The sequence below is a fragment of the Cynocephalus volans genome, chromosome 16, assembly GCF_027409185.1.
Source record: "Cynocephalus volans isolate mCynVol1 chromosome 16, mCynVol1.pri, whole genome shotgun sequence".
In the NCBI taxonomy this organism is placed as follows: domain Eukaryota; kingdom Metazoa; phylum Chordata; class Mammalia; order Dermoptera; family Cynocephalidae; genus Cynocephalus; species Cynocephalus volans.
Window position 1 is genome coordinate 3,593,311 of NC_084475.1, and position 288,358 is coordinate 3,881,668.

Here is a 288,358-nt window from a genome sequence, read left to right on the forward strand (position 1 = left end):
GCAGCGTCCACTGGCTCAGGGGCTGCGTGAGAGAAGGAGCGCATTGCTCCTTGGTCTCTCTTGTTTCCTTTGGAATCTGTGTTTTGGGAAGGTCCTTTTCCTGAGGTGGGAGGTTACGATCAGGAAGGCTATCTGGGGTTCGGGCCTCGGAGTTGCCCAAATGCCTTGCTCTCTTCCTCTCTTGGAGGACAAAAGTTGAGATTCTGCTTGCCCTCCCTTCTGTGTTTAAAGGCAGTGAGGTGCAAAGGTGACCGAAGGAGATTCTCTCTTGGCCACTTTGATGAGTGATCTTGCCTACGGTCAACCTTGATTCTAATCCTGCATGACCACTACTTGCAGAAAGGAAAGCTAGACAGATGGGCATCTATTCTTACTCCTCCTTTCTACCCTACGAATAGGAGCCAGCAATTCTGCCCATTCTTTCCTGATCCTTAACAGTATTTACTCGATTTCTGCATCATTCCCAATATTTGGATTTTAAGTAAGGAGCAAGAGAATGACAGTCTTCTCTAAGGTCTGGTGGTGGGCAGTCTGTTCCAGGGAAGTCTGGATGTTACTGAGAGTAAAAGAAGGAGAGGGATGGGGGACAATTGTTTTTTATGGTCCATGCACCAGACATTCTGACAGTGTTGAAGTCCAGTTAGCTTGCTCTACCTTTGAATTTCTTTGAATAGGCAAATAGGCGATGAATTCTATTCAATTAACTGCCGATTCTGAGAATCTTAATGGATGATGGAATCTGACAAGTCAAGGTTTGTTGGTACCTGTAGAGATAAAAGATGTTGCCTCACCTGGGCCCTTTGTTTCCTAAACTAAAACATTCCAAAATCAGTCAGTTACGGTCACATTCATTCATGCAATTCTTAAAGATTTCTGAGGCCACAAGGGCACAAAGGGAAAAGTTATTCGAAGACAGAAACAAGTGGAATCTTTATTAAATTCTGTGAAAGGTATAAATAAGTTATTATTAATTGCACTTGGAGCCTTTATAGGTTGATAATTAAAATTTTCAAAAATTTAAAGAGTTAAGTAGAGGCCCCAAATCCTGAGTCAGACTAACCAAAATAGGAATCTCAGTAACTACTGGTATTCAAGTACTGGTGATGAGCACTTCAAAATCTAACAATTAGGTATGTTATGCCTGAGAGTATTTTGGGGAGTTTCAGGTTTGATGGGAGGAAATCGACTTCATTATTTTACCACACCTTGTAACAAAGTGGTGCAAAGTTTTCATTTATTTACCCTTGAAGTCTATGCCAACCTCATCCAATGCCCAATCACAAGGCTTCCTCCCTGGCTTACAGCTACGGCTACAGAAGATTCCTTCTGTCCTTTGCAAGTCTTACATCCTACATCTAACATGATGCTGTGTGGCATACTTAGGGGATCATACTGTATGTGAAATTACATAACTACGTGCACACTCAGAGATAGAAGGAACATGTTTGAGTGACAAAGCAGTCTTTTTCTATATCAGAAGATTCTTTAAAAACAAGACAAAACAAAACAACCCCCCCAAAACAAAAATATAAAACCCCATGAGATACTTGTATGAAGTTACTCTGATTTGGGCCGACATGGCTTATCTGAAGAGTGCACACCAGGTAAATTCAGGGTGACTTTTTTCTCAGGGTCTGGAAGTGTGAGAGTTTCTGGGGCTGACTTTTTCCGGGGCCGATCTTTGGGGACTGACAGAAATTCTGGTGCGTCTGTGGAGAGAGGGGTGGACGGAGCACTAGAAGGGGCACTGCGGACTGAAGAAGGCAGCAGGGGAATGCTTGAGATAGAAATGGCAGGTGGGAAAGCGCCAATTTTCTTGTTGGTGGCTTCCTGAGTGGCTCGTTCAAATTCTCGGACTTCATCCATTGTCATGTCTTCAAAGAGAAAAACAGAAAAATAAGCAGTTATTTACAAGAGAGGCAATGGATTCATGACTATACCTGTTTTTAAAGGAACTATAGAAACTATCATAGAGGGGCCTGTCCACATTACAGATTACAACCTAAATTATCACTGAAATACTAAACTCCCAATTTGTTCTTTTTACTGAGGCACACCCTTGAGAACAACATTCCTTTATGAATATCCATCCAAGATTTTCCAAAGCACTCTTCAATGAGTATTTTAAGTATTCTGAATAAGGACTTAACAGGAGAGTACAGAACTAGACTGGGGAAGTGTGTGTGTGTGTGTGTGTGTGTGTGTGTGTGTGTTGTTGTGATGGTGGTATGCTGTGATGTATATGGAGCTATTTTTGGACCGTGTGTGTGTGTGTGTGTGTGTGTATGTGTGTTGTGATGGTGGTATGCTGTGATGTATATGGAGCTATTTTTGGACTGTGTGTGTGTATGTGTGTTGTGATGGTGGTATGCTGTGATGTGTATGGAGCTATTTTTGGACCGTGTGTGTGTGTGTGTGTGTGTGTGTGTATGTGTGTTGTGATGGTGGTATGCTGTGATGTATATGGAGCTATTTTTGGACCGTGTGTGTGTGTGTGTGTTGTGATGGTGGTATGCTGTGATGTATATGGAGCTATTTTTGGACTGTGTGTGTGTGTGTGTGTGTGTGTGTGTGTGTGTGGTGATGGTGGTATGCTATGATGTATATGGAGCTATTTTTGGACCTGGTCATGTCTTCCATAAAGAGAAGGCAATTAAAGCAATCAATGGCCCTGAAATGATACATATTACTGTTAACTTTACATCAGGAAAGAAGGATACTTTTATCGGGTGGACAGAATTTCTTAACATGCTATCTTCTTAGTCAATGAATACACTTCTGGCATTCTGAGGGGTATAAAGATGCTGTGTTACTGGTTTCCTCACTGTGTATCCATCCTGAGATTGTTTAGACACTGTGTTTTAATCAGTGCAGCTTAAAAAACAAATAAGACTACATCACCACTGTTCCCTGCTAATTATTCCAAAGCCAAGAAAATAAAACCATTTCTCAAGGAAACTTAAAAGAAAAAGAATAGAGAATGAAAAGAGAGACTCACTTAATCAGTGAGGATTTTATTTAAAAGAAAAAATGCATTATTCGGAATTCAACAAATAAGCCAGTGATACCTCCTTTAACAGGCATTGGCAGATGACGTAGATTTTCCAGATATCTGAAACGTTCTTATTAAGGGAGAAAGTAAAAACAACATTTTTTGAAATGTAAATCTTTCCTAATGTACTTAATGTATTATGTACACTTACTACCTTTGAGACATAATAGATTGAAAATACATCACTTACGTATGAAAATATATCACACAGTGATGGTTTCCTTCTCAGGGTCTATTTGCTCTTTATAGCTTGATATCTCTTCTCTCATTTTCAGAAACTCTATTTTTATTGTTATTATTAGTTACTGTCAGTCTGGCTATCCCTGGTATCCTTTGCCATTTTTGCTTGCTGGGAACTGGGTAAACAGGTTACAGGGCTTATTAAAATAAGCATTGAGTCAAGGTCTAAGGTTCACCCTGTGTAAAACATGAAATTTGCTGCCCATGGATTTTCTACCTCTATTTTGGTTTCCCAGAGACCCAATTTTCATTCTTTTGTGTCTTCTACTACATACTTGGTAGTTGAAACTTCATTAAATGATATTGCATGAATAAACTAGCAGGAAACAATATGGCCACTTTGGAAATATTAGGTGTGGAATGAATATTCATAACAGTATTAATCATTAGGTCTTATAACATCTGAGCAAACCAGAAATATTTTTCATAAAATGAAATCCTTAAGAGGATTTCCTGGGAACAATTATTAAACTTTTCTGAAAGGGAAAAGGTTTTACAAAGAAAATAAAAAGTTGTGGGCCGAGCCGTGGCGCACGTGGGAGAGTGTGGCGCTGGGAGCGCTGCGACTCTCCTGCCACGGGTTCGGATCCTATATGGGAATGGCCGGTGCACTCACTGGCTGAGTGCCGGTCACGAAAAAGACCAAAAAAAAAAAAAAAAAAGAAAAGAAAAAGTTGTGACTGTGTGGATATAATATAAAATTCAGAATGTATTAAGAAAAATTGTTCCTACAAACTTACCCACTTTTAAAATACTAAGACTATTAAACAATCTAAAAAATGATATTAAGGTTTAAAAGAGGCATTACCTCAAAATAAAGTTGAGACTCTCAGAAAAAATTTAATGAACTGGGGTATGGTATGTATTTGGTATAATAAATGGATATCATCTTTGAAAAATTAGACTTTCTACACAAGAGGCTGAAAACATTGCCTTACTTCACATACCCAGCAGGGGGCAGAAACCATCCAAAGCACGGAATTTTGATTTTCTACTCTGCCAGTCTTTTAGAAGTTCCCTTCCTTGAAGGCTTTGAAACTACGCAACTGAAAAGACTTATTTTCTTATTGCTGTGCTCATGGATGTTAATTTTGCATAATTTCAATCTAATTTTTTCCTGCTCAAGTGGATGACTTAAATTTCATTTAGCATCCATGCAGTTTTTACTTGTGGACAGCAGCCTCCTGATTCTAACTGTTTTTCATTATAATAGAGTAGAAAGACCATGGGAAAATAAATAGTCCCGAACTTCACAGAATTCCAAAGAGTAAGGGAACTGTCATAAGCATCGAAAATACCCACTTTCTGTAACTTCTTATGTGGCAGGCATCTCTTACCCTGAAGTCATGGGAGAAACCGTGAGTAGGAACCAGAGAATACACGGGCCTTCCCGAGTGGAGAACCATGCTAGGTTATGACCTACGTAGTAAACTGACATTATAATTGTATAAAATAATAACAATCATCGTGAAACTGATGCAAAACCAAGCAAAGAGCCTTCAGCTGTGAGCCTTGAGAGCTTAGCACGAGAAAAGCACTGCGCTTCGTATCTTTTAGGCACCTGGTGTCTCTCCTTTTTTGGTGGCTTCCTTTGTCTGGTCATATTTATAGTGAACAGCTTTCAGAGCAGTTGAGGGGGAGCTGGTGTCTAACATTCCGAAAAGAAAAGGTAATCGAAAGTGATGAAAATTCAAGGACGGATTCCTTAAAGAGCATTTCTAACTTTAGAACAGGAAGAGAGGAAGAGGGCAGTCCTATCAGAATTTGTCTGTGAGCAGAGAGGAAATGTCTAAGGTAAATCTTGCACCAACAGTTATCTGCAGGTCCAATCACTGCATGCAAAACAGAGAGGGACAGTTAGGGCCCTTGCAACCTCCAGGGCAGACACATGCAACCGATAGCAGCACATGAGCCTTGCAGGGCACATTCCGAAGACATGCTCTTGAAAACTTAACTAAAAAGGTCCAAAGTGCAACCAGAAGGTCTTCACAATTCTAAAGCATCCATTTACAATAATAGCCACCTCTCAAGTTTCTATAACTACATTCTTGATTTTTAAAAAATCTAGTATGTATTATCTGATGGCCTGGGCTAACAAACATGAGGGCTCAAGCTCTGGCTGAAGATACATAAAAATGATTTGGTGATTACATTTTTCTGCATCATTTCATCTCTTTATCAGCATGAATGATTGAGAGATAACGATATTTAAAATGCTGGCATACACCATGCAGTCAGCTATCAATTTCCAGGGTGCAACTAAATAACCTGAGGCTCTCGGAGGCTTATCCTAAGTCCCAGGCTAGATCCACTATGCAGAAGAGCACATTCCTACCTCACCTCCCCTTCGCTGCTCAGGCTACGTGTATGCACAGCCTGCAGCCCCGTCTTGAGATTACCCTACGAAAAAAGGAACCGATTGGGTAAAACAGCTATAAAGAGCCGCAGAAAGCATTTCAAAGCAAATGTAAAGAGACCTAAAATAGCAGATGAGCCAGAAGCCCTCCCTTGAATGAACAAGTGAGTGTTAACTATGTTTTTAAATGCTACTGGCATGTTCTAGTTTACATAAGACATCCATTTCACGCCTCCGCTCTTTCATGGTGCAGGCCATTTTACTAGAACCACAACATGTTTCCACTCTCCATGTTCTTGGTTTTATGACCAAAAGAACTCCCAAGTCAAGCAGCTTTAAAGAACTGAAATATCTGGAAGAAAGAAGTGACACTGCCCAATTGAGACCCAGCTCAGATTCTTCACCAACATCCTCTGGGCAATGACTCGTTTTTGTGGAAGGTTGGGAACTGAGCATTTGCAGCATTTCCAAGATCAGTTTAGGTGCGTGTTTGGTAAAGGGTGGGCAACATGTTTTAAAAATTCTACATACACTTGTCTGGGCATGGCTCCCTATGTCATCCACAGTGGAGGAGAGCTGATTGCAAACTTTTATGTTGGTTTGTTCATGCATGTTTTTCTCGTATTCCCGAACATCATCCATTGTCATATCTGAAAGAGGTCAAGACGTTGGCAACTTCTGTTATTAAACGCAAACTTTCAATGGGGAGACTTTAGGGAAAGATGGTAGCTTAGCAGTAGCCAGAGGTTTTAAAAAGCAGGGGATTGACTAATTTTATGAAGAGTAAATCATAAAGTTAGCTAAACCAGCCAAAGGGGGAGTGAGAGCAAGGAAGTTAAGTCAAAATAGTCTAAGAACAGAGAAGAGTGGAAATTGTTTAGACACGATTGTTATCAAGTGAGCTAGGTGGGTAGAAAATGTTAGCACGTGGGCAGTGCCGTAGCCTGAGATCTCCTAAAGCATCATTAGAAGATCCCTTTGGGGACAAAGGGTCAGGTTTGCTTGGTTTCATACTTACCTTCCATATACCTTTCAAAGTAGATTTAGGGATTCTTTAAATCAATGCATTTAACAACAGAAAGGACACTTTCATTGCTATTGCAGGAGATAGTATGTAGAGGTCAGAACAATGATGTTCACTGGTACAAGTGAGATTTGGTGCAATTCTCACACAGAGAAGCATTTTTTGCACAGAACACATGGTGTCAGAGAGTGCGGGTCTACACTGAGCTTCAAATCTACACTAACAGCTTGAAGGTGGCTGGCATGACAACCACCCACACTGACCTATAAATAAAATGGCACGTGACATAATTTTTGGCCTGAGTCTGCAGCTTTTCGGTATTTCAGGATAATAATCTCTTAATCCAGTGGTTCTCAAAGGGGAAAATTTTGTGACATCTTGGTTGTCGCAGTTGGGAAAGGGTTGTACTGGCATCTGGTGAGTAGAGGCTAGGGACGAGAGCAGCCTACAAAATCCCCACCTCCCGGCAAAAACTTATCTGGTCCAAAATGTCAGTGGTGCCGAGGCTGGGAAACCCTGCCTTAATTTAACTGATACAAAATTTAAACAAGGAACCCATCCATCTTCAGTATGTGAAATGCATAAAAGTGACAATTAGTCTCATTTTCAATACCTCTGTAGCTCTATCCCCCCACCTCCACCCCACTCCTTGGTTCCTTTACAATATTTTATTAGCAGTTTTCCCAGATGGGCATTCCTCTGTTCCTCTCTTGGCAGAATTTAACTTCACGCCTCTTTACCAATGAAGGTATGTTGAACAATTGCTTAATCTACCACCCTAATCACTAGTAGGCTTGGTGGGGATTTAGAGTGGGTATTAACAGCTGCAATTTTTCCTTAAGTATTTTCTGTATCATGTGGTGTCTTTTTATATCAATTCATGTGTCATGTGAGATTCTCTTCACTACTGAAGGGAAGACTTGCCAGAAGTTTATGATTTAATTCACGGTGGTCGGGGGCCAGGATGGGGTACAGCTCTAAATCCAGACTTAAGTTATTTTAGTTAGCCGGTGATCCTCCTGGTACCCCAAAATCCTCCATCAAAATGCTGTCCATAAGCAATGTAAGTATCAAGAATGCTAAGCAGCAGTCAGGCTAAGCAAAGAGCATGCTTTTCCTTTAGAAAATTGAGGTAACCCAAAAGCAATAAAGAAATACTGTTTTATGATTAGAATAAATACATCTTAGTCAACAATAACAACACATTCATTCAATACAATCACTTTCATTTCAATGACTGGTTACGAAAATTTCTTAAACGCAAATACACCTGGAAAGAATACTAAGAGATCACTTTTAGCTAAAAGTTTAAAATTTAAAGAAGTATCTCTATGCATATTATCATTAGACACCATCCTCCCACCCCCACTGACACGACAGTAATTTGGAAAACAAAGGAATTTGGAAAAAAAGGAATTGGAAAAAAGGAATTTGGAAAAGCAAAGTAATTTTAGTGTTTTTGTTTTAGTGAATTCCAACAGAAATCATCTTTATCTTTAATTTATTTAAAGTTAAGATAGGACTTCAACTGTGTGACTATGGGCTTTCAATGATATATCAATTTTACGGATGTGAAAAGGATTTAACAACCAAAATATTCACTACTGCCTTGTTCATAATGGTGAAAAATTAGAAACAGCTCAGGGGACTTAGTTCTATGCAATCATTAAAAATGAGGTAGAAGAATATTTGATACAACGAGAGATATCCTTGATATATTGTTAAATAAAAATAGGAGGTAAAAAATTATACGTATTATAGGAAATAATTTTGGTCAGAAAAGCATTATATACATTTAAGAAACACTAAAAGGATACATTTCAAAATGTTAACAGTGATTATTTCAAGGAGTTGGAATTATGGATAATTTTCATCTTTCTAAATTTTCTATATCAAGTATGCATTAATTGTGTAAGAAAGAAAAAAGAACATTATTTAAAAATCTATTACTTTGGGTCATTAGAAGAAGAATACCATCACTTTGGAATTAGTAAGGAGAAAATATACTTTTTTTTTAGAATTCTGCTTACTCTAGAAACATAATCCTTTTTATAAAAAATGAAGATTTAAGAAATGAAATTTCATCTAAAAGACAAAAAGTTCTCCTAATTAAACCACATAAGAATGAACATTTCTAGTATTCTCTAAAAGATGATGATAATTTGGTACCTGCTGATGCTGAAGGAAAATATGTTTTTCTAAATCCTGAAATATCCCCACATAGCACAAGTATGTATAGAAATGATGTAAACATTTCCAATATTTCTCAGTAATTTATGGAAATCCTAGTCAAGTGAAAATGTTCTTGTTCAGGTTATCTGGTAAAATGCATTGTGTCTTGCCTTTGCAAAAAAAATCTATATAGGGATCAATTTTTTCATAAATTCAATTACACATGCCCAGTGACAGAAAATACTTTTGGAGATGATTCGTCTTCATTACTGATTGATTTTCAATGATCAGAGTGACTTCTAACAATTTAGCTTTAGACTTCTTTGCTTCCAGCAAACAAATACTTACATGTATCAGACAAACTCTTAATTAAAAGAAACCTTTTATGCCAATTATTTTGCAAATAGATTGTAAATAATCACCCCTTAATTTATAGATTTTGAAAGGCCATAATTTGCTTTTCTGAGATAACACCTCTTAAAGAAAGTCTTTTTAAACAAGTAACAGGGAAGTTAATTTATGAGGATACTGGAACCAGCATAGTCTTTCTTCTGATAAGGAAAGTACACCCTGATATCTTTGAACTTTGCTATCAGGGGTTCACTGATACAATCAGCACTGGGAAGTATTCTGGGGGTGTAAATGCCCTCCTCATTGCACGTTGGTGGGACAAAATTTCCTTTCATTCCCCTCTCAGGAGACCATTTCTTTCTTGCTTTCCTTCAGGTCAGAAGAGAACAGATCCCGCTCTTGTATCACAGAATGTGGAGGGTCACACTGCATGGGGCCTAAATAGAACCTTCTCCTCTGCCAGGTGACTGGGCTGACACCAAAATCTCCACCTCTACCACCAGCCCAGCTTTGGGTAAGAAGCTCTGGTCCCAGGGGGTTTGTTAATTGAGGAATCTTCTTTGGTTTCCTAAGCCATGAACTAAAGGTTTGCATTAAAGGGTAAAATATACTTCAGCTATGAGTCTTACGAGTACATTGCCTCAACCATTTTCTTCTTTTTAAAATAAAATATGGTTTTCAAGTATGATTTATTTATTGGATCACTCAAGCAATGCATGGATTATGTTCCATAAAAATAATTCAAGTATTTACTGGATTATACAGAGGAAATAGTTTACCTCCCCACCAATCCTACCCTTTCTGAAGATAACCTCTGTTAAGAGTCTGAGGCATAGGCTAGCAGATTTTTTCTTCTATGAAGTGACATGTATGTTAACACACACACATAGTCTTATTTATGCATTTTTATATATACAGAATCATATTATACTATACATACTATACATATTGTTCTGACTTGCTTTTTCTACTAGTGGAAAATGTACATATTTCCTTCTCAGTACATACAGAATTACCTTATTCTTTTTTAACAGTCACACACAATGTTCATAGTAGGGGTGCATCATAATTTTCTAGACCACAGTTCCTGTCAGTGGACATTTACACTGAGACTAATTTTTAGCTTTTATAAGCCCCAACACACAGAATAGTTTTGTACATGTGTACATGTACCTATATATGTATATAGAATAGCTTTGTACATGTATTTCCTTTTTTTTTTTTTTGGCCGGTAAGGGGATCTCAACCCTTGGCTTGGTGTCCTCCGCACCACGCTCAGCCAGTGAGCGAACTGGCCATCCCTATATGGGATCCGAACCCGCAGCCTTGGTGCTAATAGCACTGCACTCTCCCGAGTGAGCCATGGGCCGGCCCTGTACACATATTTCTTAAGAATAAACTTCTAGAAGTGGAATGGCTGGGTCAAAGATTATTTGTACTTATATTTCATAGTACATTTTGTATTTTATCATTTTATATCCCAAAGTGGATATTATCACACTCTTGACTTTTTGCTACCAAATGGGCAGATGTCATATCTTCTTCTTGTTTTCATTACATTCCTTGTGATTAGTAGAGAGTTTATTAGCCATTTGCATTTCTTCTATGATTTACCTATTCATGTTTTTTACTTTTCTTCTATTGATTTTTGGTTTATAGGATCTCTTTAGGATATTATAGATACTAATCCTCAGTTGGCTACATAACGTTGCAAATATTTTCTCCTAGTCTTTTAACTTTGTTTACGGTGGCAACTCTCTTTCAATCATTTTGTTTTTAAGGAAGGCAGGTTGATTTCACAGGAAGTGGAGGCAAGATCACATATTGGAAAGGACTTTAGGGTAGAAGTCAGTTGAATGCACAAGAAACTAAAAATGCCCTGGAATAAAGCAGCCACAAGCATGAATTTCCCTTCTTTGTATTGCAGCAGCTGAAATTTAAAAAAGAGAGTCGTATACTTAATTCAATGACCTGTCCAATGGCACATTATACTTTATTTCCTTCTATGAACATTCTATCTCCACTTCTAGGCTCCTCAGACAAAACAGAAGTCATTTTTTTTTCTCATTTTAAGTCACAATTGAAGTCTGAACAAGTAGTTGGGTCAGGGAGGCTCCAGAAATCATGAATTAGATGTGATACTCCTTTGGCTCCAGCAAAATGGCAGCTGTCCTTGGGAAAGTGCCATTTTTTAATGCTTTAGAATGATGATCAATTCAGTACATGTTTGTTACAAAAAGCTTGGGGTGACTCCACTTTTTAGTAGTGAACGTAACCAACCCTCAAGGCTTGGTTCATACCCTACCACGTAATTCAGATCACTAAGATCTAGAACTATTATCTACAGTTGTGATTTTTTTTATACTTCTTAATTGGGGGTAGGGGGTGAATAGGGGAAGGGTTTACAGATTCCTTTGAAAATCTGATGGCAAGCTATGGGTTCTCTCCCTATAAAAAATAAACATAAGGACACACATAAAATGTTGCATAAGAGCCATGCACTCAAGTTCAGACTTCAGGAAATATGAGACCGTTGGAACATACTGGCGTGGTGAACTCAGACAGTGAATGCAGGCCCTAGCAGGCTTCCTTCTCCACCTTGAGCTTGCGTCACTCGTTGTTGCATTACTCGTTGCTCTAAGGACTCCGGGCCGATTTCTAAGTCACTCTCATAAGGTAGCTTCATCTCTACCTGTCAGAACTTCCCCTCCCTCATACTTTTAGGGAAGAATCAGGTTTTCAAAGACATTTGTGAGGTTCCACTCAATCACAGGCTCCCTGTGGCAATCTTCTGTGCTCTTCTCCCCAATACTGTCAAATTGTGAAGCAAAACCATGCTTTTGCAAAGCTCGGCTGCCTATTTTTATCCGCCTGCCCTCTCACCCTATCTTCTGAAACGTGGTGTTGCTGCTTCTCTGATTAATGTTCTAGTCATGCAGAGAGACCCAAGGCTCACGGACAAAGACCAATCAGGGCTTTGAAAGACAAACTCAACTCTTCCAACATGGAAATAGTTACCCTTTCTAATGAACATGAACAAAATAAAATCTGTTTAACAAAATAGTTTCGTGACAGCCAAATGCTGAAACTTAGAAGAGATGCAAAATCAGTCCTTGGGTGAGAAAAGATCACCACCCTCTACAGTGTCCTTTGTCTTGACTCTTAGTTAAACCTTGGAGGTGATGAGTCTAATTAGAGAGGAAGATAATCCAGAGCTGCCACCGCATAAGGGTGTACGGTTTGTGCACTGTGCAAATACCCAGCTAAAGAGCAAATGGGGCTAAAATTCAGCCCCAAGCCCATAGCACCTATTGAGTCTGCCGTTTTCAAATTCATCCCTCTAAAGGGGGTGCTTTTTTCTAATTCTCATGAGGCATTAGAGTTTAGCAGTTGGCACCAAATACATCTATGATTTTCTAGTCTAATCTATTTGGACTGACTTAACTAAGCCGTCTTTACAGTTCAATCTGGTTTATGGCCCATGCTAAACCAGTAGTTCTTCAACTTCAGCCAGCATTGGAATCATCTGGGGGGGCTTGTTAAAACACTACATCCTCAGAGTTTCTGAGTCAGTAGGTTTAGGATGGGGCCTGAGAATTTGCATTTCTGACAAGTACCCAAGGGATACTGATACTGCAGGTGCAGGACATCACTTTGAGAACCAGGGCCATAAGCTATAGCCATAGGCAGGGAGTTCCTTACTTTGGACCTTTTCCATGTTTACTAATGAGAGCCTCACTGAGCCTGTACAGACCAAAGAAAAATAAGCAACTTCAGGTACCCACAACTGCAGGTTTATCCCAGTGGGCACTTGGCCTTGGTAAGAGTGACATTTACCCGAAAGGCCCACAGTTCCCAGCATTACTCTGAATAAGGAGCTGAGACAGCACTGGGCAGGGACCACTTCCATTCGTTTGACTGACTGAGTGTCTGCATTTGTGCAATGAAGGAGCCACTGTTTTCCTGGCTAACAGGTCAGCTGGGGGTGCTGACGCCTGCAGTAGTTTACATGGAACTGATGGTGCGGTTCTCCGACCCTTGCTGGGTGAAAAGCCTGCTTGTTTTGGTTGGGGCTATGATTGTGTGTATGGAGGACGGAGACCCACTCTAGGGAGTGCAAGGTACCCTGATGATCTACAGCCACGAAAGCCCATGCTGTGTTTGCACTCAGCTGCAGGAAGGGCTTTTTGGTCAGTGTACTCCTGAGTTGTTAAGTGCCTCCACCTAACCCATCCTAAGTAAACAGCGGAGTGTTCTCTTCTTAAAGGTCTCTGGACTGGAGACCTCCCATTTCCTTTAATGCATTATTCCAGCTCTGAGTTCTTGTAATAATCTGATAATTCTTTAAAACAATTTTTTTAAAAAAAATTAAAAGTCCTTAAGTCTCTTCCTTGCCCTGGGTTTAGCTGAGACAGAGAAGAGTCAGCCCCCATCATCTGTACCAGCCATTCACTTACTAGATTCCCACTCGCATTTTTTTTTCTTCCCAAATCCTGCCTCTAATCAAACCCTCTATTCTGATTAACAGCCTTGCAGTGTTTTGTCCTCTTGATCAAAGACTGGCTAACCTTTTTGATGTTGCCTTTCTAAAAAGTCCTCTAAGGCATTCTGGCACTACAGAGAAACGTACCCAAGTGCCCTGTCTCTTGGTCTTCAAAGTGGCAGATTCTTGGCCCTTCAGGTGCCTGTCCTCTTGCCAAACTTCTAATCAGTTCGAGCCTATGATTCTGTGAATAGCCATTTGAAATTCCCTTGGAGTTGCTAGGAAGGAAACCATGAGCTCTGAGGAGTACAAGTTGGGAAAGACCAGAAGTTCTTAACCCTTTTGGGGATCTGTGCTCCCTCTGAGAATTGAGAAAAGCTCCCTGGAAAAAACAACCAGAAAGATTTGTCTAAGGATCAGAGGAAGTAATCACAGGAGACTCTCCTTCCACCTGCCTCACAAAAGACAACCACAAATAGACAGGTCCTTGGGAGACTTCATGACAGTGTGGCAAGCCAGTGCACCTGCTGCATGAGAACAGCGCCCACCCAGTGGTGGGGAGGGGGGCGTGATAAGGGAGAGTAGACGACGATCTGTCTTTGGACAAACACAGGAAGATGCATTAGGCCTTCAGAAGGTGTGGATCTGGGAAAGTTGAGAAAAAAAGAAAAAGAAAAAGCTCACAGCCTACAGAACCATGTCTTTTTAAATGTGGCTCAGAAATAGCTACAACATTAATAACAATCACTGTCTTTGTCCATTCCATCCAACGTATCCTTTTACTTTAAATTTGGTGCTTTCTGCTTAGAAAAGGGAGGGAATTGGTGGAACAATGATGGAAAAGGACCAAAATACAATCTAGGCTACACACAGAACAAATTTAATGTGACTTAGGAAGAGTCCAAGGAGGAGGGCATTTCATTGGAAAATCAGCCTGAATATCAGTTCTAACCTAAGCCACCAATTGGAAGCGTTTGCTTCTATTTATAACCAAGGACACCAGTCCTCTGATGACTGATTCTGAGAATCAGAGGATTCATGTGGGCAAAACAGTGGTGCTAAAGACTGGGAAGGTTGGTCCACCCAAGGCAGGATGAAGCAAACCTTGTTTTCATTAACTGGCAATACGCAGAATTCATCCCATATCATGAAAAAAAGCCAGAACAATAATTTCAGTTAGGATTAACGGAGCACCTATGCCTTTGTCTGCCCTTGAATTCTTGCAGAACCTGCATGTGTTTGGTGAGGGATTGTTTCAAGTTTTCTCTGAATCAAAGGACTGCTTTTACTTGACATGATGCTTCAGACAGCTTTGTTCTTGAATTGAAGTTTGGGATAAATTAGGAGGGATTTGAAACCCATCCAACAGAGAATGATGGAGCCCTGCATAACCAGCTATGCAAACATCAAACATACTGAGAGGTCCTACTTAGTCAATAACTCTGTGGTTATTTTAGACCAAGCTTCTATAATTACGTTTTCATTACGCTCAGTGCTTAGTGCTATTTCCCATACAGGAAGTGGCAGCCTGGCCTTTGTTGTCATCCTTCTAGGTAGCAGTCGAAGCCAGAGGGACTGAAAGCCCATGTCAACATGTTATGAAGTTGTTCTACTAGTTATTTAGGGGAAATTGACTTACCGTACCACTCATCAACCCATGCAAAAGCCTGTCTATGTCCAATCAGCAGAATGTCTCGTACCACCTAAAAAGTAAAAGAAGGAGGCTGAAATAATACCATGTTTGATTAAAACTATCTGGAAAATAGGTTGTTTCCCATACTGGGAATCCTGGCAATTACAGATTTCTCAATCCCTTGGTCCATATGTGATGACAATTACAGGCTGACACCCACAGACACTGTGTCTGCTCACCCCGGCCCGTTCCGTGGCGTGCAGATCCTTGCTGTGGATGAGTCGTTTTGTCTTATTTGAGAGTCAGGCTGGGAGTGTGTACAAAGTAATGACAACCGCTTGGCAGTCACACAGCAGTAATTCGAATGAATCTTTAGGTGAATCACCTTGAAGTTTTGCTCTTCATCTATCTTTAACTAAAACAGCATCCACTTCTCATTTGTGAGAGGGTGTGTGTCTCCCTGGTACCAGGAGGTCATAAATGTTGGAAATTGAGAACATTTTTCTGGGCAGCATGTCATTTCTAGCAAAGAACACTTAACATTCCCTCTTCTCTGATGAAATATCCTAAATATTGATTCAATTCTTAAAAAAAATAAGTGAAAGTGTGAGATACAAGATAAGTAAATATTCTTTTAGGCTTGACTTTCATGTAGTAGAAGGAAAAAGTAGCAGTTTAGTCAACTAATGTTGAAAGAGATGAAATAAGAGACCTGAACTAGAATAGAACATAATGGGAATGATAAGCTTGACTGAAGACAAAAGGAATGAAATGGTTTCTTATGGTGACACATAATGGCAACAGAAAGCTCAGAAAATGATACACGAGTATACCATTTGTGCGTGTGTGTGTGATACGTGCTTCTGTTTCATGGTATTCTTTTTCGTCCTAAATAAATATGCCTTTTTACGTTTTTTGGCTACTCAGTGTCTCTCCGACATTCCTTTTTTTAGGCCAAACAAATCGCAACTGTCAAAAACCTCTCGTGGAAGGTTCAAGCATGTTTTAATAAATGAAGGATTTTAATTCAGCGAATTTGCAGAAATGAGGGAAGCATTGATAATGAAGTGTTTATTACTCCAGGCCTCTGGATATCTAGTGAGGCTTTTATGATTTGGAAATGAATGTAAGAAACAACACACAGCCGTACACACTTGAGTGCTGAGTGTGTCAAATTCATGAAAATCAAAAGAGCAGCGTTGAAGCATCAGTAAATACACCCTATTACATTAAGCACAACACAGCTGCCGGCTCGAAACAGGAATTCAATAATGTGCTAATGGCTCACTTTCGAACATTTTTTTTCCCTTAACTGTGAATAGATTCTTTAAAAAATAAAGGTGTTCAGAGAAAGGCATCCCTGACACTTTAAACCCATGCGAATGCTAGCCTCAGATACTCATTAGCAACTCATGTGCCGGAGCAGGTGTGTTTTTGGGGTGTTGATCGCACTTTATTATATTTGGAAATGGGCAATGGGAATGCCTGTGACCAAAAAATAAATCTTACAGGAATTTTAAAGAAAAAGATTCTTAAAACTAGCCAAAATTATCTGAGAAAAGGCATACAGTGAGACCTGGGGCAATCTAAATACGTTCGTGAGAGGAAATAAATAAATATCATGCACTATGATAATGGTCCTAGTAAGAGATCATTTTGGGTTAAAAAGCAGCAAAAAAAAAAAAAGAAAAGAAAAGGTGGTGGTGGTGGTGGTGGAATGTTGTAGGAAGTCAAGGAAGATACAGTCTTAGACACAGCTGAGGCTAGAAAATATTTACTCTGGGAGCTGTGACTGTCTTCCTGCATAATAAGCAGGAAACAGAACGAAAACAGAAGGTCCCAGAACTTGATTTTGGTGTATCTCAATCCATTCCCACTCCTGGCTGGCAGAATGAGTTCTGGACCTCAGGAGAGGATTGGCATCTGTCTCTGTTTAAGAATACGCTAAGGCTCTCAAATTTGTTCCAGAGTCTGCTATTATCAAGAGCTGAACTTAAGAGAGTTTGAGAGACTGGTGAGCTATTCCTTGGTTCTAAATTTAAGAATTAAACTTTTTATTGTCAGTTGGTCCCCAATCTCAGTAGACAAATCCATTTAAGTAACAAAAAGCTCTGTACATTAAGGTTAAATTCTAGTGCCCCCAGAAGAATTTTGGAGAGCTCCTCTTTATTAGTTTTTAAGTGGAAAAAATAAAGACAGCCAGTCTATCTGTAATATAGAGACAACTTTAACAGTATTTGTTTTTATGCAAATGGGAACAGCTACAAAGGGCCATGTTCAACACTGCATTTTCCATTTTTTCCCCACGAGAATTACAGTCATGTTAGAAACCCTGAGAAAACTTAAATCATCACCGAGCAGGTTCCTGCTACAAAATTAACATGTTTAGCTAAAGTGGGCATGCAATTGAAATCCGTGTTTTGAGGTTGTTACTAATTGCTGGATAACAGCATTATTAAATGAGCAGAAATGCTGAGGTGTACTGTCTAATGGGGCTACTGGGATTTCTTGTTTGTCTTTTGGGGCATCTTCCACTTTAGGTACCTACATTTGCAGGGTCTTTTGAGTGGAAATTATCCTCCGCTGCACACACTGATAAGCCCTTTGGCCTCTTTCCAAGTGCCTCTGCTGGAATATGATTAACCTGATGCTAAAGTGAGATGTTATGTTTCAAAAGCCCCCTTCCCAAATATACTCATCCAACAGACACGGAGGTCACAGAATGAGAGAAGAAATGTAAAAACATCTATGAGTGGAAGAAAATTAAACCTATATATAAAATGCATTTTCATCCCAAAAGTGTTTTACCTGATGCGTTTATTGTGCATCATTTACCCCAAGTTGGCGATAAAGAGAGTTACCTTGTCCACAGCCCAGGAGTTTCTGTTTGATCACTTACCTTGTGTACAAATTGTTCCACTCTGGTCTGAAGCCCCCAGACCTCGAATTTCACGGTCACCAGCTTGTAGGAGCACATGATGGGCTGATGACTATCTCTCCAGCCTTCCCTTAACTGTCCCCGTCCTGTTTTCTCTGACTTGAAGTGTTTAGGATCCTAGAAAAAAAAATTATCAAAGAAATTAATATATTAACAGTTCAACCATCTATGTGAAATGTCCAGGATAGGCAAACCCATAGAGACAGAAGGTAGACCAGTGGTTGCCAGGGATTGGGAGATGGGGGGATGTGCAGTGACTGCGAAATGGGCTTAACACTGTCCCTCTTCCTGAAGTTTCTTCTTGCCAGCCAACCCCTCTGCTCTGCCTGACTCTCTTTTTCTTGCTTGGCGGAAGTGTCACCTCCTCCAGGTATGCTTTCCTGTGACATTCAGAATAAGGGCTCTTCCATTATGCTTCCAAAGCCTCCTCTGGCATGAGTCTGGCAGATGCGTGAGACTGTAACCATTTGTTCGCTCATCTACCTCCACTAGACTGTGATCTCCTTGAGCACAGGGTCCTTATGGCCACTGTCCTGGCACAGAAAAGATGTTGAATAAATGCTTGTTGAATGAATGCCTGAACCCTATTTGGACCCATCACACACGCATGACCGCGGCATCAGAATCTTAGCCAAAACTGGGTAAATACTTAAGTGAAAGGCTAATTAAAATGCTCTGTGCACCGTAACAAGCGTTGGTGAGGATGTGGAGAAATTGGAACTCTCATACATTGTGATGGGAATGTAAAATGGTGTGGCCACTCTGGAAAACATTTCGGTTTCGATTAACTGAATTAATCACAATTTAACTTAAAAGGTTAAACATAGAGTTACTATTTAACCCAACAATTTCACTCTTAGATATCTACCCAAGAGAAATGAAAACGTTTCCACATAAAAACTAGTACATGAGTGCTCGAATTCATAATAGCCAAAAAATGAAAATAACCCAAATGTTCATGAACTGACGAATGGACACACAAAATGTGATATATCCATGTAATGGAATATAATTCATCCATAAAAATAAATAGAGTACTGATACATGTTCCAACACAGATGAACTTCAGAAAACATGACACTAAAAGAAGCCAGTCTTTCACCAAAGGCCACATTGCATAATTCCATTTATATGAAATGTCCAGAATCAGCAAATCTAGGAAGAAAGAATGCAGATTAGAGGTTGCCTAAGAATGGGGAAGGGAGTGGTATGTGGAATAACTGTTAATGGAAACAAAGTTTCCTTCTGGAGTGACTAAAATGCTCTAAACTTTGATTGAGGTGATGGCTTACAACTGCATAAATGTTATAAACCATAGAATTGTACACTTTCAGTGGATGACTTTATGGTATGTAAATTATAAATCAATAAACCTTGCGTGCTATCTCAGTAAAATTTTCAGGGTGTTTCCTTGGCTCTGGGTCTGCTGATAATCCTGCATAAAGTAATATTATAACAGTCATTATCCTAACCACATGTTTACTCAGTGTGCTCTATGGGAACGGTACAAAACCAGGTGTTAACGTCATTCTCTACCTTGAGCAGATTTCTTTGCCCTCAGGGTGTGTAGGGGGGCACCAGCTGTGTGTGTGGTCTGTGTGTGGTCCCAGGGCCCTTCCCTCCACTCAGAACGAACTAGACTCTACACAGGTGATCTGTGTTCCCTGGCCGTCCTTAGGGTCCCTCTTTGTTTGCATCTGTTGCAGGAAGACAGTGGGCCTAGGGGCAAAGGAAGAAAGGGACCCGAGTGGGACAAATATCTAATTAATGGAATACAAACTCTATCTTGCTAATGAAATAGAATAATATTGACAAAAAGGATTCTGGGAAGGGGGAAGGAAAAAAGAATGGATAATAAGTATCCCAAGGGAATAAGTGTTTCTAGGAAGGGAGGGGCTGGTGACCTGAGTGTGGGAAGCATTCTGCATCTTCAGTACCAATTCTGCCACACTATTCCACTGCCTGAACCAACCCAGAATCTGCCACTGAAATCGAATGCATAGGCTGGAAAGATTATGATAATTTAATAACATCATACATGAAAAAGGCATAAACATAGGGCCTGGCCTGTAGCAAGTGCTTGATTGATGTTACCCATTATTGTACTTCCCAAGGGAGTCAAAGGAGCCTTTAAATAATGTGTCCAACCCTATAGTCCAGGGCAGAGACAGCATGCTTTTCCAAAGCACCCTGTAACTGCTGGGAAAAAATTTGATGTTTAAGGCCATGGGACTAATTCCTGCCTGCCCTGTGTTCCTATACCATATAATGCCATTAAGAATAAAAAGATGATGAAGATGATAATCATGATAAAAAATTAGCAAACAAAAGGAAACATTTAGAGGTGATGGATAGGTTTATGGGATACACTGTAGTGCTTTCATGGGTATATACTTATCTCCAATGTATCATCAAGCTGTGTACATTAATTACATACAGCTTTTTGAATGTCAAAAAAATAAGTAAAAAAGAATGTTGAACTTAAAGAAAAAAAGAAGAATCAAAAGAGAAGATCAATAAATCAAGAGACATATCACTCAGCAGACCATGGTAAATAATCTACAAAGATGACACCATCAGTTCTTGCCCTTGCTGCGATGGCATGCTGTTCTCCTCAGTAGGTGGAGTCTGTTTCTCCTTCCTTTGAATCTAGACTGGCTTGTGACTTGCTTTGACCAATAGAATGTGGCAGAAGAGACACTGTGCCAGTTTAGGCTTCAAGGGACGCTGTAAATTGGAAACTGGAAGTCTGCCACAATGTAAAAAGACTACTGTGGGGCTGGCTGGTTAGCTCAATAGGGAGGGCATGGTTCTGATAACACCAAGGTCAAGGGTTCAGATCCCCAGCCAGCCACCCCACTCCCCCAAAAAGACTAATCTGATTACCCCGAGACCACCATGCTGTGAGGAAGCCCAAGCTAGCATTGTGGGGAGGCCATATGGAGAGATCCTCAACCAGGTCTTAGATGCTCCAGCCATCCCAGGTGAGTCACATGAGTGAAAAAGCATCTTAGATATTTCAGTCCAAGCACACACCATGATGAGAAGATTCATCCAGCTGTGCTCATTCAAGATTGCAGACTTGTGAGAGATAGTGTGCTGTTGTGGTTTTAAGCCACTAAATTCTGGGGTGGATTGTTATTCAGCTGGAGGTAACAAAACAGATGGATTAACTGGATCACCAAAGGTGAAGGAATGAATGCGGCTTTGTTCCTTCATGGAACACCCCAAAAGCTCATAAAATCAGCCACATGCCTGAAAACTATGAACAAGGAAATTTATACCTGCCAAGTTACCAACTCCTGTGAGTTAAAATACAGGAGCTGGAGTTAAACAATGAAAGCTGATTTCTTTCCCCATCTGCCTTTTGACTTTTCCACAAGAGAGGCAAAATGGTAGGTTTTGTTGGCTTCCGGTCAAGATGGTGGAATAGACGGTCCCCAGTGTCACTTTCTCCCACAAAGCAATCAATTTACAAATATAAAAAAGCAACGACAGCCAAGCTGGGGCTGCTAGAGCTCGGGGGAAGAGGAGGAGAGACCGACAGAGTGCATGAAGGTGGGAGAAGCCACGATGAGAGAAAGCAAAACTGCTCGGGCCATTTCAAGCCCTGGCTGCATCCAGGCTGGAACTGCTGAGTACACGGTGCAGGAGCTGGCAAAAGCCACAGCTGTGCCCTTCCGATGAAGTTGCATGGAGGCGGCAGGGGAGAAGGGGGCCATGGTGGCCCCCAGGCTAGCAAGACCACTAATAGGGTTCCTGTGGATCCACATAGGAACGAGGAGCCACAACAGCTGAGAAAAAGGAGGCACTCAGAGGCTGGTGAGTCATCGCAAGGGACCAGTGGATGGCCCGTCCCATGGGAAGTGTTTTCAGCACGGGCAGTGGGGGAGATGGGCCCGCTGGGGGAGCACTGGGGCACAGCAAGGACAGCTGATCTGCTCCCCAATCAGTGAAGAACCACTCAGAGGAGACTGGTCAGGAATATAGAATTGCAGGGGGTGCAGTCTGATGAAAAGACTCAGGCCAGGACCGGTGTCAACACAACTGAAGTGTACCAAATCTCTCAAGAGCCAGAAGTACTTATAAAGTCAACCATTAAAACCTGAACTGCACATAAAGCCTTCCCTAGGGAATCAGCAGCAAAGCAGCAATTTAGCTCAACACAGAGCTCAAGTGCTGGTCCCCACAGGAAGTTCCCCCATTGTAGAAGTAAGCAAAGGACAACAAATTACTTCCCGCACAGAGTTTAAGTGGTGGGAACAGCAAATAATCCAACACAGAGATGAAAGAAAAAACAAAATACAGAAGAAAAAGTTTCATATTAACTAGTAAAGATCTCATTTCACAAAGAACACCTATAACACCTAGAAGGCCTGGAAGTCCCCTGGGCTACCAAGCCAGAAAGGGAGGAGGGACGGGGCCTCAGCAATGTCCCCCAACACCTGCAAACAATCCCGAGGGTGGGGGATGAAGGCCTTGGCCACGCCCCCCCAACACATGCAACCAGCTCAATGACCACCACCAAGCGCAGCAAGAAGGGCCCCAGGTTCCTGAGCTGGAGTGGTGGGGGACGAGGGCTTTTGCCGCACATCCCCAACAGCTGCACCCAGCCCAGCAATGACCAAGCCACCATTGTTAGCCCCCTGGTCTCCCTTGTGATAATGACGGGGGGGGTGCCACAGGCCTCAACCCCACCCCTCCTCCTTCCATCCCATTTCCTTCCCCTTTCCCCTGTCCTCTTACCTCCCAACTGCTCCACAACAACATCCTAGAATGTAAAAATTAATATTGATAAAATTACATTTTCTTTTTTTAAAAAGAGAAAAAAATGGTAGGTTTTATTAAGTGCACATGGACAGCTATCTTGAGGATTAGAAGACATAGCTTCTGTTCTGTAGTCAGCCAGAATGTGGATATGCAAATCCTCGCTGAACCTGAGTGGAGGTGGTTCTACATGGGTTAGCAATGGGGTAAATAGAAGATAGTTCCAGAGCCAGCAAGCGGAGGAGAGCAGGAGGCCAAAACTCCTGGCAACCCAGAGGTCACAGGAGACAAAGAACCCAATGTACGGAGCAAGGTGGGCAGCCACCAGAAGTGGGAAATAAAAACCAGGGCCATGGCCTGAGTTGCTTTCCTGCCCCTCAAATCCTGCACGTTGGGCCTGGGCAAGAGCCTGCAGGCAGACCAGCTGGCCATGCCCCACACTGCCCATCCTGACTCATGGACTGCCCTTGGCAGATCTGAAATGGTCCCTATTCCAGAATCTTCATGTACATTCCAGGTCCACACGCCCCAAGAATAAAACAAGACTCTGCAATATTAAGCGTAGCACTGTTGGACTGAATTTCCAAAGCAGTGGAGAATTGTGGGGTCTTGCAGCAAACTTCAGTTCAGAATAAGACCGGAAAAGTATCGCTTGCACAGCGAATACTACGGAGATGCTTAAATCAATGTGTGGTTCTTGATCGCACCACAAAATTACAAAGTTTGGGGGAATGAGAAGTACATTGTATTTTCAAGATTCAGAATAATTTTTTTTATGCTGAAAGTAATAATTTGGTTTCATGTCAATTTTATAGATAAGGACACTGAGACCCAAGAGAAATGAAATATTTTGCTCCCAAATCACAGGCTATTGGTAACAGGGCTGGGACTAGCATCCCAGCCTCCCCTAATTCTAGGCCAATGTTCTTTCCACTACATTTACTTTTAATATTAAACAGCAAAAGGGTGTTTTTGCTATAGCCAGATGCCAAAAAAGCAATTAGCAATTGGGCTTTTTATGGCAACAGAGTGTCGATCTTTTTGCAAGTCTGGTGTCATATCTACAGCTGTTGATTTCATCTAGTAAATCTCAAACATGGCCCATGATTAGGGATTAACTTTCAAAGGGCTGGAGGGAGGTGAAGGAGAAGGATTTACCGAGGACTCTTTAATCAGAACTCAAGATCAGATGTGAACATCCAGCTGAATGCTTTTGAATGAGGATGAGCCAAATAAAAGGGGCAGGGGGTAGGGTGGAAACCAAACCACCAGGTCGTATCTGAAGTAGTCTGGTTACTGCAGACTTCTGCTCACGTTCCACTGCCTCCCCAACCACCTCCCAGTACCCATTCCTCTTGAAATCATTTCCTTCAACTTTCATTTTCTCACGAGTTTATGAACATAAAGATCTAAATTGCCCCACTGACACATCAGTTGGCCATGCTTACAACTTTTTTTTTTTTTAAAGGTATATATTTCTGGTTTGTATTTCTACATTCATTTGCAGGTTTCCTTTTTTTTTTTGGTGGCTGGCCAGTATGGGGATACTGAACCCTTCACCTTGGTGTTATAACATCATGCTTTAACCAACTGGGCTAACCAGCCAGTCTAGGTTTCCTTATTTCAAAGTGAGGTTTATAGATCTAAGCCTTCATCTCTGATGATTTGATGACAAATCCCCTGGGCTTTTACACATGTTCGTTTCAGGGTTTGGCCTACTATAAAAGGTCATAAAGCTTAACTTTAGTATGACCAAGAGATTACATATTTTGAAACTCCTTCTGGATTCCAACCCAAGGCAATTAGAAAATACAGTGAAAATTCTCTGCCCAGTCCTACATCTTGAAGTATTTCCCCTGTGTTTTCTTTAAGGATTTTTATGTTTCAGGTCTTATATTTAAGTCCTTAATCCACTTTGAGTTAATTTCAGTATATGGTGAGATGTATGAATCTAGTTTCATTCCTCTGCATATGGATGTTCACTTTTCCCAGCACCACTTATTGAAGAGGCAGTCTTTTCCCTAATGTATGTTCTTGTTGCCTTTGTCAAAGATCAGTTGGCTGTAAGTATGTGGGTTGATTTCTTGGTTCTCTATTTTGTCCCATTGGTCCATGTGTCTGTTTTTATGCCTGTACCATGCTGTTTTGGTTACAATAGCATTGTTGTATAGTTTGAAGTCAGGGTGTGTTATGCTTCTGGCTTTATTTATTTATTTATTTTGCTGAGGATTGCTTTGGCTATTTGGGGTCTTTTGTTGTTCCATAGGAATGTTAGATTTTTTTTTCTATTTCTGTGAAGAATGTCATTGGTATTTTGATGGGGCTTGCATTGAATCTGTAGATCACTTTGGGTAGGATGGACATTTTCACACTGTTAATTCTTCCAATCCAAGAGCATGGAATGTCTTTCTATCTTTTTGTGTCTAATTTCTTTCAGCAATGATTTGTAGTTCTTGTAGAGATCTTTCATTTCCCTGGTTAAATTGATTCCTAGGTATTTCATTTTGGGGGTGATTACTGTAAATGGGCTTGTTTTCTCAATTTCTTTTTCTGCTAGTTCATTATTGGAGTACTAAAATGCTACCGATTTTTGGATATTGATTTTGTATCCTGCAACTTTACTGAAATCATTTATCAACTCTAAGAGATTTTTTTGTAGAGTCTTTAGGCTTTTCTCTATATAGGATTGTGTCATCTGTAAACAGGGGCAGTTTGACTTCTTTTCCAATCTGGATGTCCTTTATTTCTTTCTCTTGCCTGATTGCTCTGGCTAGTGCTTCAATACTTAGTTAAATAGAAGTGGTGATAGTGGGCATTCTTGTCTTGTTCCTGTTCTTAGGGGAAAAGCTTTCAGCAGTGATTTGTAGTTCTCATTGTAGAGATCTTTCACTCAGGATGATATTGGCATGGGTTTATAGTATATTGCTTTCATTATGTTGAGATACTTTCCTTCAATACCTAATTTGCTAAGAGTCTTTATCATGAAGGGATGTTGAATTTTGTTTTACTTAAATATAAGACCTGAAACTATAAAACTCCTAGGAGAAAACATAGGGGAAACACTTCAGGATGGAGGACTGGGCAAAGACTATGAATAAGACCCCAAAAACACAGACAACAAAAGAATAAATGAATAAATGGGGATTATATCAAACTAAAAAGCTTCTGCACAGCAAAAGAAACAATTAAGAGAGTGAAACGACAACCTACAGAATGGAAGAAAATATTTGCAAACTATGCATCTGACAAGGGATTAATATCCAGAATATACAAGGAACTCAAACAACTAAATGTGAAAAATAAGCAACTTGATTAAAAAATGTGCAAAGGTGCTTAATAGGCATTTCTCAAAGGAAGACATACAAATGGCCAACAGACACATGAAAAAATGCTCAAGATCACTAAGAATCAGGGAAATGCAAATCAAAACTACACTGAGATATCATATCACCCCAGTTAGACTGGCTATTATGAAAAAGACAGAGAATAACAAAATGCTGGTGAGCATCCAGAGAAAAAGGAACCCTTCTACACTGTTGGTGGGAGTGTAAATTGGTGTAGCCATTATGGAAAACAGTACGGAAGTTTCTCAGACTACAGATAGAACTACCATAAGATCCAGCAATCCCACTGCTGGGTATATACCCAAAGGAATGGAAATCATCATGTCAAAGGGATACCTACACTCCCATGTTTATCACAGCTCTATTTACATTAGCCAAGAGTTGGAACCAAATGTCCATCAACAGATGACTGGATAAGGAAAACGTGGGACATTTACTCAATGGAATACTATCTGGCCATAAAAGAGAATGAAATTCTGCCATTCACAGCAACGTGAATGACCTTAGAGAAAATTATGTTAAGTGAATAAGCCAGGCACAGAAAAAGAAATACTGCATGTCTTCACTCATAAGTGGGAGCTAAACAAATGAATGAAGGAAGGAAGGAAGGAAGGAAGGAAAGAAAGAAAGAAAAGAAAAAGAAAAGGGAAGAAACAACAATCACAACAATACATTGAACTTTCAAAAAAAAGAGAACAGAACTGTGGTTATTAGAGGTGGGACATGGGGGGAGAGGGGGGGTTAGCAAGTAATTAGTTAAGGATCAAAAGATTGATTATGCTTTGTAAACATGAGTATACTAATTATCTTGATTTGATCACCACATATTATATACAAGTATTGATATTCAAATCTGTATCCCACAAATATGTACAATTATGTTTCAATTTAAAAAACTGTCAAAAACATATTAAGAAACAAAAAAAAGAGAAAGTTCTCTGCAGTGGGTTCAATGGTAACCCCCCCAAAAGACATGTCCAAGTCCTCACTCCAGTACCTATGAATGTGATCTTGTTTGGGAGAAAAAGTTGTTGCAGATGTAATTAAGCTAAGGATCTCCAGATGAGATCATCCAGATGAGACCATCCTGGATTAAGCTGGTGTGCCCTAAATCCAATGACAAGTCTCCTTATAAAAGACAGAAAAGGAGAAGAAACAGAGGAGAAGGCCACCTGAGGACAGAGGCAGAGATTGGAGTCATGCAGCCACAAACCAAGGAACTCTTGGAGCCACCAGAAGCTGGAAGAGGAAAGGAGGAATTATCCCCTCGAACCTCACCTTGATTTCAGACTTCTGGCCTCCAGAACTGTGCGAGAAACCTCTGAGGATGAGGAACAGGCAGAGCATGGTTAAACCCCAATGCTCTGATCTAATTGGTCTTGGGTTGGGGCATGGTCAGGACACCCAGGTTTTCAAAAGCTCCTTTGGGAGGTGAGTAGCGTCTTTATAAAAATACTCAGAGAGCTCCTTCATCCCTTCTGCCATGTGAGGAACCAGCAAGAAGGTGCCATCTATGAACCAGGAAACGGACCCTCACCAGACACCAAATCTGCCAGTGCTCTGATCTTGGACCTCCCAACCTCCAGAACTGTGAGAAATAAATGTTAGTTATTTATAAGCCATCCATTTTATGGTAGTCTGTTATAGCAGTCTGAGCGACTAAGACACAGTCACTATACCATGTGGACAGGACATTCTCATCTGAAATTCTGGCACAGTCTGTCAGGAGAGCTTCCGTGTCCTCATCTGAAGAATGGTGTGAATGAGATATCCCTCGTGGGGTTGTTGCAAGGCTTGAATTGGATAATGCAGGCAAAACCTGCAGCCCAGCCTGGCACATCGAAGGTGCACAATGCACAGGAGACAGCCCAAAGAGACAAGCACATGACACCAAAACACCCTTAGAGATATTGTAATACAGTTTCCTCAAATCTTATTAAACGCCTCCGAAGAGAGGCGCTGGGAATATCCCAGGTGCTAGAAGATTCCTCTGAGTTTGGGAGCTAACAACTCCTGCTCCTTTTTGATTGACAGCTACCCCTCCATTTCTTCCTCTCCTCAAGTCAGTCTTTCTCCTTTCCTGCCTTTCATTCAACAACGCTGATTGGTTGAGAAAGCACACCCTGTAAGAACAGCCTAGGCCAAACTCACCATAAGTCCCAACCAATTTTGGCCAGATTGGGGAGTTTGCTAGTCTCAACTTTGCCCTAAGTTCCATCTTCTGATGACACAAGGCCAAGCCCCCTTCATCTTCATGCTTAAACCTCCATCCCCAAAGAACATGGGTCGCATATAACATACATGATGCTGCACTGCGTATGCGTGCTCAGCCCCACTCGAATATGCATAGAAATAACCCAGCCTTTGTTAGGTATGTATGAGTTCCCATAGCTAGAGACTTGAAAGCTGTAACCCCCAACTAATCAAGAAGCTTGGTACGGGTTGTGAGACCAACCTTGCTTTTTGTCTGCACAACCCCCAAATAAAACTCCTTTCTATTAAATGCTCAGATCACTGTCTTTTGTGTTTCTATTGGCATACACAGTAGACAAGGACCCTGTGGGTATTTACCTGTGACAACAAGTTTATTGTCTTCCTATAGTCAAATGCATAGAAAAATGCTGATAATAGCAAATAAAAATAAGACTACCCAACATCATGCAGGTTTCCTTGTGCAAGTGAGAGGCTGGGTGAACATCTCCATTTTCTGGAAGCTGTCACCTGTCAGTGTCTATAAGTACAGTGGCTGGAGAAACTCCAAGAGAAGGGTTCTTGTTTGTTGGACACCATGGCTAAGTTCTGGGCCAAGGACATGTGACAGTCTTCAGTACTAAGGATGAATTTCTTCCCCTCTTTATGTTTTGGAGGCAGGAACACCCTGTTCCAAGTTGACAAAAGCCAAGAGTAAGGCAGATTGCCGCTACTGGGCGCTGCTCCCTTAAGGAAGGGATTTCACCCCAGGGCCCCTGAAACCACATCGTCCCAGCCAAGCAGGAAGCTTCTCTGGCACAGTGAACGCACCGGGCAGCCACCTCCCAATGGCAGGATAGGTCAGCCTTGACATCAAACAGGCTTCGAGCATCTTAGAGGTGACGTACAAGCTTTCCTTCTGAAGAGTCGAGAGCCACACACAGGCGTGTGCTATCCTTTCCTTCCAGTAATCATCCGAGCTAGCGTGGGGCTCTTTTCCCTAATGGGGAAACTAAGTATATTAGTTTCTAGGACTCCTATAACAAAATATCACTGACTAGGTGGCTTAAACAACAGAAATTTATTTTTTCACAGATCTGAAGGCTAGAAGTCCAAAATTAAGGTGTCATCAGGGTTTGTTCCTTCTGAGGGCTGTGAGGGAGGATCTGTTCCATCCTCTTTCCCAGCTTCTGGTGATGTGCTAGAAATCTCAGGCTTGAAGCTGCATCACTCTGGAGTGATCAAATGGCATTCTCCCTGTATGTCTTCAATCGTCTTTGCTCCGTGCCTGTCTGTCTCTGTGTCCAAATTTCTTATTTTTATAAGGACACCCTCATACTGGATTAGGGCCTACCCTAAGGACCTCATTTTAACTCGGTTACCTGTGTAAAGACCTTATCCCAAATAAGTTCACACTCTGAGGTACCGGAGGTTAGGATTTCAACATATCTTTTTGGGTGGAGGGGCTGCAATTAAACACATAACACAGGTCAGAGAGGTTTTCACAGAACAACTCTTCCAGATTCCCCAGTAACTCTTCCATCACTCACTCACGTGGTCACGCAGCACCGAACCCCACAGTACGGCAGCTGATCACTGGGTGACCTGGGAGTTCTCTGAAAGCAGTGCTCGTACCTCAAGGGCCATGCCCAGCTCCTACAGCCCAGCAGCTGGCTGGCTGGGAACGTGTCAGACTGGAAGTTCTTCTGGCTGAGGGTTTATAAATTCATCCAGATGCTCCTGATACTCCCCAGGCTTGGCAGATGGAAATTGGATCCTTATAGTTAAAGCTCATCTGTATGGAGGGGACTGAGCTGGTGCCACGGCTGTTTCCCCAGGGCCAGATGGATTTGGCTGGCCACCTCTCCCCTGCCACACATCTTCTTTGGAAGGCTTCCGCTCCATAGGGAGGGCCACACCTGTCTTGCACTTGGACAAGACAGAAGAAAGGTGACACTAAGGCGTCTTCATTAGTGCAGTCCGTGTGAAACTGTGCCCCTGGATTGGTTAGAATCAGTCTCACACCTGGAAGGTGCAAGGAAAAGCCCACAGGGGATCTTGGTCCAGCTGGAGCAGAGCTTGCATCTCAGAAGTAATATTATTAGCTGACGTTCACAGAGATATAAAGTCTCCATGATTAATTATGCTTTCAGTTTGAACCGCAAAGGATAATAACCAACAGGGGCTTGCCCTGTTAATTGAAATCAGAAGTTTTTGATAAATGTTAAATGAAAAAGGGCTAAGCAGAAACCCCAGCCAGGAATTGCTGCATTGTGTAACTATACTGCTCAGCCCTAAAATAGGGATGGATTAACAACTGTCACACAGTAGATTTTTTTCTTGCATTCTGGAACTTTTCCTGAAGACTCCAAGGTCTTGCGGATAATAGTCTCATCCCCCTCCGGTGCATGGTCATTTTGACCAGGTAAAATTTAGCCGCATATTTAGCACAGGATTTCTTGAAGTTGAATCCTAAGAGGGGTACACATAAAAAGTACGGGGTTTTCAAAGAAGCTAGTTCCAAAACACACACATATTAAGTGATCCCGTTTATATGAAATATCCAGAGCAGAGAAATCTATGGAGACAGAAAGTGGATTAGTGGTCGCCTAGGGTTGGGGGTAGGAGGGCAGGGTGGTGATAGCTAAAGCACATGGAATTTCTTTTTGGGGTGATGAAAATGTTTTCAATTTGATTGTGGTGATAGTTGCACATAACTGAATATACTAAAATCCACTGAACTCAAATGGATTTTTTTTTTTTTTTAATTTATTTTTTTTTAAATTTTATTTTGTCGATATACATTGTAGCTGATTAATGCTCCCCATCACCAAAACCTCCCTCCCTTCTCCCTCCCCCCCTCCCCCCCAACAATGTCCTTTCTGTTTGCTTGTTGTATCAGCTTCAAGTAATTGTGGTTGTTATATCTTCTTCCCTCCCCCCCCCGATTTGTGTGTGTGTGTGTGTATGTGTGTGTGTGAATTTATATATTAATGTTTAGCTCCCTCCAATAAGTGAGAACATGTGGTATTTCTCTTTCTGTGCCTGACTTGTTTCACTTAATATAATTCTCTCAAGGTCCATCCATGTTGTTGCAAATGGCAGTATTTCATTCGTTTTTATAGCTGAGTAGTATTCCATTGTGTAGATGTACCACATTTTCCGTATCCACTCATCTGATGATGGGCATTTGGGCTGGTTCCAACTCTTGGCTATTGTAAAGAGTGCTGCGATGAACATTGGGGAACAGGTATACCTTCGACTTGATGATTTCCATTCCTCTGGGTATATTCCCAACAGTGGGATGGCTGGGTCGTATGGTAGATCTATTTGCAATTGTTTAAGGAACCTCCATACCATTTTCCATAGAGGCTGCACCATTTTGCAGTCCCACCAACAATGTATGAGAGTTCCTTTTTCTCCGCAGCCTCACCAGCATTTATCGTTCATAGTCTTTTGGATTTTAGCCATCCTAACTGGGGTTAGATGGTATCTCAATGTGGTTTTGATTTGCATTTCCCGGATGCTGAGTGATGTTGAGCATTTTTTCATATGTCTGTTGGCCATTTGGATATCTTCCTTAGAGAAATGCCTACTTAGCTCTTTTGCCCATTTTTTAATTGGGTTGCTTGTTTTCTTCTTGTAAAGTTGTTTGAGTTCCTTATATATTCTGGATATTAATCCTTTGTCAGATGTATATTTTGCAAATATTTTCTCCCACTCTGTTGGTTGTCTTTTAACTCTTTTAATTGTTTCTTTTGCTGTGCAGAAGCTTTTTAGTTTGATATAATCCCATTTGTTTATTTTTCCTTTGGTTGCCCGTGCTTTGGGGGTTGTATTCATGAAGTCTGTGCCCAGTCCTATTTCCTGAAGTGTTTCTCCTATGTTTTCTTTAAGAAGTTTTATTGTCTCAGGGTGTATATTTAAATCCTTAATCCATTTTGAGTTGATTTTAGTATACGGTGAGAGGTATGGATCTAGTTTCATTCTCCTGCATATCGATATCCAGTTATCCCAACACCACTTGCTGAAGAGGCAGTCCCTTCCCCAGTGAATAGGCTTGGTGCCTTTGTCAAAGATCAGATGGCAGTAAGTGTGTGGGTTGATTTCTGGATTCTCTATTCTATTCCATTGGTCAGTGTGTCTGTTTTTATGCCAGTACCATACTGTTTTGGTTATTATAGCTTTGTAGTATAGCTTAAAGTCAGGTAGTGTTATGCCTCCAGCTTTATTTTTTTTGCTGAGCATTGCTTTGGCTATTCGTGGTCTTTTATTGTTCCATATAAATGTCTGAATAGTTTTTTCCATTTCTGAGAAAAATGTCTTTGGAATTTTGATGGGGATTGCATTGAATTTGTATATCACTTTGGGTAGTATGGACATTTTCACTATGTTGATTCTTCCAATCCAAGAGCATGGAATATCTTTCCATCTTCTTGTATCCTCTCTAATTTCTCTCAGCAGTGGTTTGTAGTTCTCATTATAGAGATTTTTCACCTCCTTGGTTAACTCAATTCCTAAGTATTTTATTTTTTTGGTGGCTATTGTAAATGGGCAGGCTTTCTTGATTTCTCCTTCTGCATGTTCACTATTGGAGAAAAGAAATGCTACTGATTTTTGTGTGTTGATTTTGTATCCTGCTACTGTGCTGAAATCATTTATCAATTCCAACAGTTTTTTTGAAGAGGTTTTAGGCTGTTCGATATATAGGATCATGTCATCTGCAAACAGGGACAGTTTGACTTCATCTTTTCCAATCTGGATGCCCCTTATTTCCTTCTCTTCTCTGATTGCTCTGGCTAGTACTTCCAACACTATGTTGAATAGGAGTGGTGAGAGTGGGCATCCTTGTCTAGTGCCTGTTCTTAAAGGAAAAGCTTTCAGCTTTTCCCCATTCAGGATGATATTGGCAGTGGGTTTGTCATATATGGCTTTAATTATGTTGAGATACTTTCCCTCTATACCTAACTTATAGAGGGTCTTTGTCATGAATGAGTGCTGAACTTTATCAAATGCTTTTTCAGCATCTATAGAGATGATCATATGGTCCTGGTGTTTGAGTTTATTAATATGGTGTATCACATTTATTGATTTGCGTATGTTGAACCAACCTTGCATCCCTGGGATGAATCCCACTTGATCATGATGAATAATTTTTCGTATGTGTTGCTGTATTCTGTTTGCTAGTATTTTAGTGAGGATTTTTGCATCTATATTCATCAAGGATATCGGCCTGTAGTTTTCTTTTTTGGTTATATCTTTACCTGGTTTTGGTATCAGGATGATGTTTGCTTCATAGAATGAGTTTGGGAGATTTGCGTCCGTTTCAATCTTTTGGAATAGTTTGTAAAGAATCGGTGTCAATTCCTCTTTGAATGTTTGGTAAAATTCTGCTGTGAATCCATCTGGTCCTGGGCTTTTCTTTGTTGGGAGCCTTCTGATAACAGCTTCAATCTCCTTTATTGTTATTGGTCTGTTCAAATTTTCTACGTCTTCACGGTTCAGTTTTGGGAGCTTGTGTGTGTCCAGAAATTTATCCATTTCCTCCAGATTTTCAAATTTGTTGGCGTATAGTTGTTTATAGTAGTCTCGAATGATTCCTTGTATTTCAGATGAATCAGTTGTAATATCGCCTTTTTCATTTCTAATTTTTGTTATTTGAGTCTTCTCTCTTCTTTTTTTTGTTAGCCATGCTAATGGTTTGTCAATTTTATTTATCTTTTCAAAAAACCAACTTTTTGATTCGTTGATCTTTTGAATTGTTTTTTGGTTTTCAATTTCATTCAGTTCTGCTCTGATCTTAATGATTTCTTTCCGTCTGCTAACTTTAGGATTGGATTGTTCTTGTTTTTCTAGTTCTTTAAGGTGAAGTGTTAGGTTGTTCACTTGCCATCTTTCCATTCTTCTGAAGTGAGCATTTAATGCAATAAATTTTCCCCTCAATACTGCTTTTGCAGTATCCCACAGGTTTTGGTATGATGTATCATTGTTTTCATTAGTTTCAATAAACTTTTTGATTTCCTGCTTGATTTCTTCTTGGACCCATATGTCATTAAGTAGAATGCTGTTTAATTTCCATGTGTTTGCATAGTTTCCAGAGTTTTGTTTGTTATTAATTTCTAGTTTTAATCCATTGTGGTCTGAGAAGATACATGGGATAATTCCAATTTTTTTGAATTTATTGAGACTTGATTTGTGACCTAATATGTGATCTATCCTGGAGAATGATCCATGTGCTGCTGAGAAGAATGAATATTCTGAGGTTGTTGGGTGGAATGTTCTGTAGATTTCTGCAAATTCCAATTGGTCTAGAGTCTTGTTTAGATCTTGTGTTTCTCTACTGATTCTTTGCCTAGATGATCTGTCTAATATTGACAGTGGAGTGTTCAGGTCCCCTGCTATTATGGTATTAGTGTCTATTTCCTTCTTTAGGTCTAATAGAGTTTGTTTTATAAATCTGGCTGCTCCAACATTGGGTGCGTACATATTTATGATTGTTATGTCTTCTTGATGGATCAGTCCTTTTATCATTAAGTAGTGTCCCTCATTGTCTCTTTTTATGGTTTTTAGTTTAAAGTCTATTTTGTCAGATATAAGAATAGCCACTCCTGCTCGTTTTTCTTTTCTGTTTGCATGGTAAATCTTTTTCCATCCTTTCACTCTTAGTCTGTGTGAATCTTTATGGGTGAGGTGGGTCTCTTGTAGGCAGCATATAGTTGGGTCCTGCTTTTTGATCCAGTCAGCCAGTCTGTGTCTTTTAATTGGGGAATTTAAGCCTTTAACATTAAGAGTTGTTATTGAAAGGTGTTGATTTATTCCTAGCATTTTATTGGTTGTTTGGTTGTCTTAGGTGTCTTTTGTTCCTTGCTTTCTGATTTACTGTTTGGTTTCTTTGTTTGTTGGTTCCTTAGGTTGTAGATAGTGTTTTTGTTAGCTTGTTTTCTCTTCATGAATGCCATTTTTATTGTACTAGCGGGTTTAGATTTTTCTTAGGTTTTTATGGCAGTGGTAGTTATTTTTCGGGAACCAAACCCAGTACTCCCTTGAGGATTTCTTGTAAGGGTGGTCTTGTGGTAGTGAACTCCCGCAGTTTTTGTTTGTCTGAGAAATATACTATTTGCCCCTCATTTCGGAAGGATAGCCTTGCAGGGTAGAGTATTCTTGGCTGGCAATCTTTGTCTCTTAGTATTTTGAAAATATCATCCCATTCCTTTCTAGCTTTTAGGGTTTGTGATGAGAAGTCTGATGTTAACCTGATTGGGGCTCCCTTATAGGTGATTTGACGCTTCTCTCTTGCAGCTTTTAAGATTCTCTCTTTGTCTCTGAGTTTTGCCAATTTGACTATGACATGTCTTGGAGAAGGCCTTTTTGGGTTGAATACGTTTGGAGATCGTTGAGCTTCCTGGATCTGAAGATTTGTGATTTTTCCTATACCTGGGAAGTTTTCTGCCACTATTTTGTTGAATATGTTTTCAATGGAATCTCCATTTTCCTCCCCTTCTGGAATACCCATGACTCGGATATTTGAGCGCTTGAGGTTGTCTGATATCTCTCTCAGATTTTCTTCCATGTCCTTGATTCTTTTTTCTTTCTTTTTGTCTGCTTGTGTTATTTCAAACAGCCCATCTTCAAGTTCAGAGGTTCTCTCTTCAACTTCGACAAGCCTGCTGGTTAAACTCTCCGTTGTGTTTTTTATTTCGCTGAATAATTTCTTCAGTTCAGCAAGTTCTGCTACATTTTTTTTCAGGACATTGATTTCCTTGTATATTTCCTCTTTCAGATCCTGTATACTTTTCCTCATTTCATCATGATGTCTAGCTGAGTTTTCTTGTATCTCATTCAGTTTCCTTAGAATTATCACTCGAAATTCCTTGTCAGTTATTTCAAGGGCTTCTTGTTCTATAGGATCTAGAGTATGAGATTTATTAACTTTTGGTGGTGTACTTTCTTGATTTTTTGTATTTCTGGTGTCTTTTTTTTGGTGTTTATTCATTGTGGCAGGGGGTTTCACAGTCCACCGGTTTGAGACTAATGACTAACTAGGATGTTGCTGTGGTTGCTAATTTGGTATGGCTCCCGCCGTGACTGCTCAGTTGGCCTCTAGTGTCTTGTGTGTGTGGTTGCCTCGGGTCTTGGGCTTCTCCGGGGATCCACCTTTCTGGTCAGCTTGTACTCTGCTGGGCTGGTGGATCACGTACCACAGGGTGTGTGATCTCTGTTGAGCTTTCACTTTCTGTACAGGACTTCTCCCCGTTCCGTGTGCTCTGGCCCAGGCTGTTAGATCGTGCAGTGGCGACCCCACCGGGTGTGTGGTTTCTGTCGAGTCTCCCCCCTCTGTGCACACTGTGCTGGGCTGGGGCGTGTCTTCTGCACCCCTCGTCTATCAGCTGGGCCTTCAAGACCCTGCTCAGCACCGCCTCGCCCAGGAAGTCTATCAGGTTTCTGCTAGGCACAGACAACCGGTCTCTCTGGGTGCCTTTGTAGCACTGTGTAGATCTTTCTCGGGTCTTGTTCACCTTTGTATCCCCCCGGTATAAACCGAGTCTAGTGCCTGCCTGCAGCCTGCTCTCCGGCAGGTTCAAGCGGACCTGGGAACTCTCCTACCACACTATTCCCAACCAGAAATTCGTTAGGCTTTTTTCCAAACTGGTGGTCGCAGAGATGTTATCTGCCTCCCAGTAACAGGAAGTTTACCGGGGCCGGAGTCCAGGGTGTGGTGGAGTGACAGTCGGCCCGCCCGTACTTCCTAGCCCTCCCAACACTGGTCGGGACGCCCCACACCCCCAGCCCCGCCAGAGAACCGCGGAGGGAGTGGGAGAGGAGGTCCGCCCGCAGGGTCCGGAAAGCCCCGCGCCAGGCCAAGCAAATGGGCTCAGTGATGGCCGAGCAGGGCGGAGCTGCCCGCACCTGGGAAAATGGAGGCAGCACCAGGGCAGTGAGTGGCCTGGTGGTGCAGGCGGGAGCCGCGTGGGCCAGGGATCACTCACAGTGCTGTGCCAGGTCGGGCGCTCGCTCTGTCTCTGGTTTGTTGCCTTCCGTGTTCTCGGCGCTGCCGCCTCGGGCTGTTCAGTCGCGGCGCCGCTCGGGCGCTCCCAGGAATCTTCTTTAATGCCGGCCTGAAACCTCGAATCCTGAATAGGGCAGCTGGCCGCCTTCAGTGCGGCCCCGGCCTCCGGGATCCTGGCTGCATCCACAGCAGCCCTGGCGCCGTGTTCCCTGTTTCAAGACTCGCTTTTGCAGCTAAGAATCAGTTCTTTTCCTGCTCCACACTTCTAAGCTGTTGCCTGTAAATGAGGCAGCCTCTCCTGCCGGGGGCAAAGTGGCGTTGAGCCCCCACGACCGGCCAGCAGCAGCAGTCCTCCCTTAAGAGATGGCCAGAGGAAGGTCCACAAGTTTCCCGGCTGCCTGAGGCCCAGTGGCCACCTTTTCCACCTCAGCTACTCCGCGCCAGCCGCCGCAGCCGCCGCCATCTTCTGGGGCTCTCAAATGGATTTTTTGAGTGTGAAATTCATACGCTCAAAATGGGTGAATTGTATGGTAGTGACCTATATCTCAATAAAGCTGTTAAAAACAAACCAACCAACCCCAAACTAAGGAGCTTTCAGAGTGTGCTTAAGAACTGACCTAAAAACTTTACTTAAAAGGTCAACTGCTATACATCAGCTTAAAAACCAAAAAAAAAAAAAAAAAACCCAACAAAACCCCAAATCCCTAAATGCAAATCATGGCCAGAAGCAGCCAGTTCTTGCTTTGTTAGCATTTAATACCTAAAGTGCTATTTTTAAAGCATCTGCTCTTGGCACTAGAATGTACTGCAAACACCGAGCGACTGGTGCTATTCCTCTGCAAAGTGACTCTATTAAAGAAGATTGACTCAGAAGGTACGTCTGACCCATGGAAAGGCAGAGAAAAAGGTGGTCGTGGTGAGAGGTGTGTCACCTTCTCAGTCATAATTCGCTGCCAGTAATGCACCACTCTGACAAAGGGGAGCACGAACATGCGAAATCTGAGCTCACACCACAACATAACGTCATGGTCCATGCTTGCTAGCCCTGAGGATGACCACTGTTGATCCCTTTTAGGGGCTGGGGAGAAGATGAAGGCAAAAGAGAACCCCCGAGAGGTGGTTAGAGGGAAGTCAAGGATGCAAGGAGGAAGAGTAATCTACGAGCTCCTGTCTGTGAAGCGCTTGCTCTGTAGCAGAGCCTGCGTCAAGCACTTCAGATACACTCTCCCATTTAATCCTTGTGGTTTACTAAGAAATATATTTGGTCTTTGTCCTTGGTTCCTGGCACAAGGCTCTGAAAACCCTTGGAATTTCCTGAGGGACAGAAGTGTCGTTATTCATAAGGAGTCCCTTCTGAGCACCCAAGAATGGCTCCCTAGATAGCCTAAGGATGGGGCTGGTCACCAGAAAGACTGAGCAATTAGAGGGCTGGAACTCTCAGCCCCATTCACTGACCTCTTGGCAGGGGTGGGGTGGAAGGGGTGCTGGAGATTGAGCTTTATAAGAAGATGAACACATGGACCTGCTGGGAGGGCGGCACCAGAGAGGGCACGGAAGCTCCATGCCACGCCCCCCCAATACCCTGCCTCATGCGCCCCTCTTCCATTTGTCTATTCCTGAGTTGCATCCTTTATAATAAGCTGGTAAATGCAAGTAAATGTTTTCCTGAGTTCTGTGAACTCTTCTAGCAAATCCTTGAACCTGAGGAAGGAGTTGTGGGAACCCTTGGTTTATAGCTGGTCAGTCAGAAGTAGGGGTGGCCCCTGGGACTTGTGACCGGCATCAGAAGTCAGGGCAGTCTCATGAAACTGAGCCCTTTAACTTCTGGGATCTGATGCTAACTCCAGGTAGACAGTGTCAGCCTTGAATTGAATTGTTGGATGCCCAGCTGGTGTTGGAGAATTGGTTGGTGTCAGAGAAAACACCCCAGAAATTCTCCTCACAACAATTTCTATGTTCTATAAACTCCTGGGGACATTTATTAGTCTCACCCCAGTCACGTAGGGTGGGCCTGTGTGTTCCTGGCTCAGCACATAGTCAGGTTTTTGGAAATGCCCCAATTTCTGAAATAGATTGTCCTAGATTACTCTCCTCACGCTGCTCTGGGGTTGGGTAAGAAGCGTACCTGCAATGACCCTGAGAACTCCCCTCCGCCATCTCCATACGCAGCCCAGGAACAGGGAAGAGAGGAATAACGGGAGCGCTGGTGAGAGGGCCAGCGGGGCGACCTCCTGGCGGGTGTACCTGGGGGGTACCTGGCCTCAATTACTGGCAGCTGCCTGTAGATTGTGGAGTCATAACTCCTCTTTGTCCCCGGCTTTGGGCCTGGTTCCCAATTCCAGAGCATAAGAGACAGCTCCCTAACACCCAGTTACATAATGCTAGTCTGTTCCTTTTGGCACTATGACTTTATATTTCAAGATCACCTCCAATGTCATTCGAGGGCACACTAGAGAGGGCCCCACCTTACTACATGTGAGAGGCCAGGAACCCAGCTCTCCTAACAGCCAGAGAGCGAGCTCCTCTCATAAAAGACACCTATTGGAATCTGGATTGGTCTGCAGCCTTTGAACTTGGGACTGCCTTTTGTTTCTACCCACTCTCATTCTATCATTGCCCTTTGGACACAGGCTATGAAGGAGCATTCATAGCTTCAGTCCATATACAATTTGGCCCACAGATAGCTTAAGTTTATTAAATCAAAAGCTGATGAAAGATTGACAGATATTCTTGGTGAACTGCAACACAGCAACAGTGAACACCACCGGATTAACTGTCCCTAAATCTAGCTTGCTCCTCATTATTTTGGGAAACTCGGACCTCCAGCTTGTTGAACAGAAAGTGGGATAGAGACGTTCAATAAGCCAGTCAGTCTGTAATTCGAAAGCAATGAGGGATTTCTATCTTTACAGCTGGATTAGATTTCAAGTTTATTTTGGCTTTAGCAGTCATTTTGTTTCTCCGAGTGTAATATTACTTGCAATCCCAATATACAAAGCAGGTAAACATGATGAGTGTATTCCTCGGGCAGTTTCAGTCTTTACTGCTTGACGCAATATTTTTCCTTGTTTACCATGCCCAGGAGCACCTCTGTGGGGTCCTAAGTTCTGTGGAGCGGAACCTGGGGGGAGCTGAAAAGGCTTTGGAATGAGATACCCCTGGGTTTGCATTTCTGCTTCAGCAACTCCTGTGTGAGCCTGAGCAAGTTATTTAACTCTGAGACTCTTGTGGAGGTGACAACATGAGCAAAGGGGTATTTCCCACACTGGGGTCTGTGGATGTATTCTTTGGGGACTATGACTTTTTTTTCTTTTTAAATTGGGTTCATGTATTACTCAGTTGCAAAATGGCCAGTTTTCTATTTTTCCAGGCTCAAACTTGCTTCCGTCAGTCCACAATTTTCTGGAATGTCTGTAAAGAGGAAAATTTCCCCCAAAGACAGGGAGTGGAGTTCTATCAGATCAGGTGATCAAGGGACTGGAAGGACGCTTTTTACTGCTTACTGTGTCTTCCCCCAAGAGCCTGCATTCCCGAGGTCAGCAAGACTCGGGTTAGCAAGATACATTTGAGGAGGACACAATCTCCTGGAGTGTTTTTGAAAGACAACAGTTGTTTATACCTTTACCTTTACCAGAAGGAGTCAGCTTGGTGGGAGAAGCACAACCTTTGAGGTCAGACACTTTGAGGTTTGAATTTAGGCTCCCTGAAACTTCCAGAAAGTTACTTAAGCTCTCTGAGCCTCACTTTCCTGATGGAGACAATATCTACTCTATCAGATTGTTAGGATTAGATGACATAACTGAAAAAAACAACTTAACCATGGCATTTATTTTCCTCAAAAGTTACTTCGTGACACTCTAAAGCCAGGTGTAGCAATTCTCTGAGAAATCTGTTAAAAATTCTAAGGCGCAAGTTAATGAGCTCGTTTTTGTACACCTTTCTCTGGGCCCCTTAACAATAAAAGGTGAAGACAAGCACCTTAATAACACCTATTCTTTCCTGGGTATTTTTGGAGCAGAAGCTGGACAGTCGTACTCGGAGTCTGAATAAACAGAAGCGGTGGAGGAGAGGATCACTGGGTCAGGGCTTATTTGTAAGGGGAAAAATACCAGTTGCAGCATCCCAGAGTTATAGTGGTAAATTCTTAGGGTGCTAGATACGGAAAGGGCTTGGACAAGATTTAGCCAGAAGGCCTGGTAGACACTGAGTAGTCTTTGATTGGAGAAAATGAAAACCTTAGATGAGAATCGATCCGAAGCCACCCACAACTCAGCAGCAACTTAGGAACAAAGCTACACACGTGGGTATTGTAAGTAAGGCTGGTGTCTGCACAGGAAGACGCTGGGCCTGACTCCACAGATGGTATCAGACTTGCAACACATGGAATAAGATCCCGAGGCACTGACCCCTCCCTCAGTGGAGGAATGGGCAGGCTTCCAGGCTTATGGTACTATTTTCTCCCTCACCCCCCAATTAAACAATAAAATGGTTAAAAAACTTGAAAAAAGTAAATGGAGCTCTCTTAGGCAAAACTTCCCTACCTCGAATGAATAACAGATGTGACATGATACTGATCCCTCAAGCCCTTGGGTAACCAACTGAACCTCTTTATCCCAGGGGTTGGTCATCTCTGACCAGCAGCTCCTCCCCGATGTGCCAATCAAAACTATTCATTTTCTACATGTCATGACATGAAAGAAGTTGGAAAGCTTTGCTCAGGCCATTTCCCCAAACCTGGTGCTTTTACACAGATTCTTGGTTCCATCCTAGTGAGTCTGGTTTCGTTGTCTAAGGTGGGGCCCAGGTATGTCCATTTTTTTAAAAGCTCTCTAGATGATTCTGACCTGATTTGGGAACACTGTTCTAAGGGCCATGAAGTTCTGGTGCTCTAATTTAATAAGACTGAAAACAGCGGGGCTGATGCAGCTGACCCAGGTCCTGAGCAACTTGTGGACTCATGGCCTGTTTCCTTGAAAGTACAGAAGGAGGTTCTCCATGAGATAGAACTGAAGAGCTTGGTTGTGTCTGTTCACTCCTGGCTGACAGCCTTGGCCCCTTGGGTGCCTGCTTCCTTCTTTTAATGTCTTAAACATTGTTTTCCTAAAATACACCTGTAAGAAGGCTCGTAGCAGATAGTAACACTCGTAGAATGCCATAACGGACTTGGGCACCACCCTGCAACTCCCTCCTGTGCCACAGATTGCCCAAACTTGGCACAACAAACAGTAAATGTAACTTTTAAAGTTTCTTAGAGGGGAAGTATCAGAGACAAGCCATTTGGAATTCAGGTTAAACAATAACAGAAGTAATAACACATTTTTTGAAAAGAATCAGCAGCACGAATGGCTTCAATTTTTGAAAGATCTCGTTGAGCCTGCAGAGGATTCTGTGATGCTGAGAGCTGGCACTATCAGAATCACACCTCTGCCCCTCTTCTCCACCCATGCCAACGGGTAGAAAACAACACACCAACAAACAAACTCCCATAGCACCACTCACAGCAGCCACCTTCCAAAGAGATGTGCTTTTCATTGAACTGTCGTCCCATCTGCAGATCTCAATGCCGGAGAATAAGCAGGGAGAAGGGAACATCTATTAAAGGCTATGTGCCAGGAACCCTGCTGGTCATCTTCCACACCTTGCCTTGCCTTTGACATCATCTCATCTCTCCGTCCATCCATTCTTTGGAAGGGAGGAAAGGATTGCTTCAGAATAGCTGATGATGATGTACCGTGGCTGTGATCACCTGGGAGGCCTCCCACAGCCAGTGCCCCTCATCACACTGGGGCTGTAGAAAGCAGGGGCTGAGAATCTCAATTCAGAGGTGCTAGAGGTTCCTTCTGCACAGATCCTTCCACAACAAGTCCAATTGTTTCTCCCTGCTATGGATGTTTTGCTGGGATAAATTCTTCCCCCTCTGGTCTGTTCCTTTTGAGACATGGAGCCATTTCCCTGAGGGCTCTTCTATTGATTCGATGACTCAAGGCCACAATCAGCATCTTTATTCCTGGCAGAGACTTAGAAGCTCTGCTTGTGATCTGGCATTTAGGAATTCAATTGCCTTGATTTTGTTTGACCTACTTGGTCTGGTATTTCACTACCAAATCCAATTGGTAAGATTTGTGATTGATGCTCTGGGCACTGAGTTCTGGGGGACCTCCTTCATGCAAATTACTGCAGCAATTTAAATTGTTTCGTTTTGTTTCTTTCCCTTGAAAAAATTAAAAAATAAAAACTCCTCTCTAGGATGGAGTTGGGCAATACCGTTTCCCTAACACTGTGGTAGCTCCACATTGTTAGGTCAGAAAAGCAGCAGTGGTTTTTAAAATCAGCACTGAGCGTAGTACTTCAGCAAAGACTTGGTGTTCCGGCTTTCTCTAATTCAGAAGGAATGAGGGCTGAAAGAGGACACCTATTTGTTCCTTAGGAAGCGAGGTGCCAATTATTGGTCTGAAAATGATGCAGCTAGGGTTGAGGACTGGACTGCTGTCAAATGCCTTTCAGTTCCAACTGTTTCGATTCATTTACCAAATACTGTTGTCGAGATGGCTAAAGGCAATTTGTTCATGAAAGGGGGTAGCATTAGAGGTAGGACTAGGTTGATGGATTTGGAGGATCCTAAACCTCTTGACATCCAGGAGCCTGCCCTTACCATCCCCATGAGAGAGTCAGCCTCTCTGGTGAGGTCACAAATGGAGTCCCCTTGCATGGTTGCTGGTGGCCCCTGTGTTGAAAACCCTCTGCTACTTGCAGAATAAAGACCAAATTCCTTGGCTTGGCATTCAAGTTTCTTCCCTTCTGCCATGGTCAAATAGTTACTCACTGACCCTTGAACATGTACTGGAGTTCCCTACCTTTGCCCCCATTTACTGCACTGCCTGTTCAACCTCACTCATCTTCAAACTTTAGTTTGCTCGCATACAAGTGTGAGTCAGAGGGCAGGGGAGAAAGACAAAGAAAGCCAGTTTCCCTAGAGAGTGCCCAGACTCTCTTTGCACACACAGGAAGATATTTGCAATGATGCTGCACGTACCACACCGCTCTCCCCTGGGCCACCAGAGAGCAGGCCCCTTGGGAACTGGCATCTGGGATGTTGCTCCAGTTCCTGAGGAAGGAGGTGAGACAATCTGCACAGAAAAATGTCTCGTTCTCCCCACGGTTCTCCCTATGATCTAATGTTCTGGCCATGTCCAGAGGTGGCCACCAAGAGCTTCCCTCTCGGTTTCTGACAACACCAGCATCATCCAGATCCTGCAAAGGGGGAGGGCTCAGGACCCTGCAATGCAGCAGCTGCTGGGGACCCTTCCCCCAATGGATCTCCTTTGCAGGCCTCCCACCCCCCGTTTTAGAGGCTCTCACTGGGGACCACTCTAGCAGTGGAGATTTCTTCTCTTTTACCCATGCCAAAGATGTAGTGAGCCTTATTATCTATCCAAGAGGCACCCAGGCCCCAGTAAGTTGGAAGCCATCACAAAACAGCTGCGTCACTCTCCAAAAGAAACAGATGGACCGAGGGAAAGAGGGAAATGACAATAGAAACGTAACGATGAACTCAGCTCCACAATGTACCCCAGCATGAGGCAGCTGTGTTAAATCTGGCCATTTGGAGATAATTGAAAATCTCTACCACCCTCAACTGCCAAGATGTAGACTAAAATGATAATATTTTTAATTTGAGGGGGCTGAGTAGTTTGGAGGAAGCACTTTGTACTGAAGGGTACGGCTAAGGATGACAATATTTGCTCATTTGGTCTCTGTTCCCCACGTACTTAGCAGAAAGCATCTAATCTCTCACCCTTGACAGTTACTGGAATACTTAGATGCATCTCTTTGTTCTGCTCTTGCTCCCTTAAGGGGGAATTCAACAGATGTTTAGACTGGTGTGACCAATGAACTGGCTGCCAAGGATTTCTTGGTCCGGGAAGACTATAATCCAGGGACCTGGAGGCTGAGTTTAAGAGTCACCTCAGTCACTCAACTCAAGGGAAAGTTTTGAATCAAATTCTGCTGAAAAATGTCCTCTGCGTGGTCACACACTCAATTATGCCACTCAGGGATCCATGCTTCTATGACGGCTTCGTGTTACTCTTTCCGAGTTCAAAACATGACAAATTTCCCCATTAAAATGACTGTTCTCGATTTATCGCTAGTAAGATGGAGACTCCTTCACATTCTCCAAAATGAAGGGAGAGAAAAATTTCCTTTATCTGTAACAAGAAGATCAAGTTCAAAAGGCAGTAGAGGTTAAGCCTTTTGAGGGCGGACACAATATTGTCTTTGTGTCCTCAATGCCTAGCACATAGCCTGTCACACAGTAGGCACTTAACATATGCCAACTAAAGAAATGCATTGATGAGTCTTGCTAGTAATAGGTTTTACGACGTTTCCTCTACTTGGATTGATTTACATCAGGGTTTCTTGATTTTGGCACTATTGACATATTGAGCTGGATAATTCTCTGTTGTGGGGACTCTCCTGTGCATTGTAGGCTGTTTAGTGGCATCCCTGACCTCTACCCACTAGATGCTATAGAACTCCCCCCACAATTGTGACAATCAAAAATGTTTCTAGACATTGCCAAATGTCCCTGGGGGACAAACCTGCCCCCAGTTGAGAACCACTGGGTTACAGACTACTTTGCTTTTCATTTACATAAATCAATGAAGATTAAAAAACAAAGCACAAAAAAATCCTCTACTTCTTAACTTGCTCCACTAGGGAATACATTTCTTTTTTTTTTTTCTTTTTCTCTCTTTGTACTGGAGGGATGTCTGAAGACTTCAAAGCTGCATAGGCCCAACATATTTGTGTCTCTTGGAGAGAGCTGCAGGGGGCAGCGTCCAGGAGGCCAATAAAAATGCCATTTTCTCTGGCCACTCCCCATCTTATAACGGCAGCCAAACCTCATGAAGGACTGCAGTGAATCACAGAGGAAGAGCACTGGACTTGACCGTTAGCCAGCACCAAAGGCCTCTGCGTTAGATCTCCCAGCTCGACTTTCAGAGGTTCTCCAGGCTGGATTAGTCCTGCAGGCCGGGGGTTGAGATCTGTGGCTGCACCTCAAACTGCCAGCTCAGTTTTGCGGGTAGGGACTCACTGCCTGTGCCCTCTGCAAGCATGCTACGACTTATTGCATGGAGTTCCTCATTCCTCTCCTGGGATCTTCACCTTGAAATCCTGGCAGAGCATCAAAGAGTTGGGATGGAAATCTTGGCATAAGCACATAGCAACCGCATAACAAGCACAACCTGCTCAGATTTCGGCTTCACCGCTTTGCAGCTCTGGTCGTGCCGATGAATGCTGTCCGTGTGACTCGATGCAAAGAGCTCTGTGACTTTCATGGGGGGCAAGGGCTTGGGGGTCAGTGTTGAATAATGGAGGTGCACTCTCTGCCTGAGAAATCACACTGATTATTATTATTTTTTTACAATGCAGCACAGCCCTGTAGAGTCCTCCGGTGGTTACAAGAACAAAACTTGAGACTAAGAAGCTCTTGGGAATTAAAGCTCAGATCTTTGATTTGGACAGAAAATAGCACCGCAAACATAAGAATAAGGAGAGTGCTGGGCTATCAGCTGATCTTAAGTCCCCAAAGTGTCCTTCTGAATCCCTGGTTTGTAGTGGCACGAAGGCCACCACACAGAGGATACCCAGTGGAAAATTCCCAGCTCTGGTCACCTTAATGAGAGAGGCATTCTTGACTGTGTGGCTCGGTTTCCAGGGAAAATTGGAAAAAGAAAAGAAAGTGCTTCAGGCCCCTCCTTTGGCCTGGATGGCAGCGTGTGTGACAGGATCTAGGTGGAGAGAAATGCCCCAGATAACCCTGGTCTGGATTCATCAGCAGCAGAAAAATCTCAAAACAGATTCAGCCCAGCAGCACTCCAGCTTTCTCCACACAACATGTGTTCCTATTTATGATGCTGACATAGTCCACTTACAAAGATGGATTGGAAGAAAAGGCTCATAAACCTGTATGCCTCAGATAAAAAATAAATTAAAAAAGGAATTGTGGTTCACAACAGCTAATGGCATTCACATTATATTAATGACAACAAATCCATTTTCTTGGATAATGTTCGCTCTGAAATTGCTGCTGGAAAAAAGAAAAAAAGACAAAGCCTTCGCTCATTCATTCAACAACCCTCGAGTGAGCATCTGCTAAGTGCTGGCGCTGTGGTAGCCGCTGAGAAATGGGGATAAAAGAGACATAGCTCTTGTCTGCGTGGAGCTCATGGTGTAGCTCTGAGCTAGCGTGAATTAGCATGATCTAGGAGCCACAGACCAGAACTTCAACCCCTAGACAGCTGCATGCCCAGGAAAGCTCACAAAAAGGGGTTTTAAGCAGAGAATGACAAGGTCAAATTTCATTACGGAAGGAAACTCTACTAGTGGGGAGGAGGGTGTTAATTATTTACAGTGTGCAGAGTAGAAGTTGGTTTGGAAACAGCTTGCTGTCTGAATTGGTTGTTCCTCTTATTCTTAGTCCCTGGCATATTCATGGTAGACACAACCACCAAAATAGCCTGGGAGACTCATTCCTCTCCCTTCTGGTAGGTTCAGACTGCAGTCTGGGCTCTGGGTGTCACATGATGGTGGGGTTGGGGTCACAAGGGAGTCCAAGGGGGTATACTTTTCATAAGATTTTATGGCAGGCTCCTGATTATGCCGGTAGTCTTTTGTGGTCTAATTGCCAGGTCTATGGAGAAAGAATCCTACCTGTAACACAGGCCAGCAGATCCTCCGGGAAGCTGTACTTGACAAAGAGTGTGCAGGACTGAGCCCTAAGGGACCCCTTCCTTCCACATCCTTTAAGAAACCCTAAGACTGCAGGACAGGCAAGGAGTGACTCTGAGTGTGAGAGCTGAACCCAGAGTTCCCTTCATCTCCAATCACCTCTTCCTCTAGGGCAGGGTTTCCCAGCCTTGGCAATATTGACACTGTGGGCCAGATAATTCTTTGATGAGAAGCACTTCTTGTGCTTTACAGGATGTTTAGCCACGTCCCTGGCCTCTCCCCACTAGATGCCAGTAGCACTCTCCATTAGAGGGATCTACAGTATTGGACCCTTAGGTTATATGGCGGCTGGAACCAGAGGGCTGGCAGCAGAGACAGAGGGGAGCAGATGGTTTGGAGGTATATCTTGAAGACAGAATTGACAGCGATTGGCCATGGACTGCATGTGGGGATGAGATATACCTCCAAACCATCTGCTCCCCTCCAGTTCCGGCTGCTCCATCCTTCTCACTTGAAGGGCCTCAGTGGTCTCTTGACTTCCATTCTGCCCCTCTCCAGTCCACATTCTCCATCAAGAGCAATCTTTTAAAAGCATACATCAGATCCTATGCTGCCCCAGCTCCCATTTCTACAAAGGCATTCTATTGCACTTCAATAAAATCTGTGTCTAAACACGGCCCCTTTCTCCTCTCCAACCCCACTTTGGGCCGTTCTTCCTGTGGCCTATGCCGCCACTGCCATGCTGGCTTTCTTTCATTCTTCATGCATGTCACCCTGGGCTCCTGCACAGGCAGCTACTTCACCTGGGAAGCTGTTCTCGGTTCTTTTCATCCTGTGGGTCTCAGCATTACTTTCATTTTTTCCAGAACATCTCTTCTGATCACATACTCATAAATTCAGTTTGTTTCTTTTTTTTAATCACAGTCTTCCCTGAACACTTCCTTCTTGTACTTGTGACTTTCAGCTCCACGTGTATCTATGCGATTATTTCTTCACTGTTTGGCTCCCCTGCTAGGTTGGAAGTGTCCTGAGGAAAGGGACCTTTGGTGTCTCTTTTGATCATTGCCATGTCCTTGTCTACACATTGTATGGGACACTCGATGAGTATTCAGTAAATTTTTTTTTCTTTTGGCCACTGGCTGTTATGAGGATCTAAACCCTTGACCTTGGTGTTATAACACTGCACTCTAACCAACTGAGATAACCAGACAGCCAACTCAGTAAATATTTCTTGGATGATGACTACTCATGTCTCATTTCCTTGGTCAAACTGCAGGATCCAGGAACTGCATCCTTTATGACCCAGGGAAAGAGGTATGATGGTGTCCGTGAGTGACTCTGAAACATGAAGAAGGAGCTCCTCAGATGTCTCTGTGAATGAAAAGAAGCTTCCCAGTGGTGGTTCTTGGGGGCACCAAACACAGGGAAATGAGTCAGGCACCTGCTGACCAGAAAAGAGACTTGATTTCTTCATTAATATTCTATAACTGTCCCAAGACTTTCTACCGAATCAGGAGGGAAATCCCCGAGGACCATGCCAAAGCACTCTGAGAGGAAGAGCTGAAAATAGCTCAGAGCTTCCTCCCAAAGAGGCCAGGATGTCCAGGCCGGACAGTAGCCCAGCCAGCCCAGAGCCACAGGGGTGACGGGGCAACAGCTTCACCTGTGCTGTGCATTATCAAAGCCCCCTTAAGTATTGGTGGATGTGATCCGAAACCATAGAATCCCCATAGAGTGAGACAAGGCCCAGGCCAGAAGAGCCCTGTGTATCCTTCTTTTCAGCAGATCCACACTTACAAAGAGATCATTTAACTATTTTTCTTAAAATGTGCAGATGTGGTTGGCTGCAGAGTGTCATGTAAGTTGATGACGTTAAATTGCTCAACCTTTGGGTCCATGTATGTGACACAGTGATTCATTCACATCAGCCTCTCCCTGGCCCTTTAAGGAATAGTGGCTGAAGAGCACACAGCTGCAATTAAGCAGCTAAGCATTTGCTAAGATCAGGTAAGACTTTTCTATCCAAACGAATCCCAACACGTGGAGGCAAAAATATTCAAACCACGTTGGGAGCCCAGTTTGTTTGTGTAACGGTGGAATCCATTTTTAAAATTGTATTCATTATATCTTCAATCAGCCTCAAGGAACCTGAGAGAAGAGTTTCAAGGTCCATGTGTTATGGCTCAAGGACGAGTCTGGGGCCGTGATTCCAAACATATTGTGATTGGCTGCATGTTGCTAAACAACAAAAATAGCCCTGCATCTGTTGTTGTTGCAGGGCGGGGATGTTACTTACAAGCAGGTCACCCAAGTTCTGTCATAGCCAATAATAAAATACTAACAGGACATAAATGCTGACTCGTACCAGCAGTAAAATAAAAAGGTAGAACTAAGGCAAAGGATGGGTTCTGGTAGGTTGGTAACCATAGAGAAAGATATTCTCTTAACTTTATTCTCAGCCAAGAAGAAAAAAGGAAAAGCCCTTGCAAAGGTGCTTGCTGTTTTGAGAGAAAGGTTCTGGGCCAAGATGAACCACCGAAGTCTCAGGGATGGATTGAGCATTTTCTTTGTGTTAGATCCCAAAGATACAAATCAAACACAGTCCCTGCCTTTGCAATCATGCAGTTGGGAAGACAGGCAGCTGCTTTTCAGAGAGGCTAGTGTGTTGATGGCTCCGCCCTGTGAACATTGATGTTGCCCAGAATGATGGCAGAGTTGGGGAGACAGAAAAACTAACTTGAGGGCCGGCCTGTGGCTCACTCGGGAGAGTGTGGTGCTGATAACACCAAGGCCACGGGTTCGGATCCCATATCGGGATGGCCGGTTAGCTCACTGGGTGAGCGTGGTGCTGACAACACCAAGTCAAGGGTTAAGATCCCCTTACTGGTCATCTTTAAAAAAAAAAGAAAAAAGAAAAACTAACTTGAAATTAAGTAGCAGCCAGGGCCAATGACGGTCCCTGAGGAGCAGGAGCTTAATTTTGAAACCTGCGTTAAAGAACCCAACAAGATGTGAAAGCAAGTTGAATTAATACAAAAACAGATGGAAGTCTCCCAGGTTAAGAGGTACTCAAATGTGTGTTGAATGAGTGAATGAATGGGTGAATCTCTTCTACATGTCATCCCACCTACTGCTTACCTCAGATTCTTTGTAGTAGCGTTCTGGAATTTCATCGCAGGCAATATCAATAAAGCAAACTTCTCTCTCTAGGTCTTTGGCTTCTTTGTCAAAAATCTGAAAAAGCAGAGCAACACATCAAAGGTCAGTGATACCAGGTGATATCCTCCACGGTGCCCAAGGATCGGTACAACTGTGCCTGAGGCAACGTAACACCCCACAGAGCATCCCCACCTGGCTCGGTGCCCCCTGCTAGTGCTCTCGCCTGCCTTGGAATGTGCAAGAACCATAACAGCCTTTTATTCATCGCTTAGGTTTTGTCACATCAGAGGCAGGTGTAGCATCAAGCACCGCTTGGCAAGGGGTAGAAGAAAAAGCAGGCTGCTCTTAGAAGTTCAAGAGCGAGGAAACAAATCTCTTCCAAAACCAAAGTCTGCTGATTTTTGGAAGTTCATCTGAACAGGGGGCATGAAGAGGCTGGACAGTGACGTAGCTCAAGATTTAGAGAAGAAAAATGTGTTTTCATTAAAATTTTTATGTATATTTAATTTTACAAGGGATACACACTCCTTGCAGAAAATGCAGATAAGGAAAGAGAAGAAAAGAAACCACAATCCCAATTACTCAGGGATAAACATGTATTTTTCCTGATTGTTTAAGAGGATGATGCCCTTGGTACACACAGGAGTGACAAGGTATAGCTTAGAAAAATACGGAGATAAATACGGACATGGCTTCCTGCCAGTCTATTCTAGGTTCTGCTGGCTCAGAATGTTCATTACTTGCAAAAAAAAAAAAAAAAAAAAAAAGGTAAGAAGCCACAATATACAGATATAAATTCTGACAGAAAGGTTAAGTTCCTCTAGTTTTTTCCATTGCCATTTTTCTGGTCTAAAGGGATGATCATTCTTCGGAAGGATGGTAAACAGATTAAGTTTGGAAAACCACTTCATTCTTGAAGAAATCTTAACCATATCCCCATCTCACTGTTTAGCTGCACTGCAGGGAATCACCAGTTAGTACTAATTATACCTGATTCTTCATAAGAGAATGAAATATTTTGGAAGAACAGAGTGGTCGACGCTTAAGAACATTGTCTTAACTCAAATTTGGTGCCCGTTAATAACATGGTCTCCCACAAGAGAACAGCTGAAGGGCTCTTTACGAGCTATACTCTTCTTGGTTTGATTCTCAATTCGAAACTCTTAGTCCTTTCCAAATGCTTTCTAAATAATATCTGCGCTTGCAATTATCCTCTAAGGCTGCTGTTTGCTCCACTATCTATTTCCTTCTAAAATGTTTGAAGACTAGGCTCTTCAGATTTGTCCAAGGAGATTAACTCTCCTCTCCTGCCTGACCTGAGGTGACCACTGCATTCTCCTTAAAGGCAGAGAAGGATTGGTTCTTGGATCAGCTCAGATTCTTTCCACTGCCACTTAAAGTCAAGTGCTTTGGGACACTCCTAAAGTGTTTGGGAGGTACAGGTGGATTGCCTCGAAATGAAACAGACAGTGGGAAAACAAGTTCAAGTTTGAGTGGAGAAATAAGTTGTGAAATGAAATACCGAGTCTCAGATTGTTAGTGTGACTCATGTGACTCTCTCCACCCGGCCCCCTGCAGCCAGTCTCTTTTAAGCGTGAGCCAAGAGAAGAAGGACACATGTTCATGAAGAAGACAAACAGAACGCCCCAGAGGGAAATGAGCTTCCAGAGAGTAAATTACAAAAGAAGTTAAAGAGGTTTTACATTTATTGGTGGTAAAATTTATGGGATTCAAAGCAAGGAGAATAAGCAGGAATTAAGGGGATTATTGAAAGGCTATGTGGCTTTACCTAACTTAATTCAAACATTTTGATCACCCATTGTACCAATTATCACGTTATTGTCTCTCAGCTCCAAATTCGCCCTCCTGTCCGTGCTCTGCGCTAATGGACTGGACCCTGTAAGCATTTCTCCTTTTCGGTGAACACTACGTCAAGCCTTGTCAATAGAGGGCACTGGAGGGACACTGCAGGAAGAGGGGGACTTCTCTGCCAGATTTGGATCTTGCTTGGCTGCGAGGTCTGTCAGTAGGGACATTCAGTGGTGCTCTGCCCCGGCTGTGTGCCCAGAGTGCATAGGTGCTCAGTGATCTTGCAGCCCTGCCCTGGGCCCAGTGGCCATTGCTCTGTGGCTCTCCTGATGCAGGCACTGAGCGCTCCAGGCTTTGCATTGGCAGTGTGCCCTGACTCCTTCTACAGGCCTGTCCACCAGTCTCATCTTACCTGTGCCCAAAAGGCTTCCTGCTACCCAGCAACTATGAACCAGCTCTGGTTCAGGCAACCCAGCAAACTCTTCCACCATCCAGCAGGCTACAACCACACCTTTTCCATTGAAATCTGAACCCCAGCCATGGAGAGGGGCCCCTTCCAAGTCTGTTCTTCCTTGGGTATTCTCTCCCAGCCTTAGGGTACCCTTTAGAGTTCTCTTTACATCTTTATAGTTGTTCCTATCAAAGATTAATAATTCCTTATATTACATTCCTCCTGTTTGAGTTATTGTGTGGTTTCCTTCTCCTGAGTGGGCCATGACTGATACACCCATCGCATGCAAAGTGTTGCCCTGGGCTTTGGAGACTACAAAGTTGAGGGCTGAGTTCCTGCCCTTAAAAAGTTACCATTAGTGTGAGAGACAGACTGGGAAGCTATTACTGAGAATATAAGGCAGAATAAAGTGTCTGCTATAAAAGAAAGAAGAGGCTGTAAAGCAAGGGAGAGGAGCCACTAGCACTGACTCAACAATAGCACTATGAGGATAATATTATTCCCAGTTTTCAGATAAGAAAATCAAAGCTCAAAGAAGTAAAGAGCCTTGCTCAAGGTCATATAGTCAGTGAGCAGAGAAGCTCGGATTACAGGGCAAGTCTCGAGGCTCCACAACCAAGCTCCTCCAGGGATGAAAGCCTGTCTCTTAGCCTCCAGCAGAGACGATAAATATCAGTGAAAAGTGATTCCTGCTTCTTTCTAGAAAGATGAAATTGGAATCTGTTGTCCTCCTGCTTCTTATAAAATGTATATCCTGAGTGGCTGTCACTGAGAACTCCCTGAAGACATGGGGCTCTTCTGCTCCTGCCGAGGCTGCAGCAGGATCTACTTAGGTGCCCTTCAGTCTAACCTTTGGTCTTCCTCATTCATTTGGCACTTAATTCTGGTGCCAAAGTCTTTGAAATACCAAGCATGAGAAAGCTGCCTTACTTGAACTTTGCAGTAGACATATTCGGTGGGGTTTCTACCACAAAAAACCAAAAAGCCACAAAAAAGCACTTTGAGGACCTCAACATCCTTTTCAGGCTTGACATTACAAAGAGTCTTCATTTCCAATAAATAATTAATCTCACAGTAATTTGAGATTTTGGGAGATGCTTGTAGGTGCTCAATAAGTGCCTGCTGGATTAGTGGAAGGCATTAGCTTCTGCTTTCCAAGGAGGAATCTACGGCAGAAATATTGCTTCCTAATTGATCTTGGTGTCCTTTCATGAGCCTGACTTCTACGTCCTTGGTTGTCAGCATACACATCCTAACTTCCCGTAATTCCCATCTAGGGTTCAGCATAGAGTGGGAACCTCCTAGTATGGGCTGATAGGTCCTGCATTGAGAATCAGGAGAGCTGAACTTGAAATCAGTTATTTTCTCTGTGTAACCCTGGGAAAGTCCCTGCATTTTCTTTGGGCCTTCATGTCCTTATCTGTAAAATATCCTGGAATGTATGTAAAATTTTTCTGGAGAGAGGGTTCGACCACTTTCATCTGAGGATCAAAGAGATCTGTGGCCCTAATGAGGTTGAGATCAAGGGACCCAGGTGACCTCCGGATCATATTAGTCTCCTGTGTCTTGCTCCTTGGCTGTTCCTTTTCTGTCCCTTCACCCCATAGCCAGCCAACCTGGGTGGACAGAGGTTCTGCAGCAGGGAAATGGGAAGTGGTGGTGTCACAGTATAGTGTAATTGGAGGGCCCAGCCAGGGTGAAACAGTCTAAACTTCCTGCTCAGTTCAGGGCAGAATCTAGAACAAAGCCAACAATTTTACAAACAGAGGCTTAGCCAGGCCCCAAAGGAAAACACTCAGCAAGAGTAACTGTTCATTTTGGCTTCCCCAGTGGCAGCAGCAGCTGCTGCCAGAGCTCTGGTCCAACCACTGGCTCTTTGAGGTGGAGTTAGAGATCTGCTGAGATAGCTTTAGGATGAGATGCAATCTTGTTAATACACCAAGCCAAAGGGCTGCACCTGACACACCGGAGAACTGTGCACCTTTACGGTCTTGTTTGCTTCTTGGGCAGAATTTATCTCCTTCCGGAATGGGACTTGGGTTTGGGAGTTAATTGAGTTACTTTTCCTATATCACCTGTAATAACGTTCCCATCTTTGGGTACTTATCAGAGACATGGGGGAGGGGGAATGTGCGTACCTTCTTCCCCTTCTACTATCTACCCTCAGATCGTCTGCAGTGGATTTTGGTGCCAAACTGGTTGACTCTGCTGACCTCCACCCCTTGACTAGGGAATGAATGCTCAATAAGACATATTCCTTTTAATAAGAACTGAGCGATACTACAATGAGAAGGCAAATCTCCTGAATCAATACTATCTTATAGATTCCAAAATAAAAAGGGAATAATTTTCTCTTTTTTAAAAAACATTAGCAGCAATAAGTATCAAGCATCTTAAAAACATTCATATACTTTGACCTAGTAAGCTTACGCTTTGAGAATTTTATCTTAGGAAAGAATCTTAAATACTGAAAAAGCTTTAAGCATGCAAAGATTTTCATTGCAATATTATTGTAATGGTGAAGAAAAAAAATAAAGGAAGGAAATAGCTTAAGTATCCCGTGATGGGAGAATGGCCAAGGAAATCAGGATAAATCCATTTGATGAATGATTATGTGTCGTGCAGTCATAACTAAGAAGGGAGACATACATTGATAAACATGAAATCTGTCTTAACAACACTCTAGATTTCTCCTTGAACTGGTGTGCCTTTCTAGATTTTGTAATAGTTCTTGTCTATTTCTAGATTTGTTTCTAGATTTTGTGATTTCTCTTGTTACAATCCATTAAGAGCACTATTTGGAGTGCCTCCACATAAGCTCACAATCCACCATCCTGGGAATCATGAATTCTGTAGTCCCTTTCTCTACAATAATAACTTTCATCATTGAAGATCCAAGCTTAGATGAGAACTCTCTGTACTTTCTGCACATTTTTTCTGTAAACCTAAAACTGCTCTAAAAAATAAAGTCTATGCATTTTTAAAAAATTAGGCAGGGGAAAAAAGGGTCCAAGCTTAGTGGCTATGTGGATTCTATCTTCCTGCCTTCTGTAAAGGCTACTGAAGATGCAAGGTAGAGGAGGCTGATTCATAGGGATTTCAAAAAAAATCTACCCATCACTTTGTTTTATGCTTCAGATAGGAATAAAGGGACAAAGAGCCTAGCTAAGCTACTATTTTCCTCTACTATAACTTTTTTTTTTTTTTTGGCATTTGAGAGCTCTCATGGGGGAAACAATTGGCTAAGATATACCAACCAAGGACAGGTTCAGCCAGAAGCAACATTGGAAGCAGAATTCTTGCTATAACAATACTTTCCTTCTAATGCTCTGTATCTGCAAAGTGGCCATTGGCTTGGTGGAGGGAAGGAGAAGATGCTGGTCACTGGTTAATACCTTAGGCATATGAGGCGAGGGTTGGCTCATGGTTTATTGATTGTTATCTAAGAGCAGCAGACTCAGTTGGGGAGATCCTGAAAAGCACTTATGGTCGGGAATAAAAACAGTCCAGGTCATCAGTGATGAAAACCATCATCTCATTACCCCATCTCGACTGGTATTCTCCCCAAGAACGTTTTCACAACACAATTCAATGGTGACTATTTCATAAATATGTATGCTCTATGATCCAACCCAAGAACATTTCACCTTGTCTTCCCCATGGCCATTAAGACAGTGATAAAAAGGATGGTCTTCATTAGTCTTTTCAGAAATGATTTTTGCCTTTTTTGGGGGCAGCTGGCCCATATGGGGCACTGAACTCTTGACCTTGGTGTTACAAGGCTGCACTGTAACCAGCTGAGCTAACCGGCCAGCCCACTCTGTCTCTATTCTTTTTTCTATTTCCCAGAGAATAGAGAGTTTGGTAACGTGTTCTGAAGATAGAATTATTTAAGGACAGTGCTCTGAAGAGAGGAAGAGGCTGGATGCATGGTAATCAATGAAACAGCAAATATTTATTAAGCACCTACTATGTGTTTAACATTGTGCCTCTTAAAATCTGTAAGGTAGGGCCGACCCCGTGGCTCACTCGGGAGAGTGTGGCGCTGGGAGCGCAGAAGCGCTCCGGCTGCGGGTTCGGATCCTATATAGGGATGGCCGGTGCGATCACTGGCTGAGCACGGTGCGGACAACGCCAAGCCAAGGGTTGCGATCCCCTTACCGGTCACAAAACAGACAAAAAAAAAAAAAAAATCTGTAAGGTACACTCTCAAGGGGGCTTACAATTTTGTAGAGACTAGATTTAATGTAAGATTTAATCAACTCTACCATGTATTATATAATCTATATGTTATCAAAGTACTAAGTATTAAAAGTTATGCTTCAGACAAGAATACTTAGGTCAAAATTCAGCAAGGAGGGAAATCAACATAGGTCCACAGTGGCCCGGGCCCAGATTATTATCTGGCCAGCAGAAGTGACTCAAAAGACTGGCTGTTCGGTTTTGTGGGGAAAGGAGAATCCAGTCCCACAATGTGCTTGCCCAGTGCAGTGCAGAGGCCAGAGCTGGGGGTATAAATTTTGGCTGCCAAAGTTTCCATCTGGGGTGCCTAGAGAACTGCCTGCTGGTGTTGGGAGCTCTGGGGTAAGTGATGGCCCTAGACCCACTCCTGAATTGACCTTGGTCTTGGCGCAGAATCAGAGCCCCATCTGGTAATACGGTGAGAGGCGAACTGCTTTTATTTAATCCTCATCAAATGCTCCACTTGTCACAGGATTTAGGGGTTTAGGCTGAGTAAAGAAACTCATCTATCAGGGTTAGGCCAGATTGTCTTAGCTGCTGGGTAAACGCCAGTGTCTCTCTGGAGAATGCTCCCTGGTGGACAATATCATTAGGCCTTCAGTGCAGAAGAGAAAACTGTTTTTCCAAAGTCGGCAGGGAGTCGCAGAGCAAACTGAAGGCAAAGGTTTCAGTCCTGAGAGTGGATGAGAAAATCCTGTCCCCGAAGTGGCGGTGCTGAAGCTGTGCAGAGCTGCTGGGGAGCTCCACAGAACACCTCCGATCTCGTGGGACGTGCTCATGGCACTCTTTTGTTTCCCTTACCGTGCCCTCTGTCCTTTCACTGAGAGCTCAATTACCTTCCAGAGTGTTGGGTTTGAGTTTTAAAGGGCTCTAAGTAGGCATTGGGAGGAAGGGACTTACAAGAAGGAGTCCTCTCTTCAGAAGCTGTCTTTGTGCCGAGGTTACACTTCCAGGCTGTTCTGGAAGGAGGCAAAGTGTGTGAGGAGGGGGGAAGGCTGTCAGGGGTGCGAGCTGGCCACGTGAGGACACCTCTGAGGTGAGAGAGTTGCACTCCTGCAGTTAAACCGGGTTGGGTTTGGGCATGACCCAGCAAGCCTACAGTATATTAGGTCTCAGGGCAGCAAGCAAGGGAGGCTGGCACACACTTGGGGACAGCCAGGGCTCCCTGGACGGATGTTTAGCCCCCAGTTAAGCAATTAGCAGTGGAGTGAGGATACCAGCAGGGGTCTCTTGGAGGCCAAGAAGCGTGAGTAAAAAAGACGCCACACATCTTGAGCCACCTTGAGAGAGCCAGTTCAAAAAACTGGGGTATTGGTGGTGCCAGGAAAGGAGGCTTCACCTATTCTTACACCAGTCACTGAATGTTTCTCTATAATAGTTTAAAGTAACTAAACTCCTAAATAGAACTATCTGTCAAGAAGGCTTTCAAGACAGGGGCTTGGGTCTGGCCAGTTAACTCACTTGGTTAGAGCGTGGTGGTTCAGATCCCCTTACGGGCACACACACGCACACACAAGACAGGGGCTTGGAGAAACTCAACACAGTGGCCATTCCCAGTTTGAGATCATAGAAAGTGGTGGACTCCCAAATTGTTTAATCTGGCCCCTTCCTGGGTTAAACGGCACAGAAGGCATGTTCTCCAGGGCCTTTTCTTTTTCTTTTCTTTTTTTGTAAGTTTCTCAGGAACCAGATGTTTTTAATTTGAAAAATACAGTCAAGTACAAGGAAAAAATTAGCAACCACCAATAAAGTTTATTCATATCTTAATCCTCCAATCCTTCTATTAAGGGACAGATACAATCTTAAAAATCAACTTTATACAAAATCTAGTGCCATCTCATCATTCAAAAATACAAATGACACCCCGACACCATTCGTAAGATACGTTGATCTTTGTTTTTTATTTTAAGACTCCCTGCCCCAGAAACAAATGTTTTTTTCACTGATTTTTGGGGGGTGTGTACAGGTCTATGAATTCTAACACATGTATGGAATCTTGTAACCACTATAATTAAGAGACGGAACAGTTCCCTCACCCCAAGAAAATCATTTATAGTTACACCCTCCAGCTCAGCTCCTGGCAACCACTGATCTGTTCTCTATTTCTATGCTTTTGCCTTTGTAAGAATATCATACAAATGGAATCATATACAATGTAACCTTTTGAGACTGGCTCCTTTTACTCAGTATAAGCCTTTGAGATTCATCCCACTGATGTGTATATGAAAGTTCATTTTTTTTTGGTGCTAAGTCGTATTCCTTCATAGGATGTATGACAGTTTATTTATGCATTCCTCGTTTCTAGTTATGAACACAGCTGCTGAAAGCATCTGTGGACAGGTTTTTCATTTCTCTAGAGTCGACACTCAGGAGTGGGATTGCTGCGTTGTATGGTGCTTTGATACTTCTTTATAAGCAGAGGTATCAATACTCTATAGTAGGTCGAATAGTGTCCCCCCATAATTCATGTCCACCAGGAATCTCACAATGTGACCTTATTTGGAAACTGGGTCTTTACAGATGTAATTAGCTACAGATCTTGGGATGAAATCATCCTAGATTTAGGGTGGCTCCTAAATCCAATGACTGGTGTCCTTGTAAGAAAATGAGAAGGCAGGGACACAATTAAGATACAGAACAGTTTACACAGAAAGAAGAAGATCAAGTAAGTGAAGACAGAGGCAGAGGTTGGAGTGATGCTGTCACAAGCCAAGGAGTGCCTGGAACCACCAGAAGTGACAGAGGCAGGGAAGGGTCCTCCTCTAGAGCCTTTGGAGGGAGCGTAGTCCTGCTGACACCTCAGTTTTGGACGTCTAGCCTCCAGAACTGTAAGAGAATACATTACTGTTGTTTTAAGCCACCCAGTTTGTGGTAATTTGTTATGGCGGCCCTAGGAAACTAACACGACTCTCCATGTTTTTTGGAGCCCTTTTTGCCATTCTCCAGATCAAGACAAAACTCTGCACTCTGGAGGCAGAAAAGCTAGCCTTCCCAGAGGCCTCACTGTCCTGAACATGCATGAATGAAGGCAACTAAGCCTTTTTGTTCTCTGTCATTAAATGTGTGCTGGCAATGGTGGACGTCTGTCCTTTTCCTTTCTCCACCCACCCCAAAGGTCACAGAAAACTCAAAACAACAGACAAAAACCTGACGACAGCAATACATGCGATAGACAGAAGGACAGGAATAACTTAGGGCATGGCTCATCAGTGAAGTTCAAAATAAAAAGCTGCTGATAAACGCACCTGGAGAAGATGAAAACAGTAAGACGAAAGAGCAAAGGATGCCTGGGAAAGTGGTAAGGTGGAGGTCTAAGAGTAAAAGCGGATGACGAAATGGATATGCATTCACAGGATGACTCTTTTGAGGGAAGGGACACTTCTATTCCAGGGTTCCTGTCTAGAAAGAGCTCCAACAAGCCAGTGGAGGGCTGAGAACCATTTCGTGCCATGACTTGAAGTCCCATGTAGGGCACAGAGGAGAACTCTGGCTCGTTTGTGTGAGATAAAAGGTCAGGGAGAAAGTTCCCGAGACAGTAATCAAAGAGACATGGTGACCGATGAGAAAAAAATCCTGTTTGGAAAAACAGTGTGCTAATCAGGTGCTCTAGGTCATGATAACTAATGAGGCGGACAGAAGAGTACATTAAAGCATTGCAAAAAGATCACAAATTCTGTGACTCAATTCATTCACTAAAAAGGCATTAAAGGCACAAAAACGCCTCTAAGTGATGTTTCCCAGGGCAGCTGTAACAAGGCTCCTTTCATAAGCTTGGTCTAATCTCAGTGCAGAGTAGCCTCAATCCAAATTCTTCCCCTGGTCACAGCCTCCTTCGGAACACAGACCGTCTCACGAGATCAAGCCAGCACCTCCTGCGTGCACCTGTGGACAGTGACATCAGTGACGGTGTACGGTTTCCCCGCAGCATGATCAATAATGCTTCCTAAAATAAGCCTCAGAAGCTGAGCTTAAAATAGTTCCCATTTCTCCCACATCTTGCTTATTTCAGTTCACGGGTTGGTCCCTGGGAACTAGAACTGCTGGTTTTCTCTAAAGTGGATGAATCAACAGAGAACCTGGAAGTGCTCCCAGGCTCGTATGGGGCCAGCCTTCAACAGCTTCAGGGTCTGGTGTTTGCCACATTGAGGTGACTTTGATCCCCCAGCCTTTCCTAAACTTGTTTTGAGCCCAAACAACAAATCCTTTGCACAAAGAGGGAGAGTTCCTTACAGAAAAAGTACGGGTGCTTTTCTCTGAGAAGCCACGAACTCAGCCTCGAGGGCAGGGAAGGAAATACTGCGATGGGTGGCTTGCTGAGGCCCGTGGGTGGGACAGCCACCGGGAGTCAGAGACGACAAAGCCAGACAAGGCCTTGCCCTCTAGAGGTCAGACTTTCCTTCTCTTATTCAACAAATAAGCGTCCTTAGGTGCTTCAGGGCCTGCGTCTCCTTCCAGCTCATTCCTGGCGAGCCTCTCTGGGCAAAACAATGGGATGGGCACCAGCCCCAAACCACTTAAGAGTCACGATAGATTGCATCTACCGTCAGAAAAATCAAAATAAAGAAACAAATTGTTACGCTTTCCTAGTAGCTTGCTTGGTTTGGTTTTCCCTTCTGGGTGGATTGGTTGTAAATACCTCCCAAGGCAAAGTCGGGGGGCTATGCAAGGTCTCCTGGCTGAGCCCCACAGACCCCCAGGCGGCTGATCAGAAGGCTCCAGAAGAAGGTCTCAGGCATGTGTAAGACAAGCTAGGGCTAGCAGATGGGGCGGGGGTTGGCTTCCAGAGCTCTTCCCAAGGTCATGGGATAATTACGTCCAAGGCCACTTGATGGGCCTGTCGTTTCTGTTTTTCCCCAGTGATGAGGAACCAGCTGCCTCATCCCTGCCTCGATGGACCAGCTCTCAAATACATTCTTGTGAATCAATTTTGGGCTGTCTGCGATGTCATTTTTAAATAACAAGCTTTTCTTTTCTCCTTCTCATAACTGTAATACTTCTTTGATTATAGAAAATATAGTAGGAAAATGGTAGAGAGAAAAATACAGTGGGGAGGTGACAAGTCCAACAGACTGAGGTGACCCTGGCACGCTACGGAGGACAATGGGTCCTCACTTTTCTCCCCCGTAAAGTGAGAGCAGTGTCAGTTCCTCCTTGGTCAGGGAGTAGGGAGGATTCGATGACATAAAGCAGTGAAAGCCCACTTAATTCCTGCCTGGCCACGGAAGTGCCCTGTCAATGTGAGATGTCAGTATCCTTAAGGGGACTGGGGATGCTGGCCCACAAGCCCAGGACTCATTCGTAAGGTCTGAATTGCATCTCATTTTGTGGCTGTAACAGAAATGACCCAATCTTCCCACCGTTAAACGTTTAAGACTTTTCCTTTCTTTTCCCTTTTGTCTTTTCTTTCTCTCCTTTTTTTCGTGTTATTTACAATACTACAGTGAACGCCTGTAATAAAGTGTTCATTTTTGATTGCTAATGGCCTAACGAATCTCAGGGATATCTCAGACACTTTTCCTGAATTTCAGACTTATTGATGTCAACTGATCACTGGACGCTCATCTCGGGTTTTACTCAAAACTAACGTATTCAGAACTATATTCATCATCCCCTTCCTTACCCCTTTGGCTCTGAGATTTAAATCTGTTTCCCCTCTTGGTCCTGTAATCCTCCAAGTTAGAAACTTGGGTACCATCCTACACTCATTTCTTTCTCGTTCTCACATCTGGTCAGGCACTAAGTCCTGTGCATTCCACAGCCTCTAGATCTCACCAATCCATCTCCTTGACAGACCTTCTAATCTCTATCTCATCTGGGCAACTGCAGAACTTCTAACTTCCTTTCTCTTGAGACTCTGATCTCCCCATCCATCCATCAGCCATCAGCCATCCATCCACCATTCATCTATCCATCCATCCATTCATCATCCATCTATCAACCATCCATCCATTCCCCCAACCCACCCATGAGTTTTCTTCCCAGTATAACAGGGATTTCTTCAATGCCCCTGGAACATCTCAGTGTGTGGAAAGAGCAGAGTCCAGGAGTCAGAATATCTGATTCGAATCCTGGCTCCTCAAAGTAGGAGTTGTGCAACCCTGGAAACTCCTCCAGGCCTCCATTGCATCACATGGAAGTGAGCATCTACTTGTCCCGCCCCTTCACTGAGCTGTCAGGACCTGGTGAGATAATAGGTGTGAAGGTGCTTTGCAAACTTCCAAATGCTTGACAAACAGATGGACTTAGTCTGCATGCTTCCACCCACCAACTCACCCGCCTGAAATGTCTTCCTTTCTCTCTTCCTTGCTCCAGGCAGGCCCCACTTGCCCCTCAGAGCATCAGCTTTCCTAGCCATGCTCTGTTCACTGTTTCAACCTTCCATGCTCTGCCTCTTGCTCCTCCTTTGCCCCAAGGCTCTTCCCACCTTATCTGCCTGCCTGACACACACCAACTTATCTTGCAAGATCATGGCCTCTGCCAACCTGTTCTTGACTATCTTTCAGTTAAGCATTTCAGTAAAGCAACAATACATAGAACAAATTCATTTTGGGGGTAACATTTGGTTATCATTTAATTCCGGGGCTCCCATATCTCCCTGATGGAACTGCCAGGGAAACACTATCTCTAATAAATGGTTTGTCTCAGCTGTTGCTCCTTTTGTTAAATTAGTGGGTCGTACATAATTAACACTCCAGGAAAGGTTCAACAATAATCCTTCAACTCCAAGCTGTTGAATAAAGCCAAAGCCAGTAAGTGGCAACGGGCCCACTGTGATTTTTGTTTTAAAAATCATCTATGAAACTGGGGAATCCAGAGCAATGTCCTGGTTCTATTGTTTAGGATAGCTGCCTGCATAGGGAAGATGAAATAAACTTGACAGCAAAAATCTTTTATTTTGCTGAATTCTGCAAGTCTAGATTAGTAGCATCCCAAGGATTGCAGTGAGAGGACAGTTATTGCTGAAGTCCCATTAAGTGCCCCAGTTTTATAAGCATGTGGCCTTGGGGCATGGGGAACATGCTTTACAACTGATGAATCTCATTCATCGTGCATCCCTCAGACATTCTTTGAGTATCTTGTATGTAAACAGAAGCTTAACACATTTTTTGTTTATTATTTTTTTGCTGTTGTTGAACTGATCTGTTAGACTAAACACCACGAACCTTGAGTTTTAACATTAGCATGTGTTTGCTAGTAGTTTTTCATTTTGCTGTCTGCCAGCAGATGACATCTTGTTAGCCAACAAGCAGTAGCAGATGTCAAAGTTTAGAAAAATATTTGCGAGAGGAAAAAGTAAAATTCAGATAAAGCCCATCCACTAAATTTATTTACTTCTTCAAATTTGGAAAAACAATTTCAAATTTAATTTCAGGGCTGAATCTCTTGAACCACAGAATAGTTTGAAAATCATGCTTCAATACCAAGGACCGCAGAGCCTGAGGCGCAACCTAGTTCCCTGCATGGAACATGCCCTTCCAGTATGTTCTACGCACTACTTCCTGTGCTTTAATGTACACACAAATTGCCTGGGGCATCTTGCTTGCTTACACACAGGTTCTGATTCAGTGGGTCTGGGGTGGGGCCTGAGATTCTAACAAGCTCTCAGGTAATGCTGATGCTGAAGATTCTAGAAACATCTGATATTTTAAGAATACAAGTTTGAAGCAGGAAGCATGGAACAGAGAAACTACAGAGAAAAGCAGTGGCCAGATGACAGAAGGGCTTGAGTGCCAGATTCTGGGGAATTCTATCCTGGCAATGGAAGCTACTGTGATAATGGTGAGATCTGGGGTCTAGGTGCATTCCCCCCAGCTAGCTCTGTGGGAAATGGATTTAGTGAGAGACTGTTTTGGAAAAGAGATAAGGACCTTAACTAGGGTAATAGTAGCTGGAGTGGCGAAGTAGGATGGATGTAACATTTAACAGGTAAAACCACCAAATGGAATGCCCGGGATGTAACATTTAACAGGTAAAACCACCAAAGGGAATGCCCGGGCTTGGGTATAAAGGCAAACTTGCAGCCAGGGAATTTGGCCTTTTTTTGCTTATCCAATCAGATCCACTTCTGCTCTGAATGACCCCCAGTAAGGCTTTGTCGGCACTTTGCAGGAGTTAGAGGCCAGGTTCGAAGGAGTCCACTGTTGCCCCTTTGTAGTGGATTGGCTTATGTCCCCCCAAAACTCACTGAAGCTTGAATTGTGTCCCCTAAATTTTACATATTAGAAACTTAGCCCTGATGATGACTGTTAAGAGGGTGGGAAATCCTATTATGGTCATTGAGAGGTGGAGCCTTGAAGAGGTGATTGGGTTGTAGGACTGTGCAGTAGTGAATGGATTAAAAATGGTGGTCAGGGGCATGGATCTGAGGGCTCTAAATTTCATTTTCTTTATAAATCACCCAGTTCCATGTATTCCATCATAAGCAACAGAAACAGACAAATACACCCTGCTTTGGGATCTTCCTGCCCTCTCTCAGGGTGAGTTTTCAGCACAGGCTGCCAGTGCCTGGAAGAACACACCGGCCTGAGCCTCCACCAACACCAACCCTTCACATGGGCTCCTGGCACCAGTGTTGTGATGAACACAGCTTGAAAAACCAAAGGAGGCCAAAGTCTTCTCACAGGCCAGAAAACAAAACACAGAGAAGCCACATATGTTGGGGAAAGGACATTTCAAAAGTCCACTGAGACCCAATATCACTAATATAGAATTCCTGCCAAAGACGCAGAGTTCGAATCCATGAGAACACAATTAGGAAAACTCAGGAGTGAGACATTCACAAAACTTGCCAGTACTACTCAAAATGTCAGTGTCGTGAAAGACAAAGAAAAGCTGAGAAACTACTCCCAATTGAGGGAGACTAAAGTGACAACTAAATGCAACGTGCTGCGTGCCTATATTAGAACACAAATCATGAAAGTTTTTATTGTCGTTCGCTATTATTTTGGGGGGCAATTGGCAGAATGTAAACATGCCTCGACATCAGATAAAAGTGTGGTATCCATGTGAAACTTCCAGAATTTAATCATTACACTATGACTGCATAAAGGAAAGTCCTTGTTCTTAGGACATGCACACTCACATATTTAAGGGCAAAGGGTCACGGTATCTGTAACTTACTCTCAAAAGGCTCTGGGAAAAAGAAATAATGTGTAAATATTTACAGAGAGAGAGAGAGAGAGACAAAGCACATGGTGAAAAATGTTAACAGTTGGAGAATCTATAATCACTGTGCTATTCTTGCTAACTTCTCTGTAGGTTAGAAGTTTTTTTTTTGTCTTTTTGTCTTTTTGTGACCGGCCGTACCACGCTCAGCCAGTGAGCAGCGCACTGGCCATCCTTATATAGGATCCGAACCCGCGGGCGGGAGCACTGCTGCGCTCCCAGCGCCTCACTCTCCCGAGTGCGCCACGGGGTCGGCCCTAGAAGTTTAAAAAAAAAAAAAAAAAAAGCTTTAAAGAAGGTCATAACAAATCTTGTGCTGGTTTGGAGAAAGCAGAAGAACTGGGCACATTCATCCAGTCTCCGAGAGTTGCCTGCAACAGAGAAGCCTCTGCCCATCCACAGGGGTCGGGCATGGGCAGTTGGTGCTGCATGCCCTGAGTGGGGGGTGGGGTGGGGGTATGTCAAGGGGACGATCCCAAATGCTACCTTGGCTGTGCTGCATCATACAACTCCTGGGCTGGCTCCCTTTCCTGAGATCTCAGAAGGCTGCACTCCAAAGGGAGCAGGTTGTAAGAAAATGTTGTCTTGCAGGAGCTCTTCCTGGGTGCCGGGATGACGCTCCACCAGTAGGCAGCAGGTGCCACGGGCTTCCAACTGCCCCACATTTCTTCCTCAGCAGCGGTGGGCAGGAAGGTAGTAACCCCAAGGTTCACTCAAATGGTGCTTCCTCCAACCCAAGTGGAAAAACGGGCCTTACTGATTATTTTCCCTGTGCCGGAGGTAACGTGCTCCATTCTGCACATGGGCCAACCAAGGACAGAATCGGGTGGAGTGGGGCAGGTTGGAAGGGTTACTGCAGAGACCATTTTAAGGTCAAGCAACTGCCAAGCTTTCAGGCAGGAATGGCGTGTTTCTATACTTATCTGGATATCCAAGGAGAGCCATCTGAATGAGGGCTGCTGAACGCGAATTCTTATGCACCTTTCCTTCTTTTTTTCTTTCTCTCTCTCCCTTTTTATTATTACTTTTTAATGAAAAGAAAAAATTTAAAAAAAAAACAAAACTCCTCTGGCCCTGAGCCTAAACTCCCTTGCTGGTGATGCTGACCTCTCCCTGCTGGCTACACGCCATGGCTATTGGCTCTGTGCCTGTTTAATATCGTGGTTGCTGACAGCAGGTTGTGGCGGCATTTCCATTACGAAGCCAAGCTTCAAAAATGTTTCTGAGATGGAGACACAATCTTCCGAGCAGCGAGTCCTTACCCCTCACCTGGTCACCCAAGTGTGTGTCCAGCCTGCATTTGCAAACCTCTCCTACGTAGCCAAATCTAACCTGCTCCTTTAGAGCTCTTTGGAAAAGCTGGTTTTCAGTGCAAGTCTTCATTCATTCTCTACACATTGTCCCATCTTTTTGAAGGCATCTGAATTTGAGTTTGGGTAAAAAGGGGTCAGCTCGTTTTAACAACAACAACAACAAAGATAGATGCCATGTTGGATATTTAAAGCAAGGATGCTTTTCCCCAAAGTCTGATAAAGAAAATATTCCTCTTTCCTCTCTCATTTCTCTCAACCCCATTTTTTAAAACGAATTGTGTGAGACATGTTTTCGTATCGAAGACTTTTTCAACCAAACTGGTGAATAATTCCTTCATTTACCACCCATTGCCCACTGTTCCATACATTCATTCAGCCAGTTTAGGGCAGAAAGCTGCTATATCTGAGGCTCCCCACTGAGGTCCACTCAGGCCACAGGATCTGCTTCTGGAGCCAGAGTGGTCCTCATGCTTTAGGTGGAGCAAGAAAAGAGCAAAGGACGCACAAACAAAAGACCAGAGACCTCAGTTTGTCAGTTATTAATTGTGTGGTCTTGGGTAATTTCCTTAGACATCTCTCAACAGCAGCGCCCTCACATGCAAACTGGACATCCACCTTACGTGTTGTTATGAACGTTAGCTGCGATAATACATAGTACGATGCTCTCTTAACTGTAAGCGTTAGGTATCCGTCTTTGGTGCTGGTACGTAACAGGAGCTTCATGAATGCCTCCTAAATTCACTTGATTTCCTGATAACCGCTCAGGAGGCTTTTTTTCTGTCTGGCACTGGAGGAGTTTTCCGACCTGGTTTTAAGAGCCATCTTCCTGCCCATTACTTATTATTTTATCATCCATTATGATTCCCAGGAACAGCCCACAGCAAATACAAGGACTTATTGTACTGCCTTTACTTACAACTAACATAATTTAGAGGGTTGACAGAAATACATGAGCCGCTAATGCAATTTCCCCTAGCTAAAACCTTCATTAAGAAAAGGTCAGAAGGTTTGAAGGATAAAGATGTGAAACTGGAAAAATTCATAATAAACCCAGTGATGAGGACTCTCCGGAGTGAGGAGCAAGATCTGTTCCCAGGCAGGACAGTGGCTGCCAGCTGGCAGGCGGCATATGTCCAAGGTCTTGCACAGACTATGGAAAATCCATAAAAGGTCCAGGACAAAGACTTTTGCAGAGCTGTCTCTCTCCACATGGGAGACATACTGAGTAGTTCAGGCTGTGGGTATTTTGAGATGCCCTTTGGCACTTGATTTGAGCTGAAGAAGAAATGAGGGGCTAAGAGGTAAGAACAAGAAATTGTTCAGACATTGGGCTCTAGGAAGAGAGTTCTCAGTCCAACTTTGCTCAAGTCAAGGAGGCCTTAAGTTTATCGTTAGCCTCGTTTTATTTTTAACTTGTTTTCTTGCCTTTGGGTCTCTGGTCTCTCTTTCCTAAAATGGTGTTCTCACCCAGATCCTCTTTCTCTCACAGTCTGCTCGTTTTCATGACAAAATCCCCTCCTTCATGGGTCACCAGAATTCTGCAACTAGCATGGTAGCCTCACCTTTTAATCCTGGGGAATCTGAACTGAGCCAGGCTTAAGATGACCCAGCTCTGTCCTCCAGCCATGTCTGAAGATGTGTAAAAACCGCAGACGTGGTTTTTATGTATAAAAAATGCAAGCCATTCTCCTGACTATTCCAGGTGATAAGCACCCTTTATGAGGCACTAAACCCCTGAGAAAATTCCTCCTAGTAGAGAGTATTTGAAGAAACAAGATGATAAGGAATCTTATTCCTACTACAATTCCTTTCAGGGATATTTGCTGCTCAGCAAAGTTTGGAGGGAGAAAAAAATTTTAATTCCTTTTGACATTGCTTCTGTAAGATGGAAGGGACTTATTTCCCATTCCTTACCCTAAAAATTAAAACCTTCAATCAGGATTTAAGAACCCAAGTAGCAGACCCCACATACAGTCTTATCATTTTCTTTTTAGAGCCAAATACGAGGGTACTTCAAAAAGTTCATGGAAAGATTTGTATTATCTTAATTCCATTTTCCCATGAACTTTTTGAAGTACCTTTGTATAGCGTATTAGTTGTATGAGAGCTCGTGCTCCGAGGCTCAACTAACCTAGAATAGAGTCCCAGGTCTGACACTCGCTAGCTCTGATCCTGTGCAGTTCACTGTCTCTCGCTAAGCCCCATGTTGATTGTAAAATGGGGATATTAATGGTTGTGAAGATTTAATGAGAGCGTGGCTATAGACAGGTTAGCAGGATGCTGGGCTCACGCCTGGTAAGTAGTCCTGCCAGTATCCGTATTCCTATCATCCACATTGCTGTCATCCTTATTACTTCTTCATTCTTGAAGAAGTTCCTTCCTACCTGGGGCTTCTGGTTTACCCTCTACCCTCTTTGCCTCCTTTCACTGAGGAAAGGGGCGTGGACAAGCCTGCTTGCTCCACCTGCACTTTGCAAGAGAGCCATTAGATGGGGCCCTGCCATCATCACCCGAGTCGGCAAGTGGCTCTGGCTCTGGACTTTGAGGCCTGGGAAAAGGTGTGAGAGGACTATTGAATTCTGTGATTGCTGCTCAGATTGATTAGAACTCACTGGCTCTGATTTTAAGAGGCGGCCCGGGGTTTGCCATAGTCTCCGTGTACTCATGCAGCAAACACCACAGCCCCTGTGGCTGGGCACACGTGTGCAAAGCGGGGTCTTGGGGATGGTGTAGGTGAGATGTGCTTCTTCCTTGGAATATGGAACTCAATATTGAAGAGGCAGCACCTTCGGAATCCTTGATCCATTTCTAGAAAATGATTACAAAGACTGCGCGGGAGAAAACTTAAAAGCACATTAAAATCCCCAGAGGTTGTGGTCATTTGCAGAATGACTGGCACTTTTTCAGTGTGGAGGGGCCCCCCTCTTCCAGCCTTATGCTTTCTGGCAACACGGTCTCACTGACGATCGCTGTTATTTACAGACCACCTTACCCTGACCCTGACTTCACTGAATGCTGTGGAGCACGCTCAGGAATCTCTTTTACCCCAACTCATGTCCGCATCTTTGTGATTTCCGTGACCATATGGACAGCCCATCAATGCTACGGGCCCAGCCTCCTCATTCCTTTTCCGCTTCTCCTCCGGGGACCTTCACCTCCACTCCACTTTAGCTAACCGCTTCCCTGAAAGCTCTACTGTGGTCTCGAATCTCCTGGAATTATTCCACTCCTGAAATCTGAAAACTCTAGTTACTTTTTCTCCAAGCTCAACCTCAATTCTCTCACGCTCACTCCCAGGACACCTTCTCCTTGACCTCACTGAACCCTCCGATCCCTGGAAGCCTCCACTAGCTCATCTTGACCTTCACTTACTCAATTTTTCCATACCCTGCTTAACCCACCCTGAAAACAGATCCTGAATCAATTCAACCATTTCCTGTGCTCCTACACGCAGGCTGCAAGGCACAGCTGGGAAGATGACACAATTATTTAGGCTGGTGGCACTACTCATTCAACATTTCCCAAATCACCAGACTGCCAAGGCTTGCAAGCAATCCTCTTACTATTCTCGTTCGTTTACCACGAAGGTTATCTTTGACCGCAGCCCTCGTTAAGCCCTCTGTCCCGTCTCCTTCCTTTACCATAGACGACCTTTCTTCCCACATTACTGGAAACTACAGGCATCAGGCGTGAGCTCCAGTGACTTTTGGCCCCTTCTTTCCCTTCCTACCTGCCCTGCCCTCTGGCCTTTCCTCCTGTCTCTGAGCTGACAAAGACCATTCACTCTGGCTTCCAGGTGGAGGCACTTCCTCCTCTGACTCCAAACTCCCACTGGCCGACTGGCTCCTTCCTCTCAGCATTTCTCAGTCAAGAGTTAATGTATAACATTTTATCAATTGCTGGTCTCACGTTTGTTTCTTGTGTCCCGTGCCTTCCCCTGGGTTCACTTTTAAAATATACCCTTTCACTGACTTCCTCCATCTATGGTCGCTAATAAGAAATCCACCATTAGGGTGACTGTTGTTCCTTCATATGTGATCTGTCTATGCTCTTGAGTAGCTTTTAAGAGTTTTTAAAAAAATATTTGATATGCTACAGTTTCATTACAATGTGTCTAGATATGAATTTGTTTTTGTTAATTCCTTAGTATTTAGAGAGGTATTAGAGGGTAGACAGGCTGCTTAGGGTCAAATCCCACCACCTACCTGTGTGTCCTTGGGCAAGTTATATACAATCTCTTTTCCAGTTTACTCACATGTAAAATGCTCTTATCCCAGGGTTATTAAGAGGATGAATGAATTAAAACATGAAAAGCATATAGAACAGTGCCTGGAATGTAGTGTCCAGTAAGTGTCAGCCACTATTATCACTACTCAAAGGATACTTTAATCTAGGGATTCGTGTTTCTCCTCAATTCTAGAAAATTCTTGGTTTTTATTGTTTCCAATATTGCTTTTCTGCTATTGCCTCCATTGTATTTTCCTGCTCCTATGAGATAACTATATGGCAACACTTATTCTTTCCACCTCATTTAACTATTTGTTTTTAAAAAATTCTTTGTATTATTTCTGTGCTATGAAATGGGTTATACTCCTGAATACTATCTTCCAATTCACTAATTACCTCTTCAGTTGTGTCTAGCCTGGAGTTTGTCTATCTACTGAGTCTTTCATTTCAACAATTCAGTCCCTAAGTTTCTATACGGTTCTTTTTCAAATCCTAAGGTTTTGCTTCTTTTTTGTTTCCTAATTTTTCATTCTTTTTAAATGAACACTATTTCTTTATTTTCCCTTTGAGCAGCCCAAATATACTATCAGATCTATCTACAAAATCATTTTCATTTGCAGTAAATTCACATTCTGACTGATGATCATATTGCCTGTCTTATTAACAGTAGGTTTGCAGAGTCTTTTTGAGTTGCCTTCCAAGAGCAAAACCACTACTTTAAGTCATGGCCCAGGCAGCACTCATAGGGGATCCTTACAGCCTCCTTTACCAGTCGGGGAGCTCCACCCCAGCCTCTTTCTCTAAACAGTGAGGCTGGCTTTGCTTCCTATTTGCACAGAGCATTTTTAGTCTCACTGCCTTATAAGACACATCGACGCCAGCTACTGCCTGTCCCCAGCTTCAGAGCCCAGCCCCTCCATCCTCCTGAGTTTCTGATCCACGAGCCTAGCTATGTCAATTTGGCTTTCTATTTTCGTATTATATATGTCATTGTTATCTGTTTGGAACAGAGGAGATGCATCAGAACATGAAACTTGTTTTCTACCAAGACAAGAAGTCTTGCAAAGGTTTCAACCTTCAACCTGAGGCCCCTTCTGATCCAATTACTTTCCTTCTTTTCACAGACAAGCCACTTGGAATTCCTCTTTGGTACACTGCAAGCTAGCTTTTGCCCTGCCATTCCACTTGTTTTCATAAAGGTCACCAATGACCTTCTTACTGCTCAATCCCGCAGGACCTTTTAAATTCTGTGTTCATTGAACTCTGTTGCTATCATAATTGGTGGCAATTTCTTCCTTAGTGTTCTCCTTTTCCTACCCCCACATCCCAGTTCTCCTCCGACCTGTCAGAGTGCTTGCTCCTTTTCGTTCATATTTATGAGATGCTCCTCCATTTCCTTCCCATTAAATGTAGATATTCCCACAGTTTCTATCCTTGCCCCTCTTTTCTCTTTACCTCTCATTTATCCTTTGCATAATATGCTCCATTCCTGTCACTTCAAAATGACATTTACTTTATGATTTCCAAGTCTGTATTTCTAGGTCTCAGCTTTGAATTTTTATATCCAATTCCTTACGTGTTATTTTCACTAAATTTTCCATGAACACTTCAAACTCAACTGGACAAAATATAAACTCATCAACCTCTCCTCGTCTTAGTCTGTTCAGGCTGCTATAAGAAAATTCCATAAACTGGGTGGCTTATGAATGACAGCAATTTATTTTTCACAATTCTGGGGGCTGGGAAGTCCAAGATCAAGGCAGATTTGGTCTCTGGTGAGGGCCCACTTTCGGGCTCATAGACAGTGCTTTCTTGTTGTGTCCTCGCATGGTGGAAGGAGTGAGGGTCTCTCTGGGGCTTCTTTTATAAGGACACTAATCCCATTCATAAGGGCTCTGCCCTTAATATCTAACCACTTCCCAAAGACCCCACCTCTTAATACCGTCACCTTGGGGGCTTAGGATTTCAACATAGGAATTTGGGAGGTACATACACATTCAGACCACAGCATCTCCTAAACCACTTAAAAAACAAAAATCCTTGTCTTAATTGGTGGCACTACCATCCACCTATATAGCAAAACCCTGAATTATCCCAGACCCCTGAGACAGTCGCCACACGCCATTCCCAAATCCAACTAGGCACCGATGTCTCTCCCTCTTCCTAATTAATTCTCCCTTCTTTATTTCTACTGTCACTGTTTAAACTCTTGGATTGCATTCTCTCTCATCTGATGTATTGCAAAAGTCTCCTGTTCTCCCAGCTAGTCTCTCCCTGTACCACAATCCTGCCTTTCTGTCTAGTCTCATCCTCTATCCTGTGTCCCCTAGAGCACCTACCACGTTATCATAATGCTGCAATGACAGTGCTTGCTTCCCCATCAGACTGATCACTCCTGGTGCTAAATAAATGCTCACCATTGAGATAATCTCTCCTTTCAATACAAAATAAAGATCTTCTCAGATTCCCACGGACAAGTAAAGACAAGGGATTGAGGAAGATAATTGATATTTACTAAACAACTATGATCTGTCAGAAACTATGATAAGTGGCTTTTATCAATCATTTGGTTCAAAACATTCTTTATCATTTTAAAAATTGACCCAAGGGAGTAAGGAAAATTGAGGGAAAGAGTCTTTAAACCATAAGAATTTACTAGACTTCTACGGAATAAAGAACACCCGAGGGAACAGTCTACACACCAAAAGACTTTACATTCTTTTCAGTTCAGAATAATGTTTGTGAACAACACAAGTAAATCTAGGTCTGTTGAGAACTGGTCCGTCTCCCCCATGTCTCAGGGCAGGTGCTGACCGCCCTTGAGATATCGTAGGACTCTTCCAGTACATTACCGCAACCTCACAGAGAAAGAAACCTGTTAAAGTCCCTGAACGTTTTGCCCAATAAAACCACTTCTTGACTTTGTCCAATGTAACCAAACACCTGATACATGTAGGGGCACTGGTCTGGTACAGGATAAAGCATACAGAGTTGGAAAGTCCTTTACATTGGACCTTCCTATTTGCATATGTGCATAATGGTAATTTTTACCCACATTCTGTTCCTCAGTACCCCATGGTGCAAATTTACAAAGTGGGTACCAGAACCACAGTCTTCAGAGCAGTCAGAGAACAAATCTGGCAAAAAAAAGGTAACTCTCAAAAGTCTGTATCCAAGGAAGTCACTAATTAATTTTTTATCCTTAATTTATGAGAGGATATTTTTTCCTAAGCCTTTTTTTCTTTTTTTTTTTTTGGTGGCTATCTGGTATGTGGATACCAACCCCTGACCTTTGTGTTCTCAGCACCACGCTCTCCCAAGTGAGTCACTGGCCAGCTCTATATTTTTTGAATAGTAAGAGCAAATCTTAGAAATAGGAAGCAGCATGCAATCCCATGAACTCAACCAAAGCAGAATATTGTCAGCTGAGAACCACATGACTACTTTTTTTAAAAGCAATACTGTTTTCTATTTCAATCTGTTACAAAAAAGCCCAGACAAAGGCGTACCATTGTATGCAACTGGTGTTCCTGGTTTAACATCGTCTATTCCAAGAGACCCAGATGATTCTAAGCATATTTAGCTGGGCACTGAAAACAAGGCCTCACCCATAGATCAAGATTAAGTTACTAGAAAAATCAATCTTTCAAGTATCCTTCATTCCTGAGGACCTTCCTTAATATGTTTCATATTTCATTTCAATATTTCACTCTAGTTTTTGACACGCCAACCAAGGTGAAGTTGAGTTAATAACAAACTCGTACACTTGACAGATTTCTGAACCTTGGTATGAGTGATAATGAGACATTTCAGCACCAAATGGTCAATTATTTGGTTTCACCTGAGCATCTATTCCATAATCATATTTAGTTGACGCTTTTCAACATCCATTTATTAATCATCCGATTGGCATAGCTAGAGATAATTTAAATTACTCTAGATTATGGTCTGCATATTCCAAACGTATTTATGATCGTCTCATTAAAAAGCTGGGAACAAGATGAAATATTTTCAGATGCAGCTTCATGAAGTTTATATTTAATAGGTTTATGTACCAAATGGCTCTAAAATCTGGTGGAATATAAACGGGCTTTCAATAGGTATTAGTGGGGAAATATGATTTAAATGATCTAACAGCTTAATATTGTTCAGACAGAATTGCGATTAGTCTCAGAAGATCAAGTACAGAATTTGGTGGGCAACAGCTGACGTGCTGTGTGGTTGAAAAGCAGAGCCTGTGTGCAAGTGGAGGAGCAGATGGAAACAACGCTTTCCGTGCATCAAAAGGAAAAAATTGCTTTGAAACCATGTCCATTGGAAATCATTAACTTCTTTTACATAAGCTCGGCCGGCTCCTATTATCCCCTTGCCCCACATTTTTTTTAAAGATTAAAATACTGGCAGAGAATTTGTCCTTGAAGGTGTTTATCAGATAGCTGGCATCTGGGGATTTTAGAGAGAAATCCATTTTACAAAGATGATGGCTCTGAACCCATGAGTGTAAGGAGATTCAACTGTTCCTTTTCAGAGCTCTATCAAGTCACTTACATCGCGAGGAAGCCGGTCAGTGCCCTGGAAAAAGTTAACAAATAACCTTCCAGGCCTGAATGACGGAATAGCTTATTATTCAACGACTTTTCTTTGGCAGAATCCAGTTCAGTGTTCACATTTCATATGCAAACAGTATCCAGTGCTTAAATGCACTCATGACAAACATCTCGATATCCTATGCAGAAAGAGGTATCATGCTGAATTAATTCACCGACTCTAAGATGCCACCAATTATACCACCAAAAAAAGAAGAAATGCTGCCACTTATAACTGTAAGATGCCATAAAATCTAAATAGGCATTTCACTTGTAGGGTTGTTAAAACATGAAAAACAATGGCCATGTTAGAGTTGATGAAATACAAAACACCAGTCACAGCAAACATGCTGAACACCTACTATGGGTACCAAGCGCTGTTGTAAGCACTTTTTGTCATTAACACATTTAATCCTCCTAAGTATCCCATGCATAGAAACTATAATGACACCCATTTGACAGGGGCACAAGGAGACGAAGTAACATGCTTCACCCAGCTGCTAAATGGCTGACCTGGGGATCAAACCCAACTGGTATGACTCCAGCTACAGTCTCCATCCCTTCACCGTTCTGCCTCTATTCTATTGATTACTAACTTGGAACAACAGGACAGGTGGCTCTCACCTTCTGGAGCAGAGCTGTGCCAAACAGGATCCCCTACTAGTGAGTGAGAACCAAGGAAAGACTGTCTCTGAAACCAGAACTCCCACCCTCCAGGCAGAAGGCCATTAGGCAGAGGGCCTTGGAAAAGTGGACTCAAAAGCCCCCAATGACACGTGACCTATCAACTCAAGTCTGAGGATGCCCCTGGACGGTGGAAAAGGAGTAGGGACTGCAGACTTTGGAAATGTGAGAACTTAGCTCCTGTCTCCCAAGAGAACTCCCCAAATTAATTTCTCCATTTGTGGATCCTCCAAGAGTCCAATTCTGAAGTGGTTCCCATGAAGTATAACTGAAGTTAAAGAGAAGAAAGAACCCACCATGTATGAGGCATTTGACATGCATCATCTCACCAAATCCTCCTAATAATCCTCTGAAATGGGCATCGTTTTCCCCTTTTCACAGCTGGGGAAGTTCAGAACAAGGAAGTTCCATTATCATTGGGCTACAGAGCCCTGCTTTGTATCCTGTTTGGTCCAAGGCTGGTGATTTCTCTGAATCTCATACATCATCCTAATAAATGGGTGTAGCCAGCTGCTAGCTTTTAGCAGATTCTTACTTAGTGTCCTCAACCCAAATTCTCCAGAACCCAAAGGTTGTTGATCATCTTATGTCATGAGCAATCCATCCACCCAGGTACCAACAACTGGGCCCAAACATAAACACAAAGCTCTGGATAAATCATAGAAAAGCTGTGCCTTATTTTTTTAAATGAAGTGCACTTTTTTTCCACAGCAACTAGGTCTCTTATGAGAGAAGAAAAAGCCAGACATTTGGGAAATAACTGCAAAGCTAGTGATTGGGGCTGAGAATGGATCACAGAAAATCAGAGAGGTTTGAGTCTCATGGAACAGAAGAGCTGTGCTTGTTTACTTCTTTACAGTATTTAGTCTTCCCGTCCATGAACAGGGAGTATTTATCATTTATAAATGATTTCCTAAGTGAATCTCCAAATTAAGTTTAATTCCAATGAAAATCTCAACAGGATTGTTATAAACTGATTGTAAATCCAGGTGGGAGAATAAAAGTCCAAAAATAGTCAGGACAAAATGTGAACAAAGAACAAGGAAGAGAGATTCATCATATCAGATTAACAAAACCATATAAAAGAGTGTGGTATTGGCACACTCTTTTTAGTGGAAAGGAAAGATAAATCCCTCACAAATTTGCATGCCACCATCATGCAGGGACCTGCCTATCTTCCCTATATCATGCCAGTTGTAGAATATGTGCTGCAAAAGTAGACACTCTTTCTTTTCTTATTGCATTGTCTAGTTTCTCTCTAAAATGTTGGGTCGGAGGGGTAATAGCAGGCATCCTTGTCTGTTCCTGTCTTGGTTAAATGACTTATGTTTCAACACAAACTTTTACAAGCATCTACTATGTGCCAGGTATTCTGGATACAACCTTGAGCAAGAAGGACTTTAAGAATCCATGCAAGAAGAACTTTAAGATTCCATGCAAGAAGGCCTTTAAAATTCCATGCAAGAAGGACTTTAAGATTCCATGCAAGAAGGACTTTAAGATTCCATGCAAGAAGGACTTTAAGATTCCATGCAAGAAGGACTTTAAGACTCCTTGCAAGAAGGACTTTAAGATTCCATGCCCTCATGGAGCTTTAAGCTAGTTGGACAGGCAGACAGTTAAATAAGCAATTGCAATACAGCATGATACGTGCTGTGGCTGGGGAGGCACAAAGAAGGTGGTGTAGAAACATGCAGACAAGGCACATAGCTTGGGTTCTAACCCTTAGCAGAGCTGTCCACTTGGAAATCTAGTCTCAGTCATCTCCATCTGCCTTTTCAAAACTTCAGGACACACCCCAGAGGGTGAAATTACTGAGAGAGAGCCTAGGGCTTCTGCAATTCAAAAAAACCTCCTCTTCACAAACACCTTTTGGGGGAATAGAATCAATGCTGACACAGATAACAGTTATGATTAGGCTAACTCCTCTTCCGTTTCATTAATGAAATCAAGACACCACTGAAAAGAGAGAGAAGATGGAAAACTTCTGCTTCAGTGCTACCAAAAAGAAAAACAAAAGATTCACTGTGTGACCTTAAATAAGTTACTTGACATCACACTGCATCATGTGAATAGTTCTTCAATTTTTATGACTTTTTTAAAGAAAAAAATTCAGGGCCGAGCCCGTGGCGCACTCGGGAGAGTGTGGCGCTGGGAGCACGGCGACGCTCCCGCCGCGGGTTCGGATCCTATATAGGAATGGCCGGTGCGCTCGCTGGCTGAGTGCCGGTCAAGAAAAAGACAAAAAAAAAAAAAAAAAAAAAAAAGAAAAGAAAAAAATTCATATATAAATAAAACTTTTTTTGGCTGAACCATATGAGAGTAAGTGTATGTTGTGTGATATATCACTCCTAAATATGTCAAAGTGTATCTTTTAAGAACAAGGACATTCTCCTACAATGATCACAGACAAAAAAATTACTATTGATTGAGTACTATACCATACTATTATCTAATATATGGTCCACAATCAAGTTTCATCAATTGTCCCAATAATATCTGTTCTTGCTCCCTTCACACACTCTGCCCAATCCAGGATCTCAACAAGGATTAGGCATTAACTTTAGTTGTCATATTCTGTTAGTGTCCTTTTATCTAGGACAGTTCCCCAGGTTTTTGTTTGGTTTTGGTTTTGGTCTTTAATGATATGTTTATTTTTGAAGAGTCTTGGCCAGTTGTTTTGTAGAGGGTCCTTCGACTTATTTGTTTGTTTGTTTATTTATATATTTATTTTTGAGGGTCCTTCAACTTGAATTTGTCTGATTGGCTCCTCATGATTGAATTCAGGTCAAACATTTTGGCAAGGGTAATCCACAGGTGACATTGTGTCCTTCTCAGTGTGTCACACTGGGAGACACATTATGTCACTTTGCCCCATTATTAATGATGCAATATTTGTTTATTTGATGGTATCCACGTAGATTTCTCCATGTTTGTAATTAATACATGATCCCTGAGGGGATACTTTGAAACAGTGTGAATATCCTGTTCCCCAATACTTGTTTCACTCAATGGTTTTAGTGTCCATTGATGACACTTTTTGAGTCAATTATTACTGATAGTTGCAAAATGGTCATCCAGACCTTGATACTTGGTATTGCTTTTCTACCTCCAATGTCTGGTTTCCCAACCATGATTCAGCACTGTCTCTGTGATTATGCTGCTTTTGACCAGTTTGGTTCATTGTTTTCCTAACCCTTGATACTAACACATCAGCACGAGCAGATCTTTTTGGATTTATCACAGCACTGGTGAACCGAACCACAGCTAGACAGAAAGCAAACGGTATTTTAAGCTGCATCTATTCATAATAATGATTACAAGGAAGAAGTTCTAGCTTCTTTAAATGCAGAAGTAAGCTGTATTGTGACTACACCTCTGAGAATCAGAAAGCAAGCCTTCATGTTGGACAGAAATCCCTTTTGCTTATGTGTTTTTTACATCCAGCTCTCTGATCAAATATTGTACCACAAATAGCAATGGCCACATCTTAAGAAATCAAACATGATCTGTTTCCATTGTCCTCAAAATGATACCATTAGACACGGATCAAGTAAGTACATTGACTTTTCACTTAATGGACCAAAGTGGATAATAATCCTTGCAAACTGCAAATAGGGGTGTTCTGTACAGCCTTCTTTTCAGCATGTACTGACTTATTAGAGAAAATTGCAGATTTTGTAGGTGGCTGGTTATAATCTAAGGTTAAAAACAGAACCATAAAAGTTGAAGACATCAGAGATCGTGTCTAAAAATAAAGCAAATGCTTTTTTCTTTCTATAATCCTTAATTAGAAGCCATTTAAGGAAAAGATAATCAGCTCTAGAGACCTGTAAATATGGATTCTATAGTTCTCACAGGTACCTAGCTTTACAAATTACTTTTAGTACATTTTGAAATGTGTTAATATTTTACCCTATATCCATTTATGTTGCATTCTTGATGTTACAAATACAAATACTAACAATGAAACAAACTTCATGATGACTACTGTAATAACAAATCTTCAATCAATGCAGCTCTCTTTAAATAATGAAATCCCCTCTTTGTCAGCTGGTAACTTCCAGTGGAAGCTACTGTGGTCAGGAGAACCTTCCTGGTCATCTCTCCAAGGCAATGCAAGATGAGCCCCGTCAAAGCACTGAGATGTTTATGTAATTTGTCCAAAGGTGGAACCCAGGGGAAGGAATTAGAGTTCTCTGGTAAACCTTTGCAGTTAACTAAATGAGATAGATAGTCTAATTTCCTGAAACCAAGCACAACTCAGTGATTGAAAACAAGTCTTAGCCAAGGAGTAAAGATAATCAAAAATTGGACTTGAAAGCCATGGGAAGGTCCTTCTCAGGACCGGGTGGTCTCCACCCTAGAGCATCCAGAATATTCTCTTTCCTGTCACTCCTCTCCCTAGATAACCTCACCCATTTCCAACTCTGAATCATGACCTACACCTCTCTCTCAACTCCAGGTTTGCATATTCAACTTCTTACTTGCCATTTCCGCTTAGAAGTCTCATTGGTACCTCAAGCAGAGCATGTCTAAAATGGTGCCCTTGATTTTCTCCTAAGCACCTGCTTCCCTCTACGGTTCCCCATGAAGGCAATGGCATCACCGCCAGCCCAGGGTCAATAGACAAAGCTAGAAAGCCTTAGGTCATCCTTACTATGCCTCTCTCTCAGTATCACATCAACTCCAACAGAAAATCAGCCTGTTTCCAAAATCCTGCACATCCATCCCTCCCCTCTTTATCCACTGCCGTCTTTCCAGCCCAATCCATCATTGTGGTTTGGATGATTGCAATGGCCTGCCAACTGGACTCCCTGCTTCCAATCTTGCCATCCCCTACTACTCTTTCTTCACAGAATGGCCAGAGCAAACATTTAAAAACATACACCATGCAGTGTAACATGGTATCCTAATTTGGATTCTGGAACAGAAGAAAAAGATCATTAGTGGGAAAACTGTTGAAATCTGAATAAAGTCTGCAGTTTTGACAGCCATGTCACGGTTAGGTAAGATGTTAACATCAGGGGAAGCTGGGTAGAGGGCATATGGGAACTCTGCATGATCTTTGCAACTTTAGGAAAAAATTACAATTATTCCAAAATAAAAAGTTTATTTCAAAACTGTATAAACAATACATATCACTCCTCTGTTTAAAATCCTGAATAAATACTCACTGCACTGAAATCCAAACTCTTTCTCATGGTCCCATAGGTATTACATGATCTGGTTTCTGCTGCTTTTAAAATCTTATTTCCTATCAGTTTACTTACTCTCACTCCTAATGCTCTGGCCACTGGTTTTCTAACAGTTCCTGGAATATGTTAGGCTGCATCAGGGGCCAGGCCCTCTGCCCTTACTGTCTCTGTGTAAGTTTGTTCGGGTTGCCATGACAAAATACCGCACGGTGGCTTCAACAACAGAATTTGTCTCACAACTCTGGAGGCTGGAAGTCCAAGATCAAGGTATTGGCACGGTTGGTTTCTTCTGAGGCCTCCCTCATTGGCTTACAGACAGCCGCCTTCTCACTGCGTCCTCACTTGGAGACACGCTTTCCTCTGTGCATGTGCACCCCCAGTATCTCTTTATGTGTCCACGTTTTCTCTTCTTTTGAGGATATCTCTCAGGCTACATTATGGCCTACCCTAATGGCCTCATTTTAACTTAATCACCTCTTTACAGGTCCTATCTCTAAACACTGTGACATTCTGAAGGCTTCAACATGTAAGTGTGGTGGGGGTGGGAGGAGGAGACGTATTTCAGTCCACAACAGTCCCTTGCCTGGAAAGCCCTTCAGGTGGCTGGCTCTTTTCCACACTGAGAGGCCTTTCCTGCCCATGTGGCTTCAAGCTGAGCTCCCCTGTCCTGTTTATTGCCTTCTTAGCACTTACGACACCTGTCATTCTTCTGTTGATTTACTTGCTTATTATTCTCTCTTCCCCACTCCATGAGTGTGGGAGGACTGGTCTGTCATGCTCAATGCTGTACCCTCAGTGCCTCTCAATTCAGACAAAACCAGCGTCTCATTAGGAAATCATCATTAACACAGTTAATCCCGAGCTGTGACCATCACAGTAGCAATATCTAATATTTGCACAGCACTTTACAGTTTATGAAGCATTTCCACGTCAACTAACATCTATGAATCCTCCACCCTTTGATGCAAGCATCATCTCTCTCTCTCTCTCTCTCTGTGTGTGTGTGTGTGTGTGTGTGTGTAAAGAAACCAAGACTCCTATTGGTTAAGGGAATTGCTTAAGGCCATAAAGCTGGAACTTCAATACTGATCTTTTCGCTTCACAGAGAACTTTGTATTCTTTCAATTATAACATAGATGAACTAAAAACTAAATAAATTCTAAGTACTTCTTTTAGGTAACCTCTAAGGAGAGCTCCGTGCAAGGCAGAGCTTCACGCTTCCAGGAACTAAACTGGATGTTCTTTCCATCTTATCAGAGGAGTTTCCTTGCCAAGGAATAATGTCCTTGACGAGATGTGGCTGACTAGAATATACTGCATATGGTGCCCTAAGGCCCTTTCACTGTGAGTGGGGGCGGGATGGGGTGGTGCCTATTAACACACGCTTTTTGTAAACTGTCTTATTTCCAGGAGTATGAAGAAGTAAAGGCATTTGGACAACCTGATTTCCTAAGTGTTTATAGTGGCTTTTAAATAGCATTTAAAATTTCCTTAAATCTACAGTTCTCAGCCCTGTCACCCCTTAGATTCACCTGGGGGAGCTTTAAAAATCCCAATGCTTGGACCCCACCCTAGACAAATGAAATCAGAATCTCTGAGGATGGGCCGGAGGCATGAGGGATTGCGACAGCTTCCCAGGTGGTTTTAATATGCAACCATGCTTGAGAGCCTCACGTGGGGTGGCAATGGCATGGCCTTGCCCACTAAGGGAACAGATCAGGTTCATCCTGAGGATGGACTCTCTCAGCTTTGCACTCTCCCAAATGGAGAATTCAGCACTCTGGAAGGGAGTGTGATATGCTTCATGTGTGTTGACTGGTTTAGACCAGTGTGCACCCAGGCCCAGTGAAATCAAAATCCCAGGGGAGTGGAAGCCAGGCACGAACCATTGGTAAAACTTCTCAGGAGAGTCCAATGTGCAGCCAGGGCTGAGAACCACTGCTTTAAATGGTGCCTGCTCTGTTTGGAAGAGGAAATACAGGCAAGACTGCCCCCATTAACCCCACTGAATGCCAGTAACCTGGCAGCAGCCATCCCACGAGCAGTCTCTACTTCAGCTGGACCAGGTTGTCCTAAGCACTGACTCTCCCAGATCTAGATTTATGGCCTTGAACAAACAAAAGAACCATACCTTGGCATGGCGCCTTCCTCCCCAGCACTAATTATGGCCTAAATAATTCTCATCGGTATGTGCATGGAATAAATGGGCCTCGACTTAAGACAACTTCCCGCTGTGTCCTCATTAATGTGATCACCGTTTGCAGGTTTTCACAATCATAAATATACTACTTTTATTTCTAACAAGGAGAAGATATTTATATCGAGTCATCCTGCCACCATTTTTTTTTTTAAACCAGATATTGGGTCATGTAAAAAAAAATATATGGTAATTGATAATCGGATAACGACATGTACTCTATTCAACCACTAATCAATATGATTATATGATTATCACTAGCGTCTTACAATTTAAGTATTGTTTCTTACCATCATCAATTTTATTAAATTTTTGGCAGGTAGGGAGGAAACAAGGGACAGATAGCAGTATGAAGGATGATAGCTGAATCATAAAACTATAAACCTAGAAAATAAAAAGGAATGAACTGAGTTTATTAAATAATCTGGAAATGCAGCGAGACAAGAGAAATATCCACAGCTGCACTGCTTTCTTTAGTAACTCTGCCTCCCACCAAAAACTTCAAACTCAACCCTGCACAGAAAAAGAGCCTGCCAGCACATGCCCTTGGCTTAAGGCTCTAGTTTTGAACCCTCGGCTGGACAAAGCTATCTTTCAATAGTTAAAGAATTATTAGACAAATATATAGTTCTCATGTTCTGATTTTTTAAATTTTTAATTTTTTTGCAGCTGGCTGGTACAGGGATCCAGACCTTTTACCCTGGTGTTATCAATGCTGCGCTTTACCAAGCAAGCTAACCAGCCAGCCCTCACGTTCTGATTTTGGAGCACTAACGAGTGTGAATGAAAACTGAGGAAGGCCTCCTCTTCGGCCTCCCTGGGACCAACCTTGAACCAGCTGGATGACCAATTGCTGCTGCTGAATGTATAAATTAGAGGAGGGTGAATTGGCAAAGAAGTCTAAACGAACTGGGGCTGGGCCATCTGGTCCAGTGGCTTCAGGAGAAGGATCTGGGGATCTATGGAGCAGAGCTGGGCAGAGGTTAGGGTGGGAATTTAGGAAAAACACACGTAGGGCCTCTTTAGTGTAACAAGATGGTGTGACTTGGACTTGGGCAAGTTGGGTGCCATGACAGAGGTCAAGAGCAGGCCCCAGGGGCAGTCTTAGAGTTGGCATGCCCAGAGAAGGAGGCAACACAGGGTACAGTACCTGGCATTTCCCCAGAGGAAGCAAACTGTGTTCACGAGGACTACACACAAGTGCCAGGCGTTCAGTGCTTTTTGCAGACCAGCCTTAAGTCTCAAAGGGGTCTGGCCTTGGCATGGGCAGGGGATGCTGACTTTGCATGGGCATGGATCCTGACTCTAAGGTGGTCACCTGATATTTTAAATTCCTGGAGTAATGAAAAAGCCAAATTCCTAGGAGAGTAGTGAAAAGAACTTAGCAAATGCCAAAAAGGATGCAAGATAATAAATGATGATCATATGAATTTGACTATTTAAAATGAACAAAGGTCAAACCAGAAGATTACACTGGTCCCATCCACCTTTAAGGATCATTGTGAGGCTGCATGTCCTTTCTGCACCTCTACAAACGGACAGCTGTTCTGAATTAACCGATTGAGACAGAGGCATAGAGAAACAGAAAGCAAAGGAAGTTGTTCGGAAAGACTAAAAGATACCCCCCCCCCATGTTCAGATTGTGCCAGGGAAAGTAATTCTGGTTTCTGATCTTTATCATCCTTTTCCTGAGCGTCCACAGCTATGTCAATATGGTCAAGCCCACTTCAATATCCAGTGACCAGCAATTGTCTAAAGAAGTTCATTGAACTACGGAATGCAATGCAGCCATTAAAAATCATGTGAGCAAGGATACTTCATGACTTGTTAAAAACAGCATACTGTATGATTCAATTTCAGAGGAATTGGTTAAAAAATAAATTCATTAATAATCTGCAACACTGAACCAAAATGATAATTGTGGTCATCTCTGAATTGTGGTATTACTACTGATTTTTCTTTTCTTTTTTTTTTTGATTCTTTTCTGCATTTTCCAAGTTTAATAACTATGTTTCCAATCAGAAAAAGGTCATTATTTTAAAAGGGTTTGTTTAAACACTGTTTGACACTGTTTTAGACATTGTGGTTTTGAAAAAGTTGGCCAGGAAAGAGCCTCTGATTTCAGGCTGCTGACAAGGGGATGCTAACTATGGGGGTCCTTGACAGGACCCCTGCCAACTATGTTCTCTTCTCTTCTAGAAAGTTCCAGGAGCTCTAGAGAAGTCCTGCAGCTTCTAGATCCAGGCTGTTACCCTCAAGGGTCCTGGTGCAATCCATGGTCCAATATCAAGTTGAAACATTCACTCCCAAAGAGATGGGAAATTAGAAATGTACTGCCCCAGCAGAAAGGGTCTGGGGTAAAATCCAGGTCAGAAGATGGATTTTAAGCAATACTAATAAGCAAAGTACTTGGCTAAAATTTAGTATGAATCAGAATGCCTTTTAAGGTAAATATTTTGGGGGGTACCCCCTGATTTTCAGGTGGGATATTTGTGTGCATGCATGTGAACATAAATAAGCACAGTCCAGATAATACATACAGAGTATGCACACATAATTGATTGTACTCTTTTTTCTAAGTAAACATCAATAGTCATTGAGAAGATGTGTGCTCAATTCAATGATCAAAGGCAAGTTCTGCAGTTCCAAGTCCCCCATCATTCTCTCCACCTCCAATGACGATCACTCCAGGTCACAGAGATTTCTGCACAGAGGCCCATGGAAAGTACATACAAATGAGTAGAAAGAAAAGCCAGACAACAAAATAATTCCAGGGAGAAGCCTCAGGGAAATAACCCTCAGAAGCCAAAGGAAAGGATGTCTCGGAGGTCTCAGGCACAGACCCTGCTGCTGGCGCTGGCCATGTGGGATGTGAGGGGGACTGCAACCCTCTGAGCCCACGAGGCAAGCATGGTGTGGAATGAGGGCGCTACTCACGGTGTCATTGCTTCCCTTGTTGTCCTCATACTTGGTTTCTATGTGGATGGAGAATTTCGGCAGAAAGGAACACTGTGGATAAAAAGCAAGATTTCGTGAGCATAACATTTCTTCCTCTATTTACATGTTCAGTACAGCCTCTGGGTGTCCCCCTGACCATTTGGTGGGGACCGCTGTTCTGGAGCCTAAACGTTAAGATACTAAGTCAATATCCAAATTCAGACAAGAAAAGCCACCTTTGGGAACGTGCGCACAATTTCATCCAGAAGTCAGGCCAGAGAGTACAGCCAGCAATGGAAGACAAATTGCTGGGAGAATATTTCCAAAAGGGATATGTCTGTGAGTCCTGCTACAGACTTTAGAAAAGGAGGCCCCCCCCAAAACAGGGATCAATTGCAGTTCTGGGGAGCACCTACCACTGCTGGATACCTGGGGACCCTGCCTCGATCTTTACATAAATATCCGTATAAGATTAGGGACATGAAATAGTAGAACTTTAAGATCATAGATTATTGAAATCAGACAGACCTGGCTTTTAATATGTGATTCTGGGTAAGTCATTTAACTTCTCTGAACCCCAGCAGTATTAAAACAGAAATAATAATTATTACCTGAGTAATAATTTAACCCTACGGGGGTTAAATAAAATGATATGCATAAAACGTAGGGCTGGGGGGCTCCCGAGCTGGGGTTGTGGGGGCCTGTGGGCCTCAGCCACCCCCCCAACATCCACAACCAGCCCAGTAATGACCACCCAGCTGCCTCAAGAAGTGCCCTGGGCTCCTGAGCCAGGGAAGTGGGGGGCCAACGGCCTCAGCCATGCATCCTTGACATCCGCAACCAGCCTGGTGATGACAACCCAACTGTCACAGGAAGCACCCTGGGCTCCCCTGCTGGAATGAGGGGGGGTGCCACTGGCCTTGACCAATCCTCTGCTCCTTCCTACTTCTCCCACCCTATTTCCTTCCTCCTTCCCCTCTTCCCTGCCCCCGCAACTGCTCCATAACATCTTAGAATGTAAAAAAATAATATTAGTAAATAAATAAATTTTTTAAAAGAATTAAATAAAATATAACACAGTGCTGGACATTGAGTAAGCATTTAACAAACAGCAGCGATCAGAATGAGGCTGCAGCTGAGCTTGACCAGAAAAGGCAGCCCCTCTCTGCCTGCACGAGGGAGAGAAACCCCAAATGCAACGCTACCCGAGTGTCCCAGTCGCGTTAGGCCATATTCTATGCATTTGGTAGATGTGAAGGGTTAAGGTAGCTTAAGAAAAGGATTTTGATGGATGCTGATGTAACACTCCTCCTGCTGGCACGGAGCTGGGCATTAACTTTCTCAGCCACCAGAGTTGGGATTGAAGGCTAATGGGTAAAATGATCCAGCAACTCCATCGGGAGTTGCAATGTTGGGTAACAAGACTTGGCCTGATATGACTGCAGTCCCATGAGGCTGGGTCCTTTATTTATTTATCCAGCACTCATAGAATATATAGTCTCTATACCAGGCATTGCTCTAAATGCTTTCCAGTTCTAACTCATTTACTCCCTGCAACAACATCATGTGGTAGGTACTATTATTATCATCCCTGCTTTAAAGAGGAGGAAATGAAGGCACAGAGAGGTTAAGTAAATGGCCCACAATCACACAGAAAGTGGGTCATAGAGTCAGGATCGACAGCCACGTGGCCTGGTCCCATTGTCCAAGCTCTTGACCACCATCCTCAGTGGTTCTCAAAGTGGGATTCCCCAACCAGCAGCAGCAGCAGTAGCAGCAACAGTTTCACCCTTGAACTCGTTAGAAATGCAAATTCTCGGGCCCTACCCCAGACCAACTGAATCAGAAACTCTGGAGGTGGCGTCCAGCAATCTATGTTTAAAAAGCTCTCCAGGCAAGGAAAGAGAGAGGTTGCGTTATCTAAAATTCCCAAGTCCACAAATACCTGCCCTCACACGTGCTTCATGCCCACAATGACTGTGTTCCCTTTCAGCCCAGCTGGCGGGTGGGGGTGGTGGAGGGGTGTGGGGAAGCATCTGTACAAGAAGGCAGAGGCCTTGGACGTGCCATCGATAATTGTCCTGACATGGCATGCCTGTGCGCAGTCAGCATTCATCTGTCTTAATCCAAGTGAAACGAGCAATCTGAACCGTGACTAAGGAAACATGCAAACAATCAATCCCAGTAATTGCCTTTATGGAGAATGGGGGCCCTGTGATTATTCATTAAGACCTTCTCCACTGTCTCCTCTCAAACCTCTTGCTCGGTAACTGCCTCACTCGCACCCAGTGCTGGGGCTGCTCATCTCGAATGGAGACTCTGGGAGACGTGGAACCCACAGCAGAGTTTCGATGGACACGTGAACGTGGGGAGATGCTCTTGCCAAGAGGCCTTCTTAAAAATAACAAGGCTTTAGGTAAATCGATTTTGCACTTTCTAACTCATAATTCATCTGAGGGTCAATCCAATGAGTGGTGACAGAACAGTGCCATGCAGGGTGGGAGTGGGTCTGGGTGCTGTAGAGTGGAACACTGCAAAAAGTTTTTATCCTTTCAACCTCTAAACGACTTAACTAGGTCAAACAAATGAATTTTAGCATTTGGGTTTTTTTTTTTTCTTTTTTTGGTGGTTGGCCGGTGCAGGGATCTGAAAGCATTTGGGTATTAAGCCCAAATATGAAATGCAAAACTCCCATACAAATTAGCAGATGTTATTTTTAAGTCAAGCACTTAGGTTATTTTCATATCAGAGTGGCAACCCTGCCACGAGGCCTGGAGTGCACCTGGCTTCAGCAAGGCAGTGGGAGACCCGGGACCAGACAGGCCAGCTCTAGGCTGGTCAGCATTTTCTCCCCCAGCAGGTGTTTGGGACCGATAATCCCCTTGGGACATCCAATGGTTATTTCTCGGAGCCCCAGAATGTGCGGTGTCTCAAGTTAAAATAAGACGTATCGGTGGCTCCAGGCATTTTCAGAGACGTCACTAATATCTTCCCGGTGAGACGTCCCACTGAAGATAAACTTCTGCCTCCCCCAGGCAGGTTAGCTTCTCTAAGACCTAGCCAATGAATCCTAGCGGAGCCTTAACTGCTAAGCAAGATCTTTCACTTTTCCCTAGTTGGCTCGCTATTATATCTTACCCACTGTCGTTATCCTAAATCCTTCACCCTCGAGCCCGAGTGCCAGACTTCACCCTTTCTCCACACTGATCATTCTGATTCACAGTTTAATGAAGACACAGGCCATGTGACAGAAACCCCTACAACTTCCTTTTCCTCCATGGCAAACCTTCTGCTTACTTCTTTATGCTTCTTTTTGGTGAATCAGAGAAAGACACTGCCTTCTGCTATGGATTGAACTGTGTCCCCCAAAGTCCAGGTATTGGAAACTTAACTTTCGCTGTGACAGTGTTGAGAGGGTGGGAAATCCTATTATGGTAATTGAAAGGTGGGGCCTTGACGAGGTGACTGGATTGTGAGGACCAGGCCCCAGTAAGTGGATCGATCTATGGATGGTTTAATGGTGGTCATGGTTCTGATGGCTTTAGAAGGAAGGTGTGTGAGAAGCTCTCTCTCTCTTTTGCTTTTGCCTTTCTTGTGATGTGATATCCTGCATGGCTGAAGTCCCCACCAAAGAAGGCCCTCACCAGGTGTGTTCCCTGGACTTTGGACTTCCCAGCCCCTGAAACTGTATGCAATAAATATTGTTTCTTTACAAATTACCCAGTTTCAGGTATTTTTGTTATGACAACAGAAACAGACTAATACACCTTTTTTTTCCCAGTGGAAAATAATATAACAAAAAGAACTGAGACACTGGAGTCGGCTGACTTGGGCTCAAATCCCAGATGTATTGACTTGAGCAAATTATTTTACCATGCCCAGCCTCAGTTTCCCCATTTATAGATGGGGATAATCCTCTACTCTGTAGGTGGGTTAGAAGATTAATGAGATCATACAGGCAACCCCCAGCACAGAGCCTGGCATGTAGTAGGTACATAGCAAGAAATATTTGTAAGGCTCTCCGCTGAAGCCTTGTTTCATTATTTGCATTGTTTCTTCGGTGGCTGGATCAAACTCTGGACCTGGGTGTTATCAGCACCATGCTCTATTATTTGTGTTTCCTCCCCGCCTCCTTCCCACACCTAAAAATGTAATGAAAAATTTCATATTCTTAAAAAAACAAGCACAAGCTTCCCTTGATTGTTTCTTCCTCCATCTATAATTAATCCCATTTCTCTTTGTCTTCATAATCAGACTTTTTGAAAGAGCAGTCAATGCTGCTGTCTCTACCTTTTCCACCTCTCACTTCACCAGTGCAATTTGATTTGGAGATGACTGACTGCCAAAGAATTTCCAAACCATCAACCCTCTTCCATCCATCCCTTGGAGACTTGTCTACCCTGTGTGATGTGAGTGGGCACCCCTCGTCCTGAGCAGCAGGGCTCCCAGCCTCCACTCCCTCCTCTGCCCCTGCAATGCTGGTGGTCCCCGGGTTCTGCCCTCTTGCTCCACACCCTCCCCCTGGTCGTCTCCTCTGCATCTGACTTTTCCATGACCTTTTTTTGCGGATGCCTCCCACGTCACTCCTCTAATTCCATCTTCTCTTCTCACACTTCCAGCTGCCCACTGGCCATCCCCCACAAGGGTCCTAAAATGAAGGGTCCATACTGCACTCAAATGTCCCCCCTCACAGTCTTAGTTTCCTAGGGTTGTTGTAAAAAATGACCACAAATAAGGTGACTTGAAACAACAGAAATGTATTCTCTCACAGTTCTGGAAGCAGAAGTCTAAAATCAAGGTGTCGGCAGGGCTGCGCTGCCTCTGAAAGCTCTAGGGGAGAATGTCCTTGCGTCTCCCAGCGTCTGCTGGCGCTCCTTGGCTTGTGGCTGCATCACTCCAAGCTCTGCCTCTGTCCCCTTCTCTCTCTGTGTCTCTGTGCCCTCCTCTCTTCTTATGAGGATACCAGTCACTAGATTTGGGCCCACCCTAAATCTAGGTCCATTCCCCATTCCATCGAACACCGGACTTCCACTGCCAGGCTTTGTTTGCCCACAGTTCTCTCAGCCTGAAATTTCCTTCCTGAATCTTACACAAAGGCCATCTCAAATACCACTTCCGAATGCTGTCCCGTGTGTGCAGCTCTGTTTGTCCCCTCATCACAGCACTCACTTCCTTTGCCATCATCACTATCAGCTGTCTATGGGCCTGGCTCCCCAACCAGGTGTAAAGCTCCAATACCGCTGTACTCACATTCCAACAGGAGCATCCTCCCCTTGCCCCACCAGCGTCCACCCACCCGCGCAGGCCACAGGCACCCGGTTATTCAGGGGTCCGAGCATCTCCCTTAGTAGAAGCTTGCTCAGATAACGCTTTCTGCAACTAAGGATTTTGCTTTAGCTGGGACTATATTATTTAACCTGCTCATTTTCAAATATCCAGGGGGAGAAGGGAGCACCTCATCTTCTGACCCTGGATTTTCTCCAAATATGTGCTGTCCCCTAAAGATTCTCACTCATTTCCCTGGGTGAGGGGAGTCCCATATCACTGACGGGCCTGTCCGGAGTGTGGGAGTGGAAAAAAGCTGGGAAGCCTGACATAACCACAGGTGAACCTGTTCCAAGAAGAGATGCTGGGAGCGTCCACCACTGGCTAAATCTGGAAGACGTCTCAGGGATTTGGGACACTCCTATGCTGTCTATGGCATGTCATTTGGGAACGAAGTCCCATGTGGCCACACCACATGAAGGAAAGACTGAAATACCCACAGCAGACAGAACTCAGAGCGGCCCCTAGAAGCCCAGAATCCGGTGTGCGCATGCTGGGGAAGCCTTCCTCTTCAGTGTGGGCAGCACCTGGGCATGTGATGGCACATCTGTCACTCCCTGGGTTACTCCTGGAGCCTTGAGAGGGAGCACAGCCTTTGGCTGATACTAAGGTAAAGAGACAGTCACTCCTGAGATTGTGTCACAGGATATAAGACTTCATTTTAGAAAAAGCAGAGATTCTTTTGTTGGCTTTGAAGTTGTGAGAGGACCACATGGCGAAGACACAAAGGAAGCTTCTGGGAGCTGAGAGTGACCCCTGGAGGACAGCCAATTAGAAAATGGGACCTCAGTCCTACAACTGCTAGGAATCCTGCCAACAACCAGTGAGCTTGGAACAGGACCCTGAGCCTCACGTGAGATTGGAACCCTGGATCACCCCTCAATTTCAGTCTGGCGAGTTCCTAGCCAAGGGCTCAACTAACCTGAACTCCAACTTCTGACCCATGGAAACAGCATTATAATACATTTGTGTTGTTTTAGGTTGCTAAGTTTGTGGGAAATCTGTCATGCAGCAGTAGAAGATTAATACAACACCCAACCTGCCCACTGCTCTCTTCCAAATCACCCACACAGTTCTCATCTGAGCAAAGCATCATCACTGTGAGGTTGAAAATGTCCAAGGGAATGGGGAGTTGTGCTCTTCCTGGCTCAGTAGTTCCACCTATGACATCATCTCCTTTGCTAGTCAATGGCCACTGCTTATTGCCCAGGGCGATATTTACCAGGAACCAGTGCCAGGGAGCTTGTCATCAGCTGGTGTCTAGATTCAGCACCATGAACCTAACCCAGAGAGGAAGTTTGGTGATTCAGCAGAGAAAATACAGTTTTTAGAGTGAAACAGATTTTAGTTCAAACCCCAGCTTCTTTTCTCACAAATTGTGTGACTTTGGGCAAATTCCCTAATCCTTCTGAGATTCAGTTTCCTCATCTATGAAATGGAGACAATCCCATCCTCATGTGGGTGCGAATTACATGAAACAATGAGTGTCCAGGGCCAGGTAGTGTCTGGCAGAACAGGTTCTGTAGGCACGCTGGCCATTGTGCCTTCTCCGTGAAACTCCCATGGGCAACATGGACGAGGAAAAAGTGCAGAGCTGGGCTGGGTAGATCCTGCACTACGCATGTGCGAGGCTGCACTGGAGGAGGTGGCTTTGCTGGAGTGGTGGCAACAGGCAGGACACCTGACGGGTCATTCCCAGAGCATGAGTGGTGGCCAGGCCACAGAGCAGATCTGGGCTCCTCCAGCCTTGCTCTGACCCCTGACCTGCCCTGCTGCTGAGGATATGTTGCCGCATCTTCTAGGTTCTGTCCTTGGCAGTTCCTTTTTCTGGGCAGGAGCTTTTCCCCCTCTTCTCTTAGCATTCCCTTGACTCCCTGCTGATGTCATGCAGGGAAACAAGAGCACTACTTGGATCTGCATGAATGTTTTTCTTTCCTAGATCTAAAGGTTCTATGTTCACGGGTTCATTCAGCCAAATCACAAAAACTGAGGCTCAGAGAAGTTAAGAAATAGCATCAAAAAGCAGAAGTTGGGAGCTGCAGGGGCCACATGAGATGGCTGATTACAGGCAGAGGGAGAGGCAATGAAATGCTCCTGTCCCTGGAGCCTGGGGGACGTAGAGAGTCGCTTCTGCCCCTGACTTCTCCTTCCTCCCCTGGGCTCGCTCCACATCTCGGATCCTCTTTCTCATGAAAAATCTTTTTTTCTCTCTCTCTTCTTTACTAGAGGTGCTGCTTGGCAGAAAGAATAAAGCAGAGGGAAAATCATAAAAAATATTCACTTAATCACATCCAGGGATTGTTTTGCCCCTAACCCCCTAAAAACAGTAGCAGTGCCATGAAGAAATCAGCGAAACTAGGCAGAAGCTTTCCTGTCATCTCATCTTTGATTTTCCAATTTAGATCCTCCCAAGCCAGAATAATCTTACTAGTGTTGCTGCCATCTGCTCCCTGCCATGACCTGCTGCCGTTGTATCTTGTATCTGAGCATCTTTAATGGGCCTTCCAAACCCGATGGAATCCACTGGGATGAATATCTTATTGGAAAGTGATCATCTGGTACCTGTAAAATCTCCAGCACCTAAAACTGAATATGCAGAAAAGTGATGGCTCTTTGTTGAACATTTAATTGCATCTACTTGTAGCCTTTAGAAGTGCTGGGGTGCTCTGCAGTTGGGACAAAGGATGTCAGGAAAGACGGGTGAGGTGCCTGGACGTCTGCAAGAATAATTGCAGACACAAGCCCTCCCAGGTTTCAGTGTTGGGAAACGAAAGCAGCACATGCAAAATGCACGGCAGAGCTGAATTTCCAATTCACTACAGACATGCTTTGGAAAAAAATGAAAGAGCTATTTTTGGTCCAGTGATTGATTAGGGTTGCTATGGCAATAAGACACACTTATGAGAACAAAACTAAATGTAAGCAAACCAAAATCTTAAAGAGATTAGATCAAACACACTGGGAATGCCATAGCAGTTTCCAGGTGGTGCTGGAGGAAGCATTGGTGCTGTTTCCACACCGGCACAGGACAGAGGGGACAGGTGCCTGCAGAGAGTGGGGGGCACGGAGGCAAGTCTGAGACTCTCACAGACTCCACACTTCAGATGCATAGAGTGGCAAAATTTCTGGAAGAACGTGCACCATTTACTTTGAAGATGGTTGTTATTATCATCAAAGGATGCTGAACTCCCATAGCAACTGGACTGTGGTGAAAACTGCAAGCTAAAGGTATTAATCCTCCCCTTCACCCATTTACAATGTAAAATGAAAATACCATTCCTTATAACAGTGTATTTCTAAAACCTACTTAATGATGCCTCATCCACCTGGTTGGTTAAAAAACAGATGCCAGGCCTCTCTCCTGATGATTTGCTTTCAACGAGTTGGTGGAGTCCAGGAGCTTACCCCCAGATTCAGTTCATTTTTCCTTCTGTTTTTAAATATCTTTATTCACATGCCATATAATTTGCCCATTTCAAGTATCAAGTTGCTAGTTCATAGTATATTCGGTGTTGTGCAATCATTACCACAAGTTTAGAACATTTTCATCACCCCAAACAGAAGCCCAGTTCCCACGAGCAGTGACTTCCCCATTCCCACCTCCCCCAGCACCACACTGGAAGCAACCACCAATTAGTTTACTTTCTGTCTCCTTTATTCATCTATTTTAGAAAATTAATATAAATGGAATCATATAATATGTGATCTTTTGTGTCTGGCTTCTCTCACTTAACAAACGCACAGTAGGAAAAACAGGAGTAACCTGAAAGATATCTTGGGGAAATAATTATTCATTTAAGAAATTCACAGTAGTGTTTTTTTAAATGCCAAAATATCCCAGTACCTTTTCAAGGCTCATCCATGTTATATAATGTAGCAGTACTTCAGTCCTTCTTCTAGCAGAATAATAATATCCCATTGTATGGATATGCCACATTTTACTTAATCCATTTATGAGCTGATGGATATGTGTTTCTACTTTTTGGCTACTATGAATAATGCTGCCATGGGCATTCTTGTACAAGTTTTTGTGTGAACGTATATTTTCATTTCTTTTGGGTATATCCTTAGAGTGGAATTGCTGGATCATATGTAACTCTATCTTTAACCTTTTGAGGTACTGCCGGCAGTGACATCATTCCAAAGTGGCCACTCCATTACCCACTCCCACCAGCAGTGTATGAGGGTTCCAAGCTCCCTACAACCTTGCCAACACTTGTTATGGCCCACGTGTTTCTGAACCCTAGGAAGTCCTGGAATACTTTTGGGTCAAAATGATAATCCAAGGTAAAGATAGTCAATGTTCCCCATGTCCAGTAACAGACAGACAGACATGACCCAACATTGAGGTAATAATGACAATAGTAGTTACACTGTACTTACTATCAGTGGGCATTGTTTCATGTATTGGATATATGAATATACTTCATCTATTAATGCGTTAACCCTCATACAACTACATGATGGAATACTATCGATAAACCTAGTTTACAGATGAAGAAACAAAGGCACAGGAAGGCCCAGTATTATGCCCAAAGTCACTCAACAAATACCTGAGGGAGATGGGGTTCAACCCATCTGTCTGGCCCTGCAGTTCGTGTCTGCGATCCCACCTCATGCTGCCCCTGAGAGTCAGGAAAGCATACAAGACTTTCTGGGGGAGCAGAGATTGAATGTTCAGTCGAAGGTGATGGTGGCTAAGGCACAGGCTCTGCTTCTTGGAATGTCCTGTGGCCACTAACAACAAAGGAAGTATGTGTGTGCATCTGTCAAATGACAGATGTGCCCTGCATCAAATAAGCCCAAAGCAGGAAAAACAGGAGGTACCCGAAATACATATTGAGGAAATAAGTATTCATTTAGGAAATTCACAGTGGTATTCCTTTAAATGACAAAAAATCCTAATATCTTTAAAATGCAAGAATTTTCAAAAATTGAATTCAGATATGATGGCTTAGGTTAATTCTTACTGTGGAAGCGCTTTAAAAACCCTGCCCAGAACCCCAGGAAGGGCATGAATTCTCAGGTGTGAAAAAATATTACAAATGAGCAAACATTCATTAACCACATTGTCTGTCCTATAAAAAACACTTGGAAATAACCCAAAGTCCACCAGTAGAGGGTTGGCCAAGTACATTGTGGTGGACTCTAAAGTCATTAAAAAAGCAAGCTGTAAAACAGGATTATCCAATTTTTGTAAAAACAAAAAGTACACTAGTATATACTCAGAAAAACATGGAGGAATAGACATCAAAATAATCTCATGGAGGAGACTAGTGGAAATTATGGGGTCCTTTTATTTTCTGTAATACACACTCTTATAATGATTGGAATCTGTTTTTTCACTAAGCACAAGAAATTCAAGTCTAACAAAGAAGGAAATGAACACATCCATGATATCCCAAAGTAACTATATTATCTCTAAAGGCAGTCACAAGATTTTCCAAAAATTCTTATAATTTTAGTCCACTTTCGCTTAAAGAGGAGTATATTATGAAGAGAACCATTAGACAGACGGAGGAGTTGGAAATCGGGCCAGTTTGGAAATTGCTGCACCATCCCATGGTGGCCACTGGGACATGTCCACAAGAAGAACATTTGGAAACTACTCATTGAGAAGACCCTCAGCCCAGTAAGTCCACGCTTTATTCCTGGTCACCAGCCCAAATCCTTTCATGCCTGAGAGCAGCATTTTGCAAGGGGACTTGGAATCAAGAAAATCAAAGGGAGCAGTTGAGGAGCTGGCTTGGAGTTGATGAAGTATTTACAGGCTTTTAAAAGATCGCTTCCTTTTAGTTTTTATCTGGAACTCAATGCATTCCTCTCTTGCCGTCTTGTTGTGACGGTACACAACACGCGTTCCCTGCTATCAATGAACATGAAAATCCATATAGACTTGACCTTCTCTCTAATGGAGCTCCCTTGAAGATGACATTGATTCTCTGGTACTATATTCTATATTATCATATGAGATGTACTCCAAGGCCATACAGGGAATTTCAACTTGAGATGAAATCATTAATAAAACAAGATTTGCAAATATTTCCACATTTCACCTAGAGGAGACTCACATTCAGAATGCTACACACTGCTAGTGAGATCAGACCTAGAGCTCAGCATTTACTATCTTCTAGGGTTCTGGGGCTGGACCTATGAGAAAGTAAGTGAGAAGAGCCTTGTTGCTTGTAAAACAGGAGGCTGTGGCTAGTGGATGTGATGTAGAGGCAGCTGGTAGTACCTTTCCACTTTCCTCATCAGGACATTTTATCCTTCCATTCTTGACAGAAATTTTGCCCTTATTTGGAAAGCAAAATAGAAATATCTCTTTTGTGCATGGAAGATCTTTAATATACACGTCGATTTGGAGAAGGTGCTTGATGGCTGTCTCTCCCCAATTCAGAATCTCAGCCATCATGAGAGCAAGGATGCAAAGGCAATAAGGAGAGATATTTGTGCTCCCTGTGCTGTTCTGGGTTCTGAGAGCCACGTATGACTTTAAACATAGACCGGTGTGGGTAATAGTGCCGGGGTAGTTGGGAAAGTTGCAATGAATATAGTCCTGGAAAAGTGAGAAGAGGAACCCAAGTGGAGAAAAAAAAGTAAAAAAATTTTAAAGGAAGAAGAGGAGAGGAAGAAAAGGAATTGTAAATATATATGTACAATCATATATAATTGTAAATAGATGTAAATAATAGAGGTGAGGATAAATCAGAGAATGACTTCCCAAATATATGCTGCATAGGAAGAAAAATGCGACCAAGAAGAGCAGCAGATCTGAATAAGAAGTGGAGGAGGACAGGAGGAAGGCAGATAACTGAAATAAAGCAGGAAACCAGCTGCCTGTACTCCAGCCCACAGCAAGGAAACGCACGTGGTGGGCCCTCACTCCTCTCCTCAGCCTGCAGTCTACGCTGAGGTTTCATTCATTAGTTCATTCATTGATAGAGCCTCTTCGCATCCTCTGACATGCTGAGTAACAGCAACTCGCTGGAGAAGCAAGGCCAGGAGGGAGTTAGAGCTGAATTCATGAATGGAATTCATGTTTTCTGAATGGGGGGATGGTTTGGGACTGGTGCTTCTAGGAAAATTGAGCAGGGAAACTAAATGCAGACACTACAATCTAGGGCTGGACTCGTCAAGGCAGAAGCAAGCAGAGGATGCTTGTGAGCGCTGATAGTTACACACAATAAAGGCAAGACAAGAATTTAAAAAGACAGGCAGACCCCATCAAATGAAAAGAATTGCATGTAAATTACAGACTTGGAAAATGAATCAGAGCAACTTCCCAAATGTAGGCGGGCATATGGCCAGGTAGGAAACATTCAGATGGCAAACTTTCTCAGTTAAAAACTGTAAGAATCACCCGTTTTAACCAACTAGGCAAATTCCCTGCTTTAAAAAATACTTGCTGTTAAAAATTTCCACCAAGTTAATGTCAAAATTCTGAACTGAAAAGATGGTTTCTTTCGGGTAGTAACACTTGTCTGGATAGTAAAGATATATTCAGAGTATCTTAATGATTAGAAAGGTCAAAAGACATGGGGGCAATGTTGCATTCACTTTACTTAATTACTGAAATGTACTAGGTTGGTATACCAACAGTCATATGTATTTTATTCAATTTTTACAGAAAGAAATCTGCCCACAAAATCCTACCAGTAGTATTATTCCGATTTTACCAAGTTGAACTGAACACAACTCCACAGGCATTAGTAGAAGAGAAATCCAATTTTTCGGTACCACAAGTCGAGAATAAACAACAAAGAAGGAAAGGAAAATCTGCCGGTAAAATCTTCTATTAAACATTCCTTTAAATGAATTACTTTCTTCTGATGATTGTCCTTCATAATGTCATTCTGAGTGGTGTTTTAAAAAATGCAAATAATTTTACAATGTTAGCTTATGGTATGGTAGAGAAGCATGTTTTATCTTCTATTCTTCCCCTCAGAATGGCTGAATTAATTTTCTCTGAATTGCAAGGAGCTTGGGAATAGCTAAAACAAATGGAATTGGAATAATTGAAACAAACAAAATGGGCTGTTCCAAGGCTCCTGCTTCACCAGGCGCTAATTGACTGGGTTGCTGAGATGTGGAGACCAGGCCGGGACGCATCTGTGAACCAGCTGGTCTGCAACTGGCTCACCCACACAACCGGCTCCTTTTCAAAATGGAAACAAATCCAAGTGCATAAACTCACTGCTGCATTTGCTCTGTGGCTTAACAGAACTGACTCTGCTTGAAAAGGAACTTACAGGTTCTGGTTCACCTCATCCGAAAAACAAAACATTTTCATTATTGTTAGGCATTCTTCAACAAACGTTGGTATTTGAGGAATAGTTATCTTCAGGCAACATGTTAGCTCACTGAAATTTAAAGGAAAATAACATCGACTGAAACATACTTGACCCACCGGCCTATTTAGTGGGTCTATAATGGCTTCTGACCCTGAGAGAAGATTCTGGAACTCCCCTACATTTTAGAAGATTCACCTTGCAAAACCCAAGGTCCCATGGACCAATAAGTGTGGGAAGTGTTGCAAAGTATAGCTCCCTTTGAAGATTCACAATGTACATCAGAACGGTAAAGGCTCTGAGAAGTCCTGCAATAACTCAATCTGTTTAACTTTGTATATTCCTTTCCTTATTTAATTGTCTGTGCACCATTTTAAATGGTAGTTATTAATGGTTCTAGACTGCTTCCATCTAAATTCTATGAAACCCTGAAGATTTTTTTTATTATACATATTTATGGGCGAGAGTTGAATATCAACACCTGTGTACAATGTGTGATGATCAAGTTAGGATAATTAGCATATTCATCAGTGCAAAATGTAATCATTTCTTTATGCTGAGGACATTGTATCTCCTCTCTTCTAGGCATTTGATAACGTGCAGTAAATTAACGTGAGCTATAGGTGCCTAGCTCAACCGTACGTCAATGGAACTTATTTTTCCTAACTAGCTGTTTTGTGTGCATTAACCCATTTCTTGCTAACCTCTCTCTTCCTCCCCTTTTCCCACTTCTAGTGGCTACAGATTTGTTCTCTCCTCCTGGAAGTACAATATATGATTGTTGTTTATTTCTTTTTCTTTCTCTTTCGTTCATTTATATATTTTTTTACCTTCCACTTATGAGCGAGGACAGGCAGTATTTCTCTTACTGAGACTGAGTTATTTCACTTAACATAATTTTCTCCAAGCTCATCCACGCTGCTGTGAATGGCAGAATTTCATTCTTTTTCATGGCTAAGTAGTATTCCATTGTGTATATATACCACATTTTCCTTATCCAGTCGTCTGTTGAGGAACATTTAGATTGGTTCCATATCTTAGCTATTGTAAATAGAGCTGCGATACACATGGGAGTGCAGGTGTCCCTTTGACACGATTCCTCTGGGTATATAACCAAGAGCGGTATTGCTGACCAAATGGTAGTTCCACCTGTACTTGTGTGAGAAACCTTCAAACTGTTTTCCATAATGGTTGTACTAATTTACATTCTCACCAATGTATAAGAGTTCCCTTTTTTTGGCATCCTTGGCGGTATTTGTTATTCTCTGTCTTTTTGATAATAGCCAGTCTAAACAGCGTGAGATGACAGGGAAATCATTGGGGTGAGAGCATCAGAGAAATGCAAATGAAACTACATTGATACATCATCTCATTTCAATGTAGCTTTCATTTGCATTTCCCTGATGATTACTGAGCTTTTTTACGTGTCTGTTGGCCATTTGTATGTCTTCTTTTGAGAGATGTCTGTTCAGCTCCTTTGCCCATTTTTTAACCAGATTAGGTTTTTTTTCACTATTAAATTGTTTGAGTTCCTTGTATATTGAGGATATTGATCCCTTGTCAGATGCAGTTTGCAGATATTTTCTCCCATTCTGTAGGTTGTCTTTTCACTCTGTTGTTTCCTTTGCTGTACAGAAACTTTTCAGTTTGATACAAACCTATTTTTTAATTTTTGCTTTTGTTGCTTGTGCTTCTGAAGTATTATTCATATAAAGTCTTTGCTCAACACTACATCCTGAAGTGTTTCCCCTGTGTTTTCTTCTAGGCATTTAATAGTTTCGGGTACTATATTTTAAATCTTTAATCCTGTAGTGGATTGAATTATGTCCCCCTAAAACTCCCTGAAGCTTGAATTGTGTCCTGCAAGTTTTATGTGTTAGAAACTTAGCCTCCACTGTGACTGTTAAGAGGGTGGGAAATCCTGTTATGGTAATTGAAAGGTGGAGCCTTAAAGAAGTTGGATTGTAGGACCATGCAGTAGTGAGTGGATTAAAAATGGTGGTCATGGGTGTGGTTCTGAGGACTTTAAAAGGAGAGTCTGTCTCTCACTCTCTCTGCTCTGTTTCCACCATCTTGCAATGTGAGACCCCTGGGTCACTGTCGCCACCACCAGATGGACTGTGGACTTCCCAGCCTTCAAAACTGTAAGTAATAAATTTTGTTTTTCTTTATAAATCACCCAGTTTCAGGTATTTCATTATAAGCAACAAAAATGGACTAATACAAATCCATTTTGAGTTGATTTTGGTATATGGCAAGAGGTAAGGGTTTAGTTTCATTCTTCTACACATGGATATCCAATTTTCCCAGCACCATTTATTGAAGAGGCTGTCCTTTCCCCAATGGATATTCTTGGCACCTTTGTCAAAGATCAGTTGGCTGTAAGTAACGTGGATTGATTTCTGGGTTCTCTGTTCTGTTCCATTGGTCCATGTATCTGTTTTCATGTCAGTACTATGCTGTTTTAGTTACTATAGTTTTGTAGTATAATTTGAAGTTAGGTAGTACAGTGCCTCTGGCTTTTTTCTTTTTTTCCTCAGTATTCCTTTGGCTATTTGTAGTCTTTTGTTGTTAGGAATGTTAGGATTATTTTTTCTATTTCTGTGAAGAATGTCATTGGTATTTTGATGGGGATTGCACTGAATTTGTAGATCATTTTGGGTGGTACAAACATTTTTATAACATTAATTCTTCCAATCCATGAACATGGAATGTCTTTGCTTCTTTTTGTGTCTTCTTTAATTTCTTTCATCAGTGTTTTGTAGTTCTCATTGTAGACATCTCTCATTTACTTGGTTAAATTAATTCCTAGGTATTTTAATTTTTTGGTAGCTATAGTAAGTGGGCTTGCTTTTTTGATTTCTTTTTCTGCTAGTTTGTTGGTGTATAAAAATGCTACTGATTTTTGTATATTAATTTTGTATCCTGCAACTTTACTGAATTTGTTTATCAGCTTTACAACTGTTTTGGTGGAGTCTTTAGGTTTTTTTTATCTATAGGATCGTGGCATCTGTAAAAAGGGACAATTTGACTTCAACTTTTCCAATTTGAATTCCCTTTATTTTGCTCTCTTGCCTGATTGCTGTGGCTAGTACTTCCAATACTAGGTTAAATAGGAGCGGTGAGAGTGGGCATCCTTGTCTTGTTCCTGTTCTTAAAGAAAAAGCTTTCAGCTCTTCCCCATTCAGGATGATGGTGGTGGTGGGTTTGTCATATATGGTGTTATTGTGTTGAGATATTTTCCTTCTATACCTAATTTGTTGAGAGGCTTTATGATGAAGTGTTGTCAATTTTGTCAAACGCTTTTTCTGTGACTATTGAGATGATCATATGATTTTTGTCTTTGATTTTGTTGATGTGGTGCATCTCTTTTATTCATTGTGTATGTCAAATATTCTTGCATCCCTGGGATGAATTCCACTTGGTCATGGTGTATAATCTTTTTGATGTGATGTTGAATTCTGTTCACTAATATTTTGATGAGATTTTTTTCATCTGTGTTTATCAGGGATATTGGTGTGTAATTTTCTTTTCTTGTAGTGTCTCTGCCTGATTTGGGTATCAGGGTGATTATGGCCTCAAAGAATGAGCTTGGGAGAATGGTGTCTGTTTTGATCCTTTGGAATAGTTTGAAAAGGATTGGTATTAAGTCTTCTTTAGAGGTTTGGTAGAATTCAGCAGTGAAGCCATCTGGTGTCCTGGGCTGTTCTTCATTGGGAGACTGCTGATTACTGCTTCAATCTCACTGCTCATTACTGGTCTACTCAGGTTTTTTATTTTTTCTTGGTTCAATCTTGGTAGTTTATATACGTCCAGAAATTTATCCATTTCCTGCAGATTTTCAAGTGTGTTGGTGTGTAGTTGTTTATAATAGCCTGTAATGATACTTTGTATTTCTGTGGAATTAGTTCCAATAACTCCTTTTTCATTTCTGATTTTTGTCATTTAGATCTTCTCTCTTCTTTTTTAGTTAGTCTAGCTAATTGTTTGTCTATTTTGTTAATCTCCTCAAGGAATGGATTTTTTGTATTTCTGTACCATTGATTTTTTGTGTTCCCTTTATTTTTGGTCTCTATTTCATTTAGTTCTGCTCTAATCTTTATTATTTTTTCCATCTACTAATTTTGGGGTTGGATTGTTCTTGTTTTTCTAGTTCTTTGAGGTGTGACATTAGGTTGTTTATTTGAAGTCTTTCTATTCTTTTGATGTAGGCATTTATTACAATAAACTTCCTTCTTGGTACTGCTTTTGCAGTCTCCCATATGACATGGGACATGTGCTTTTCTTGGTATGATGTGCTTTTATTTTCATTTGTTTCAAGAATTTTTTTTATTTCCTGCTTAATTTCTTCTTTGACTTACAGGTTGGTCAGAAATGTGTTGTTTAATTTCCATGTATTTATATAGTTTCCAAAGTTTTGCTTGTTACTGATTTCTAGTTTTAATTCATTGTGGTCTGAAAAGACACTCAAAATGATTTCAATGTTTTCAAATTTATTGAGAATTGATTTGTGACCTAACATTTGGTCCACCCTGAGGCATGTTCCATGCGCTGATAAGAAGCATGTGTATTCTATAGTTGTTGGATGAAATGTTCTGTAGATATTGATCAAGTCTAATTGGTCTAAAGCATAGTTTAAATTCTGTGTTTCTCTGCTGATTTATTGCTTTGATGATCTGCCCAATGTTGAAATAGGAGTGTTGAGGTCCCCAACTATCACTATATGGGGGGTCTATATCTCTCTTTAAGTCTAATAATATTTGCTTTATATATCTGGATGTTCCAATGTTGGGTGCATCTATATTTATAATTGTTATATTCTCTTGTTAGATAGATCCCTTTATCATTATATAATGACCTTCTTTTTCTCTTTTTGCAGTTTTTGATTTAAAGTCTATCTTATCTTATATAAGAATAGCTACTCCTGCTTGTTTTTGGTTTCCATATGCATGGTATATCCTTTTCCATCCTTTCATTATTAGTCTGTGAGTCTTTAAAGGTGAAGTGACTTTCTTGTAGGCAGCAAATAGTTGAGTTGGATCTAATATTTTAATCCATTCAGTCAGTCAATGTGTTTTGAGTAGGGAATTCAATCCATTTATATTTAAGGTTACGATTGAAAGGTATTGTCTTACTCATGACATTTTATTGATCTATTTTTTCCCTGACCAGTAAAGGGATCGCAACCCTCAGCATGTAGGAACTGAACCTGCGGCCTTGGCACTCCCAGCGCTGCACTCTCCTGAGTGAGCCACGGGGCCAGCCACTATTGACCTTTTAATGGCTGCTTTATATAGCTTTTGTCCCTTTCTTTCTCTTTTATTGTTGGTCTATGGAGTTTGTTGGGGTTTTTTGTAGTGGTAAGACAGAGTTTCTTTCTCTCTCCTGTTTGCACATATACTCTACCAGTGAGTTTTATTCTTTCTCATGTATTCATGATGGTGATTCTTGTTTTTTGGATTCCAGATGTAGGACTCTCTTGAGGATTTCTTATAGTGCTAGTCATGTGGAGGTGAACTCCTGTAGTTTTTGTTTGTCTGGGAAATATACTATTACCCCTTCATTAATGAAGGATAACTTTGCTGGGTAAAGTATTCTTGGCTGACAGTTTTTTTCTTTTAATACTTTGGATGTGTAATCCCATTTTTTCCTAGCCTGTAAGGTTTCTGCTGAGAGATCTACTGTTAGTCTGATGGAGACTCCCTTATAGGTGACTTGATGATTTTCTCTTTGTCTCTGACTTTTGACAGTTTGACTTCAATGTGTCTTAGAGACAACCTTTCTGGGCTGAATCTGTTTGGTGATCTTTGAACCTCTTGGATATGTAAGTTTGTATCTCTCCCAATACCTGGAAAGTTTTCTGCTATTATTTCATTGAATAGGTTGTCAATGCCTTTTCCTTTCTCTTTCCCTTCTGGGACACTCATAATTCAGATATTTGTATGCTTAAGGTGTCTGATAACTCTCATAGGTTTTCTTCATTAAAAAAAATTTCTTTTCTTTTTTTTGTCTGCTTGGGCTATTCCAAAAATAGTGCCTTTGAGATCCAAAATTCTTTCTTCTGCTTGCTCTAGCCTGTTGCTTAAGCTCTTGGTTGTATTTTTTATTTAGTTGATGAATCCTTCAGTTCCAGGAATTCTGCTATGTTCTTTTTTAAGCTATCTATCTCTTTGTAAAGTTCCTTCTCTCTTTGTAAAGTTCCTCCTTCAGATCCTGGATTATTTTTCTCATTTGGTTGTGTCAGCTATCTGAGTTTTCTTGTATCTCATTCAGTTTCCTCAAGATTGTTGCTTGGAATTCCTTTCAGTCATTTCAGAGGTTTCTTGATGTTTTGGGTCTGTTACTAGAGAATTATTGTATTCCTTTCGGTGTGTCATATTTTCTTGTTTTTTGTGTGTGTTTGTTTTTGTTTTTGTTTTTGTATTTCTAGAACCTTTGTGTTGATGTTGGGCATCTGGTGGAGTAGTTTGCTTCTTTTAATACTCTGGAGTGGCTTTTGAAGAGAGAGACTCCCTCCTGTAGATGTGTTTTATATTGACCATTGGGTAGGGTGTTTTAGTTTGGGTTCAGGGTAGATGCAGTACTAGTCTCCATGTGGTTACTTCAATCATATTCAATGTCAGAGTTGTCTGTGCGTGCCTTCACAGCCCAGGCACTGAGGTACTCAGTAGTTCCTTGCTGATGTGAGTGACACTGTGTTGGGTTGTCCAGGTTGTGGGTGATGTCTCGGGATCTTGGGAGAAGCACCTAGATGTCTTGTCACTCCTTGGTTGAGTTGGGTGACCCTGAGCAGCCTCGCTGGCACATCAGCTAGTGTCCCATGACCTAATAAATGCTCTGTGGTGTTCTGAAGCTCCTCAGTTTTAATGCATGACCCTGGGTGGGGTTTCTTGGGGTCAGGACCTTAGGCTTTGAGGGAGACAATGAGGTGCTCAGCGGTCCCTCAGCTAGAGTGGGTGACACAAAGGTGTCAGAAGGGCTCTGGGCAGAGCTCTGAACTCTGTAGCTTTGCTGTGGAAGTGGACAACACTGAGCGATGGCACTGGATTTGTGTGTGGGGCCCTGTACTCTCAGAAGGGACACCAGGATGGTCTGCAGCACCACTGTTTAAGTGACTACTCTGGCTGAGATATTAGCAGTTTTGGGTGGGACCCTTTGCCCCCAAAAGGGATGCTGGGGCCTTCTGTATTTATTTAGCTAAAGCTGCCATGGCTGTGGGCAGGCCTCTGTGACCTTGAGAGGTACTGAAACACTTTGGAACTCCTCAGCTGGGCTGAGGAGCTGCCCCACATGAGATTGTTGGGGCTGTGGGAGGGCTGCTGTGCCCCTGAGAGAAATGCTGGGTCCCTCTAAAGCCCCCCTGCTGGGACAAGCAGCCTTGGGCAGGCTCACTGGTGCTATAGGCATGGGTCTGTGCCTAAGAAACATGTGCAAGTCCTCATCCCCTCCTCATGGCTGTAAGAATTGCAAAGATGTTCCACCAAAGAAGGTAGAGTTGCTGATAGTGGCTAGAGACCACAATTAGGCAGCTTTCTGGCTCTGTAAAGTGTGCATGCTGACCCCCCCTGTCGTGAGGGTGGCCCCCTTGCTGCACTGGACTGCCTGTTCCCAGAGTGCAGGACACCACATGGTTTAGGTAACCCAGTGCAATGATGTGGCCTCACTGGTATGGAACTGCTGCCTGGGCTGAATCAAAATAATGTCCTTGGATGTTGGGACCAATCCCAAACTGTGATCTGGGACCTGGGGGGTGTGGTTGGCTCCACATGAGTTGCTGCCTGGGGCAATGCAGTCATGTGGGCTCCACAAGTACTTCCCATACCAGGTGCATGGCTGCAGGGGCAGCACAAATTTCCCTGTGGGTTGGGTGCTAGTTCTCGGGTCTGCACTTGCTCACGTCTTTCCCACAGGCAGAGACCCCTCCTGAGTCCTTGCTTCTTCTGGTTGGAGGATGGGTGATGATGGCTGGGAATTTTTCTTCCACACTCTATTTGGGTGTCCCGAGTTTCTGCACTCACCAGTGTCTCCACTGCTTCTTTGATGTGTTCCAGCTCCCTCCACATTTTTGTCCAAGTGTAGCTGCATATTTGATGTATTCTCTGTCCTTGTGGGAGACATGAGTGACGTGGTCTTCTTCTTGGCCATCTTGCTCCACCCTGTGCCCCTAAAGATTTTTGAACTTGGTCATTCTGACTCCTACTGCCTATGACACCAGTCTCATTCTATGACCTATGTCCCCACCATCTTCCTCTCCAGGCCTGTGCCTAATTGCTGCCCTTGCTCACCAGCACCCTCAACTAGAGGACTGTTTCTTTGGCCTGGTCCTTAACATGTCCCTGCTCATGTGGCCCCATTTCTAATGAAGGGACACTTCCCTTTGCCCCCAAATTATGTAGTACATTGACTATTCAGGGTTATTTGTGGTGTAAGATAAAAGTTATTTCTTAACCAGCTAACCCCTTTCTCCATGACCACAAATAAGGGATGCTTAGGGACCTTCATTCTCTCAGTTTATATACCAGTGGAGATGGCCAGATTGTTCTCTAATTTCTTTCCAAACAAGACTGCTCTGAGGGTCTGGTAGAATAAATGTATTCTTCCCTGGACTTGTCCCTACTTCCCTAGTTATATAACTTAGTGGTTTCTTCTAGCTCAGGGCAGGGTGAGGGAGGGGAGGCTTAAGAGAGAGAGACGGGTCATCGGTCTACACACACAGCACTCTCCAGCCCTTTGGATTATTTGGGAAACTAAGGCCCAGATTGCAAGCGACAATCCTATCCAAGACAGTTTAGCTACTTTCAGAAAAGTACCTCCATCTCCCTACTGCCCGCGCTGGGTAGACAGCCGAGCTCTCCTTGGGTGGCTGATGATGGAACCTCCACAGTGAGCAGCCTGTGCTCTCTTCCTTGGCTCATCTAAACCCTGAACAGTCCCGTCTCTCGTCGCAGCTCAGTACTGTTGGAGGTTCTCATTGAAGAATCATTTCATTCTCCCAGGTCTGTTACAATTTTCTTTTTCTATCTCTTTTATCTAAATAATTAAAATATTGGGTAACATTGAACCGCCCACCACTGCCTTTACTCCTTCCACTCCAACCAACAGAAAGGTGCATTGCACTTGTCACAGTCTCTTCTGCAGATTCTCATTAAAAGATGTTTTGGTGGAGAGAGAGGTGGTCATGGCAGCAAAATATATACACCAACTGTATATTCTAGATCGCAGTTATCAACTCACTAGAACTTCAGTTTGCAGGTCCCTACAGATGAGAGGAAAATCCTTTTTCCTTCATTACTACCAAGGCTGAGTTTGTACTGCTGGATCATGTTCAGCCTAAAGTGCAGACTTTTTTTAGCTTTAGAAAAACAAAATCAACTGCTTTGGAAGGCAGCCAGTCTCCTCAGGCACCTTCCTTTGAGACGTTAAAAACTTCAGAAGAACCTGCCAGTTTTGAAGAACTGGTTGAATGGTCTGTCCTCTGGAAAACTGTCATTGTGTTGTTCTTTGTCTATCGTATAATTAAGATTTTCTCCATAACCAAGCTAAAGATATTTTTCTACTTCCTGGGCTAATGGTATTTCCATATAATTCTAAACACACAGTCACTCACCGTGATTAAAAAGCTTTTATGTCTTGATAACTTTGATAATGTTGAAGCCCTAGATGACCCTAAATAGAAAGTTCTTTTGTCTGGGCTTTATCACAAACGAGGGCAGCATGAGGTCTAAGTAACAGGCTGGACAGTCACAAATAAGACCTAGGGAGTCCTCGTATAGACATACTATTGCTGTGGGCTGAGGCTATCTCAGTAGAGACACTGGTCTGGAGGTTTTAGAGCCCCAGGGGCTGCCTCTCTGAGGAACAGTAGGGTACAGTGAACCTACTCAGTGGTCTGATATTGGGGAAGTTTTGTCTTTTGACATAGGACAGGAAATAGGAGTGTGGGAAAGACATCAAGAAGAGGTATTTAGAATGAAAGGACTGGGGGATAAAGAGCTTAATTAAAAAGCATTTAAAACAGGAAAAAAGATGAAGGCAATTGAAAGCATCTGTCATACATCCTGGGAGCAGACCCCTATCAGAGTAAAGGGTGGGCTCTTCCACCAAGCGGTCACGGGCATAGGGCGTGAGAACACAGCTGAGTCTACGTCAAGGGGCAGCAGCTTCACACTGCACACTGCGGGCCTGGAAGAGTGCACCTGGCGCCAGAGAGCAAATCCGGGTCCCTCAGTCACTGGGAGATGGAAAGAGAAGCTGCTCTATATTTGGGATGGAAAATAAAAGTGAACTGGCCAGGAACAATGTGGCTTCCCTAAGGAGAATTAAATCTAGATCTTGACCTGACATTTAAAGCACCACACCTGCTTTCTGTGTGTCCAGCTGACCAGAAGCCAACTACATCACTTGCCCAGCGGGACTGGAATGAGCATGTTATAGATGGAATTATGTGTGCCCCCAAATTTATATGGTGAGTCCTTAAGTCCCAGTGTAAAGATATTTGGAGATGGGGCCTTTGGGAGGGAACTAGGTTTAGGTGAAGTCATGAGGATGGAGTCTTATGAGAAGAGACCAGAGAGCTTCCCCTCTCTCCTCTGCATGTGAGGACACATCCAGAAGGTGGCCCTCAGCAAGCCAGGAAGAGAGCCCTCTCTAGGAACTGAATCAGCTGCTACCTTGATCTTGGACTTCTAGCTTCCAAAACTGTGAGAAATAAATGTCTGTTGTTTAAGCCATGCAGTCTGTGGTAGTTTGTTATAGCAGCCACTAAGACAGAGCAGGTGTCTGCAGGGGGAATTCTACTATCCCTTTAGGTCCAGCTCAAATGCCACCCTTTCCAAGAAAACTTCTCATATTTCTTCCCAGCAGAATTTCTGTCTCCTTTCTCCAACCCTCTGTTTGCACTTCAACTATAATACATATATAACACAGATCGTCCTTGAAATACCGGCAGTTATGTACGCAGTAGCTCCCACTTGATTTTCCCCAATTCTGTCCCCCTCAGCCCATTTCACTTCCTGAGCCAGTCTTAACAGAGGCAGGAAGTACCTTTCAGTTGTTTCAACAGGGCATTTGATTGGCCTCAGAGTTATTGTGGCATGTCAACTGCAGAACAGGTTCCCAAGTTATACACTTCCCACCTCTTCCCTTCCCTTGGCCAACCCGTGTGCCCATGTTCTCACAACCTGATTTTTATACTTGAGTTTCTGAGACCAGTTCTGCCACAATGACACCTCTCCCCATAGGGTTTCCAGATAAAATATGAGACAACAATCTTTTAGCGTAACTATGTCCCGTGCCACATTTGGGACATTAAAATTATTAACCATTTATTTGAAAATTCAAATTTAACTAGACATTCTGTATTTTTAATTACTAAAGACAGCCTTATGCCCCAGCATGACACGATTGAATAACCTGCCTAAGATCACTGTGTCCTACTCTTGTCTGTCTCCTGCATTGGGGACTACAGCCTGTCCCTGAAACTCAAGGCCCCCATCCACAGGCCAGAGCCCCTCCTTTCACATTTTAATTGCAAGTCTGGCTGGGTTCCTCAGAACCGTTTATTCTGCCCTCTGGTCTAAATCTCTACTGGAAGCTCAGCTCAAAGCTTGTCCAGCCCAGTGGACGTGTCTGATGTCAACCTGTCCCCTCAGCTGAATCTTCTCTTCCTTCCAAAAAAGCTTGACTTGCTGGTCACTCCCAGGCTTAGCTGAAATGCTCAGCTACTTCCAATCAGATTGTGATCCCAAAGGGAAGGAATAATTGCTCAATAATGACATCCAGCATGGTGTTTTACACATCACTGTTGCTTAATAAATGACAGTTGACCTCAAATTGAAAGACAGTAACCCAAAGGATCAGATTGGGGTTACAATCCAAACCACAAATCCAAACCCCAAAGAATTTCCAAAAAATGGGAGTAGAAACAACGAGGGTCTTAAAAGAGAGACCACAATACTTTGAGTTCAACAGAAAGGGGTGAGTACAAGACGGTGCAACTATAACTAACTGCTTCTTTGTATGTTTCATCCCCCAATTTTTGCAAACAAAAATAAAATAATCTGTGTCCCTTTAAAAGTCCAGACTGTGTGATTAGAACTGCAGGAGTACGCTGAGGCAGAGGCTCGGCAGAAGAAAAGGCAACGAGCCCCTGAGAAATCCTCTGTTCCCCACACCGAGGTCGGATCGGGAGACCAAGGCCCACGGTCACAGAGACTGGCCTGAAAGGCTCAACTGGAGGACTGCCTGGGACTGTGCAGCCCCATGGCGATGGCACGGTCAAGGCCCACAGTTAGCATTCTGTTTTCAGACCCTCAGCCCTTCGATACATTCTTAAAAAATAAACACACTATCATTAAACATTTTTCTGACTTGGTTTCTCTGTTAATATTACCTATCAACTCTGCATTACATGGTAGTGTCATGAGCTTACGGAGAATACGTGCCACCGGTTTGGGGTCAAATCAAGGTGACCCAATTCTACGACTCATCAGGCAAGTTACTGCCTTTGTGTAGTTACATGGACAAGAATTCTCTTGTTCACAGAAGCATTGATTATATTTCAAATGGATCCAAGCACAAACTTTCAGAGAAGTGGGATAGTATCAGATATCAATAAAATAAAATAATTTCCTATACAATTAGTACTTTCCAGTCTCATAACTGGAGGCCAGTCTGCATCGAAGGGCACTAAGATATATTCCCATTCCTTTCCCCACCGAACTTCCATTTTAAGGATCGTAGTTTCTAGCATTGCCTGATATATAACAATGAACACGTACTGAGTGTTTACCATGCACCAAGCACTAGGCTAAGATTTATTGATTATTTAATATAATCCTCAAACGACTTTTATGAGATAGTTATTACATTTCCCCCACTTACAGAGGAGGAAATGGAGGCTTAAGGGAGATAATTTGCATGACTGTTAATAGGTATTGGAGGCAGGATTCGACCAATTCCAAAGTCTACCTCTTGATGACTATGCAATTGCCAGAAGCAATGGAAATAGGGGGTGGTGCTGATGGTGGGAAACGCTTAGTTGCCTGCTGTGTACAGGAAATGTGCTAATCGCTTTCTATGCATTAGGCTTGGGGTGGATGAACTAGCCAGGGGGCCAGATTTGGGCTGCTTCCTGGGCGAATATAACCATGCCGATTTGTTTATATATTGCCTACAGCTGCTTTGGCAGTGACAGAGACTATATGACCCACAAAGCAGAAAATATTTACTATATGACTTTTTACAGAAAAAGTTCTCCAACCCTTATGTTATATAATTGAATCCTTCTACTAATAGCTCTAGGAAGGAGGGATTACCCCAGTTTTAGAAAAGACGAAACAAGTTCAGAAAAGTTAAGCTGCTTGTTGGAGAGCAGTGGTTCCTGACTTTTAAAATTTAAAATCTGTATTTTGCCATAGAATTGCCTCTTTTTTCGAAGTTAGGGACATTAGGGGGAAATGCTTTATATTTTCCTACCATTTCACAAAAGAAAAGATATTTTAATACCCAAGGTGAGGGGATATAATTACCAAAAGTCCTTTAGATGAAATAGATCTAATTTTATGAAAAACTTTGAATACTATTCCTATTTTTCTTTTTAAAAAATTCTTCAGGGATAAGAACTTAATATGGATCAGCATGAGTTCAAGACTGGTAGTGGAGGGCCACTTGCTGAGGAACTCTAGCCAGTAAGTGGCAATGCCACAGGGTACCTGGGGCTTATCTGACCCTAAAACCGATATTGGCTCTGTCTGTCTGTCTGCCTGTCTGTCTATTATTATTCCCGCATGCATTCTGTCATTCAACAACTACTCGAGCACCTGCAATGTGCTGGGTACCATGCTCATGGCAAAAACACAATGCATCATTTCCTTTCATCTCTCTCACCATCTCTCTCTTTCCTTTGGCTGTTGTGATTGAAACCAAAAACTCAACTCTTATTAACCATTTTCTTGTTATGATAGCTTGACCTGTTGGCGGTTGGGGAAATGATCCCAATGAAAATATCACAACACAATCGTATTATAGAGTCTCTCTCTTTTTTTTTTTTTTTTTTTTTTTTGTCTTTTTCGTGACCGGCACTCAGCCAGTGAGTGCACTGGCCATTCCTATATAGGATCCGAACCTGCGGCGGGAGCGTCGCTGCGCCACGGGGTCGGCCCTAGAGTCTCTTTTTTTAGTGTACATAATGACCGACTCTAGAGGCTCTTAGGATGGGAAGAAATTAAATAATTTTATCAAGTCACAGAGAATAGCTTGCACACCCCTGTATGTCTTTCCAATTTCAAGGTTCTCCAGTAAAGGATCAGGACACAGCCTGTGAGGATAAGCTCCACCTTTCATCAATAAACACTATCATCTTTTTGATATTGGGTTACTAGAAACTGTTCTTCCATTATAATGAACTACCACTAATAAAGCAGTCAAGCTATTTAAAAATTATAAGCAAAAGTTAATTATATAAAGTGATTATCAAGGCACTTTAAATTAACATTCATATTCTTGAACAAATGAGAACATTCCAATTATTGCATTATATATTACGATATAATGGCCTACATTTAAATATTTCTGATTCTGAATTATTCCTCTTTTTTATTATTACATTGATAAGATGAGTAATACAAGGGACATTCCAATTACTCCACTGATCATAGACAGAATATTTAAAAATAATTAAATGAAACTTACTGTGTATTCTGATTCCAGATGTTCATGTGGAGAAGAAGGGAAAGAAAAAAGAGAGACAAAATGACGATTTAGACCATTCTTATGTGCAATATAAAACCACACAACAAATACTGGTAAATTTTAATTATTAAACATGTGGTAAAGAAACCTTCCAAAAATTAAACTTTCATAAATACTGAATGTCTCCCTCTTGGCTCTGAAACACTTTCGTATGATGCTTTTGTGGCTGGGCAGATAAGGACAGTAAGACAAAATTTAATTAGCCTATAGGTTTGCGTCTAATTAAAAACCAAAGAGTTGGCATTATCATAGCAGAATTAAAGACTAGTAATTCCAGTAGAGCATTTCATTAAGCACAAAGGAATTCTTTTAAGTGGAAAAGCAGCTTTTAAAACCAATTAAGAAGAGCCTGTTATGATGATGTTGAAATGGGATCTCGAGTTTTAGTGTGTTTGAGGGCAGAAACCAAACCCTCTAAATTTTTTGGCCAGTTTCTAGTGAAATAGTCAGTACAGAGAGTTTATTATCATTGCATTACAAGTGAGAGGAAAAGTGATCTTAAAGTTTTTCATATTATCCAATATTAAAGGAAGTAATTTGGGGCAGAGAGACCCAATATAGTCTTTCACACAAAGTATAGTCAAATATTGGGGGGGAGGGGCGGGACAGTAAAACAAACAAGTCAAAATAAACAACTTGTTTATAGACAAATCATACCCCCAAATTACTTGGGGATTATTGAGGAAACAGGGAAAAATAAAGATAATTAAAACTCCTAGAAATGTCACTAAAAAGATCTTCACCTTTCTTCTCCATAAGTTATTCATTACAATCAATCTAAGAAGGAAGATGGAATGGATTAGATTCACCCTCCCACCCCCCGCCATCCCTGGGTGTCAGTGTTAGGAGGAGTGTTTGATGACATAGAAGCAAGAAAGCAAAGGGTGAGGGAGATATTACAGGGTGCCCATAACACCCTGCTTGGAGAATCAAGCCTCAATCGGTGAAATTTGACTTCCTCTATGGCCCTTGCAATCACTACACGGGGCAGATGGGTTGAAGCAAGGACTTACCTGTAATCGTGTAGGGATAATAGTTCCAAGCCTTCTCTGTCACATAAAATATTTTGGGGACAACAGCTCTAGCCCAACTAGGCAGTTTGCTAAGAGGAAAGAAAGAAACAAAGAAAAAAGTTAATTAGAGTCTATTCAGGTTCTCATCGTGCTACCACACCTTTCTGGATAGATTGCTAGAGAAATCAGAGGAATTCTGAGGCGTCTCTTCTCTATATGGCAAGCCCTTCCCCACCTCTCTGGTCTTTACCATAGTTAATCATTTCCTGTGTATATTCATGTGCTTTGAAAATGTGTAAAGACAGAAGGCGGCAGCCTGGGGGGCACTCTGCAGGACTGTAGGCCTGCCCTCTTTGACTGGATCTGCAAGGAGATGAGAATTTAGGGGGTGGGGGAGGAGAGGGGCGCCACGTTTGGAGGGTTGGGCCAGCACGGCCTTTGTCTCCTAGGAGTGGAACCGTGCAAGTGATATAAAGGGATGGTCAAGCCCAAATATGGGGGTGGGGGGAGGAGGGCACGGAGGCAAATGTTAGAGACAGGCTTCAGGCTAGTAACTCAAAATGAGCAATATTTTGAACACAGACAAAAGCAACAGAGAACAGCACCTTAAAGATATGAAGAGGAACAAAATACAGCTCCTTGATGACTCTAGTGGGTTGAATGTCGCCTCCCCAAAAGATATGTCCATGTCTTAACCTCCAGAACCTGTGACTATGACCTTATTTGAAAACTGACCTCATTTGCAGACGGCATTAAGTTAAGGACCTCAAGATGAAATCATCCTGGATAGAGGTTAGGCCCTAACTCCAATGACTGATATCCTTATAAGAGAAAGGAGAGGGAGATTTGAGACTCAGAGCACACGGAGGGGAAGGCTGTGCAAAGACGAGGGCAGGGGTGGGAGTGTGGCATCTCTAAGCCAAGGAACACCAAGGATTGCAGCAGCTGCCGAGTCTGGGATGGAGGCACAGAACAGACTCACCCTCAGAGCCCCAGAAGGAACCAACACTGCCAACACCTTGATTTCAGACTTCTGGCTTCCAGAACTGCAAGGGGATAAATTCCTGTTGTTTTAAGCCACCAAGGTTGTGGCAATTTGCTGCAGTAGCCTTAGGAAACCAATCAATGACAGAGCCATTCCTCTGGAGCAAGGGTCTGTGCAGCCATTGGCAAACAACAAATTCTCAAACGGCACAGGTCCCAAGGTCGTTTGTAAACCAAACACTAATGAAGTTTTGTTTTCCTTCAGAGGAAAACCCTGTAGCAGAGTGTAGGCCCAGAGAATTCCTTGCATATTGTATTTAAATATATAATATTATCTATTTCTTCAAATATCTTTTATGATTTTCTCCTGATAGATATATCATGATATATACCCTTTCTTTTATAAGATACTGGTCATTGGAATTTGGGCCTACACCAAATCCAGGGTGATTTCATCTTGAGATCCTTAAAATAAATATATAACATAATTTTATTTTTCCCAAGAACTAGGGTTTAGAACCAGGGGTTTTCTGTCTTTCCAGAGCTGCCATTTTGCTTCTTTTCTATTCTGGTGCCTACTGCTAAGCATCTGGGACATTAATGTCTAGCATCAGACCCAGGGAGATGACGTAGACTCTCAGCTCCTCAGGGCTGCATGTTGGCAAAAAAGAGCATCGAGAAGCAGTTTCGAATTCCAAGCTGATATAACTAGGAAAGGGGGGACGTCAAGCTCACAGAACCCCAAATCCCAAACACCTCTTGGATGTGGAATTTACATGACAACCAGAGCGAGTAAGATCCTGTGTACCTCGTATGTCATCTCAAATTGTTTCTCTTATTTCTGACAGTATCCAGGCCTGGCTTTGGAAAAGACAAATATGTATTTTCAAAGGCTGACCGGACCTAACCCAAAGTGCCGGGCTGTTTATCAGAGTTAAAACAAATGGGGAAATGAAAGCCCCCACAAAGCCGGTGAGTGTCAGAGAAGGCCACGATTCTCAGGTGGGCTGTGAGGGATGGGTGGAAGCAGCTTCTAATTCACCTAGCAATTCCTCTTGCTGCTCCCCTGCAGAATTTTTCACTCCTATAAAATCATCTCTGCAGTAACTGCTCATTTACCTTACATTCACACTGCTCAAAAGGCTGGGGCTGCTCCCAGACAGGGGTTTTTATAGCTTTTTCTGATGATTTATTCTATCAGTCACTGAAGTTGGAGTGCAAAGGAGGTTGTTGTTGAGAGTAGAAAGATCGCACTGGCTTGCTTGCTGGAAATGGTCACTAGGAAAACTTACCCTGGGTTCCTTCTTCTGTGTCCCCACACCCCAGAGCAATATGCCAATGCATAGCGTAGGAAGATGTGCACTTTAGTCACAAGCAAGCGGTTTTCTTATGCTTTTAACGGACTAAAACGGGGTTGGAGAATCTCCCCAATGTAAGCAAGGCATTGCTGAGCTCAAACAAAGTGCACGTTTCCCTACAGCATTACAGCCGTTCCCCACTGTCCTCTTGTGGGAAGGGAGGGATTCCATCTACACTGCACACCTCCTCAAACTCACTGGGCCCCTCCTGTGGAGCACTCTGGGACCCAAGTGCCCCCCTCAACCCATAATTTATTCTCTAAAGCATTTAAAAAGCCTCCCAGCAGAGCCACATTCCTAAGCAACAATCATTTTGGGGGAGGAAGATGAAAAACCCTGGCAATTTTCCACTCATTTTGAGACTTTTCCTATTTGTATATAAATAGTCAGGACTCCAGTTTCTAGAATCTTTATTTTCACTGTTTCATCCACTAACGCATGCAGGATGGGCAGCACTATAATCAATTACCTTTTCCAATAAGATGCCCTAAAAATTAACACAGTCATTTAGCCGAGGTGGCTCATACGATCTTATGTGACTCTTCTAATTAGTCTAGGAAGGAGGCACTTCTGCTTTAAGTCATTTACTGGTCCAGGCGCAGGAGACGTTTGCAGCAAGTTCCATGATACACTATTTAAATATTTTGAAGCCCACTAATAGACCTTCTCCTCAATTTACCTCAGAGCACATCATTATTGGAATCGTTTTTGTCTGAGAAAGTAAAATTTATTTTTCTCTGCAGCAGTGATTTATCAGGGCTTGCAAAGGAAAATGGAATTAAATTAGTCCCCACTGCTGCTGTCACTTTCATGATGTATACTGTCACCCAGCCTACAATTCTAAGAAAATGTCTGTCACTCAAACTCACTACCAGGTGTCAAACGAGAGCCTTTCTTCCAGAGAGGTGGCAAGTGTGAACCAAGCCCTTTGTCCATGGGCCAGGATCAAACCTCCCAACGGCCCATCTTGCCAAGGCTCAAGCTTTAGAGACACTTAATAAAAAAGAGGGATAAAACTCTAAAGCCTTTCTAGAATCGGAAAATGTGCTGATGTGGAATGATACCACACCTGCATCATGTTCCCCCAGATGCCTCTGTAATGACTCCCAAAGACAGACTTTTTAAAATGTTTGGTTTTTTACTTTTAAGCTTTGGTATGAAACACAGTCACGCATTGCTTAATGACAGGATCCATTCTGAGATATGCGTCATTAGGTGATTTCGTCATTGCATGAACATCAGAGTGTACTCACAAAAACGTAGATGGTGTAGCCTGCTACACACCTAGGCTATATGGTATGGTCTACTGCTCCTACATGAGCAATGTGTTGCACTACGTTGCAATGGCTATGATGTCACTAGTTGATACGAATTTTTCAGCTCCATTATAATTTTGTGGGACCACAGTTGTATATGTGGAGTGTCATTGACCGAAATGTCGTTACGTGGTGCATGACCATAGAACATATCCATGACACAGCCAGGTGGCCAACCCATCCCGGTATACCTCAGGCTTTCCTGGTTTTAGCACCAAAGTCCCACATGCCGGGAAATCCCTTAGTACCAGGCAAACTGGGATGGTTGGTCACCCTAGAGTAGTGGTTCTCAATAGAAAGAGATCGTGCCTCCCAGGAGACATTTGGCAATGTCTGGAAACATTTTTGGTTGTGTCAGCTGGGCTGGGATGAGGTCTGGGGGCTGCTACTAGTGTCCAGTGGGCAGAGGTGAGATCCTGCTGAACATCCTACAATGCAAAGGACAGCTTCCCACGACAAATAATTATCTAGTCCAAATTGTCAACAGTAACAAGGCTGAGAAATGTGGCAGATTGTCTCTAATCTCTTATATTCCCCGAGGTTCCTTAAATCACCACTGACCTGATAAGAAGGTAATCTGAACTGGTCTCAGGTTAAGGATGTTTACCTACTCATAAAGAGCTTCCTGAACTGGAACCTAAACGTTCCCTGCATTACAAGCTTCTGGCACTTTACAATCCAAATGATCATAAAATTCCTCCTGGTATCTAATCTTACATTGCAATTTATGCTCATTTGAGATTTGCTCCAAGAATATCCTTAGGACGAGTGTAGTCTAAATGGAGTCTAATTTTGTTTTCTCAACAGGGGTCAAAATTATGAGAGTCAAAACTGGAAATTTTGGACTTAAGAGTCTCATGCTCTACCGACTGAGCTAGCCGGGCATCTGGAAATTTTGGACTTAAACATTCTCCAGCAGAAAAGATAGTCATGGGATCGTCTCCTGAACAGCACACCTAAAACCTGTCACTTTCTGCACTGAGATTATGCTCAAATAACTGCAGTTCATTTTAAATAGGACTCTACTATCTTCATATCCTCATTTCCCACTAGTCCAGGAGGAATATTCTGACTTTTCTTTTCCTCTTTGCACCAAAGCCTGGCATTTGGCAATTATTTGATAGTAATTGATTGCTTCAATCCAGTTCTTCATATGGTTTTTTTTGGGGGGGGGGGGGGCTGGCTGATACAGGGAGCCGAACCCTTGACTTTGGTGTTACTATCCCATGCTCTAACCAGCAGAGCTAACGAGCCAGTCCTACACACAGTGTTTTCTGAGGTCTTTAAATCTCTTCTCCAGCTGCTCTGATTCATTTGCTTACTCTTCTAAATGATTATTCTGGCTGGTCTTAAGTTGTCTCCTAAAGAAATTGTTTATATGGCAGTGAAGAGTTGAGAAGAGCTTCCAGACCAGAGCTAAAGCCTGTGGGAGGCACCCACAGGAATTGTCCAGAAACTGAGTTCCTTGAACTTGACACAGAGACTCCACCACCACCCTCCCTACTTACAAAGACAGGTGGCGTCAAATTCCAGCAAAAGGGGCCTGCAGCTTCTGGGAAGGCGCTGCTTGGACAGCGTTAGGGGAATGTGGCCAGTGCACAGAGAAGCTCCCAGGGGACCCATGTCAACGTCACCTGTCGGGAGTGGGGCAGAACCAAGGTGGAAAACTGCACGGCTAGATGCTCTCTAAGATCCCAACCAGGCCTAAACATTCTGTTTCCATGATTTCCTGTGGCAGCAGTTGAGGGGGCAGAAGGGAGGGGGCCTGGCATGTGCTTAAGTATTGAGATGGGGACAGAATAGAATAGCACGCACTCAGAGATGTGTCGGAGGAAGCCCCTCGCGTGCTCATTAGTTCCTGTAGCACTTACCTTCTAAAATACACAAGGGCACTTCCAAAACTCATGGAAAGATTCTATTATCTTCTAATTCTATTTTTCCATGAACTTTTTGAAGTACCCTTGTGTGTGTATGTATACATTTTCCCTATATACATTAATAATATAACAAATAATATATTTATATGGAATATACAAAATTATATACTCTGAAATATATGGTGTTCTTATCTGTTATGGCTACTGTGCACTGTCTTTCACTCCCTACTACAATGCAAGTCCCACCAGGACAGGATCTTTGTTCTCTGCACCGTTGTATCCCCAGTACCTAGAACGGTGCCTAGCACACAGCAGGTGCTCAATAAGTATTTTTTGAATGAATGAAGATTGTGTGTGTGTGACCATGAAGATTCTTTGAAAATAGCATGGAAACAGTTTATTAGGTCAGCATGAATGGCTCTGATACTTTTGCCAACACCTGCTGCCCGGGCAGTGGACTCTCCCAAAGCCACACGAGCGCTGGGCACTGCACCTGCTTTGGGGAAGATCTGGGGCATGGGATTGATGTGCTCAGTAGATCTGGGAGTGCCAGGAGAAGAGGAAGAGGACACGGGAAAGAGAGACCCAAGCTGCGGCAACGAGGTTCTACCAAAGGGCTGTTAGGTAAAGGGACCAGAGGGTGGCTTCGCATGACCAGTTAAAAACGGTTTATGACTTATGCAAGCCTTACTCTCTCCTACCCAAAGCCACCAGAGGCCAAGAGAGATTGTCGTGGAAGGCAAGGGCCACATAGCGGGAAAAGTGTTGTTCCCTCTGTGCAGAGCAATTCAGACATGAGGGGGAATCACCGTTGGAGGCTGGCAATCCTCCCTGACTGGCAGCTGCCAGCACAGCCTAATTAATCCAGCAGCCCTGGTGGTGAAGAACGCAACACTTCACGACTGAAAAACAAGCCTAAAAATAGACTCCATCCTCTCTCCCAGGCACCCCCCACTCCCAGCCCCTGCCTTCGCTCTCCTCCTGGGCTTCAGTGGGAAGGAACAGGAGAGATGCTAGGGACAAAGTGAAAAGAAAAGCCACAAAAGAAAAGCCCACCTTCATGTGTTTCTGGGTGACAGGTTTCATTTAGCATCACTCTTCCGGAGTTTGATCAGGATCTGGCCTCCTTTCCCTGGATGCCAGTTGAAACCAGCATTTTTGAAGACAAGCCAAGAAGTACCACTTATGTGGTTAACTGAGCTGGATCAAAGGCCCAAGGACAACCATCAAATGTACCATTGTATGAGCCCTCATGTACCAAATGTTTTAGGCAGCCACCAAAATGCTCTGTGTGCCCAACAGTGTTTCAGATGCTGGAGGAAGGGTCAGGGAATGAAGCAAGCCCACAATCCCTGGGAAATGAGAGGTAAGTACTAAAAGATGAATGGGATTTTAAAAGGACATTATGACAAATTAGAAAATTGGCAGAGGATCTGAATAGACACTTCTCCAAAGAAGGTATACAAATGGCCAATACATACACGAAGAGGTGCTCGACATCATTAGTCATTAGAGATGAGATACCACTTCACACTCACTAGGATGGCTAGAGTCAAAAAGACAGACAGTAGCAAATGTCAGTGACTATGTGGAAAAATTGGAACCCTCATGCATTGATGTTGGGATGTAAGAAGAGGCAGCCACTTTGGAAAACAGTTTGGAAGTTCCTCTCCCCACCCACTGGTATCCAGGGCTTGGGAACCCGATGGGATGCTTATGTTTGGGATTTTGAAAAGAAAAAAGGGACAACTCTGATCCACCCATGGTAGCTGTGATGCTGATGGCTGGAGCAGCAGAGGTGAGGGGCGGTGGAGACAGAATGGAGGTGTTTGGTTCTGCATAAAGATGGTTGTCATCACTGGGCTCTTGGCTCTCTGGAGCCACCTTGATTCCTGCTCATTCTTAAGCCTCCAGAGAATTCTGTGGGTCTCTAACATCATTCCGTGAAATGTTCCTTCTGCTTAAGACATACTCAGTCCCTTTTGCTGGCAACTATGAACTTTGACTGCAATAGCCTCACACTGCCTTTTTAGCTTACCTCCCACTCATCCCCCATAGATAACTTACATACCAGCTGAAGTGGACTGTTGTGGTTTAAATGTCCCCTCAAGCTCACGTTGGAGCTTCATTCCCAATATCATACCTGAAAGGTGGGGCCTTGAAGAGGTGAATGGATTGTGAGGACTAGACCCTCATGAAGGGATTAACCGATTCATGGATCAATGGGTTAATGGTTTAATGTGTTATCATGGATGTGGACTGGTGGCTTCATAAGGAGAGCACATGAAAGTGATCTTGCAATCCTTGCCATGTGATGGCCTTCATCACCATGAGACTCTGTAGAGAGTTCCTACCAAGAAGCAAGCCCTCACCAGACGTGCTCCCTGGGCCTTGGACTTCCCAGTCTCCAAAACTGTAAGAAACAAATTTCATTTTCTTATAAATTACCCAGTTTCAGGTACTCTGTTATATGCAACAGAAAACAAGCTAATCCATGGACCAATCACCGACAGGTGGATGTTTGGGCTATCTTTGCTTAGTGATGACAGTAACTATTACTGAATCTAGCTCCTCGTTGAGCAATTTTTTATTTTCACATTAACTGGAGAGTAGACTTTGAATATTTTCAGTGCCTCTAATAGTTACTTTGGGTAATAAATCAATAAAGCAGTTTCTGAGCATGATTTGCTTTCCCTTATAGATTGATGAGAATTTACTCACTTTGCCAGCTCATAAATTCAGGTCCATAGGACAATTCTCCGTGTACATTATTAAATGGGCACTGGGAACATCTTAGCTACTGCCAATCTGTCTCTCAGGACCCACTTCCCTGTGGACACTCACAAAATGGACAGAAGGTCTCACAAATGTTGGAACCAACCTGACTTGTACCCTACCTTGATCAGAAAGCAAAGACCATGTCTTACTTCTTAAGGGATTCTCTCCAATACCTGCATAATTGGTTGCACGTCGGGGGTTTCAACAAATAACTCACATAATGAATGACAATTATGAGGCAGCCTCTCCAACATGCAGTCATGACTTATGCATGCAAGACATGAGTCAACTTCAGGTGGCTCTAGGTTATGACTACAAAGTAATGGGTTTGGTTTTCTTTTATGATTATGGGACTTTGTCTTATTAATTCCTACTTATGTCACATATCAATTTTTTCTTTTTCTCTTGCTAAGCTGTAATCTCCCTGGCTCTAAGATAAGTGCCCCTGCTCTTCCAAATATGCCAAAAGCCTTTTAAATTATAGAATGATGGACCTGCTTTAGACTTGTACAAAGGAAACTAAACGTACTTCTTCCTGTGCTTCACCGGTTACTCAAGTATGCTGGAGGAGGGTCAGGATAATGTCTGACACGTGCTATGAGTGTAGAAAATTAGGGTTGAAAAGGATCTTCTGGGTTGTCCAGCTTAACCAGCCATCCAGTGTGTTTAGCCACCTATTTGACGTTTGAATCTGCACGAGAACACCCTGATGAGTGGGGATCCCACGCGTGCTCAGGCACCTCCAACAACAGCATAATTGACTACAAGACACTCAATCTCATTCTCAGATGGCTTGCGTCCTTAGAAATGTCTTCTTTAAACGGAGCCTAACCCTTCCTCCTGGGATCCCCACCCACTGGCTTTGGTCCCACTGGTCTCGCTAAGGTCTTATAGCACACAGAGGTCTAATTCTTCTCCATCTAACAGCACCAAGATACACCCTGAGTCTAGCTTTTCCAGGTTAAATATCCTTGGTTTCTTCAGTCATTCTTCATATCAGTGGCATTTCTAGTCCTTTTAACTCCAGGTATGTCCTGAACAGTGGAAAATTGGGCAAGATTATCAAGTGACGGGTTTTAGATATTTTACTTTACTTCTATCGATGTAGTTAAGAATGTTTGCAGCTGTATATTTATTATATACACACATGTACATATGTATACACACACAAATACATATTATGTGTATGCATGTGTGTGTGTGTATATGATTTATATTGAATTGTCAACCAAAATCACTGACCAAGGTCCAAGGGTTTGATCCCTGTACCAGCCATTCTCCCCACCCTCGCCAAAAAAAGGCAAAATCACTGTATTTCTTTCAAATATACCATTGCAAAGTTATAAATCCTTTATCCCATACTTGTAAAATTTGTATTTTGGGATCCAAAGATAAGACCGTATTTAATTTCATCTTGATAGAAAATGACCCCTCATTGCAAACTACTGAAGTTTTTCCGGATCTTCTTTCAGTCTTTTAAACTCACTATCCTTCCTAGCTGTGGGTTTCTTACGAGTTTGGAAAGGCTTACCTTCTAGATGTTTAGGCAGATACTGGTCAAAAAAATTTCATTAGGGCTGAGTTCGAACTTCTAAGTCACATTATTTCTAAATCACACATAGAATTTTCTCTCTTGGCTGACAGTATCCATTATGTTTCTTTTAGGTTATTCAATCAGTCACAAATTCACCCAATTTTGACAACAACCAGGCTGTATTTCTCAACCTCATTCACTTTTAAAATATTATGTTTAGCTACAGAGAATTTCAATTACATAAAAAATTGAGAGAGAGATAACAGATAGGCATGTATCTATTACCCAGAATTTATAAAATATTTAAAATTTTATTTTTAAATTACAGTAAAATTGATCAGTTTTGGTGTACAGTTCCATGAATTTTAACATTACCACCCTGACTTAACAAATCAACATTTTCCTATATTAGTGATACTCTTTTGCCTTTAAAAAAATAAATAGAAATAAAATATTATGGATACAGGTACAGTAACATTTCCTTCCATGCCAACTCAGTCCCCTCCCTCCCTAAATGTAACCACTATCCTGAGGGTGGCTTGTCCATATTCTGATGCTTTTACCACACAGGTAGTTATCTGTAAACACTATATATAACTGTAGTAATATTATGTATATTCTTAAAATTTATATGAAAAGCATCATTCGATATGTGTATGTACACATATATTTTTGGTTTTGGTTTTTGCAGTTTACCCATTGCACATTATGCTACACCTCTGAAATATATCAACATATATTTGGCTCATTAAATTGAACTGCTGTGGAATTTTCCATCATGCGAGTAAACCATAATGTATTCCCGTTCACAGATATTAGGATTGTTTCCATTTATTTTCCTTTGCATATAGGGTTAGAATTAATCTTTCGGTACATGTCTCTTTGTGCCCAGTGCAAGAAATTCTGTAGGGTTCTACCTAGAAATTGTTAAGTGGAAATAATACATGTTTCCAACTTTTCTAATTATTGTCAGCTGTTCTCGAAAGAGGTGATATCAGTTTATAGCTCTCACCAACACTGACAGTGAATTGTCTGTCCCTACACTGGCCAGATGACAAAAACAAAACAAAACAAAAATAAAGAAAGCAAGTTGTCTTTCCACTTTCTTTTCAACCCCTGGTATTACCAGACTTTTTTATTTTTTCCAATCTGATGTGTGTGAAAGGCAATGCTATCATTGTTTTAATTTGTGTTTTCCTGCCTTTTTGTAGGGTTAGCATTTTTCATATACATATTTTTTCATTTATATATATTTTTTGGCCATTCACATTTCCTCTTCTCCGAATTACATGGTCAATCCTTTGCCCATCTTTCAACTGGATAATTTTGCCTTTTTTTTCTCAAATTAAAAAAGAAAAATTGCCCTGTAAGAGTTTTGTTGTTGTTGTTGTTGTTGTTGTTTTGAATACCTGTCCTCAGTCTATATACACATTGCAAATATTTCTTCCAGGTAGTTCTGTTTTTGTGTCTTTTGCAATGCAAAGGTTTTTTAAAAAAATTTTTATGTATGTCTTTTGCTATGCCGAGGCTCTTAATATTAATGAAGTAATATTAATCAGTCTTTTTTTTTATGTCTTGTGTAATTAGTCCTATTCCTCTCTCTAAATAGTAAAGATATTTATCTATATCTCCTTCTTGATTTTTTTCACATTTAGGTCTTTAATCAATCTGGAATTTATTTTTGTGTATGATGTGAAGTAGGGGTCTAGATGATTTTCTAATTGGAAACCCAGTCATTCCAACATTATATACTTTTCCTTGCTAATTTCTTATGTCAGCTCTATTACATACAAAGCACTAATAATGGCTTGGATATATATTTTGGGGCTATTTTGTTCCATGAGTTTCTTTAACTCTGCTCTAGTACCCCACTGCCTTAATTACTGTAATGTTACAGAATGTCATGATATCTAGCAGGGCAAGTCCCTCCCACTTACTCAACTTTTCAAAATTGTTCATCTGAATTTTAGGATTATCTTCTCCAGTTCTATTTTTTAAAAACCAACACTGTTGACATTTTAATTAGATTTGCATTACATTTATAAATTAATTTGGGAATTAGTGCCACCTTTATAATACAGCATTTCCCATCCACAAATATGGTATATCTCACCATTTGTCCACAGCTTTTAAAATTCCCTCCACAAATGATTTTTATACCTCTCCAAAAATATTTTGCATATCTTGTAGATTTGTTACCAGATACCTAAAAGTTTATTTTTCTATTGTAAATGGAATTTCTAAAAATTATATCTTCCTAATTATTGTTCCTGCTGTACAATATTGCTATTGATTTTTTGATATGAATCTTGCTAAATTCTCATACTGATGTTAACAGCTGTCTGGAATGTCTGAAATTTCCATTAGACAATCATATCATCTGCAGATAATCTGTTTCCTCTTTCTTTCTTTCTTGCCTTATTGCATTGACTAGGACCTTCACACATGTTGACTAGAAGTGGTGACAACAGGGGTCCTTATTTGCCTCCCGACTTTACTGTGGACAAGTTCACAGAAAAGATTATTAAATGTTAACAATAAATTTCAGGGATAAATCTGATTAGGTCATGATATATTGTTATTATTACTATTAAGCTCTGAGGTATTTGATTTGCTCATGTTTTGTTTAGGATTTTAGTGTGCATGTTCTTAACTGAGACTGGTCTGTAAGTTTCCTTTCCGTACTATTATTGCTCAGTTTTGCTGTCAGGGGTCATGTGGTAGGCACTATTAGTTGTCTTCCCAGTAGTCACCCTCTGTTCCCTCCCTGTTTCTTATAAGCAGATTGTGCCCCTCTTGAATAGGAAAAAGAGCCCTTTGAACATCTTTCTCTTTTTATCAGGGAGGAAAATCTTAAGCCTCATTGGTCAGAACTAGGGTCACATGGACATCCCTAGCCGCAAAAGTGGCTGGGAAAGTATCTAACATTTCAATCTATTTTACCATAAAATTTTATGTTTTCTATTGACTGTGCTTTTTATAGGTTTCTCTTTTTTATTCCCCTGCATTCTGTGGATTGCTCTTATAAGTTATATATTGTTTTATTACTCCTTCAGAGGTTACTTTACATTTTGGATAGGCATACTTGTCTTAAAAGATCTAAAACAATCAACATCTCTCTCCAATTCCCAAACAATATTAGCACATTAGAGTGTTTTTTACTATAATTACTACCCTCCCATCTTCTGTGTTATTGTTTTCTATTATTTAGATTTCAGGAATACACCCCAATTAATCATTACTAGTGTTTTTAAAACATTCTATGCTCATTCAGATTTGCCCAGATGTTGACCAATTTCTTTGCTTATTAGTACTCCCAGATAACCCCCTCCTTCTTTCTGGGCTGTTTCCTCTTTCTTAAAACACATCCATTAGTAGTTCTTTCAGTGTGAGTCTCTGAGCAGTAACCTCTCTCAGCCCTTGGTTGTCAAAAACAGTTTTAAAGCCTGATCCTCAGATCCAACTCCACGTTTATGTGGGTCCCAGGCCACATTTCCTGTCCCGGTATGGGCATGACACCCTCTGCCCCTAGATGTCAGGGCCTACGCTCAATTCTGATGGCTTCCCTAGTATGAGCTGGTCTGCTTTCCACTGGTTTGAGTTCCATTCTTTATTTCTAGCATCTGAGGAGTTCCCTTTGTTTTGAGCTCAGCTTTATATTGCTATATTTCATCCTGTGTTTGTCATATAAAGTGAGGGAGGGTCCACATTAATCTTTTTAGTTACTATTAGTGGAAGTCCACATATTCTATTTATAACAAATTTCCCTCTTCGTAATATGTATTACTCTCTTTTAAAATAAATATCATATAAATATAATAAGATAAAACAAACAGGAGAGACAGCTGGATACTTCTTATTCTGTTTCAGCAAAAGTTATAAAGTTTCTAAAGTTTTTCTTGATTTTGGTACATAGGGAACATTCCCCAGGCAATAACTTGGGAGAATGCAATCCTCTGCCAAGAAATGGAATTTTCCATAGGCTTCTATTTTCCTGCTTCTCCCTCACTTCTCTTTGCTCTACAGAGATGATCCCTGAGGAGAAACCTGCTCAATATTTGATTTACACCCTCCACACTAAGAATTCCAAAGCAGCACATCAAGAGACCTGTCTCTGTAAGGAAGCCAACCCCCGGGCCAGACCCAGAGCTTAGTCACCGCTGCAAATCAACAGCTAGCTGAAGGTTGAACTGGTTCCAAATCCTAGGAATTCACAACTACTAATAGATCAATGCGATCGGTCTTATTTGCATTTAATCATGACTCAGGAATTCCCTGGTACTGCATCCTTGGGCAGATTAAAAAGCATTGGTTTAATCAGCCCAAGGCCTTCACTGTCAGGATACTGGCCTTGGAAACTTCCATACACCCCAGTAACAGGACCCAAAGCTTCCCATCAACAAAGAGTCCACTTCAGCCTGCTGGGAGTAGAGCCAATACGAGAACAGTGGAATCCAAATATGGATCCTCTCAGAATTGTCTGACCACATCCAAGGTCCTGAGAATGGATAAATATTCTCAGGTGTCCATGGATGAACTGGGGCAATGTCCAGCTAGTATGTTGGAAATGGTTTCTGAATAATCACATACGGGCCAATTGAAGAGGCCGAGGTAGGGCTAAAAGTATTCATGGAAAGGCTAATATAAGAGTGTTTTGCTGGAGTAGACAGTTAATTTCAATAAAATATATTTCATATGACATCTAACTACAAATATTCTGACCCAGAAAAGAAATTAAGGAAGATGGACTGGATGGGGTCTTCTTGCCACCCTCTATCCAATTTACTAGTGGTAAGAAAGTAGCAAGAGATTAAAGAATATACTCTCATTTTCAAAAGCGGAAGTGGTGGTCTTGATTAGTGCTGGTTTGTAATCTTCATTGCTTTACGCTTCCAAAAGGAGAGTGACAGCCTCTACCATGGGAGGAATGGGTCCACTTGAGACATGGAAGCCTCCTTCGCCATTGCATAGCACTTCGGTCACAGGTAATTGTTCATTTTGTTATTTCCCTTTGCATATACCTGAGGGGTCACTTGGCAGCAAGTAGAAATGTTACTAAGTCAAGACCCAGAGGCACACGTCTCTACAATTTATAGACAGAGCCATCTCTTTCCTACAGCTAACACTGGAGAAGGGAGAGGACAAAGGCCTTGAATTCTTAAGATCAGATTCTGTCCTAACATGTCATCAAAGTCGAGGCAGAAGTAAGACGAACGTTCCTCCTGATGACAATGCAGTTGAGGACCATTTTGCAGAATGCAAGGTGGGTTTTCTGTTTTGGAAGCAACGAGACTGGTAGTTGTAGAGGGTGGATGTAACAACTTTCCAAGTGGCTGTTTCATCCCAAACACTCACTACCTCTCCCTCAGTGGCACCATGGGGTCAGGTAGGAGGCGGCGCCAGTGGGGAACGCGGCTGCCAGGACTCACCTGTTGAGATACACCCGCTTCTCGGTGAACTGCCCGTTGCCGTGGTGAGGGTCCTCGAAGGGCTCGTTCTGGACGACCTCCACCCCTTCTCCCCGGTCGCTCTGCTCGTGGCTGTGCTTGCTGATCATGTACAGCTGTCCGATTTTGTACTACAAAACACACAGACACAGGGACAGAGAGGTCAGCCCCACAGCTTGCCTGGGACACTCCCCTTCCCCGACCACAGCGCAGGCAGCAACCAGTAGCATCAGCACTTTCTGCTGAGAAATGAGAGCAGCCGCAGGAGACCGATGCAACTTTCCGTCGGGAGCCAGGAAGAGAGCTGGTGTGAGGGGCAGGGGCAGCGGCGTGCTCCTGCCAGCGTTCTGCACCACCTGGGCATGCACTTGCCGGGGCGGCTGGCGGGCTCTAGGTTTGGCAGCCGACCAACCCCCTGGGCAGTGCCAGGGAAGGGAGAGAACTGGAGTCTCCCTTTTCTTTCTGACCCTACAGGGTTAAATGGAACTAAAGTCCTACTTGGCTTGGCCAAAGACAGCCCCTGGTGTGTTGTTTCTGTCCCTGCTTTCTGCCCAATTAGCAGCTTTGCTGGGCACAGAGGATTCGATATCACCTGTTTCTTCCATCCCCTCCCTCAAAATGCTCAACTCTCCTGGAGGCCTCTGACCCCTGGAACAGCAGTTCTCAAAGGTGGTTGGACACCAGAACCACCTGGAAGCTTTTTAAAGCTCTAGATGCCCAGGCCCCGCCGTGACTGGAGCCAAGGCTAAGAACCCTGTGTGTTCCAGAAGCCTGGTTCATCCTGAGGACCATCTACGGTATCTTTAACTCCTTTTCATCCAAATTCCACTTACAATGTGGAGCCTTCCAGGCCCAGGTCCCAAAAGCCACATGCTTCACACTAAAATGATAAAATGGGCAACATACAATATGAACATTTTTTGTCCTTTCTTCATTTTTGAGCTGTTCCACTCTCCTTCCTGCCTCTCTGAAAAGCCTGGGGCCAGCTGGCATTTCTTCCCCTAGTGAACTTACAAAGTGGCAAAACTAATTTGATAGAGGTAGAAGAGAGAGAAGGGAGTAAAACAACTTTGGCATGAGGAACGAGTCTGCTGGGAGTCAGGAGGCAAAACAATGTGACCCTGCTGTGGTCCTTCCCGCAGATTTGGTGTGAACCGACACAGACACAGTATCACTGAGGCCTCTGGGGTGGAGGAAAGAGACCTGGGTCTGCAGCAAGCTAATGACAATTCTGGGCTGCTCCCAAAAGAGCCCAGGTCAGCAGGGATGCAGGTCCCCTGTCTACATGCATAAGAGAGGGAAATATATTTTAAATTAAGGGGGCAAGTGAAATGTATGTCAACAGTGCGGTCAGTTCCAAAGCTGAGAGGACACGCATGTCCAAAGGTCCCTCTTTCATTCCGAGGCAGGTGCCCAGAGGGAGTGTGAAGAAGCTCTGAAAGGCTCTGTCTGAGGCCAGCCCGAGGGACCAGGCCCAGTAACCATGACAATGGGAGCGAGCAGCTGGCTTGGTCTTCTGAAGAGGCTGTGCTTCCTATTTGTGCCACACCCCTCTCCAGACTGTCTGTATTTAAAATGCTTTTAATGTGAGTGTGTGTGTGTGTGTGTGTGTGTGTGTATCTGTGCGTGCAGGCACATGCACACGCAGACTTGGGGGACAGGGGAATGCTGGGGACAAGAGCAGGAAGAGGAAAGAGGAAGCTCAAAGATAAAATCAATTTTAAAAACAAATTTAGGCTCAGAAGCTTGACCTGGCTTCCTCAGTCCAAGACTGCTTTTACTTTTGCTGATAAAGACTAACACTCTTTCAAAGAGAAGATAGGAAGAAAGTCTACAGACTGGAGATCAGTCTACACCTGTGAGATCAACGCTGCGCCTTGCACAGATGGCCCCACAAGCCCGTAGCAGGGTACTCAGCTGCCCAGCGGGTGGAGATTTCCCTGGTAGCTGCTTTGTACTTGGTGCTCGAGAAATAAATGTTTACATACACTGGAATGTTATTCAGCCATAAAAAGGAACAGAGTACTGACACTGAAATTGCTTAATGGACGTTATGGGTCAAATTGTGTTTCCCCAAAATTCACATGGTGAAGTCCTATCCCTCAGTACCTCAGAATGTGAACTTATTTGGAGATGGGGTCTTGACAGAGGTAAACAAGTTAAAATGAGGTCATTAGGATGGGCTCTGATCCACTGTGACTGGTATCCTTAGAAGAAAGGGAAATTTGGACACAGAGACAGACGCAGAGGAAGACGGCGTGAAGAAAGACAGGACAGGATGCCACCTACAAGCCAAGGATTGAGGCCTGGAGCAGATCCTTTCCTCACAGCCTCCAGAAGGAACCAACCCTGCTGACACCTTGATTTTGAACTTCTGGCCTCCAGAACTGGGAGACGCCTGTTGTTGAAGCCGCCTAGTCTGTAATATGCTGTTTCAGCAGCTCTAGCAATCTAATGCAATGAACAGGTGGGGGTTTCCTTTTGGGGTGATGAAAGTGTTTGGGATCTGGATAGAGCTGGTGTTTGCACAACACTGTGGATGTACTAGGTACCACTGAATTGTTCCCTTTATAATGGTCAATTTTATGTGAATTTCACCTCAATTAAAACGTTGACTCTGCTTCGAAAGCAGACAGCGCTAAACCAATGACCTGTCAAGGGCTTCGGTGGGGGGTTGGCAGAAGAGTTTGTCTACCACCGAGCCGTCTTCAGGAGCTCCAGCCCACTCATGTATAAAAAACGTATGGGACCAAGGTCGATTCATGACACAAAGAAGCTGTTCGCCAGACGCGAGTCAGCTCTGGCTGAGTTCGCTCGAGTGCTTCCTGCCTGGTGGAGATGAGAACAGGCGGCTGATTCACCGGCGGCCAGAGGAAGGCCCAGCTGCATGGCTCATTGATCATTCCAGTGGCTCCTGAATGAGCCCGCACAGGGCAGACACCAGCCTTAGCTTACTAAGACAGCGCCAGTCTGGGGGTGACCCGCAGAGGCTGGGAGTGGCGGGACATTCAAGCCTAGACACCGAGATGGTCAAGGGCTCTGCGGCTGTCACTTCTTTCTCTCCCAAGAAAATCAGGCCCACTCTGCTGGTGGTGGCCCTCAGAGCCGGGCCGTCCAGGAGCAGAGGTTTTTGTTGTTTTTAAATCACAAATTGACTCATAGACACAAGCAGCAACAGTGTCTCAGTTAGGGGAGAGGGAAGGGACAGATAGGTCCTGGAACCAGCTGTTTCAAGATCGCTAAAGATGATCACTAGAGATCCCAGGGCATTCCAGATCTCTCCAAGTGGAGATTGGGACTCTCACTCAAATGCACACAAGTGCTGGGAAGCACCGGAGCAGAGCGGGGCATCTCTCACAACTTGTTCAGTACTACAAGGCACCGAGGCTAAAATGTTCCATCTTTAGGAAGCCTGTTTCTTTTTTCCTCTTTCACACTAATTTCTTGCAAAGCTCCACCCTAATTTAGTGAAAATACTATGTCCCTGATCACCACCTCCAAATAAACTTATATGTGAAATGAAGGCTGCAAAATCCGAGGACCCAGAAGGGTTCTGAAGCCTTCCAAGCCTGAGAATTAATCACAGCACTGATGATGATAATGACGACGACGATGACATAGCATTGCTTATTGACTGCCCGTTAGCGTAAGGCACCAAGTGAGTGCTTTATACTCATTTCTAATGCTCACGATGATTCAGCCAGGTAGGTAGTGACCTATGAGGATGCCATCTCAGAGACGTTAAAGACGTCCCCCTTGCCACGTAGCTTCTAGCTGGCAGAGTTGCGACTTGAACACCAACTTTAGCCTTTATGTCTTTGACAGGTGAATTGCTTTACCAAATCTAGGCCTCACTATGATTTAAAAAGGATGAGGATGGGGGCAGAAAGCCACTGCCTCTGAACTTTGCAGTCTCAGAGGATGAGTCACTAATGTCTGATTAAAAGATCAAAGTTGTTTAATCTGTGCTCACATACAGAATACTGGGGAATTATGCTCTAACTTTATAAAATCTATTGTTGTAATTCCAGAGTTTGGGTAATCATCATTATAGGCAATCATGATTAGACACGGCTCTGCACTGCAGGCTGAGCCTCCATGTAAGCTATCATCAGAACAGCTATCCCAAATAATTATCTCTGTAGTCAAAAAACATCATGGGGCTCCAGATCCCCCCCACTTGCTCTCGGTGCTGTGCATTTGACAGAGGTGCAGAACGCAAGGCAGGTGGGCTTGCGTGTCTATGTGGAGAAGTAGAGCAGCTTTATTAGTTTATACTTCTGCAAACTGTAGGACCATCAAGTTACCTAGTACAGTTCAACCTCAATCCTTGATTTTAAAAAAGGCGACCCCAAGCCAAAACTTCTGGGCATGGAAAGGGAGTATTAACTGACAGCCAAAAGTACCTTCAACATCATCTTTGCCTGAAGAAGTACTGGACCCGAAGTTACAGGCTCAACAGAACTCCAAGCCAGGGCTGATTTTCACTTAACCCTCCTCCAGCCACCGAGCTTCAGACTTTCTGATGGACAGCTTCCTATACACCCCCACCCTAAAGGACCCAAGTGTCACCTTCCTTCCAGCCAATCCCGGTGCCTACCCACCCCCCATCCACTTTCTCTTCCTCCATTAGTCCCAATACCATTTCCAAACATCACGATATGAAAAGTGAGAACCACTGCTTTGCTATAAACATTACCAACTCTGGGTGGAGTTATGCCCTGAAGATAGGACTTGAAACCTCAAAGCCACAGGTTGAGAATCTGAATTTATTCTACTTTGGCCTTTGCCATCCAAATGGATAGATGCCACATAACCTAATAAGCACAGACAAACACCCATCCCTCTGATTTAGCGTGAAATCATGAATTTTCCCATCTGTGAAACCTGCCTGATTTCTGTCTGTTTCACTCTGGCTGTGTGGATAGAGGAAAGAGCAGAGGGTGAATAATTTGGCATTCTTGGGAATTGCCCACAGTATTCATATCACTACTAACGTTTTTGCTGGAACTTGTTCTTCCAGCCTTCTCTGCTGCCAATACATGGACCTCAAAGCACAGTGAAGCAATTGCTTCATGATGCACAAGAAGCCCACTGAAGAAAGTGTCTGAAAGATAAGCCATGCAGGATGCAGGCCCATTGCCCACTTCATACCAAGTGGTGTCAAAATTGTAATCACACATAGGGAAGGAGATACAATGAGTCCAGACTTTAACAACCTTCTCTCAGAAAGCTAGAGGCTAGAGCTGTCTGTTTTCTGTAATCCCACAGCACAGCTAAGGCACAGGGACAAATGCTCTGGTCTAGCAGTCAGCAAACTTGTGGGCTGGCACCTGATTTTTAAATAAAGTTTTATTGGAACACAGCCATGCACATTCATTCTGTGGCTGCATTCACATTACAACAGCAGATTTGAGCAGTTTTTACAGAGACCACATGGCCCCCAAAGCTAAAAATAGTTTAGTATCTGGCCCTTTACAGAACAAGTTCCCTGAATCCTGTTCTAGTCCACTGGTACTGGGTCCACACTGGGCCAGCCTTAGGTGTTTACCGAGACCTGCGCTGTACAGTAGTTACCAGCTAAATATGACTAGAGAGCATTTGAAATGTGGCCTGTGCAATAGAGGGATTGAATTTTTAATTTTCTTTAATTATAATGAACTTCAGTTTAAAGAATGGTACTTGATTCAGTTATTAGAAAACCTTTGCACATATTTGAAAACTGGGTATGTGAATCTACTTTTTCAGCTGGGAATTTAAATAAAGATCGGGTACCACTGATGAAAATTAAGGATCTAACTTGGGATTGCTAAAAGTGTAAAATGTACATTGTATTTTAAAGACTTATTAACCCTCCCCTTCAAAGTAAAATAGCTCATTAGTAATTTTTATATTGATTACATATTGAAATAATAGTATTTTGGATATACTGGGTTAACTAAAATATATTCTTAAAATTAACTTCACCGGTTTCTTTTTACTTTTTTCTGATATGGCTATTAGAAAAAATTACATATGTGACTCTCATTTGTGACTCATGTATTTCTATTGGACGGTGTTGGACTAGACCCTAATCTAGACCAACTAGGAATCAGGGTGGGGCCATTATGCCACGTCAAGACTTCATCACCAAGACTCTGGAGGCTGGTTGGTCAGGTGTCAGAGCAAGGCCAAGAGCTTCTACGTGCTTCCAAGCTAGAGAGGAGATGCACTGGTGATCAGAAATGTGTTTGGAGAAGCCCTCCCTTCCCGAAGACTGTCTATTACGTGGGCCTCTAGAGAGGTGATAATCATTCACAGTGTGCTACAGTGGAAACCACTGGGGTTTAAAAAATGAAAATGTGGAGCCAACGTCCTGCTTCTGCCTTTGACTAGCTTTGCACCTTTAGACAATTTACTTATCTGAGGCCCAGTTTGTTATCATTAAAACAGGACTAATAAAATACCTCACAGGACGTGGGGAGAATCAAGTGAGAAAAAACTTACAAATTAAAATGCTCCATAAATTATAAAACTGTACACAAACTGCCCTAGCTCTTGCTCCTTCTATTTGGCAACATGTCTGATGGGGACCTGCCAATCTGTTTTGCTCGTGTCCCTACTATGCTACAGTTCTATAAATTATAAGACCACAAGGCATTTGCCATATACTTGTACAATGCAAAAACCAAAGAAAACTTGACTATCTGCTCAAGACTATCTTTTCCTTCTGTAAAAATTTCATTAGATTGTAGACAGATTACACACCTTCCAAAGGTATTATAAAAAGCCCAGGAACCTCCCCTGATATGAGGTACCTAAAACTGTCAAATTCATAGAGACAGAAAGTAGAATAGTGACTGTCAGGGGCTGGGGAGAAGGGAGAATGGGAAATTAGTGTTTAAAGGGTACAGAGTTTCAGTTTGGGATAATGAAAGCTCTGGATGGTTGCATAACAATGTGAATGCACCTACTATCACTGAACTGTACACTTAAACATGGTTAAAATGGTAAATTTTATGGTATGTATATTTTATTGCAATTTTTTAAAAAGTCCGGGAACATGTCATTTTTCAGTAAGTATGGCTCATATCTCAAGGCGGCCATCTAATTTTTTTAATGATTATGAAAAATATTTTAAAGGACAGGGACCTTTCTATTTGATGGATCTTTGGTTTGGAAGCTTTTTTGAAGGTGTTGAGCCCAGTGGACAGAAGAAATATAAAATGACTTCCCTTAGAGACTGTATTACATGAAACACCCTGATTCCTGCCATGCTAGGGGAGTTGTCTGCTTGCCGTGCCCTAAACTTAGATGTCTTTAATATGCGAATTCTGGAGGATTCATGTTGCTGGAGGATTCACGGTGCTCACTGTGACGTGTTGCAGACAAAGACCTTGGCAGAAGGGAAAGGGTGATTAACCGCACACAAAGACATTCTGATCCCTCCAACCTTACACCATGTCAATGGGAACACGTTCCTTATTGGACTTGATCATCACATTTCACAGCCTACCCCCTCCAGTTGCTCTCCAGCCCAGGGTTCTGCCTGAGAGTGACTCTACAGCAAGATTCATGCCAACGTCTTTTTCCTTTGGGAAAGAGTGTATTTTTACCTTCAAGGGTTGGATTGGATTTGGGTTCTGCCCAGGGCAAGGACATGCCTGGCTAGTCCCTGCATCTTCCAAGCTCTGTGATTCAATGTGCAGATTTCTCCATGTAGACAGAGGTTTTTTTGTTTTTTTTTTTAAGGTGTAAAGTTCTTAGGTGTTTTGTCAGATGTCTCTCTGCCAGGTCAATAAACCACAAAAACCAATATCCGATGCTACAAAGAAAATACAGACCTTCAGCTCATATTTCAGGATATCAGCACATCATCACGTTTTTATCTTTTCTCCTGGATTTTTATAAGCAGCCCTCTGAGGTGCCTTGTTTACGTAATACCTGTGTCATTATGCCAGGGTGTGGGAATGAAAAAGCTGATAAAAGATTTAAGAAGGACCTGGGTTATCGATATTTAATTCAAAAAATCCTCCCTTTGTGACAAACTAATATACACAGCATTGTACACTGGTGTTTAACCCATCCTAAGTTTGGACTGAACCGAATAAAAATAGGGCAACTTAACTCCAATGGAAGGGCTCGGGATGCTGGCGCAAGGACAACTCTACATCCCTGGGGTTGCTGCAAGGCTGTGCAAATCCTTTCAAGTACATGCAGCCATTTAGGACACTAAGTCCAGGACAGTAACAATATTCTTTATTGTATGTGAAAAGCAAGAGTGCACATTTTATCTGCTTCTTCCAACACTGACTCACCTTTGGGGGTGGTATTCTAGCCCCAGGAATTCATGTGACTCATGAATGAAAAGCCAAAATGATAAGACACAGCATGTACAGCTACATTATAAGCATCGGCTAAGGCCATCGGTGTCCTCCCCTCACGTTTATAAATGAGAAGCTGAACAGATTAGCCATCCGTGGGAGCCACGAAAAACTCTTAAGAGAGCAAAAACAGGAACTTCTAGAACTCAGCTCAAAACCACAAGGGTACTTGGCCCTCGTGGCAGAATGTGGGATTTCTCCATCCCTTGGTTGTGGGGACAGTCCTGGTTCTTAAGAGTCCTGTGCATTCTGTTCATTCATTCAACAAGCATTTAGTGTGGGCCAGAGCCTGCAGACACTGGAGGCAAAACTGTGAGCAACAGGCCTGGTGTCTGGCAAAGAGGAGGGTTTCTTGAGGGTTCCTGCCTTGAAGACAGAAGACTAAAGGAACTCAACAGAGCTCTCAAACGATTTGCTGGCAAATGTGAAACCGATCACAACTCCAGTAAAAGGAGAAGTCTGGTGACAGGGCTGACCTTTAGTAAGGAATCGAGCCTCTTGTGTGTTTACTACGGAACATAAACCCACAGCCAATCACAAGACCAAAAAGGGGGGAAACTGATATAGAGCTTTCCTGGCACACAGACCTGGAGCTAACTACTTGCGCTCTGTACAGTGACCTCATGACCAGAGGTATTCCCAGGAGAGCGGTCCATCTAGTATCAGGCTAGCAGGGCCCTTCCCAGAATGAGCGGGGGCCCTTCCCAGAATGAGCGGAGCCCCTGTTTGTGAAGTTTATTACAAGTAATAAGCTTTCATGAAGTCCTGTATAAAAATGACCGGTACCAACAAGGGAAGCTGTAGTACTGGTTAAAAGCAGAAATATACTTTGAAGAGAGACAGCGATTAGTTTCACTGTTCTGAGAACAGAAAGGTAAACTGAATGCAGAGAGCAGCACTTGCTGTTTCACGTACAACTGAACAATAGGAGTACTTGATGTTTTGAAAGAATTATTCAAGCCACTTCATGCCTAGAAAAACAAGATCTCGGTAATATTTGCAGGTCACTGAACTCCTTTGCTTGTTTAAGTGCTAGCTGGTGTGGCAAGTGGTTTCAGGGTTCTGGTAACTATCTAGCAATGCTGGGAGAGAGTTATAACCAAGTTCTACGTGTGGGTCTGAGCTTGGGAAGTTGCAGCATCATTCTTCACCTGGCTGTGGAGGACAGGCCCCAGGTTCCATGGGAACGTTACTTGTAGCCAGCGATGGTGTGTGGCTGGTGGCTGGGATGCACTATTTTCTTAAGCAATAGCAGCCTGAGGGTGTTTCTTCCGCGGTAAAAAGCAGCAGATTACTGAGAAAAGCAGAGCGTTGCCAACTCCTGCTGTCCTGAGATAGTTAATGAAGACAGGCAAAATAGAGCGAACTGGGTACATTTCCAGCAATCGCTACATTTAAAAACCTATCTTCTGAGCTCCTGTTGCACTTTGGACTTATTCTTATGAGCTGCAGAGATATTCTATCAACTGGTCCAGGCCGAGTGGTGGCCCTGTCCTTCCCTGCCTCAACAGGTGGTGGTCCTTCCGTCTAGCCTTTCTGCATGTCCTCCTGAGGGATGACACTAACAAGTCCTTGAGCCAACACCATGATGAAACATAATTTACCCTGTTTCCAAAGAGCTGGGAGAAAACAGACAAGACGAGGAACAGGAGGTGGTGGTCTTCACAAGATTTTTCTTTCTTCCTTTACTGTGGCTAAATATATATACATAACATAAAATCTACTATTTTAACCATTTTTGAGTGTACGATTCAGTGGCATTACGTACATTCACAATGTCATGCAACCATCACCACTATCAATTTCCAGAACTTTTACATCCTCTCAAACAGAAACCGCACCCATTGCACGACTCTCTATTCCTCGCACTCCCCAGTAACCGCTAATCTATTTTCAGGTCTATTTTAGATACCTCCTCCAAGTGGAATCACACAATATTTGTCCTTTTGTGTCTGATATATCTCACTATGTGCACAAGGTTCATCCATGTTGCAGTATGTGTCAGAATTTCACTCCCTTCTTAAGGCTAAGGAATATTCCATTACATGGATAGAGCACATTTTGTCTATCCATTGACCTACTGATGGGCATTTGGGTTGCTTCCGTCTTTTGACTAGTGTGAATAATGCTGCTGTAAACATTAGTATACAAGCATCTCTCAGAGTCCCTGCTCTCGATTATTTTGAGTATAGATCTAGAAGTGGAATTGCTGGATCATATGGTGATTCTATGTTTAACTTCTTGAGGACCCACCAAACTGTTTCCCACAGTGCCAGCACCATTTTATATTCCCATCAGCAATGTATAAGCATTCTGATTTCTCCACATCCCGGACAACACTTATTTTTTGTTTTTTTGGTAACAGCCATCCTAATGGGTGTGAAGAATGTTAAAGTCAACTGTAGGTTCGATTTTGGATTTTGGATCTCTTCTTCTCATGAAGCCCATTTTAGGTGGTGCTTGGGCATTTCAAACCCTTGTTCCAAACAAGTACTGAGAAGCCCTGGGAGAGATTTCAGCCCTATTACTCCTATAAACCAGAAGGGTCAATCGGTAGACTCTTGATGAAATACTGACAAACTAAGATGGTTATTTTTCAGGGAATTGGAGAGTGTCTGGTGCACACGTAAGATAAACTCAATGCAGTAAATCCCTTTAATATTAAAAAGGCCCCAACACATTTGCAAATGCTTAAGTTACTCTTTGTAAGGGCACCTCAAAGAGGCAGCTATGAATTAGTACTTGGGGGAGCCCAGGGGTGGTGGTAGGCATGACCAGAAAAGGCACTTCTCTTTCTGTTATAGAAGCTACTTTAAGTATTATTTTGATGGCCCAGCCAGGAATGTAGTAAATTATAGAATCACAACACAGGAGGCAGCAGAGTCACAGAATTTACTTATGAATCACATGTATATAATTTATATTCAAAGATTCGGAATGAAAAAGCCATTCTTGATAATTTGCATTTTCTACATTTTTCTTATAAATTAAGTCACTTTTTATTCTATTTTAGGTGATAGCTACTCTTTAAAAAGTAATTTCAGACATGGCTTTTAAGCTCTGTAGTAGATTATATAGATATTTATCATACTTTTTTTTTAAGTACACAATTCAGAGGCTTTTAGTATATTCACAAGATAGTGAAACCACCACTACTAACTAATTAATTCCAGAACATTTCCGTCATTCCCAGAAGAAGCCCCGTTCCCATTAGCAGTCACTCTTCCTTCCCTCCTCCCAGCCCCTGGCAACTGCTACTCTACTTTCTGTCTCTACGGATGCGCCTATTCTGGACATTTCATGTAAATGGAACCATATAGTACGCGGCCTTTTGTGACTGAATTCTTTCACCTAACATATTTTTAAGATTCGTCCGTGTTTAGCATGTGTCAGTACTTCCTTTTTATTACCGAATAATATTCCGTTGCATGAATAGACCACATTGTATTCATCCATCCGCCAGTTGATGGACTCTTGGGTTGTTTCCACCTTTTGGCTCTTGTGAACGGTGCTGCTATGAGCATTGATGTGTGAGTCTTTGTGTGGACATATGTTTTCATTTCTCTGGGGAATGGAATTGCTGGGTCATTTGGTAACAATATGTTTAACCTTTTGAGGAACTGTCACATTTTTTCCACAGCAGCTGCACTATTTTATGTTCTAACCTACAATGTCTCATACTTATTTTTGATAGTTTTAAGTTACCGATATTAACAAGAAAGCCAAACAAGTGACTTAAAAAGCCAAGAGTGAGCCATGGGATGAGTGTGGCCTTGGTTGCCCATGTTACTGTCTTATACACTTGGGCGTATCAAGCACTGAAAAATATCACGGGCAGCTCTCCAGCCACGTGGCGTCTTCTCATTACTCTGCAGAGACAACAAAGAGCTAAACTTCACACTACAGACAATTAGCATGATATGCTAAGACAGCATATCCAAATGTGCTAATTATGCGGCATAGACAGAAAGCACGCAAGGGGTTAGGAACACAGCGGTGTCAGGGGACATCATGGAAAATGAGGCTTGATCTGTGTGTGGATAGGAACTAGCCTGGCAAGAAAGAAGGGAGAGGTCACAGCATGCAAGCGAATTCTGTAAATTTACTTGCTCACAGCAAAACTTCACTACTCCACCAGAATCTCTGCAGATGCTTGACCGAAGTAATCATAAAAGCTGCCACACAGACTGCTGGCTTCCCTAGAACTCAGCACGGTTCTAAAATAATTATACTGACTTAATCTTCACAACAACACTATGAGGTAGGTAGTGTTTTTATACATATTGGCAAATAAGGAGACTGATGCACAGAGAGGTTAGATAACTTGCCCCAGGTCACCCAGCAAGTAAGGAGTAGAGCTGGGATTTGAACCCAAGCAGTCCAGCTCCAGGATCCACCCAGGTAGCAATGTCCTTGGCTGTTTGAAGGCTGGGGGAAAGTGTCATGGAAGTAAAGCGACTTTCCTCACTCCTGCATGCTGCTGACAGTTTTAGGCTGATGCTAGAAAGAGTTTTTTAAAGAGGTGGGAGAAGCAGAGGTAAGGAGAGCAGAGAGTGAATAGTCCACAGGGGAAGACACTGGGGGGAACAAAATTAGAAGCCAAGAACCTGAGGTCTTTGGTCCCCTCCTGGAAAGTCTTCCTCCTACACAAATTCCAACACACAGCCGTGAAAGGAAGCACACCCACCCATCGAAGTCCCTGAGGTCTGAAAGCAAAAATTAAAATTACTGAGTCCACCTAATTTGGACTCCAAATGTGTGGGTGGGAGAGATTCCTGCAGCTGACAGCTGATGTGACAGGGATTTCATGCAAAGGAACAGCAGAGCGTCCCTGCCTTCGGATTTGAACATTTCCAAATGTGACTCTAAACTCCAGCCTGAAATAATACACAGGACAAGAGCTGAATATAGATATGGTGTGGGAGAAACATCCCTCCCGTTTGTCCAGTCCACCAATGTGTAGGAAAGTGAGACAGACACCCGCTCCTCTGCGCCCTTCTGCAGCGCACACTGACCAGGCAGTGGGCTCCGAGTCTCCGCATGCAGCTTCCCAGCTGGACATCACAGTCCTCACCGCATTTTGGGGGCAAGAATTGCATATTCAAAGTCTTCACTAAGCTATTCCAGCGATCTGAATCTAAGCCTTTGGCGATCCACTGAAGTCACATATTCTACCCTTTTGTTCTCTCCCCCAGGAGAAATGTAAAATCTAAGCCCCGATGTACAGCTCCCTGATGATGTACATTAAGGACGGTCCCTAAGGCAGACACAAACTCCTTTGTGGGAAAAGAATGAGGAAAAGGCTCCTGAAGTGAGACATTGCACCTTCTTCCCTGGGTTTTCCTTCTCTTCGGCGCCCTCCTCCCCAATCCCGGAGGAAGACCTTTCCAGATCTGCTGACAATCCCTGGAGGAGCAAGGCCTTTCCTCGTCTCTCCTCTTGGGCAGACGGTATTTGCAAACTGACATATGGTAAATCCAGTCACCCAGGTAACCGGGCTCCAGTTAGCAACAGCGGATGAAGGTCAGCCCGGTTGCTTCTAAAATTAGAAGTCAGACAAATCTGATTTTTAACTGTTCAAGGTAGGATGCCCAGTCAGATGGCAGATTCAATTCTTAAGATGAATTTCCAGTCGGGAGACCTGGCATTAGTTAATAAAGGCAAGTTGGGGCACTCCAACATGATCCTAACATAGGTTTTTATGTGTTGAAGTTTTAGCTCCGTGACTTTCCTGTTTCTGTAAATAATCCTACTGCGACTCCAATCTCTGTTAGTTGATCATCTTGGGCCTTGGCGTCTCCCTTGATTTTCAGACTCAATCAGTCATTAAGAATTGCTAATTCCACGTCAGGCACCTAAGGCCTTCCACAGTCGGCTTTCCCCATCACCACCCTGGTCCCTACCGTCCTCCCCCGATTCCCGCAACAATCTCCCCTCACAGTCAAACTGACTGCCTTTGAAAAAGACCCATCCTTTCCAGCCTCTTTTGTCTTGGCCCCCACAGATCTGCCCTACCTGGGATTTTCTCCCTTCTTTTCTTTCCCTGACCATGGACGGGGTCTTGGGTGGGCTTCAAGGAGAGCAGGAAGTATGCATAATCCTCCCCAGCCACTATATCTCAAAAGGTCCATGTCTACAAAAAGGTTAAGAGCCTCCAACTATCTACTCACAAATAGCATCTATACCTGCATTTCCCATTATGATTTTAAGAAATGATAGCTCCACAGGATGCTAGGTATTGGGCAAAAGAGCTCCACAGTGTTGGAAACATTAAGTCGAAGAGGCTTAAACAGGTTTGTGATGTGTGCATTCTCAGTCTTTCCTGACCGACATGCAACACGAATAACCAGTTTCACCATGGAACCCCTTCTCAGCAGTCTCTTCTCAGTTGTCCCCTTAGAGACCCTCAGGACACAGCATGGGCAAGCTGAGCTTTGCTTCTACTTGACAACTGCCAATGAAGCACAGATTTGTGATACTGCTTCATTTTGAGTTACTTATTTTTTAACTATATATTTTTAGTGATCATTAGAAATTGTGTCACTGTACTTATTATGTTGGGCTCATTTTATATCTGTTTCCCCCACTGGACTGGAAGCAACTTGAGGGTAGGGTGCATACCTTGACTTTATGCTTTATCGTCCTATCTCCAGTGCCACACTGACTGGAGATTAGATACTTAGGATATGCTGAATAACCGTGAATGAATGAATGATCAAGCTTATCTCCCCAAGTAGAAAATAAGCTCCATCGGAATACGAACTACAGATGAATGACATTTTAAACTTTTTTTTTTGTATTCCACTGCACCTAGAATACAGCTTTGCTTATGGCAAAAGATTCTTATGGTTAAAAAATCAATAAAATTCTTAAAAATTAAATGCATTGTAAAATACTTGCCAATATTTTCACCAATTATGTCTTGGGCACCAAGAATTTGAAAATGGATAAGATACAGTCCTTGCAATTGAGAGCTTAGATTCTAGTAAGGGAAACAGACATATAAGCAAAAAATGATAATAAAATATAAATACTCCAAAAGGAAGTTCAAGGTGCCTGAGAACACAGATGGGGCATTCGACTTCATGAGCGCTTGGAGGAAGGGTCAGCACTGTTGTGTTGAGATTTGGTGATGGGATCTGATGCCAGGGCCTGAACACCCAAATCCTCAACCAGCCATACTAAAACACATTTTGGGAGGCAATTGGCCAAGAGGCTGCCCTAGTTATGGCAGTACTCACACTAGTGGAGCTTTGGCCTCCAACCCCAAGGTGGGTCCTGAGCCCTGGTGAGCTGGCCTCCACGGCCTGGAACTGGAAGGCCCTGTGGCCCAGGGGGAGTCATCCTGGGGCTCGGATCCAGGCAGGCAACATACCTCCACAGTCTCCACATCCAGAACCAAAGCTGGATCCTCTATGTCTTACGAATTGAGAGTGAAGGATGGGACGTCTAATAAAAGAACACACCAAGGGAAAGAGTTGAAGCATTTCTCTCCTCCCCGCGAACGAGGCACACAGCTGGTCTCACTCACCTACTTGGCCTTCCTGGACAGGGCAGCTCGAAAGCAGGAGAATCCCAGGACTCATCTGACCCTCATTTTTTGTGGGAAAACCTGGGGATCCTAAGAGGCAGCAGGTCATGGAAGACAGATGATGCCCCTAGACCAAAGTCCAATGGATCTAGTTCTTGACACCTCCAAAAAGGTGCTCATGCTCTTTGGGGGTTGGAGTCAGGAAGGCAGTAGAGAACAGCATTTTTCAATCCTGGCCACACAGAGAATCACCAGGGAGCTTTAACAAAAATCGCAGCACCCACATCTCACTCCATGGTAATTGAATGCTTTGTCTGGGTGTGAGGCCCAGGCATCAGTATTTTTTAAGCTCCCCAGGTTAAGTTTGAGAATAACAGGGGTCAAAGGAGTCGAGAGGGCCCTGGAGCACCCCCTAGGGACAGGCAGGACTGATTTATCCAAGGAGTAACATCTCTGTTGCCTCCAGGGGTTGGGTGAGCCAGGTCAGTAATGAAGCCAATACCAAAATGATCAGACATACAGTAAGTACCCCCTTATCTGCGGCTTCAGTTATCTGCCGCCAATTGCGGTCTGAACATATTACGTGGAAAATTCCAGAAATAAACCATTCGTAAGTTTTAAATCGTGCCGTTCTGAGTAGTGTGATGACATCTCAGGCCATCACACCCAGTCTCGCCCAGGATGTGAATCATGCCTTTGTCCAGCGTATCCACGCTGCATAAGCGGCCTACCCCTTAGTCACTTAGTAGCAATCTCAGTTATCAGATCGACAGATCACAACAAAAAGAAGAGTGAGTACAGTACAATAAGATATTTTGAGAAAGAGACCACATTCACATAACTTCTGTAACAATGTATCGTTATAATTGTTCTATTTGATTATAGTTATTATTGTTAAACACTACTGTGCCTTGTTTATAAATTAAACTTTATCGTAAGTATGTATGTACAGGTATAGGAAAAAACATAGTATATATAGGCCTCAGTGCTATCTGCAGTTTCAGGTATCCACTGGGGGTCTTGGGATGTACCCCCAAGGATAAGGGGTAGCTACTATAATTTCTTGGCAAATTAAACACATGGGAATATCCTTTACTTATGCAAAGAAATATGCTCCCTTTAATTTTTTTTTTAGCTTCCCACATTTAGTAGGGACATGGGTACCAAGAAGTATTCTTTTACCATAACCAAACCACAGGGCACGTGTGATAATGAGCTACAAATGACATCAGAGGCATGAGAGTGGGGAAGAAAAGTGTATGGAGCCTGGAGAACCCATCCCCTCTCTAGAGTGGACAGCAGCAATCCAGTCCTAGAGGATGCTTGCCAACGTTTCCTATTGCTCAAGAAGATTTTTATGTGAAATGTCCCAACTTTAAAATGTTGGCTCAGATTAAAAAACAAAAATACCACAACATTCCATGTAAACATAAGAAACTTGTGAACTGCATTTAGTCATGCAGTTTGTAACCTCTGAATTCATGTAAGTCGGTTGCAATAAAGAGAGAGAACAGAGGTGTACAGCCAGGATACTAGAAAGTGTTATATTCAGAGCCAAGCCATCTCATTGACGTTTGAGCCCTGAACAAGTATGGGAATAGAGAATATATAAAAACACTGTACATGTCTTAGCATAGCTCTTTTTCCAAATATCCCCCATACCTTTCACCACCTCAGTATTGATACTGCTCAGAAAGCACAGATTGGAAAACACAGTATGTCTTACTATAGCAATAATAACCATAGTTGGCATTTCCTGAACATTTACATTGAGACAAAGATTACATGTTTCATATAAAAATTATCCCATTTAATCTTGAAGACAGCCTACGTGGTAGGCAAAATTACCACCTAAGTTTTCAATAAGGAAACTGAGGCATGGAAAGGTGAAGTAAATTTTCAAAGGTCACACAATATATGGAGCAGCTGGGAGTCAACCCGGGTGTCTCCCAGCACAAGTCCTGAGCTGGACTCACTCTCCAGTCTTAAAGCAGGCAGGGGTCATGGTGAGGGAGGTCTGATGGGAGGGAATGGACTTCCCATCCAGGCAGGCAGAGGACAGCAATGGGGACTTCAAGTGCATCATCAGTAGAAGCCAAGGCAGGAATTTAGTGAAGAAATACAATCGCCAGACATATGAAAACTGTTTAATCTCAAGTAATCAGTATCACCCTAGCATTTTGCAAAGGGAGAATCTGTGAAAAAAAAATTCTTTTAATGTAAACTAAAACATTTTTCACCTATGAGATCAGTAAAGATTTAAAAAGCTAGCCAGCATTGGTGAGGTGGAGGGAACACACCTTCCTCCATGCTGTGGTGAGAGAGCAGAATTGTGAAACCCTTTAGGAAGAGATGATTTGGCAATGTCTATTAAAATTTTAAATGTTAATACCATTTGACCTAGCTACTCTACCTAGGAATTTATCCTAGAGAAACCCTTTTGCAATTGTGCAAAGATTTATATGCTTAAGATTATTTGCCATCTACATTATAATAGATAGCAAAAAAACTGGAAAAACTCCAATTGTCCATCAATGGGACCACTTAGATAAATCATGATACATCCGAAAAATGAAATACAATATAGCCATTAAATCATGAGCTAGATCTCTACTTGCCAAAATGGAAAGATGCCCTAGATGCATAGTTAAGTGAAAAAAAAAAAAAAAAGGAAGCTGCAAAACAGTAGGTTTAGCAGGAGTTTTGTTAGAATGCACATACATGTAGTAGTGTATGAATAGGAAAAGAAGAACCTAAGAAAAAGAAAATTCAATCTATTCTTTTGGGGTAGGGGGGCAGCTGGCTGGTAGGGGGTTCTGAACCCATGACCTTGGGGTTATAAGGCTGTGCTCTAACGGAGCTAACCGGCCAGCCCCTGAGTCTATTCTTAATGGCAATTGCCTATGAGAGGATTGTGGGGATGTACTTTCATAAGGCTTGAAGTTTTTCTAAGGAGCACGTACTTTTCAAGTAGAAGAAATAACCAGCTGGCGTGGAAAAGGTGACCCTATACTGAAATTTCTGGGCAGGATTCCAGTTCCTGGGGAGGAAGGTAAGCAAAATGAGGAAGGGACCCAGGAGTCTTTATCAACATGGGTGGTTATGCAGGTTGTACACTACACAAAGGCACTCTTCTTGAGTTGTGCAGGGCGTGTAGCATTAGATAGGCCCCTGAAACGGGAACTTGGAAAGGCAACCCAAGCAAAAGCCTAGGGATCTAAACGGGCAGGAACGCTGTTATCCGAGGCAGGGGTGGGTGGGGGAGACCTGGAGAGAGGGATAGGGATGTGTACTTCAACTCTGGAGGCAGGGATTAGTGACAAGGCAGGGTCAGGGTGTCCTGAGAGGGGGCCACACAGTGTCCAAAGCAGCCCAAGTGAGACTCTGATTCCCAGATCTGCAGACAAGGTGAAAGACCCTAAAACCCACTGTGTGGGCTGAGCCTCTTAAGCACCTCCTGCCTCTGACCCAGATTAGTTCGGGACCTGGGGCAGAGGAAGGAGGGACAAACGCAGTGCCCGAGGCTGCCCGTTCCCTTCCTCTTCACTCACCCGATGCCCTGTGCTCAGCCTACAAGTGTTTCAACACTTAACAGATCTGCTATAGTGACCAGAAGTCACCTCAAAGAGGCAGAACCTCCTCTCTTTCCAAAATAATTGGCAAAGCTCTGTATATAGTGGGCACATTGTGTACTTAGACTTGTTGAAGTCAGTCAGTCCCACTTTGAGAGGACTGTTTTCCAGAAGTTCCTCTTCAGGCTAAAGTGTTTCAAAACTCCAAATACATTCTCCTGTAGAAATAACGTCATTAGGTCAGCCCCGAGAAGACTAACTGACCTATAATTCCCCTAAAGAAAAACCCAACCGCTGTTTCTACTAACATTTCTATAAGGAAATACATTTAGGAACTTGATTCGTCTTCTTGCCCCAAGTATGTAGGAATGTTCCCCAAAGTGTGTTCCTCTAACATCAAAAGGATGTGAATACAGGCCATACTTTAAAGTATTTTTTTCTTTTGACAGGAGATCCCACAGATAAGTCTGGGAGCAACTGGGTCAAACCAAGTTGAACAGATTTTATTTATTATTATTCTTTTTATGTTTTAATTGTGGTTAAAAAAAAAAACTGTAAAATTTACCATTTTCATCATTTTTAAGTGTGCAATTCAGTGGCATTTAGTACCTTGACAATGTTGTCCAACCGTCACTGGAACCTTCCATCACCACAGACTGAAAGTCCGTGCTCTTCAAACACTAATCCCCCACGGCCCCCTCCCTGAGGCAGTCACAATTACACTTACTATCTCTACGAATCAGTGTGCATTAAACCAGCAAAATAGTTATGTCTAAATAATCATTGTAAATGGTATAATATTGACTGAAAATAGCAATTTTAAATATATGATGCAAACAAAGTATTAATAACATTCTGAGCTCCACACATGATTGCAGGAGGAAGTAAGGTAGCACAAAAAAACACAAAAGAAGAAGGGAGGGGAGGCAAAAGCATTGCTCCAAGTACTGATCACTTTGACCTTGATAATCAGAAAAACGCAAAGGTTGAGAACATGTTTTCAATACTTAAAGGTTACTACAAGAGGAAAGAAAAACAGGATGTGAATTTCCACATGGCTGGGGAAGATACAGGGCACACAGCAAGCAGCAGAAGTTAGAGAGAGAGAAGTATAAAAAATAAAGAAATAAAATGACAGAAATAAGAGCATACTCTTAGTTATAATAATAAATATAAAAAAGTTATGCTTCCATATTAAAAGGAAATCACTTTCATGTTGGGTTGAAAAAACTAAAGCCCAGTGACATTTTGCTTACAAGAATCAGAACGAAAACAAAATGAGACAGAAACGGTCACAATAAAAGGATGATCAAAGATTCTGCAGAGAAGAACAAATAAAGAGAAGTGATATTAACTCACAATAATAGAGGCTAAATTGTCTTCTCATGTGCTCATGGAACATGTATAAAAATAGACCACAAAAAACACCTAAATAAATTCCAAGAAGGAACTATACAAGACAGTGTTACCCCTTACCTGCCGCCTAGAAAATTCTTTGCTAAAATTAGCAGAAGTCTAAATCAAAACCCCAACACTGGGAAATTTAAAAGAACTTTACTATTTAAGATTTTGGTCATAGTAGAAATCAAAACTGCCATCACAAACAATTAACAAAAAGAAAATAACAACAATAGGAATACTACAAATTAAATCTTACATGATATAAGCAAAGGTATAATCAGAGGCAAAACAAATATATGGGAACCTGATTATTATATAACTCTTAGGCTTAAAGCAATCCTAAATCCAAATTCTGATGCCATTTAAATATTATATATATATGAGGAAGGGACCCAGTATATATAAGCACATACACTTCAGAGAGAAAGCAAGAAAGAGACACCTTTCCAAAATATTAAACGTAGTTATCTCTGGGTTGTGGAATTTCTATTTTCTTCTGAATTTCCTAAATAGTCTCCATGAACACACAGCACTTTTATAATCAGAGTACAATTAAACAAAAACACAACAAAACATAATTTACAGTCATAAGAGATTAGGAACAAAGCAAAACAAAACACCATCTTGCCAAAATGATTAGCAGTTAACATTCTCTCTTTTCTTTGAATTTCAAGCTCTAGCCTGGTGACGATTATTACAAGCCCATTTTTACTGTGTTTCATCACAGTTCTGTCCTCTGCGCTGTGCCTGGAGGTCAGGCATGGTGTGCACTGGCTGACAGCTTATAACCATTGTTGTTTCTCTTTTCAGGGAAAATTTAGCATTCAGGCAGGTGGGCAATTACAGACAGCATGATGACTGCTGCTATGTTTTAAGCTTAACATCAACTTTGTATAACAGCATTCATATTACAGAATTGATGGGGAAATAACAGATGGGCTAAAGAGAATTTCCTTTTTCTGTTGTATGCTGTTTTGGTTTCTTTAAAAAACAAATAGGTGGGCGATAATATAAATGGCACTTCAAAGATCACAGGCAGCCCCAGACAGCAATTCAAATTCACACGAAAAAACAGAGGGCCAGTAAAGGTAATTATATAATTGTACAAGACAGTAGATAAGCACATGTCCTAAGTGATTTAAAAAGCCATAATATAGAATAATACATACATAATTGTATTGTTGGGCCTGTGACATATAGAAATGTAATATAGTTGACAATAACAGCACAAAGGAGAACTGAAGCAAAGCTGTATTAATGAGTAAAGAAATGATACCAGATGGTAACTCATTCACAGGAACAAATGACAGCCAGAAGGGGCTGGCTGGTTAGCCCGGTTGGTTAGAGCGTGGTGTTGTAACACTAAGGTCAAGGGTTCAGTTCCCCTTACCAGCCAGCTGCCAAAAAAAAAAAAAGAGAGAGAGAGAGCCAGAAATGGTAAATAGGAAGGTTAATATAATAAACATTACAAATATATACTCTCCTTTCTTCTCTCAGCTTCTTCAAAAGATCTAAAATTATGTAGAATAATAATAAAGTTGGTATAACTCTGAAATCAATTCTGATATGTTATGATGTATATGGCAAGCCTTATAGCAAGTACTAAGAAAAATAACTTTCAAAAAGTGAAAAAAAAAATCATTAAGAGAATTAAAATGCTACACTAGAAAATATTCACTTAATGCAAAAGAAAGTGGTAAAGGGAGAATAGAGGAACAAAAAAGACATGAAACATGTAGAAAACAAAAAGTAAAATGGCTGGTATAAAATCAAACTGTAGCGATAATATTAGCTGTGAGTTGGTTAAGCAACCTGATCAAAGAGAGATTATCAGACTCTATTAAAAAAAAACCAACAAGATCCAACTATGCTGTCTATAGGAGACATTTTAGATTCAAAGTTACAAGTAGGTTGGAATTAAAAAGATGGAAAAAATATCATGCAAATGGTAAGCACAGGAAAGCTGGAGTGGCTGTACTCATATAAGACAAAATAGACTTTAAAACAAAAAATGTTACCAGAGATAGAGAGGGCATTTTCTAATGATAAAAGGGTCATACTTTCAGGAAAATAGTTATAAACTTGTGTATACCTAACAGAGCTCTAAAATACATAAAGTAAAAATGAACAGAATTGCTGGGGGAAATACACACTTGAACTGCAGTAGTTGGACACATTGTTAGCCCACTTTCAGCAACGGATGGAACAACCAGACAGAAGACCAGCAAGGACACAGAAGACTTCAACCACATTATAAGCCAACTAGGCCTAGCATGTCTATAGACCGCGCAACACAACACAGCAGAATACACACTCTTTTCAGTGCATGCGGAAGGCTCCAGGATAGACCATAAAACTAACCTCAGTAAATTGAAAAGGAATGAATTCATGCAATGCATGTTCTCTGACAGCAATGGAATGAAATTAAAAATTTGGGAAATTCACAAATATGTGGAAGTGAAACAACATACTCTTAAATAACTGATGGGTCAAAGAAGAAATCACAAAGGAATATAGAAAATACTTTGAGATGAATAAAAATGAAAACACAACATACCAAAACTTACGGGATGCAGCTAAAGCTGTGCCTACCTAAAGAGAAATGTATAGCTGTAAACGTATATACTAAAAAAGAAAAAGATCTCAAATCAATAACCTAACCTTCCACATGAAGTCACTGGAAGATGAGTAAACTAAACCTAAAGCAAGCTGGAAGAAAGAAATAATAAAGATTAGAATAAAAATTAATGAACTAGAGCATAGAAAAACAGCAGAGGAAATCAACAAAACTTGGTACCTTGAAAAAATCCACAAAATTGACAAAACTTTAGCCAGACTGGCCAAGCAATTACAAAGAGACTCAAATACAAATGTAAAATACTCAAATTACAAATATCACAAGCATTGCTTTATTAAAATGTTTCCCAGATCTTCCCTTTGCCCCAGGGAGGGATGGGTTCAGGGTTCGAGAGAGACTTGAGCCATTTCCGTGTAGCTTTTCAACAGAAGGTTGAAAACTTGGTCTTCAAGAGTTTTGCATATGTGGCCGCCTGTTCCTGGAACAGCAAAGCAATTGTCACCTCCCCTGCCTTTTCAGCTGCTTCAGATAAGACCTGTTTTGCACCTACCTGAGAAAACAGGAAGATCGCAGTAGCCTTTTTTGTGTTTTGTTTGTACAGTGTTGTCAGGTTTTCATTTGCTCAAGACTTCAAGGTCAATAAAAAACAAAAGGAAGACAACTTATGTTCAGGAGTGGTCAAGTGGTCCTATTCTCCTGCAGGGAAGGGAGCTCCACAAACCCCTGGAAGGCTGGAGAAAACACCAGGGCTGCAAAGAAGTCACCCAGAGTGTGAGGTGGTACCTGGGCCAGGCAGCCGCCTCTCCCCTCCGAGGCAGAACCAGCCACCGGGCTTCTATTGCCAGCTCTGTGACCTTTGCTAAACTTTGGTACTCACTTGCGAGATGAGGCAGTTCAATACGTGATACGATTTCTCCCAGTTCCTGCCATCTTTCCCCAGTTCTACAAGTGGAAACCCAGGTGCCAGCATCCTGGGAGCCTCCCGACCCCAGCCCCAGCACATCCCGTACGTTTCTGTCTCCGCTGGTGTCTCTGCAGCACAGCCGCCCTGGTCCAAGCTACAACCACTCCCTTCCAGGCCCTGGCACGGCTTCCAAAGAGGACGGCCAGATCCACTGTGCTTCCTCTCCGCTCTCTCCTCCTCGCTGTCCATCGGACTTTGGAGCTTCCCCACACAAATCCCTTCCACTGCTCTTGGAATCGCGTCCTCAGCACGGGTGCCCTGTCTGAGCGGGCAAGGCCTCCTCCAGCCCCTGCACGTGTGCTCCTCACCCTGAGGGTTTGTGCCTCGGACACACGGGCCTACTCCCTTCCTCCTCAGGTGGGGCCTTTGCACTTATGGGCCGGGTCTCTCAACCCTGTTCCTTTTGCCTTCCCACCTTCCCACCTCACTCAAACTTCCCAGACACCTTCTCTGAGTGCCCAAGATTCTTCCTGATAAGAGCCCAAATGCCACCCAGAATCCTCTTCAGCACAGCGTTCCCAGCAGCCATTACAGACTCACCAGACTGATGGTTTTGTTTTCCTGCTTTTGTGTTTGGGCCGACCTATTCCTTAAATATTCAATATCTTAAACTTTCCAACCTCCTTAAGTAGCTTGCATTGTCAGTCTCCAAAACCGCTTTCATACACCTAAACCAGATTTGCATTAAAATGTAAATCCATTTCCTGGAAAAGACTGTGCTTTACTAAAACTCTGGAGAAATGAGAACAGCCTAGTGACCTAAAAAAAGTACCAAGTAAATCCTAAAACATTGATTATGATTTCATGGAAGCAGAAAAGAGGAGCACTAAGGAATAATTCAGAAGCCTATGGCGCAACTATAGTAATAGGATTGTTTACTTAATCACACAAACTTTCATCTTATTACTTTACTCTCAGTCCACATGATGTTTTCAGAGTGTGGAATGCTATGTTACATCTAATATGCTTCAACTACAGCATTAATGGTTAATGTTTCCCAAACAAATTTATGATGTACCAAAGATTGTCTAAGAGCTTTTCAGACAGTAACTTATTTAATAACTCTAATAGGTAGGTGCATTTATGATCACCCCCATTGGACAGATGAGGAAACTGAGGCACTGACAAAGTAGATCAAAACGAAGAGACTTTCAGGCATGCTAAGATTCAGAAAGCTTACTTCCCCATAGTTTTTCTTATGTGGAAGTTAGAAGACAGTGTACCCGTTCAAAAGGCTGCAAAATAAGGGAACAGAACAGAAAAGAGGGAGAGAGAAATTCAATAAAATGTTTAGTCAAGGCAGTGAAGGAGAGAGAATAGTAGTTGGCAGATTGGAACAAGATGGTGACAGCTCTGAGAAGTCATGAAACCAAGAGTGTGCTTAGAGCACTAGATGGAGAAAGTGCACCATTATTACGTTTTTGGTCTATGTGAAAAAGAAAAATAAGTAGAAATTCCAGGAAAACAAAAAAGCTATCGTTGATGTTACACAAGAAAAGAGAATTCCTTGCAACCTCGATGCATGCAATATCGTCCATTAGGGAGTCTGCAGATTGTGCCGTTGGTCCTATGAAGGAGATAACATAACCCTAGCACCTGGACCTGTGGCGAACAATGTCGACACAGCAACAATCACATCAATGTCGTTTACCGGTGTTCAGCTTTTAGAAACAACCTAATGACATTAGGATTAGAGAAGGGAATGTAACTGTTAAGAATCTTTTTTAAAAATTGAGATATAGTTGACAGACCATAAAATTTGCCTTTTAAAGGTAAAAAATTCAGTGGCTTTTTTAGTATATTCACCAGATTGTGCAACCATTACCACTAGCTAATTTCAGAACATTTCCATCAGCCCCCAAAGTCACCCAGTACCCCCAGCAGTTCACCCCCGTTCCCGTACTCCCCTGGCAACCACTAATTAACTTTCTGTGTCTCCTTATGGGTTTGCCTATTCTGGATATTTCATATACATGGAATCATACAATACGTGGCTGGTTGTGTCTGGCTTCTTTCACTTCGTATGATGTTTCGAGATTCATCCATGTTGTAGCACGTATCAGTACTTCATACCTTTTCATGGACAATTTCCCATTGTATGGATGTACCACATTTGTTTATCCAGAATTCTGACAATGTAAAAGTAAAGGAGGGGGAAAAATGGAAGGAAGGGTAAGGCCCTAATATTATACTTAGAAGGGAGAGAGAATATTGCTTAAAATTAATAAAACAAGAAATAGAGGCAGAAATGTATACCTAGAGTAACAAAGGTAGCCAAGAGGACTAAAACTAATTGTTTAAAATTATTAGCCATTAAGGAGGGCTGAGGAGCTGAGAGGTAGTGCAGGCAAATTAAATCCTCTGTCGCCTACTGACATATTAGTGGAGAGAAAATGGGTAAATCTAAAATTGGTGAGTTGAAAAACAGCATATATGCATTTATTTAGAACTACGGAGACTCACCGATGAAAGAATAAAGACAGATGTAGTTGTCTCTGAGCGATAGGAAGGGAGGATGCAGCAGACCAGCTATTCATGCCAAGGTCTTTATTATTTGCTGTTTTTCTTACCTCGATGAAAATAACGGATTATTTACTAATCCTCCCCCAAATTTAAGATATACAAAAATTAACTTGAAATAGATTAAAGACTTAAACATAAGATCTAAAGCTATAATACACTCATCCCTCTGTATTTGCAGGTTCCACATCTACGGATTCGATCAACAACAGATCAAAAATATCCAGAAAAAGAATTGCATCTGTACTGAACATGTACAGATTTTTTTGGTCATTATTCTCTAACCAATGCAGTGGAACAACAATTTACATAGCATTTCCATTGTATTAGGTATTATAAGTAATCTAGAGATGATTTAAAGAGGGGGCTAGTTTAGAGCCTGATGCTGATAACATCAAGGTCCAGGGTCCAATCCCTGTACTGGCCAGGTGCCGAAAAGTAAATAAATGAATAAATAAATAAAGCACACAGGAGGATGTGCATAGGTTGTATGCAAATACTGCACCCTTTATATAAGGGACTTGAGCATCTGCAGATTTTGGTATCCTAGAAGAAAACACAGGGGTAAAGATTCATGACACTGGGATAGGCAATGATTTGTTGGATATGACACCAAAAGTACAAACAATAAAAGCAAAAAGGCAAATGGGACTTCATCAGACTTAACTTCTATGGAGCAAAGCAAACAACCATCAGAGTGAAAGGCAACCTATGGAGTGGGAAAAAATATCTGCAAACCATATGTCAGTTAAGGGGTTAATATCCAGAATATATAAAGAATTTCTACAGCTCAATAACAAAAATATAAATAACCCAATTAAAAAATGGACAAAGGACTTGAACAGATATTTCTCCAAAGAAGATACACAAATGGCCAAGGGCTATATAAAAAGATGCTCAATATCACTCATCATCAGAGATGGAAGTCAAAACCACAGTGAGATATACCCTAATACTCATTAAGATGGCTGCTATCAAAAAAACCTAAAATGTGAGTGTTGGAGAGGATGTGGAGAAATCAGAACCCCCCGAACCACTGACAGGATTGTAAAATGGTGTAGCTGCTGTGGAAAACAATATGGAGTTTCCTCCAAAAATTAAAAATAAGCCCACCCTATGGTCCAGTAGTACCACTTCTGGTTATATATATATCCAAAAGAAGTGAAAACAGGAGCTCAAAGAGCTATTTGCACACTCGTGTTCATGGCAGCATTATTCACAATAGCCAACAGGTGGAAGCAACCTAAATGATGGATGAATGCATGCAGAAAATGTGGCATACACATACAATAAAATATTATTCGGCCCTACAAAAAGAAGGAAATCCCATCGCATGCTATAACATGGATGAACCTCGAGGACATTACGCTAAGTAATGTCATAAGTAAAGAAACCAATCACCAAAAGACAAATACAGCATAATTTCACTTATATGAGGAATGCAAAGTACTCAAACAGAAAGTAAATTGGTGGTTGCCTAGAGCTGGGAAGAGGGGGAAACAGGGAGCTGTTGAAGGAGTAGAGACTAGAGTTTCAGTCACGCAGGAGGAAAAAGGTCTGGGGATCTGCTGTGCATGTACTTAACGACACTGGACTGTACACATAAAAATTGGTAACAGGGTAAACTTACGTTATGTGTTTCTTACCAAAATATTAAAAAAGGAAACACAATATAAAAAAAAGGGAGAGGGTGAGAGAGGAGAGGATATGTAGGGCTGCAGAAGGCATGGCTGTTAGTGGTGGGGAAATGAGCCTAGAGCCCTGCAGGGGGTAAAGCCATGTCACAGAAGATTCACCTTCAGAAGGAGAGCTTGTGATCTTGTTGGAAAGATCCCTCTGGCAGCAGTAAGGAAAACAGGTCGTTTCCTAACAGTCTTTCTCCAGCCCAAGAAGGTAAGTTCCTTGCAAGTAGGAACTTCTGTCTCTAATAACAAGTAAGCTAGAGTTGCCAGATTTAACAAATAAAAATATAGGACACCCAGTTAAATCTGAATTTTAGATAAACAATAATCTTTTAGTACAATGTCCCAAACGAGACCTCTTCAATCTCCCTGGGCACCCTGTATTTTATCTAGCAACTCTATGAATATCCAATAAATATGGTGGAAGCGAAAGATATAAAAGTAACTGAGAAGAAACAGAACATTCAAATTGGGAGATAAAACCAGCAAACTTTCCTTTTGAGGTCACAAAGTTACCTTTACTGAGCAATCCTGTCCTCTGCTGGAAACATTTGCTATTAAATCGAGTCAATGCAAACTGGGCAAGACTCAGCTCCCCAGGCACACGAAGCCAAGGTTCTGCTCCCCACCCACCACCACCACCACCACCAACTCAACCACCACCACCTGCCCCCAACCAAAACCCACGGAGGGCGGGGCTGTTCCAGGGCTACCATCCCATTTAAGGTGATGTGAAGGCAAAACACCAGCAAAAACTAGAGCCCACTTGTCCACTGAGTGAACATGGGCAAATCAGCAGACTTTTCTGGAAAAGATCCATTCACAGTAGCAACTGAAACCATAACATGCCTAGGACTACATATAACAAAAAAATGTGCAAGGCCTATATGAAGAGAGAAATAAAATTTCACTGAAGGACATTAAAAATAAGACCTGGGATAAATGGAGAAACTTAGAGAGGAATTATAGCTTATATAGGGTCAGATGCAAAAATCACTATGAGAAAAAATAGAAAAGTTTTACAGTCTTAGGATATGGAATGCTTTTCAAAAAAAGACATGAAACCCAGGAGCCACAGAAGCAAAGAATGACAGACTGACTATGACACAATTTAAAATTCCTCTACGATAAAAGACATTATAAACAAAACTGAAACACACATTCATACCAGCAATAACAATTGTCTGGGAGAAACTATTTGTAACATAATACCAAAGATTAATATTGCTAATATATAAAGAGTTCCTAAAATCAAATAAAAAGATAAATAAACCAAAAGGAAACAACAAGGAAAAGATATGAGATGGTCAGTTCCTAAAGATGATATATATGTGGTGATAAACATAAGATGCCCCACCTCACCAGGAACCAGGGAAATGCAAACTAAGTCAACTCTGAGATTTTTGACCAATGGGTTAGCAAAAATTAAAAAGAGAGAAGCAGTGGTGGTGTAGAAGAAAGTGTGGAGAAGCAGGTACCCATTCACCGTTGGCAGAACTCTCAGGCAGCAAGGCTTCTGGAAAGACAATACGGCAATGTCTATGAGAACAGAGAATGTGCCTATTTGGATCAGCCATCCCACATTAGAGATCCAAACTGGGAAATACTCACACAAATGCACAAAGACAAGAAGAAACAAACAAACAAGTTTATGGAGACAGAGATTTATCTTATTTGTAATAGCACACACAAAAAAGGAAACTTCCTAAATGTCCATCATTAAGGGAACAGTTCAAGTTGTGTTCATTCATTTAATGAGCTGCTGCTAAAAAGAAAGAGGTTTCTGCTATACATTGAGTTTTAAAAAGGCAAGTTTATATTCATGTGTCTTGCGTGACCATTCATGTAAAAACATATGTAAAACCTACATAAGTGTTATTCTCATGTTTGTAAATGTGCAGAATAAGTTCTGAAAGGATAAATGGCACATTTTTGGCTGTGGTAAGTAAGCTCTGCAGAGAAGGGGAGCATTCGGAAGGCTGGAAGAGGATTTCTACTCTAAATATATCTGGAGTATTTACGTATTACTTTTGAATTTAAAAAACCCACTTTTCCACTTTTGAAATGATCACCCTCAACCTTCTCATTCTATTCTAAACAGAAGTAATTCTGCTGACCTGTGATGACACTCACTTTTTTCAATCACCATGTGTGAGTCTGGGGTGAAGATCACTTGAGAGCTCTGACAGAGGGGACCCATTCTTTCCGGGCCCAGTTGCACTCACCGCTCTCAGGAGGGTGCAGGCAGACTGGGAGCGTCCTCCACGCTTCTCCGACGGGGCTCAAATGCAGGCTCACTGTGGACTCGACAGTTCCACAGCAAACACAGGGAGACGGAGACTCAGGTTGGGAGTGGAACTTGTCATCAATAGCCCCAACAAGCCATAAGCTTTATATGACTCAACTGAAAGACAGCCACGCGTGGGCCTTAAATGCCTCTTGGAACAAGTTGAAAAGTGGCATAATTTGGTAACGTAGTTAAGAGGACTAAAAATATTTTTCATAGAATTTACATAGGGGAATTACTGAATGTAAGAATTCGTAGTTAAAGTAAATAGTGGGAAGAAGCCAAGAAGAAAAATAACGGGGAAGGAGTACATCTCTCTCCCAAAGTGTTTCTGAGAGGGGTGATGTTCTGGAACCTGGTTCTGGTCTTCCCAGCTCGAGCTGTGCTCCCTGGCATTTTTTCCTCTGAGGACAATACTACACTTGACACTATTCCAAAAGCACGCTCTATAATTCCTGCAACATTTTCTTCTCAGAACTCAATTCCCAGCAACATTGAAAATTCATTTGTCTTCCAAAATGTCCAAAGTCGTAAGCATAATGAGGAGAAAGTAATCGAATAAAAGATGGTCCAATACAGATAAACTGTCCCGCATCTAAAACCATTGCTACGGTGCCTTTTAAATGCTGATTGTATGTCTTCGGTTTCTTATTTTTTAAATTTGTTTTATATTAGCATATTCATTGTTACAAATCATACTTCTTCTTTATGCCCCTTATCCAATCTCTCTCCCCGCCCTGCCCCCTCTAATACCCACAGCTTCGCTCTCTCAGTCTGATAGATGAACTGTTCCTCTGTTGGTCTGTGGCCTAGATGATCTGTTCACTACTGATACAGGTGTGATGAAGTCCTCCCCTACTGTTGTAAATCAGATGCTTCTTCTATTACTCTGGAGTGTGCTTTGTGGAGAGAGAAGTCCTCTTCTTCTTCTTTTTTTTTTTTTTATTACTTTTTTTGCTCCCTGCTGGGCCTCTCCTTGTGTCAATGCAGCTGAGGGTCTGGCGTGCCCTCTGCACAGTGGCTATGACTGCTGCTATAGAGAGCTGCCGCTTTTGTGGCAGCCATGGCAATCACAGTGGTTATGGTGGGCTACCTGCATGGAAATGGTGTTTTTGGTGTGCTCTTTACCTGGTTGTAGCTGGGTTCAGCTTTCCCCAGCTCCAAACCTCAGGACCCCGGTGGGAATTAATGTCAGCATGATAACATAATAGAGTTAGCTAAATGTTCTCTTCCCTTAAGGTGACTTATATGTTATGCCTGTAGCTGTATCGGTCAGGATCGGCCAGTTATGCTTCGTAACAAACAATCCCAAGATCTCCATGGCTCAAAGCAGCCAAAGTTTACTTCTTGCTCATACAAGTCAACAGGGGCACTCAGAGCCTCCTAGGCACTCAGGGACCCAGGCTTACAGAGCAGTCACCATCTCAGACTTTGCTGGTCACACCAGCAAGCAAAACCACCAGGGACTTAGTTCAGGTCTTGTTCATTGATCAACCTATAAAAGTTATATCAGAAATCTGTTGCCATGGAAAGAGGTTACACATATTGTTTACTGGGAATAAGAAGTTGATAATAAATGCATGCCACAGATCTCATTTTAGTACCATGTACTTTGTGTATATAAGCTCCCACTGGAAGGTTAGCTCTGTGAGGACAGGGGGCTGTTTGCTTTATTCATGCTATATCCCCAGGTATAGGCACATGGCAGGCATTCAATAAATATTTGCTAACTACAGAAATAAAATGTTTCATAGGAAGAAAAGTTTATATATGCAATGTGTATATGCAAATATATTCAACCGTGGTTAACAGTGAGTGTCAGGTTTGTGGGTATTTTCTGGTGGACCTGTGTTTTTATCATCCTGCAAGGAAGATGCATAGCTTTTGTGTTAGGAAAACAAAGACTTATCTTGCACAATAATGGCTAGGCTGCTACCACCACCCCCTATCTCAGGTCTGTAGGAAAATCAGCCCTCTGGGGTGCTATTAACACACCTTCCTCCCCTTTCCAACTTCCATTCCTGTACTTCAAGGTCAAACCCACCCTCCCCCATCTCTGTGAAGATCTTGGGGAATCAGGCAAATTAGAAGCAGCACTTCCTCTTTAAACAGTTGGGCACTCTGGATTTTAATCTAGTCTGCTGCACCAGCACAATTTCCACACACTTACCAAAGCGGGATATTTGGAAATGCTGCATATCATTAGGTTGCATCCTAAGTTATAGAAGATAGAACTTGAAAGCTGGATAGGAGAATTAAAATTGAAGCTTCTAAAAGACTGCAAGTTTATTTCTGAGACTCGAGATGGAAGGTACGACAGCTGTGCCATTCATCTTTCCAGTGGTGGGTTGAGAACATTTAAAATTCGCAGTCAGTAGCCCTGCCTCTCTGATTCCCAGAGACTGGTGTGATCTAACGCCTGCCCAGCCCTGTAATGCGCTTCTGAGACATACTCTCAGAGTAAGTTCTGATTGTGAATAGAGTTCCTATCTAAGGAAGGGGGACCTTGCTCCAAGATAACCTTCTGTCCAAAACTTGGGCCTTATAAAATATCACATTAAAGAATGGCTACTGAATCCACCATTAGGATTCCCCATTTCACAAAAGGATTCCAAATATGATGTGATGTTTTAAAGATTAATTAGAGAATTGTTTGGCAATATCTACTAAAGCTGAACATACAGGTAGCCTATGACCCATCAGTTCAGCTCCTGATAATATAACCAACAAAAATGCACACATATGTTCACCAAAAGACATATAATAGAAACCATAACAGCACTGTTTGTAATAGCCCGAAACAGGAAGCTTCTCACACGCCCCCAATGGGAGAAGAATAAGTAAATTGCGGCATATTCACACGATGGAACTCTATAGCTACACAGCAACGAGAATGTGCAAACACACAACACTGTGCATACACCTCACAAACCAAGTGTTGAGTGAAAGAAGTCTGACTCAGAGGACTATGTGCTGCGTGTGTTTAATTGTGCTTGAAGGGCATGAAACCTATCTGTGGTGTGAGAAGTCAGGGTAGCGTTATCCTGGGTGGTGTGAACCCACGAATGAGGCTTGCAGGGGCAGTGCCGGGGTTTTGGTGTAACATTCTGTTTCTGGATCTGGGTGTGATTACTGTGTTAGCTTCCATACCAATGTACCACTAACTTGGTGCTTAACACAACAGAAATTTATTCTCACAGCTCTGGAAGCCAGAGGTCAGAAGTCAAGGTGTCAGCAGGGCCACACTCATTTCAAAACAGTCCATTTCTTGCCTCTTCCAGCTTCCACTGGCTGAAGGCGCCCCTTCAATTTCCGCTTCCTTCTTTACATGGCATTCTCTTCTGCACGTCTGTGTCTTCCCCTCTTCTGTCTCTTTTAAGGACACTTGTCATTTGATTTAGGGCCCACCCAGGGAATCCAGGCTGATCTCATCTCAAAATCCTTGATTGGATTATCTCTGCAAAGACATCCTTCCAAATAAGATCATATTCACAGGCTCTGGGGAACATCTCTTTTTGGGGGCCACTATTCAACCCGCGACAGTCACCTGGGTGTGAAATTTTACCCAGCGAAGCACACTCACAATTTTCTGACTGTCTGTTACACACCTGGAAGGAGTTTTTTACGAGTCAGCTTACAACATCCCAGAAATACATCTGTTATTCACCATGAGGCATCTCGCACACATCTAACAAGAAGGGAGACCACAACTCATAGCATGTCATTGGCACAACGCCAGCAGAGCTTCTGGCTTCTCACAACATCCCACCCCATTTCTGATCTTAACTGGAATGTACGGATGCCTCACCACATCTCACGCATGTGTGTTTATTATCTGATTTCCCCCCACTACCCAAAGTGGTGACAGCCTTGAACAAATTACAAGTGAGAGGCCATCAGAGCGCCTGGGCTCTGCACCGTATCAGCTCAGAGAGCAGGCTGCGATTGCAGACAGATGTTAGTGATCTTGGAGATTCCTGGTGTGCGGACTCGGTGTCTCCAAGCCCAGCTACAGGGGAAGCAGCCAGTGCTGTGCACCCGGATGACCCAGAAAATGTTTCTTAATGAACCGCCTGGCGTGACTCATGCTGGCTCCCACATCTGGCAGATCTGGGTTACATCACCCGTGGTCCTCCGTGTCCTGCGGGTTCCTGGGAACATGCTGCCCAGAGTCAAGTGCACCAGCTGCAGTGGCCGGCTGCATTCTCACGCCTTTCTGCGTCATCCTGACGGCCACACGCGACGGAGCTGGCTCCGGCGCCCAGTCCCAGAGGCAGAGCCGGCTGAGAGGAGGTCACCTCCCTCTCACTTTCCCATGGGCCTAAGAAGTCACTGCGGAAGTAAAATTGTGTGCCCAGGGCAAGACTGCATTCTCTGGGTTTCTGCACTAATAGCTCCTGGCACCGTAATTCAACCGCATTAGCTGTGTTCATCTGGAGAGGGGGAAACAAAGATGAAAACCTGAGCCATTCACATTCCTCGAAGAGGATCAGAGGCAGAGAGAAGTGAGGATCAGGTGCAAAAGAGCCCTGAGAAGAAATGTTGAGTTAAACGTGACAGGAGGCGGATGGTGGCAGGGAGGTTACAGTTCTCGAGGAGACAGTGGCCTCTGTCTGATGCTCAGCGCCACTGGGACCAGAGTCCTGCTACGTTCTCTCCACCACTTAGAAAGTCCCACTCTCTGACAGGCACCCAGGCGTGACATTCCTGCTTTCTTATTAACTAGAGATCCTTTGAGATCTTTATTTTGCATCCTTTTATTTACTGATCACAACTGCCCTGAAGGCTGTTTCTGGGGCACCGCTGTGAGGAGGCTCTTTATCCACGTGCTCGTTACTGCTGGGACACGATGCTGTTTACACCCATGGGCTCTCTCTCCAAGCCCCCCTGCCTCCCCATCCATTCCACCTGTCCATTCACAGAGTCACAGCATGTTAGAGCTAAAGGGACATTTTAAAAAAAAATTATTAATTTCATTCTTCTAACTGGTTTGCTGATCCATGTTCTAATTTTTAAACTAAGATTATTATTAAAAAACATAAACTTGAGATCTTGATAACTTAAGTAATTCATCATCCCTGGTTAGATAACGACATACGCAAGAGTATGACCAGGTCTCATTCTTGTTTTCAAAATTACATCATGCAGCCTCATTAATTTAAAAAAACTAAACAATGTTCTCACTTATTTGTGGGAGCTAATAAAAATTAATAAATAAATATAAAAACAAATAAATGGGAGGGAAAAAAAAGAAAACACAACAATCACAATTCCTTGAACTTGTTAAGACAGGTGAACAGATATGATGTCAATGCGGGGGAGAAGGGAGAGAGAGGGAGGCAAAGGAGGAATTTGTAAAGGGACACAAAAATCAACTACATTGTATATGGATATATTTTAAAAAGAAAACTAAACAAACACAAAAGCCTATTTCCAAGTCTTTAAAACTTGAGCTGAGATTTACAAATCTGCAGGTATGTTCTAAAATAAAAACTAAAAAAAAGATAGAAAGAAAGAGACAGAGAAAATATTCTGGCTCAGTTGTTTACCTGGCTGCTACGGAGCCCCGGCTGCACAAGAGACTCACCTGGGGGCTTTAAAAAATCCCCACGCTCACGCCAGGCCTCAAACCAATTAAACCAGAATCACCAGGGGTGAGGTTTGGACATTAGTGAGCAGCAAGCCAATTCCAACGAGCAGCTGATGAGAAGCCCTCATTGATATATCAGGGTCCAGGCTACAATAGCTGTGCAGTGACCAAAACCACGGTCTTCAAAAGCAGAAGGAAAGATAAGAAAATGCAAAGGAGGTAGGAGGAGTCATTCACATGACGTGATCTTTGGTTTACTTTGTTATCCTCTCTGCGCTTTGGCGGGGTAATCAGATATAGGGTCAAACTGAGAAGATCTACACTGCTGATCACAGCCTGGGACAAGGCCACCCTTCCCCACCAAACTTGTGATAATGGGGGCCTACTGGTTACAACTGGAGGGAAAAGGAGACAGAGTGAGCAATCCAGTCCCATGCTCTGAGGGTAGTCAAAAGGTTCTCAAGATACTTTTTGAAAAAGGAGCTTATTACCATATAATCAAGCAATTCCAGTTCTGGGTATGTATCCCCAAAGAACTGAAGGCAGGAATTCAAACAGATGTTTGCTAACCCATGTGCATAACAGCACTATTCACAATGAAAAAGGTAAAGGCAACCCAGGTGTCCATCAATGGATGAATGAATGGACAAAATGTGGTGTGGACATACAGTGGAATATTATGCAGTCTAAAAAGGAAGGGGATTCTGACACATGCCACAAGATATTATGCAAGGTGAAATAAGCCACATATAAAAGGACAGATATTATATGATTCCACTTATAGAAGGAACCTAGAGTAGGTAAATTCAGAGACAGAAAGCAGGATGGTGGCTGCCAGGGGCTGTGCAGAAGTGCACAGGCAGTTAATGTTTAATAGGTATAGAGTTCCAGTTTGGGGAGATGAAAAGAGTTCTGCAGATCGATGGTGGTGACCATAGCACAACAGTGTGAATGTACTTACTGCCCCTGCACTGTACACATAAAAATGGTTAAGATGGTAAATTTCATTATGTGTATTTTACCTCAATTTCAAAAATCAAACAGAAAAAGGAACCCATTGCATGGCCCTCACTTTCTTCCCTCAAGTGTTGGTGAAGGTTACAAAGTCTCAAAGGTAAATGTGTCATCTGTAAAAGCGTGAGGACTGAGGTCTGTGCTCAACATACCCCAGGCCCCTGGAATCTATCTGGCAGAACTGGCTGACTCAAGAGAGAGTTCTAAAGCCTGGCATCCCCCTAGAGCACATGAGGGCTGTCTGGCCAGCCCTCTGCCTGCAGTTTATGTTACATAACAACCAGGCTGCCAGCTTCAAAACAACGCAAGGTGAATTCCAATGCGCTCCATGCCTGGGATGAGCCAAGTGATGATTAATTCCCAAATAACTTTATCGTGGAGCCTTTTTCTAATTTCCAAACGCAGTAATGCTACTTATTTGTTTGTTGAGAAATCTCTGGTTCTCTCTCTGATGAATCGACTCAAACGTATTTTTAAAGAGGGGCTTATATTTCATTTTCCCCCCTTCCTTTTTGCTTAATATTCTAGGGGTAAAGAAAAACTTCAGCAAGGAGAAAATCCTGCCAGCAATGGCTCTTTTGAGCTGCTTGGTAATCCAGACCTTTCAAGTGAGTAAGCTTTCTCCTTTACTGACACCTCTGCGACAGACAAGAAGAAAAAAATCACAGCTTCTCTCTGATCCGTGGTCCTAACCCTTTTTCTCAATCAGCAGTCCATGATGATCCTGTACAGGGGATGAGACAGGAAGACGTTTCCTGGGGAAAATCACTTAGGCCCTGGAGCCTGATCCCCAAGCTCGTGTGTCTGAACTCTGGCCAGTCACCTAAATAAGCTTGTCACGCTCCCCATCTTCAGACCAGCAGCCCCAGGAAGCACTCACGCTTGGCCTAGAAAGTCTGTCCTGATAATTCACTATGAAGCCCAAAGTTTGGCAGCTGGGAAAATTTAAGCTTCTCCCTTTCTTAGAGTTTGCAAATTAACAATTCCACCAGAAGGCAATCATTCAACAGGAGTCAGATTAAGGACCTCTCACTTGGGCATCCTACTGAGCTCAGACGGACCCAGAAAAACACTCACTTGTTTCTTTGACATAAAGTTTTGCAAAAATAAAATAAATTCCTGTAAATCTGAGCAATATCAAAAAAGGGGAGACATTCTTGTCCATGGGGTGAGGTGGGGTGGGGGGCAGAATGTGACTTAAATGGTATGGCTTCTTTCGGATGAAGTTCTAACCAGTACTCATATTTCCTGCTGTTGGTTTCTTTCTTTTTTCATGTAGCTATTTAAGAATAATTTCACGACACTCCTTAACATAGAACATGGCACTCTGGGACTCCAGGAGGCAGGAGGGGAGGTTTCCAGGATGCTTCTAACTACCATTTCCACAGCTGCAAATGCACAGATACTTTTCAGTCAACTATATTCCTCGTTATGTGTCTGCATTCAAAATCTAACCCCCCTGCCTCCCCTCACCCTCACGGTTGCCCCATCTGCTTGTCCTTGTATGGAAAGGAGAAGACTTCCTTGCTCATAACTCATGCTTCATAATTTCCACAAAGCTCTCTGGGCTCCATGGAACTCTAGAACCACATGATGGTCCACAGAATATGTGGACAGAGTATCCCAGCTGCACACTGGTGCCATCTCAGAGCAACGTCAACTTCTCATTAGGACTTTGTGGGCAGACACAAGCTTAGCAAAACTGCATACAGACTTGCCACAGGAGGAAGCAGAAAAGGTGTATTTTTCTATCCTAAGTATCACAACAACCTAATCATTTCTTTGCCCATAAGAGAGAATTCAGCTCACAAAATACCACCATCAATATATATTGAGTGTTCATTATATATAGATAGCCCAAGACTAAGATAATGTACTCTATTCCAAAACACTCCCAAGACTCTGAGGACACTTTTTGGCATATTTAAACAGAAGAATGAGCATAAATTATGAAAAGGGAGAATATTCTGAGTACACATCAGAAAAAAAAATGAAATAAAATCTCTAGTAACAGAATTTAGTGCTTAATAACACTAACGTGCTAAAGTTTCAGTTTAATGAATTGTAATTTTTGATATTTTATTTAATGCATCTAGGAAGCATCACCAAAAGAATCATTTTAATATTGCTTCTAAATTCAATTAGAGTGGTTACATTTTTATGACAGAGTACCATTTAAGGGCCATTCTTTAAAACACAAGTTATGAAATCCCACAGTCCCTTAATCCACACTGCAGACTAATCTAATGCGTTTAAGCCGCCCTCGAGAAGCCATTCTTCAGCTCATGGCTCACTTGGTGTGATAGCTTTCGCTTTTTTTTTTTTTTTGACATAAGAAGTCATTTTTTTTCTCTTGACATCTTAAGAGTCATCTTTAATAATGTTTTTCTGTAGCTCCAATGTCCCTCAACTCCTGACATTCCATACTGACTTGGCAGGTCAGTTCCTCTCCCTTAGAAACCCATCAGCTGCAGCTACTAATGACTCAGGCACACAACTCTAGCTCATACCCTGGCAGATATCCTATTACAAAACCCACAAATCCAGATGAAAATGTAAGCATCTACACTTTCCAGCATGCTCCATGCATTTCCCATTGTGCCCATCACAAATGGTCCCAGTGGCTTGACCACCAGGAAACTGACACATACATATACACAAAGAGAGTGTAAAACCCCAGTGGTTAGGAATGAGGACGCTGTGACTGCACTGCCTGTGTTCAAATCCTGTCTCTGCCACTCCTCCCAACCTCAGGTAAGTCACTCCCTATTTGTAAGATGGGAAACTAGTTGTAACCATCTTTCCTAGCACAATGAGCAAGAGGCAAAAGAAACCCTATTATTATTTAAAGGTGGTGTTTGAAATTTTATTAAAATCTTTAGTCTGATGTCTTAGGGGACTGGGCTAATATTTTCACAGGCCCAGACTAATCGGCAGAGTAAGAGCCAGCAAGTTCTAAATTAGAACTCCACTGCCTTAACTATTTTTCAGAACAAGGTCAGGTGTAAATTAACAACGATAGCAGCCCCAAAAGAATTATACTGGCTTATGTGGTGACCAAACTAAAGATGAATGATTTGGTGTAAAGTCAGGATGGTCCCAATTGGGAATAACAAAGCATTTCAACAGAGGCTTATGTTTTTGATCTAGAAAAAGTTGACTATCAATGATCTCAAGCTTGACAGAAATCTAATTAGGCCAAGTTAGAGAGTACAAACCAACAACAGCTCTCTGCGCTGGGTATTACGCCCATGTCACAGGCAAGAAAACGGGATGTAAAGAAGGGTTAAAAAGGATGAAAGGACATGGCTGTTGCATGACACCCAGCAGTGCCAGATACATACAAAAGCTTCCAGTCTTCACTTACAAACAGCTATATTTTGAAAATTAAGATCAATATGCTTTTCATGTAGAAAAATCACAGTATGAACTAGCGAGTCCCCCAGGACTTGAAGACTACCAATTCAAAACATATTTTAAAACGTTTATTTAAAAGATGATGTTTGTTTGTTTGTTTTTAGGAAGTGGGTGTCTGATTTGCCCAGCTGATGTTTATATTATTAAGCCAAGAGTTTCCTTTAAATTACAGCTCTTCCAAGATATTTTGTTAAAATCACTATGTATTTAACAAAGAATTACAATAAATGACAGCTACCTGAAGATCAGATAGAGCCTTCAATTATCATTAGGTCAGTAGGAAAATATGATTCAGTTCCTCTATGGTGTAAAGGGAGGTCATGCTACACTAAAATGTCACAAAACACAAATAGTTTTACCTCTTCCAAAAGAACACATAATCCTGATAGCTCAACAAAGCAGAATTGCAAGCTTTTCAATTCACCCGAGGCTCGTTCCATGGCCCTAGCCAATTTTCTCCCCTGCACTTCTCTGAACTCTCTTCTGGCCCTTTGCATATACTACTTTGAATTGTTATTGGTATGTTTTCTCAATCAGACTGTAAATCTGTAGAAGGCAGTATCCAAACTTTATAGCTCATCTATATGCTTAATTCCTAAAAGAAATACCCTCTGCAGACATCTAATCCAAAATTCTACTTCCTTTTTAAACTTTTATATTATTTTTCCTTATACAGGTTGTATTAGTCTGTTTGTGTTGCAATAACAGAAATACCTGGACCTGAGTAATTTATAAAGAACAGAAGCTTATTTGGCTTACGATTCTGGGACAGTTGCATCTGGCACGGGCCTCAGGCTGCTTCTACTCATGGAGGAAAGCAGCAGGCAGCCAGCAGTACAAGCTGGTCACATGGCAAGAGGAAGCAAGAGAGAAAGAGAGGAGGTGCCAGTGTCTATTAAACAACCAGCTCTCGCGAGAACTCATAGAGCAAGAACTCACTCATTAATTCCCCCTCCCCCAGGGAGGGGATTAATCCATTCATGAGGGATCTGCCCCCATGACCCAAACTGCCACATTGGAGATCAGATTTCCATGAGTTCTGGGAGGACAATACATCCAAACTCCATCACAGGTAATACATTTAGCGGAGACTAAAAGCTGTCCAGCAAAATCCATTGTCTCCTTCCTCCTCAGCATAGTGCTGTAGCTGGTCACATAGATGCCTATCAGGGTTTTGTTCCCAGCCTGCCTTGCAGCTAGCAGTGGGGTACAGTCACGTGACTATGTCCCTACTAAGGGATGGAAGCCGGAGTGAATGGGTCACTTTTGGACCAGGGCCTTGAGACAGCAAGTGTGCCTCTTTCACGCCCACTCTTCCTCCTCATGACAGAACCCAGCCTTGGCCACTTAGAAGATGACAGGCTCTGGGGAATGAAGGAGCCACAGGACGGAAGGAACCCAGGTCCATGAATCTCTGAATGGAACAGAGCCACCCGCATATCTGGAAAACTTACCTCATACTGTTAAATGAGATTCATTTCTTTAAGTCATAATATTGTTGGATCTCTTGTTTTAGCCACTTGGACTTTCACTATGATTAATACATGCATACATATAGTGGAAACAATGAGAAAACATGTGAAGTAGAAGAAAAGTCACCCTGGATCCTACTATCCCTAAATAACCACTATTAATATTTGGGGGTAGTTCCTTCTAGACTTTTCTCTATGCGTACAAAAAAAATCACATCCACAAATTTTTCTACAGAAATGAAACCATACTGATTTATAGCCTCTCTCTCTTAATATCATCATCTATTTAATATGCTGGGTTTTTTAAAATAAAAAAATACATATATATTATTGTAATGGCTATATAATATTCCATTGCTTGCATATACCAGAATTTATTTAATCTTTCATTGTTGGATGTTTGAGTTTTTTCCTTAAAATTCTGTCATAAGCAATACTGCAGAGAACATTCGTGTACATAAACCTATACATATCTGTCAATATTTTTTTCTAGGTCTCTCTTCTTAACATATCCTTGCAAATGAAGATGTTCCTTCTTTCTGGGTACCTGCATTAAGTCATTATGTCTGATAGATATTTGCAGGGCTACATTTGTTAATTGTATTGGGATGAATTCCCATTTATGTTTCATCATCTGTAGACAACCGGGAAACCAAACACGGTTCCAGCTCTCCAGGCAGCAAGAGAACGAAGAAATGACTCCCTAAGCAGTGATATCAGGCAAACTCACCTTACACAGTCCTGGTTATTAACATGCACAAAAGGGGAAGCAGTGGTAGACCTCGTTGCCTGCTAACAAACCTTGATGTACATCTGTGTTGCCAATTACTTGTTCAACAAACCTGTTACTTTTTTGGAAATAATAAATAATTCAGGGAAAGTCATTTTGAATCCTCTGACATCTGTTGCTTGTAGGACTCTGAATTATTCATCAGTGAGCTTAAACAGTATTAATTAAAGAAAAATACTGAGGCAAACCATTGAAATAGCAATGAACGGTGCAGAAGAAAATGCCTTTACTCAAAGCACATTTTACACGTCACTGACAAATACCTCAAAGAACATGGCAGTCCTTGGAATCTAAAGGAACTATACATTTAGGAATCAGAAGGCAGGATGCAATGGTGAGCATGATTTTATGTTTCCAAATTAATTTTTTTCTCTCCTTCAGAAAAAAAATCATCATCTTTAATCTAGTCTCTTCCAGCATTCTACCCTCTTGTCCTTGGATCAGAGCAGTGTTATGGCATTCAAAGAGGAAGTCTTATTAATTGAGGCTCAGAAGAATCACAAGAATAAGAATCAGTAATCAAATCATCAAGTGCTCATTTGTGAACTGAGATTTAGACATATTGATGCAAGAGTTCCCCCCTCCCCCAATATTAAGGATGACTTAATTTATCCAGTTGATGATTAATTCCCATGATAACTTTGGCACTTCTTTTGGACAAAGCACTTTCTTGTGGTAAACAGCAAAAGAGGAAAACCTTGTGGCCTGGCCTGACCTCCTATTCCACACAGGTGGCCTTCAGCTGATCGTTCAATTCTCCCCTTTGTGTGTCTATTGGCTCAGAGTGTATCACACTCAAGAAGCACCCCCACTGTAGAAGAGGACGGCCGACTGCGTGTGCGTGGAGGGCCAGGGTGTGCATAAGGGAACCGTGCTAGAGAGTAATCAAATGCCTCCAAAAGATGGGGCCAGGCAGAGCCTCAGTCCCAGAGCTAAGGCAGGTTGAGAGAGTGGCCGGCTAAATGTCCAAAGTGGTTTGAGTCGGGAGATTTTCAGAGAAAGCTGTTTCCTTGTGTGACTCCAGTGAATTGCTCAGAAACGATTGCTTGACACCGAGGTAACCTGGCCTGCTCCCTCGACTCTGCGGTACCAACTGCTGGGGTTGCTGTGGGCAACAGAGAAACACTGGGGAGGGGAGAAGAGAGGCCAGAGGAAGAAGAAATATATATTTTAAAAACCCAAAAAACAAACAAACCCAAGATTGAAGAAAGCCACAAGCCCCGTTTGGGGCATTTTCAACCTCTGAATTCAGAGGAGTGACAAACGCTGGCAAGGTCTTCTTGCAAGTGGCAACTAATGAATGGCTTCTGTGCATATAATTAGCACCCCAGTCTCTCCAGGTCGGGTCCACAAGACCTTGCAACGCTTCCAGAAAAAGAGCGCCACAGAAACCCTTTTTTAGTGACATCCTTTTAAGGGGATTCACCACGGGGGACAAGACTCCTTTGTTTCTTAAAGTTTGGTTGTTTGTTGTCGTTTTCCTCTGGGGAGGAAGGTTGGAAGAGGTACAGGAGATGGTGGAGGGAGCGTGGAGAGAAGAAATAAACGGGGGAATAGCTCTGCCCGGCTCAGAATGTCAGAATGGTCCTGCGTCAAAGGGGGTTTGTAGTGGAAAACAGCAGAGGATGGAGAAGAAGCCAGGGTTCTTGGTTTCCCGGAAAGACTTTGAACAGGGACCTCTGTGTCTCTTTTAGGCGCTACCCAAAATGAAACTACCGATTTTAAAAAGATCAGACTGGCTCTCATAGAGCCTTGGATTTTAAGAAATGAACTAAAAAAGAGATCTCTTTCAGAAAGACAACAAACGAACTCTGGTAGGTGAGAGGCCCCGCAACTGAAACCCATGTCCAACTGGGATAAAACCTCTTTATAACACCAAATGCTTCCCAGATGCGAACACAGCCTTAATTTCATTCAACTATTCAAAAACAAACATGTACCGAGTGCCGTCTATTTAGAAAAGAAAAAAAAAAAAAAAAAGAAGGCACTGCCTCGCAGTTTCCCATGCAAGCAGCCTCTGAGGCAGAGGCACGAGAATCTTGGGAACCAAAAAAGCAAGTGGGTTCATCATCGCTTTGTTAGTGCCATCGGTCTCAACAAGGGAGAGCCTGGAGACAGCCCGTAGTGCTGGCTTGTTGACTACATGTCACACACCAGAGACTGGAGACTCTGAAACTCTGACTGCTGGCAGTGAGCATGACCTTGGGGTGCAGGGGGACTCCTGGCTTCTCTCACAGCTTCAACCTGGGAGACACATGGAACTCACAGGGCAGAGGGAAGCCCAGGGTCCCTGATGGAGGCCACCCACACCAGGCCTTAAAGGCTGTCTGAATGGTAAAAATAAAACAAAGACAGGGCTGGCTAGTTAACTCAGTTGGTTAGAGCGTGGTGCTGACAATACCAAGGTCCAGGGTTCGATCCCTGTACCAGCCAGCTGCCAAAGAACAAGGGCAAAGCCTCAGGAAGAAAACAAAAACAGATGTCCGCAACAGAGATACCAGCGGGCAGCTCTGGGGCAACACCCGGTGTTTCCAAACCTCACCGGGCACAGGAATCGTCTGGGAATCTTGTTGCCACGCAGATTCTCGTTCAGAAGGTCTGGGGTGGGGACCAAGAGTCCACATTTCCAACAAGCTCCCAGGTGATGTTGACGCTGCTGGTCCACGGGCCATACCTTGAGTAGCACGTTAGAATCATGGTGTGTCCCAAAGGAAAACCTACGGCCCGGCCCAGTGAAATCAGTGTATCTGGCAGTGAGGCCAGCCACTGGGTGTTGTAAGTTTCCCAGGTGATTCTGATGTGCGGTCAGAGCTGACAACCCACTGGCTGAACTAATCCCAGCTCTCATCAGCTAGATATATGGATTTAGGAAACTTAAATCTCTAGGAATCTCAGTTTTGTCATCAGAAATGTGGGAAATACACTGGCCTAAATGGATTGGTATAAAAACCAATGTACAGTATTCGAAAGCACTTTAAAAGAAGATAGTATAGAATAGTTATTTTGCGTGATATTGTCTTAGTTTCTTTGATAAGAGTGAGAAATTAACAGTGTCTCTCAATAATCAAATTTCACACACAATGACTGTGTGTTAACTCGATGGAAGGCACTGTTTTTTTAGTTTGGAGACCTTTCTGTTGATGTTAACTCCCCAAAGCCCAATTCCCTAACTGACAATTGACTCTTGAGTGGATTTTTAAATCCCAATGGCATCCCAGCCAGTAACTTGAAAAACCCTCCTAACATTATTTTTCAGCTCCGGATTCCTGGCACCGTCTGATGACTGACACAGGATCTGCAAAGCAAATCCGTGCTCCCTCCCCTCTACTCCTCCCTAATCCTGCCAATCCTGTGCTCCCAGGTGGAAAGAAGGTTCTGTGCTGCCAACTTTCGACTTTCTGTGCAATAAACAAAGCTCCATCCTAGCAAAGTGCATCAGTTCTTCCAGCTGCCAACAGATGGCATCGGCGACAGAGCAAGGTCGCCTCAGCCTCAGCCTTGGCCTCCTTCCTTAGTCTCTTGTCACGTTTGCTATGTTTGAAATGGCAGTGTCTTGTTAAAAACTTACTGAAGGTGAAAAAAAAATTAGGCCCAAATGCAAGCATCTTTGGATAACAAAATGAGAGTTTTGAAGGAGTGAGAATCCCTACACCCCCAGCTATCTTACGAAACAACTTTACCAGCAACCAGTGTGTACGAAGCTTGGTAGGCGTCATGTCAGATTTAGAACAAATGGGCTTTAAGAAACTAACCTGTGAGAAGAGCTTCTGTGTCCCCAACTGTCATAACAACCAAGTTGCTTCTCACAGCCCACACAGAAACCACATAGAAAGCAAACAACCCTCCACCACGAGGCAAGGCTATAACCACAGCAAATCTTTGCAGAACCAAAGACCTTCTGAGAACCAGAACTCCATTCCCTCTTGATTGGTCTGGCCTCTGTGCTAAGAGGACCACCAACTATTCCCAAGAAAACAGGGCCCATTCTTACGCATTGCTGCAACATTGAGGGTTCCCTATAGCGGCTTAGTTCTTTCTGCAGGAAATGAATAGTTCAGTGAATGACATCATCTAAGCCTTTCAAAGGTAACAGTCAGGGATCCTGTGGATTGCCAGAAGTGTGTATGTTATTGTAGATCAGTAGTTCTCAGCATGGCGTGATTTTGCTCTGCAGGGGACCTTTGACGCTGCCTGGAGACATTTTGATGGTCACAGCAGTGAGGTAAAGGGAGAGGGTGCTGGTGGCATCTGCGGGTGGAGGCCGGGGACACTGCATGTCCTACAGTGCACAAGACGGCCCCCACGACCATTAATTATCCAGTCCAAATTTCAATGTGCCAAGGTTGAGAAATGCTGCTCTACAGGCCAGGAATTTTGGCCAAGAAAATTAAAATTCCAACAGTCAATTTCTCATTGTCGTCAGAGAAAACATCTTGACTGAGAAGACAAAAGCTAGTTAATGGGAATGACTTCAAGTGCTCCCTCCTGACATTGAAATTGACCCTCCTAAGCTTTTTTCATGCCTGTTTTCGAGAACAGAGTGTGCCTCGTTTTTGCCAAGGCCTCCCCTTCTCTATCTCACTCTCGCTGACCTCGGGAACTTTTCTCCCTCCACCACCTACTCTTCCCCAGCACCTGCACCCTTCCTCACCGCTTCCCGCTACCTGATTCACCTGACTCAGAGAGGCTGTTTTCCATTATAAAAACATTCTCAGCCCCATACCGGCCAGCCACCAAAAAACAAAAACAAAAACAAAAAACCAAAACTCTCACCCAGAGAATAAAATAATTATCTGTGAGTTCATACTTACACCAATAAGTAATTGGAAAAATAAATAAATGGAGAAGGGACAAATCTTCCTTACAAAATAATCCCATGTAATATATGTAGAAGGAATGAGAGAAACAGAAAATCACTGGTAAAACATTACAGTAACTACAGCTGCAGGTAAGATCCACTCGTGAATGTTAAAATCAGTGGGCAAACTTTAAAGGTGAAAAGGATACGTGCATAGGCTCAAGGCACCATTCTGAAATTATTTACTAATTACTATGTTGTTTTTAGTATATGTCCACAGATTCCTTGATACTCCTCTCCCTGGGAGGTGCAGCTCAGTCTTCCTGCCCTTGAATGTAGGCTGGATTTATTGACTCGCTTTTAATGAACAGAGTACAGAAAAGGAAATTAGTAAGTGTACAGTGGATAACTCTGGCAGACAACACCTTACCCCAGTGATCAAGGTGAACTTCACCAGTGATAGGTCAGGTTGATATCACATAGCCCATACTATGAGATGAAAAAGATATTTCACCTTTGTGGTATTCTTCCCCCAAACCCAAACTCCAGTCTAATGATCAGAAAACATCAGACAAACCCAAACTGAGGGACATTCTACAAAATAGCAGACCAGCACACTTCAAAAGGGTCAAAGTCATGAAAAACAAGGAAAGACAGGGAAACTGTCACAGTCTGGAGGTGACTAAGGAGACATGATGATTAAATGCAATGTTAATCCTTATTGGATGCTGGAACAGAAAAAGGACATTAGTGAAAAAACTGGTGACATCTGAATAAAGTCTGGAGTTTACTTAATAGTACTATATCAATGTTAATTCTTTAGTTTTGATCAATGTATCATAATTACATATGCTATTAACCTTAGGGGAAGCTGGATGAAGAGTATACGGGAGCTTTCTGTATTATCTTTGCAACTCTTCTGTAAATTTAAAGTTATTTTAAAATAAAAAGTTTAAAAGGAAAAAAATCTCTCAAAAGAAAACATATGTCCACACAAAGACTTGAACATAAATGTTCCTGGCAACTTTACCCGTAATCATCAAAAACTGGAAATAGCCCATGTGTCCGTCAACTGGTAAATGAATAAACTGATTGCGGTATATCCATTCAGGGAAGTACTACGAGGCAATAAAAAGGAACAAACTATTGATACAGCCAACACTATGGATGAATTTCAAAAACATTATGCTGAGCAAAAGAAACCAGACAAAAGGCCACATCTGTATGATTCCATTTATACAAAACTCTAGAAAAGGCAAAACTTCAGTGACAAAAGCAGATGGGTAGTTTCTTGGAGCTGAGAATTGATGGCAAAAAGGCACAAGGGAACTTTTTGGGCTGAAGAAATGTTCTATATCTTGATGGTGGGGGTGGTTACATGACTATATACATTTGTTAACACCAAGTTGTACACTTAAAATAAGTGAATTCTATTCTATGTAAATTATATCACAATAAGGGGGATTTTTTAAAACTCTCAGTCCTGTTATCGCTTTGTTCTTATCCTCCTGAACCTCTTTATAGCTTTGGCCTCTGAATTTCCTTCTTCCCCTTGGTTGCTTTTGTTCTGCTTTATTTTCTGATTCCTCCTCTAGGTCTCTAAACATGGCTGCAGAGAAGAAACCACAGCAAAAAGGGACAATTAGTTAATTCCACAGAGGAATCCTGAGTCCAGGCTGAAGCAGAATCTCTAAACTGAAGCACCCGGAGAGGTGGAGTGGCCAGCAGGCCCTGGCTGCCCACGATGGGTGCTGACCCCCAGCTGAATTCCTGTGCAGGTGGCAGCAGGCCGGGCGGGGCTACAGATTCTGCATGTCTAACAAGCTCCAGGCTGATGTGGCGCTGGTGGCCGAGGCCCACACTTTGAGTCTGGGAAGGAGGACACGAAGACGTGCCATGGGTGCAGAGAGGGAGAAAGCTGGCACAGACCAGGCGGGGAGGGGCCTGGCTATGCTTGGAAAGTGAGTTCTCACAGGGACTCCAGCAGGAGCCAGGACAGCTCCTGGGCCATCCTGGGGCTACTGTGCCAATGGGGAAACAGACTACAAACAATGGTCTTATCACAATTATTATAACCCTTACTGCCTGCAGGTGACAGACCCTGAGAAAAGGTCTGGCCCAGACATTCTCCCGGATTCCACCCTCTGGCCTCTTCGTTGTCCATATTCTCTCTCAAGAAGCCACCTGTCCGTTCCTGCGGCTTCACCCTCGCCTCCCCGAGGGGCTTCCGCATCTGGCCCTGTTGCTGCTGCTCCATGCCCCTGGGTTTCTAACAACTTGTAGACATCTCCAGCTCGTTTACTTGAACCTGAAACACCATACCCAACACAGACCTGCTTTCCCCTGTATTCTCTTCACCAGCTGGTGGCTGTACTGGATGGTTCCAACAACTCTCAATGACAACAAAAACTAAGTGACATTTCATCTTGCTGCACTCTAGTTTCTTTAATAATGGTTATCCCAACTGCGATTCGCTGTGGATGGGATTCTTTGTCAAAGTCCATCTCCCTCCCAGGACAATAAAAGGGCGGGGCCTGCTCTACTTTGTGGTCTGTTCCCCACTCTGCCCCAACTCCGAGCCCAGCACCTGGCACATGATGCAAGACATGCAATTACATCCTGAGTATCCAGCTCAATTCAGACACACCGGGAGTCTCTAAATGCACACGTGAAGGACCATCTCAGTTGTTTAAAATGCCCATTTACTGACGTTTAATTGTTTTCCTAGGGGCGGCTTTCTAGAAGATCTTGTTGACCTCTTTTGGGGTTTATTCTTAGATCATGGAGATGTTTTGACACAATATCCAAATGCAACATTCACCTGGCTGTGGCAGGCAGGTGGCTTTGCTTTTTAGAGACAGAGCTTGGTGTTTGCCCTGAGTGACAGTAACTTGTAGGACAAATCTGTTTTGGGCACAGGCAAAGCAAATCTCATTAGGTTCCTAAAGGAACATGTTAGTATAGCAAGAGAGCAATACCTGGTTCCAAAATTCAGAATTTTGCAAAAGCCGCTCAGTCAACAAGCAGGACCACTGCAAAAGACTGTGACAACATCCGTTAAGTTAATATCCCAATCACTCTGAGTCAGAATAAAGATGAAAAAGGTACAATTGAAACCTCTCTCACCAGTCCACACTGCCCTCCCCAAACCTTGAATCTGGAAAGAAATTTAAGGCAGAAAAAAATCTCTTAGGTGGCTCAGAGAACTTTCAGCTGAAATGATAACAAAAGCAGGCTCAAGAAGAAATCGAATTGGTCCTCAGCACAAGAATGCCCTGTTATTATTTTGCAAAAAGTAGGGTCAAAGCCCTGTTAACAGGAGAAACATACTCTTCTCTTATAAAACTAGTTTGGTTGCTGGATTATTTGGGGTGGAAAATTAACACTCACTGCTGAGGCCTATTTGCCTTCAATTGACTCTGGAATAAAGTAGCTCAAAACAGACCAGGATTAAAGCGTTCATCATCTCCCACCCCGCCCCTGCCGAGCACCAGGGCCCACCATCCCTCCAGTGGCCCCCAGTGGGTCCCGCTCAAGCCACCAGGTGCAGAAGGCGCAGACATCTGACCTTCCCTTTCCCTGTGTCCAGGAGTGGAGTTTTTCAAAGAAGAGGGCCAAGAACATGAATTTGGAGGACAAGAGGGGCACTTTGAAGAGGGACACTTGGAGGACTGGTGAACTGTGTTGAAGGGATGAGGTAGAAAAAGGCCAGCCCCTGGCCCTGTTCTCTTTGCTGTTTTGGGTAGTGCTGGAATGCCCTAACTGAGTCCCTTTACCAGGCACTGGTTGCTGTGGTGTGAGCTGCTAATGGGTCCCATTTGCCCCCTTGTCTGTAAAATTGCTTTCAGCCAATGGGAGCCACTCTGCCTCTGGGTGGCCCACAACCGGTTCATGGCTGACATGGGAGAGGGGTACAAAAGGCTGGCCCTTGCCTGAGTCGGAGGCAATCAGCTCTGTGATGCAGGTCATGCTTCCAAGCTCCCCAAGAATGTCTGAAGCTCAGGTTTCCCCCATGCCCTGCCAACCCCCCACCCCATATATCATCTCCATAAGAATCCCTTGACTTCTAGGGAACCTGACCCAAGACACTAGGAGTTAAGCTTCATAAAGTTTAAGGCGTGGATCCCAGGAAGAGAATTTCCAATTCAAGGTCTCCAGTGCTCCCTTGAGGACAGCTAGGCAGAGAGGACCAGGGCCCAGCCCAGCTGATGCCCCAGACACCAGAGAGGAGGCTCCTTTCACTGTTCTGCCTTCTACAGACTGGACAAAGGACATCCACAGGAGGGACCCTGCCATACCTGGAGGACAGAACCTGTCTTCTATAACAATCCTGCAACAAAAGGCTGATTTTGCAGGTCCTGGGCACCGTGTACCCAAGTTGGGAACACCTCAACATTGGAAAGTCAAATCTCCCCTACCACTGATAAGTCAAAAGGAGTTATATCCGCTACCAAGACTTTTTCAACCAGGCGCCCATGGGATTCCACAATGGCACTACCATCCCGGCACAGACTATCTTTCCCTAGTGCTTTCTATTCAAGAATGTCCTCCACACTGGTCCAGAAGGAAACCCTCTCCTGAGGCACATTCTATCACCTCCCCTTCCTCCCCTTTCACACTTGCCCCTGCTCCTCCTGGGGCTCCCTAGGATCACCTCCCCAAACCCTCACGTTAGGGTCAGCCTTGGGGGACCACTGGAAGATGGGTGTTCATTCGATAACAGAAACTCTTAAAATCGTATTTTCACAGTGAATAGTCCCAAAATGCAAAGCACACCTGTGTGACCTCACTTGCGGTAACTCGATACTCAAAGCACTCAATTCTTGGGCAAAGTAACTTAAAAGCCAGAGAGCTGTAAAATAGGGGCCTGAAACAATCTAAGAACGTTATAAAACTCAAAACGTTGTGCTTCTTTTGTACTACTTTAAATCAGCTTTTAAAATTAGCTTTCATAAATCTTTGCCCAATCCATCGTATTTCAGATGTTGAATTTAAGACAGTGTTCAAAGATTTTTATGGGGTAGTTTCTCGGTTCCAATTCCAATTTGCCGTTCTTCCTTTTCTGACTTCCTTTTGGAGTTCACCAGCCTACGAGTCCTTGAGGACTGAAAAACCAATGAATTAATCAAAGGAAAAATGTTCTGTTTCCCCCATTTAGAAATTCGTTTAAATATAGATGAAGTCCATCGTGAACTGCAGGACATTCTGAGAAAGCCATCAGCCTAAATGCCTTTATGAGTAACTATTATGTTAAAAGCTCAAAAGATCTTACATCTCAGCTAGATGAATAATCAGGCCACAAGGAACATTGGGAAGCAAATGAAAACAATGTGGGTCTATACATTTTTCTCTGCTTATATGAACACATAAAATATCTTTCATTTTTACCACCGTATTCACATTCAGACAGATTCTTCTGATGTCAGCAATGCTTCTTGACCCTAAGTTAAGGATTTCTGGAAGCCGAATTTGCTTCCTCAGACCCCCAACATACAACATGACTGCAGCATAAAGGCGACATCCTGGTTCACCTGTAAGAACTGGTGGTGTGGCCTCAGAGAAAGCCGAATCAATGTTGCCACAAATGCGTATTATGGAAATAAGTGCCACAAAATCTATTGATTAATCAGTACTGCAAATAAGCATTTCTAAAAAACTGACCAAAATCAAGTTTTCAATTCCTCCATCCCCACCAATCAGAGGTACAAAAAGAAATCTATAAATATTCATCCTTCTTTAGCTATTATAAATTGTTACTTGTTATGCAGAAGTGTTTATAAGTCTAAATTACTACAGATGCTTATGATTTTAAAAAACATAAATGCTAAATATCATCAGTATATTATTATGAATACCCATAGCATATCTAAACACAACCTATGTATTTGTCTATAATTATTTAGTGACCAAACTCATAGTCTTTTTTTAAAAAAAAAAACCAATTATGAAATATCATTACTAAGTATAAATAATTTCCCTGGCTCCACCTCTTTGGCATGAAAGCAGTCTTTTTTCTAGCACAGTATGTACTTGCAAAGTGCCTACTATGTGGTGTTCTTGTCTAGATCACCATACCATAAGCACCCAACAGAAAAAAAAAAAATGAAAAGAAAAATAAAATTTGTAGCCAAGTGTATTCCTCCCAACTCATAATAAACAGAACTGCCCTCCTGGTCAAAGAACCAGGCAAATGAACTGTAACTAAGGGAGCCACCCACAGCACAGTTTTCTTTACATTCAAGAGGTGTGTTGTGAAAGCAAATGGGACATTACCCAGGAGACAAAAAGAACAGACATCCTCTTGGAACTAGTAATGAGCAGGAAGGCCAGAGAACCAGGCTGTAATACTGGCTGTGACACCGACTGGTTCTGTAACCTACGAGCAAGCCATCAAATACTTTCAGGCTACAGATTCCTCATCTATAAAGTCCATGCCATTTCAGGTTCTAAGAGTTTTAAGACAATATCTTCACTATCTGGGTATTGCTGAGGCTCAGTGACACTGATCCTGATTCCCAAGGCTGCACTGTGGTTGCTGGAAAAATTTTGCTTCATCACTCTCCAACACAATGGGATGTGATGGGAGAAAAAGTCCCCCCAGGATGTTCAGTATCTTTCATATTCCATAGACCAGACCTATTCAAGCACTGCTCCCAAAGCTGTGCTATTATCCTGTGCTGTTTTATTGGCACCTGTTATCTATTTGATCAAGTAGGAAGGCTCTGGAAGCATTTTCAAAACTTATAGAATATGTTTTACTTCTCATTTGAGAAATTTGAAGTACCAGTGGAATTTGCCCTTTTCATACATACAGTTTAAGGCAAAAGGCAGCAAGAATTCTGAGCCCTGGAACACAAATAAAGCCTAACCCCTGCAGCTAGAAGAACACCTGCCACCTTAAACTGTTTAGCCACCTCTAACAAACAATGGCGATCTGAAAGCTGACAGAGGAGGTATGGAAAATCAATGAGCACTCACTTTGACAGACAATTCTGGGTGCAGAATACCTGCCACACGTAATAAATCACTTCATTTAAGTTTATCTTTTTAGCAGTGCACAGTGGATTATACCCATACATCACTTCAATTTCGCTTTTCTGCCCTGCTGACAAAGGACAAATTGAGAAGGATGGTGGGAAAGCTAAAAGAAAGAAAGGAGAAAAACAGAAGAGCTCCGTTATAGGCCTGTGCAGTAGAAGAAATGATAATAATGATAAAGCAATTATTATTTTTTGTTTTCCAAGCTGCCAGTTCCATTTGTAAAATCTTACAGAGCTGTCTGGAGTTGCCAGTGAAGTTACCATGAGTTGGACAATAAAGGTAGCTTTCTTTCTAACCCGCTCAGAACATACTATATATCTACAGTCTCAACAAGATCTCAAACACTGCTTTTCTAATAATGGGTGAGTTTATGAGCTTTACTAATGACAGTGCTTAGAAACTGGTGCCCTGAGAACCTTAAAGCCCAGGACTCAATGTGATAAATGGCATTTCTGGTTCAGGAATATGGTGGCAAACTAAGATAATGTGGGAAAACCTCCCTCTACAAACACCTAAGAATACTGGACAAAATATAACCCCAGAAAGAAAGAGAAAAACAGAGTGAAAGTGTGTGAGCTAATTCTGAGACTATTATAGTAACTTACAGACTTGCATTTTAAAACCAAAGTGGACAAAGGAAGTGAAACCTTGAGCCACAATGAGGCTGAGAGTTGGAACTAAAAGCCCTGAAGAGAGTCAGGATCCTCAAAGGGATGTTTCCTCGGTGAAAAGAAAGAATAGGGGGAGAAAATCACTCCCTGCAATAGAAGTCTCCCTGGGCTCTAAGTGAAAACAAAACTCTCCCCTGAAAAACGAATCCCAAATCTGAACCTTAAGCAGGGTGATCAAGTAATTTCCAAACTAAGAAATTAGCAGAAATATTGATCCCCAAACCAGTGATACTCCTGGGATCTTTAGAAGAAGCAATGCAAATTGTTCTGGGGGAGCCCCACTATCATACCACATGAATTAACCCCCTGTAGGGAAAACAGAATAGTTTAGTCAGGTTCTCTTGGCTCAGGTCTGGTTGGGGGTCGAGCAGCACATTTCTTGTAAGCAAGTTGTGTGTGGGTGGAGTTAGTGCACATGTGCACCAATGTATCTTTTTAGTTTGCTGCTATTGTGTGTTCTTGAGTTTGTGAAGCAAAAGCTGGCTGGCAGAGCTTGAGTCTAAAAATAGAGCATGTTTACTCTGCTGGCAGGTGCTGAGTTTTTCTTTGGACTTTGCCGGTAGCAGTTGAGTTTCTGAGTTTCTCTTTGTACCACCTAGCTCCTACCCATGTGTGTGCTGAATAAAGACTGTTCCTTCTTCAACCAAGGCTCCAAGCTGCCAGTTGCCTAGCTCATAGACCTGCATGTGAAGGGTTTGTGAATGGGCTTGAGGGGTCTGTGAGCTCCAGACCCTAGCCCTAGCTCTACACACCCATAAAGGCCAGCTTAGAAGAAAATTTAAAATTAGAATATACCATAAGCAGGGCCGGCCCATGGCTCACTTGGGAGAGTGTGGTGCTGATAGCACCAAGGCCATGGGTTCGGATCCTATATAGGGATGGCCGGTTAGCTCACTGGCTGAGCGTGGTGCTGACAACACCAAGTCAAGGGTTAAGATCCCCTTACCGGTCATCTTAAAAAAAAAAAAAAAAAAAGAATATACCATAAGCAGAAAACAGTAAACGCAACAAACAAAATAACTAGAGTTCCAGGGAACTTGGCATAATAAAACTACAATTTGAAAAAGAGAATACAAAATAAGTGTGCTTAAAACTATTAAAGACAGAAAAGGAAGAGCTAAAACCCTGAGGAAAAAAAAATGCTATAAAAAAAGTAACAGATGTGAAAGTAAGCCAAATAGTACTTTTAGAAATAAATATAATCACCGAAATTAAAAAGTCAATAGATAGCTTAAATGGTAGATTAGACACTAACGAAGAGAGATTTTAAAAAGATGGAAGTCGGAGCTGAGGAAATTAACCAAAGGGCATGAGAGAGATAAAAGGGGCATGAAAGAAGAGCTAAGGGCATAGAGAGTATAATAAGAAGTCCACGTGCATTTAATACAAGATCCAGACAATGAAAATAGAGATGTCACGTTAGTTTGGGTCCTCTAAGAAGTAGTTACCAACAGAAGATGTTGGGATTCTCCTAAGAAGGAGAAGTAGGCAGAAGCAGGAGTAGTCAGGGAGAACCTTCAGATCATGACACAGGTAAGACCAAGAGAGAGAAGGAAGGAGTATGGGGTAGAAAAAGACTCAGAGTGAAACACAGTATGGGCACAGTGATGAGGAGTCCTTGAGCCAAAGTCACCCATTAAAGGAGTCCTGCATCCCACAGGAATGAGCCAGCACTGGCACCCCTGTAATGTTCAGCCATCAACTGGGAGCAGCCCAGGAGGAGCAAGATTTTTGAATGAATCCTGAGATGTGGCAGCTGGGATTGTCAATCAACTAGGCTTGCTTTCTTCCACAGGACATCTGAGCAGCACAGTTTTATGGCTGCTAAAATGAAAGAGAATAAATATTTAAAAACATAATAGTTAAGGATTTTCCAGAATTGTGAAAACCATGAATCCTCCATATAAAGGGCACCGTGTTCTGAGCAGAATAAATTTTTTTAAATCCCTAAACACAGCAGTGAGTGTGCAGAATATCAAAGACAAAGAGAAAACCTTAAAGAACAACCAGAGGGACATGACAGATTACAATCACACAGAAGATTTCTCAGTAGCAAAAGAGGGCTCAGAAGACAAATGAGGATATTATTTTCAGAGGGTTGAGGGAAGATTCTATCCTAGCTAAAGGAAGGTCATTGAAAGATGAGGGCAAAGAAAGAAGATGTTTTCAAACAAGGTCTAAGAGTATTTACCATTCACAGGCTCCTGCTAAAAATGCGCTGAAAGATGTATTTCTTGAAAATAAAATTTGTACATAGAAGAGTAGTTAAAAGCAAAGGTGAGCAAAGACACTGGTAAATAAATATATACAGTTTGGTTCTACAAAACAACAAAAATAATAGTGAATACAATACAAAATACAATAAAGTACCGAAAAAGGGGAGAAATCAAAATGCTAAATAAAAAGAAAATAAACCGGGAGTACAGGGGATGATTGGAGTTCATTTCAAGCTGCTGTTTAAGTACACACATTAAATACTTAAGGGTAACAGAGCCAGGAGAGAAAGAAAGGGAAGAATTAATAAAACCCAATTCAATGGGAGACAGAAAAGCAGAGAAAGAAAGCAAAGGAAAAGTATGGGAAGTAGGAAGCATGAAACAAGAGAACTATTTTTAAAATATCAACAATTATTATAAATATAAACAGACTAAAATAGCTGGTTAAAAACAGACTATTAATAGCTGGTTTAAAAACTCAGACTCAGGATTTTTGTTTTTAATTTAGCTACTCATATATGCTATTTATAAGAGGGACATCTAAAATATAATAACATAAAAAAGTTATAAGTAGTGGCATTAGAAAACATATACCATACAAAAGATGGCCAAAAAGAAGGGGGAAAATCTAGAATAGCTATGTTAATATCACTGACACAGACTACAGCAAAAACATTGTTAGGATTGCCCATTTACTGGTTCTTACCAGTGAGACAAATTACTCAACTTTTTAAAGCCAGTTTCCTCATCTGTAAAATGAGATGATAATAATAGACTTGTTTTTGTGTGTTTTTCTTAAAATACCAAAAGCAAATATGGCAAAATATTAACACCTGTTTAATCTTTCTGGTAGGTACATAGGTGCGAGTTTCATTATTGTCTGTACATTTTTATTCGAATTGTTTTAAAACTTTTAAAAATCTTTTAATTTTTAAACTCACAAATCCAATAACCAAGTAAAAATATAATACCACACAGTAAATGACAGTGCTCTCACATACCACTTGGGAGAAGGTAAACTATACAACTCCCCTAGAGGACAATTTTGCAAGATATACCAAAGCTTTAAAAATGCAGATACCCTTTAACCCAATGATTAAATTTTGTAATTTATCCAGGAGTTAATCAGAGATGTCTATAAACATGTACATACTACTTTAGAGCTGAGTTAAGTCTACTGGTAAAAAATTAAAAACAACTCTAATGTTGTTGAAAATTGTTTTATTAAATTTTAAGGCACTTGTATAACAAAGTAGTGTGCAATCTCATTAAAATTCAGATTACAGAAGAATATTAGTGACAAATATATATTAATAAGTGAAAAAGAGATATAAGGCAGTATGCCTAGTATGGGCTTGGGATTTATTTAAAAACATATGTATATTATATACAAAGACAACGGGCTAAGTAAATATATGAGGGTACTTCAAAAAGTTCATGGAAAAATAGAATTAAAAGGTAATATGAATCTTTCCATGAACTTTCTGTAGTACCCTCATAGAGCAACATGCTACTGGAGAAGTATCTCTGGATGGTGTAATTCTGAATGTCTTGCTTTATTGTGTTTTTCCATGTTTTCCAAGTTTTCTGCAGTGAGCATATGGTGCTGTACAATTAGAAAAAAAGCAATCATTATTTCTAAAGGAAATGGCAATAATTCCAGTTTATTCTCTAATGCAGGGTCCACATACAATATCCCGCAGGCCAAATCCAGCCTGCTACCCACTTTTGTACTGCTCATGAATTTAGAATGGTTTTACATTATTAAATGGCCAAAAAAAAAAAATACAAAAGAAGAAAATTTACAATATGTCATTCTAAATCTTTGTGTTTAGTCTTTACAACAACCATTTGAAGTAGTAACTAATGCTTGCTTTATAGACGGGCTACGTAAGTAGTCAAAGATCTCATAGTTAATAAGCTGGAATCAAACCAAAGGTGTCATATCCCAGAACCTGTACGCCTAACCTGCCTCCCCAGTGTGAAAAGTTCTCCAGTATTGTAAGGGCAAATCCAGCTAGCACATTCTGGTGAGTTCTCAGGAGGGAAGACCACTGTGTTTCAGGGAAGCTTTGTAGGAGAGAAAGGCCACACTTCTACCATGATGACAGGAAACACTAAATTTCAACTGGGCAAAACGTTATCCTCTCCAAAAGAATTTCATTTTCTCTTTTTTTATTTCCTTTTTTTTTTTTTTTTTTTCTGGTGGCTGGCTCCTACAGGGATCTAAACCTGTGACCAAAAGTGGCAAAGATTTTATTTACTTTTATTATTTTATTTATTTATTTATTTATTGGTGGCTGGCCAGTACAAGGATCCAAACCTTTGACCTTGTATATCAACACTGCGCTCTAACCAACCGAGCTAATTGGACAGCCCTTATTCTTCTTATTAATAGACTTGTATGACAGAAAATTGTACCCAATCATTATTATTATGTTTTGAATTTCAATGATAAAAATTCATGGAGATTTATTTTGTTTCTTATGATATAAGCCTCTGCATAATGTCCTTAATGTTGTCTCCTGACCCACAAAACCTAAAATATTGGCTATCTGGCCCTTTACAGAAAATGTTTGCAGACCCCTGCTCTAATGACAGAGAGAGAGGGGGCAGAAGGGAGCGGCAGACACAGTATTGACAGAAACTCCCCACGTCTGTAACCACAGAGTAACCAATACTCCAAATGGCTCTCCCCCAAGCTATTCCACAAGCTCTTAGAAATTTAGAGACTGAGTTTCTTTCTCCTCCTACCCTGTCTATATTTTATCCATTTACCTCTCACCAAGGGGTGAGCAAAGCAAAGGAAAAAAGTAAAAATTCAGTCAAGTTTATCACTTAGAAACTCTGGCAAAAAGTTTGTACAAGGGAAGATCTTTGACTTTTATATCATCTCTGGGGTTGATTTATCAGTGTTTGCTGTTACCTAAAATAACTGAGAATTGGCCACTCGTGTTAAGTATCAGTTTGCTCATTCATTCAACAAACCCTAAGTATTTACCATGTGTCCTGCTCAATATTACAATGCTGGATCAAGCAGTCAGATAGAGCAGCTCACAGATGAGCAGAAGAGTTATTTATATACATGTAACAATATATATATATAACAATACCACACAACACATTCTATAACTGAAAGCAGTTTTAAATGAGCACAGGAAATGCAAATTAAAACCACAGTGAGACACCACCACACACCTATTAGAATAGCTACAATCAAAAGGACAGATAATACCAGGTATTGGCAAGGATGTGGAAAAGCCAAAAAAAAACATTATACATCGCTGGTCAGAACGTAAAACACAACAACCACCTTGGAAAACAGCCTGGCAATTTCTTTAAAAGTTAAGCCTACATTTAACAGATGACCCAGCAATTCTACTCCTAAGTATCTACTCAGAAGGAATGAAAACATGTCTACACCAAGACATATACAAATGATCATAGCAGCATTATTCATAATGGCCCCAAACTGGAAACTGCCCAAATATTCATCAACTGGTGACTGAGTAAGCAAAATCTGGTGCATCCATACAACAGAATACTACTCAGCAATAAAAAAAACACACACACAAAAATCTACTGATACATTCAACATCATGGATGAACTCAGAAACAATGTGCTGAGTGAAAGAAGCCAGTCTCAGAAGATTACATCTTGTAAGATTTTATATGAAATTTCTAGAAAAGACAAAACCATACAGACATAAAGCAGATCACTGGTTGCCTGGGACTGGGGTAAGAGCAAGGCAAATAAGCAAGAGGGAACTTTAGGGGTAACGGAAAGTTCTAGAACTGCATTGTGGTGATGATTGCACATATGTATGGAGTTACCAAAGCTCATTAGTACACTTAAAATGAGTGAATTTATGATATGCAAATTATACTTCAATATAGCTATTTAAAACAAAACTGTAGGAGCAAAGGGGCAGCTAATGCCGAGGTAGAGGAAAGGGAAGGGAAGGCTTCCGGAGAAAAAGAAATTTAGCAATCCTATTGTGATAAGGTCTGGGACATTTAGTTGAGGCAGGTATTTAACAGTGCGCATAGAAGGCTACTCAGGTAGCCTTTGGGGAGGACATATATGACCCTGGCAGGCAAGAGGCACTTAAAGAGTGGGAGATATAAGAAAACAGGAGGGCCTTGCTGAGAGGTTGGTACTTCATCTCATAAATGACAGGAAGTCATTAAAGAATTTCAAGGAGGCGAGTAACAATCAAATTTGAGATTTAGAAAGCTAACTCTGGCAGCAACGTGAAAAGATGACGACTTAGAGACAAGGAGAAAAACTAGAAGCTATATCTAGTAAAAGAGATCAATATATTTACAGGCCATTTACATTTCTTTTAATGTAAATTGCTGGCTTGTGTCCTTTCCCCATTTTTCTGTTGTGTTATTCTATTTTTCATATTGATATTCATCTATTTCATGTGGTGCAATTTTTTTTCAATTTTAAAATTTCTATTTTGATTTTTATCAACAGGAACTTTTTAGGTTTTATGTATTCAAGTTTAGCAATCTCTTTATTTATGGCTGCTGGGTTTATTTCATATTTAGGAAGGCATTTCTCACTCTCAGATAATAATAAAAAATCTATTCACTTATATATTTTTTAAAAAGAGAGAGATAAATGGAAGCAGGGCTGTAGGCAAAGGGGGTAGAAGTCAGATCAAAGAGATACTTGAAAGATAGAACCAACGACTTAGTTTCTAATCAAGTGACTGGGAGAGAGGAGGAAACAGCTCCTGGACTTCTTGGTTTTAGCAACCGAGAAGAGAGAAAGGCCACAGGAGCAGAAGCAGGGTTGGGGGAAGGAAGTAACAATAAATTCTGTGATTTTCGGGTGATTTTGAGGTGCCATGAGGACATCCAGGTGCAAATATCCAAGGGAGAGTTGCAAAATTGGACAGTCTAGGGTGGAAGCTATGATTTGGGGTATCATTAGCCAAAAGATGGTCACCAAAACTACTAAAGTGAGTTGAGGGCCCTAAGGACTCACATAAAGAGCAAGAAGTTAGGGCTCAAGACTAGCAAGGTCAGGAAGAGTCCACCTTCCTTGTGTTGCCTGCAGACACTGAGAAAATGCTCTTGCCTCTGTTACTGTTCTTATTGTCAGTTAGTCCAAAGCAGACTGTAAACAGATTTCATAAAGAGTAGGAATTATAAAACAAACAACGAAGACGATCTAACTAGGGACAAATACGTGGATTAGAGAGCGTAATAGCAGAACATAACAGAGGCAATGGAGACTATGTGCAATTTGGTATCTAGAAAGCAAGGCACATAACTGAGCTGCCTTTGAAACTCTCATATGGCTAATAGGGGCATTAGTCTGCTCTTTCAAGTTAAGGGTAGATGGGTCCGATTCCTTATACTGCCTTCAGCTCACCCACAATCACCCAAATGCACATCAGTTCTATCGCCCCAGTCCATAATGTACTATACAAATTATTACCCTGCCCTCTGGACCTTCCCAGTGCCACCAAATGGCTGACACATGGAGAAGCCAAAAAATGTCATACAATATTACATACAGGGTATTACAAAATGTAGATAAAAGTGCAGCAGGCTAAATACCAGGAGATTCAGATCCTATACTCTTTTCTCCCAGCATGGACAAATTAATTATATTCTCCTCCTTCTCTGTATGTACAAATGGGAATGAAATTCGCAGAACAGATTTTGAAATTTTAAGTGCTGTGCAATGTATGGAGACTATTGCTTGAAAGTTGGCCACATCGCACACAAGCTCCTCTATATTTAGGGGCCAGATGAGTTAACAAAGTTGTACCCTCTTGTTTTAGGGGAGAGAAGAGTCTTTGATGGTAAACCTTGAGAATAATTACAAGAAACCACGCCTGGGTGTGGAGTAATTGCGGTTTAACTCAGATTCTCCTGTGCATGACCTTTTAATTTGGCTCATACCTACTTCTAGCCTTTTAGGTAAGAGAACTTAGAATGGGGCCCACGACCCTCATAGCTGAGCCTCCCCTGCCCACCTGCAATGAATATGGTCTTTCTCCAACAGTGAGTCACCCCCCATCCCCTCTGCCTTCGCTTGGGTGGCCACCCACCAAGCCAGGGTCACCAATTTCCTTGTCTGCTTACCCTACACCAGATGAGAAGTTCCCTGAAAGCAAGGGAGCTCATCCATCATTATATGCTTAGCACCTGGCACCATGTAGGGGCTCAAGAAATGACTCCTGAGTGAGAGAATAGTAGGAAACCAGAAAGAAGAAAGAATTGGCAGGGGGGCGCTGGTTGGGGAACTGAACCCTTGACTTGGGTGTTATAATACCTCACTCTAACCCACTGAGCTAACAGGCCAGTCCTGAAAGACTTTTAAATGGCACATCTTAGAAATAAATTTCCTTCCTTTTTTTTTTTTTTTTTTGGCACTGGCTGGTACGGGCATCTGAACCCTTGACCTTGGTGTTATAAGGCTGTGCTCTAACCAACTGAAAAAATAAATTTTTAAAAGTCTCCCATGCATCTACCAACAGATGAATGAATAAACAAAATGTGGTATATACGTGTAATGGAATATTAATCATCCTTAAAAAAAATGAAATTCTGACACTTGTTACAACGCGGATGAACCTTGAAAACACCATGCTAAGTGAGATAGGCCAGACACGAAAGGACACATATCATGTGATTCTACTTATATGAGGTAGTAGAATAGGCAAATTCACAGAGACAGAAAGTACAACAGAAGTTACCACAGGGTGGGGGAAGGGAACACAGAGAGTTATTGTTAATGAGTACAGTTTCTGTTTGGGATGATAAAAAAAATTCTGGAAATGGAGACTGATGATGGTTGCACAACATCGTGAATTACTTAATGCCACTAAATTGTACACTTAAAAATGGTTAAAATGGCACATTTTTATGTTATGTGTATTTTACCACAACTGTTTTTAAAAAGTCCCCTGGCAGTCTTCAGTCTGAGGAAAAAAGGGCATGGGACTTGACCTTGGCTCGCTTTTAGGTGGCAATTTCTTCATAAGCTGAAGAAATATCCTCATAAATATCAAGTTGCTGCAAAGGGAAGAAAACACATATTTGCATTCACACAGTTCATTGTCCAAAAGTCTAAAGTCCTTAATTGGGAAAATAACACAAGAATCACAAAACCGATTCTGAATTTACTTCTAAATCATGAAAGCAAACATGAAGTGTGATTTTAACTGGGTTTACTGGAAGTATCAGTGTTGTTTACATGGGACTTGTTATTTTGTTAAACTCTGGGTAATCACTGGCTACTGAACTAATCTCATTGCCAGAAAGATAACAGTGAAGGAATTAAAACATTTGATACCTGAGCTAACAGAGAAAAAAGTTTATGTCTCTAACACTTTCATTTTAGCATCGACTGTGATACATGTATCAAAGGATTAGCCTTTTGAAAGGAGTTGAGTTAGCTTTCCTATTTGACTATTTTGGCAACTAGCTATATATAATTACTTTATTGTCCCTTTTCCCGACCCCCCAACAGAGAAAGTTGTTGAATTTCAATTCTCCGAGATGTCTAGATTATAATGAAATTCTCATGCAAGCAAAACTTTCCAGCAAAGCTGCATGTCACGTCAAGGTAAAGACAGGAATATTATTTTTCTTCGCTATCTGTCAAGAAAATCTAGGGGTGTACTTATTCATTTTTTTAAAAAAATTTCTCTTTAAAGAAAAGAGTTATGCTCATTCCAACGGCAGCTTAACAAATAACCTTGGATCCTCAGCAAGGCTTCAAAATGGGTGAATAGAAAGCAACGAACTGACAGACTCCAAATTAAATTGACGGTACCGAATCTGAGGCTTCAACAGATGTGTGTATCAGCACCATCAAAAGTATAACACCAAGGTCAAGGGTCCAGATCCCCACACGGCCCAGCCGCCAGGAAAAAAAAAAAAAAGGCAATTATCTGGATCACTTTTAACTTCTTCCAAACTCTGAGCCTTTCCAAACTAGAATATGGAAGAGGTAAAAATGCAGAACAAGGGACTTGGCTATGTCAACACTTGCTACGTCACCCCCTTAGAAAGTCAGTGCAAATTAAATAAGTACAACCAACTGGTTTTAATTGCTTGGGTGACAATGCACACGTGACAGGGAGGAAGAGCAAAGAGATAAAAACATTAGTGCTTAATAGGAAGCAGAGCAATAAATACTCTGAGGATCGATGCACCTGCCTCTGCAGCTTAGTAAATACAGCCTAATGGTGATTTTGACTGTGGACGGTGAGAAACGACTTTGCACCAGCAGATAATATCACGTGAGAAGGACTAGAAGCACAGGGCCATGAAAGAGGAGAGAATGGCCTGGTGGTCCTAGACTGGCCCAATGGAGGGGGGCAATGGAGGTGAGATTAGTGGAGGTAGAGACCAGAATAAAAGCATGAAGCACCTCCAAGGGCAGGTTCACGAACAAAGTCCACCAAGTGGCTTCCCAGGCTGCAGCTGCACCCTGGTGGAGAAGTCTTGCACCCTCTCGCGCAATACAGGGAAGCTGCCCCAGTTCTGAGAGCAGCTGGTTCCCTATGATAAAATCACCTTACTCTGGATACAAGAACCATAGACATCTACACACCCAGCGGCACATTCAGACCGAGATGACCAAAAGCAAAAGAAAACATCCAGATAACACCCCAAAAATCATTTTAAACAAGTCTTTACAGAAAAGTGATGTGTTAGAGACAGGATCCCAGATAAAAATTTCAGAAAATAAACACCTTCACAACAGAGGAGAGCTCTCCATGGTTTCACAGCAGGATATAGATCTACCACTCAAAGGACCCAGAAAGGCTTATTGTGTTGGGGGCTTGGGGTGTGCGAGTTTTGAGACTTACACAAGTAATCAGCTCTCCCTTTAGAGATACTAAAGTATCTCACCTTGTCCTCCTAAGAGATTTCCAGCCAGCAAAAAATTAATAGGCTTACTCTATACTGTTCTATTTCTCTTAGCTTAAATTTTTTAAAAAAATCTTAATCAGAACCAAAATTATTTCTTTACCATATTCCTAAAAGCTCTATTTCTGTGGATATTATGGTTAAGCATGCACATATTTTTATTTTCCATTTCTTTGGACACAGAAGAATTTCTTCACTCTCTAAGTAGAAAAGGCTCCAGTTGAAAGGTTGGTTGTGCCCCAGTTTTAAGAAGTGCTGAAGAACGGGTCCTAAAGCATTATGAAGAAAACTACCACTTGTGACCTCAGGAAAAAAAAAAAAAAAAAAGAATTAGCCAAACAAAGATACCTGGAGTCTGATTAGAACTTCTGGAGCCATTTAAGCCTTATGCTCCAAATGCCTAAACAATCGCCTCTATTTATGCACAGTCAAAAGATTTCATTGCACCAGAAGGCACCTTCGAATAAGATTGCAGCTAATTCTCCCAGCAGCAGAAATCCACTCCCATGAATAACAAAGCTTTGCTCTGTTATTCATAATAAGGATTAAACCCAGTGGGACAAAATGAACAGTTGCCAGGTCATCTTGGTGTAGGGTTGAGCTTGGAAAACTTGAATTTTCTTTTCTCCACCACTAAACTCTGGTAGTTGGTACAGGAACCAGTTTCTTTAAATGCACCCGTCACAATGTCTTTTGCTGTTAAAGGAGAAATTAGTTAACAAGCAAAGTGCTTTGAGAGACAGAGCAGAAGAACATGACATAAATATTACTCCTGTCCTCAGTCCCATGTCACATTGTGAATGCAACCCTTCAAAATAGCACACTGTTACATAAAACTGAAAGGTTCCCCAGCCTATGCTCTCACTCAAAAGGCCGCCTCTCTGTTCCAGGCCTAGGTTTCCATTCTGATTCACTCCTCCCTGCCCTGCCCCCATTCCAGCTAAAACAACCTGCTGACCACATGTCACACACATGACTTACAGCTTCCCACTTACAAACCATCTTTGCCAAGATCCATATTCATCCTTCACGACTTGCTTCTAAGAGCTTCCCCATGATCCCAGCCCATGGTAATCCCCCCCTTTTTTGGGGGGCGCCTGCCCATGCAGGGATTGAACCCCAGACCTTGATGCTAAGCACCACACTCTAACCAACTGAGCTAAGCAGCCAGCCCTATGATCTTTTCTTTAGACATATTTCATACTGAGTTTGCAATCAATTAAAATGGTCTTGTTCTTAATGAAATAATTACATATGATGTGATTGGTTGTCTGGGATTTGCTTCAAAATAATCCACGGATGGAGGCTGTGGATGGGGGGCAGTATTACAAGAAACTAGATTGGACATGAGTTGATTGTTGTAGCTGGGTGAAGGGTACATGTGGGTTCATCATACTGTTCTCTCTACTTTTGCTTACGTTTGAAAGTTTCCATAATAAAAATCTGAAAATTGAGTGTCACAAAGCCAGCTAATGACAGGACCAAGATTCGAACCCAGAGTCTCCTGACTTTAAGACTAGTGCCCTCTCTGCCATGCTGTTGTTTTTCATGGATTATTTTATACTTGCTGCTACTGCTTTTTCCACTGTATTAAATTGTGTTCATTTATTCATTTGACATGAAAAGCCCTGGATACTCTCCTCAAGGAGCTGGCAGTGGAACTGGGGACACAGGTAAACAGATAAATCACAGTCGAATGGCGATGCAACAACCAGGACATGAATTGAGTGGAAACAAACAGTTTCCTCTGGGAAAACAGAGTAATTAAGCTGCTTGGGGGAGCTCAAAGGCAGGCCAGCCAGAAGGCAGTCTCTGAGGTGGGACTCAAGAGATAAGCAGGGATGTTTTAAGTGAAAGAGTTTGGGGACAGTGGCACAAATCAGGCAGAAGGTATGGTATGAGCAAAGGTGCAGGCTTAAGGAGGTTTGGTGAGGGAAGAGAGGAAGGAACAGGGCCAGGTGGGGCAGATGCCCTGGGGAGTTAGATGCCCAGGGGCCAGACTGCGAAGGAGGTTGAACTCTGAGCTGAGGGGGGCTGGGTTTGAGCTCTCAGGCAACCAACCAGGCACCAACAAGTAAGTGACATGATCACTGTTGGCCTGTTAGGAAGGTGACTGGCAGCTGTGTAGATGAGAGTCTGGGGGGTGGGCTTTTATAATAGATGACAGCCAAGATTAGGGGAAGAAATTGAGGTACTAGCCTTGGGTGCAATATTTAAGGGGGCATCAAAAACCTCAGCACTCCAGATAAATATTATTTTATTAAATATTATTTTATTATTTATTTATTTACTTTTGGCAGCTGGTCAGTATGGGGATTTGAACTCTTGACCTGTGGTCTAACCAACTGAGCTAACAGGCCAGCCCCAGATAAGTATTATTTTAGTGCAATTTTTTTAGAAATAAAAATGAATGAAAAAAAATTCACCATGAAAAAAACAATACCCAATTGGTAAATAAAGACAGGCTAGTGCTGTTTGTTTTACGTCTCTGCTTTATTATTGTACTGGCTACAGAGTGCCCACCCCATCTTCCCATCCTCCAACCCACTGGGTGGGTTTATGAGGGTTGACAATGATATGGGAACAGACTGGACAACATGGGGCTTTACGCATAATCTTTTTTAAAAAAAAAATTATAGAGTTTTATGAACTTTTCCCACTCAATTCACAATATGGGAGGATATTTCGATAAGCATATATATATATATATATATATATATATATATATAGGGGTGCACATTTTTCCCTTGCCTCTGTCCCCAATATGGCTTGGCAGGGCACTGCAATAGACAAAGCAAGAAATGAGGAGGGATGGTCCTAGGGCATCAGCGAAAGCTCAGAAGGTTTAGGAGGAGAAGCCAAACTCAGGCCAAAGTCAACATTGCTAAGGCATCGGTGACAGACCGTGGAAATACAGCAGGAGCATATCTCCAAGCTAAGGCTCAGCCTGGGCTAAGCAGAATCTGCTCTACCCAACTAAATCATAAATGCTTCAGGGACAGAGATCCCATTCTCCTATTCTTTTGTTCATGCTGCACCCAGCTCAGTAAGTTCCTGTTAACTAAGGGGAAAGACGTGCTTAAATCCACAGCACACATGACTGAAGTCAGACTGAAGTGTGTAGCTAGTTCCTGCTTCCCCAGCCTCGCTCACTGAACAGCAGAGCATAGTCATGAATATTCACAAAGTATGAACCATTAATGATGACTAACTCCCCCAAAGTCTAAGTTATTTTTGTGACACTCTTCTGTCATTTTTCCCACCTGATTTTGCATTCTTAGGACTAGGGAGAAGAATAATTTAGTGAGGGTTTGGCTTTATGGTCTCTATGGCTATGATCGGATCAGAAGGGAGACGGACCAAACTGCAAAACTGTTACTTCCATCTGCGTCATGCAACTGGAGAGAGGAAATGAGCTGCTTTCCAGTTTTCTGTATCAAATACTAACTAGATCTCTGCTTCACTCTGTTTCGGTGATTTCTACTCTGCCCCTGTAAGCTTCGGCCCTATGTGATGTGTCCGTAGCCCCATCTCCGCCGAGCAAGTTGGAGGCTGAACTCTGGGTTGGGGACAGTGTAAATGACAATCAGGGTGAGGTGTCATCCAGATGAATCATCAGGTGTGGGAAATTTGTTCAATAGGCTCAAAATGACTGGAGAGGCTTTAATAAATAAAATCCTACAAGACCTAACGTCTAGACGTCTTCAGAAGGTTGAGTTGCTTTTCAAGGGAGGTACGGAGATGGCAACCTACCACCTGTGGCCAGGCCCAGGCTAGGAGCGATGACTAAACAGGAAATGGGTTACTTAGCAGTTGAACAGATGTATGAGTGTTCAAAGCACAGGCCCAAGATTTATATTCCGATACATCCTATGCAGTTAAAACAAAACCAGGTGACCCCCGACAGATGCGTAAAAGCAGTGTGCTGTGGTAGTACCCAGCTACATCTCCCAGAGATCTGAATTTTCTGTGAATAATTATGAATTACTTAAAGCTGTTGTTTATTGGCTGTCACTACGCACCTAGGGCTTCACAGGCATAGGTTTTAAGCCACCCAAAAGCCCTGCTAGGGAAAGCATTATCTCCATTTTGCAAAAGGAAATTTAGAGAGGTTAAGTCATTTGTCTGAGATCACACAGCTGGTCATGATGGAAATTAAATTCAAACCCAGAGAGCAAAACCAGGCTTAGAGGAACCAGCAATTTTTCCTTTTGAGGTCTCAATGATCTTACTTTTGGTTACTCAAGGTCAAGGCCAGAATTAGAAGGAGGTGAGTAAGGTTGAGTTTGCCAGTGCAGGGTCAGAGCCTGTTTTTAACATCTTGGTGTTTTGTTCACCATGGAGTATTTTGCACTAATTTTGTGTGCTTTTTAAAATATTATATTAAAATGTTGTTTATCCTATTTTTGATTTTTTGGGGTGCCCCCTTAAATTTTTCAACTGAGGGGCTTGTCTTACTAACCTCAGCCCCGCTCCAGGCTCAGCTCAAGGCTATGGACAACTTGTTATCACCTGAATTCAGCTAACACACAGTTCTCATTTCAGGCAGACTCTTCTTGTCTCCTAAGTTTTACATCCAAAATTACTGTCTACTGGGAAAGAAGATTGTTTTAAGTTGTTTTTTAACTTGTTTGCTTCTCTATTTTTTCCCTTATCCTCTTTCTTTACTTGTCATTGGTTGGGATATGTACAAGCAAGAAATGTGGCAAAAGGTGATGAATCAGAGAACGGGATGCAAAAAATTCCACACACTCCACGAATACATTCAAGCATACTTAAAGAAGAAATCTCCATCTAATCACAAAAAAGACAACAATGTAATATGATAGATGCGTTAATTAGCTTTACTTAATCATTCCATAGCATATACATATACCAAAATACCATATTGTACACCGTAAATACATATAATTTCTCATTTGCCTATAAATAATGAAACGTCCAAAAGTCATGCCATGCCTCCTGCCCCAGGCTTGACAGCATATTTATTTCCGTGAGAAATTAGCTTCCATAATTATCAGATCTTCAAACATCGGCTTCACCGAATTGTCTCAGAGCCCTATCAACATACACAAAATTAACTAAATTCTATGTGCTGAGGCTGTGGGTTGCCATGGGCAACTGGAGGGACAAAAGTCATCCTTTCATTTCTAAACTTTTGTTTCTGCCAGTGTGGCGCTGTTATGACACACATGGATGTTAGGAGAGTAACGGCCATGCCAACAGCAAACACAGCTGTTTTGAATCCTATTCTGTATTCTTTTAATTAACTAAAGACAGTGCTTGACATTAGGAGGCTCATCAATTACACAGGAGAGAAACTGACATAGAAATTGACACCAGCCAGGTAACACATGCCTAATCAATTTCCTAAACAAATCAGATGCTTCTTGACTATATAAACAAACTAGTGCCATTTTAGTCCTGATTTTAATTAAAGAAACGTCCATTCAGCACCTACTGTGTGTCCAAACCCAACCAGGAACTTGTGTCACCAAGACCAAGGGCCGGGTTTCCTGGGAGAGGCTGATGCTGGACAGGGCCCTGCCATTTGGACTTTTGTTTTGTGGAGAGCACAATTCATTAATTTAATTAGAAAAAAGGTGCTTAATTGTAGACCCTTTCTATAGGACAGGCCAAGAGAAATTTATAGGAGCAGAGTGGGCGGACCTCCAGCAGGATTACAGTAAAATTAAATTGTTGTGGCCTGGAGTTTCCTCTCCCTTTTTAGCACTTTCAAACCCAGCAGGAGTAAGCCAGCACTGGGACTGCTTTCTGCTGCTGGGACAGAGGATTATGCTTCTGGGTTGCTTTTCCAGTTCTTCTAATTTGACCTGATGAACATTTACAAGGGAGAAAGGAAAAATTACTTCTGAGTCCAGAAAAATAGATGGTAAAAAAATTTGTTTTAGAATATATTCTAAAATGCACATATTCTGTGCATTAGAAAGTTGCTTAGGCCCTCACTGAGGAACTGTGTCCTCTTTATCCAAATTCTAACCATGATCTTAATCTGGTTTCTCAACCGAGAGGAGCTTAGAAGGCCCACAGCAGAAGGAGTGAGGACTGTGCTGATTAGCAGGATCCAAATGCTACAGATGGCCGATTATAATGATTATAGCTAGGGCTATTGAATGACCCAAGGGCCAGACACAGCCCAGTCTTAGGTCCATTCATTCATTCATTCATTCATTCACCAGGGGTCTCCTCTGGGCTCCTAATGCTCCTTCGAGTTCCCAGTAAGACCATCCCTCCAGGGCTTAAGGCAGGTCTGCAGAGCAGCCAATGCTCCTGATAAGACCATCTCTCCATGCCCCTCACCACAGTGCAAAACCTCCAAAGAGACCAATGACCTTTAGGAGGTGTATTAGTTTCCCAGGGCTGCTGTAACAAAGTACCCCAAATTAGGTGCTTAAAGCAACAGAAATGTATGTATTCTCTCACAGTTCGAGAGCATGGAAGTCCAAAATCAAGAGATCAGCAGGGCCACACTCCCTCCACAGGCTCAAGGGAAGAATCCTGCTTTCTCCTTCCAGCTTCTGGTAGCCCCAGGCATTGCTTGGCTTATGGCTGCATCACTCCAACCTCCGTCGCCATCTTCACAGGCCATATTCTCCCTGTGTCTCTCTGTGTCCTCTCCTCTTCTCAGAAAGACATCAATCATTGAATATAGACATCAATCATAGAATATAGAAGTCAGGGTGATTTCTGGGTCCTTAACTAATTATATCTGCGAAGAGTGTATTTCCAAATAAGGTCAGATTCTAAGTTTCTGGGCAGACTTGCATTTTGAGGGGATACTATTTAGCCCACTACAGAAGGTAATTATAAAAACTGATCACTGATTACCCACCTTTCCCAAAAAGGCCATCAGAATGAATCCCCTTTACCTTGGGCATCCCCACAAGTCCAAGATTCCTGGGCCCTACCTGGTTCCCTGGACTTTTATGCCTGCTTCCACTCTTGCAAAGCTCTCTACGCAGCAAAAAAACACAAATCAGACTATATCACTCCTGGGCTTATAACTCACAGTGGCTCCTACTGCATGAAGGATACGTCCCAAACTCCCAGCCAGGCCCCCAAAGCTGGGCACAGTCTGCCCTATGCATTCCCCCTAATCATCCCTCCTTCCCCTCCCTTGCCACACCACTTTCTGCTCTCCAGCTTTACCTTTATTCAACTCCTTGCTCAAACAAACGAGGTCATTCCAGCACTTGCTAATCCTCTGTCTGGACAGCTGTCACCCAGATTGTCACTTGGATCAGATTGTTGTTCAAATGTTAAATCCCCACAGAAGACTTCTCTGTCCATTCTACTTAAAATAGCACCCCCCCACACACACATGCACACCTTAGGTCACTTGATCACATTATCCCAATTTACTTTTTCTTCACAGTACTATCACTATTTATGTCTGCATTCGCTTGCTTATAGTCTGTAATTCATACACCAGTAGAATGACAGTCCCACAAGGACAGGGACTTGTCCATTTTGTTGGTGGCTTCATCCTGTATCCCAGGGCCTGGGAGCAGGCATTCAATAAATACTTGGGCAAAGGAGTACATGAATCTATGTGCCGAGGGTTAGAATACCTACAACATAGTCTCACCCTGGAGGGCTTCACAGTTTAGTGAGAGATATGAACACATAAAAAGCAGTGACACTTCTATGGCCAGACACTGTTCTGTGAATTTTATTGTCACAACAAACCTACCAGGTAGGTACTTTTATAATATCCATTTTACAGATAAAGAAACTGAGGTTGAGTAACTCGCCCAGGGGGAACCAGGGTTCAAACAAGGCATCTCACTCTAGATCTTGAGCTCTAAGCTTCTAAACCCTGGCCTGCCTCCGTGAAGATTACAGCCCTGTTGGGAGAGGCATAGTCAAGGTTATGTAACAGACCTGTGGGAGCCGGAAGAGGAACCTCTGCCCAGCAGAGGAGGGGGTAGGAGGCTTTTCTGTGCTGCTCAGCTCCCAGGTAAAAGAGGCAATCAACATGTGCAAGTGGACAGAGAGAGAGAAGCAGAGAGCAGATTGCATTGGATGGGAGCAAAGTAGTTTGTGGTAATCCCATGTGGCACAGGAGGGAGTGGCACAGGACTCATGGCTCCAAAGCTGAGGTGTCAGCATTAAGTCCCAGTGGTGCTCCAAGTGTCATCCCCAGTCTGCAGCCCGGGTTCTTAGCTTGGATTCAAAGCACCAAGCTCTTGCCTCCTTAACCTTTGTAATCAAGGCTTTCTGAAACCACAGCTTTTACTACTACTAATCCCCAGCCTTGCTCCACTCCATCACCCTGGAGAGCCAGGTCCTGTTCTAAGCCCCAGGACCAGTGTCATCTGCAGTCTCAGTCCCCTTTCCCCCTCCCGACCACCTTCCCATCTAGCCTGCACCTCTACTTATACCAACGGCCAGTCTCTTTGATATATCTTCTGCCCAGGGCTGGCTGGCTGCGGATGCATCTGCCTATAAGCATGGCCACCAGCTCTCCTAATGCACGATCGCACCCGGCTGCTCAGACTTGCAGCTGAGACCTTTGCAGTCTCTGCTCCTCTACTTGTAGCTCCATCTCCTTTCTAGTTTTGGCTTCCCTTGATCTAACTCAGCTAAGCCCCTTTCTGAACTGATGGCAAGGAGGAGACAGGAAAACTATAAAAAGCAGAAAAGGGACAACCCTTTAGTGCAGAAGCAAATGTCTCTTTTGCCAAATACCTGCCAGCCTTGCTCCTGCGATTCACGCAGGCCTATGCTCAAATGTCACCTCATCAAAGGCCTTTCCCCATCGCTCTCCCCACCCCCGCCCCTTTATCCTGCTATGTCTATCTCTACCTAACATCATGTTCTAGTTGTATGTTTTGTCTGTTTATATATTACTGTCAGTTTCCTACAGAACAAAAGCACTGTGGGGGCAGAGAGTTTCTTTTAATCACTGCAGTGTATCTCAGTGTCCAGAGCAGTGTCTAGCACATAATAACCACTCAGTAAACAGTAGTAAGCTGAATGAATACAACAGTCCCACATACCTGAAATCCATAGAACAGAGTGCACTATAACAGCTGATATTTACAAAACCTCTCAAGAAATCAAGACACAGCCTAGCCAGTTAGCTCACTTGGAAGAGCATGGTGCTGGTAACACCAAGGTTAAGTGTTCAGGTCCCCTTACATGCCAGCCACAAAAAAAAAAAAAAGATAAATAAATAAATAAATAAAGACAGGGGAGGCTGTTTTATGTTGTTTTTGAGGATTAAAAGAGAGAACGTTCATAAATTCTGTAAGGAAATTTCTAGAACATAGCAAGTCCACAAAAATGTTGGCTATTATTATGGAAAGCATCTTACAGGATTCTGGTAAACCTTGCTTATCAGGAACATCCAGCTCGTTTCCTGAGAGTTTCAGATAACTGGAGTTTTCCTGGAGGGCTACTCCAGTGGGGAAATGGGAGGTGGGTGTGAACTGTGGAGGCTGAAACTGAAAATATCTGACTGAACCCAACAGCAGAGACTTCAAAGAAAGGTGTTGCTGAAATAAACATAAACCCAGTTGTTAAGAAAGTTATGACTTTAAGCCAAAGGAAGAAGTCTTTCAGAGTGATTCTATCTTCCCCGAGATATAAAATGCATGGAGATGTGTGAACTACATATGTCTCCAAGTTTATGATTCTAAGATAAGTTGTGGTAAAGGATAAGTCTATATTAGTATTCAAGGCCACAAAAACCAGTCTGTTTTACAAATTACCATGTAATTAAACACAAGGCGCCTGAGATCTATTTTAAGCATTTCCTTTTCTTATTCTTAGTATTCAGCTCATCGGACTTAATATCTGTAGCCAAAACCACAACTTGAAAACTGCAAACTCACTGTACTATCAAGGAATATTTTCTAATTGTGCCCTAAAACCAAACTGCCATACAAGCTGTGTTCCTGTCATTAATAATGGAATACAGAGGCTAATGGGAGGTTAAAAGATGGGAGGAAATGCAGAAAGAGGGATAAAGCTTGAGGTAAGACAAGGAATAGTTCATCATAAAATAGAAACACGTAATAAACTTCTTTCAACATTCCAAGTTTTTATATCACAAAGCAGAAGAGAGAGTTAATGATTCAGAGAAAAGATGTTATCATTTGAAACTCCTCTGCATCCGGAACTGTCTTAAACCTTTATCAACCTTATCTCTACACTTCTGAAAGGTACCCCTTTTACAGATGGGTGAAATGAGGCTTAGAAAAGTTAAATGATTTGCACTAAGTAGATGGGATTCAGAACTGGAAATTAAATTGTGTTGTTCTAAAGCAAAGTTCTTTCTGCTACACTGGTGATTCCTAAATGCTAGGGCACAGTTCTTTGCCAAATGGAAAAAACAAAGCTAGCATAGTCTGCTTTCAAAAAGCTGAATCTAGGGCTGGCCCCGTGGCTCACTCGGGAGAGTGCGGTGCTGGTAGCGCCGAGTCCACAGGTTCGGATCCTTTATATGGATGGCCGGTGCGCTCACTGGCTGAGCGTGGTGCAGAACACACCGTGCCAAGGGTTGCGATCCCCTTACCGGTCAAAAAAAAAAAAAAAAGTTGAACGTATGCATTATTTAAAACCTGAAATTGTGTCTCTCCTAATGTCTCACGCTAAAATATTCCTTCATAAAAAAGGATATTTTGACAGGAAAATTTCCCAAATCATAAAATTCATAAAAACAAAATTTTAACATGACAAATGAATAAAAGAATAACGGTGGTAGAAATTGTTACTTTGGAAGTTTTAAAATATCCTTACTTTGCAACATAAAAAGTAGATGATCTGACATCAGTCCTCAAAATTTGAAATTTTACTGACACATGAAATACAGTACTGGAAACCACTGTATAAATCAGTATTTTTCAATTTACCCATCAGTGGTTCACGAAATCATTTTACTTGGTCAACACCTGAATTCATTTTTTTTTTCTTTCTTTCTTTCTTTCTTTCTCTCTAATAAAATAGAATAAAAAAACAGAAAACATTAGAAGGTAAGGACAGGTTGCAAAAAAAGTTAACAAATATTTCATGAAAGTCTTGATTGAATTTTATAAATACATAAATGCATGTTTGTACTGGGTCAGGATGTGAAATGTACTTATGTGATGAGATAGATTGATTTAGCTTATGCCATATTTACTGTCTGAAAAGTGTTCTTGTTTGAAAGCCCCCCAACACCTGTGGTGAAAATTGAAGGTTAAAAATTGTCCTGTACTTAGAAAAATGTTAAGTTCTGCCTGCCTTTGCTGTTTCCCGCCTATGCTGTCCCTGACCAAGTCCGGATGTATCTAGACAACCTAAGGAGGAAACCACCCTGCGAAAGTTTTTGCCGTCCCTAAGTGATTAACGGGCTTCTTTCAGCTTCTGTTATCAGAGGCACTAGGCCTCCCCAAACCCCCTCCTCACGCCAGGAGGGTATGTGTGTATGTGTGTATATGTGTAACCATATGATAACTGTAAGTATGTGACTATATGATTTTTTGCCTGTGTGACTATGTGCTTTTAAAAGACCCCTTAAACTTAAACTCAGGGCTGCTTCCTTCCAAGGCTTTCTTGGAGGAACAGTCACCGGCCGGCCAATAAAAACCCCCTTTTAAATTCTCAATTGGGTGTTCTGGTTCCTTTTCCATGTGGCAGCCTCCCAACACTTACTGTAGGTCACAATCAAAAAACTTTGAAAGCCTTTGTGCTATCTTTCTTAGAGTAATACATATTCATTATTGAACATTTGTAAAACACATAAAAATTAAGTTTAAAAATCATCTATAATCCTATCACTCACAGATAACTATTATTATTATCTGAATGTCCCAGGATGGTATGTTTCTATATTACGCAGGCACTAGTTGTGAACAGTAAATATTTCTAAGTCCTTTAACATAACAGTATGATTTAAATAGAAGACCAATCCTCAATGAAATGGGGAGAAGAGAAGAATGCCCTAAAACAAGAAGAACTAGTGTCATTTCAGACACTTATGCATCCATCAATCTCCCTGATTACATCAATTGATTGGTGCGATTGATTTCTATCCACCTTGCTCACACGAAGGAACGCAATCTTCTATCTCAAAGGTAAGCATTTGATTCTACCGTTAACATTTTCAACAAAGATTCAATCAAATCAGATTATATGTTTGCCTGGAATTTTGCTTCCAAGTGTTAAATATGATTTATTTTTAGCTGTGGGAGTGATGGAATTTGTGTTAACAGGCCCTGGTGAGAATAATCAGTTCACAGCCAAGCACAGGGTGCAGCCAACGTTCATGGGTAAGGAAGGATGACTTTGAAAATACGGCAAATCCAGCTCACAGTCTTGTAAGAGGTCGAAGGAGGTTTTAACATTGGAAAACTATATATTGTGGGAAAGCAGTAAAGCAGCCAGGGTCTCTCAATGCCCAGAGTCCTGAGTATTAGTATAGATTCATTGCAGACAACCAGAAGAACTCCTCCAGGGCGAATCACAGAGACGTCATAAGGATTATGAAAGGGTTGCCTGGACAGCGCCTTGTGCCATAAAGGACTAATAGGCACCTCATACTCTCTTTTGCTACAAAGGAGAGATGCATGTAAACATGGTGCTCAGAACTCACAGTGTGTGAAAAGGAACTTCAAAGTGAATAGGAATTCAAACCTCATCGATGAATTTGTTTCATATCAAACATGGGTACCCTTACTGAGTATATATGAGGAATCCATTTTTCAGGACATAAATGTGAAATATTTATATACAAATAAATAAGTTTTAGGAAAGCATTGTGATATATATATACATGGAATCTTCCTTTCTCTAAGCATATGTAATTTATATTCCAATTAATTTCTTATTCAAAGTATGATCTTCATACACGAAAGGTCATAGGAAGTTTATGATGGCCTATGGAGGGGTCAGCAAACTAGGACCACAGACTGGAGACCTATTTGTTAATAAAGTTTTATTGAAACACATTCACACTCATTCCTTTACCCTGTTGTCTACGTTTGCTTTCAAACTACAACAGCAGAGTTGAGTGAGTGCCACAGAAACCTTATGATCAGCAAAACCAAAACTATTTACTCTCTGGACCTTTAAGAAAAAGTTGCCGATCCCCAGCCTTACAGCAAGAATTTCTGATGGGGCAGTGAGCTTCCTGAACTTTTGGCATACCTTGAATAAACTGTGACCATTTCTGAGGGCCTCCTCTTCCTGTACCATGAACTGGCGATTATACTTCTTCTAGAGAGTCGTTTCTTAAGAGGCATATGAATAGCTGTAAAATGTAACAGGAACACCAATAGCTTTTGGATTGGTGTTAAACCAATTTCACAGAAGTGTGACTTTTAGGCCTGCAAGGAATCAACTCAAAACCTCCTCTATGAGACTGATCCAGATGTTTCAGCACTGAATCCAAATGAGGATGAAGATACCCAATAAGGAAAGCTAAAGGTGGGGACTTGGGCCACATATTCCTTCCTGGCTGGAGGACAGAAAAATCTGGAGCCTGTTTTTGAAGGAGCCACAGAAATTTTCCTCTTTTCTTTAGCAAATTTCTTCTGTGTTCTTTGCACCAGAACCAGAGGAGAGAAACACACAAAAACAGACCTGGGCACACACCCGTCTTCATTCAAACGCAGGCAGACCCTGAAGGCTGAAAATATTAATAACCAGATTTCACAACCCAAACCCCAGTCCTTACCCTAAGAAAAGAAAGCCACGCCTATTGGGTGGAGTTATGAGGGTCTCCAGGCAAATATCACCTCCCTCAGGCAAGTCCCAGCCAGGTGATGGAGAACATTTCCCCCACACATCAGGGTTCTTATATTATCAAAGACCTTATTCAACTCATATGGAATGATTTGAAAGCCAAACCCAAATCTCAATGCCATTCTGACACTATTTTTATTAAATAAAATCTTCTATTTTGTTGGGGGCTTTAAAATCAATCTGACACAAAAAGCTTCTGAACAAGTTAATAACGCAGACACACCGACTCACAGCACAGGCAAGCTCCCTCCACGAACAATCAATGGATTTTGTTCAACGTATCAAAACAGTTGGCGGCTGAGCAGTAATACAATTAAAACACAGCTCTTCCTTACCCGATTCTTTCTCGTATTAAAAAAAAAAAAAAGCTAGCATGCTGAAGTCTTGGGAGTAAGAGAATTAAGACATAGCGGGGTTCAGGTCCCACGGTCAGTCCCTTACAGCAGAGCTAACATTTACTAAGTGCACATTACACAAAGGTACGTACACACAACCACCCTGAAAGGCACGTGATTTTTTTTTCTATCTTTTTTTTTTTTTGCATCAAATTATAATTTTATTAAACCCATACAGTGAACTAAAAATTTGAGCAGCTCTGTTCTGTACTACATTTAAAATAAAAATAAGTTTCACAACATGCAATATAGTGCCACTGATCTTTACAAAACTGACATTCTGAGCTCATACGGTTTACCACGTTGCACCACCAATGGCTTTTGCAAATACGTAGTCTCTCCCTCCAAAACATAACACCATCTTTCAAATAGTTTCAAATGTTCCTGCTTCGGTAGATTTTTATAACTCAGTTTTAAAGATGAGTGAACTGAAGCTCAGAGAGTTGAAGTGGCTCGTCTGAAGTCAAACACCTAATAATAATAAAACTGGGATTCAAACTCAGCCTGTCTCCAAATCCCTGCTCACCACACCCCAGCCTTCAACCCTGTGCAATGGTAATTAGATGATGGCAAAGGTCTGTCACCTCCCCTCTTCCTGGGACAGGCTGGAGCCATGCTGTTTTGTTTTTCTCTGTGCCCCTCCTTTTATTCTTTGGAAGCATTTGTTGGCACATCCTTTCCTCAGATGATTTGGTTTAAGCCTTCTTGGTTATAGTCACAATTGAGTCATACTTCCCTGCAAGTTACACCAGCTCACCTTGCCTGAGTTCTAAGGGTTCTCAGATTCTTGGCTCATCTCTCACACTGTGAATCTTAACTCTACTTTGAGGTCATTTCCTGTTGGCCTCATGTGCCACCTCCATGTGGAATTTGCCTCTCGGTATTATTTCTGGAAAGTCTCTAATTGCCTTGGCCCTATTAAACTGTGAGCCCCATTAAGGAAGGATTTCCTGGCTCATTCACCATTGTGTTCCCAGAACTCGATAAATACTTACTAGATGAATGGACACTGCATCTTTGCTAATTTCAAGGAGGTAAGGAAACTAAGGCACAGGAAAATTAAAGTAACTTCCCTAAGACTGTACAAGAGTGGGGCTTCATATAAAGCGATTTAAGAACAGCCATAACCTGGGTGAGGCGCCAATCTGGTAAAGCCACCTGGCTCTTTCCAACAGCACACTATACAAAGGGGTTTGGAACAACAAAAATGGGTTTCAAAAGTTACTGTTCTCTGTTCCCAAGTCTTTGGCACCAAGGGAAAAGACATTTATTCTGTATAATGGGCTGTTTGTATGAATGATTCCAACAGGGGGTGAAAAACTGACAGTGCTTGCTCCACCTGCCAAGTTCTCACTAGCACCATAAAGAAGAAAGCCTTCTCTCACATACCTGGAAGGGAGGGAGCCAAGGAGCAGTGTGCAGAGGCCTCCTGAAGTGTCCTCTCTCTCTTGGCACCGAGAAGGACCCTACAGAGCCCCCCAAAGAGACCGGAGCCCGGTATTTTCTAGTTAACATCATGGATAATGCATTATTCATGGCTGGTGAAATTCTTAGTACTTCATAATGAGTGAGGCACCCACATTAGGCATTTCTGATTTTCCTTCCACCACATACAGACTGTGTAAGTAGAGGGCCATTGATTCGATAAGAAGAAATACTGGAAAATAAGTCTGAGTGCGAAGACACTCAGGACTTCTATGATGAGAAAACATTAAAAGTCAGGAAATGCAACAGAAATAAAAAGACAAGAAGAAAACAGAAATGGCTGATTCCTGTGTGCCCCCAAGAATTTAGAAATCTGGACATACATTGGGATTTTTTGCTCTGATGCTTCTGGCTACATTTGGGGCCAAGCTGACAGGCTGTGACTTGGTAATTTCTGAGAATCTGCCATTGAAGGTTTCCAAGTCATATTGACTACAAAGCCTATCATAAAAAGACTCACTAATCATTGATCAATAAAATACATGCGCTTCCACGGTGTGCCTTTTTTTCAGCCCACTCTGAAAAGCATTGCTTATTTCTGGCACTCTACAGGATCAAAGACAGACTAATATCAGGCCTAAAGAGCACAAAGCAAAATGAGAATGTGACTTGTCTCTGATAACTCTGTGCTTTATTTATAGCCAGATGTGGATGGTTCTAGAACAAAAGTTTGTTGGTTTTTTTAAGGAGTCTATTTAGCCTGTAATTCAGGAAGAAGAGTGTCTTCCCTTTCTCAGAATTTGGCTGATACCATATTTAAGGTCAGAACCAGAAAGTGCCCCAAGTGGGTAGGAAAGACTGGTGAGCTCTCACATCTGAAGCAGGTAGCAAAGCCATCACATTTGAGGCATTGACACAGAGAAGGAGCCATGAGTCTGGCACAGCCACTTGAGAGGATGTTTGCTGGATATAAATCTGACTTAGGAGGAAATGCACCATGTCTGTGCTCTATTCCAGAAATAGGAAACTTCTAGAATTTGTGCCAATGAGATGGAACTGATGCAAGAGCTGGGAAAGCTTCCATTTTTCCACCCCATGGACCTATTTTCCCCACTCACTTCCTATTCCTGCCTCTGTCTTTCCAACACCTATTGCCATCTTTCTGCTCTCTCATTTTTCTCCCCCTCTCTCCTTTGCCCCCTAAGCATGCATTAACTGACAGTTGAGAGCCATAGTCTCTGCTTAATATCACTGAATTGTCAACCCATGTTCATCTGGACCAAGAGGCTGCTGTCCTCTGCCCCTTACCTGGTAAACTTACATAAAAGTAGATAGCTACAAGGTAGCTACTTACAAAAGTAGTACCTTGTAATGCCCAGCTAACCCGAAGCAGCACAAAGTTCTCACAGGTTGAGAGATCTCTGAACACAACCCAGGCCACCACCAGCATCCATTTTCTCTGGCCAAGGGCATTCATTTTTGCCATGATTTTATTAAACAAAATTCCTTAAATGATACCATCTTCGGTTACTGACTTCTTTTTCTTTTTTGCTTCTTTCTCTGCAGCAACACAGTTTCACAGGACATGGGGAACTCTGCCTACCTACCCAAAGAATGAAAAATGTGATTCTTTTGGGATAGGAACTATTTGCATGAAACACTGAAATTCCATTTTCCTGCACTGAAATTTTTAGGTCATTACTTACTAAGCATCTTTATTAATGTTAGAAGAATAATCCATTTAAATGTAAAATTGTCTTCTCCCATGGTTGGCAAGAGTAGCGCTGCCCTAAACAGACCAATTGAACAAGTTAGAAGTTTAGTCTCCAATAAAAATAGGTTTTGGGGGCTTTATATAGTTGACAGGGCAATAAGCAGATCTTAATCCATTGCTTAATCATCTCCTGCTAATAAGGTCATGCCCCTGGGAGCCGTAAGACCCAAATCATCTGTCAGTGAGAAGATTAATGACACACATGTCCCGGAGAAAGGATTTCCTAATATGGTGCCTCATTCCATTGACTTTAAGCAGTCAGAGCTCCCAGGTCTGAGGAAAACTAGGAAGGCCTTCTGGTACCAACCGCAAAGGTATGTTATTAGTGGGACAGCTGATTGAGAAGTAACTTAGAAAGCATGCGGATGCAAATACAATCCACAGCAGAGGAGACTCAGAATTTTGTAGAAAATACAAGAGATTCCATTCAGGTCTTTAAATACTACTTGTAGGCCAGTGGGCTTTAGAAGATCCAGGAAGCCTGGTAACCAAGAAATTGTACGTTGGTCAAATTAGCTCTGCCTGTGCTGTCCTTGCAGACACCATGTTGGGCTCAAGAACCAGGAGGGTAAAGGACGTTGTGACAATTTCCTTTCAAGAGTATAGATCGTTGACATAAGTTGTTCTTGAATGGTGATGTAAGTGCCAAGTTGCATAAAAGAAGAGTATAGTGCAGCAAAAATTGAATTTCTCAAATATGTCAGGACTCTACCCAAGTGCATCAGCATCCTCATATCTGGGAATTTCAACAAGAGGTTGGGGACAAGGAATCTAGGCAGAAATATATTGCATCTGCTCCAACTCCCCGTGACCACCTTGCTTTCCCTAAGTTTATGTATCCTAAGCTGAAAATATAGGATCTTAACCTAATCTGACAGTGGGTGAAATTATGCAAAGCTTCACTGTAAATAAAATAGTAATACATGCAAACATGTATTGGGGATGCACATTTATGTACAAAAAGGGACAAAGCCTTATTTGGAGAGTTAAGTGAATTTTTCAGAGTTGGTTCCTGAGTTCATAAGACTCCAGTCATAGCCAAACTCAGCATGTTATTTTCATATTAATCCATACATATTAATTCAACTCTGATATTACAAGGCCTTCAATTTTGCAATAGTTCTTCCACATATGAGGAAATAAAAATGAAGAACATGAGTACATTTTTACACGTATAATAAATGTAAAATATGTTTACATTTGTTTTTCAGGCTAGTATGATTTTTAAAAGTCCAAGTTTTCTGAAAGGCATGACTCCTGCGTGTGTATCATGTCTAAGTCAGCTCTTTACACTTTTGACCAAAGTTCCTTGCAAATCATCCAGAAGAAACAGGAGTACAACATGATCTTCAGAAAATGTTATAAAGCTTCAGACAGAATAAAGTTGGAATGAGTTTCTGGGTTCTGAAAGATGTAACATTTAGATTTCATTTATTAAAGACATCACGAGGCCATTCTATAACCATGTCCATATAACTGTAACAGCCCGCATTTCACTAGCTCTGATTTTTGAGAGAACCAAGGCAATAAAAAGAAGAGTTGTTATAAGTTAACCACATAGTGCATTTGGGAAACTGTAATTAGTTTGATTTGGCTGGAGCACAGGATACAAGGAAAGGGCAGAGAATGAGGCTGGACAAAGTCTGCCTGGGAGGACTTTAAATGGGGCTTTGACTTGTATTGTAAAAGAGGCTGTGCTGAGCCAAGGGATTCAGAGAATGTGACATGGGTCTTGTTATTAGGAAACTCACAATGTAATAAGAGTGACACCCAGAGAGGTTTATGAGCTAAAGGAAGGCAGGAGAGAAATGAAATATGGCTGGGGAGATGAGAAAACCTCCCCTGGGAATGTGGCATTTCAGATGGGCCCTGAAGGGTAGGTAGAATATTGACAGTAGCAGATGGCAACAAAGAACATAATATGAAGAGAATGTGCAAAGACATGGAGGCAGAAAAAACATAGAACATACCTGGAAAGTGATGAGTACAAGTATTTCAATTCAACGGCAAATTTAGAGGGACGGGAGGCACCCCGTTGACACAGATTCCCCTTTGCCCCTGCTATTATTCTCTACTGACATGGCACTAATCATGATTTGTCATTATTACTATCTGTTTGTGCTTATTTTTTGTTGTTTACTGTCTGTCTCTACCTCTAGACCAGGGGATGGCAAACTTTTTAAAAACAATATCAGATAGTAAATATTTTTGACTTTTGCAAGCCATGTGGTCTCCATAACAACTATTCAACTCTGCCATTGTAGCACAAGGCAGCTGTAGACAATACGTAAACAAATGAATGTGGCTGTGTTCCAATAAAACTTTATTTACAAGAATAGGCAGAGGGCCAGAATTGGCCCTTGGAATGTGGTTTGGAGACCCCTAGGATTTTATAGAAGTAAAATTTTCCAGAGTTCTATATAAGTAGGTTCATATAGTATGTATATGTTTTTGGTCTGGCTTGCTTTACCCAGCATAATTATTTTGAAATCCTACCATGTTGTTGTGTGGATAAATAGTTCTTTCTTTTTTATTGCTGAATAGTATTCCATTGAAAGGATACGTCACAATTTGTTGATGCATTCACCTGTTGATGGACATCTGAGTTGTTTCCAGGTTTTGGATATTACAAATAAAGAGGCAAAGTCACTTTTAATTTTTGCCTTTACTATTTTGCAACTCCTCCTGTGTTCTCTGTCAAAAGCACCTCATACTTGGCCATGGGTTAAAACTCGGTGAGTCTGGGTGAGGGTATATAGGGATCCATTACACTATTCTATTTTTTGTATAGCTTTAAGCTTTTCCATAATTAAAAAAAAAATTAAGCACTTTATAAAATGCTTTATCTGTTGACACTAAAAATAGTAATTCTGTAGCTGAGCTAATATGTCAAACTTGGGGGCTTTTTTTAAAGAAGGTTTAAGTTTGATTTCCATATGAGTGGTTTTTGTAATAAACCACTTAGTTTATTACAGTCATGGGAAGTGTTTGCTAGAACTACGAATTCTTTGTCCTCTCTGAAACCCACTGAATCAGGATACTCCACTTTGTCATTCTTATGAGCAGGAAGTTTGAAAAACACTGAATTCTCTCTTTCTGGATGATCTAACCTCCGGTTTTGTTTTCATATCAAAAAAAAAGAGGAACAAGAAATGTAATTTTGCTACTGTCATCTCTTTATAGTCCTGCTTTTCCACTTCTCCATCATTCTCAAATTCTCAAGTACGCCATTGTCATATCCAGTAACCAACTCATTACAGAGGAGAACTGTGATGGGGAGACGATTAATAGGAACCAGAAAGAAATCTGCAAATAGGAAACAATATAAGAAAAGAAAAAAGGAATTTAAGGATAAAGAGAAGTATGTAAGGAAATGAACAGCAGTCCCTGTCTTCCTCCAATTTCTTCTCTTTTAGGTTAAATCAGGGTCTAATTAAGGCCACAGGAGACCAGGAGCCTAATTACAGTGATGAGGAATAAGTTATCAAGATTTTAATCGAGTCTAGTTAAGTTGGAGAACTTGGTTAATTCCTGGCATCTGGGGCTTGTGACATGAACACCTACTTTTATTAGTACCTGCTTGGAATTTTGACCCCCCTGTCTCTCATCTCCCTTAGATTAAACTACCTGATCATTAGTACACATTAAACCCTGCCCTGGGCTCCATGCCAAGTCTTATGCTCAGTTTGGAAAGGTTTTTTCCAGCAGTAGTATTAATGAATATTTACTGAATACCTACTGAGGGCTAGGCAAGGGCGAGGCATTTCCATATATGATCTGCAAACAGGCTTTTTATTTTATAAATAAGGAAACTGTGGGTCACCATTTAGTTGACTTGCCTAAGGTTATAAAGAGAACATGAGGTTGAAGTAAAGATTATAAGTAAGAAAGATTATGAAGTCAAGTCTGTTTGACTCCCCAAACCGTGGTTGTTCTAGAGGTAGTGCAATACCAGGGTGAAGAAGCTTGGATTCTGGAGCCAGAGTGTCTGGGTTCAAAGCTTGGTGCTGTCACTCACTACTTGTGTGACCTCTGGCAAGTTATTTAGCTTCTCTGTGCCTTGATTTCCCATTGTAAAATGAGGACAGTAACAGAATCCACCTCGTAGAATTGTTATGTTGATTAAACAAATTGATATATGTTAGTGCTTATTAAGCATCCAAAAGATGATAACGATGATAACCATCATTACCCTCTGTGAAAGGAATGAAGGTCAAAGTCCACCTAGTCGATCTTGTGCACCAGTTCTAACAACAAGTCGTAACATTACCTTCTTCCTGAGACCGAGTTGCCTCTTGTATTCAAGTTCCCATTTCTTTAATACAGGGCCTGAAGACCTACTCGGGACATAGGTACCACCAGGGCTGGGCCACCTTCTCCATCTTGTCCTTTCTCCTGCCTCACTCCTGCCCTGTAGTTGGCATCCTGTCCTTGGGCCCCAGCTCTGAGCTGGAGCACTTACCCACATGTTTCTCTGATGCTGCCAGGCAGGCTGCCCACATTCCCTACCCACCTGCCTCCCAGAGGCCTTTCTTCACCTCCTGAGGGCTGTCCCTGTGAGCCAGTGGCCTGGCACAGGCCTGTTGTGCTTTCCAGGTACAACTTCCTTTAATCCCAAGTGGTAGATCTGCCCCACCCCAGTGAGCATTATCCACCCAGCTTTTTCATCTGTCAGCCCTTTCACGTGATACCATAGAAGGAGATCATGAGATAAGGCAGGTTTCTCATCCTTGTGGATGGAATTCTGTCTTGGCATAACCATTTTGCACTAATATGTGGGTACCAAGAAAGGGAAGCACCCCCCCCACCCCTCCATACCCTGATTCTGCCAGCTGCTATATTATACTTGTTCCAAACCTTATGTAAGAGAGCTGTAGTAGGCTGGTGTGATGTTGCTTTAATTAAAACAGGCTCATCTACTATTAGCAAAAGCCTTTACCACCTCAACCAGTGAAACATCTGTTTAAGCTGCACACTAATATCTGAAATTTAAAGAGATACTAATTGCATACTAGATTCTCTAGCTATTGGCCTTTTGCTCATTTAAAATAATTCTTGCTAATAAAATATCATAAGCCTAGAAGGCAAATTTCACTTGCAAATACTACTTCTTTCTTTTTCATAATGACTATTTTCAAAGAGAAACAAAACAAAACAGAATGCTTAACACTAAGTTTTCCCAAATGTAATTCTTATACATTGCCAATAGGAGCATAAATATTACAATCATTTTGCAAAACATGTGCATACACTACACTCCTAGGCATATACCCTAGAGACAAACTCTCACACATGCATAGCAAGTGACATGTTCAAGTAGTTCACGGAAACAGTGTTCATAATAGCAACCCTTGGAAACAACCCCACGTGTAGGAAACAAAGAATAGATAAATACAGTATGGCAGATTCATATAAAGGATACTATACAGCCATTAAAAAAACGAATGACATTACATGCATCAATCTCAGCACCAAAATGTTGAATGAAAAAGATTAAGCTTCAGATAATTCAGTGGGGAAAAAATTAGTCATTTCCACAAATGGTGCTTAGGTAAATGGATACCTACCTGCAAAAGAATAAATATGGACCACTACTTCACACCATATACAAAAATTAACTAAAAATGGATCAAAAATCTAAATGTAAGAGCTAAAACTATAAAACTATTAGAGAAAGATATAAGTATAAATCTTCCTGACCTTGGATTAGGGAATGGTTTCTTGGATGTTAAACCAAAATCACAAGGAACCGAAAAAAAAAAACTGACACACTGGACTTCATCAAAATGTAAAACTTTTGTGCTTCAAAGAAGAAAGTAAAAAGACAACCTAAAGAATGAGAGAAAATATTTGCAAATCATATATCTGATAATTATCTAACATCCAGAATGAACTACTCCAACTCAACAATAAAATACCTATAACCTAATTAAAAACTGAAACAAATTTTAAATAAAAATTTCTTCAAAATATACAAATTGCCAATAAGCACATGAAAAGATGTTTCAACATTATTAGTCATTAGGGAAATGCAATCAAAACCACAATGAGATACCACTTCACTCTCACTAGAACGGCTAGAATCGTAGACAGAAAGTAAGTGTTAGTGAGATTGCGGAGAAATTGGAACCTTCAAACACTGTAAGTAGGAATGGAAAATGGAAAACAGTTTGGCAGTTCCTCAACAAGTTAAACACAGAATTTCCATATGACCCAACAGTTCCTCCCTCGGTATATATCCAAAAGAATTGAAAACAGGTGTTTAACAAAAGCTTGTACATGAACGTTCACAGCAGCATCGTTCATAATAGCAAGAAAAAAATGAAAACAACCAAAAGGCCCATCAACTGATGATTGGATAAAAAAAAAAAATCATATATCCAGACAATGAAATATTATTCAACCATAAAAAGGAATGAATTACTGCTTCATGCTGCAACATGGACACTGAAAACACATGCTAAGCAACAGAAGCCAAACACAGAAGGCCACATATGATTCTACTTACATGAGATGTCTGGAATAGGCGAGTCCACAGGGATAGAAAGTAGCTCCATGGTTGCTAGAGGCTGGGGAAAGAGGGGAGGGTGGGGAGTCCAGGGTTTCTTTTGGGGGGCCATGAAAAACGTTCTAGAATTAAATAGTGGTAATGGTTGTGCAACTGACTGTATTAAAAGAGTGAATTTTGTGATATGTGAATTATATCTCAATATAAAAAATTTAATGGAAAAAAGTAGCAAGCTCCTGAAGACTTCATCTGCTATGATGCCATACGTAGAGAGGGCCTGGGGTCAAGGAGAGACACGTAAAGAATGTTAAATGAACTCAATTCATACCATTCTACGTATTAAGCTATGCAAAGGGTTTATACGTGTATTGCTTCATATTTATTTAATATTCAATATAAAATAAAAAATTTAAAAGAGTCATATAGTTTTTCCTCTTTTTCGAGCCACAATCAACACAGAATTAAATCTGAACTTAAAAGACCGTAAGCTAGTAGTCAACCTCAACTAAGCAACTGCCACGTGCAAAGCACTGTGAAAGCCAGCGTGGGGAGTTGGAATAGGGGCAGCAACAATCATGATCCTCCAAGGAGCCCTCGTCTAAATCATGAGAGGCCACCAGCTCCAGAAAGCCATAAACCAGCTTCCTCACAGAAGAATCGCAGCAAAGGTTTTGTCATTCCCAGCACCAGTTTATTAGTTTAAGCAATCTATTTCGTATAATTAAACAATTAAAACATTATTTTACTTTGAGCTTCAAAAGTATATTTTGAAAATGTTTCATCTCTCCCAAGACAGTCATCTGTTGAACAAAAAAAAAAATGTTTCATCTCCCTTTTATAAGTCTGCTTTTAACAATTAGAACATGCTTGGTGAATTGCAAAGAACTCGTTCAGGAGGCTTCCTCTTTCGCTTGAAGTCATGTATTTTTAAAACCATGACTTAAACAACATCTTTAGATTATCACACATTCTCATCTAGCCTCTGTTACATCTTAGTTTCTGAATAGTCATATAATGACATCTTGAAGTGCCTTTTTGCAAGATAGAGTCTAGATAGACATAGCAGCTTTCTAAAAACAATTGTTTCCCTCAAGATTATAATAGCTTTCAGGTAATCTAAAATTGTATCTATGTTTCAAGTTTTACCAGCGAATGGCAAATGCAAATAGTCTTAACTCATACAGTCCCTTTCCACTAAGGAGGTCAATATTCATAATTTACACCACAGCTTCTGGGATATATGCTTCAGAAATGTATCATTCCAGTAAATAACTCTGGAACATTTATCCATTTTAGGATATTTGGTGTATGGATACAATTAACTTGATAATGAATTAATGTCAGCTTTCCTTTGACTGTGGAAAACAATGGTGTTGTCGGAGAAAGCTAATGGAATGTGTAGCCAAAGAACCCTAGGTTTGACTCCAACTCTACCATTGACTATCCGGGTGACTTTGGCAAATCTTCTGAGCCTCAATTTCCACATCTGTGAAATGAAGATAATAGAATGCACCTTGGAGGCTAACTGCAGGGATGAAATGAGGTGATTAACACACGGGCCTGGCACACTAGATGTTCCACAAATATTGGCCCTCTGTGTTTTCCCTTCCCCTGAGAGCAAAGCCTTGCTAAGTAAATGTCCCCATAGACAAATATATAATTTTAAGTAAATGTTTATACACTAAAAAAATTGGCTTCACCATTTTCTAAATTTTCTTCTCTGCATGCTAAATTATAGTCTTAGTTAAACTGTTTCACAAAATATCTAATGAGGACCTTACTTTGAAATTTAAAACTAATGAAGAAGTAGGGAATAATCCATTCTTAAGCTTATTAATATAATTGAGAGTTTCAATTCTACACCCAAATACCTACTGGTTTCTGCAACAAAGGGAAGCAATTATGACCTGTATTTTATGATTTAGATATTACTGAAAAGTCAGTGCCTTGGAGAGAGACAAAAAGGCATGGTTTATCCCATCTGCCACTAAGCTAAGAGGAGTGGCTAACACAGTAAATAACAGAAGCAAGAAAAAAACATTTGGTCAGACTTGAAACCAGCAGATGCCGTTCATCATATTTATGTTTCAAAGTCTTATGGTTATGGTTATGGATGCTTGCTTTTGGTAGATATTATACACACAAAATAGAGACACAGCTTTGCTGGGAAATCACATGGTGAAGTCCAAATGTAATTGACCACCTTGTCAAAAGGAGTCAGCAGTTTGATGCAGCTTCTGAAAATGACAATGCCAGTGCCAAAGCATTAACAAAGCATAAGTTGCTGAAGGAACAGTTCCAATGATTTCAGCACCAGTCCTCCAATATCTACTGTAAAACAGAGATTAGCACACTATGGCCCATGGGCCAAATCCAGCCCACTGCCTGTTTTTGTATAGCCCTCGAACTATGAATGGGTTTTGCATTTTTAAATGGTTGGAAAAAATCAAAAGAAGAATGATATTTTGTGGCATGTGAAAATTATATGAAATTCTGATTTCAGTGTCCATAAATAAAATGTTATCAGAACACTGCTATGCCCATTCATTTACGTATTGTCTATGCCTGCTTTCATGTTATAGGTCAGTGTTCAGTAGTTGCAACAGAGACCTTACGGCCTGCAAGTCGTAAGTATTTCTATCTGGTCCTTTACAGAGGTAGTTGGCTGACCCCTGCTCTAGAGGATTTTGTTCAATATTTTTTAAAGGTCAGCAACAAAGAAGGACTGCAGGAAGGGTGAGGGAGACTGAAAGCCATTTCATAAATTGAATCATTGAAGGAATTGTGGCTATTAACCCAGTAGAAGAGAAGATGAAAGGACAGCATTATAGATTTCTTTAAATATTTAAAGAGCCAGCATGTGGAAGAGGCTTATGTTTGTGTCACTACAGAGGGGGAAATGATCATGAAAGTTCTAGGGGGTCAGATACCAACTGAATATAAGAAAGCATCTTCTAACAAATCAAAGTAAACAATCGTAAAAGAGTTCGTACCATAAAACAGCCACCACCCTGCTACAGCTGATATGTAAGCCAAAAGACAAGATGATCACCAGCCAAGATTATTACAGAGAGGATTTACAGTGGGTAGGAAGTTGAACTGATTTAACGCTCAGGTTCTTTCCATGATTTTACCTCAAAAGAAAGAAAATGATCGTAATTGACAGATGAAAGCATAATGAACAATTTCTACTACCACATTCACTAAAGATTAGACCCTGCAGGGAAATATATTTTTATTATATATGAGATATGTATTTTATCATGTTATATATATTTATACATAATAAACATATATGTCAATTATAATAGGTAGATTAAAAAGAAGTCTTCTATTTAAACAAAGAGTACATCAGCTATAATAAGAATCACATTGGGAAAAGAAGGGTTATTTTTAGGAGGAGGGCTCCAGTTACACAAAATAAGGAAGGGACATCCACTGCTAAGTAAAATGAGCTGAAATCTTTCCTTGGGTTACTGCAGGAAATTGGCATGGCACTGCTTGAAAGAGGAAAAAAAGTCTATATATAAAATGGAAAACAGGAGGCATGTGTTAAAACACATACACACACAACATGCTAGACTATAAAATATAGTTAAGGGCACAATGATTTATTCACACTGGACTTCCTCACCGAATAGTTCTACAAACCACTTCTCAAAGTACAGCCACCTGTTAAGCTGTTATTTTGGCCTATCTATTTTCAATGTCAATCTTCACACCCAAGCAAGAGACACACCACCATAGCAACATCAACATCAGGGTGCTGAGAATAAAATTTAATGTAGCAATTTATAGTCCCCGAGGGGCTGGAAATAAACTAATCCTTAAGCATTTACTACTATGACACAACATTCCCACTGGGCAAACTCAGATTCGGTGGCCACCTCAGGATTTCCCACGGGCCATTTAGAAAGCAGAGACTCTAAAATGTCTGTGGTACTAGATGGTTCCCCTAAAAAGAGAGGCATTTAAAAAGTGTGAGATCATATTATTTCATGCACAGCACAGCATAACTGCCAGGTGTTTATGGAGCCCCCACGAATGGACGGTGACTATCACCTCACCTACTTGCTAGGCAGGCTTCAAATCTCATGTGATCAGCCTCTGGTACAGGCAAAAAAAAAGAAGGGCATTTGACAGTTGAGGACCAGGAACAGAGTCTTCCTAAATCAAATCATGGATATCACAGCGCGAGGACTCACTAGGTCTTCTAACTCTGAGTCAACTCTCAATATTGCACCAACCTAGACAGGAAACGCCAACCGAGAGCAAATTAGATGTAGTTTGGCTGAGGAAGGTAAAATGCAAAGGCGCTGAATTAAACGAAAGGGTAGAGAAAAATGAAAGAAAAGTCACATTCGACAGGAAAGTGGTTTACGCCTCTTTTCGGGGGTGCTACTTCCTGCAGGAGGCAGGCGATTACCAGGACTTCAGATGTCGACACTGTTAGGTGTGGCTGATTTGCACTTCAAAAAGATCCAACAAAAGCAGAAAGAAAGCTCATTGTCCTGCTTGGAAGTGAGACACACCCAAAGGAGTGTTGGAGGCACAGAGCCCTCTAGTCTGCGTCAGGGTGGGCAGGTTCTACCCCAGCCTGTGATTCTGAGAAACACTCAGGGCCGACCCTCAGCAACTCAGGCCTGGACTTCAGCCCCCAGACCACAACCCATTAGCCTTGGCCACCACCTCCCCACTGCATCTTTCTACTTGGTTCTCAACTGTTCTGAAAAAGGAGGCCTGGAAGCCCCTTGGGGCCGTTCTTCTCTAGGCCTACAGAAGAAGTGGTAGGCCTGGACGACATTGAGCACGGCCATTCCGCAGATGAAAAATACATGGCTGTGCGACGAAACTTCTGTCATGCCAGAGATTTGGCTGCTTTTGATCTCAGAAACACTACTGAACCCCCTCCTTAAAAAATAAGATGGTTCCTGAGCACCTACATAAATAATGGCTGATCTTAAACATGCTTGACCCTTTCAGAAGTGTTTTTATTGAAAAGGCTTAAGGGGATTATTCCATTTGGACACCTAATAGCCTAATTACTATTTAAAAAAAAAAAAACCCCACCAACAACCAAGCTCCTTTTCAGCCAGATCTTGGCAAGAAAACATCTCTAAGTACACCCATACCTTCAGCACCATGTCATTCTGCTCAGAAGCACAATTACACTCAGCTGTGTCCAAGTTTCCATCAAACACAATCCAAAAGAGGTGAACTACTGAATCCTGCATCTAAAGATTTTTTTTCATTTTGGACATGATGCCTCTTTATGAGCAGCAAAAACATAATATCAAAAATTGGACATTCGTCATGGGCTTCAATAGTGCAGGGTTTGAGTCTCCAACTTGCAAGGTACAATCTGTATCGCAATGACTAAATGTAATCCTAGTTACCAAACTCCACACTTAGTGGGGAGGAATTAAATAACCACATTTCATATCTTTTAAGCCTGTCTCATTAAGCAAAAGCAGCGTCTATTTTCACTGCATTTTTAAGTATTGAGAAAATCATTCTTAGCCACCACATCACTTTTATGGAGGCTATAATAATCCAGAAAGATGCAGCATGTGAGATATAAGGACTACATTAGTCTTTTCATCAGCACTGGCATCACATTTATTATTTCTGATCAGGGCAAACTCACCAAAATGTTCCTGCTGGAGGGCCATGTTACCAAGGCACTAACCACTGCAAATTTACACATTTCAGAAGACAAACCCATGGGCTCAAGTACAAACTTCTCTAATGATAACCCCTGTCTTCAAAACTACCTGTCCCGGGCTGGCGGGTTAGCTCAGTTGGTCAGATTGTGGTTCTGATCCCTGTACCAGCCAGCTGCCAAAAACAAAAAACACTGGTCCATAGAAGCAGGTAATTACAGGTCGCTTTTTCTCAAACATCTATTTCATGTTGTTTTTCTACTGTAATTCTTAATGATCTATTTAACAACTGTTTTCTGTAACTTCTGTACTGCAGATGTGTATTATTTCAGCTACATTAAGGGTTAAATAGACATCTGTTGTCCCAGGTATACTGGGAAATGCTTCTCGTCTGAACTGAAATTCTGTAAACCAACATTTTCTAGAAACCTTCTTGGATAGTGTAGGTAACAAACTGCTCCTTAATAGTGGCAGGACCATTGTACTACAAAATCTAATGAAATCCAGGTTGTTAGCTAGTTGAAAGCTCTATTTGTAGACATCACTTAGAGAATTGACAAGAATAAAGATGTTATAAAGTTAATTTATTAATAAGTCATCATACTGACAAATTATTTTTTTCTCCTGAGTTAAACATTTATAAAATCTTAAAAAAATAAGCAAACATTTTAATGGTACTTCCTTACTCAGAAAAAGGATCCAATTAATGTCTATTTCCACCTGGTACAGGAATATAGCATCATCTTTAATCAAATATTCTGTCTTCTACTATAATAGAAGAACACTTGCCGGTACCAAACCTGCTTGTTTGAAATGCTTCTAAAATGCATCGGTACTTTTTTCCTGCCTTAACAAGTACTTTGACCAATATGCACATTTTCTGTTAAATGACAATATAGTGGTACTCCTGAATTAAAATTGTCAAGCACTTCAGCTGTGGCTGCAAAGGTGTATAGGTCACTAATTGAGTCATGGAATGCCACCCAAAATACAAATGTGGGCCTGTCTTGTCATTTTCCTCCTTCAGAAGGAGGCAGAATTCAGAAAAAAATTCTAGTTAGATTCCATTAATTTAAGTTTATTGGGTTTGTTTCAGGAAATGATTTATGAGTTTAATAATAAAGTAATATAATTAATGCTTTTAAAAAAAAACCAAACTGACCAGGTACCCAGAGTAGTCAAACTCATAGAGACAGAAAGTAGAATGGTGGCTGCCGGGGCTAGAGGAAGGAGAAATTGGGGAGTGTTTAATGGGTACAGAGTTTCAGTTTCACAAAATGAAAAGTGTTCAAAGACGGAGGGTGGGGACGGTTGCCCGACAACATGAATGTACTTAATGCCACTACAGCTGCACAGTTAAAAATAGTTAAGATGGCGAATTTTATGTTATGCATATTTACCACAATTTTAAAACATAAATAAAAATTAAGTGTTGCCCCTTCAAGTAGTTTATTTAAGGTGATAACTCATTTATTTCAATAGTGCTGATACAGAGCAAAACATCTCTGAATCTTCCTCATGGAATCTAGAGCAGGTTTTTTTCCCATTGTTTTTAACATTCTTGGTAATAGTAAATGACTTTTGAGGATAATTTTGAAGCTTGAAAAAAGTCTTTGAGAGCTCCATTTTCAAGATAATAGTCTTATCAAGTTAAAAAAAAAAATTATTTCAGTCCACACACAGTGTGACCATAAGGAAATAATGTTAATTTCCCCTGTGGTTTGTACTCTGGCTCTGGAGGCACTGCTAGTAAGGGTAAGTAGAGTTTGTTTATTTATTTATTTATTCCTAAAATGGCAAAGTTTCACTTATCTCTTGTCTCTGGCAAAAGCGTTTACAGCTTGTGTAGACAGTTTACAGAGACAGTAACATGACCCGGTAATAAGTATTGTCCCCAGACTTCCTGAAGAGTCTCCTGTAGGACTAAACGGTGCCTAGAAAGCCAAGGGTTGCCCGGTTCATTCTGCTTATCTGAGCCTTCTCCGTCTTCCTGCCTCATATCCAGGATAAGAGTTACTTGCTCTCTTGATCACAACAGTGAGGAACCAGTTCTGTGTGACAAGGTCTTGGCTGAATGTGGCCTTGCAGTCATTTTGCCTTTACGTCCATAATAAAATAGTAGTACGTGCCTCACTCAGCAAGGCGTCCCATGAAATATTCTGTTTGGAAAGTATGAGTCTTTGATTTTTTCTTTTCTTTCTTTCTTTTTTTTTTTTTTTGTTTGTTTTTGGTGGCTGGCTGGTACAGGGATCAAACCCTGGATATTGGTGTTATCAGCACCACACTGTTTTCTGTTTTAAATGCTTGGACTGATAGCAGCCATGTTTCACATGCAAAGGAGGGAAAGAGAGAAACTACATTTGATGAGTATCTTCTTGCTTCCCTTAGTTCTCCCGACAGTCCTATGAGTTGGACGGTATCATTCCCGTTTTACAGGTGCAGGCCAGGGATGCTTGCACAGCTAGTTAATGGCAGACCTAGATTCACACCGTGGCTGGCCAGACTCCACAGCCAAACTCCATACACGCTTCGCTCTATCCAGTTCTGCCTTCCCTAGAATCCTAAAGCTGGAAGTAATTTTCAAGATTATCTAGTTCTATCAAAATTAAAAAACCCAATTTCTTAGACATTAAATAATTTGCTTGGGATTATCAAAGGAAATAATTAGGGGAAGGTAGTTCTTCTGTTCCAGCAAGAGAAGAAAGTGGTCCATCAGTTTTACCTCTCATCAAACAATCAATTTTACTCAACTATTAAACCAACTGACATTCCTCAGCTTAACTTTGATAAATGAATCATATTCTTCTTTGAAAATAACTTTTGTAGCTCATACTCTAAAAAGAGAACCACCTCTGCACTCTTGGAAATTATTCCTTTTAATGGCAGTAAAAACCTTTGGCTTTCATAGGCATCATCAGCAGAGATGTTAGCTCATAAGCACCAGTGAGTTTCTCAAAATTAGTATCTGAAAATAATAATAGGAACTGACAAGCGGCACCGTGTCTCTGGCACATTGAGTTGAAAACTGAAAACTCTTCACGTGGAGGAGGCAAGCAAATTGGAAGATATTAATGATCAAAATGGACTATTCAAAGTTATGTATTTAACCTCCTAGCTCAGATAATGTTCCTTGGAAATGTGACTGCCATCAGTCCAAGCATTTAAAATAGAAAACAAATTTTATTTTATCTTACTTATCTTATTGAAAACAAATTTTAAAACCCATACTTTCCAAACAGTATTTCACGGGACGCCTTGCTGAGTGAGGCACATAGTGCTGACTATTTTATTATGGACATAAAGGCAAAATGACTGCAAGGCCACATTCAACCAAGACCTTGTCACACAGAACTGGTTCCTCACTGTCGCGATCAAGAGAGCAAGTAACTCTTACCCTGGATATGAGGCAGGGAGACGGAGAAGGCTCAGATAAGCAGAATGAACCGGGCAACCCTTGGCTTTCTAGGTACCGTTCAGTCCTACAGGAGACTCTTCAGGAAGTCTGGGGACAATACTTATTACCGGGTCATGTTACTGTCTCTGTAAACTGTCTATACAAGCTGTAAACGCTCTTGCCAGAGACAAGAGATAAGTGAAACTTTGCCATTTTGAGAATAAATAAACCCCACTAAAATATAGTAGTTAAAACTAGAAAACATTGGAGAGCTGTTGGGAAATATAAAGAATTCGACAAATAAGACCCAGTGCATTTAAAGGTATAAACAACTTAGTTATAGCCGCATCCAAGTTAATGGTGACTTCTCATTCCTCAATTGATAAATTTTCTTCTAAATAAGTACACAGATTAGTTATTTTCAGTGTAAAAAAATATACAAACCAGTGCTCAGAAACACCTGGATCTTGCCTTAATAGAGCAAATATAATCAGACCTGAATGGTGTGTGTGTGTGTGTGTAGACAATTGCTCTTTGGAGATTAGCTGCTTAGATTAGGTGCTTAAACAACACTATTATAGGTTGTCATCAAATTACATTTGTTTGGACAATTTACTTGTCTAGGTGATTCAGTCTGGGAAAGAAGTAACACCCTAAAGATGGTCAGATATAATGCTAAAGGAATTAAAGAATGATGATTTTTATTTTTTCTTTGCTCAGAAACAACAGGAATTCTGGAAGGCTGTGCTTCACCCAAACTTAAAAGGAGGGGAAAAAAAAAAAAAAAAGATAAAGATAAAAGAAGTAAAGAAGAAGAGTCATTAGAAAAATTTGATCGAGAACTTACGTTGGCTACATGTTTAGGTATGAGTCGACTTCCACTAATGTCCAAAAAGGGGTTTTCAGAGCAAGCCCCTTTTGCCAAAGTGCTGGGAAATGAAAGAATGAGTCACTTAAATACTTGATGTCAAAGTCTTGGTGAGCTCTGGGGTTTGAGTTTCTAAGTCAACAAACAGCTTTGTAAAATGTTGCTCAGGCAGTCAGCCAGGAAGTGCTTGGTGACCCCAGACTCTTTCCTCTGTCATGGTTTGTAAAGTCAGTGGCCAAGACAGTACTCCGCTGTGGGGCTCCCCACTAGTGATTTGCCATCCTGGGAAATTTGCCCATCCTAATCTGGTTTTGGTGTTGCCATCCTAGACAGAGACTCTTGAGCTGTAGGTGAAATAACCAGTAGGCCACGTTTAGAATGAAGCCCATGATGGGAAGACTTAAGGTCATCTGCCAGACATCAAGAAGGCATCAGACTCACCTTCTACATAGAACCATCTCCTCCCGAATACACCTTGCGGAGAAAGCAGAGATGTGCACCTGTAGCCTTAGGGAGAAAGATCCCAAGGCCCTGTTCCTTCCACTCATCATGGCCACCAGCTTCTGTCCTCTGGGAGGGGAGGGCTCCTGAGAATTGTGAGCTCTGTCAAGGAAGGTTCTCCATGCTCTGCAGCCCTGCAGCCCTGCAGTTGGCCTTAGGGCAGCTACTCAAGCTGCGATTACTTTTCCCCCTATCATGTTCTGACCTAAACTGAGGTCATTCCGATCCAAATCTGGCAGACTTTTTTTCCCCACACTGATGCAGAGGAACACAACCTCCTTTGGAAAGCTGTCTAAATTCAGGACAACCAGAGCATCTCCTTGAGGACTAAGACCCTAGATTTTCAATTTAACCATAATTCAAATTTAGCACTTTCTGTTAGTGGCTCTCTCTCTAAACAGAGCTGTCTATTCTGCTGAAACAAGTCTGTAAGTATTTCTATTTAAAAAAAACAAAAAACTTTATTGAGATGTACAAGAGTACCTCAAAAAGTCTGTGGAAAAATAGAATTAAAAGATAATATGAATCTTTCCATGAACTTTTTCAAGTACCCTCTTCTTTTACATACCAATTCAATGGTTTTTAATATACAATTGTCCCTCGGTATCCACGGGGGATTGGTTCCAGGACTTCCCCCTGATACCAGAATCCTTAGATGCTCAAGTTCCTCATATAAAATGGAATATAGTATTTGCATATAACCCACGCACATCCTCCCATATACTTTGAGATTACTTATCCTATTTAATACAATGCCTACGCATCACTTCCCTTGTGTGAATTCATCGTAGTACTAGGTGTATTCAGGTGTTGCGTTTGGGAATTTTATGGGATTTTTTTCCCAAATTTTTCCCTTCTAAGGTTGGTCCGACCCATGGATGAAGAATCCATGGATACAGAGGGCCAACTGTATTTACAGAGTTGTACAAGCATCGTCATAATGTATTTTTAAATGGCAATTCTTCTGGCCTGTGAGCTCGAGGGGACAGGGGTCACATCTGCCACCTTTGCTGCTCCATCCCAGCACCTGGCTTAGCACTTCGCACATAGCGGGAGTTCAATAAAGTACTTGTGAAATGAGTGTTTTCATGCTGCCCACATACCAACCTGGAACTTCCGTATCCCTAGGTTTTCTAGATGCAAAAGATAACTACTTCTCTCCTCCAATGGAAACCTGCAGTTCAGCTAATCTCCCTGTGGTAGGCAGAATGGCCCCCAAGATTCCCACTGCCTGGTGTGCACATGTGGTAGATCCCCTTCCCTCGGATGTGGGTGGGCCTGACCTAATCAGGTGAGCCCTTTTGAAAAAGAGTCAAGAAGTCAGAGACAACAGGTCCGAGAGATTGAAGTTGCAGCAGAAGCTCCCCTGCTGGCCTTGAAAGAGCAAACTGCTGTGTGTAGCAAGGGCCACAGGGCAGGAAATGGCAGGTCGCCTCTAGGAGCTGACCTCTAATTGATGGCCAACAAGAAAGGAGGGACCTTAGTCCTACAACTGCAAGGAACTGAATTCTGCCAAAAACCATGTGACCTTGGAAGATGACACCAAGCTCCAGAAAGAAAGGCAGCCTGGGTGACACCTTGATTTCAGGCTTGTGAAACCCTGAGCAGAGAAGGCAGCCATGCCATACCTAGACTTCTGACTTCTAGAAACTGTGATGTAATAAATGGGTGTTTTTTTAAGCCCCTGGGTTTGAGATCATTTGCTACACAGCAATAGAACACTAATATACTCTCCAGGAGTTAGGAGGAAAGCAGCCTGATTATATTAACTCCTAGGAATGACTGACCTCAAACCTCTCAGGGATATTGCTAAGGCATTTTAAAATGACGATATTTTTTTCATTCAAAATATTTTAATACTAAACATAATAAAATAAAATGAAACAATGATGTTTCAATATAAAAGAATCTCTAATTGGTAAAATTTCAGGCGATATAAAACTTAAATGAAAAAAAATGTAAAAAATGTAAAGGGAGACATTTAGGTCAGCTATCCTTAAAATGTTTCTGTTTTTCTCAGATTCTTCCCATCCATTCATTCAGCAAGTATTTACTATGTGCCAGACCCTAGTTTTAAGCACTAGAATGGCACTGTCCCAAAGGGCACCTACAAGCCACACGTGCCCCTTGAGCACCACAAAGGGGCCAGTGCGAACTGAGATGTGCTCTAAGTGAAAAAAACACAGCGGATTTCAAAGACTTAGTGTGAACGAAATATGTTAAAAGATCGTATCAGTATTTTCTTACACGGATTGCATGTTGAGAGGATAATGATAGAGATGGGTAACAAGCGAGAAAATAAATAAATACAATAAGCACAGATTATAATAAATGCCATGAAGGAAATAAACAGGTGCACAGACAGAGATGGAGAATAACAGAGGACTTTATATGGAGTGGTCAGGAAAGAGAATTCTGAGGAGGTGACATTTCCACTTACAAATCCATGAATTTGCTATAAATTTTCAAGTTTTTACACATGACAGTGGCAGGGGATGGGAGTCTGAGAGGGTTGACAAAGGTGGTTTGCAGGCCCACAGCATTGCTCCATTCCCACTGGGTTCTGTGTAAATGGCGCCCGCTGGAGGTGTGCACTGCTGTGACCCTGTTTGTTTGTATGAATATTATGTTTGTATAAGTTCGAGGTTGTATAGTACAAAACGTAAAGCTTCCAAGATAATTTTTTCAAACTTTCCATTTTCCAACCATTGTTTTTATAGTTTTCATATTTATGATACACTTGGGCTTCATCTATTTTGTAACCTACAAAAAAATCCCCACTTGAGAATGACAAAAATTCCTGATTTCCAGCATGGAACAGGGAGGGCGGGCGGTTGGCAGTCTATGATCTGAAATTTTCCTCTTCCTCTCCCAGTGGGCTGAATTTGCTAAAGATATATAAAACCTTCCTGGCTTCTCGCTATGAATCAACTGATTTCTAGAACTCAGTCTTTTTCTCTAAACAGGGGCAGAAGTGTTACCCAGTATTCGAAAAAGGTTTTCAGAGTTGCCTAACCATACAGATCCTTCAAGCAAAAGGAAACAGGCCAAAGCCCACACAGGCCACCAAGGTGCCTGCAACCTCACTCAGGCAGCTAAAGCAATGAACCTAGATGTACTTTTCCAGTAATTACTGCTCCTGAAAAACACGTTTACTGCCTGTCACTGTGTACACACTTTTATATTTAAGAAAAAAAAATTTGACCCCTCCTCCACGCATACACAGTTCTCTAATTGACACTGGGTGAGGGGAAGAGCTTAAAGAAGTGGAGTGTTGAAAGTATATTAACTTTTTTTAAATGCCTACAAAATATAGTATTCTCCATTCACCTGAAATGATAGCCTAGGTGAAATGAAGGTGCTCTTCTCTGAATATCAATAAATACTCATACAGGTGTTCTAAGTTGGCGTTTAAGAGCTTTAAGGTCTTGTTTGATGTCTTTGTAATGGAAAGCAAAAGTTAATTACTACCCACTTTTAACCAGAGTTTTGTTAACAAGAGTGTGCATTTTACACACAGAATCTGTTTCTATTCATACCCAAACCACGGGGAAAATGCAGCTTTCTTCATGCACAAAGTCAATTTCGCTGACCTGCCAGGAGGACAGCATCTGCTCCTTGTCTGTTCCATTAGTGGTGAAAGGTTTGCATTTATCCATTAATCCACCATTCTTTCCCCTGGTGCCCCTAGAGACCAAGAACAGAGCTTTGCGAGAGAGCTGGGCAGCATGAGGAACATTGTCCCCTAGCTGTGGAACAAGCAAAGAAAGCTACCTGATCACCCAGAAATCAAACTCATGACCTGGCCTTGGCCCCTCTCGACTAGATAATTATATTAAAAAAAAAAAAAAAAAGCAAAATAATGCTCTCTAAAAAAAATCTTCCAAATTATGAGGAACCCTGCAGAAGGTCTATCAGATTGATCCAAGGAGCTTTCATCCTTTATGTTCAGGGGTATCACTTTGTATAAGAAACAACGTCTATATCAGTATCAAATTTAAAATCTCTTTCCTTCCAGAATTTCTGCCCTGATATGTTTGCAGATGCATGTCATGAAAACTGCTTTAAACAGAGAACAAGGGACACTGTTAGGCATCTTGGCATAGCCATTCATGTCATTCCAGAACCAGCACCACCCCGATCTCAAATCTGTTCTCAGAAATGTACTCAAGAAAACTCTCTGGGGACCCTAGGGAGCCTGGATAAAGTGCACTGGCTCCCTGCCAGGGCAAAGAACAAAATAATATTCTGTACGAAAAAGTTGTTTTTCTTTTCTTTTCTTTCTTTCTCTTTCCTCTTTTCTTGGAGGGGAGGGGAGTGTTTCTATTTTTCTTCATTGTGCACCAACTCCCTACAGACCACAAATCAATCCCTGAAAGCACACACTTTAATGTTAATGCAGTCAGAACAGGAACTGTTAAACAGTAAAGACAGCATTGAAAACTGAAAGATTCCTGCCTTGGATAATGTTAGGATGTGCTTAGCTCTTGGGAGATGCTTATCTTTCTAACAAGTACTTCTGCTGGGAAGGGGTGATCTTCAGACATGCACCAGGGAGTCTTGAGGATGGTGAGCAGGATGCTGGACCAGGGCAGCACCCAGGAGAGGCTGAAGTCAGGCAGGGTTCTTGAACTTCACCTCTCATCAAGCCACACATCCAAAAGCCACTCCAAAAAGCATACAATCTAATGGAAACAACTGAGCTTGTTATACAAAAGCAGCTTCAAATAAAGTCCCCTGGTCACCCTTCCAATAGGTTCCAGTAAGGACTACCCCTAAATGTCCCCTGAGTAGATACAAGGCCAGAGTCCTCAACTCACCCTCAACTAAAGACTGCCCAGCCTACCGGACTTACACAAAGGGCTTAGGGATGGTACTTTCTTCCAATAAGGAATCCCAGAGGAGGGATTGCAGAACCCCTGGCCTATAGTAAAACAGCTTTGTACCAGAAATCAGAAGACCTGGATTCCAGCCTAGATTCTGTCCTTAGCTATGAGGTGGGCAACTAACTGAGCCTTCTACAGGTCTAGTCCTCTCCTCCATAAAACGAAATGGCTCAACTATAAATCATCTCTAGCAGCCCTCCCAAGTCTCAAATTCTAGAATCTGTATCAACAAATGTTTCAAATGAGGACAATGACAACTTTTTCTTTATGGCAACTATCAGCTCCCAGCCATTTTTCCTGTTCATAACTTTCCAACAGGCTTATAGGTTCATTTATCACAAACATGGAAACTACCCAATGAAGTTCTTTATTAAAACTGACCCATGGAATGTTACTTCTCATAATTCTTTATTCTGAAATTAATGTCTAAACACACACACACTCACCAACACTCTGATCAAGACTGTAGTTCAGTTTTATTTCCTTTATCTCCCGGAGCTGTTCTTTTTTCCTGGAACTAAGGAAGATTTTATGTGTTCAAATAAGGCTTGAGAAATAGTTGAAGGTAGTACAATACATAACAATTCACAAGGCCTCTGATTTTTTTATTTAGTTGATAGTGCTGACTTTATTTGTTTTCAAGAAATGTTTTTCCCTTCACTGGATTAAATACTAGTGACAGGCAAAGAGCAGAGTAAGGAAATACAAATAATGGGTTTTACCATGGCTCTCCTTCTGCCTTGACCATTAACTAGCTGTGTGGCCTGGAGTACATTACTTAATCTTTCTTAATCTCAGTTTACTCATCTGCAAAATGTGGATAATAACACACTAGTTCCCCTAACACTCCACCCACACACACACACACCATCACCACCACCACCACCACCAGGGTATAAAAAGGGACAGCAGGATAAGGCCAGGAACGAAGAACAGACACAGTGTTGACTCTTCAACTGACTCTCCAAAACATGGGCATTTGCTTCATTTTCAAAAATATGAACACTGCTACTAATTAACTGTGGTGGCTACACAGAAACAAGTTCCAGAACTTCCATGCAAATTGAATTAGTGCCAAAGCGAATCAAGACTTGAAGCAAAAGTTAGGCTTCCAAAAGTCTACCTAAGTTGATGGTAAATGTCTTCTTTGAAAAAATGCTGAGCTGCTCCCCAGTGTCCAGTGTTATGGTCAGTGGGACAGTGTGCAAAGGGCGATGGTGGAGGTTGTGGGGTTTACTACCAGTTCGGACTCCAGAGGTCTAACATCTGGCAAGTGGGCCTAGTTTTCTTATTCATCTGACTTAATTAATCTGAATCCTTCCAGTTTGAAGTCTTTATCAATCTAGATACCCCCCACCCCCGCTTCTCTAACAAAGTAGAAAACGACTTCAGAAACTGAATCATGCTTATTTTAGTCCAAATGCATTACACAGTATATAATTTATAATTATACATTATATTACAGGTGGAGTCTGATTTTGTTGGCCAATTAAGAAAGGAAGGGCCTCCACCCCTACTGCTCAAAGGTGATTACCTCACCCTGTCCTTGCGGGTATTTTGGTACAAAAAAAAAAAAAGTCTGAAAAGTGATCTGCTTGAATATTTAAGAAAGCCTCAAAATGGAAACCAACCAGGATAGAGAGATTTTGTAGGTAGCAGAGAAGATTCTAGAACTGTTTCTTTTCTTGACTGCCACCTGCATTTTTTGTGCATTTCATGGGATCTGGGGGCATTTCAGCCCTGCCCCTACAATCCAAACTCCTATGGATACATAAAGTGATTAGCAGGAGATGGAGTCGACGTCACACACGTCCAGGCTAAACTCCCCCAGCTGGCTGCCACAAGGAGGGAAGAGCTCATCCTTTTCTAGAAATACTACATTAAACCAGTTCCATTCATTTGCTCTCATTCTTCACATAGCTGGGTACTGCGCTTCTCCATTTACAAGGTCAGATGCACCCCCAAACTCTGCCTACTCACATGCTATCCATCCTTCAAGACCTGCTCAAATGCTACCCCTCAAAAGCCAACAAACGCCAAACGTGTGATCATTCTGGTGGGAGCCGGTCTCTCTCGAGCAGCCGGTGTCCCTTGGACACGTGTTGTCAACTCGGAGCTACTTTGATCTTGTACTGGGGTCTCGCCTTAACACGTTCCCGATGACAAATGAAGATAGCCCCTTGTGAGCACAGCCACGTTCTTGGTTACACATTTTTTTTTTTTTTTCTTTTTCCAAAGCACATCTCTCCTTTCGCAAAGTAGTGGCTCCATAACATTCGATAGAATGAAAAGCGCCCTATTTAAATAGAAATGCGGCTTTGGTCGCTGATTCCAATCGTATTGCCACACCTAAGCACACCAGTGATTTTCAAACTGCCTTGATGGGCTCCACGTTCTCTCGTTGTCCCTGCACGGACGCTAAGCAGTTGTGAAATCGCCGCAAAGGTGGAGAGGAAGAAGAAAGTGAAGCCGGGGCCGGAATACTCCTCTCCGAGGCCCCGTTTCCTGAGGGATGGGGCTCGCTGCTTCGGGGCGTCAGGAGCGTGGACCCGGAGCAGCGCCTGGAGGACTCGGCCCGGGCCGGGCGGCGGCGGGAGCGGGCAGCGGCGCCGGGCAGGGCACGCACGTGCTGGAGCGCCCTCCAGTGGCCGCGCCGCAGCGCCCGCCTCTCCGGGCTGCACCTCAGACCCAGCTCCCCGCGGCGGAGCAAACGAGACAGGCAGAAAGTTTGTGAAAGGTCGTACCCGGGTACGGCCCCCAGACCCGCCGCAACCGCTGGAAGTCAGAGCCGAGGGGGACCCCCCCGAGGGCTCCGAGGCGCCCCCGCGGGGCCCGGGACCTCCCGACCCCGAGGGCGCGGGGCTTCTCCCCGCACCCCGACCTTACAGCGGAAGGCGGGGAGGGCAGGCTGGGCCCACGGCCGGGACGGGGTGTCCCCCACACCCCGCTACAGGGCGCGCTTGGGGCTCGGGGGTTTGCTCTATTCGTTTTCTCAGCTGGAGGCAGGGGGCGCACGACTCCCTTCGGCTCACCGTGACCCCAGCAATCGGGATCAGGGGTACCCCCAGGAGCCCAGCTGCAGTCCGCCGCCCCCCAACGCCGCCGTCTCCCGCCGCGATGACAAGTGGGAACGGCAGCCCCTTCCTCTCCCCCTCCGCCTTCTGGCTGCGAGGTAAAGTTCCACCCGGCTTTCCTGCCGCCCGTGGTGGACTCGCGGCCGGGAGGCGGCGGCGGGGGACCGGGGGCGGGCGAGGCCCGGCCGGGCGCGGCGCTTACCTCGTCCACGGTGAGCGGCATGCAGATCCGGTACTCCTTGAGCAGCATGGTCCTGCCGGCCGCGGACCCCCGGAGCAAGCAGCTGGGGGCGCCCCCTGGACCGACGAGGCTGCCGCCCAGGCGGAGCACAGGGCGCCCGGAGCCCGGCCCTCGGAGCCGGCCGGCCACGCAGCTCCGGCGCTGCGCTCAGCTCCTGGCTTCCTCCTCTCGGCCCGGGAGCATGTCAAGGTTGGGGACCCGGTGTTCGTGGCGCCCCCGCCGCCTTCCTCGCTGAGGTCGGTCCTCCCCGAACGCGGGGTGGCAAAGTCAGGGAGGGAGGAAGGGGGACCCACCTGGTGACCGCTCCGATCGGCAGCCCGGGGCGGTGGGAGCGGCCGCCTGGCGATCAGGACATGCCAGGCAGCGGGCAAGGGAGGAAAAAAAGAGATTCCCGAAAATTAAAACGAATGCACAAGTCACCCGCTCGATCCACCTCCGAAAGGCGGCGTGAACCGGGCGACCTCCCCGCTCCGGCCGGTCTGCCTACACGCCCATGTCACCAGCAGTGCCTTGCAGCCCGAGCTGGAGATGCGGACTTTCCAGACAAAGGCTCGATCGGCTCCTCTCCCCGGCGGTAAACAAGATTTCCTGCTCCTGTGAGGGCCGGTCCCCGAGCCGCTCCAGGGCTCGGATGCGAGCGAAAAAGGAAGCCGCCACCGCCGCCGCTCGGCTCTGCCCGCCTGGGGCCCCGGGTGCCTCCAGCCTCGGCTCGCGGCTGCCAGGGGCGGGCGACAGGAAGCTGGCGCCTTCCGCGCGCGTCCCCTCCCCCGAGTCCCTCGGCTCCCCGAGCGCCGTGCGGGCCCGCGAGTTTGCAGCCACCTCGCCGTGGCCGGAGAGTCCGCGCCGAGCTGCAGTGTGCCTGGGGCTGGGAGGTGGGAGCGGGAGGAGCGAGTGCGAGCGAGGCTGACATCAGCAGCGGCTGCGGCGGGGAGGGTAGCCCCATCCGGCCAATGGGGAAATGGCAAAGAATGTGGAGGATTTAAACAAAACAGCATGTCTCTGCCGAGCTGCTGCCAGACGAAAGGGCTGCCCCAGCGCTGAGCCCGGCGGGCGCATCGCAACGGCGGGCTTCCCTCGGCTTTGTCCCCTTCGAGTCTGTTCTCAAATGGGCCCTGGGCGCCACAGCGCTCCGTCCAGCCACCCTGGGGGAGCTCCTGGTTCCAGGGCACAAAAGTGTTCCTTGACCTTTGGGGGGAAAGTCTTTGCAACTGCCACCACGAATGTTTTCACTTTGGCCCAGTAAGCAAGTCCAGTGCTGGAGAGGCGATGGAATTTGAGAGCAGGAGAACAAACCCTAGCCTGGTTCCCAACTGGTTTCAGAGAAGGAATCCTGGAAAATTGGGAAATGCAGCAGTGTGAAGGAAATGAGATACAAACAGAACGGCGAGCAAGGAGAAGAGAGACTGTCACCTCTTCTGGCCCAGCACTGCAATCAGACCGCAGGCTTCGCAGAGCAGAAAGAATAGGTTTTCGTGTCAGCACTCCTAAGTTCAAAAAGTCACAGTGAAATGTCAATGAAAATGCCTGGAGTGTTGGCATTTCATCCATATTAAACAGATCCCTCATTTTAACCACAAAAAGCACATTCTTCAGTTTCTCAGGAAGCAGCATGTAACTGCTGAAGTCTGTTTTTCATTTGTCTGGTATTTTTGAGCTTGTTTTCCAGAAAAGTTGCTGGATGAAAAATGCATCACTTGCCTGTATGAGAATAACCTGAAAGCATCATCTTTTCTCCAAAAAATATTCATGCTCTAAAGTCCTGCAGCTACTCATAGAGCTTGGGTTTGGATGGCAACACAGATGGCCTCAATATTAGAGTATTTTTAATTATGATTAATAAGTAATTAGCCAATATAATGATGATGGGCATGTGACAAAAAACATCCAGATGGCTGGAGAGAATTTATAACCGTGCGAACATGATACAAAGTCTGCTAGGAAACTAACACCCTATATCTGGCTTATATTTTAGTGAAAACTATTTTCTAGATAAATGCTTCCCAGAGTTGACTCAGAAATATTCACAGCAACTAATTAAAGCTAAACCAAATTCCTCGAGGTGGAAAATCTAAATCTGACACTGTAGTGCTGAATAATAACACTTTGAAAGTCTGTGATACGGAAAGAGGCTCAAGCTGTTTTTCTTCTTCTTACTTCTTACTCGAAAACATGTGTAATGGCTTCGCTCTGGACACCTAATAATCTTCCCAGAGCCACCTAGGGAATGTACTGGCCAGCCGCACATACACATGCACACAGGGCCCTGGGATTTGTGGACTCTAGTCCTAGCTTCCCAGACGTTTCCTGGCATTGATTGTGGAACTGCGTATTTTACGAGTGGGTATGATAGTGGAGGAACTGCGTCTCTGAGTTTCTCCCACTGTAAATTGTCGTTACAGAAGGGTGTGCTTCTTCCCCTACTCCTCATGTCGTAAAGTGACTCCTTCATCGCATTCTCCTTTCATTCACTCCATCCCCGTACCTGGTCACATTAATCTCATGCAAGCACAGCTCTAATCCTGCCACCTTCAAAAACTTTTCAGTGATTCTCTGTGACCTACTGAATGAGTCAAAATTCCGTGGCATGAAGTTCAAGGTTCTGAATCTACCTTTCCCACATTAAGCCATTGCCCTTTCTCAGCCCTTCTCCAGCCAAATGAGACAAATCTGTTGGCTAGGGAAGACTCCACTTTACTGTCTTGACCCTTGTGCTCCACCCATTGTCTTCACAGAGAATCCCTTTCCCTGGCTCATCCCCCACGACACCATTTTAAAATCAGGCCCTGACAATCTGTGGTTTGGAAAGTGATTCTGACGTGCATTGTGTTGGATACGATAGCAGAAACAGGAGGTTATTATATTAACACTACAGGAGATACATGAAGAGGGTCTGAACTAGACAGGGAATGAATAAATGAGGGTGAATTCAAGAGATTTGTACAGTATTTGGGGACAGATTGGTATTACCTGCAAGCACACTTGCTGGGAGGGTAAAGGGAGAGGTTATTCAGTCATAACTCATTCACACTAAGGAAGAGAGCGCCATCTACTGGTAAAGCACGATCGTTAAAAAATGCCTGCAAGTGGCAGGGAGAATTGATACCCTTGTTTCTTTTCAACCCATGAAGCTTTAATATCTACTTACAAAAAGCCTTGAAGGTGTTGCCATCATCATTATGGTCCATTAACAAGGTGCAATCTGCGGTTACTGATCATCATATATAAAAGATAAGGGTGGAGCACAAAGGACAAAAAGAGGAACAAAGAGTAAAGTTATCAGGGAGGAATGATAGGAGCAAAAGAAAAAGAATATTAGGCTGCGCGTGTCTGTGACAGCATACATTGTCAGATAAGTGACAACCTCTGAAGGCAGGGGTTCTCAGAACTCGGGATAGGGGCAGGTGCACATCAAAATAATCTGAGGAGCTTTTCCAACCCACTGTCCTCGCTCGAATTCTGAGGATACCACCCTCCCCCCACCCATTGAAACCTCTCTGTGTGAAAAAGCCCTAAGAAGGTCTTGACCCACCTCTGCAAATAGACTCTGAAAGAAGAGCGTAGCAAGTCTTCGTGACTCTAGTCACATCATGTCTTATTCCTAGACTATCCCTGGAACTTCTAAAGCAAAATACACTATTCTGATTCTTACCTTCCTGTTTCCTTCCCACTGTGTTTAAGGTCTATGGGTTCATCAAGGCCCGGCACAAATCCTATCTTCCACATGGAGCCATTCTAGAAAACTCTTTACCTTCCTAGCCAACCCAGATCACTTATCTGGACTATTCATTTTGGTTCCTGTTTGTATGCAAGTGTGGCCTTTATATATAATGTCATATAAGTACTCTAATGTTTCTCACCTGTTCAACTCCTCAACATGATGGTAAGCTTCCTGAGGGACAGACTGATGTCCTCTCTGCATCATCTGGAAAATGTAGCATGCTGTGAGGGATATCGTAGGTACCCAATAAACGTTATTAAGTGTGTGCATATTTCAGCGCAGAGATCTCAACCTTAGCGCTACTGACATTCTGGGACGGACGATTCTTTGTTGTAGGGGTCATTATAGGATGTCTAGCAGCATCCCTGGCCTTTCCCACTGGATGTCAGTAGCAACCCCCACGCACATCCCACATGCATTACCAAATGTTGGGGGTGGGTGGGGTGATGGGTGATTATTGTAACATTCATTAATCTTATCTAATTGTCTAGCTACTCCAAGAAGAAGCTTTTGGAGAGACTGACTTTCAGCTTGTCAAAAGGAGGGCTAAGAAAAGAAGGAATAAAATTGTTACATCACAGTATATTAAGATGTCTCCTTCTCATTCCCATAGGCAGCTTTATATCACCAAACTAGCCCTTGATAAAGACCCTTTTATTGCTTGTTTTAACCTTATCCTTGGTCACTTAGTCAAGGTCACACCTGCCAGGGTTTCCCATTGTAAAGGTCCTATTTTTCCCTTTCCGTACTCTGTTCTGTGGAAGCGAGTCATTAAGTCCAGCTCACACTGAAAGCAGTGCCATAGAGCCCCACCTCCTTGAGGGGAAAGTATCTGCACATAGAACGTGTAATTCTTCCGCAAGACTTGTCCCTTCTTCCCCATTTATTTATTCAATTATTTATTTATGTGAGTATGGACTCGTGCATATTTACTTTATACTCTGAGTCACTACATTATTAATTTTGTTGCTCAGATTGTTCCAGCTTTGGCCATTGGTAGCTCTTTCAGGTTTCAGGTTTCTTTCAGGTCCTATGTCCTTTTGACATGCTCCCCTTTTTTAAAGGGTAGTTTTTTGAAAATCAAATTATTCTTTGCAATATTAATTGCTTAATTCCAGAAAAGTCTAATTGTATGCGTGTGTGTGTATTGAAATACCTATATACCTGATCTTGTTTGGTTACTAAGCAAATGTTAAATTCTTTCCTAATAAAACTACACAAAGCAAGTCCCAAGGCAATTCTTATATGTGGACACATTTGTCCGGCCTCTTTTAAACACAGACAAGCTTTGATGTGGAATTGGTTGTAGCTACACAATAAAGGCCCATAAAATAAGTGAATTGACAGTGATGTGGTACAAATTGCTTCACACAGAAAAAACCTGGAGGTTTTGTGGCCAAAGGTGTAGTTTTTTTTGTTTGCTTTTTGGTTTTTTTTTAATAAGCTAGTAATACATTAATCAAAGTTTTACTTTTTATTGCATTACCTGTTTTTTTTTTTTTTTTAGAAACTGGCAAAACACTGGAATGTTTTTAGATGAACTAAAAGGCCTAAACTTTCTTACTAAGTCTTTTAATTACCTGCAGAATGACCTAGGAGAAAACACAGTGTTAAGACCATTACACTGCAGCTATTGCTTCCTCATTTTAGGCATATGAGACCTCAAAGTCTAGCACTGTGACATTCTTTTGGTAAGAAAATCCCAATCCAGTACTCTGGTCACACTATGAGACTATGTGTAACCTAGACCCACTGGTGAGAAATTTCAGTGATGAAAGAAGACACTGTCTTTAATCCTGAGTGTCCTTTAAGAGAAAGCAACTGTGCAACTATAACTTATAGTTCTTTAATGTCAAAGCATATTTGACCTAGTATCATCAATTAATGTCAGCACAGATCCAGAAACAGAGTTTCTCAGCTATGCAGTGTGGAAGACTTTTTTTTTTTTGTCTTTTTCGTGACCGGTACTCAGCCAGTGAGTGCACCGGCCATTCCTATATAGGATCCGAACCCGCGGCGGGAGTGTCGCTGCGCTCCCAGCGCCACACTCTCCAGAGTGCACCACGGGCTTGGCCCAGTGTGGAAGACTTTAAATGTCAGAGAGAAAAAGAGGGAAACGTGTTTGCTATTCAGAGTATGTAATAATTAATATCAAACCCCAGTTCAAAAATTATTTAGATGACTATAGTAGGCTGAAAAATGGCCCCTGAAGATATCAGGTCCAAATCTCTAGAACCTGAAAATGTTGCCGTATATGGAAAAAGGGTATTTGCAGATGTGATATATTAAGGATTTTGCTATGAGGAGATTATTCTGGATAATCTGCAGGGCCCTAAATGCAATCACAAGTGTCTGCATAAGAGAGAAGCAGAGGGAGATCTGACACACACAGGAGAAGACAATGTGACCACAAAGGCAGAGATTGGAGTGATGCGGCCACAAGCCGAAGAAAATCGGCAGCCACAAGAAGCTGGGAGAAGCAAGAAATTGATTGTCCCCCAGAGCCTTTGGAGGGAGCCCGGTCCTGCCACATCTTAATTTTTCTCAGTGATACTGATTTTGAACTTCTTCACTTCAGACCGTGAGAGAATAAGTTTCAGTTGTTTTAAGCACAGATTGGTGGAAAATTGTTAAAGAAGAAAGTAATACAATTATTTACATTGACTTTATTCACCTGATATAACAGCATTCAGCATGAAGTAATCCCAATACAGGACGAAGAGATTTACTCAAAAAATAAAGTAGTGTAATTTTCTCTACAAAATGATTCACAATAGGCTTGCTTTTAAAATAGGCAATTTACAGAAACAAATATTTCATACACAACATTTCAGGAACATTTCTGTAATGTAAGCTTCATTGGCTTTAGATACCACCAATCTATTAATGACTCCCAAATTCAACTCTCTAGCCCAAATGACTCCCTTAACTTGAAACTTGCATATCCACTTGCCTTCCTAACATTGTCACATGGATATCCAATAGACACCACAAATTTAACACATTCAAAACTGAGCTCCTGCTCTTTCTCCCTGACTTGCTTCTCCCTAATCTGCTCCATTATGACAAATGACAACTCCATCCTTTCAGATGCTCAGACAAGTAATCTTGCAGATACATTCAACCTGTCTCCTCATATCTGTCAGCAAATCCTATCTTGGCTCTATCTTCAGAGTTTATCCAGAATCCAGCCACTTCTTAACACTTCTATGTCACCATCCTCTTTTCCTCCTGGATTATTGAATAACCTCCCAACCAGTCTCCCAACTTCTGCCCAATCTAGTCACCATACAGCAGCCAAAGTGTTTCTTTCGATATGTAAGTCAGCTCATACCATTCCTTGGCCCAAAACCCACTGGTTTCCCATCTCACTCAGACTAAAAGCCAAGTCCTTATAATGTCCAAATTGCCCTAAATCTCATCTCCCACCACTCTCGCCCAGTGATCTGGTCACTCTTACCTCCTTGCTTTTCTTCAAACAGGCCAGCCATGATTTGATGGCTCCTACCACAGAGTTCTTGCACCTGCTGCAGCCTCTGTATGGAATCTTCATCCCCCAGATATCTGCAAGACTTGATCCTCTACTTAGTTCAGGTCTTGGCTCGTTTGCAATGCCTTCCTTGACCACCTCCCAAATGCTTATGACCCCCACCCCATCCCCGGCATATAGTTACATGTTTATTTTCTGTCTTCTCTCCATTAGAATGTTCATTTCACAAAGGCAGGAACTTTGGGTCAGATATGTGCACAGCCAATAAGCTAAATGTGCCAGAAAAAATATACCAAACATAGTAACTAATACATGGGCACATTATTTTCAATAATTAGTATGTTAATATACATTACCACTGTTCCTTCTGAATAAACTCCTTTTTCCAATCAGCATTTCTCTCTCATCTTTTAAATGCCATATTCCTCAACTGCCAAATTTTCTCTTCTGAAACCAACTGCTTTCTCACAAAGCCACGAATTTAATCTGACTCACCCAAATAAAGAATCCGTAAAGCATCTGTCTATAATACAGTACTCTCACCTATTTTTTCTGACCATTGCTCAGACTTCTGCTGAGTTCCTTCTTTATTTAGTTTTTTGTGGGGTTTTTTGGGTTTTTTTGGCAGCTGGCCAGTACAAGGATTGAACCCCAGAGCCTGATGTTTTCAGCACCCCTCTCTAACCTACTGAACTTCTGGCCAGTCCCCTATATGCTTAACTTTAATTTGTTTCCTTAGATTTCAAATTGCTTTCATTTTTTTTTTTTTTTACCTCTAAGCCTAGCAAAGACGGGCTTGTTTTGTTTGGGACCCAACAAGTTTTCTTCACCTCCTATTTGCCTCTTTCTTAGCTCCTTCCCACTCCCCCCACCCCCACCCCTCCCTTCCCTTTTATTTTTTTAGTTCTGGAAACCATAAATCTTTTTTTTTTTTTTTTTTTTTTGGCAGCTGGTTGGTGTGCTGATCCAAACTCCTGACTTTGGTATTGTAAGGCTGCACTCTAACCAACTGAGCTAACCAGCCAGCCCAGGAAACCATAAATCTATCTACACTATCACACCTTTGACACTTTATGTCTTCTCAAATTCTTCACATAAAATTTAGACCTAGATCTAGATCCTTCTGTCTAGTCTAGTCAACCAATTGCACACAGAATACTTGTATAGAATCAGAAAGCATCTTTGGGGCTGGCCAGTTAGCCCAATTGGTTAGAGCACAGCCTTACAACACCAAGGTCATGGGTTCAGACCCCTAAAATGACCAGCCACCCGCACCCCCCCCAAAAAAAAAAAACAGAATCAGAAAGCATCTCAGCCTACACCATCTCAACAATACAGGCCCCCAGAGTGTGGGGTCTTAGAAATTTGTACAGGAATTTTGGGTTGTCACAGTCATTGGAGGAAGAGGAAGCTACCGGAACATAATTGGGATGCTAGACAGCCTGCAATGTAACAAGCCTACAAGATAAAATATTGTCCCATGTTTTCCATCAGACTTTTGAATGTCCTGCCAGACACTTATGTGTCTTAGGCTGAGACTCTGACTCAATTTTACATATGCCAAGCTATTTTTTCAGCTTTAATATGAACTAAATTTTCTAAGAATTCTTTCATGTGAAAAACAATGGAAGGTTATACTTTGATATAGTCAGATCTTTATCGAGAAGTTGTCCACCATTTGGAAAAATCATGTCATCAACTGAAAGCCTTTACGATGCTCGAGGCACCAACAGAACACATCTGTTGCAGCTGTAGCTTTTACATTTACAGTTATTGTATATAAGTGCAAGCAAATGACCACTTTGTATTTTCTACTGTAGACATGTTTTGGTCTTTATATTTCGGAATATATATCATTTTGCTATTTTAAAATGTTTCTCCTTTACATTACAGCTAAGATATTGTCTTGGTTTGTTTACAGATGGGTTATATTACCCATGATTTTCATTGCAGACAGTAAAAAAAAAACAAACCAAGGTCTATTCAGGATATATGAAGGGATGTCGGCACTAATTAAATTGAGAATCACTCATAGAACACGCTCAGATTTCCCGTTTGCCTCCCAGGCTACTATTAAACCATGTGACCACACTACACACGCCTCATTCCCATTGTCAAGGATCCTAAGCTTTTTTAGGAAACCAAATGGTGTGGATGATAATAATCCGCACCATTTTCTCCAGTCCTTAGGAATTAAAAGGATCTCACATATGTGACCTCATCTGATGCTCACGAGAGTCCTGAAAAGGTAACAGATAAAATGGTTTTCTAACGATTCTCACCAGTGAAGTGGATTAAAGTAAGAACGAAAACAAACAAAAAACACTTTGCTAGTTGTATGACTGAGCCGCCGCCATCTCTCCTCTCACGAGCTGTCCGACAAGTCCCAGATGAAGCCACCAAGATTCTCAACCAAATGAAACCTTCGGACTTTCTTCTTTCGGGTTGAATTCAGCCTCTTCCCGTAGAGAGGAGAAAACCGAGAGTCAATCAAAGTCAGGAGACTTGCCCACGGCCCTGAGAAATCATATTTCAAAGCAGGTGTGTAAGAATACACGGGATGACCTTCTCTATTACACGTCTATTTTCTATCTTCTCATCACAAATTTTTGAGGAAAAGTCTCACGTCACCAAAAGCAAAACCGGACGCGAGCGCCTGGGGCGAGCGGCGAGCCCCGCCCCCTGCGCCCCACGCCCCGCCCCCAGGGCTGTCCGCGGCAGTGCCTGACTGGCGGCCAGTGCCGGGGGCCTCGAGGGGTCCTTCGCTTGGGCGCCCAACGCTCTGCCTGAGCGGGTGCGCGGGCGGCTTCCGGTGTGGGTGACGAGTGGTGGCCGAAGCTGGGGGACAGCAAGGGACGCTCAGGCAGGGACCATGGCGGACGGCGGGTCGGAGCGGGCCGATGGGCGCATCGTCAAGATGGAGGTGGACTATAGCGCCACGGTGGATCAGCGCCTGCCCGAGTGCGAGAAGCTGGCCAAGGTGAGGGGAGGCCGGCTGGCAGTTGGCGGGCGCCAGGGGCTGAGTCACGGCGCCGAGCCTGCTTAGGCCTCAGGGGCCTGCGGGCCGAGCGAGCATCCACCCATTGCTTGCCCAGCCCCGTTTGTACCTGCATGAGTGGGAGACCCCAGGTCTGCTCGGCCAGGGGGACTCCACAGCTGGACTGCGCTAGTGCACACAGCTTCCCGAACCCTGCCCAAGACAGATGGGCACTTCGTCCCCTTAGGGGTTGGGGCCCCCTTGGACTTTTTGCCTTTTCTTGGATATTGTCGAAGTGACGTTTACCTTCGTAGTTTCCCAGAGGTCATGGTCGCTTCAGCATTCAGGGAAGATCAGAGAGTTTAGTTGTGTTGCTGTCGCCGGATCAGTTTATGTCATTAAGTTGTGTATGAATCAAAATTGTTTATGAGTCATGGCGACGTGCCTGGTCTTTAGCTGGGAGAAGAGGCAGGAAAAGTGATAGTACAGTGATGATTAACACGGGACCTCGGTCCTTAAGGAGTTCGTGTGTATAACGACTTAGTGAAGTCGTGCGTGGTGGTGCGTGCCATACAAACGTAAAGTGTTATTGGAAGGCAGAGAAGGGAGCAGCTCATTCTTACTGGTGAAATAAGGGAAGGTGTCACAGAAAAGCTGACGTTTGTATTGGGCCTTGAAGAGTTAGTGAGATTGGTATCGGGGAAGAGTCATTCCTGGAGAGAATACTCCAGAAGTGAAGACAAATAGACACTAAAGTGCAGGATAACCCAATGTGGGGAGATAATAAACAATAGCCCAGCTGCTTATCTCCCATGAAATGGAAACATCTTCACGTCTCCTGCTACCTGTCTCGCAACTTTGTGTATCATTTCACAAGTAAAGAAACCAAGACTCAGAGGTTTCAGTCATGGGCTGTTGCTAAGGATTAGGCTCAGGCTTCATTAAATTCCTTGATCAATTCAGCTACAAACATGTATTACTATTTACTTGGATGCGTTCACTAAGAGCTGTATTTGTTCCTTAAGGAGCTTATTGCATAAGTACATTACAGTGTAGTAAATTCAGGGGCAGTAGGAGTGCCAAGTAATATGTCACATTTAGTTCTTAGAAGGAAACTTTTAAAATACTTTTTCTCCCCCCCACCCTCACCCCCCAAAAAAGATTTTAATGGGGCTTTATAAAAAACAAGGATGAAGAAAGATGAAGTTGATAAACCTGTATTTCTTAGATTCGGTATGCTTTCTGAGGGGGAGCCTAAAATTCATCTATGAGCTTTCTAGCTGCTAGTGTAAAGAAAAGCCATCGGTTACTCAAGATAAGAAAATTCAGTCACCTACAGTGTCAGGTAGATAACGATAGCAGATATTTATTGAGTACTTTCCACAGTGCCAGGCACTCTAAGTGCTTACATGCACTAACTCATTCGATCCTTACCTCAGCCGAATGCAATAGGTATTACTGTTGTCTTTATTTTACAGACAAGGAAACTGAGACTAGGAAAAGTTGACTCACGTTCCCCAAGGTCATACAACTAGTAAAGTGGTAGAGCCAGGTTGCAAACCCAGGCAGACAATTCTAGAGCTTGTGCTGTCACCCACCATGCTGTCCTGCCTAGTAAGCCAAGAATAATGATAACTTGACCTTTTGAGCACCTGCCCAGGGAAAGGAGGCAGCAAGTCTTCACTTCTTGTTAATCTCTGGCAATTGGGGATGAAGGCTGGGCCTTGTCAACGCTGCTAATTTGAAGGAGAAAACAGAAATATGGATTTTTATATGAAATACCGTAATATTTAGAAACTGGACAGTAATCTGTTTAAAATACTATTTGAGTGCATGTGGATATGTCTGCTCCTGATTCCTTTGGGAGTAGGAATGCATCCATAACATGCTACATTAAAAAAGAAGTTCACAGGGCTACCAACCTTACAGTAGAGGTTGAGTAGTAGTATATTTCTCCTACATAAAAGAAGGAAAAAAAAATACTATTTGAGCCAATACTATGTAGATCAAACAAAACACACGTACATACATACATACAGGGGCCAAAGTTAGCCCCTGACCCTCCACTTTGTAATTAATAGAATAATAGCGTCCCTAAGAAAGAAACAAATGATTTGCTTTAGAGAAGTACAGCTATTCCTAGAATGGAGACATGGGAGGGAAAAAAATCTTCCCTTTACCAATTGCTTCTGACAGTAGGATTAGTGTGCAAGACCTAGTCAGTGCTAGGACACTGTGGGACATATACAGATTTATTGTACAAAGCTCTTGCCCACAAATAGCTCATAGACCCTAGGTCTGCCTGGCTAGGTAGACTTCACAGCCAGCCAGAGTACTCTCGTGCTGCTTCACTATCACAGTTGTTCTAGTGATCATGTATATGATATTTACTTAGAACATTGTCATCATTCATATTCAAGACAGTTGAAAAGACTTCCAAACTCAAATGCCAGAAGCCTTTTTTGGTAAACTTAAAGGCATTTGGATTCTGATTTTTTTTTTTTTCAAGATTACTGGTAAGGGGATCTTAACGCTTGACTTGGTGTTGTCAGCACCACGCTCTCCCAAGTGAGCCACTGGCTGGCGCTATGATTTTTTTTTTTAAAGCCTGTATGCCAGCCGAAGAAAACAAGGTATATGTGGATTGTTTTGCGGGGCGGAAGAGAAGGTTGGGACATGGAGGGGTATAATTTTATTTTATTTTATTTTTTTGATATACACAGACCCACAGTTTTCAGCTTTTAGACTAGATGGTTGTCCTACAGTCCTGGTTAATTTTTTTTTTTAAAGTTATGTGTAGGTTCTCTAGCTCTTGTCGGAATCCTGCCGACTGGACCAATTGTAGCACTCAGGCTAATGTTGGCATTCTGCCAACGACCCCAATTGTAATGCTACTCAATTACGCCAGTTGTCAGGCTCTTTTACCTGCCGGTAATCTTGCCAACTGGGCCAATTGTCAAGCTAGGGCTGGATCTGGAGCTCACAGACCCCTCAAGCCCATTCACAGACTGTGTCACAAACCCTTCACATGCCAGGCTGGTCACCAGACCTCTTACACGCAGGTCTATGAGCTAGGTAACTGGCAAACAGGTCCTTAGAAGCCACAGGTTGGAAAGCATGGCTGCACATGTGGCAGCCACCCGGGGCAGTAAACTCCAGCCAAAGTGGAGGCGCTGGGCAGGTGCACTAACTCCACCCACACACAACTTGGCTTACAAAGAATGCGCTGCACCACACCCGACCAGACCTAAGGTGAGGGGGGCCTGATTAAATTATTCTATTTTCCCAACAGTATGTTTCTCTGATTTGCTTTTTATTCATTATTTTATATATTTTTCTAACCATTCTGCCGAACATAAAAAAAAGATTGACCTTGTATTTCTACATTGGGATGTATGGAACATTTTAGCATATATTCTTTTGTTTTTATTTTGAGCCCATCAATAAAACTGTGAAGAAAATTTTGTTATTTTTCACTTCTGAGAAGACTTAAGGTTCAGGCCGCTTAGGTGGTTTATCCAAGGCAGATCAAGCTCAGGTCTCCTGGCAACAGGAATGGTGTTCTTTTTCCTACATCCTACTACCTCTTTAAGGGATTGTCAATTTTGTCCTTGATTTCCTTAAGACATTTTTTATTTTTAATGTGAAAGACATTTCAAGATAAAAATTAATGTGTGTAGAGACTTACGAATGTGTCAGGTGAGAAAACTACATATATCAGAAGCCTTAAAAACACAAACTGAAGTCTAGACTTGGATAGTAAAATTGCCAAATCTAGGTCATTTGAATCTCCTATAGTTGTAACCTAGTACAATTCTATGTTTACATCCTAACACCCACCTAAGCTATAACTAATATTTATCGCTGCTGTTCTATTAAAATGTTAGCTACTGTGATGATGATATTCATTCTGTGCTCTAGGCATACCTTTATAATAAGTGTTGATTTAATCCTTACACCAGCTCTGTGGGGTTGGTGCTATTATTATGCTCACTTCACTGAATAGAAAATTGAGGGTCAGAGAGGTTTAAGTGTCTTGCCTAAGGTAATACGATAGTAGAGCTGGGATTTAGACCCAAGCAGTCTGGCTGCAGAGCTTATATTTTTAACCATTACATTCTACCACTTCTCTTATTGGTATGTGAGGACCATGCATCAGGTTGATGAGAAAATAAAAGTGATACTAGTTCTTTATGTTGGTTATCTCTTCACCTTGTATAGAGGAGTCAGAAATTAATCTAAAGAGAGCTTTTTGGGAACTGTAAAGAGAAATATTTAGTAGTTCGCAGTTCACAGAAGGTTTTCCACATGCTTTTTGATTATGGTATATTTGGCACATTGTTATTAGAGGACTACTTATATTCTTAAATTGAATATATCCTTTGGTTCTTCTTCTTAATGTCTTTTCATTTCTTTTGGTCACTTGCAACCTGTTCTCAAGGTTAATATTAAAAATAAAGAGGTGGTGAAATGTAAAACAGTTTACTGATTGTTAGCAGCTTGAGCAAAAGACCCCTTTACAAAATATGTCGTTTAAAAGAATTGGATTGGCTTTAAATTTCAGCTATTTGTGGTAGATTTTTATAGGCCTTTTCCTTACTTGTTTAGGTTGTTTAACAAATCATTGAAAGATTGGACCCATTTAGGAGTTAAAGGAGACAAACATAGAACTTACAGATACCCAACATGTATTGATGTTAAACTCATTTACCTCATTTACAAGGATTGTTTTAATGAGAAAGATGAGTCACAGAAGTCACATGTTCTAACGAGTTGGTTTTGGATAGCTCTAGCCGTTTTGTTCTTTCTGAGTTGAAAGGCAGCATCAAGGAGATGAATTTCTGGAACTGTGTGAGCAGATAGGAAAGGAAGGAGGAAGATGTTTTGCCATAGGATTGGACATGGAAGATTGGGAGAAAAAAGAGGGATGATTTGAGAATGGAATTGTGTTTAATGAAGTTGATGATAGTGTCCCTCAAGTAGCACTAAATTGTCAGCCATATAACTTGTCACATCTTACTTATTGTGACAGTGATAATCAGGAATGGTAAGCCATTAAGGTCAACGAAATAGTTCAGGAGAATGTCAGTCCATCCAATACATACTCTGTGCAAGTTGGTGCAAGGGAATCAACAACTAAGGACTCAGCTCTAAAGGAACTTACAGACCAATTAGGAGGTAGGATAGATATGTACACTAATAACTATGGTACAAGGTATAAAAAAAGGTACCATAATACCTACAGAAGCAATGTGTGCTTGGTGTGATACAGTGCACTTAGCTACAGTGGTGAACAATATAGACATGGTCCCATCTCTTACAGAGCTTACATTCTAGTGGGATTAGAAAGACAAGAAACATTAAAATAGAATATAGTTTGGGGTAATTGCAAAGCAGACAGTAGAGTAGAATGTTAAAGAAGGATGCGCTAAGAGACTGTTTTAGAGAGCATTAGTTTTTCTGAGGTGACATTTAATATATTATTCATACTGCAGACCATGGCTCTAGAGCAGTATGTGACTCCCTCACCTGTAGGGGTAGAGTTCTTTAGTATCCATGCTTCTAAATTAGAATACCATATATTGAAATGAACTATGTTCTGTTGATCATAGTCACATGACTTACAGCAACTAGGACAAGAGATGACTCAGTAAACAGTATTTTGCATTTTAACTGTTTTTGCACATCATTTTGTTACTAGATAGTAACCGTTTCTCTATAGAGATCACTTTGATCAAAACAAAAGGCACTGATATGTTTAAATAAGGGGAGCACTGCACTGTAGTAGAGGGAACTTTGGACCAGGAGGCAAGAGCCCTGGGATCTGGTTCTGCTGATTCGTTTCATGGCTGACCAACTAGTTTAAGCCATTTAGTCCTGAGTCTTTTTAATCTGTAAAATGAGGTGATTGAATTAAATAACCTCTAGCTGTCTTTCTAGTTCTAAGATTCTTTGATCTTTTATGATTTATTTGTCTTCAGCTTTGGAGAATTTATAGATTTGTTCATTGTTCGCTTCCTCTGAACATTAACCAGCATTTATTGTATACATGAATCTATTGAGCTTTCAGAACTTTGCATAGAGAACATTGTTAAAATATGTTAATAATCATATGTTTCAGATTTAATTATAAGTTCAAACAGTGGCTATAGAGTACATATTCTGAGATGCATAGAAAACTCATACTTTAAAATTTATCTTGGAAAATATGGCAGCAGTATTTTGAAAAGCCCAAACATTACTTGTACCCTTAATTCAAAAGCTGTTTAGTTTTTTTATCAGTAGGAAAGGATAGTACTCATGTACCATCTGTGAATGTCATTAAGATAGAAAAATTTTTTTTCATTTATGGTTAGAAAAACAATTTGTAAATAAAACCATCCTCATCACTTTCACTTCATTGTCAGAGTTGTGTACTTGATAGGGGCTGCTTGTTAGCTCAGTTGGTTAGGGGCAGTATTTTAACACCAAGGTCAAGGGTTCGGATCCCCATACTGGCCAGCTGCCAAGAAAAAAAAAAGGAGAGGGAGTTGTGTACGTGATAGTTATTAATATCATTATCTTCAATAAGTACAATTTTTGTGCCATAGGTTGATTTTGTTTTTATCAAAATGTGTGGTTCCTAATAGGATGACTTAGTTTAGTCCTGGTATATTATCATTTAGATTTATATTATTTGAATTTTATTATTCTCATTTGTTAATGTATGTCCCGGGGAGAATGTTTTGTTTTTTGCGTATGAGATAGAGGTGTGGAGAGATTATCAGTTGACACAAAGGGTGGGTGTATTTTGGATGGATCAGTATCTGCTTAAGAGCATGGCTTTTGATAAGTATAGCAATGTATGAGTATTTTCAAGTGGTCTTCATTTCCTGTATGTATGATTTCTAATTTATGTTGTAGTCATTGAAAAATTAAACCAGGGTTTCCTAACTTTTTACCACCAATTGTCCTTTTTATTTTTTCTTGATATTTCATGTTTTAAAATATTTGTTACTGTGAATTTAGAAAGAAATCATTTAAAAACCTGCTAGGGGGACAGGGTCAAAAGGTCAGTGATCCAACCTCCCCAGAACCTCCCCCCCAAAAAAGGTCACAGACTATATGATTCTATTTATGTAACATTCTCAAAATGACAAAAGTATAGAGATAGAGAACAAATCAGTGATTGCCAAGGTTTAGGTATGGTGTGGAGAGAGTGGTGGCTATAAATATATAGGGGTCACATGAGGGAAATCTGTGCTGATGGAACAGTTCTGTATTTTGATTGTGGTTCCTTTAATCTATAATTATTTCAAAATAAAAAGTTTTAAAAAAAATTATTTTCCCATTTTTATTCTTCACAGACACGTGTAACTATCAGTTAGAGTCTCTGTTCAGAATAAGATAAACTGGTCACTGAGTTGGTAAATTGAAATCCAAAACAAAGACTTGGTGTTTTTCTCAGGTGTTAAATCATTGTTGTTATATGTTCGGTTTCTCTTAGGAATTTTAAAATGTTAAAAATAGCTTGTGGGCCCCAAGTAGGGAACCACCTACTTCTGGAATCCACTGGAGAAGCAAGCACCATCATGAAAAGGAGAGAAGGAAAACAAAAGTAGTTATGCGGTGGTCCTTTTCCTGTAGAATAGGTCGTTGATTTTTTCTTCTCTGTGTCAGAAACATCTCATTTTAGACTAGTTGTTTGGTTTGTGTTGTTCTTTTCATTATTTGTTTTTATCTTTTGTTTTAGGAAGGAAGACTTCAAGAAGTCATTGAAACACTTCTCTCTTTGGAAAAACAGACCCGTACTGTGAGTAGATTTATAGTGGAAAAACCTCAACTGCTCATTAATTTCATTTAGCATTGTTCCATTAACTTGCCATGTGTTTTTCGTTCTTACAGGCTTCAGATATGGTATCTACGTCTCGTATCTTAGTTGCAGTAGTGAAGATGTGCTATGAGGCTAAAGAATGGGATTTACTTAATGAAAATATTATGCTTTTGTCAAAAAGGCGGAGTCAGTTAAAACAAGTGAGTTCATGATTGCTCAAAAAACAAATACATTTACATTTAAATAAGGACTTTTAGAAAGCTATTCTATGAATCAGTTTAAAATTTGTTAAATCAACATTACAGCATTCTAGAAGGTGTTTAAAAATTCCACCATATTCTCATAATGACACAAATGTTTTCTGTTTTTTCTTCTAGTCTTTATATATTTGCATATCTTTACAAAATTGTGCTGAGTGGCGATGCAGCTTTGCTGTATTTCTGAATTGCTCATCTTCATTTTTATTCTTTTAAATGGTTGTGTTATAATCCAAGTTGATAATCTAATTTACTTAATCATATCTCTTTCATTAAACACTTAATCTTTAACTTATTTTTGAGGCATTAACTTATTTAATTTATTTTGAGGCCATTTTAGACAGGTTACCTTACTCATTTTGTTTAAAGATTATATAAGTTCTTTTTCAGTGTTTTTTGTGAAGCTGGATTTTCTTTACTGTTTCCTTCTTCCTTTGCCTGAGATCAGTAATCCTCTGTAGAAGTAGATTCCATTTTTTACATTTCTGTATGTCATCTGTATGTTCCTGGGTTCTCATTTTTTGCTTTAAATAGTAAAGATAATGACATTTTGTTTTTTTCTTTTTTTTCTTTTGAGATAATGACATTTTGAAAGAGGATAGTAGTCGAACCAAAAATATATATATAGGGTTCTTGTCCAAATGCTTTGTTTTCTTAATTAGACTGCTATTAGAGTGAGCATAGTACCGACGGTCCCCAACTTAAGATGGTTTGACTTTAGGTTCTTCAGCTTTAAGATGGTTCAAAAGCAATAAGCATTCAGTAGGCGTACTTCAAGTACCCATACAACCATTCTGTTTTTCTCTTTCAGAACAATAAATTTCTCTCTCAGTTCAATAAATTGCACAAGATATTTAACACTTTTTAATAAAACAGGCTCTGGGCTAGATGATTTTACACAACTATAAGCTAATGTAAGTGTTCTGAGCGTGTTTAAGGTAGGCTAGACTAAGCTATGATGTTCAGTAGGTTAGGTGCAATGCATTCTCTACTTAATGCTGTTTTCAACTTATGATGGGGTTATGGGAACATAACCCCATCATAGGTTGAGAAGCATCTGTATGGAAGTGGATTAGTTTTTTTGCACATATCAGTTACTGTAATTGTTCTTGTTTTTTAGATGTTTACATGCATATAAAATGCATTGTTAAGAATTATCATGGGGCCGGCCCATGGCTCACTCGGGAGAGTGTGGTGCCAATAATACCAAGGCCACGGGTTTGGATTCCATATATGGATGGCTGGTTAGCTCACTGGATGAGCATGGTGCTGACAACACCAAGCCAAGGGTTGAGATCCCCTTACCGGTCATCTTTAAAAAAAAAAAAGAAGAAGAAGTCTTGGGGCAGCCTGCATTAAAATAAACAAAAATATATGTTTCATGTAGCATTAGGACAGTTTAAAACACATATCCTAAAATTTCAGATTTAATTTCATGGTGTCATAAAATTTTATAACTAGAGACTGTATGGCTCACGAAGTCCAAAACATTTACTTCATAAATATTTGCCAACCCCTGACCTAGACCATAGAATGTTAGAGCTGGAGGGAACATAGTTCAGCCCTCTGTACTACCTATGAGGAAACTGAGGGCAAGAGATGCTCTTACTTTCACTGTCACATTTTAGTGAGGTGAGTATGGGTGACTGTAGCTTTTACTCTCTGCCTGATGATCCAGATGATGGAACTGTTTTACTTTATGCCTCTGCCACTGACTCTTCTCAGTCAGAGTATCTGTTGGTCGTGGCTTCGAGCCACTGCTGAACTCTGCTTTTCTCTTTTTTTCCCCTTAACTCTGCTGCCATTTCTTCCATGCTTTTCTGCTTGGCTGCGTCCTTGCACCTGAGATTGTCCTCACCATTATTGACTTGTTTCTGGATATTCAATACTTTTTAGTTACCAGGGAGATTTTGATGATGTTTGATGTTCTTTTGTGGGCATTTCAGTATCTAGAGTTGCTTAGGAAGACCAAATTTGACCATAGCTCTTCTATCAATTAAATATATTTTTTTCCTGTGTTAGGAATTTTACTTAAGAACCGTTTTTAATATTTTAGGCTGTTGCAAAAATGGTTCAACAGTGCTGTACTTATGTCGAGGAAATCACAGATCTTCCCATCAAACTTCAATTAATTGATACTCTAAGAATGGTTACAGAAGGAAAGGTAAGTTTTCTGTTGACATAATTCACAGTGATAAATAGTCTTATCTGTATTCAGAGATACTTACATATTTAGACATTTTATAAAAGTGTGTTTGTATGTGTGTATGTTGTTTTTTTTTTTTTTTTTTTTTTTTTTTTTCCCGTGACCAGCACTCAGCCAGTGAGCGCACTGGTCATTCCTATATGGGATCCGAACCCGCGGCGGGAGAGTCGCCGCGCTCCCAGCGCAGCACTCTACCAAGTGCGCCACGGGCTCGGCCCATGTATGTTGTTTTTTTTTTAAGAAGAAGTACACAAAATGTCATCACCTTAATTCAACCAATACTATCTTTGTATATCCCCTTCTAGTATCTTTCTGTATGCAGATTAATATTTTTACATGATGAGTCTTCGTATTTCCATATTTTTCTGAGAATTGGTGATCTTATCTTATATGTGGCATTTTGAGAATGAATAAAATTCTGCAGGGCCAGGGCGTGGGGAGAAGGGCATGTGAGACAGGAGAAATTATATACCAAAGTAAGAAACACATGATATATTTAGGAAACTGTTAAGTAGTTTGGCGTTATTGGAAATTAAGTTTTTTAGGGGTGGGGTGGGGAAGGAATTACTGCAGAGCAAAGGCTGAGGGGGTAAGTAAGCATGAAAATTTGTTCCCTAGACTTTAAGGTTGTAGTTATATTTTTAATGTTTTATTTGTTGAAAATTATAAATCTACTAACATTATTTATAGCTATAAAAAAATGCTAGCAACTTTAATACTAAGCAAGGTCAGATTTTTTGTGTGTGTGTGTGTGGTGACTGACCAGTACTACCAAGGTCCAAACCCTTGATCCTGGTGTTATAAAACAGCTTTGTATTTAAAGATAAATCAGAATTAGAGTATTGGTTGAATTGTAGGTATTGGGCTCTTTGTAAAGTGTGTTTTTTTGCAAATAATTCTTTTAAAGGCACTTTCTGTTTTCTGTGCCAGCTATGTAGCATGTGGTCTTGTTATTTGTTAAACACAACAATTTCATATTTAGGTTCTGAAAACAGATCTGCAAAATATGGATAATGTTTTATAGAGACATTTTCTTTAAAATTGTGGCTGTATTTGTGAAATGTAAAATGTCTCACAACTCTATTTGTACATGGAGGATAAAGTGTACCATAGCTGCAAGATGAATACTCAGCCTAGTCTGAAGAATAGTTCAGTCCTACCTATTAAATTTTAATACATTTCTACAGGAATTTTGATAATGTTATTTCTCTTATTTATAGATTTATGTAGAAATTGAGCGTGCTCGACTGACTAAAACATTAGCAACTATAAAAGAACAAAATGGTGATGTGAAAGAGGCAGCCTCCATTTTACAAGAGTTACAGGTAAGGTGCTACATTTTGGAGTTTGTAAAACTTTCTGTTTAGTCAGCAATATTTTCTTGTGGAAATAACTTATTTTGGCATCTTATCACTTTTTTTCTAAGCCACCAAGAGTAAGAGCAAGTGCAGTATAGTGTTAGGTTATTTAGGCAGCTGTTGCATAATCACAGTCCAGCTAAATTTAACTGTTAAAAAACTTTTGAACAAAAGTTAAGATCAACAAATTTGTCTTGATTTTTTTGCTATTACTTGAACATTTTAATTCTCTTTAGAATTTAAATAAAATAGGTATTTCATGTACTATTATGTCTTAGGAATTTGCTGTTAATTATTGACTGCATTCTTAATGGATATTTGATTGGTAGAAAATTTCTAGTCTCAAGTGGTTCAACAAAGAAAAATTTCATCATTCGTCATGTTTCAGGACAGTCTTTAACAGAGGCCTTAGAATGAGACAGAAAAGAGCTAAGATACCTGAAAAAAAGCCAAGGACTGTCTCACCTGTAAAATAATACATAAACTATGCTCAAAATTTCCTAAATAACATCAGTGAATTCAGACTCTGTCCCTGGGACCCATCAGAGGCTCCCCATTAAGTTAAATTTATTATTTTAACTTTTCAATCATGTACCTTATTCATTCTTGCTAAAGAAAGGAGGGAAGTTAGCATTACTAAGAGGGTCTTACTTGCCATACATTGTTTTTGTTCTTTTTTTTTTTAACATGTTCTGTCTTCTTTATATAATTTATTGCATTTAATGTTCACACACAACACTATTTTTATCCCCAGTTTTCAGCCAAGGAAACTGAGACTCAAAGGGATTGAGTAACTTGCCTATGATTGTTGTCAAGAAGTAGTAGAGTTTGGATTCATACTGGTTCTTTTTGGCTTCAAACCCTATTTTTTTTTTAATTGTTAATAGACTTTATTTTTTACAGCAGTTTTAGGTTCACAGCAAAATTGAGCAAGAAAGTACAGAGTTCACACACACACACACACACACACACAGCAAAATTGAGCAAGAAAGTACAGAGAGTTCACACACACACACACACACACACACACACACACACACACACCCTCCCCTCCCTTCTGTGAACACCCCCTTCGAAAGTGGTACCTTTTACAATCAATGTCCATATTTTACATTCTAGTTCAGTTTTGGTGTTTTACATTCTGTGGGTTTTGACAAATGTATAAGGCCATGTATTATCTACCGTTAAAGTATCATACAGAATAGTTTTCATTGCCCTACAAGACCTCTGTGTTCCATCTATTAATTCCTCCTTCCCCTTAACCCTTGGCAACCACTGATCTTTTTACTGGTTACATAGTTTTGCCTTCAGATTCTATTTTTCAACCAGATGGATTATGTGCTTAATGATTCAAAATCCCCTGTAAAATAATCTCCCCCCCCCCCGCACACACACAAAAAATCTCAATTATGTAAAGCTTCTAGGTTTAACTACCAGTTTATAGGATAGATACACCAGGCACACAGGAGCCTATTAAATGACACCACAGGGGTCCAGTCTGCAAAAGTTACACTCTAAGAAACTATAGGATGTTTGACTTGATTTCTTCAACAAATAAATGGCAAGGAAAAAGAGACATAAGAAACATATCTACCAATTGCAAAGTATGGACTCTAACTTTTAACTAGATTTAAAAATAGGCTATATCAGGGACTGACTAGATATTTGATGATATAAGGAATTTTCAGGTAGGATCTTCCCCCCCCTCCCAAACTTTACCTTTTAGGGATACATACAGAAACATCTTCATGTAACAAGTTGTGTGAGATTTGCTTCAAAGTAACTGACACATGGAGAATGGGTAAAGATGTATAAATGAAACATTGATGGCTCATTGTATTTGTTTGTAATTTTTTTTTTTTTTAAATCCTTATAAAAGATGACCAGTAAGGGGATCTTAACTCTTGACTTGGTGTTGTCAGCACCACACTCTCCCCAGTGAGCCATGAGCCAGCCCTGTTTGTAATTTTTTCTTAATAAAAATACAAAGAAGATGGTGAAATAAAAACATTTTCAGACAAAATAATAATAATGATAATAGTCTTCATTCTACTTTGTAAATGTGTTGTCCTAGGTTTTATAAATTCATTTACAATATACATATACCAAATGTTATATTAGAAATGTTTTTCATAGTGTTTGATGTAATTTCTTCTCTACATTTTTGTGTATATCTGATGTAACTATGTATTCTACGTCCATTAGGAGTCATACAGCTTTATTACCTGAATTGTAAAAGACCAGTGCCTCTCTTTCATATAATGGTTTCGCCTATTATATAAATCGAAAGCCTGTGAATGGCATCTATTTTTATATTTAAAATTGTAATTTCCTTATTAGCCATTAGGAAAATGCAAACTAAAACCACAAGAAGATTCTGCTACATACCTATTCCAACGGCTAAAATTTAAAACACAGTACCAAGTGCTGTTGGGGATGCAAAGCAACTGGAACTCTCTTACATTGCTGGTGGAAAGGCAAAATGGTGTAGCCACTCAGGAACACACTTTGGCAGTTTCTTATAAAGTTGAACATATACTTACCGTGTGACCCAGCAATCCTACTCCTGAGTGTTTACGTATGAGAAATGAAAACTTACGTTCACACAAAATCTGTCCACTTATGTTCAGAGAAGCTTTATTTGAACATAACTGGACAGATAGCCAAAAGGTGGAATCGGCCAAGATGATCTTCCTACAGGTGAACGGATAAACTAGGGTGTATCCATACAATGAAATACTACTAAGCAATAAAAAGGAATGAACTATGGATATACACACCTTGAATGAATCTTACAGTTCATGGCATTAGGCAGAGTGAGTAAAGACAAAAGATCAGATACTGTAATAGACATTCTTGAAAAGATATATCTGTAGAGATGGAGCAGATTATTGATTGTCAGGGCTTATGAGTGAGGGAAGGTGTGACTTAACTGTAAAAGGATAGGATGAGGGAGTTTGGGGGAGTAATAGAACTGTTCTGTATCTTCATTGTCGTGGTTACATGAATCAATACATGTGTTAGAATACATAAAACTTTATGTTAAAAAGAAAAAAAACCATTTTACTGTATAATAATTTTTTAAATTATAATTTCCTGGAGGCCACTAGCTCTTCATATAATTGCCAGCATTCTCCCTAAATGCATGAAGGTTTTTATTATTTGACATGTATGAATATTTTAATATCTATTTAATTTTGTTTTAATTGATAAAAACTAAATATTATAAACTTATCTGGGGACTGACTGTTAGGTGGAAACCTATGGGTCAATGGAAAAGAAAGAGCGAGTGGAGTTTATTTTGGAGCAAATGAGGCTCTGCCTAGCTGTAAAGGATTACATTCGGACACAAATCATCAGCAAGAAAATTAACACCAAATTCTTCCAGGAAGAAAATACAGAGGTGAGCATGTTTCTTACTACATGTTTCCTTTTAAAGTGTTTGAATAAAACCTATAAACTTCAATTTATTTTGTCAACTTTTTTCAGAAATTAAAATTGAAATACTATAATTTAATGATTCAGCTGGATCAACATGAGGGATCCTATTTGTCTATTTGTAAGCACTACAGAGCAATATATGATACTCCCTGTATACAGGCAGAAAGTGACAAGTGGCAACAGGTAAGGATATATTATCATCGACATGGATACTTACGAGGAAGAAAAATTTGCATTTTTTATTTTCAAATTATTTTAACTGCAGTAGTTATACACAGTCGTATGGTGCTGCTTTTTATTCAGTGTGTTGCTATTCCACATATCTTTACTGATTGAGACTAATTGGGGCAATAGTGTAAATTATGTGTCACTTTTGAGGAAATGTAGGCTTACCATTTAAAATATGTACAGTCGGTCACCTGCTAACGAAGTTTACAGATAAAGACCCAGCATTACTTTGGAAAGTTATTTTACAAAGCTATTTTAAGGAGCTTAAATGTATATTTCCCATATATGCTGCTAACTGTTATAAGTACTTTTTCTTTATATGTTTGTCAAAAAGGAATGTCAAAAAAGACTCAGCTGAGATAATTCAGATTAGCAAAGATTTACTGTGATAGTCTAATGAAGACTAAATGTTACAGAAATACACTATGAAAAGGTCAGCCCAGTAAGATTTTTCCCCCAAAGACTTTAAGCCCAAAATGAAAATGAACATATACAATCATTCCCTGATTTTTTTAGTTCTTTCCAAAGTTCCCTTTATGTTTCTAGTCTTGCATATAACCTGTTGTATTGTCCAACTTTTTTAGGCTCTGAAAAGTGTTGTTCTCTATGTTATCCTGGCTCCTTTTGACAATGAACAGTCAGATTTGGTTCACCGAATAAGTGGTGACAAGAAGTTAGAAGAAATTCCCAAATATAAGTAAGTACTTTTGTAATTAGTATAATCTCAGTAGACACACCATTTTGAAAGAAAATTGGCTAACCTAAGTGTATACTTCTTAATTAGTTGCTGATAGATTATATTAGAAAATAAAACTAGAGATAATAAAGTGGTGAAATTTTTTTTGCATTTCATTAGAAATTAATGTAAAGAGATAACACACTTTATTCTAAACTACTTATCAAGTAGAAGTTTTATATCAAGTGCACTTTAGCACCTTTTGGTTAATTAACAATTTGATAAAGTTTTATTATTTATCTGTTTCATTAGTATGTTTGCAATCAGTTATTTCAGAGATTGACAAATACAGGAGAGAGCAGAATGTTAAGTAGGGGAATTCTCTGTTCAGAATTACTGTGGGAAAAAATGGTAGTAAAGTTGGTAAAGTAAATAATCGAATTGTGTTTTGTTCTACCAAATAAAAATTTATAAAAGCAGTCTGTTGATTTTTTTCAAATTTGCCATTATGTAGGATGATACTTAGTTTTTACAGATTTGTAATATTAAGTATTTTACAATTTACAGGGATCTTTTAAAGCTTTTCACCACAATGGAGTTGATGCGTTGGTCAACACTTGTTGAGGACTATGGAATGGAATTAAGAAAAGGTTCCCTTGAGAGTCCTGCAACTGATGTTTTTGGTTCTACAGAGGAAGGTGAAAAAAGGTGGAAAGACTTGAAGAACAGAGTTGTTGAACATGTAAGAATCTGGCATGATAGAGATGACAATTTTTATTTTAACTTTTAACTAATGAGTTTACTATTTAGAATTATCTTAGAATTAAACTTTGGCAAATTTGAGCATAAACTGTTTTATTTTTCAGGTTTGATAACCAAATGTTTCTTTCGGATGTTTTGTCTTTAATTCTTCACTTTAGGATTTTCTTTCACCTATGCCCAATATAGTAGTGATGTAAATTTGTTGTTGTTCGAATGTTTATTTATTTATCCTTATTTTTTTTTTTGAGCAACTGGCCAGTCTTCTATGTGCCAGACACTGTACAAAGTACTGGGACACATGGGAGAATAAGACATGGTCTTTACTTTCAAGACACTTAAAAATCATAGGGAAAGATGTGTTTATGGATAAAAAGTGTTAGAGATATCAGGTACAAGTGTTTGGAGAGTAGAGTGGGGCATAAGGAGAGAGTTGATTGGTTCTACCTGGAGGAAAGGTCAGGCTAGATACATAGGAATTGCCAAGTGAGGTGATATTTGTGACAGCAGTGTGTGGTGGTTATCAGGCAGATGGGAGGGCAGTGATTTAGGCAGGTGGGATAGTCTGAGCAAGGGCATGGAGGCATTAACCATCAGAGGAATTTGGAGAACTCCAAGAAAAGTTGGAGATGTAAAAAAGAGTCTGAATCATAACCATAATTTTGTATACCCCGATAGTGAAAACTTTAAACTGAGAGGATAACGTCCAGGCTTGTATTTTATAAAGTGCCTCTGAGATAAGTGTGGAGAATGGATTTGGAGACAAGACTGGAGATGAGACTAGTTAAGTCAGGGGCTATATGGACTTGAGTTAAGGTAGTAGCCAAGGGATTGGAGAAGAATGTTCAGAATGGAATTGTCCTAAGGGAGGAAGTTGATAGAATGTGGTCACTGATTAGATTTAAAGAATGAAGGAAAACGTGGAATGTAGAGTGCTTCTTATGCTTTCTGAGAGGTTGGTGTTGTCATTGACCCTGATGGGGACAGAAGGAGGTGTGCCTTCTGCAGAAATAAGTTCATTTTTCTCCCCACTGATCCCATTTTTCTTTTGAGTTGAGTGGTATTTTGTTAATAACATTAGCTTTTAGAATTATAAAGAGGAATCTCTGTGTTTAACCTCAGTACCATTTCCAGTGAAATTTAGGAAACTTAATTTCAAGTTACCTTTAAGTAGTTGTAATGATGGTAAAATGACAAATGTTTTGAGATGATCTCTGATCAATTTTTGAATTTTAGCCTTTAAAACATTCGTATTATAATTGGAAAAGCTTCACTTGAGATTCTTGCATTTGGCAAAAATATTTTAGTATGGTTATAGTTTTTAACCACTAATTTAGTTAAGACAAGCATATATTTAAAGAGTTGTGTAAAGTACTCATAATAATTCACAAATAACTGCATAAACTAAAATGTCTAAGTATTTCATTTTGTTATTGAAATTTAGAACCAGCTTCATTCCAGTGGTAGCTATAGAAAAGTAAAAGCTTTGAGTCGGACTTTCAGTCTTAAGTAAACTTATTTGGATATGAAAATAAATGAACTTTTAGCCTTGCTGACAGCTGTATGTGCCCTCTTCTCTCCCCAGAATATTAGAATAATGGCTAAGTATTATACTCGGATAACAATGAAAAGGATGGCACAACTTCTGGATCTATCTGTTGATGTAAGTAGTAAACATCAGTGTTTCTTATTTGTAGCCATTCATTTTTAATATCAATCAGCTTGTAAAAATTGAGTGAGAAAATGTTTTATTATTTAATTTTAAGTGATAGAAAGTTTCCCAGGCTATCTTGAATACCAAAAAATAGCCTGAATATCAAGTTTGTAGTTACATTAGTTTTATTTATGCTAGTTAAAATCTTCACTTAAATATGTTAGTTTTACATTGATTAATTTGAAGTCCTAAGTTTCCACAAAAATGAAATGCATAAGTAAAATAAGTGTGGAAGACTTGACTACCTTTCACCTGAAAAGGTCCTAGGACTTGTTAGAGGAGTATTCCAGTCTGTGTTTCATGTTGACAAAATGTACAGCACAGAAAGAGATTAACTCAAGTGTGTAATAATGGCCTGAAAAGTCGTTTCTGTAACTAGAAGAGTTGTGACAGTTTAGCTGGAAAAGAAAAATTATGAAATGTTGGAGTTGAAAGGCTTGATCTTTGGTTAGCTGGTAGGCTCCTCTCGTTTATAGATTTAGCGTAACAGAGTCCTTGGAAGTCAAGTGCCTTGTCCTTGGCTACGTAGTTGCCAAGTGGCAGAGCATGTATTCTAACACAGCAGTTCTGGAAACAGTTTAACTATACCATACTGCCTTTTAAGGGAAACGTTGTAAAAAATGGAGTAGACCACTTGTGGCTGGCACAGGCTCTTATTGACAGTACCAGCGTATATTCAGTTTGCAGAGAGGCAGATTCAAACTCAGCACTGATGCTGAGTCAACTCAGATACTATTCATTCCCTAGACTGTCAGTAACATAAGGACATTATTATGGAAAGTCAGCAGTCACTAACTGTTAATAGTGAATCCTACCCTGCATAATTTTGGATGAAGAGTTTAGAAAACGTTTTCCATAAGTTTTGTTTTATTGTCTGTAATTATCCTGTCTTAATCCAATTTGTCTTTCTCTCTTGCAGGAGTCAGAGGCTTTTCTCTCAAATCTAGTGGTTAACAAGACCATCTTTGCTAAAGTAGACAGGTTGGCAGGAATTATCAACTTCCAAAGACCCAAGGATCCAAATAATTTATTAAATGACTGGTCTCAGAAACTGAATTCATTGATGTCTCTGGTTAACAAAACTACGCATCTCATAGCCAAAGAGGAGATGATACATAATCTACAATAAGGGTCATATTGCCTTTAGAAGAGTTAAAATTGGAAGTCATTTTTTCAAAAAAAGACTGTTATTATGGTGTGTATGTTGAGTTTTTTTTTTTTCCTATTCTCAGCTCCCTTGTCTATTTTAAAATAGCGAATATGTTTGAGGTTCCTTTTGACCTTTCAGTTCCCTGATTACATTGTTAACTTTGCATTTGCAATTGGTGCAAAAATTTAGTACATTTTATTGTCCGAGTACACAGAAAATTGTCATAACTTTCCCAAATGTTTTTCTCTCATTGAAACCTTTTTAGCTGTTATTTGTTTTCATTCAACTAACAACCATATTATAATAATAAAAACAGTATATGCACGTTTACTTTCTATAGTTCCCTGTATTTCTAAACAATTCATGGGGTAGTGATTTGACAAATTTTTTTTAAATAAAATAAATTCTGTTTAAAGCTATCACTTAGTAGAATAAAAAAGCAACATAGAACATACAGGAATGTTTGGGATAGAGTTGTGATTTGTGGAGAATTTGTATTTTGGTATTGTGGCAGAAAGTCTCCAGACTGAGTGTGTATGGAGTGATCTGGTGGGCTATATAGACTTATTTTTTCTTTTTCTTTCTTTTTTTTTTTGAGTCAAACTGGTTTCAGTCACAGTAGCTTGATTACTTTTACCCAGCTTCCCCAGACTTCACCAGTTAACAAAATCAAATGTCATTGTGTTGACACAAGCTGTTGGGCATTAAGTCCTCTTTATAGGGGTAGTGACTTGGCAGGGGGGTCTGTTTCTCTCCACCCACCCCCCCGCTCTCCTTGGTATGGGTTTAAATTAATACACAAAGCTGTTTTTATAAAGCTTCTTTCTGGCTTTAACTTATAGGTCTAATTACATCGTTAATGTTCCAAATTCATTCTCTCTTCATAGGAACTAAAGTTGCATTATATGAACACTGGGTAACCTAATTTTTAAAAATGCTTAATGACAAAAAGTCTTAAGGCCACCCTCATGGTAAGTTTGGTATAGTATTAAAATTTTTTCACAGAATTAAAGTAGTTTTATTGTCAAAAGAAACATCAGAGATCAATTAATTCCAGCAAATTGTGGAATTTTTTTAAAAATTTGATTTATTTCAGAAAAAACAAAAATGAAATAGTGTTAGAAGGTTATTTAAAATGATGTTTAAATGAAGAAAGTGTGAGGTCCACATTTTTAAAAATCGAAGTAAAAAACTAAGCATTCTAGAAACAGCATTTCTCATAATTAATTTTCCATTTAATGGAAATGTTCATTAAAATTTTCATTCAAAGGAAAATTGTCACTAAATTTTACTATTCCGTGATCCCAGGCCAGGGGACAATTGTGGGACCCCTAATATGCTCTGTATTGTGAATAATGACATACTATTAAAGTAATCTAATTTATTCTTTGGGAATTTAATGCACTGGTCACATTAATAACATCAACATCTGCTATCACTTATCTTTAAAAAACCAAAAATATGGCAAGTTCAGAAACAGACATTCACACTAACAGAATATGGTTTTAATTTTCTCTTGAATAAGAAAGATAGAAAATAAAATCATTTTGCATTGTTTGTAAATAAAGTTGGAGCTAATTTGAATCTAGCTTCTCATTAATTTCATCTTTCCAGGAACTCATCATCTTTGGTCTTGCCAACTTGGGACTGTTTGGATGAATGTGTTATTACTGTATAAATCTCAAATGTTCCTCCAGTCTGGTCTTTATTTAACATGCTCACTCTCAAACTAGGCTCTGTGTGTTATGATCTGGCGACATTTGTGACTGTGTCCCAGTGACCATATCTCACTTGATTTGATTAGCTGCTCATCAATTTTTTGCTTTTTCCTGTCAAACATTAACCAAGGAAACATGAGTTATTTAGCAATTTCTTTTCTTAGTGTTACAAAAAAATCCATTATCATAAGATAATAAAATATTTGAGAACCTAAATTAATACTGTTTTACTTTTCAGACCTAAAGTTGGTATTCATGAAAAGGATAGGATTACTTTGTTTTAAGTATAAAGAAGATGATACTTGATTCATTATCATTTTCATTAGTGTACTTAACCAGCAAGAGAGGTGATGAGCCATTGTTTTTTTTTGAAACACCATTTATTTTCATGTAATTTATGTTTTTATTTTAGAGTTCAATAGCTGTGGGCCGAGCCCGTGGCGCACTTGGTAGAGTTCAATAGCTGTTTCTGTAATTGTACTCAATTTCCATATGCTTATTATTAAATTATTGAAAAAGTCATTTTTAAAATTCATACAGTTCATTCTATCTTTCATAAGTGTTAAATGTATGGTAAAAATGCATATTTTAAATTGTTTTCAGCTCCTGGATATAGCAGCAATAAAAACACTAATTTGTGGGTATTTAAGAAAACCTGGAGAATAAATTCAAACTTTAAAAGGTCACTTCTCTTCAGTTCTCTTACTGTTTAAATTTTTTAAAGAGCCATAGATAAGTTTCATTTTTCTTCCCCAAATCATCTGTCTTTCTAAACCTGTTCTGCTTTTGGTTTTATTTTTTTAATTAGACTTTTTTATTGAAACATAACTTATTATACATGTTTTGGGGGGTTCAGTGTTGACATTTTTTAAAGAGCAATTTTAGGTTTACAGCAAAATTGAGTGGAAGGTACAGGGATTTCTCATATACCCTTTGAGCCCCTCCCACCTCCCCCCCACACACATGCACAATCCGCCCTCATTACCAACATCCCCCACTAGAGTGATGCATTTGTTACCATCCAACCTCCATTGATAAATAATTATCACCCAAAGTCCATAGTTTTCATTAGGGTTCATTCTTGGTGTTGCATGTTCTGTGGGTTCAGACAAATGTATAATGAGATGTATCTACCATTGTAGTGTCATAACAGTATTTTTCAGCCTCCCAAATCCTCTGTGCTGTACCTGTTCATATCTCACCCCCGCTAACACTTAGCAACCATTGATCTTTTTTCTTTGGTATCCATAGTTTTGCCTTTTCCAGAATGTCATGTAGTTAGAATCATAGGGTATATAGCCTTTTCAGATTGCCTTTCATTTAGAAACGTACCTTTAAGTTTCCACCATGTCTTAAAGCCTTGATAGTTCATTTATTTTTAGTGCTTAATAATACTCCATTTTGCGGCTGGTCAATACTGGAATCCAAACCCATACCCTTGGTGTTACAAGGCTGTGCTCTACCCAACTGAGCTAACCGGCCAGCCCATTCTAAACTTGTTTCTAAGCAGTGATAAAACATTTTGCATGTTTGTTTCGAAAGCCAACTAATTGGCCTTTTACCCCCGTAACTTCCGATTTGAGGTTGGTGACCTAGGCCATACCTTGTTGTGCTCTTGACTGGCGCTTCTCCAACTTACTGCACATCAAAATACCTGCAGGGCTAATTAGAACACACAGTGCTGGACGTCTCCCCCAGAGGTTCTGACTCAGTAGATCTGGAGTGGGGCCCCAAATTTTTCATTTCTAAGTTCTCAGGTGATGCCGAAGGTTCTGGTCCACGGACCACACTTTAAGAACCACTCGTTTTAACACTTGTGTGTAAGTGCTAGAAAAGAACTGAACTACAGTATATTGGTTTCTTAAAAGATATTTTTATGTGAAAAAAAGAGATGGACAATAAAGGTAGTGTGACAATATTGTTACAGTGTCAATTCTCCAGTCCCAATTGTTTTTGAGTCCAGTCATTTGAAAGCTGGTTTCATACTGTCTCCTGAGGTGTAGAGAAATAGTCTTGCTTTTTGAGTGGATATAAAACAATGTCCCTAACTTGGAGCTTAATATTTAATATATTGAAAGAATTGAGTGGCATTTCTTTGAAGATTGTAGAAGTTTCATCATCTTGCAATTTTTTTCTAAGATTGGGAACCATGTTTATCTTCATATCCGTCACTTCTGTTACATAGTAGAAACTTGAATGCTTGTTGTTTCTTAACCTATTAATCTTTTTTAACCCTTCATTATTTTGTTTTGATCCTCACTTCCAATTTTATGTTACCCTGAACGTTTTTTTTTTTTTTTTTCCTGAGTTGATCCACCCTAAGAAGTAAACAAAGTTTCTAAAACATTTCCCAAGTTGTAGCTTCCCAGATTTTATTAGTTTCTTCAGATTTTCCAAAATGTAGGACAGTTTCAAACAGTCTGAAATGCCCTATTTGTAAGAAATAGATCAGGGACTCAGCTTCCCCCTATAGTTCTTTGACTCCCCACCCCTTAGGTACTTCTAACTTCATGAGAAGGAAATATTCTACCACTTTCCCTTATTTCTTTGGTTTTATTTAGTGAACACTCTGGTGCGCCATCCAGATTCTTTCAAGACTGAGTTGCTTATTCCTGGATGTGCTAATGGCTCACAGCTGAGTTCGTCCTCACCTGCCTCTCACTCCCCATGACTGCCTTCGGCTGAAGAGAGCTGCCTCCTGTCCAATGACTAGTTCATATAGGAATGTGAAGTCTTGGTCCTCTTGCTGCGATTTGGAACAACTCTGAAGGGCCGTTCCAGCTCTGGAAAGTTCCCCATAAGATGGACTGAGGCCTTTGTTACAACCACATCCTGGTTCAACTTCTCCCTCTTCCCAATCTCCTTCCTTCACTTACCCACAGGTGTTGCTCTCCCAGGCAAGCCCCAGTAAGCTCCCTTTGTGCATATATTCATGTCACAGTCTGCTTCTGGGGGATCTGAGCCTATGAAAGCCAGAGCTGGAAGTGACCTGAGAAAGTTGACTACAACGGGGCATTGTAGCCAGATCCCCCGCTGTCCAGCTGTCAGTGAGGACCTCGTCACTGGTAATAGATGGAGCATGTACAGCCCCTGGCATACAGTAGGGATAAAATAGGGTTGTTAGACTGGGGGCAAACTAGGATGACTGGTGGAAAGGAATGCACAGAGCTTTAAGAAATTCTGTGGACTGGGCCCCCAACTTGGGACACCTTCTTTCCCCCGGTGGGACACCTGACTTTGGGCTTCGCCTTCTCACCTCCACCAGGGAGTGGAGGCAGTGGGCCAGGGGGGCCAGAGCCAGGCTGAGTTGACCCTCAGACCTGGCTAAGCTCCCAAGGCCCTCCTGGTGGGCCGGGCCCTGAGGTGGGGATTCTCCCGTGTCCCCCTCCCCCATATGAGTTCTGTGGAGGGATGACGTACTGTGGACCTCAGGTTGGAGTGGGGCTAGAGCCCCAGGGCAGCCTGGAGACCCCTCAGCCCAAGGGCGAGGTGGGTGGAGAGCAACTCGGAGGGGGCCTCCCCTGAGCCCCGCACCGCAGCCCCTGGTGCCGAGAAGCTGGAGCAGAACTCTGAGGAGTCCCAGGACCTCGAGGCTCTGCAGAAAGAACTGGAGCAATGTGAAAAGCTCCTGAAGCAGAAGAGGGTCACATCGGGACACACCAGGCTGGTGTGGGGCTCCGCTGGGGGTTCTCTGCGGGAAGGTGTTCGGTCAAATGACCACCCACAGCTCTGAGGCTCTGCGGCCCAGCTTCGAGAACGTGTGTGCTGCAGAGGTGGGTGGAGGACGGGGCGACAACGGAGCTTCAGAGACCCTCGTGCAGCCCCGAAGAGACAGCGAGCGAGTGTCGGGAACCGAGTGAGAGGCACCTGGAGACCCCGCTCCTCAGCGCCTGGAAGCCGCGCTGCAGCAGGTCAGCCACGTGGCGCGCAGCCCGGGGAGGACACGGTCCAGGCGCCCTTCTGCAGCCAGCGCAGTGACTGTTCAGAGGCCTTTCTCAGGGCCGCCAGGATACTTCCTCTGACCCCAGTACCCCGCGTTGGTAGCCCAGGCTAGGGGAGCCCTCACTCCACTACGCTGTCCTTCTCGGTCCCCCTGCCTCTGTCACCACTCTGGGCTCTCCCATGCATTCAAACTGAGGCGCTTGCCCTTCCTAGGAAAGGGGAGAAGCCAGGGAAAGAGCCTGGACTAGGTGCGTGGGCTTTGGGGAGTAAGTTCCCCCAAAGAAGGAATCGGGAACACGAGGGTGGGGCAGGGGACTCGGGGGGAGCTGATTGGAGGGAAGGTGAAGTTCCATGGTGCTCTGGATTTGAATCCCCACCCCACTCATCACTTTGTTCTTAAGAAGCCTGGGACGCATTTATAAAAAAGAAAAGAAATTCTGTGGAAATAGTCAAAGGATAATGGAATTAAATAGCTGTTTCTTGGGGCAGTCAATACTTGGCAAAAAGACAAAGGCTCAGAGTAATTAATCACCAATTAGGGGCTAAGTTGAAAAGCAGAGGGCCCCCCTTGGCAGCTTATAAAGAGACTTGTCTACAGTATATAAAAGTAATGAGGATCAGACCTCGGAATCGTCAGAGTGGTGGAGCTCCAGAGGAGGGTGAATAGCCAGCCTCAGCTGGTCTGTTACGCTAATGTCAGGTCCCAGATTGATCGGAAAAGAGGGGCAGCCCGAGATGAGGGATGGGGAGTTTTGGGGTCCGTGTACACAAGGATCTGGAAGCCCTAGATTCCCCTGAACCCTTTGTCCTTACAGAAGTGGCCTGCTCCTTGTTAAGGGATGCTCTTTCCCTGGCCTGAAGCTGATGCACAGGTTTCTGCCTCGTAAGGCAACGTGAGCCACAGTCACTTCCCCTCCTACCCACCAGACCAATAGCTAGGGTTAAGTTACAAAATAACCTGGCTAGGCAAGTCCACTTAGAAAAGGGACCAGACTCCAAAGGAACTACAGGACCTAGCCAGCAAGAGCCAGTCAGATTCACATATGGGATTGGATCCTGAGGGTACTGGAACAGGGACAGAAGCATACAGTTGGAGAAGGAAGAAGTTATCGATACACAGGCACTCTCCCGAGATACAGGATTTAATGGCCAAGCAAGGACCCTGAGAGATGGTGCTAACGTGCTGTTAGGACGGCTTTTAGACGTTTGGAAGAAGCTCAACCCACCCTAAGTGAAGTAGGAATGCTAGAACTGCTGAAGCAAAGGGTAGAAGAAGGATGAAAAGAAAGAGTCACAGCAGTGGGCATGCTGGAGTGGATATACTACGTAAGGCCAGAAGTCCCATCAAATGACTTCCATGGAAAGGCGCAGAGGAGACTCCATTTATCAAAGCAGTAAAGAAGGTCTGGGAGAAATGTGCCTGCATCACTCAGCAGCTCAATGGTGGCTGTCCTCTGTAGGCCGGGGCTTGCAGTGGGAGATGCAACCACAGACCTGGACCCCTGGTAGCAATGGGGATCATAGGATTGATCCCAGTATAACAGAGGTCAGGACACTTAACCATCAGAAAAAAGATGGGCACAAAAATCATAATGAGTGGCAAGGTCAGAATGGTAGTGAAAGGACCTGATACACAGAGCACTCTGGAGATGGCTAATAAAAGATGGCTTCTCCAGGGGTAAGATAAATGGGTGATCATTAAGCTGTTAATCTATACAATCAGAAGCAATTAAAGCACCCCAATAAATAGTCATAATCCTTGCCCAGTTTCTGGGCCTAGCCAGTTTTCATACACTGACTGGAGGGGACACTGCTTCCCAGGAGGAAGGAACCTGCAACACCACAAGAGTATAAAGTAATGATTCCCACGTCCTTCCCCAAAAGGGACCTATGGGCATTCACCTGGAGGAGCATACACCGGGCAAAGACTTATGCCCAAGCATTCCAAGGACGGTTGGGCAGTGTCTGAGTTAACACTGATACTCTGAAACCCAAATAGTCACCATCACACACCTTCCTCCTCATTAGAGGAGGTTGGCATACGGAGGCCAGGTCGTAAATGAGGTCTTGGGCCATGACCAGCTCACAGTGTGTCAGCGGGTCCTCGGTCACTTCCACCCCCCAAATACATCACTTAAATGGACCTACTTGGAGCTGGCAAACCCCCACATTAGTTTCTTGACCTGTGACATCACGATCATAGTGGGGAAGGCCAAATAGAAGCCTCTGGCCCTCTTCTTACCCCTTACTGGCAAATCAGAAAATTAAAAACAATATCACATCCTGGGAGAAAGGGCAGAGATAGGTGGCACGCTCAAAGACATAATGGATGCAGTCCCCATCCTAAATCCTTTCAATTTTCCAGTCTATCCCTGCAAAAACCAGACAGATGCTAGAGAGTGATAGTGGACTACTGAAAACATCATCGAGTAGTGGCTCCAATTGCCGCTGGGATGCCACTTACAGTGTCTCTGCTAAAGGACACTAACATGGTCTCAGGTGCACGATAAGTGCTATTGACCTAGCAAATGCATTCTTTTCTATCCTTATGAGAATCAGTTCACATTCACTAGGGATGGGCAATAGTATGCAATTACAGTCTTGCCCCAGGGCTGTATTAACTCTCCCACCCTCCCTCAGCATGTAGCCTGAAGGTAACTGGACCGTCCGGACGTCCTGCAGAGCACCCCATTGGGCCACAATACAGATGACAGTACCTTAATCAGACAAAATGAGCAAGAAATGACAAGTATATCAGAGGAATTGGTAAGATACATGCTCCAGAGAGCCAGAGATAAACTCTATGAAGAACGAGGGACTGCTGGATCAGTGAAATTTTAAGGGACCCAATGATCTGAAGCATCCTGCAACATTCCCTACAAAGTAAAAATCAAAATATTGTTTCTCACAACTCCCCCACTAAAAAGGAAGCACACCAGCTGGTGGGAGGGCCTCTTCAGTTCTGGTGGCAGAATAGTCCATGCTTGGGAATACTGCACTGACCCATATGCCAAGTGACATGGAAGGTTGCCCCAGCAATGAACCCTGCGACATTATCGTGACATCGAATTTTTTAAAAATTGATTTCATGACTCTTTATATTTGTCAAAACTCATGAACCTGTACACATAAAAATAATGTTACTGTATGTGAATTATGTGCCAATAAACTTGATTTTAAAAAGATAAAAGCCATATAGGCTGGACAGAGGCAGTGGCTTTTAGTTCGAAGAGGGATGCACATCAGAGATATTAAGAACTTAGAATCAAAGAACAAGGTAATCTGAGCTATAGTGAATTGCTTTTTTCCCTGGCACTCCCACACGTTCAATGGTTTTATTTATTTTAGTTATTTTTATTTATTTATTTTTATTATTTTTGGTGGCTGCCCAGTACGGGGATCTGAACCTCTGACCTTGGTGTTATCAGCACTACGCTCTAACCAACTGAGTTAACCAGCCAGCCCTTAGATATTAAATTGGAGATAAAAGTGGTTTTCCTTTCATGAAAAAAAATCATTTTGGCCAGATCAGCATTAACATAGCAAAAGGAAGGCTGAGATAGTTATGCGGATAATTTTCTGCTTTCATTCTATACGAAAAAACCTTGAAATAAAATGCTTTTAAAATACGTTATGTTTTCTTCAGTGATGGTATCATCCTGTGTAAATTAACAACTAAGTTAACTGTGAAAAAAATTTGAAACTCTCCTTCAGAACTGCCCCCTTTTGAAAATCAAACACTGTGGAATCTTTTTAAAAGTAATCCCTTGGCTAGCTGGTTAGCTCAGTTGGTTAGAGTGTGGCCTTGTAACACCAAGGTCAAGGGTTGGGTTCCCTGCACTGGCCAGCCACCAAAAAAAACCCAAAAAAGTAATTCCTGTATTCTCACCTTCAGTTTAATCATTCAGAATCACATCAGTCTAAATTTGGACCAATATAATAGAAATACTCTGTAAATTATAGAATTTCTTTCCTCATACAAGAGTGTGTGTGTGATATAGAGAAAGGTAAATTCCAAGCTCAATAGTGGGAGATACAATGAAATATTATTCAGCCTTAAAAAGGAAGGCAATTTTGACCCAGCTACAACATGAATAAACTGTGAGGACATTATGCTAAGTGAAACAAGCCAGTGAAAAAATGACGAATGCTATATTGTTCCACTTATATGAGGTATCTGGAGTAGCCAAATTCATAGAAACAGAAAGTAGAATGGTGGCTGCCAGGGGTTGGAGAAATGGGGGGTTAATGTTTATGGGTACAGGGTTTCAGCTGGGGAAGACAGAAAGTTCTGGAGATAGATCATGGTGATGGTTGCATAACAATGTGAATGTCCTTAATACCACAGAACTGTACCCTTAAAAATGGTTAAAATGGTAAGTCTTATGTATATTTTATTACACCAAAAAAATCCCCCAAAGCCTCAATAGTGGGGGATACACTGAGGAGGGTGTAGGTTATTAGCTGGATATGGTCCTGTATAAGGATCTTAATTTTATTTCATTTGGGATGCATTTGACTAAAAATGTTCACTATCATCTGTCTTTTTTTCACATTGTCTTTAATAGTTTCTGTATATTGCATTTAAAAAATTTTGTGGTAAAATAAATATAACATAAAATTTGCCATTTTAATCCTTTTGAAGTGTACATCTCAGTGGAATTACATAATTGCATTCGCAATGTTGTGCAACCGTCAGCACTATTTATTTTTAAAACTTTTTCACCACCCCAAACAGAAACTCTGTCACCATTAAGCAATAAGTCCCCATTCACCCCTCCCCTCCAGCTCCTGGTAACCTCTAGTCTACATTCTGTCTCTATGAAGTTGCCTATTCTAGATATTTCATATAAGTAGAATCCTACAACATATGTCCTTTTGTGTCTGGCTTATTTCACTCAGCATAATGTTTTCAAGGTTCAACTATACAGCAGCATGTGTCAGAACTTCATGCCTTTTTATGGCTGAATAGCATTCTATCGTGTGACATGTTTATTCATCTGTTGATGGTCACTTGGGTTTTCCCACCTTTTGGTTATTGTGACTCGGGCTATTACAAGCATGGGCATACAAGTATCTGTTTGAAGTCCTGTTTTCAATTCTTTGGGGTGTATCTGCATATTGGCTTCTTTTTTTAATTCTTTTTTGGAAATAATTATAGTGTCAGAGGAAATTGCAAAGATAGTGCTGAGAGCTTCTGTGTACTCTTCACTTAGTTGGCACATTGGCTTTTAAAACCAAAAGGATGTGTGGCACAGAGGAGTGATGTGGTAGACCAGAGAGCAACCAATTCCTGGCAAAGCTGTTACCATTTTAAATCTTATCCCACTAACCATAAACAATTCCACAAGAACTCTTCTCTCGTACCTACTGTCAAAGGGGCTGACAATGGGAACCACCCGTGATCAGCGTTAGCCAATCATTTCAGCCATGCCGGGTGCACACGGTGTGTGCAAGTCTCAGTAGAGCAATTGTCTTAAAGAAGGCACTCCTGTCTTCTCACTAGGTGGTCTTGCATCTGAAACCCATTAAGGACTTATTAGGGCTTTAGAACCAAAAAATCTAAAGCACATTCGGCATCACTGGGGACAAATAAAAAGAGCATTATTCAGTACGAATAATAAAAATATCCAAATAAACACACATTATTCATACATCCATAAAAATGCATCTGGGCCAAGTTTTCAGAAACTTTATTGAGGGCATTAGAAATAGTGTTCTCAACAGGGGCAGCTTTATCTACTAGGAAAAAGAAAGTTGTCACAAATGCACATTGATATGGATTGTGTCCCCCAAATTTTTTGTATTAGTAGCTTGATCCCCACTGTGACTGTTAAGAGGGTGGTAAATCCTATTATGGTAATTGTAAGGTGGGGCCATGAAGAGGTGATTGGATTCTGAGGACCATGCCTAGTGACTGGATTAAACATAGTGGTCATCGGCATGGTTCTGAGAGCTTTAAAAGGAGAGCACATGAGAGTGTCTCTCTCTCTGCTCTGCCGTTTTCTGCTATGTGAGACCCCTGCGTTGCTGTAAAGCCACCACCAAAGAAGACCCCACCAAGCTGTGCTCCCTGGACTTTGTACTTCCCAGCCTCTGAAACTGTAAGCAATAAATTTTGTTTTCTTGCCAATTACCTAGTTCCGTGTATTTTGTTATCAGCAACAGAAATGGACTAATGTACACCCTTTCTTAATTTTTCTGAATTGCCATATATATAGCCTTATTTTTATTTAATATGTAATGAGAACCAACTCTGCAGTAAAAATCCCCTTTGTCTTTAAGAAATCTAATATTTCTAAATTTAGTACCCCGTTCAACCTCAGCTTCATACTTAATTTGAACTTTGGACATTTTCCTTGAACTGTGAAAGAAAGCAAGCTTTCTGGTTTCATAATGCTTTTTTTTTTAATGCTTAAATGTCATTTGCAAGTGCAGAAGCTAAAACGGTTAAAGCAATATGATGTAGACTAATTTTACCTGATGAAGATTTTAGCACCATATTCATTTAAAATTTTTGAGGATTTGAAGAATTCAATAACTTTAAGAGGGAACTCACCTTCAAGAAAGAGCAATGATAATGCTGGGAAGGAATAAGATGTTTCTTAAAATGCACATCATGTCTGCTACTGCAGAAGGCACGATATAATGTCTTACTATAGAATACTAAACACCTGGTTTCCTAATGCTTCTTCATTGATTTCCATTGTATGCAGAATGCAGCACAAATATTTTATTCAAAGTGTTCCCATTTAATTAAACAGCTATGTAAGACCACATGTTCTTCACCTTTTAGAATGCAAATCTTGAAAGAGAAGAGTAATGTGATTTTCTTCTGCTGTCAGTACTTAGGGATTACGGAAGAATTTGGAAATAAATTCTTCCCCTAAAATTTAGATTATGGCAGCAACAAATTCTGTACCAGAGCAGATAAGCAGATACGTAATGGCTCCCCGGCTGCCAAAATCTGACTACCTGAACAGACCAGTAACAATCAAAGTGATTGAAGCTGTAATCGGCAGTCTCCCAAGAAGGTCAAGTTCTAGAGGGCAACTTTTACAACTGGTTGGCGGCTAGATTCCCAACATCTAGAATAGTCCCTGGCACACAGTTACAAAATGCACGGACTGTAAATAATCAACAGGTAACTTTAACTTGCTTAGCTTTATGATATGTAAATAGAAAGAAGGTGACAGTCAGAGACTTAGCCATGAAAGCTAGAAAATGAGAGTCACAGAAACACACACTGGTAGGGTGTGTGGCAGAGAGGTCCTCAGCCAACTGAATTCACCTCAATGAACCTCTACGCAAGGCAATCCTAGCTATGGAAATGGATATGGGAATAAACCATGATCCCTCTTGGGAAAATAGAATAATGTAATCAGCCCCCCTCACTTTGGGTCCGTAGGGGGTGGTGCGGTGCATTCTTTGTAAATGAGTTGTGTATGCGTGCAGTTAGTACGCGTGGGCGTGCCATCACTTGGCTGGCATCTAGTATCTTGGGTGTCTGCCCACGTGTGACCATGCTCTCCAACCTACAGCTTCCAAGGACCTGTTTGCCAGTTACCTAGCTCATAGACCTGTGTGTGAAGGGTCTGGTGACCCAGCCTGGCGTGTGAAGGGTTTGTGACCCAGTCTGTGAACAGGCTTGAGGGGTCCGTAAGCTCCAGACTCAGCCTGAGCTCGACAATTGGCCCAGTCGGCAGGCTTACGGGCAGGTAAAAGAGCCTGACAATCCCCTTGCTGGAAACACTTCTATCATGAAATTGAGGCAGCATGCAAAAATAGACCTAAATGATATACTGAGCTCACCTTGATCTGACTCTATGCTCAACAAGTGAACTTTAGATGATTTAACATACCATTAAGTTAATGATAACTTACTGAGTATTATTTGGTAACTTGTGAAGCATTATTTTCAAAAAGGTAAGATTGAATGTAAAATAGTTCAGCCATGTTGGAAAACAGTTTGGTGGGTCCTCAAAAAGTTAAACATAGAATTACCATATGACCCAGTAATTCCACTCCTTGGCATATATCCAAGAGGATTGGTAACTGTATTCAAACAAATGCTTGTATATACATGTTCACAGCAGCACTATTTGCAATAGCCAAGAGGTGGAAACAACCCAAATGTCCATGAAAGGGTGAATGGATAAATAAATTGTGATATATCCAAACCATGAAATATGACTCAGCCATAAAAAGGAAAATCGGGAATACCGATCTATGTTATAATGATGAAACTTGGACCTTTACGCTAAATGAAAGAAGTCAGACATAAAAGGTGGCACAGGTATGATCCTATTTATATGAAATACCCAGAATAGGTAAATCCACAGAGACAGAATGACAGTTGCCGGGAGCTGGGGGAGGAGAGAATGGAAGTACCTGTTTCGTGGATAAGGGTTTTATTTTGAGGTGGTAAAAATGTTTTGGGACTACATAGAAGTAGTCCCAACAAGGACATGCACTAGAATGTCTTAGAGTTATCTATTTTGCCACACAGAAATTATTTGCCGTTCTAGGGGACAAAAATCGACAAATGAATCTCTGATCCTACGTAATTTTAAAATAACCCAGACAATAGAAAGTCAAGCCCAGCACTATACCGAAAGCAAACCCAGTCATCTTTTTTACCTATCTCCAAGTTTTGGATACTTCTTCGGACATCATGTATATCTGCCTACCAGGAGAGAACGGTTTGATCACGAGGCTTCCTGGATGACAGTTAAATTTTTGTCAGTGAGTCAGTAGATGGTCATTCTGGTTTCACACAGCAGTATTGCAATGGATGGATAACATACATCCAGGTCTCAAGGATGGATCTCCTCTTAACAAGCTGGAAACACTGGGCTTCTGTGCCTATAAGGCCAGAGGTCAGACTTGGTCTGCCGAAAATTGACCCAGGTAACAAATGTGATGCAGTAAAGTCTTTCTCGATAGGCAGATTTTTGGCTTCTGCCCATTCAGGGACACTCCCTCAGCATTCTATAGGACTGCAAGAGAGAAGACAGCCATGTTGTTATTTTGAACTTAACCTCATTTTTAGCCTAGATGATTTTTTTCAGATCTTGAATTTAAATGTTGGATCATTTATGTACTTCTCTGTTTTTTGAGATACGTCATGTTGTTGAAAGAAGTTTGCTACACTCCAATTACTATTGAACGTTTGATGATATAATCAGGCAAATTATTCACTACTTGACGTCATTCTAAGTAAACTCAATTGCCAGGCAGAAGTTGGATGCGGTACAGCGATTATAGAACATTTGTGTCTTTGTAAGGAAGTTATGTTCCTTCCCATGAGATAACTATCACTCATTTCCTTCCTGGTTTTTAAATTCCCCTGCTGTTTGTGAATGTTTATGGCAAAGGTTTTATGTTGAAGAAAACGTTGGTCGGTATCACCTTCCAGGGCTCCTTCTGTGAAAAGCATTTTCAATCTGGATTAAAGCTCTTTGTGGGTTGTAGTAGTTGCGCCAGTGCTTGGTAGAGTTGCATTAGATGGTATGTATCTAATGCTGCCATGTGTATGTTTATGAATGACCTGTTTTGCCTGTAAACCACGTGCTGACTGTCAAAGCTGTTTCCTTGGAGACCTGGGGTTTGTAACAAAGTCATCCAGTTCTATTACTCAACGTGAATTTAAATGAAAAGAACTGCTGAGAGCTGTTTTCATTTTCTTCTTTCAGATGCACCTGAAAGCACAGAGTCACCCTTTTATTTTCATAACTTACACGTCCTAGGCTATTTCTAGTCACTTTGAGCAAGAAAGCATTTGAAGCCCTACACAGGCGTACTAAAGCCAAGATAAGGTCATGGCGTGTCAATCCACCCAGGAAAGAACGTGTACAGGGAGCCAGGACCCTGGGACTCTCTTCCTTTTACTTATCTGGGATGTAATGTATTAGGCTGTTTGTTTGGTGTTCTTGCTACTATGGGAGACCCCAGAATAAACAAGACAGCTATTTTTTCCTCTTTCACTTGAAGCAGCTTTGCATTTCTATGTCCCATCTCCCTTTCTTAAAGGGCTATGTGATGTGGGCTGAGAAGTGATGGGGACGCTCTCTCTTCTACCCCTGGATCGATTTGGGGAGCAAGCGCTTTGTTAAGGGAGGCAGATGGTGTGAGAGGCTGGAAGGAGAAGAGACAGAACTCCATTGAGGAGGAGAGGGCTTTGACTCCCCCAAGCCCGGGAAAAATGTCGGTGTTGGCACATTCTATGAATCACTGGGGAGCTGTGCTTCCCTCCCATGCACTCCAGGTTCAGAAAGGGGGGTGGCAAAACTTCAGATGGGGTGGGGTGAATGTGTACCCCTCAGAAGCAGCAGACCAGGTATGGCAGTGAGGGGCTGGAGCCACCCACTTCCAGCAGACCCCACAAGCTTGCCGGTGACTCTGCAGCCCCTTCCTACTTTTTGAATTGAGCAAGCCCAAGTTCTTAAGCTCACCCAGCAGGAGGGAGAGGATCCCCAGAGCTGACCAGCTCTGGAATTTCTCATTTACCCTGAGTAGTGGTGGAGGTGTAATTCAATGTCATTTTATTTTATTTTATTTTATTTTTGTGGCTGGCCTGTATGGGGATCCGAACCCATGACCTCGGTATTGTAAGGCTGCGCTCTAATCAACTGAGCTGATCAACTGAGCTAACCAGCCAGCCCTGATTTGGGAGGTGGAGTG

General features: G+C 41.8%; 2 protein-coding genes, 2 non-coding genes and 1 pseudogene across 4 annotated transcripts; 3 read left to right on the forward strand and 2 right to left on the reverse strand.

The window, feature by feature from the left end:
- Positions 1–1,776: 1,776 nt before the first annotated feature.
- On the reverse strand, positions 1,777–243,068 carry PITPNC1 (phosphatidylinositol transfer protein cytoplasmic 1). Its single transcript, XM_063081104.1, has 11 exons — positions 242,190–243,068; positions 132,916–133,064; positions 117,640–117,728; positions 116,567–116,574; positions 88,260–88,331; positions 51,430–51,525; positions 18,211–18,366; positions 15,318–15,381; positions 6,180–6,298; positions 5,628–5,692; positions 1,777–1,874 (listed from the first exon to the last, which is right to left on the reverse strand). Exons 1-11 carry the CDS (start codon positions 242,235–242,237, stop codon positions 1,859–1,861), a joined length of 882 nt encoding a protein of 293 aa, XP_062937174.1. The 5' UTR covers positions 242,238–243,068; the 3' UTR covers positions 1,777–1,858.
- LOC134365307 (U6 spliceosomal RNA) lies at positions 79,046–79,151 on the reverse strand. The gene has a single exon (XR_010022013.1). It is a non-coding gene; the product is annotated as a U6 spliceosomal RNA (small nuclear RNA).
- A 9,143-nt stretch (positions 243,069–252,211) lies between the features above and the next one.
- Positions 252,212–274,417, forward strand: PSMD12 (proteasome 26S subunit, non-ATPase 12). The gene is made up of 11 exons (XM_063080900.1): positions 252,212–252,416; positions 260,146–260,205; positions 260,298–260,426; positions 262,540–262,647; positions 263,910–264,014; positions 267,301–267,450; positions 267,537–267,671; positions 268,301–268,413; positions 268,960–269,134; positions 270,737–270,814; positions 271,785–274,417. Exons 1-11 carry the CDS (start codon positions 252,309–252,311, stop codon positions 271,992–271,994), a joined length of 1,371 nt encoding a protein of 456 aa, XP_062936970.1. The 5' UTR covers positions 252,212–252,308; the 3' UTR covers positions 271,995–274,417.
- LOC134365346 (small nucleolar RNA U109) lies at positions 254,243–254,377 on the forward strand. The gene has a single exon (XR_010022050.1). It is a non-coding gene; the product is annotated as a small nucleolar RNA U109 (small nucleolar RNA).
- A 2,281-nt stretch (positions 274,418–276,698) lies between the features above and the next one.
- LOC134365094 (POU domain, class 5, transcription factor 1-like) overlaps positions 276,699–288,358 on the forward strand; it is a 19,264-nt pseudogene continuing 7,604 nt past the window's right edge.

Bases quoted from the DNA above. Each gene is read 5' to 3' on its own strand.
- PITPNC1 (XM_063081104.1), bottom strand. From the start codon at position 242,237: ATGCTGCTCAAGGAGTACCGGATCTGCATGCCGCTCACCGTGGACGAG. The intron at 15,382-18,210 runs GTAAGTGATCAA...TTTACTTTTTAG, and splicing joins TGGAACAATTTGTACACAAG to GTGGTACGAGACATTCTGCT. The intron at 5,693-6,179 runs GTATGTAGAATT...CTTTTTTCGTAG, and splicing joins GGAGCCATGCCCAGACAAGT to GGTAATCTCAAGACGGGGCT.
- PSMD12 (XM_063080900.1), top strand. From the start codon at position 252,309: ATGGCGGACGGCGGGTCGGAGCGGGCCGATGGGCGCATCGTCAAGATG. The intron at 262,648-263,909 runs GTAAGTTTTCTG...TCTTATTTATAG, and splicing joins GAATGGTTACAGAAGGAAAG to ATTTATGTAGAAATTGAGCG. The intron at 268,414-268,959 runs GTAAGTACTTTT...TACAATTTACAG, and splicing joins GAAGAAATTCCCAAATATAA to GGATCTTTTAAAGCTTTTCA.